This window comes from Pezoporus occidentalis, unplaced genomic scaffold (assembly GCF_034315485.1).
Source record: "Pezoporus occidentalis ecotype Australia unplaced genomic scaffold, CSIRO_AGI_Poc_V1 ctg75, whole genome shotgun sequence".
Classification (NCBI taxonomy): Eukaryota; Metazoa; Chordata; class Aves; order Psittaciformes; family Psittacidae; genus Pezoporus; species Pezoporus occidentalis.
Window position 1 is genome coordinate 2,359,130 of NW_026916104.1, and position 288,358 is coordinate 2,647,487.

Consider the following 288,358-nt stretch of genomic DNA (forward strand, 5'->3'; position numbering starts at 1 on the left):
ATCAGAGGAAGTTATTTTTCTTATGGGGGCCTCTAAAGAACCAAGTTCTGTGCCTAAGGATAAAACAGAGCATCTATTATCAAGATCTATTAAGAATAAAGATTGGAATTTTCCATGTTGTCCAATGCTGCGATACTCTTGTTTCCTTGCAATGCCAGTTGAAAGCAGGGAGGGAGTGGGGTAGGAGAGGAACAATAGATCAACAGTTCTCTCTATGTTTAAAAATTCACAGCACCTCTGCTACACGAGAATATTATGTGACAATAATGTTAGGCCTCTGATTTATACCAACAGATGCAGGGAAATTCCAAATTAAGGCTGTCGTTCTCCCCTCACTGCAGATCCTCTGTTGGTGCAACTTTATGTAGCACCTCTGAGTTCGGTGGAGAGATGCCAGTTTACATCAGCTGAGGATCTGGCCCACTGTGGTGCAGAGGCCTTAGTTCTGTTTAAATCAGAGCCACAGTTACGGGTAACACAGTTGTTCCATACTTAATATATATTTACAACACACAGGTGTAAAACACACAGAGGAAGGTCATAAATTTGGAAGCTCACTATTAAAAATCCTCCTGGTTATGAATGGTTTTTTAAAATGTTCCCTTTGTTTTATCTTCAAAAGATGTAGACTGTTGGAAAAATATGCAAACACTATGCCTTTAAAACACCAAATGCAAGTGAGTTTTAATAACCTATCAGGATCTTAGTCCATCATAACATTTAATCTGCATTACATCTCACTTCCTAATCGCTACTTTCATTCCAATTGTGAGCAGAGAGGGTGGGGGAGAGATGAGAATTTCAGATAAGTGCCAGTAAAACAAGTTTGCTCTACAGCTGGCAAGCGCTGTGCACACGTTAACGGTGCCTTATGGCAGTATTCAATCAAATGATTCTATAAACTAAAAATAATCATCCTAATACTAATACCTATTATTCTTCATTGTTACTGGTCGCTATGGTGCTGCATCTGACTATGAAGAATTCACTGCCATTATTACCCTCAGTGTCTCTCTCTCTCTGAAATGTGATCTAATTGCAGAATCCACACCTGTTCGACAGTTCAATAGAAGCCTGCTTTTGATGGAAGCAGACTTTCAAGCACACACACATGCTCATACACAGGCACACGCACGCACACAGGCACACACTGGCACACAAATGCGTGCAAGCACAGGCATACACCCCAATTCACGGAAGACTTCAGCTGGAAGAAAAATAGAGTGTGAGTTGATCAGAAAATAATATTGCGAGGAGTAAAAAGAAGGAAAAAAAAAAAAGCTTGTGTTTTGTGGTCATTGGAAGATTGCTGATGGGTGCATAAATAAAGCATGCTGGAACATCTGTTCTTTGTTGTGCATTCAGCTTTTTAATGTCTTCAAAGAGCAGCACTGACGCATCACTGACTACCACTCCCCATTCAAGCAACATTTTACCAGAAAATAATAAACCTTCCTGGTGGGGTGCAAGGAGCCAAGGCATTTGGGCAATGCCATTAATTTGGAAATATCTCTTTTTCTGGGATTTTTAAATATCTCTCCCTTTGAACGTTGTTCAATTTTTGGGATCCAGCCTGGAGTCCCTATCAGCCTGAGCAGTAAATCAGCCTGAATATTCTACTCAAGCCTTTTCTTTCTGTACCAAAAAAAGAGAAAAAGGAAAGGAGAAGGCTGTTGTCAAGTCCAAGTTTATACACATTTTCCCTCTCCTCTTAATTCTATTAATGTTAAAAATTCTGTCCAGAGGGATTCTTTTCCTTAAGTTACAGTATTTATTTATACTGGTAAAATTCAGCAGCAGTCAAGACCCCTGACAGTTTAACAATATTGGCTGGTTATTTTGATACACTGTGCTAGGCAGCAAAAGATTAAAACCAGAGCATCCTAGACGGAGAGAAACCAGCTTGAATTCTAAAATAAAATTTTAGCAGCATGGATTTCTCTTGCCATAGGCTATGAGGCTACTATGAATTTCAGATGCATCTCCAGAGCTGTCAATGAGGTGGAAAGATGGGATTGGCATTACAAAGATTTGTTGCAATGTGATTCAATGTAATTGCAGTTGAAGGTATAGCAACATTAAATTGCAGCTGAGAAAGAGCTGTTTATGCATGTACAGTATGTGAACAGGCATTTGCCCTACCACTCTAGGACCATGACAAGATTTTTTTTTTGTACTACTTCCTTCTGCTTTGCTCTTTCTTTCTAGGTCACAGCTCAAAGGTATTGGAATACCAATTAGGTGCTGGTGGGTTACATTTATAATGAACCTGACAGTGGTCTTGTGACAAAATGCTTCAGAAAACACAAACACCTTTTAGGACAGTTTGGTAATTAGGCACTATAATGTCTCTGTTTTATTCTCAGAGATGTTTTGCCTCTTGATTCTTCATCTTCATTTTATCTGCACTGACAACTAACCATTGTTGCACAGTCCAGTGCAGGGAGCAGAGGGTGATGGTTCAAGCATACCACTGACATCAGTGGGTACATTTCCTCTTGCTTTAGTAGCAACATTATCAATCTCCAAGAAGCTTCTTAGCAAAGTTTTGCTTTCTTAATCCAACTGGAACCTGATATTAGAGCTGGGACCTGTTGCTCATAAGGAAAACAAAACATGTTATTTCCCTGCCCAGGGCAAGGGGCTTACTTAGAACTAGGTGATCTTAAAGTCCTTTCCAACCCAAACCATTCTATGATTATATGATTTTTTGACTGGAAAAAGCATGAGATATATACCTTCCTCCTCAGCATATTATAAACCCTGTGGCTTTATAATGACTGTGTTACTACTAACATCAAGGGGGGGTGTTGCTGTCAATTTTAATAAGAACAGGAACAGTATCATCAAGATCATTAAAGTTCTTGCAGTGCTTTGAGATTCGCAAATGCAATCAGATAATAAATACAGGCACTGTATTTATCACAAACATTGAAAAGCTCAAATAAATATGTCTGGGGCTCACTGAGGTGAAAGAATAATCTTCCTATGCACGAGATCCTTGGTCCCTGCAGCTCCTTAGTGCTTGACATTTTAGCAATAGATTTCACTCTCACAGAATCCCTGAGAAAAAGAAAATAAAACCATTCTGATCTTGTGGCTGGGAAACCAAGGCATAGAACACTTGGAACAGCTTTCAGATGGAGTCTGTCACAGAAATCAGTCTAGACCCCAAGAATTTGAATGCCACCCACTTCTGTCAGCTATCTTCCGTTCCACTCCTGCTGCAGGGCTGGCTTCTGCTTATAGATGGGTCTACCAGCATACTCATACCTGGTCAGCAGAGTGATGAACATGCCCCTTCTCACATTTATTATGGTTTTGTTATGATTCTGCTCTTGAACCCAAGAATTGTTTAAAATAGACACAGAAAGGGAAAAAAACAAAAATGTGAAAGGAAATCTTTTAACCTTTTTACTGACAATGAAAGCAGGACCTGTTGACTCTAATAATGCAGTATTTAAATGTGTCTGCTCCTCTGCTTAGAGATTCTTTTGCAGAGTTCCATTACGCTGTACTTTTACACGGTAATTGCTCATTGACCATTTAATTACACAAGGCTGTCACCTTTACTCATACTAGGTACCTGGCTTCTGAATAGTCACTTTGGTATCAAGGAGGTGGGCGTCAGTTCACCTGGTAGCAGTAGTCATTATGAGAATAGGGGGAGCAAAACCTGGCCGGCAATAATTACCATGTAGCGACATAGTGTTTACATACTAATTACCTTATTATTTTTATGGAAAATACATGATTATTTTTGTCCTCCAACCCAGAGTACAGGCCACACAGTAATTACTTTTGGGCATAAGTATAATTGTACAAACACACTTTTCATGTCTCTGCCTCTTTTCTGCCTGTACACAGTTTGATGTTTTACTGCGCACAATTACTATGGGTATTTATCACTGCGTATTATATATATAAGTCCTGAATGAAATAGTTGCTTCCTGGTACATTGGCCTCATATATTAAAAGGTCATAATGAAGAAAATGTTTGGGTTGTTTGTTTGTTTGTTTTCAGAAGGTAATCATAACATCTACCTAGATTTACCTTTCTAAGCCCATGATTCTTCATTGGTGTATGCCTTTGTCCCAGGCTTGTTGGGGCAATGGGTCAAACCCTTTTGGCTCTGGGAACATCTGATAAAATCATATTGTGAAACTAAAATGAACTCAGAGATATATACATGTGTCCTTGACAGATGGGGCCAGACATACTCTGTAGTCTGAAAGGAATACGTTGACTCACGTATGTTGAACTCATCTTCTTTTCATACTGCAAAGTACTCCATTAATGACATTTTATGATGTGGGTAGCATTGCCTGTAAAGACAGAGCTGGAGGGAGGGGAGAGAAAGAGATAATATTAGCGAATCAACATGCCAATGTACAACAAAGGCCAGTCTCAATCCCGAACTGAAACTGTAGGTGGATTTTTTGCAGCACTTGTGACTGTTACTAATTGGGACCAAATCTGAACATTCTGCAACATGGCTCAAAAATAGCTTAGACCAGACACAAGGAGTTATTTTCAGTTTCTAGACATTGCCATGATTGGCAGAAAGTGAAAGAGACAACTGCACCTGAGCCTTGGATGAGAAGGCACCAAAACATCTGTTAGCATGAATTTGTTTAATGTCAATAGGTTTGTGTCAGTTGACAACTGAAGAGAACCAGACCCAGAATAGACTCATAGAACTATGATCCCCTGGAATACAATAAATATCTTTAAGAAACATGTTATTTGAATAACAGTCAACAAGAATTCAGGTGAAAAACGCCTCAACACGAGAGACATTAACTTCATATTTAAAAGGTGGATATTCTTTTGACTGTTCAATCTACTTTTAATGACATCTGTGAACATCTCTGAAATCTGCTTGTCTTCCCTGTATGCACTTATCATTTAAGAAAAAAATGGAAGATAAGACAGCACAATTTCACATAATAATCTAACTCCCATTTTTAGTGGAAATTGTCGGATATCCTATTTGGTACTTGGTTATTTATGTTAATATGTTACCTGAAATGTAAGTAGATTTGGGTGTCTATTGCACTGAAGACATGACAAAGATTTATAAAGCTTCATCACAATGAGTAGAACTCTCTGAGAATATTGACAGTGACTAATGCTGCCTACGTCTCAATGGCAGCACTCTATACCTTACCCATTTTCTACAGAGAACAATCATATTACTACCGATTAGTTCTTTCTTTCCATAAATGAAAACCCCTCTTGCTTATTGATTCACTTAGTTCAGTCATTTATGATACACTTGAGTAGATATATTCTAGTTAAAAAAGGTTGGGATATTTTCTTCTGGTCAGTGATAGGGTTGGAGAATCAAGTTTGCAATCCTGAGACATTTCACATCTCTTATAAAACCTGCATACTGTTTTGTGGTTTATAGAAATATTTTTGGCCTTTGATCTCCATGTCACTCAGCACGCATAGAACTGGCCAGGAGAAAACCAGCCAAAGGAACACATCTTCTTTTAGATAACTGCATGTTCTCTGCCAAAAATACGTAATTCACTGTGGCAGATCCTTGGTTGTGGATGAACAGATAAGGAGAAGGAAAAGAAGGAAATAAGAACATGTACAAAATAGAAGAAAGAACAGCAAACAGAAAATAGACAAGGGGGGGGAAATATGAGGTATGGTGACAAAGAAAGGGAAAGAGTAAGGCTTCAGAAAATGCTGTTCTGGTGGATAGTGGTGTATGAAGCCTTTTCTAAAGCATGTGATATGCCCTTTAAAAATATTAAATATCTCACTTTCTCCACAAGACGCATGATTTTTTTTTCTTACCTAGACATGTTTGTCACCACTATCTACAGCTATCTGAGAACTACAATGGAATTTTCTAATCTGTTATAGAACTCTGGTGGACTGAGTCTATTCTCTAAAGAGTAACTGTGAACTTCAGTAACTAAATACTTATATTGGGGCAGCAGAGCAGTTTAGGGGAGGAATATGGTTTCATCTTGCAGACTTCAGAAAGCATTTAGCAGGATGTAGCTGACAAGCAATTACCAAAAGCTATCTTCTTGTTCATTCTGGCTCAGTATGGAATTCCGTAGACTTTGAATGCTCTGGTACCAATGTCGGAACATGTTAAGAGGACAAAACAACAGATTATACTTTTTGCTAGTCAGGAGGACTCTGCAAACACTGAATTTTGGGGCCCTTCCACAGCTAAAAGATAGCCAGCAGCTATATTGTGACCTTTCAAATTGTTTCCCTTGGGATGTCTGATGGTCCTAACAGTGGTCCCATGGGAATAAACTTCCCCACAAACCTTTGTTTAGTTCCACTTAAGAGAGAAAGCTGGACTTGAAACACAGTGTCAGAAGTAAAGGTCAGTGCTTCATTTACGTGAGCTTTATATGCTAGACTTCAACCTTCTGCTTTCTCTTTACTTCCCCAGAGATCTCTGCTCAAATCATTCCATCTCCTGAACTACTTCTTAGCAATGATTTTTCTTCATCCAAAAGCCAGGGCTAAAGCAAGCCTTTTAAGACACGTATTCAGGCAGTAATTCACTAAATAACGGCAGGATTTACTCCATAATTTGTGTGCTTTTCCTCTGATATCTGAGGTTTACCTAGGTTCCACTATATACCACAGAACAAAGTACATATTTGCTGCTAGGAACGAGAGCAAAATCAGCATTTGGGAGAAAGTACAATTGAGTTCCTTATTTTGCACGGAAGAGTTGCAAATATATCTGTCTTTCCAAGCATTGTGAAACCCCCAGAAGAAAAGGTCTTTATTACTAGAGCTCCTGTTAGACTTGAAAAACTCACTGCTCCTTCTGGAACAGCCTCTGCTTTCAACCATACATGCTTTTTTTCTCTAGTTGGTAGGTAGGGAAACTTATTAAGCAAAGTTGAGTTTCCATCCAGTGACTCCTTGTATCAGTGGGGATCTCTCTACTGACTTCAATGAGAACTGTGTGCAGCTCCCGAATTGCTATCATTTTCCAACTAGAGAAGACACTTGAGCATCTGGTGCTATTCTAGCAAGCTTCTTACACAGCTTTGGTGAGAATTTTGAAGCTGACATAGAAAGTATTTTCCAGGGCTCACAAGCTCTTTTGTATCTTCTTTTCTTTTTAGAAACACTGCTGACACGCCTGTGATACTGTTTGAATATGAAAAAATAGAAGAGAAAGCTATACTGAGCATTGTAAAACATTCTGGGCAAGCGTTTGCTTGAGTTTAAAAATGGACTTGCTTCTCTGTGCTTATACAGTTTTTTAGCACTTCGGAAGAACTGAGATACGTGTTTGCTCTTGGAATGTGGAGTTCAACCCCCCCTTCCTGCAGGCGATACGGGTCTGGGTTGTGAAGAAATAGCCATGCTGAAGGCAGTACTGGCACAGGCCTCCTGGAGTTTCTTCTTACTGAGTTTGGGCAGACTGTTTCTCTATCTCCCACTGTAATTAACTGATTTCTATCTTGCAGACTGAGGGACACAGGTGACAATCTTACCCTGTGACCAAACGGTGTCTTAAGTAAGGTTGGGGTGCCCAGGGAGCATATACACATCTAATGCAAGTCTAATCCTATCAATCTGTACTTTCACTTTGGAAACAGATCTGCCTTTTTTTTCCATCCTATGAAACAAATCTTTCTATTTTTTTCATTATGATGGCATTGATGACCTACAAACAGGAAAAACACCATGTGATCTCTGTGATCAGTAACAGTGAGGGGATACAACCAGAATTTGCATATCCAGTGTCAAATATTCACACTAAGCTACCTGTGCTCTCACTGTACGGTAAAAACCTACTCAAGTTCTGTGGAATGAGAATCACATTTAAGAAAAAGCAGTCTGCTCACGTATGTGCCATTAGTAGAAAGACTGGCAAATAAATTATCTAATGTGAATTACGCACTAATACAAGCACCTATGTGATGTGTCTGGGTGAATTCATTTACACTTGTCGAGGTATATGCATGCTTATGAACATAAGTGTATCTCCTCTCTCTTTACCTCTCTTTCATACATTGGTACAGTAAGAAAAACAACTGTCATTTTACTTTTCAGACACCAAGAATCTCACTTTTTATACAGGCCTGAGAGTACTTGCTGTTTTTCTCTCTTTCTAATAATTTCAGTAAGGCTCTCTCCCTGGTACCCACTTCTAAAACTCCCACTCACTTACCTCGGAACAAATCTAGCCATGCTTGTACATGTGCGTGTGTTGAACAAGCCCTCATAAAATGCCTATCACATCATTATTTTGTTTAAACATTTTTATTTCTCTAGAGAATTTAAAATACACAAACATGTGATTCCATGAGGAAATGATCCAAAAGAAATTATAAATACAGCTATAAATGTCAAAGTTCTCAAAACATTTCACTGGCTCTATCTTCAGAAGAGACTGTTTACATAGAAAACCCACGTCGGTGTGTTTTATTATTGTTATTGTGTGTTAAATGTTACAAATGCAATCTGTTTGCCTTACACATAAACCTTAGTCTCCAAATATCTTTAAGAATCACCTCTAATAGTTGTACTCAGGGACAGGAGTATAATTTAGTAGGATATTAAGCAATCTCTCCAAAGCAGGAAAGGTTTTTGGGTTTCATACAACTCTAATCAGAGGCACCTATCCTTAATGTCCCCAGAAATGAGTATTTTGCACCGGATTATCTCTTCAGTCTCCGTGTTTGTGAGAGGGATTAGAACACAGAAAGTTCAAAATTCAGACCTTTCAAAACTTGAGTTCTTGCAGAGTTGGGATAAGATACTTTTTATTTATTTAGAAGAACCATCAAAGTTTTGCTTTTTTTTGTAATGTAATTTAAAATATTTCTTTCTGCATCTGTCTTCGAAGTGATGCCTAGGAGACCACTACTATAAATAGTTCACACTCCTTTCCTTCTCTGATGATAAGGGCTATTTCCAGAAATGGGTGAGTCTGAATTAAAAGAATAAAGCAAACAAGCACCAAATCTCTTGTAAAATGCAGTATACCTAAATATGTCACTAAGTTTAAAATCCACAGCATAGAATGAATTCTAATACAGGGAACTAGAGTGGCATATATCTGAAATTTATCATGGATATTTAACTTGTTAGGAAAAATGTTAAGACTGGAAGATCTTTTTCTTTGGCCTACTTGAATGCTGATCACAGCTGTTTGCTGCAATTATGGAAAACAAAGTAATATTTAAATTTCAAAATTTCTTTGTAAAGGCTGCGTAGGAATTTTGGACATAATTTCCCCAGAGTCAGAGGAACTTATGGGAGACATTTTGTCTGAAGGGTGGTCACAGAACATCCATTTTAAGTTTCACAAGCTGAAATGGCTTTCCCTATATCGTCTACACTTATTTAAAGGCAACATCCACAAAACTCGAATGTGCTGTGGGGGGATATTGGGATGTCACCAGTGCCCTAGCCAGTCGTGAATGCATTTGTTAAAAGAACACACCTCTGGAAGAAGCTGCATCTTAGTATCAGAGAAAGAAAAATTCCTCACAATTCTCTAACAATCTTACACAGGGGAAAAAAAATTCCTTCCTGAACACAGATCAGAATCAAATCCCAAATATAAATAATAAAGTATAATAAATAAAGGGTTATGTGTTCCTTGTCCTCTTAGTATTTTTGTTGTTCACCTTTCTTTACAACAAGAAGAAGAAAGGGTTTGAAGCGCATGTATTTCAACATGCTTCAGCATTGTCTGGAATGAGAGTTATGGTCCTAAACCCTTGAATTTCATCAGTAGCAAAGGGTAAAGTTTTGCTTTTAAGCATTCATCCTGACTACTCTCTAAACTGCCAGAGCTTGGAGGAGAATAAATGAAACATAAGAACAATCTGACTACAGCCCCCTCCAGATCCATGGTCCTATGGGAACAGTGCACAAAAGGGAGAAAATCTGACAGCTCAGTGGGGCCAAATAATTTGCTATTCAGTTTTGGTGATGAAATTTATTTATTGGCTACAGCTCACTGGCCGAATAGTCCAGGATTAGAGGTTTATCTCCTAAAAGTAGAATGTTTAATTCTAGTTTTGATTTTACCTCAAAACAAAGTCTCTGTAATTCTGGTTTTATGATTTATTGGCTGCAGTTTTCCTGAGATGAAAGTAGGAGTTCAGCAATCTGTTCTTGGAAATCCAGCATTTTGCAAGGATTCTCTGTCAGCAAACATGTGATAAGCAAAGACATTTTCTTGAGTTTCAGGCCAGTGGCTTATTCACAAGATATTTTCCTCTTTGAAAACAGGTCTTCGCTCTCACTGTGTTGCTCTATTGATCAATCTGTTTTGAGAGAGAGCAAGAGCTCAGAAAAAGGAAGTTTCTTTTTTGCCACATTAAATCAACTGAATTTGCTTGAGCCAGGCATGATTATCCTCCAAATGGAAAGGGTTTTACCCTAAGTATCTTGTAAACTTTTCTGGATGCTCCTGCAACACAGAGGGAAAGGAATCATCTAAGTTATCAGAGACTAACAACTTTGCAGAACAACTTCTCGTGGCAGAGGGAATGAACATATTGCCCCCTGACACAAGCCTTTAACTACATCAGTGAATATTTTGTGTCTGTACTAGATAGGGAAGTAGGGAAATCATTGGCTTTTACCAAGCTTGAAGTGAAGGGAGTATGTGAAATACACAGCCTTCAGAGCTATCGCAGCCTATGCAACCATGTCTAAGTACATGGGCACATTTATTCCCTCAGCACTCGGAGTAGGTGCTTACCCTTCAGTGGGGCAGGAAAAGGCCTGGAAAGTTTTGTCTTTATCTATTTTTCCCAAGGAAATGATTTTGTAAAGGTTTTTCAAGTCCTTGAGGCCACCCATGGAAAAATGATCCACAGGCAGATATTTCCTGTAGGAATGCAGTACATGGCAATGGTGAAAGAACATTTTCATCTCTGATCTGTTCTCAGCTTCTTCTGGACTTCTGCAAAAACTCGTCTTTTGCGTCTTTGTCCACACAGAATTAAAACCACACTCATTTTTCATCTTCTTGCATCCATTGGCTTCTCTGGGGTCAAAGAGAGAACTGAGAACTTTGAAAAAATATTTTCTTTGCTCTAGTTTAAAGAATTACTTGATAGCTAGTCTGTGGCTGAAAACATAAGAGCTCTGGTCTGTGGCATCTAGCAAAGGTGCATAACATTGGAATTCTGGTAAAAGCACCCACTTATAGTGACACTGCAAAATACATTACTTAGTTCCCCACCTTACTGTTTAGTAACTTTTGTGTTTAGTACTAACAAAAAACTTGCCAGTAATAGAGAAAAAATCAGAAGATGCTTACAGAAACCAGACGCACATCACCAAAACATACTTAATCTTCAAAATAGTAATAGAAATTTATCAGAAACAGGATGCTTTTCTGAGACTGGCAGGAGTTCTTTTTGCCCTCTGGGCTGGAAACACTAAACCAGTCATACTGCTTTCTGCACTGGACAGCCAAAGACTTTCTGTGAGAAAGAACAGGGTGGGGAGAGAACCATGCTTTAAATCTTTCCTGCCCACTGGCATTCACAACCCCTGGGATAACTAAAACTAAATTTTTTTACATTTAAAATTTCGCATTCCATTTTCCCACTCTGCATTTTATCAGTCAATGATTTTTAGATTTTTTTTTTCCTCCAAATTCCCAAGCTGGAAGAAGTAGGAGAGAATTAAATGCACTTGAGTATGTTTTTTTGCTTCAGCTTGCAATCCTGAGCGGCTTATTCCATTTGCTGTATTTCAACTTTCACTCTTGTGAAAATCAGAAAGAGCTATTTACTACAATTATTTCCCTGCCCTCCATTCACGTCTAAAGCAGTGACAAAAACATAATGGATCACTTTGTTCATTGAATAAACAACCCACAAATGCAACTTTACAAGGTACAGTCCCAGGAAACAGATCTATAAACCTGGTAAATGCACCAAGACCCCATCAGGAATGTTTGAACTAAATCTTAATTTGTCATTCCTGAACACTTCACATGCCCCTCTAAATGAGTTATGTACTGCATCATCGACAGGAAATATAACAGACTGCACATTGGAGATATCAAAAAGGACTAGTGGGAGTGTTTTATTGAGCATTGCACAGGTGTTAACAATAGAGTGGGTAACACAGATCAAAGGATTGTGCAGAAGCCACTTCATAAGTTATAAACTGCTCTTCGTCTACCTTGTCTGATAATAAACTGCATACCTACACTGGCTCCTCTGTCCACCCTGTGATACCTCAATAGAACAGAGGTGAACAGCAATGATATCACTGCTAACTTGATTCCATAGCTTCAATCCAGGTGGGTTTTTTTGACAACTTAGAGCAAGTTTGAAGATGACCTATATTCTGATTAGGATAAGTCTGTAAAAAAACCCACAAACAAACACTTAAAAATAACCCCAGCTCAATTTTCCGCTCTTATCAGAACTTCTACATGGTGCGAATGGCACAGTGCCAGTGCGAGGTATCCCAAATGGACACCATCTCAGCATCATGGTGACACTGTATGCTTGGGTATCTGAAGGACTTCCTTAGCAATGCAATCCAGATTGGAAGAGGAGTAAGGAGGAAGCTGCTCATTTTAGGAGCAGCTTTCAGGCCTCCTTGTACAGAGGAAGAGACATCTTCTTACAAGGAAGAACATCCTTGTAGGAAAGCCAGTCAGTAATGAGTTAGTTTTCAGATGCAGAATTTTCTTTGTAACAGGCACTGATTTATAGGAGGATAGAGATCTGAGGTTACTAGGTGATTGACATGACACAGTGCTACCCTAATATCTGGACATCCACCTTCTCAATCTTTCCTCCCTTCTTTTCCATCCACACCGGATCTTGATTATTAAAAGAGGATATAAAAACCAAATGACTGAGGCTACAGTGTCTATCTCAGTAAGTTTCATTAGAACTCTAATTTAATCTGTTCTGGTTTTGTTTCAGTTTGCAGGCTCTCTCTCCCCAGTTTTCTGTATGCTTGAAAGCTTTGCTTCAGATCAGTAGTCATGGTGGCAAAGTCCTGGGCAGTGGGCTGAAACAATTTCATCTCAATGTGATAAAACAAAAGTGCATTACAAACGGCAGTGACAAGGTTTTAGTATTGGCAGTCTTACTGAAAAAAGGATGTGAAAAATGTCTGCCCACCGGGCCCAAAAGTTGTCACTGTACTGACTGTGCTACAGAGGAACTTGTGTTTTTTAAGACCAAAGAAACAGATGGAGACAGAAACACTGATTTCCATGTATACATTCTGTTAACATCTTCTCAGCTTAAAGTTCGTTTCACGTCCTTGAGCCTTCCAAATAGCACAGTAATGAATATGGAAGAAAAGTGCATGTTTTTGACTCAGCATCAACAGAGTACAACTCAGTACTCTGTAAAAACTTCAGAGAAAGAGCCCTCTTCCTAAAGGTTATTATTTTTATCTGAGGAACAGAGTCACATAGCAGGCAAGGCACAATGTCTACAGTACTAGGCATTGCACTGACAAGCATTAAGGGCAATTCTAACTCTGAGCTCCTTACAACAACTTTTAATTGTTTTGTTTGTTTTATAAATGAGCAACAGAAGCAAGCAATGGTTGAGGAACTGCACTTCATTTCACTGTCCAAACCAAAGGAGTCATCCTCCTTCGTGCAGCTCCCCATGCAGGAAGTATTGGCTGATTGCTGACTCCTGTCATCTGAGTTGGAAAGAGAGGTGCTTCATTTGGAAAAGCCCAACCTATTAACACACAGGGCAAGAAAATTAAAACAGTGCACCCAGGCACTTGCATTTTGCAGTTTTGAAAGCAGACTTTTTTTCCCCCTAGTCTATTAATCTGTTCTTCCAATGAGTCAGTCCCACAAAAATGCAACTCCCCAGGCACACACCCTGCTAGCAAACCTGCATCTGCAGAAGGTCTCTCCTTACGCTATATGCAAATCCTTCTGGAAGAGGGGAATCATTTGACTTATGAGGTTCCTGTCTCCTATACTCAAGTCATTCATCTAATTTACATGTATTCAGCTGCTTGTTTGTTTGCTTAGCATGCTAAGTATCAGTTTTTAGAGAGATTCACCATCTATATATGCTTCTTACAGGATGTGCTCATGTGTTACACAAAGGCTGTTTTGCTGTTTACCTCCTGCTGACTCCCTGGAGAGGATTGTGGTGGGGTCTCCTATGCACCATGTGAGGACTTATTTCCATGCTGTATAGTAGTACAGTATACTGTGCATCTCTATCCACCTTTGCTGTTGGGCTGACCCCTTTGTTCTATGGTCTTCTCTCTTCTTTTCTTGGAAATGAGATACTGACATTGTTTTTCATTCTTTATATTTCCCAAAATAAACAAATTATGAGCAGTATTTAACACAGCAGGCTAAGTGGGGCAGAGAATTATCTTACACACTGTTAGGAATCACTGAAAGAACAGTTAAATCCTTCCAGGGAAGACTGGTCTCCAGCCAGAGCTGCGGCGTAACCTTTGGTGACATAAAACTTTAAAACTCAAGTTCAGTCAAACACAAAGTTGCCCTTAAAAAAAAAATGTTCACTATCTAGAGGAAAATTAGAGAAAAAACAGACTGTTTCCTCTTTTTCTCATAAAGAAACATGGTGCTTGAGGAGCACATATTTGTACTTGGGCACCTTGAAAAATGAGGCTAGACTTTCAGAGATGATGACTCAATTTTCCACTGGTGATAGCAGGGTTTGGATCAGGCCCTCTGTTTGTACATGCCTTGTAGGTAAACAGAAACTTTAACATCTCTTGCCTGTAATCCTCTCATACATGCAGAGAACAAAATTCACATGTGAAGTAAGGAAGGAATAAATAAACATACGGGTCATGCTTGCCAGCAAAAGCAAACAGCAGGCCCTCCAAAGCAGCCTAAAAACCTGCCTGTGAACACTTCTGGAGTGTCAGTGCAGTTTTAACATAACAACCCCCTGCTGGGACTAGCATGGCAATTGCTGCAAGAAAAATTATTTTCATCCGGTAGCTAACTATGCCGTATTTCAGGTCAGTGCCTTGATTATCCTTAAATACCTTTGACCCCAGAGAAATTTAACTTTCACCTTTTGTAATGTTGCATTTGCCAATTCCAAGTTACCAAAACCAATATTTTACATTGTATGTTTGATAGACTATGTGACCTATATGTAAGATAGAATTGAGACTGGTCAAAAGTTTCACAAACAGGTCTGAGAACTACTGATCTATGTTTTTAATGTCATATCTTGCAGAGCTGATTGATCAAGTAAAAAAGAAAAAAAAGATGACAACATTTTTCCATCCATCTGTTTTCACAGGGCATCATTTCAGCCTCTACCCCTGATTCCTTCCTATTTACAGCTGCAGATAACTCCTGGCTAACCAGAGAGGGGCAAAAAGCTTTCTCCTGAGGAAATGTTACTCCACATATTGGGCTGTAGGACACTCACAAGAAAAAGAAATTACCCAGTCACATCGCCTTGAGATCCAGAGGACAGAAATGAATGGTTTATATGGTGTGTCTCTAGCTACTCAATAGCATCTCCGTAAGAATGTTGTCCACAAGGTAAATGTTATTTTTCACAATGCTTCTGGAAAGCTGTAGTATAAAACTAGAGTAAGTTCAAAACCTCTCCTATTGAGGGCAGTGAGAACTGGGAGAAAAAGACAAACAGCTTATGAAAGCCTGGAGAAAAACTGGAGTTGTGTAAAAAAAAATGCTAGAATAAGTAAGAATTTCAATTTGCCCTTCAGCTGTCCTCACTTTTTCCTATTAAACCTGGGGAGAAAAAATGACAACAGTTCATCTATTTTATCAATATCTTTTCTTCCCAGGAGAATTAGATGGGTGCAGACAACAAGGATGGGGAGGATTAACTTAGGCTAGTACCTAGGGTATTAATTATATACCTAGGGTATAATTAGGGTATAGCTAAGAATCGTGGGTTAATTATAGGAAATGGAAAACCAAGGCTGAATATTTGAAAAAATTCTTTCTGTCTGTACTGAGCTGTGGAATAGTTGCCCAAGAGAAATATTCATTGTTTTGCATATGTAAAAAAGTGATGGACTATAAATTGGGAAATACATCTTATAAACGTCTTTGCTTTCAAAACATGCTTCTCTTTTTAACTTCCAGATGATTCACATCTGTTGGTGCCCACTGTTTTTCACTTGTGCCTTGTTTATGCTAGAAATAGAAGATTATGGGATTAAGGTTAAAGATCTGTTCGTGTGCTTGAAATCATAAATCATTTGATTTTCCATGCATCCCTTCTGCTGTTGTTACTGTTTCAACGACAATTGCTCAGCTTTTTTCCCAACATAGTCTCTAACCTGTTGCTTAGGGAAAATGCAAACTCTGCTGGGAACTACATCAGAAGAAGCAACCTTTCTGCAGAAGAAAGATGGACAGGATGCAGGAACAAATCTCTTCTAATTCTAACCATGGGGGTTATCTGAAAAGTACAAGGAAAATTTCAAGAGGATGAACAGGAAGAGGAAACGAATGAGTCCTCCTACTGCTAGAACAGGAAGGCCAGCCAGAAAGAAGCCACCATTCTTTTAGCTGTGAAGGGGGTTTTATTCTGACATGCCATCCACCATCTTGTTCAGCCAGCAGCATGGACATAAACAGAAATTCTTCCAATTACTGCATTAGCTACAGGCAGGGAAGACTTACAGAGCAATAACATGAGTAAATGCTTCAACACCTCCTTTTACTGAACAACTCCAGACCCCAGCCCAGCAGGAAACTTCGCAATCCACTGATCTGTCTGAACATTTCTGAGGGTTTCCCACAGCATCTGCAATCATTCCTTAAAGATGTTCAGGAGCTTGTGGGCACCAATCTGCTCCAGAGTGTGAACAAATGTATCCAGGTGAAGCACAGGCAAAAACATTATTTGAAATGTCCTTTTTATGACTACTAGTATTGACCAAACCTGAATTATTTGTACCTTTTCCTCTAGTGGTACCTGGTAGTGCACTTGCTTAATCTGAGTTTCTTGAGGACAGACAAGAGGGAAGACTGAAAATTACAACTAGTATTTTGAACTGCAGAAAAGAGCCCCTGGTTTTCTCTTGCTCTTTGCAAGAAGCTAATGGCTGTCATCTTTCTAGGAGAAAGTACCCTTACAACTGAACCTCAGGAATTTTATAACAACTCTTAAAAATCGTTTGTTTATTATTTTGGGCTTTTCCTGTTTTTCCTTCCCTCACTTCACTGATTTGCTTCAGAGAAGCAAAGTACACTGTACATAAACAGCTACAGCAAAAAATACTTTCTGTCTTTTCTTCAGATTTTTACACACATTTTTAATGACTTTCAATCAGACACACTCTGTAGTTGTAATAAAGCAATGGATGTTTATTATTATTGCTATTACATTATTATTATTATACCGTACACTATTATTATTATTGAATTGTAAACTTGAACTCTGTGGTGCATTTTTACAATTTTCTGTTATTTGCAAGTGTTTGGGGAGATCATTTACATAAACCACAGAACTGATGGAGTTTTCATGCACCCTACAGTGAATTTCACTTTGTAGATTTGTTTTAAAAGAGTAATGTCACTCACTTTTGATTTCCTTAGTAATTTGCTCTGCCTCTTGTTGGTCACAATTTTAATTTAAGGAAAGGATTCGCTGTTTCTGAGACACTGGCAGATCCTGCCAGTGAATCCCACTGCCTGTGGGAAGTGCTGATTGATATTCAGAGCTTTAACACTTCCCATTTTGCTGAAGGAGGAGTTTCATCACAGACATTCTAGCTCTTCGGGCCCTATTTTTCACTTTTTTTACATCCTAACCACGTGTCTCATGCCGTGCCACAGCTACAGTACTGAATTCCTCATCAGAGAGCTCTCTGAAAGCAAGATAATACTTCCGCAGTCTCAGCAGTTATAACGTCCTCCGAGAGGTAAAATATCAGTTGTGGAGATCGACGGGGCCTACATTCTCCTCAGTTTGCACTCTTCTTTGGTGCAACAAAAAGCCCCAGCTTCTCTTGAGGAGACAGAATTTGTCTAAGGTTGTACATCTTTCCATGCCATGAAACAAATACTAGTTTGTCAATAGACAGATTTCAAAGCCATGTAGACATCTGTAGAGATCAGCTCGTGGAGGGCAGCAATTGTCCCTGCTGTGATGCCGGGTGGGCAATGATATTGAAGAGTTTGCAAGCACACCTACAGCTCTGTAGGGTACAACAGGTCACAAGGAACGTAGGTATAAACTGGAGCTGAGCAAAGGCAAAAGCTATGACGGCTTTATACATGAAGATGATGGTCTTGTTTTTTTCAGATCTGGTTCACAGATAATCCATTTTATAGATAACTTGCTACAAAGGATGAGTCAAGAGGTGGTTGAATGCCTGGGATGGTTTGGCCTGTGATTGTGTGACCTCTGTGAGGGAGTTTGTCATTCTTAACTGCTCTCTTGCTGCTTTTTCTGCCAGCTCCTTCCCTCCATGTCCTTTTCAGCTGGCAGAAGTTTATGTGCTTGCATAATATGATAACCAGCTGTTGCTTGACTTAAAATCTTGCTGCTGGGCTGAAGAAAAAGCCTGTTGTAAGTTTAGAAAGCAATGCACAGACTTTACTTTTCTCCCCAGCACCACACAGAGATATTAGTGATACCTCTTTCATGCTCACATTTTCAACAGCTTCCCCCGGCCAGCAAAAAGCTTGCTTAACCTCATGTTTCCTTCTGAATATGGCTGACATGGGCCACGATGTATGTGGCACTGAAGCCATGACAGTTTCTGATAATCTTGGCTTTTTTCTTCAAGAAAGAAACTGATTTGTTTTTTTATCTGCTTTTGGCAAAAGCAAGCTAGCAGACAAAACAGCTACCATGGAAAGGTGGGACCGAGGCTTGAGGGAAGGCAGCAGCTTTTGGCAAAGAGCTTTAGGAAAAGCCCAAAGGCCCCAGGGGTGGGAGCGCTCTTTCAGCATTTCTTGGAGAAATGAAAAGGAAAAGACAATGGATTTTATCTCCAGGCAGGTTATTTCTATTAGAGCTCACAGTAAAGGTAGGGGTGGCTCCATGAAAAGCTTAGGCAACTTCGATCCCCCTGAGTCCCCAAGAGGAGATGCCACTGCAGCCTGATTCCACGTGTGCAGCCTTGAGGAGCAGGAAAGCAAAAGCAGCCCTGAAACCAAGCTCATGGGAGTTAAAGCAGTGGAGTGGAAAATCACACTCACCATGGCAAATGCCCTCGAGGACACACTGGCAGCACAAGACTCCCAGGGAGCTTGTGGTGAGAGCAACAGATAGCAAGATGAGCAGCCATAGTGGAGGTGAACAATGGGATCATAACCAGTGGCTTCTTGGTTGAGATAATGAAGCCTGACTGTGATAGCTGTGGGAATATTTCACCTCCATAAAGGGCAGTGGGCCAGAGGAGGAAAGCAGTGACTTGTCACCTGTGCTGTCACTCATCCCTACCAGGGGAAGACTTGGACTATGATCAGCATGCTCCAGAGGCTGTTACTTAGCCACAGGGGATCATTCATATGCTCTTCTATTTTTTGTTCCTCTCTATCTTTTTCAATAGATGTTCTGCCATTTAAATCCATGTGCTTAACTCATGGCTGTGAGGTGGAAAAGAGTGTTCCATGTGCACTCAAACCATAGGTTGTCTTTGATTTCTGTTTTTGGAATTTATGTCAGGGTTTAAACATTTTAGGGAGAATTCCCTAGACGCTGCTCACGGATGCCAAAAAGCATCCTAGCAGATGGGTTGCAATTCCATGACTTGATGTGAGTGGGAGGACATCCCTGCTTGGCATATCTTGGCCTGGACTTCTCCTTGTGCTCACACCACTCTCCAGAGGCAGTCATACTGCTGGGCCCACCCTGCCCAGTAAAGGAGAACATTCCCAGAGTAATTCTCCTTGCATGCAGCTGCTGATCCCACCAAGCCTTGACGTAAATGATCACTTACAGCATGGTCTGTAATCAGGATGAAGCTGAGAATTATTGAAGTTCCCCTCCTCAAGAGCCAGGGGTATTTATTTGAATTGAGTGGGTCCCCATTTACCTGGAAACAGGACTGTGGAGATCCTCAATCACCGCCTTCTTATTTTTACAGCAGCAGACTCTTCTTCTTGAAGATTAGAAGGGCAAAGGGCTCTGAAACAAAAACCCTCATCAGAGGTTAAAAAAGCCCTGAACACTAATAAAATAAATGAGTAGGGACATAGTGAGAATGTTTGTCCATAAGCAAGCTCTTGCAAGCTGCATTTTTCGACATTCCAGAAAATAACCACCAAAAATTTCACTCTTCCTTTTTTATTTTTTTTATTTTTTTTTTTTTGCAAGCATCTACTTGCAAAGTCCTTTCAGTAGCATGGTAGCTTCTCTTAAACATTTAGCACATCCCTGTTTGCAAAAAGGCAGTGAATATTTTCTTAGCACATTCCAAATTACTTGAAGCTTTTTGCTAAAATAACAAATTAGTGCTCACCTTAGCCAAACCCACAAATATTTGTACAATTAAACATCAGGCTTTGTAGTCAGAATAGGAACAGCATTCTCTTGTATTTTGTGGCGCCAAGCAGATCTTTTTTTTTGTCCCACTAGATTAAGTTAGATTAACCAATCAGATAGAAAGAGTAATACTGAATGTATGTACAATAAATGAAAACCTTCTTTTTTTTAGAAATGCTTAATTCATTAGTTTTGATATTTGGAAAAACTGAAATGCTGTGGAGGTGGAAGGGAGGTAAGGTCTTTTTTGACAATGATGCCCATGGGTTTTAGAGGATTAGAGAGGGTAACTGTAGCATGCAGGTAGATCAAACCAAGTGACTAGAAAGAAAGCAAAGTGGCATGCTACCTTCCACTGTACCCCTTAAAAATATCTCCTTTTTAGACCCAATATAAGTTATTGTTATGTAAGTTACCTGCACCCAGTCTTTCTTGGTTTTGCCTCCTGTCCATTGTAGGCAGCTGGGGAGAAGGCAGAGGTGAGAATAAAACAGGCTGAAAAAGGAAAGGAGAGATATGAACCGTTTCCTCAACCCACAGCAGACCTAAGAACTGCTCCAAAGGTGAGAGCACTATGCCAGCAGAGACATTTTAGGAGAGGATTGACATGCCAAGAAATGCTTGGTAGGGAGACAGATTTCTGTGCAAGGAAGAGGAGAGACTCCAGTGTAGACACAGGGCAATTCATCTGTGTATCCTGCCTTCCCTTGCCTGCAGGAAACATCTTTGGCAAAGACCCTCCCTGCTGGAGTAGAAAGCAGTGGGATTTATGTTGTGCATCCATGCCCACTTAATTTAGTATTTCCTGTGATGATTGAGAGGTGTGAAAGAGGGTCACTGACCATCGAAAGTGACTGTGCTATATTACATATGATACATCATCCCTTCATTGATAGATATGACTTGTTCACTCGCTTTGTAATTCACTAAGGACAAGTGAAGGCCAAATATTTCAAAAGTAGTTTTAAAGTAGCTGACAAAGTGATTGTTACCCTACCCCCTCTACCCCCCCCCCCCCCCCCAAAAAAAAATACCCACCAAAAAATCACTGTTATTCAGTGGAAAGTGTTGACACACTAGAAACTATTGCACTGTTTTAACATAGAATTTCAGCCTTTCTGTTTCCAGGGATGTTTTCATTAAGACATGGTCTTTATTGCTTGAGAGATCATCTGCTCCTGCTGCTTATTCATCACTTGCAGCCATATAACATAGAGTCCTCTGTGACATCATAATCATCTCCAGAGCAACTAATTATGATGCCACTATCACAGGAGTGACTTCAAGTGAGGCATAAGCAGCAGGAGCAAATGAACTTGCTAAGTAACAAATAGTCTGTTTTCAGGCAAATGTCCCTAGCAATAAAATAGGAAGAGGCGGGAAACCTACAGAAAACATGACACATGGTCAGAAATGTTCATAAATAGAATATTTAACAAAGTTTTTCACAAACGCCTCTTTGATGTCACATGTTTAACTCTCTTCTCTGGGCCAAATTCTGAAAAACTGGAGTAACTCCAAGGATTTCAGTCACTTATATTGGAGAGGAAACTAACTGCACCAGATTACTTCAGATTTGCCCCAGTGCAGCTGAACTTACTATAGAAATAGAATTAAAGAGGCATCACAAAGGACTTTTACGTTCAGATTAGGCAGAAGACAAGGAGCCCAATCAAAACGGACAGTTCTCAAACAATAATGGTTTTAAACTGATTTACTCAGAATTTGGCTTTGTAGAGTCAATGGTTATGAATACATAAGCATGAAAGAGAAATCGTGCTTTCACCTGTGTTACAAGGCTACCATAACCATGAAAAGATGGCCCTGAATAAGAAGATTAAAATGGCAATGGTGACTTTGGCAAGAAAATACCATGACGAACCACGGGTTTCTTGTGGATCCACTTGGTTTCAAATAAAGGGGAAAAGAAAAAGAAGAAAAAGATTTTTTGGAAAATGAAGACTGGGTGAAGAAGTAGTGAGGTTGTTTATATTTCTTTTTTTTTAATTTACAGGAAGTATACTCTATATTGAACAACAACAGATGTCCTAGGAGTGAATGCAGGGCCATAATTCACTCTCAAGGCTCTGATGCTGTTCATAAACTGCTCAGGCGCTGTCTGACATCGGCAGAGTCCTGCAAGTGAATTACAGTCCCCTACACACACTGGGGCCATACATTATTGGATGCAACGGGCAGCCAAGACACAGTTGGCTCATATCACCAACTGGTTTGCAGGCAGACTGGTAGTGAAGGAGAAATTTTTATTAATCAGAGGTATTTTTTCTAAGCACCTTTGTTACATGCAGAATACATTCTGAAGCAACTGTTGGCTGCATTAACTTCGGGATATGCTGCTAAACAAGGAGCTTTGAGGAGCATGTTAACCTCCATGAGCACGCAATGTCTGGATTTCATTTATTTCTGCCTGTGCGACACCATGAGAGTAGGAAAGGACATTAGTGCCCACAAAATGGTCTGGGGAACAGGTGTTACAGCCGATGGCAGGTTAAAATAGACCTGGAGGCTCCAAGAAATAGACATTTCCCAACTACTAGAGAACAGCCCAGATGGTAGATATTCTGATATCAGTGAATCTTTAATACTATCTCATAAAGATTTAAAATGCAGTTCAATTTCAACACAGTTATACACTCACATCGTACAGTCATACCAAAAGCTCCCTTAATACAATATGGCTGCTTCACTAAAAGCAGCTTAAGCTAAGGATCACTAGTAAATCATTTGGCTTATGCTCAATTTCTCTGAAAAAGTATTTCCCAGATGTAGTAACTTTGTTCTCAGCATTTTTCTTCTGAGATTTAAGTAACCCACAATCCTTCCTCATCTTATTAGATACCTAAAATGCTACATATTGCAAGAAAATTTGGCCAGAACTCTTCACCTGAAATGAATATTCAGTTTATTTTAGAATCCTTGATAACTACAGAAAACTTCCATCCCCCTCCCCCCCCCCAAAAAAAAAAAACCCTTTACTACCACTCCTGTCCCCATCTCCCATAATTACCAACCCCCAGAGGCTGATTTTGAAGCCATCTATCTGGAACAGGCACAGCTGAAAGGAGTGGGAGGAGAGCAGTGACTCAGCACTACAGACTATAGTGCAATTTGGTTTCTTTTTATTTCCACTTTACCATTAAGAATTTAGACAGAAAGGTTAAAATGAGGAACATGGCAAAAGTCAGGGCAAAAGCCAGAACTGTAAAGAAAACTGATGGTTTGGGTTTTTTTGTGGTTGTTAACTTATTTTCTGTTTGGTTTTGTGGGTGTTTTTGTTTTGTTTTGTTTTTTTCTTTTGCAAAGCATTGGGGAAAGACTGGACTATAAAAGCCTGCCTTTTAGGTGAACCTATTAATATGGACCAGGTGGGTGCTAGGAATAAATGAGGAAAATCCTGTGATAGCTTTTATCAATGTGTTAAAGAGTCATATTTTAACTACTTCTTTGTTTTCAACACAAAGGAGCTGGTGTGAGGCATCAAATTTGGAAGAGGAAAGAAACAGTATGCTAATGTAATTCATGGTCAGATGATACAAAGTCAAAAGAAGTTGCAAATCTGAGTGAAGATAGAAAAATTACAATAGACTATAGAGAGGCTAGAAGCATTGGCAAAAACAGCATAAAGGGATTCAGTGTGGGGGAAAACAGTAGCTCAGATAGAACAATAGAGGCAAGTGATCCAGAACATTGAAATTCAATGGAAAGCAAAAATATGGAAAGCAATTGCTCTGTAAAAAAAGGAAATGTTGTTACTGGGCAGTAATTAGATAGAGGTTTGAATTGCAAATAAATCAGCCAAACAGAAAAAAAAAAAAAAGAGAAAGAAAAAAAAGAAGGCAAGTGCAATATCAGGCTGTATATGTCAAAGTGTAACATGAGCAGAAACAGCAGTGGTTCTTACGAAGCTTGCATTGACTCTTCTGAATGTCAAACTAACAAAGGCAAAAAATGTTAGCAAGTCATTAACTTCTTTGAGTCTTTTGTGAGGAACTTCAGAATTGTTTTATTCTCCAATGCTTTACAATCAGCGGGGGATTATTCCACTCTAATTTGAAAAATGTTCTTGCTCAAATTGAGTCCAGTAGAGGTAAATTTGTTGGACTACCCCAAGGCCTGACTCTTCCCATCCATGTGCAAGTGCTGAGTATTTTTCCAGGTACCTCTGTTATTAAATTGCCTATCTGCTGACATCCCTGTACAAACCATTACTGCAAGTTTTCTTCTCTCTTGAAGAAATACACTGGTCTCAAACCAGTCGTCTGCATGTTAAACTGTATTTAGAACAAATCATTTTAAAGCAAAACAGCAACAAAAACAACAAAAGAGCCATGCTGATTTTTTTCTAGATTTTTAACAAAATGTTTGATGTTGTAGAGATTTCTAAACAATTAATGTAAAATTGGGGATTGTTTTTCCCATGATTTATTTACCATCTATAGAGAACTCAGCTGTGGTGCTGCTGCTATTGCTACTTTTCTCTCTGCATTTAGAGTTGAAAACTGGTAAGCTCTTTGTTGGGGCACATTTCCATTGAATTAAAGTGTGCTGGAACTGCAAGGTTCAAGCTATGGGAGTGTGAAACAGTCATTTCAACAAAGCACATGCAGAAGAGGCTGGCTTGGGCTCTTTCTGGCTTTTTTCTCGCCAATACATTGTGCAACCTTGGGAAGGCCTGAAGAGTCATGTTTCAGACATGACTTGCTTCTGTGGTAAGGAAGGTAGAGCTGTCCCCACATCAGGAACAGGCAGATCACCTGCATCCCAGGGCTGTTTCTTGGGGCCACTGCTCTTGCTGCATCTTATACACTCCCCACTTGTAGTTAAAGAGCTTATCCTCAAAGGTCATTTCCTCTTGTAAGGAAATGACTCCATTCTAAAAAACTGCAGTAGTGAACTTGTGACATGGTGTGTTTGTGTCTAAAAACTGCAAAACAAACAAAGCAAGGCAAATAGCTGATTTTCTTTGGAGCACTGTGGCCAAAAGGGGCTTTTCCACAGAGGAAGAAAATGTCACGTTGCAGCAGATACAAAGAATAACTTGCAGGATGCTCTGAATTGTTGTTCTGTATAGCCTAATGGAAAGAGAGTTGTGCCATCAATGATGTATTTAAAGTGAGGTTTAGTAGTGGGGAATATTTTCATGTCACATCTTAGTTGAATTGCTATAATTTTGCTCCAGTAAACCCATCTCAGCAGTGGAGGGAAGGAGGGTTGTTGCAGGTCTGTTGCAGACCACGCCACGCTCACCTCCAGCAGATCCCCCTGGGCCACTTCAGGCAGTAAATCTTTGTCCTGGCTTAAGAGACTTCCTTGGTTACTAGTTTTCTTACAACATGATTCATATGGAGCTGCAAATGTTGAGCTGTTTTTATTGGGTGTTTTTTTTCGGAAAGGCAAATCTCAGAGGGCAGGGGTAGCTACTGGGCCCCAGCTTTTTGCTTGCTCCAGCCAGAGCCAGGCCTTCTCTGTCCACATGCTTGATAAACCTAAATTACCAGATTTAGTTCCTTCTACACTTTGCAGGTCCTGAAAGGAGAATCAGTTGACTGACTGTTTTTATGTATGTATATAGTATAAGAGGGAAGCAATACAGAGATTTGTGACAGAACTCAGGGGAAAAGGAGGATATTTTGTTTGTCTGTACTTTCCTCAGCTAGAAGGGCGCTATTCTTTTTTTTCAGTAGTACTATGAATCCTATTTCCCTTGTCACTTCTTCTAATATTGTAGGGCTGCTTTCAATAGTGGCAACATAGCCAGAATTAGATCTAATAACAGCCATAGTATAGATAATCCTGGGTGCAGCACCACATAAATAAACCAGACTTGGTATTCTTCAAAATTGTAAAAATGAAATAAAGAAGGTGTGAAGTTAGGGGGTTGATTTATATGTGTAAAACTAGAGCCAAGAATATTGTTATGGGCCTGGCTCCTAGAGGCAAGATTTGTTAGCAGAAACTGTCTCCAAATATTTATGCTTGGCTGAATAACTGCTAAATAATTCCAGTTCTCATCTGGAAATTCAGGATCAGGCCTAGCCCAAATGGGTGGCTGAGCAGGATGGTATATTGGTATTTTATACAGCAGGCCTCTTATTCAATGGCACTTGTAACTTTCAGGATATAATTACTCTCCTTTTATAAAATGCTTCTCATGGTCTGTCATTGGAACACTTCTTTTAGAAGTATTTCTTTAAAATAAATGAAACACTTAAAAGCAATATATTCAGTGTTATTTACTTAGGAATTAGTGAAGAAAGTTGTGCTTTTCTGCTCTGATTGTGTACTCTGCTTTGCATGAACTCTATTTTTGTCAGTTAACATATTTGTGTGTGAGAGTGAGATTATGCTATTACTGTCATTATTTAGGCTTCCTCAGCTTAGGGACAAGATTTTTTTTAATGTTCTTTTTACCATGTTGGCTAATACTTACTGTGCTCAAGATTAATGGTGGGCTCCCTGTAAGGAGTTTTTTATGGAGAGACTCTAGAAGAAATTACCTCTTATGAACATACAGGGAAGAGAGAGCCTCATCACTCAATGCAGCTGGGAGACAGACATCTACAGTACAATATTCTTGCATTTTCCTCATCTCAGAGCAGTGTTACACTGATGTGGCAAAGGGGACTATTTTGAGTTTATGATCATGAAACAAAGAAACATTTTAAAGGGACCTTGTCAAGATTGGGAATTCTGCCACTGGTAGAGACCCTCCAATAAACTGGCTTTTGGTTAGCTCTGTCCTCTCCCCCAGACCATCCTCTCCTCCCCACAAGACCCCTGCTGTAAATCTGTTGAAATAACCCACTGTCAGGATTCATAAAACAACTGATAGCAGCAACAGGGAGAAGAATTGCTTCTGGGCAGAGGACCTCCAGGGCCTGGGAAGGAGCAGTGGGCTTCACCATCTATTCTACAGACATGTTGTGGGATCTGAGGGCTAGGGATACCAAACAGTGTGCTCTTGACATCAGTAAGCCAATGGATTAGCGTTTTCAAAAGGCCTTATCCTCAGAGGTGAAATGGTGTTGATAGCTCTTTAAAGTAATGTACTAGGAAGAAGATATATTTTTCCCAAATAGAGGCTGGGGGATTTGTCCAGAATTTTACATGCATGGATTTGTAACTCACTGGCATTGCCAGATTTTTGGACAAACCTGCTGTAGGTTGCCACAGTAAAACCAAAATCTTTCCTTGTCTTCCCTTCTCTCAGATCCCTTTTCTAAAGTGCTGGGCTGCCAGAAGCACTCCTTCTCCAAAGGAGGGAGAGGCAGTTCTCCAGTGTTAACAATGACTGGCTGAAAAATGCACCCCAAAATTTGAAGACTCTAAAGAGATTGGACTTATGGAAGATATCTCGTATCACTTACATGTACAAAGCAGCACCTCTCTTCTGAACCAGATAGATTTTGAATATGTATGCAGAAACAGCTCCTTTATGCATTTTCAAATGTTCCTGATCTAGTTTAATCAATTAAAACAACTTTAAATGCATTTGAATATCTGAGCTCTTTCTCTTATCAATATAATTCTCAAATGTTTTCTTTTCAGAGCCCAAGGTGATGAAAAATAGATTCATTTACTCTATTACTTCTTATAATTGTGGCTCCAAGATTTTTTTTCCCTAATTTTGAAGCCACAAGACTTTATGTGGCTCTAAAACTGCTGTTGGTTTTCATACCACAATACTCAAGGGCATATCTCTCCTTCAGGCTGCTATTGTTTGCAATCTGGAGATAAAGGCATACTTGATAAAACTCTTTTAATGATGTTAATATTAATACTTTGGTGGAATACTTTATCCTCTAGTAATAGCTTTAAAGAGTTTGTTGAGATTTTGTCATCTCATACATTTTAATAGAATATTAGGTTTGTGATTAACAAGAAAAATATATCTACCTGTTACTTTATTTTACTTACAGTGTCATATAATGGCTGCCAGTGGAATAATGTATACCTTGCACCATATGTAGTTCAGCACTCATGATGAATACTTGATGTTTCAGACAGAAAGTGAGGTGCAAACTAGTTATGAGCATTAGCATAGGCCACACTGTTCAGCGTCAGTCCCTTGGGAAGCTTTTCACAGAAATAACCTGCTCTGAGGGCAGGGTGTGAAGCACTTCTGTCTGACGGAGGGAATGCTCCCAATCCCATAGGTAACACAGCTGCTCCGATACCCCCTTTGTGAACAGAAGGTCATTTTCTTATCTCTAAACCAGCAGCATTGTCTAGGCTCTGGAGCTAAGCCAGGAGCTTATAGTTTGTCCCTCTCTGCTCCTTTGGAAAGATTTTATGCTCAAGGAAGTAAGAATATTGGCTTGAGAACACAACTGCAGGGCCATAATGAGGAGGTAGATGAGTCCCTGGCTGTGGAGACCTTTTTTGGCTGGAAACATCACTGGTAACTGTGTGTGACTGCAGTTGCTGAAGCCATCCAGTGCCCCCATGGATGGAAGCTCAGGTTAGTCTCAGGACAGGGAGAACCCAAGCTGGCTCCAGCTCTTGAAGAGCTGATGCTGCAGAGTATGCAGCACAGTATGACATCTTGATCATTGCAATAGGGTCTGCTCTCATAAAAACTGGGATAAAGAAAGAGTTTGGGGCTGATCAGAGCTTAGGGACATGCCTTCACTACTGCCTAACGGTCATGACGCACACTTCTTTGGCTCCAATTTCTAACCCACTTTTGCCGTATTTGTAATGGATCTCCTGAGTCTCAGCCAAATCAGCCATCCTCTGGGCTTTAGATACAGGTGGTCACAGTCACATTTCACTTTACTATCTCCTTCAGAGATAGGAATACCAATGATATTAACTATTGAACCTGCAGCCAATTCTCCAAGAAATATACAGGCAGGCTAAAGTGAAGGCTTCAAGAAAAGGACTTATGTTCCTACATGAGAAGCCTTTCCATAAGCTGTAGCATTGCTAACAGGGTTTCTTAAGAAACATGGAAGCAGACCTGCTTAAGGGAAATCTTATCTGAACATAGTCAGTGGTAGCGAGGAAGCATTTGCCAAACAGGCCATATTTACTTGCCTGTGGGGGAGTAGGAGACCAACCTCTGGTCCCCTTGGTGGAGGGCAGCACTGCTCTGCCCAGCATGGGGCTGCATCACAGCAATGTGAGCGATATCACTATCCTTGCACGAGTCAATCACTTCAGATGCTATAGCATTCCCAGCTGCATAATTTATTGTGGCTGCCACATGAGGGTTAGTGAAGACAGCCAGAATGAGGTGCTGTGCCAGTAACAGCCTTGGTAAATTAAGTAGTGATGGGTCTGAGCAGTAAGATTCTGGTACAGATCTGAATTTTGAACAGCTTGAGTTCAAGGGAGCTGGGATCCTGGTTTTGGGCTCTGTCCCATTTAGAATTACAGCAAATGAACCCATCACCATTTTGAACCCAATGTTTCACACTGTGATAGTGGCTCTGGGAACACTTGATGAGCTGCTGTCAGTCAGAGCAATAAATTGGCCAGCTTTGTCAGCTGATGAAAATGCTGCAGGAAAAAGTGCAGGATCTGAATGTCCTTTGGTCTTTCTACTCTCAGGCCAAAAAACAAAAGATCTTCATAACAATATAACTAAGAATGAATTCCCTGTATTTCTCTCTCTTTCAAGCTGGTAAAACAATCCTCTTCTTACAATGCTCATCAGAGCTCAATTCTTTGGGACACAGCCAGGTATGGCAAAGCCACTGCAAATCAGGAAAAATAAATAAACATTCTCTTCTTGCTTGTCATTTGAAGTTATCCTAACCTGATTCTAGCTGAATGCCACTTTGCAGAGCCTTGTTACAGACCCCGACTATTTCTTCACCTGAAGGAACTTGCCTCCTGAAAAGCTTCTTGGAGAGGAAGAAATTTTCATCCCTTGCATCTGGAAGGATTTTAATCTCGATACTAGGCAATGTGCAGGAGTCATGCTTCATGACAAGCTTCCACCATGAACTAGTATGGGACTTTAAACCTTTTAGGAGTGGTGTAATGTGTCAATGAAACATAATCCTGCTTGGAGCTCCCTAAAAAGATCTAATGGCTGGTGAGCAAAGCAGGAAGACTGTGCTGTTAGTTCAGCAAGCTCAGTATGTACAAGCCTTTGGATTGTTCTGGGTGCGTCTTTTAATCTTTCAGGTACATTATCCAATGTGTAATTTTCAGGTGACACTTCAGTGATATGTTTAGCCTGGGAATAAAGCTTCATTGCAAAATAGTGTATGTTGGTTACTTTGCAGGAGCTGCAGATAAGGTGATAAACCCTGTCAGTGAGTGTAGCATGACAGGATGCCTTCAGGTTGCATTAAGAAAATATTATATAGACAACATGGTAGCCTTCTTTTATTTAGTGAGGACCTGGACTATTATTTCCACTAAGCCTGACAATCTCAAGTATTAACACTCTCCTTGACCTGTGTTAGATGTCCTATAGTTATGTGCATGAGTACTAGAAATATAGAACTAGCAAAAAGGAGTGATTTCTTGCTGAATGCTCAGTATTCATGACACTAACTTTTTCCTTTCTCTTTCTGCTGCTCCAGAATTAATTAATATTATTTTCTAGACCTCTATGGCCAGGGAAACTATTTATCAGTTCACTTACAGTTTGATTTTGCTATTCTAGATGCAATTATCATTCCTGGGATTTTTTTTCTTTCTTTTCAATTTTTCTTCCAGCATCATTTCTCTTCCAGATAATTCACATTGCCCAGTGTAACCTTGCTATCAAAGATAATGGACTTTCTGAAAGACTCTTTAAGTCCCTTCTTCTATGAATAATCCTAATTGCTTAAACAGCCCATATGGCTTCCATGAGATTACTTGTTTAACTAATGGTTTCTCTCTCTTGCCTTACTGTCTCTTTCAATCCATCTGGTAATCCAAGGTTATAATTGGTCACAAATACTTTGTTAATTTGTTTTTGCAGTTCAAAAAGGAAAAAGTAATCACTGAATGCATGGTTCTTCTTTGCTCCCTTTCTAAGGCTAGCACTCCTGGACAACTCAAAATTCTAGTGAAAACCTCTAGTCTAGTAAAATTTTGACTTACTTTCAGCTTCTCAGCTCTTCTGACTAGATTTTGAACTCCATTTTCCCAGTTATAAACCTACTGGCCTTACCTAATACATATGTATGACAGTAAGTCTGACAATATCAGACTACCAATATGATTTAGTAAACATGGTTATTCTGACGAGGGTATTCCTGTCTTGACAGTACCATCATGTATTGTGGTTCTACAGAGCCTTTTAAGCAGTCGCTTTTTCCTATCTCAGGAGAACTTTTCAGGTGTGACAAGATGATAATCTATAATAGGATTTCTGCGTACAGAGTACTCACAGGGTTTTGAAGCTGATAACTTTAACTAAAGATATTAAGCTTGAAGGAAGCATGCCCAAAGAAAGAGTAATCTCAGTTCTGATGCAGAACAATAGATCACCAACTTAAAGGCTAACTGATGAGTGCAGATGTTCAGAGATCATGGCTAATTACATCACAAGCTGGCAACCACTGGATTCTAAGTACCATATGCTGTTTCTCAAAAATAAGTGATGCTGCTCCTATCCAAGAGGCTGCCACCACTGTCAAGAAGCTAATAAAGGAGTCTGGGGTCTCAGTGGATCTGCACTGGATCCAATGATGTAACTTTGAAGATGCCACTTTGCAGATACAGCCTAATTTTTGAGTGCCCAAGATCTAGACAGCAGTGCCCCAGTCACAAGTGTGAGTTACTGTGTGTTCCTCCTAAGAACAATCTTGCTTGCTAGTATTTGATGGGAAATTTGGTAGTGAAATAGGGTGCTTATGGTAACAGTAAATGTTACAACATTATTAGAAGCATTCTACAAACAGTCTGCTGTTTGTTCTGTGAATCTTATCACCAACCAAACATTGGAAGAGTTTTTACCCATTTATTCCATTATGTATCAGCGGTGAAGAAAATAAAATATTCCACAGTAGTTTTACATTAAATTTTTCAATTAGCGCAGTTGTAACGATTTGTACTCTGAGAGAACATTTGTGCAAGAAAAATTGCATATTCCATATAAAACAGTGACCATTTTTAGTGTTGGTTGGATGTTCTGTTTGTTGTATCAAAAGCTGATCATAGGAATTGAACACCTAGTAACTGCAGTAAAAAAAAAGCAGAACATGGGGGAAAAAAGAGTGAGTGCCAAGGGCTCTGAAGTTTCACCTCCTAAACGCAAGACTTCATCTTATGTTTCATTACAGTAAATGGCAACTTGACCTGCAATTTGGGAAGTACAGCCGTTATGAAATGCAATGTTAAACATCCATTTTTAAGAAGTCCATTCTGTGCAGTTTTTATGATACATTATTTTCTCTGAATTTCAAATGTCAGCTGTTTCATGAAGGAAACACTTTATCTGAAATAGATTCAAATTAGAATACAAAAAAAAAGGAGTGTTTTAGCCAAGACCAGACATTGTAGAAGTAGCCATACTTCCAATAAGAGGAGCTCTAAAAGGGCAGCACAGAAAGTTACTGTAATAAATACAGACATGAAGTTTCAATAAAACATGGAATTTAGTATTTGAAAAGGCAAACCCTTTACCTGTTATAAATTCTGACTGTAATTTCTAGCTCATAACACATCACAAAGCAATTGCTATAGAGAAAATTTTCATTGGAGTGAGAGATGCCCCATCAGGTGTGCTGGAGCACTTGCTACACTTGCACCTTCCTGAAATTGCCTATAACCATGACACTTACTGTGCTTCTGTTTACTCACATTTAAGATTAAGAAATTATTCATTGTTTAATACAGCATGTAATGCCTCCCCTAGAAAACACCTCCTCTGTGCAAACATACCATGTATGTATTATGAATGAAACTCATTAATAAGTAGTGCAATCAATATTTGAGCTCTCACAAACATCAAATGCTAGGGGCTGCCGTTTGGCTGCTATTCATCTTAATGTCAGGATTTGGAGAACAGGTTGTGCTTCAGCAGAGGTATCAATTTCCATAAGTCAGAATCAGAAGTCGTGTCACCTGTTTTGCCATCTATCTATCTACTAAATCTTTCATCTGCCCCTTATGAATACGCATACACGCTGCTGTCACTAGTTATGGCTGCAGTACTTACTGGCTTCACTTCCACAGTTTTCCCCACCACTGTGTTTATGCTTGAATCGGGAAGATCTTTGTCAAATAACTTCCCATTGGTTTCCTCATTCTTAACCGGAATCTCATTGCCATCCACACTTGTCTGAGGCACTTCAGTCTAGTCCATCTCCCAAAACCATCCAGGCATCAGGCTACATAGTCTCACTGTAAGTAAACATATAATATGGTAAAAACTAAGAGTGTAACAAGATCAAAAGTGTAAGCAGAGTTCATAATGTCCAGCTGGACTCATTAGTTGTGTGAAGGCAGACACCACAAACCATCACAGGAATATAAATGCATGCAATTTAATTCTGTTACACAAATATTTTAAAATGTCATTGCAGCACTTTCTAAATTGAAATTTCAGTCTTTTATTTTGGGTCTGTTAAGCAATAAAGTACCTATGTGTTCCTATAGGAAACATAGGTACAGATTTACTGGCTCATTTTCTGCTATAGATCTAGAAATTTCCCCCGTCCTTATTTTTCACTTTTTCTTTAGGTATTTAAGAAGCACATTTGCACAGCAGTCTAATACAGCCTGTGTAAATCAGTGTCATTCCGTCCAAACAAGCAGAGCTACACTGATTTACATCAGCTGAGGCACCAGCTGAAGTAGGTTGTAAATTTTGTGGTGGTTTTTGACTTCAGACTTCTCCTTTTTCAAGGATATGTGTTATGAGATCTGTCCTGTAAAAGGTGGACAAGTGCATTGTGCTATTCCTTTTGAGAAGCTGTGTACGTTTGTGCCACATGTAACTCCTAAAGGTGTTTGTCCTTGATTGCTCTACTAAGTCGGCAAGCAAGCATAGCTCTGAAGTGACACAGTTTTCTTACCCTGACTCTAGTCTTTCATGCTTCCTTTTTTTTAATAATGACAACTGTAATGCATGACATGTTAATCAAATAAATACGACTTCAAGCAGTGCATAGTTGAACTTAATTTTTAAGGAAGAATATTCTCCTTCTAAAGCATCACTGAAAGCTTATACACAGAAAAAAGAACAGTTATCTGCTGAACTGTATCAGCGTCCTCTGATATAGCCATCTTTAAAGCACTCCTTTGGGTAATAGTACTAATTAAATCCTGCAATGCTTATTCAGTCTTCTGTCCATAAAAACTCCCACTGATGGGATCTGAGAGTCCTCTGAAAAGCAGGGCTAACTTTATTTACGTATATAGATATGGACTCAAATGCCTAACATTACTCAGACTTGGAAAATGTTGGCCTGTATGTTCAAGAACCACAGAATAAGAGACTTAAGAGATGGACTGACAATCAAATAGGGTCTTTCTCAGCCTCCTACCAGTATAAAGAAACTACAGTGTATACTGCTGGGTAGACTTTATTTCAAGGGGAAAAGAAATAAGAAGCATTGAAATCATAGAAAATGAAATCAATAGTGAGATTCCACAGTATAGAAAGAATTTGTGGGACATGAATTTAAGGTAATACACAATTGCAAGGATAAATTGTTTCAACTATTCATACATAATGCACTGCTCCAAAACATTTGTAACTGCTCTAGAGAAAAGCTCTATATGAAGTCATCAATATCAGAAAAACTGGCTTGTAGAAACATTGTTTTGATGGAAAAAAACCCAACCAAAGAAAAATTAACTATACAGTAACATGAGCTAGTCCTATATGTATAATGATAAATCCTTAAAATTTTGTCAGTTTGGTGAATGGCACATGGCACAATGGTGATACTTCTGTCAGCTGTGGTTTAGTATCTAATGTCCTGTCCTGATTTCTGTGATTTGAGCAATAGAGTTCTTTCCTACCTGAATTAGATCTTGTTAGGAATGGCTTTGTGATCTGCTTGAATCTTTCCAGGTTTGGGGGGTGAGTCCCATATTCTCCATTATTATTTATATGTCAAGTCATTGTGAGTGTCACAATGTCTTAATAATGCCTTCAGAATGTCTTAATAATTCCATTTGGCCTTACCAGACCCTAACACCTCTGGTTTTGAAACTTTAATGGAAAATCAGTGAGACTGCCACTCTGAAGTCTTTCAAAGCTGTTTACATTTTGATGATTTGGATTTCTAAGTCCTGAATGTTAAGCATTTAAATCCCTTTGGCCTTGCAAAGCTAAGAGGACTGAAGAGAAATGGGGATGGTTTCTGTATAGCACTTGGAAGAATATCAGATAGTTTATTTTTGCCTGTTCATCCAGCTGCTCAGCCATTTGCCATCCTAATAAGTCTAAGTAGACAACCTTCTGTTTCCCTAAGGAGTCTAGATTGCCTGTGGCTACGTGGATTGGTCTCTAATATACAAGATATCCTATATACAGAGAAGGTCGTGCTGGTGCACTGTTGTTTGCTTGGGAATGGAATTTGCCATCACTAGCCATCTTCTCAGCTGTTTTGCAGGACATTTCTGTCCCTTCTTAAAAAGCTGTGGATCCCCCATGTTAACCTCCTACCACACGCTGAGATAAGCCTGTCCCCTCTGCTTGTCTGTGGGCATTGTCCTATCCTGGGATACAGGAACTCTGCACCCCAACATGGAATTGGGGCTGATGCAACTCAGACATCACCCCAGAGAGATGCTTGGCATGCAGTGTGCCTGCTGTGCTTGGCAGCCTGGTGTTTCATGGCTAATCAGCATGTGCTGGAGCACAGACAGCACCATTTACAGTGGAACTGACCCTCAAATGTCCCTTTCTGGAAAGAAAGCAAGGGTCAGATTAAAGCAAATTTTACGATGGTGGTGGCTAGGCTGGAAGCTTTCTTTAGTCTTGATCCTGGCTCCAGGTGGCCTCTAGCACAGCAAAGGCCAGCTGGGAGACTGCCCCAAAAGAAGGGCAAAGACATCTTTAGACCCCCTGGCAGCCAGCCCCTATGGCCTCACCACCCCTGTCCACAGCCTCTCTGGGCAAGCCAGCAGGCTGGCAAGACCACAGGATAAACAGCGCCTGCACAGCTTGGTCTCTGGGGACAGCAGGCATTTATCTGATGTCAGTTACATCAGTTTGACATTAATATCTCCAGCAATTAGTGCTTTGACAAATCAGTCATGAACCTCAGTTTCAAACTGATTTTAACAACCAGAGCACACTGCCACTAGTAAATGAAAGCAAGTTTTTCAACAGCAGTATTTTAATGCATAGGAAAGAGAAACAAATAGTACCTGTTGCTGAGTACTTTGCATCATGTTTTAAAGAAAACAAGAGTTTTGTAGTTTTGTTACATTTTCTCCCTTTTTTTTCTTAGTAGTAGAAGATCCATTTTTCAGGCTGGACACAAGACAGCAGAGGAGAAACTCTCAGGCTTGTAATTCCTTCAAACAGGTAGTGAGCTTGCAAAGCAATTATGGGCTTCTGTAGATTAGGATAAATAACCTCTCTGAACTACAGTTTTGTTACACACAAAACCAAAGCATACCCTACAGCAGTCTCTTCTGTGCTTTGGTCTAGTTTCAACTTGCCAAAGACTAACTCAATATATGACTTTCTCATAAGCTTAGCATGGTGTTACATTCTCATGAGCACCCAGAAAGAACTGCACCTGTGTCTGGGGATGGTGGGAGACCAGGGAGAGCAAAGCAAGAAGACACGAAGAATTCCTTTCCCAGTGAAATTTGGTAGGAATTTTAGGAAAACAAAACCCAGACTCAATATTTCCAGGAAAATGACAGAACATGTGATTGACTGAAGGTTTGCTTGGATCTTAGTGATTGGGTAGCTAAATGTCTTATCTTTGATTCCCATGCATCTGTCATGACATTGCTTTTATTCCCTGACACAGAAAGAGATGTGCTAGCATCCTCTTTCAGGCTTCTGGGAGAACTCAGTGGTAGGGATAGGAGAAAGGCACAGATCCCATGTTTCAGTAGTGTTTGAGGGCTTCTGGCCTCCAGACAGTGAAAAAAGTGAGATAGTTAACGAAAGCAGAGGATAGGGAGCAACAGCATGCTCCTTAATGAACAGGTTTTCTCCCAGGATCAAACTCAGCCTGTGGGGTTGTGTGGGAATCCCCGTGTTGGACAAGGGTGTTTCATCTGAGCCCTCTTCCACTTGCCATCATTAATGAAACCACAATCTTTTAAATAAGACATGACTTAGCCATTACTTTCTGGTTATGTTCCAAATGAGTAATCATATTTTACACAGGTTTCACACTCTTCAGGGAGAGTTTTTGATCTATACTCACAATTAATAACAGGGACCTTTGCAGAGGTAGGTGATAGCTGATTAACATTCTTCCCAGGACATTCTATGTTTAGATGCTGTGTTGATAATGCTGTCTTCTGGTACAAGTGCTCAGAAATAAAACTCTAACATAATCGGCAAATTAGCTGCAGAATAATAAGCTTCATTACAGCTAGCCAGCTACTCCAGCCTTCTGCTTTTATCAATGAATTAAAAGCTCTTCATCTGCAGTTATTACTATAACATGACACGGCAGCAGTGCTGAACAGTTGAGAAGGCGATTTTGCTGTGATAAGCATGGTCCCCTACAGACTCTGTGGTTCTGTAGCATGCATCCCTAGCCATGGGTTTGTTCTCCATAATCAAAGATTTCATTTAAAAATAAAACTGCATTGAATCCAATGTGCCTGTAAAGGCAGCTTTAAAAATGGTCCTCAACCGTAGGACAGCGTCAGGATGTCAGTCTGAGTCTGCAGGCACACAGGAAATTATCACGCCTAATTTGGTCACTGCAATCTATGTATTTTTGCAAGGGACAATGAGAGAGCGCTCAGGTGCCTGCATAAAGAGTAGCTGTAGCAGTTAATGTTTATAAAAATCATAATTTCTCTTTGGACTTCTGGATTTCCCAGTGGCTCTGTGTGGAGCATTGGGTCTTCACTGTTGCCAGAGTCTTTTTCTGAAGTATTTGTATTTGTCCTGGGTAAAGATTGTAACTTTCAATCCTATTCCTTTCTGAGATTTAGAGATCTTTATGCTGACACTTCCTTTCTGTGACATATTTCCCATGATGTTTGCTAGAATCCTATCTAGCCTTTTTGGGCTTGTGTGAGTAAACAACTGGATAATGAAAAACAGCTTGAAAAAGATTTTGAAAAATAATTTAAAAGCAGTTGTCAGCTCAAAATCTGATTGGAAATCCTTACTGAGTTCAGCAGAAGTTAGCCCAGGCTTACATCTCCCACATGCCTAACTAGAACTCTGCTCATTTTGAAAGGGATATTGTCACTCCCTGGCTTTGGCAGTAACCAAACCCTGTCTTTTCCAGGTGGAAAGTCCTTTGAATGGTGGTCACAAGACACACAGTCCTTGTGGGAGGGAGGACAGAATGGATGTCTCAGGTGCTTGATGCCCAGGCCTGAGAAACTCCACTTGAAGCAAGAAGTCTGCAGAAACCTCTACTACATTTCTCCTGTAGCAAGTCCTCCTCCATTTTTCCTGCTCTAGGCAATGGTAACACTGAGATGGCATTGTACTGGCTCTTATTAAGTTTGGGAACTGCTGCAAGAGAAAGTAAGACCAGAAGAAGACAAGAGAGAGGTGTAATGTTGAGGCTGTACTGCAGCCACCCTTTCCCAATCGAAACTTTTCTCAGGTGTTAAAATATAATCACTAAGTAATGAAATAGCACACTGAGCAAGCAGGGATACAAAATCCTTTTCTCTTAAAACCCTTGTTCTCCCACTCCATCTCCAATAAATCCAGTTACAACATTCTTGTTATTCTTCCCCTCTTCTTTCTTAAACTCTTCTGAAGGTATTCCTGCATGATACATTAGCTGAGGCACTGGAAGTGACCTATGTTAACTTAGTACAACCTAATACTCCCTGCTGGCACAAACGGAAAGTTGACATGAAGGTGCAAATGAGTATCCAGCAGATGCTCTTTAGGCTGCATTGCAGTTCAGGAAAAGTTCCATACACTCATATGTTACGAATTTAAAACTGTGAAAAAGCCATTCTTTCAACATCTAGAAAGTCCTTCTTCCTTTTTGGAAGTTTCTAGCCTTTAAGCTTCTTTCTGCGAGGATAAGCATATGCATTGAATGCACCCTACAGAGTCAAGACCCTAAATCTTTTTCAAAATGGAAAAACTGAAAGCAATCTCAGCCTGATTCTCAGTGGCTTTTGAATGCTTTAGACAGGACTACACAGTTCAGTATCTGGAAAAGAATAGCTGCATTTTTTCTTTTTTGCAGAGAATTGTATTTCTGAAATAAATGCTTTTGCTGAATTTGATTTTGTGTGTGTGAGAAAAGCATCATTTTTCAATGAAAAAGTTCAGCTTCTGTGCAAGAATACACAAAGAAATGTATTTGGTTTTTGTTAGTTAGCATGACTTTTTTTGTGCATGTATTTTGAAATACCAGTTCAAAATGAAATGCAATTTTGAATTTCTTCCAGACTTGCCATGGGAAACCAACATTTTGCTAATAAAACTATTATTTTTCCACTGATTTTTTTTCTTCATAAGAAAATGTATGCAGGTTTTGTTGTGCTGTATTTTAATCAGCTTTAATAATGATTAATACTAGACATCAGTTTTTACCAAGTCTTTATTGGCACATGCCACAGATACACATATATTATATGTTGGCTCCAAAAAGAACCTATCCTATCCAGATGACATTAGCCTTTGCAGGTGCTTATGGAAGGTGGGACAGGAAACGCTCTGCTCCTCGGACAACTCTGCTGTTCATTGCCAAGGAGCAGAGGGGGCCTGGTGTCACCAACTAGCCAAACTTGTCCTCAGCTGAATGAATCAGTAACACTGCTGGTATGCCAGAATTTATGGCCTTCTTGGTCATCGATATCCTGTGATGGACAAAGGCCAGCTGTTTTCATCGAGGCCAAGGCAATAGTTTTCCAATGGGATGGTCCATCAAAGAGCCAGTTAGTATCTATCGCATTAACTCCTTCAAGGATTTTTTATTCAGCTTCACTGGGGCTGAGTGTTGGTTTGATTTCTGTTGCACATTCGTCTCTGTGTAAAGATGAGGCAGGACTGTTTCTGCGCCAAGGAGAGGCCCATCATTGCAGGAGACAAGAGAACAAACATTCTCACAGTATAATCAATCTTATAGAGCAGATGGATACAGTAATTAGAGCAAAAACAATTTTGCCAAGAATATTAACATTTCAACAGTTTATCAGAAAGGGGGTGTTGACACCGGTCAATAATTTTCTGATTATTGCAAAAACATCTTAAGTTGTTGACTATTTTGTGCGAAATAGGACGGACTAATTTTGGCCTCCTGACCTTGTTTACAGCAATGGGAGGTAGCATTGCCACCAAAATCTCTTTCACAAAAACAAACAAACAAACATGTGTTTTCCCATGATTTGAAGGTATTGTAAGCCATAAAGATGTATGGGGTTTCCAAAGAGCATATTTATTTATGTTTTGCTCAGTCTCATGATACTTGGGTGCATGTTGCAAAAAATTAAACAACTGTTGCCAACAGTTAGCACAAGTCAAGCTTACCCATTCCTCCCCCTCTTCCCATGTATGGATGAGATAAACATTATGCCTATGAGCCCAAAAGAAAGAATAATAATGAAAAAGAACTTAGAAGAATCCAAGTCTATCAAAGTTTAAAACACTCCCTTCACTGGGGAGGAAATAGCTTCTATTTGGTTCCTACCAGCTAAGTGAAAAACAGGCAAATCTTTGTGAGACAGGGAGGAAATACCGGAATAAAATGAGTATAGATGAGGGGTGGGACATTTTGCTGCCATTAGCATATGTTTCAGTCATCTGCCTTTAATTTCCTTTTTCCCTCCTCTATTGTTTCTTCCATTTTTTCAGTATCAAGGCAACCCTTCCCATTCACGTTTTCTCCACTGTGCTCTTCCTCACTTGTCTCTGATGGTGTTCTTCGCTTGTCTCTGTTGCTATTCTCCTAGCACAGTATCAGTGCTGGGCCATTAACACAGTTACACAGCCCCAGTGGCTTGAATCACTATGCTGTGCTGAAGGACCCTTTCACATACCTGCTGGAAGGGATCCCTCTGTGGGACAACAACATGCCTTGATATAACTGTTGGTTGCACATCTGGATGTAAGCATTTGAGAGAAGTCAGCATCAATTCCCCTAAACGATTTCTGACCCTATAGGCAGCCCTATAACTCACGTTCGGGTATTGTGAAAGGACTGGAGATGCAGCCTTGCTTTCCCTTAGTGAATCACACAAGCTGGGCTCTGACAGAGACCAGGAAGGAGAAATCAGCAAAAAGAGGGAATTCCCTTGATGTCAGAAATGCCCTCCATCCTACCTGCCAGTGTTGAAGAAGTGGATAGAAGACCAAGCACATGTCCAGACAGAAATCTGCAGTTACTTCTGCTCATCTTGCATGTTGCATACAATTTCTCACTAGCAGCAGTAACACTTAGCAGCTGTAACTTCACAGCCCTAAACTATGGTGGTACAGATGGTTTGATACCGATGAGCAGTGCTTGCAGCAAAACTAAAGAGGTGTGGGGGAGTATGGCCTTAAATCACAATTTTAGCCTGAGTCTCAGTGTGAGGTGAATATAAGGCCAATTCCTACCATAAGTCATAACAACACAAAAGCTGTTTCATGTTGTCCTTGGTTGCACTTGACCTCTGTGGAACCACAGCAGAACTGAGGGCTCAGGTGGATGAGTGTTTTGCCCACACACTTTTTTTTTCCCAGGCACAGTCTTATCCTTGGGAAGTGAGATGAAGAGGTTCAGTGCCCAAAAGTGTGAAGGTTGGCACCAAATTGCTTGATCCTCCTCTCAGAATAAGTATTTATGACTTGTGGCATGTTTCCTCCTTTGTTTTTCCTCTTGACATTATTCCAGTGGGTTTGCTGAAGTTCAGGATGCAAGTTTGAAAATGCCAGCTGTAGATTCTTGTTCAGCAAATAAGCTGGAAGCCAAGGGCTGTAGGATCCCAAGTCTGAGACTGCTCCAGATATCTTTAGGTTGTAGGAACATCTGCCCCTGTGCCTATTTAACAAGCTGAGATGTTAAAACTGACAGTCAGAAAACTTCTCTGTCAGGTCTTGAGCCTCTTAGTCATTTGCTGGCTGTGTGAAGGGTAGAGCTGCCCCAGTTTACACTGTGACTGCAGTGGGTGGGAACTGGATGTGGCATTTCACATTCTTTCTTACAGCAGCAGAATCTTAAGGTTTTTATTATGATGTCTGTAAAAGAAAGTAGCTTTTCCCCTTGCCCTAGCAAAGTAGCCAGAGACCATCAGGAGAGTGGCTCAGCAGTTACGATAGAAAAGTGGCAGCTGCTACTCAGAGCTCTTGCAGCGGCTCCATGCTGGACACGGTGGGTTGAAAGTCTGGACTTAAAAGTCCTTGTGAGAATAAATGCCCCATCTACTAGCTGTCTGGCAGTGTTTGTGATCAACAGCTGATGTATTGATTAAACAGGGGAGACAACGGGTAAGCAGATAGACTTATAATTGCAAAAATAAAGAGCAAGCAAAACTGAAGTTAAATCACTGGAAATCTGCCCCTTTGCATGTTTAAAGGTCAGGAGTGTGGAACAAAGATCAAGTAGTGCAGGAAGTGGCAGGGGAATAAATGCCCTGAAGGGCCTGAAACAGACTGAGCTTTGGCCTTCAAAGTTTGTGCAAAGCATCTCCCAAAAGGAGATGGAAAGGAGGAGGGCAATCTGAAGCCAAGCCCTAGAGCAGACAGTGGCAGATGCCACACGCCGGAGCAGTGCTCCATGGGACACAATGACAGCCCGAGGGGTCTGCCTGCACAGGAATGATACATTGGATTAGGCTATTCACCCTGGCTTCAGGAATGAGCTGTATCAAACGTGAAATGCAATCGCATTGCTTTGATCTGCTTTCCCACGGTGCTTTTTTTGTCCAAGAGTGTGCTTGCAAGTGGTGTCAGGCTCATGTGCTATGTGGTGCCCTGGGGAGGTACACCAACCTGCAGTGACCGTCACTCTGCTCATTGCTCCCCCAGAGTGTGCTGCAGAAAACCCAGTGACAACTGGAGGAGACCTGGGAGCTGGGATCAAACCAGTACATTCCTGTCACTCTTCTCCAGCCAGCCTATAAGGCACCCTAAGAAGATTGGGAGTGAAGTTTCATTAGCAGATGATGTAAATATTTACATCTTTTTTTTTTTTTTTCACTCATCTCTGAAACCCTCACCTTTCCCTGATGTGAACTTTTCCAGTGGGCTTTTGAAGAAGAGAAAGGGACAGGTCAGTTAAACCTGAATGGAAGTGGGATGTGCTCAGAGGATGTTAAAAGAAATGTGCTACCACATAATAAATAACGTCCCATTTTTGTAGGTGAATGGGGTCAAAGAAGCCTTACTTTACTCTTGCAGTTAAGAGCATAGTTGTGAGCAGTGGCTGCACTGGTACCATGGCAATAGCCAAAATGATTTGGGTATAAATTTTTATGCTGAGTGTGTGAGAGGGAATGTTTTGTAAATATGAGGTGACTTACTCCTCAATGAAATTATTCAGATCAGTTGTTTTAAAATCTGGTTATGAACAAGATAGATAGGAAATAAAGCACACTAACTGTATTTAGCATACCTGACCAAGAACACAGTGTGCATTTCAGCCGATTCAAATTTATCTCCCTTGTGACTACGGAGGACTCAAAGCAACCCTGTCCCTGGCTGGATGCCAGGCACTGCCCACATGGATACCATCAGTGGGTCACAGAAATACAACAGTTCAGTGTAATCTTCACATGTTGTCCAGCACTAGGGAGGGGAAAGCAGTCCATGGCCTCTTTAAAACAAGGTCAGATCAACCCTCAGCTTTCACAAATTCTTTGAACTTTTTTAAAGCCGTTTGTGCTTTTAGTATGAAGGGGCATGCATAACAGTGAGTGCAGCAGTTACAACTGCTCCCTTTGGCTGTTTTTTAATCCTGATAGGTGATAATTTTAACATCACCACTAGTTGTGTTACAAAAAATGTGAATTTTGTTTGGGTATTCACCTTCCATGCACCACATGGTTTTGCAGGTATTTGCTAGAGCAGCAAGTTGCCATTACCTTTTTCTAAGCCTTCTCTAGTTAATCTTTCCTCTGAAACAACTCCATTCACTCTTTCGACATTTTTGCAGGATATCCAGTAGGTGAACCACAAAGTGCTCTTCACTTAGTTTTCCCTGGTGGCTAGCTCAGATCCCCTTCAATTTAAACTAGTCTCGCAATTCTCCAGTCATCTCTAGGCATGACTGCCCCCAGTAAGTTTTTATCTAGCTATTTCTTCTCACCTTTCCTCCTCTTCTACCTCCTTCAGCCTCTCAGCTGATATTAAATCGTTATTAAGCTGGGGATATAGCATTTTGCCTGCTAAGGCAAGCCAACAACAACACCTGTACTATCTCACAGTCCAAGCTGTCATGCTGATAATGATAAAGAATCACGTTTCCTACACTTGTGAAAGGACATCCTCGTTTACCTTTCCCTGCCGCAGTTTGCTGCAAGGTAAGTTGTTTTCTATGTTGCTTTCCCTGGGTAAAAATGTTGACTGCAGATGAAAGGCTGTGTTTAGGCTGATGATGGGAGACTAAAGAAGAGTTAAGCTATTTTAAGGCATGCTACATGTGGGTGAGCCCCCTCAAGATGGGGCAAGAAGGGACACACAGTTGTGGTCAGTGCTGCTAGTGATCAGGATGGTCTCCTGCTGTAGTAGGGATGTGGAAGAGTAACATCTTTAAGGCTGGTCCTGCAAAGACTGTTTATTTTGTAATGAGAATAAGAACTTCAGTGCTCTTTTCTTTAAATTCTGTTCTTGGAGAAGGTCTCCTGCTAAGTTTGTAGGACTTTGCGTGAATTTCTCTGGCCCCAACAATTTCAGATCATTGCAACTGATTCTTTAAGATAACTACAGCAGTATGAATTCTCTCTCTGAAGCTTCTTGGGGCAACTTACTTGCTCCAAAACTTCAGAATTGGGTGTGAGCTTATATAAATCCGTGCACCCACAGAGATCGTGTCTTTTTTCTGTTCTCTTGAACTGTGATAAACATCTGGGCCATACAATACATTTTAATTTTTTTTAACTCCCCTGCACATCCGATCTGAGGAGGAGTGGAGCTGCAGGAGACAGTTCAGAAAAGTAAGCTCAAGCCTGAAAACATGCTGCTTGTGGTTGGATGTGATCCTGTTTTACAGCCTGGATGTTGCTTTAGCACATTATATGGGTAAGCAAGTAGTCTGGAAAGAGAGTCTTAACAGCATCTGCCATGGTTGCTGTTAGTCTGCAGCTGACAAAAAGAATCCTGCATGTCCTACACACAGGGACAGTACCAGAGGACAGTTAGGGGACCTTTTTGCCAGCTGAGGACAGCTGAGGAGGCTTTTGTGTTATCCTAAATATTGCCTGCCAAGGCAAATCGCATGATTGGAGACCATTGTACCATTTCAGGACAGAAATATTTTCCATGGAGTCTTGGCAGTACCTTGAAGTATTTCTGGGTATTGCTTTAGTACAGCTTGTAAAAAGAGCCTGTTCATCCATGCAAGGGTAGCTATTGTGACTTTACCAATGCTCCCATCTTTCTTTGGCACCTTCCTCTTTCCTTTTCCTGCTTCCCTCTGGGATGGCATGTCCCCTTGCCCCCTCTACTCCATCATCTCAGAAACTACTTATCTGCCAGTGGGTTTGCTCCAGTTGTCACTTTCTTTCCCATGCAAGTGGCCTATTCTAGCAAGTCCTCAGGGCTCACAGTGTAGATGATAAAGGGTAGGTGACATCAGATACATACAGGACTTGCTGCTTCACGCTAAACTGTGGCACGTATACATGAGTGCTAACATGTAACTGGGAGAGGTGAAATTTGGGCAAGATGACCCAGAGCAGGAAGGCAGCAAAGGCCAGGCCAATGTGAAACAATGCAGAGTGGGGTAGTGGGAAGAATGCCAGCAGCAGAGCAGGAGGGAAGGCTCCCGTATGAACCTGAAAGCAAACAAACTCACTGCCAAGTAGTGCTACTCTTGCTCCAAGGAGGATCACTTATTGCAGTTTGAATTATTAGCTCATTTGTTGTAGTAAAAGAACTGTGTGGACACAAGGCACTGTGAGGAGGCCAAACTAAAATTACATCTGTGTGCAAAAAAAGGCCTGGGAGTGTATTTATATCCCTCCTTTGCCATGGGACTCTTATTCAAAGAACAATATAAATCATTATGTAAAAATCAAAATACCTTTGGTCTCTGTAATGTGCCCAACATCAAAGCACAAGTACAATAAGTTAAGCAGAATTGCTAATACTTGATATTCAAGTAGATCTTCTGTAGTATCTAATTTATACTGCTCTTAACATATGGGGCATTTGCTTTGGCAAGTGAACTCAGCAATGTTTGATGCTTTCCCAGCACACAATCAAAGTACTGACTTAGTAAATCACTGAAACAAACCCACCGGTTTGGGGGAACCTTGCCTTCTTTCTCCATTTGCTGCACCTTCCCAACTTAAAGAAAAAATTAAGTAGAATGATTTACTTTAAAATGTGACTTTTCTTCTGCATCATCTGACCAACTGAAAGTATCTATAAAAGACACCAGTCCAAAATCCTCCATTGCAGGGTAGGGAGTCTGTAATAAAAAGCAACCTTTGTATGTATGACTGGGGTTTTAAACTGTCCCCAAGCCATGGGCTTAGAATATGGGGCCTCTGGTTTTCTTTCAGGCTTGAAAAGCTCACACTGGGCACTCTAGTATATACACATATATCTTGTCAGTTAAATATAGATTAATGGGAGTCAGCAGGGCGTAAAAATACTCCACTTTTAATGGCAAACACCATAAACATGGCAAAAACCTCAGTTTTATAACAGAAAGTAAGTCCTGCCATCCCCACCCAGTTTCCTCTTTTTTAGGTACTTGGACTTCTTTTCAGCTTAAATTCTATTTCTAGTAAGCAATACTCTTTCTCCAGATTCTCTTAAGTATATACAAAATAATAATTTCATACATTTGCAATGAAGTTCTACTCACTGAGTTTGACTAACAACTTCCCAATTGTGTTCTGTTGTCTAAATCTGTGTTCTTTATTACAGAAGTCCAGTTTGATTTCTTAATCTTTGCAGAAATGGAAAAAGGAACAGAAAAGGACATAAGCTAATTTTGCAGGTAGTCTGACTGGTCCATGAGTCAAGGTGCATATGCTTGCAGTGGCTTAACTCTGAACAGCATAAATCTCTCACATCTGCATAAAATTGGGATTCTTCATACACGTATCACCTTTGAAAATGCTACTAAAGATTTAACAGAAATGGTTTTGGTTACTTAGGCCAAGTTAGAAGAATGGACTTGCAGCCCACTCACTGGGACATAAAAAGGCAGTGATTCAAACCTCTGTGCAGGCAATATGTGACTACAGAGGCTGAACTACTTGGAAGATAACCTCAGCTACGCTAGGAGAAAGAATATGATAATGGAAAAGAAACCGCTATAATAACCATCTGCAACCACACATGGCCTCCACTTCAGCACCCATAAAACTTAAAAGAATAAAAGAAAAGGAAATTGCTTTCAAAATAGGAAAGACAATTTTATAAACATTTCTTCTTATGTTTTTGTAGCGTGTTGGACATGTTGCCCTGTTTCTGGTATTAGGAGGGCTGCGTGTATTAGCTTTTAGCATGAAGAGGAGTATATTCCAAGAAAGTCTTACTTCACCCCTTCACCTTCCCTCCTACCCTGCATAGGCACACATATTAGTTTTAAAGTGTATTCTTTTTTTTTCTCTTGAGCAGCCCTATTGCAATGGCCACTTGGCACTTCAGCCAGCCCAAGGGTGCCAGTGGTATCATCCTGCACGTCAAATCAGTTTCCACTGCGTGGGTTACATTTCATCCTGTCTCACAGCTGTGAACAGGAATCTGTCCTGGCTCTGCATGGCTGCCTGGCTGTACGAAACAATGATCCCATTTGAAATAAGTGAAGAAATCCAAGGATGATCACAGTGGCTTCCCTGCACTAGGGTTAGGTTTTGCCCTTTTGCAACCAGCATTGATTTGGGCTATCAGTAGTACTACAGTCCCCCAATAAGCAAGGGCATTGATTGTCTTTTCCTTGGAATGGAATGCCAAATTACACATCCCTGTCCCTCCTAAGGCTTGTTTCCATCCTAGAGAGGTATTAAGTCTCATCTTTTTTGATTGGACTTGTTTCCAAGCCCAAATAATGGTGCAGCCCCAGTAGAGTACTGGAAGAAGCCAAGAGGTGCCGCAGCTGGGAGCTGCTCAATGAACCCCAAGGGCACTGAGACAGAGCACCTGGGCAACCTGTGGCAGTTTTAAATGCGTGGAATGAAAACCTGCTTTGCTGCCTAATATGCGTCTTCCTAAAGAGGCTAATAAAACTAAGTGAGAAATTTGCTGCAACCTAAGAATTGTTTGTGCCTTTGAAACTCGAGTTTTACAAACTTTCAGTCATTTTAGAAGAACTGAGCTGAATTTGAATCGTGAATCGCACTGGGTGCAAGCTATTTCCCTCCTAGGAAAAGCAGAACAACAGTGTGTGCTCCACAACTTCTAGCTGCAGACTTTTCTTTAGCCTAGACGTGAGCCCTGCATAAATTCAGAGCTCACCAACTGTTATGACTTTATCAACAACCTTATTAACAATCATGAAAAATAATCTTTCTTAGAAGGGGACCACTATGTGCGAAGCCCATCTTTCCTATTTACTTTGTGACTATTAATGTTTTTTTTAATGTTTATACATTAGTGCAAGGAATAGTGTTAGCATAATTCTAGTGTAAAATAAAATCAGCTGTATCCATTATAAGTGCATTACTGCCAGGAACTGTAAATATGTTTATGCCTGATAGCCTTTTGACTCAATAATATCCTGCTATCTCTGTTGGGCAGGCAAGTTTTTAAACCAAGAAAAGACAGGTTATGATTTTCATAACCAAACTGGGTTTCCTTTTGAAGTGCATTATCTAAATTCAAATTTTAAGGAGGTCATTAAAGAAAACCTGCCTGTGATTTTAAAGGAGAACAATTGAAATGTCATCTTCAAAGTGGTGGCAAGAAGGTACAATGTGCACTAAGAACAAGTTATTCCTCCCAGATACACACATACGCAGACAAACCCTGCCATATCATACCATACAAACAATTTTAATTGTGTAGTTACAGTCAATAACCACTCCTAGTCAGAACATTTCTGCATAAAGAAAATTGTGATACACTTATAAAAACAGCCAGCTGTAACAAAATAACTGGTGTTTTCATAGCAATAAACTCATAAAAAAGAAATACACCTTTATACAGAAAATTTATACAGCTGTAGCTTTAAAATTGATTGTAAAACAAAGGAAGACACATTGCAAACATCAATTATTTTCACATTAATTGCATAAGTTTCTAAGGTGATCTATTAGTTTTATTTACCTAAGCTTATTTGCATGATAGTAAAAATTGCATACAACAATAAGAGTGAAGCTTATAGTATGAATTGCTTGGATAACATAGAGCACTTTTTATAGGCAACTGTGTAAAGCACATTTTCTCTATTTAAAACTTTTAAGACACTTTGTTTTACTGCCCATCAAAATACATTTATAAATAGAAAAAAAAAATCAGTATGATAACAAGGGAAGCAATATTACATTTAACGGAAACTTCCAAAAAAATTAATTACAACATGATGCTGCAGGATCTACAAATAAATAATGAGGACTAAATTGTGTTTCACATTTTCTTTTTCATTTTCTTTAAAACCATGTAACAATAAGAATGGAAAAAAAAAAATACAGTGACCTTTATTTCCAAAAGAAAACAAATCTGAATTACGGCAGTGCCATATAATACAAGGCATTTGTTGGCATATGTTATCTTTAAACTGCATTCCACAGTCTATAGTTCTTTTGTAACATACAATAGTACAAGAGTAACAAACTCTTTTTATTTCATTTTTTAAATAAATGTGAGTTTCCAAAGATGAAGTGTGGAGTGCTACAGTAATAATTAAAAAACAAGAACAGAACAGAAACGAAAAACAGTAAATCACAAAAGTTGTAATGCTTGTCTGAAGGCTCCAGAATCAAAATCACTGGTATCATGCTTATTGGGTACACTCACAGTGTATCCAGTGAACACAAATTAATATCAAACAATCCTCAACGCTTCATCTGTTGCTGCGAAGCAGTTTGTAAAACAGAGTAAAACATCTAGTGCAGTCTGCATTATCCTTTTTTCAACTTTTGTGCAAGTTTTGGAAGATTCATTGGCCAAACAATGAATAATAAAGGTTTTTTGACAGAACGCAAGATGGAATTTTCATTTCATTAGTAAATACCAGTGGCACTGTTGAAAGAAAATAATACTTTTAGATCAGTCTTTCAATTCAGCATTAATCTCTGTGTTCCCTTCTACCGATAACTCTTCTTCTAGTTTAACTGAAAAAAGCGTGTTTGCGTTTTTGTCTTGGATGCTGTCTTCTAAATCCTTGAGCAACTCTTCTTCCTTGTACTCTGCAACATCCACCTCCAAACCAGAATTGTCCTTCAGCTTCCCATGGTGCTTGAGATAATATCGCTGGTTCTGAAAGAACTTGATAATGGTGTACTTGGGCAGGTCAAGCTGAGCAGAGAGAGTCTGGATTGCTTCTTCATCTGGATACAGGCCTACATCTTGTATGAAACTCTGTAGGATCCCTAGGGCTTCAACAGAAATCTTTGTTCGCGGTCGGGGTTTCTGACGATTTTCATCCTCAGATTCAGCTGGTGATGCTACTGTCGGTTGCCTTGGGGGTAGTCTGGGACCTGGTTGCTGCTGCTGTTGCTGCTGTTGTTGCTGTTGTTGCTGCTGCTGCTGCTGCAAGACAAAGCACAGCAATTTTTTTGTACATGTACTCTTGCTTACATGTTATGCTACCAAGAAAATCCGAGGTGTATGTGTGGGGTATTGCAAAGCTATAAACAAAGGCTTAGTAAGTTTAAAGAACAAAAACCAAACCAACCAACCAACCAAACAAGGCCCATTATTGCTGAACCTGAATTAAAATATGAGTTAGTAACTCTGCATAACTCACAAGTGTCTGTCTGTGTGTCAGCAGAGGCAAGGATAAAGGGGTGGTGAGACAGAGAGGGGGAAGGAACACTGACTTTGTCTGACTGAAAATGCCTGTGATGTGACATCGATGCGGATAGCCGACAGATTTTAATGAACATGCTCCATGAGTCAAGTGCAGAGAAGGCAAAATGCTAAGTAGGTGACATAGTGTAGGATTAACTTGACCAGCTTAGCCAGAACTGTAGCGAGGGCAAAGTGAGAAAAGTGCCAGATGAGGGCAAACGAACAGGAGCTTTGCCAGCAGCAGCAGCTGCTGCTCAAAAACAAGGGCTGCAAATCTCTATCAATAGCTAGACTAAGGGAGTGGGGGATCGGGGAGAAGGAGAGCATTTTAGCTAAGAGCAGAAATATCTCACTGGTGATCTGACCTTGGTGTGAACTGAAGTCTTGTCAAACTTGCAAACATTACCACAGAATGTGTTAGCTGGAAGTGCCTAATGTCACACTGTCAAACCCAGCCTTGGCAAGGACAAAGGGATCTGGAGGTGGGATACTTGTATTTCCCCTTCAGGCTCTGACCTCTCTTGCCTGTGGTTTCAAAGAGGGTCTGTCTTGCCCATATTCAAGTATCCCACTGTATATACAGGGAACAAATACATTTATCTGCTTCTGTGTTTGTGCTGGGGATTATTTAGTTAATATTTATAAAGCACTAAGATGCAAAGTTCTAAATAAGTTGCACTATTATCATTAGAAGGGAACATGCTGCATTCCAAAAACTCAGGCAATAAAAATGAGCCAGTATGCACATCAGAAGAATAAGATAAAGCAAATCATGATGTAAATAATTAACAAGAGCTTAAAATGAAGTTTTGCAAGCATGTATTCAGAAACATTCTTAAAAGGTGAAGCATTGAGCCCTAGGGAAAGAAATGCTTTTCTCATCTACCACCAGAATACAGCACACTACAAGATCATGTTTGAAATCAAAAGTAAATTTATCAGCTACTGTTTTTGTTGACAATTCTTTGTTTCACAGCACAGGAAGCACTGGTTAGCAAGATATTTTGGATCAGCAAATCTCTTGTCATATGGTACAAACCACCAGCTATTATTAAAAACAACAGCAGCAAAACAAGCAGTTGCTATCACTACATTTAATTTCCCTTTGTGAGTCTCCCCTCAACAATGTTTTGTGTGATGGTAGGGGTTTCCAAGCTTGCAGTTGCAGCTCAGTTGGAGATCCTAAGAAACACAAAATACTGTACAAACAGTATTATAAGTATTGGAAGAATTATAATTCTGCTCACTTTGCAGTGCACTTGTGGTTCTAGAGACTTCACATAGGTTTCAACGCCCAGTTTAGAAGCCACTGCTTTTAAGTAATGACCTTATTGCAAGATCTGACACAAATGCCAGTGGAATTAGGGCTCTTGCCTCATCCCTATTCACATCCTTTCATGTTTTATGGTCTGTGAGCAGTCCCATTCAAGGCTTCAATCCCAAAGAGATTCAAGACTACTCCCAGCACATTATATTCTTATAAGACTGAAGGCTTTGTATATACAGTTTGAAAACTTGTGTCTTAGCTACATATTTATGCATTTACAACAACTGCCATGTAGAAGAGCAGAAACAAAACTCAGGCCCAACCTCCCAATCCTCACTCTTACAATTCATATTAAGAGATTACAATGCAACTGCTTGTGTGAATAATATTTGCGAGATCAAACACACAACTTTCATCAACAAGGCAAGAGAATCTAAGTAAGTGGCAGAAGACTGGTTGAATGTTTATACTCTGCATAAGCTTCGCCTTTTATCCCTTTAAGAAGTGATTTTATTAAAAACAATGTACGTTTTCAAACAAGTGCTGCTTTATTACTCAATATAGATCTTTCTCCTTTGGTTAAATCAAACAGCAAGTTTCCAGGCTTTCACAATTATTTTAGTACTTGATATCCTTAGGGATTGTCTTATTCAGTTTGCTTTATCTTTAATATATACTCATGTTGTTTCTGGCTGCGAGATAACTCTATCCTTCCTAGCTTTGTAAATATTTTTCTGTATAGGTGATACAAATGATACTCTGGGTCTCAGCTGAGGTTGGGAAAGCATGGGATAATATCCGCCCTTTAAGAGGGAGCAGTTAAAGGGCTGACCTCAGGTCTTTTGTGAGAAGGGATTAAAAAGTCCCCAGCTCGGAGAGACAGAAGTCCGCATGGCCAACCTTGGCTATGGTACTTGGCAGAACAGGTGGTGAGGCTTCCAGTTTGCAGTGCCTGTGTGAGCAAAGGGTGTGCTCCCCTCTGGAGGACGGGACACCACCAGCAATGCCCCAGAGCAGAGCATAGCTGTTTCCACGCCCAGTTGCATGGGTCCTGCATCCCTCTTCTCTCTCCCTGACACAGTGCCCTTGTGCCAGCTCACCTGCGGAGCAGCACCCAGCCAAGGTCCAGCGGTCAGCAGGCCTGGTAAGAAAGCGCCTCTATGCTCTCCTTTCCCAAGGATGGTGGGAGAGGGGCTCTGAAGGAAAAACAAACAAACATTGACTCACCCCAGCCTCAACTGGGGATAAAGCGGGATGAGGAATCCTCTTCCCTTCATTCCTACCTGGTTCGAGTCGAGCTTTTGAGCAGCAGGACAAGGTCCTCCTGCTTTGATGGTAAGGAGTTTGACAACCAGTGCCAAACACCCCTGCCTGTTGGTCCTGCCGCCTGTCCTGCCAGGCACAGCCAGCATGGAGGCTCAACCTGCCCCACACACAGCTGCCTCTGCACCACCGCGTCCACCTAACCCAAACAAAAACCATGGGTGGTCACACACTGTCCTTTGAACTCTGGTGGTGGACGGCAGCGTGCTCTTATCTCATACTGGGAGACCTGCATTTAGCCTGGCTGGGAGGAAAGAAACACTAATTTCCTTTGCTTCGTTTAAAGCTTTATTTACTTAACGCTCTGTGGGATTGGCCAAGGTAAACTAACCTGAATCTGTTCTGCTGGCACATGGATAATGTGGGAAGGCCTGTCACCATGGTGATGAACTGCATTGCTTTCTTGTTCATAAATGGCATCACGTTCAGGCTGAGGAAGACTGAGGAACCTTCGGATCATGGAGAGATTCTCCCAGAGGGTCCTGTTCTCTGGTGAGGGATCTTCTTTCCAACGTAACAGCTCACAAAGCCACCCCTTGAAGATAACACCAGCAAAACATTAGTTTTTTTCCTCACTTCAGGAGGGGCAAAATGAGGGTGAAACACGTACTTTAGAGGTGCTGCATTCTTTCACACTCTCCCCAGTAGGAAGGGGCTTTCACTGCACAGGCTGGGCTTAAAGCAAACACTGATACACCGAGAGGCTGCTGCGCTATCTCACAGTTCCTCGCCAACTGCAAGTGTTTCAGAAAGCACCTTCCCTTTGGTCCAGCACCACAGTGTTGCTGTTTGCTTGCTTTGAAACAAATGGTTGCTGGAGGCAGAATCCCTTACATGCTTCCCACTGCACGACAGAGGTTTCACTGTTGCCAGTACATTCACTGTGCTATTTCCTTTTAGGCAAGGATACAGCTGCCCAAGAGCACTGACCTGTGTTTTGGGAGCTGGCTGATTGTCTGCTGAGCAATTTTTAAAATCCTGATACTACTAAAGACAAGGAAGTACTTCAAATACCTGCCTTGAGTGTAGGGCTGCCTAATTCAAATCATAGCAGTAGAGGAGCTCCCTAACATCCTCTGGAAAGACAAGAATCCTTTCACTAGACAAGTAATATCTTCCTGTATCTACTACAAGTAGAGGTGCCTCTGCAGGTGAACTTATCGCAAGTGACAGATGATTATCTACTACAGCATTTTTCTTACAGACCCAGAAAAAACCTACTGTCTCAAGTTTATGTGCATAAACCATACAGTTGGGGGGTGGGGTGTGGGGAGCAAGGTATACTCAAGCTTCTGATATACCCTTTATACCATTTCCATACAGCAAGCTGCCCTCTAATTCAGATGTGGCTTTGGGATACATACTACAAAGTCAGCTAGAGAATCTCGCATAAGAACGGCAGTGGCTGATAATTTGCTTCTAAAAGAGACATACAAGTTCATCTTGAAAATTTAAACAATTGTTTTCTTATGTCTTCTTAAAATTTGAGGATTTTTTTCTCAGCTGTGCACTGGTAGCTTTAAGAGAAGAGTGCAGAGACTCCAGCTGCCACAGTGTGAAAAAGCAGCAATTTTTTGGTATAATAAAATTTAGGAACAAAATATTACATATATAAAACACGCATATGTCCTTTCTTTTAGCTTCAAGAAAGGATCTGTTTTCAAAACTAGGTCCATGCAATTTTATTTCTTAATGCTGTAGGAAAGATAATGTGACATTTTATTGAATCAACAAATAATATAAATGTACAGAAGCTTTTAGATCCTTTTTATATATACTGGTAGCTGGAAGATGGTTTATCCAGACTAGTTTACTAATGCATACAATAGAGACATAGATACAATATAGATAAGTATTTTCTTGAAGACATTCATATATTTAGCTAACAGTTAATAAATGCAGTGTAAAAATATTGTCACAATAGAAAGAGGTGAAAGTAAACAAACAATCTAATGCAATCATATTGTATACAAAAATATTTAGTGAGGTGTGTATAAAAATTTGAAGTATATTCTCTTGGATATAAGTGGAAAACTGAACAAATGACATAGAAGAAAATGCCCCCGAGAAACAGAAATAATCAAAATGAGAAATGTTATAGAGATGGTGGTAGCAGAGCAGAGAAGCAAAAATTTACACGGGACCAAAATCTACTGGGTGCTCACTAGGTGTGCGAGGGAGGGAGGAGAGTAGTGGCAGCAGAAGGGTTCCGCTGCATCCCATTCCTTGACCACATGGTGAGGCTGGATGCTGGGTACTGCCCCAGGGTTTAGCAAGCTGACTGGGAAACGTGGCCAAATGCCTTCAAATAGAGCACCTAACATACAGCCTGTCACAGCTGGAACCGAGTGGCATGTTTTTAAAGCAGGAGCGAGGGTCTGTGGATTCTCTCTCCCCACTGTAAGGCCCCCTGCTAACAAGCTAATGCACAAACTCCCCGTGACCCTAACAAAAATCAACTTGTTGCTCACAGTTCTCTGCCCACCTTGCCTCCATGGGTTTATGTGCTGCGTTACGCTCAACAGCAGTATTAGTTTTCTGCAGTGAGTTAATATTGATGCGATCAGAAAACATGGGTAGTTTACTGGGGCCAGAAGAGAGAAGATGATGTAGGGAAACAAATCTAGATATTTTAATTGAAATGCAGCTCTTAAATTTTTAATTAAAACCAAACAAAACCCCCAAACAAAACAAGAACAAAAACCCCACCAAAGAAAACCGAAAGACCCCCAAAACAACCCCCCAAAACCAAACAAGCAAACAAACAAAAAACACACCCTCCCCTCAAAAAACCAAAACAAACTAAAATGAAACAAGAGAACCCAACAACACAGGCACAGAAATAATCAGCCCATCCTGAAGCATAAAAATTGCCCTTTAGTTGTCTGGAGTTTGCACTGTTTCACATTGAAACCGTTGGCCTTCTTTCTAATGATGGTGAAACAGGGAGCAGAGCTGACTATCGTGAGAGTTTGGTGAAAGTGAAAAAAAAGACAAGACAACATGTCCCCTTCCATGGCACCTATTCAGACACACTGGAAAAGAAATTGTGCCATGCATTTAGAAGCTGCACATATTTTGCCTGGTGTTCATGTGAACCACAGATATTTTTGGGGAAAAAAAAATTGGTTGAAACTGTTTGTAAATGTCCAGTAATAAAAACAATTCCTAAACAATCACATTTTGTGTTGATTAAACATATTTCACAATAATTTTGTTAACTAAGAAATTCCTTCTCTCCTGTCTTTTCTGTTGCTACATTTACTATATCAGACCTTATTTCTATTAACTACTGATAGCTAACATTCTATTTCCAGTATTTCTCTATCAACTTTTGCCCTGAAATAATACTTCTAATTCCTTGCATAAAAATGATTTGATGAATTGTAACCTGAAGCAGGTCTCTGCTAGCCTTTCGTGGAAGCAGTGATTTTGAGATAGTGAAATCAGATGCCTCTGACACGTTACACAGAATAGACTGATACTCTACCAAAATGTCTTTTCCAGAGGGCTCATCACATTTTTAAAGAAGCAGACATACTCTTATGAAACATACGATGTGCCACATGGAAACAACCAACTGAATTCTTCTAAAATTACAAAGATATAAACAGTTCTTTTGTCTTCATGGTATTTCTGAAAATGCTTATGAAAGTTGCTCTCATAAATATTCTCAGAACAGATAGCGAATGGGCAGTTACAGGCTGTAGGGCTTTACTTTGTAAAGAGACTAAAAACTTTGTACCGATATGCTTTTGGCTCAAATTAACCAAAAACCCCCATGAGTATTTCATTTAGTTTCAGGTTCAGAATTCTGACATAAAGGTCATTTGTAGAAGTCAGCTAAATGAGAATGCACGAAATGCTTTTATAAATTTTAAGAAATGTAATCACACAGATTTTCCTAATGGTGAATTTTAAGTTCTGTAAAATTTTTAAGTTTTGGGTTTTTTTCCATTAGACCTAAAGAAATCTAAATTGATGTAGTTAATGCAGTTCAATTTACAAGTGAATGTAACAGGGGCTGATTTTTCCCTTCCGATACTCATTTAAGTCTAAAGCAATTTGTCTAGTTCAAATAATTTATTTTGAAGGAGGGCTTGGGTTTTTAGTTTGTTTTTTACAGTCTTAGAGGAAGTGGAAAGGACCACCACAAAATAATAAGGAACTCTTTGTAACTCATATTAAATCACAACCTCTTTATACAGCATATATAGTGCACTGCTAAAAAAAAAAAAAAAAAAAAAAAAAAAAAAGCCTTAAAATAATGAAGCTGATATATCTGTGCAGTAAGGCAAACCCCCCAAAACTCTGCACTGACACTGGGAACAACCTTGATTTTAAAACAGAGTAAATTTGCCAGGCAACATTACACTGAATATAAAGAGAGTACAAAGCAAAATATAAACATTAGCCACATGTAAATATGTTTGGAGAACTTTCAGGATGTTACTACTTTTCAAACTGACAAAGTTTAATTTGACACCTTCTGTTCTAAAACCTTTGTTTCTATTCAAAATCACGCCTTTAGCTGCTATCAATCACTATGCTCTCCCTATTACTTAAAATACTGGCATGGGCCCTGGATAAGCTGAAAATGCCATGCAGATGAATTCTGAGATAATATGTTCAAACCTGTTATATACAACACAAATCCTGTAAAGTTATGTATTGTAAACCTACATTTATTGGGAACTAAAAGTCTTAAATCCATCTGCTACAAAGAAAATACTGTTATGCACTTTCAAGTAACCAAGTACCATCTGCAAAGGTCTTGCTACAGTAAGCAAGAAAATGGTGAAAAAAAAAAAAAAGATGCTAAACCTAAGATATTTAAAATAAATAAGAGTCTTCTGTCTGGTTTTCTGATAAGGATTTAGTAAAGAAACATAAGACAGTAGGAGAAAAAAACCTGTGAAAGCCGAACTGCCAAGCTATTGCTGGAAAAGCGCAAAGAGGATAACTGCCAAACATTAGACTCTGCAAGGCCCATGAGCATGCTTATTTTAAAGAAAGCATCTATGATTTTTATCTGTGCACCCAAATGCTATTTTATTCAGCCTGACCTGTGCTGTGTTTAAATAAAATCTTCTGCTCTTTCACACAGAGTTTCTAACAAATTATTCCTTCATTCTGGTATCTTTCTTATTAAAAGAAAAAAAAAAAAGAGATTTGAAAATCTGCACTTAAGGTGTAAATACCCTAAGTAGATCAAAGAGAGCAGCATTACAATAATGAAAAATATTCTCTGGATGAAGCTTTCCAAATCAGCAACAAACACATCTAATCTGTGAAGAAATGGCTTCAAGGTAGAGGAACTACATTCTTTTAATTTGGTGAATTTGTTATAGTGATAAAAATTTGCTAACTCATTAATATTTCTTATAGAATAACTAACAAAGACTCCTCATTTTTTAGAAGAGCTGTAATTTGCCTAAAAAGGTATAACTGCTAAGACATGAACAGTTTTTCTTTCGTATAGTATATCTAAGATTATTTTGTATCATTCTCTGGGGCATATAGCATAATAAAAATATATGGTATTAAAAGAAAGCAGTCTAAATAGGGTGATATTTGATACAAACATTTTAGCATAAAGTGTGAATGCATTTCAGCATCTACTGCGAACAAAGACTAAGTACATAATCCATTAAACAGTACTTCTAACTCAAAAAAAATTGAGTATTGTAGACTAAACTAAAGTAGGCATTTTGAATGAGCACATTTTCAGCAACTAACTATAAAGCTAGCAATTTATCATTCAGCAAATAATTTTCTACTTTTAAAAGAATCTGTAAGTGTTACTTATGCTAATGAAGACTGTTTTTAATCTGCCCACAAACATGCTAATAGAGGGCAATTTTTTTTTATTTACAATGCTGAAGGCACTCCAGTTTATAGAATACAGATATGAAATTACGCTTGGTAAAATGGGCTCTTAATTGTCTGAGCAACCCAAATCCTTCACCTTTAGCCCAGAAGCTCATAGACAAAACAAAGGAAAAGAACTCGCGGACTAAACTTGAAATATTGGCTAAACTTTAAAGATTCATTTTTTTCCCCTTCAAAAGCCATCCAACTTGCTTTACAAATGTCATTATTGTTCCAAATGCTTGCATTCATCATAGATATTTCCATTTCTTTTCAAAATAGAATCCATGTATAGAAAAGAAGAAAAAAGGCTGACTTCACCCCTACTGTATATGTCTTAGTCTTAGTATTAAAGTCTTAAGTATTAAACTTGTAAGCTGCTCATTGCACAGAAAGGTTGCTTTTGGAAAAGTCATAATACTTTGAATGAGATACATAATGGTAGCAAAGGAGTACTGAAAGCATTTTAAATTATTTACTAGGTTAAAAGGGTGAAATGGTACTTTAAATACATCAAATTTCATCATCTGGGCCATTTTTTGGTGGCAAAGTGGTATTGATCTTTCCAAATGCTTAAAATTAACTATTTCCAGAAGGTCATTATTTGATTAAAGGCATTAAAGTTGAGGGCAAGAAATGATGCACTTTGTCTTCTTTCCCATTCAAATAATCGTTTAATTTAATCAGAACTATCCCTTCATGTCCTGTAATAAAAATGTTTGTCTTAAGATATTGTTCTTTACCTAACATATTAACCTTTAAATGTTATGAAGTTCTTAAGAATAATCTCTGCTTAGAGAAGATTCTTCCATAATGCAATGAAAGGAACTCCAGCATTTAAATTGATAAGGCCAAATTTCCCCTGCACATTGATTGGAAAACGCATTAAACCCTTCAACTGAGGTTTCTCACAGTGTTCAACAGGATCGAAAATTCAGGGAGTTCTGAATCAGTAAGCTCATGCATATGGCATTGAGAAGCAAAATAAGCAAATGTCACTTCAGTACAAACAAATGTGACAAATAAGTAATGATGGACATTTCTTTAATTTATCTGGGAAAATGCTGGTTTTGTTACGTTGTACTATCTGGAAAAGTACAGCAGGAAAGAACACACAGGCTAACAGAGCATTTCATTCAAAATTCATTTTCTGGCTGAGATTACATAAAGCTGACTTCTTTCTGGGTGTAATACCTGTGGGTTCAGACATGAAAACAAGCCTAGATGACAACAGTGGTCCCTTTTAGCTTTCAAGTTCTTGAATTTCCTGATTGCAACAAAATTTATTCTGACTGCAGGTTTCTCTTTCATAAAATATAGAAATTGTCCTGGTTATCTCCTATGCAAAACCGAATAGTCCTAAATGCTACATGGAAGAACTGAAGCCTGTTAAAAGAAAGGCAACTGAATACTTTGCTGATGTATGAAAAGTAATACTCTACTAATCTAGACTTAGTAGGTTTTGATACTGATAAACACATTTGTTAGTGAAAATCCTTTCAGTTTACATGGTATTTTCAAGTAATTTCAAACACTGACTCCTGTGAGGCACATACTTTTGAGCCATTTTAAAAACTGCTGTGAATGTTCAATACTTGGATTTTTCTCACAAAACTGTGTTCCTTTAATTCAGGAAGCAAAAGCTCATTTTCAGCCTGTTCCAGGAGACCAGTAGAGATAATAGAATATGAATGCCTCTCCTTGAGATGTGGTCTTAAGTGATAATAAATGTCCCCCAAAAGATGGTTGCTTTAGTATTTTATTTACGCTAATCAGCCTTAAGATTCAGGCTTTGCCTTTGAGCGTTTCCCTAAATCAGAGAAAGTTTGAAATCTGAAGCTGTCCTTTATCTTCAGATATTTCTGGTTTATCTATTTTACTGGCTTTCATTACTAAAACATTGAAAGGGGAAGCCAGATGTGAATTTTAAATAAATCTGTATCTGCCATCATAATAGATGAGATTTAGCAAAACAAACAAACTGAAAACCCCACAACCTCATAGGGCTTTTCAGAAGAAAGGTAAACTTCACTAGCAGGAAAAAAATTCCTTTGAAGAATACTGAAGCAGATTATGCCATTTCCTTAAATGTCTTATCCAACCTATTATTTAGTTACACCATCTGTCTGGTTGTTACCTCCACCTCTTCTTTGTGAAAGTGCAATGACCAAACAGTTAGCAGTAATACTGATTGTATTTCACCACAACATTTTGGTGCTACCTGGGGGGAAAAGGATTCCTAACATTTTTTTCCTTCTGCCTTTCCTCCTCCCTAGCTGCAGCACTTAAACATTAAATACATATTTCTAGTCTTGTAAACATCCAAATATATAAATAGGAAAAGGAAACTTGCTAAAACAACCTCTAAGATTCAACAAGCAAACAAGTACAGAAACAAAATGACCTGGAGAGCTGTGGCCCTGCTCCCACAGCCCTGTCTGTCATATTAGACCCCTCCTTCTAGCTGGAGCCATGGTAAGCAGCCAAGAGCCAGGGCTACCAAAAAACTTGTCAGATTAAGGTCTGAGACTGTATCAAACCTGGTGGGTACATTGCTTGCATATGAGCACCTGAGATGTACCACCAGCTCATAGAAAGAAAAGAACCCTAAAATATAACTCTAAAACTGACTGAAAACATAAGTATCATTACTTTTGAGTATAGAGGGAGTTGAGTAATCTGAATGAAGGGCTTCTCCCAAGCTTGGTTTCTCTGCTCTCAGCCTCTGCCACCTTTCCTTTTCCTTGTTCAAACGTATCTTTTTTACAGTATTGCCTTCAATTGCCTAGCAATGATAGATAGGCACAAGCCCTAATCAGAAACATAACGTGCATGCCTTTGAAATCTTACATAAAATGCAACTGCATTCATATGTAAAATGAAGGGGAAAAAGTAACAGATGCAAAAATCAGTGGGTGAAGCTTTATTCTGCCTTCCTCTACTCCACATCCTTCCTCTTTCACATACACAATTCAATTGGCATTGTAACCATGAGACAACGTGTGACAAAAATGAACTTAACAATAAAAAATAATCTAAACAAAAAAACTCAACTGCTAATTATTAAATAAGTCAGTCTTAGTCTGGTACATTACTTTTTATAGTACAGGCATATAAAATGGGTCAGTAGGTTTCACAGAGGGTGACCAGTAATATATAGCCCTTTATCTTCTGTTTAAGTAGAGAGAAGTACTGATTTCACTGCAATACTGATGCTTCCCTTGAAAGTAAATACAACCCTAAATCTAACCACGACCCTTAATAGCCCATATTTATTTATTCTTAAACATGCAATCAATTTTTGTATGGCAGCTATGTCTGCAGTTTAGTTAGAGAAGAGTCTTTAATAGAAAGAGCCTGGCAATTTTAAAAATCTTTTTTTACTACTATCAGTTTACAAGTGAACAGCAAATGTTTATTATTACATTGCCTACAGAGATTTAACATTTCCCTTGGGGAAAGACCTCCAGTAAAAAGGCCAAAGGGCTAAAATGTCACTTCCATAATTACTTATACATCTGTATATCCCATTGTTGGATTTTCTTAAGATTATAATTTTCCAGAAGGAGTAATTTAAATCCATGGCTTCTTGTCATATGTTTTTTGCTTTCCAGAATTCATTTTGGATCAGGAAAAGATCTACCACACACTGAGGAATCACAGGCTCACAGATATTTGGACTTCATTGTAAATTCAGTTCAGCTGACAAGATGTTCCAACAAGCGACATCATTCCAAAACATACACAGCTCAAATCCATTCTCAGACATCCTTTCACATTTTTATGGCCTAACTAAATGTTTTCATGTAAATTTGAATTAGACATTTAAATATTCTGAGCAACATTTCTTTTAACTTGTCTCTTGCAGTTCAGCTGGCTTCTCTGGCTCTCAGTTTTGTAGTGAAGAATGCTTAATGCTCTGATAATGCCAAGGGTGAGTAGAGTCTGAAGGAAACTGAAAAGAAACTTTTCCCTGACTTTCCTTTAGATTTTGTTAAGCAGAGAAATAATCAGAAAAATTAATAACACCCATTACCTCTACGCAGTTAAAAAAAATCTTTAAAATCCACATCTGTGAAAGAGAAGACACCTCCCAGCGAATGAGAAGGGAGCAGCCACAAGCTTATATCTCACCCATGGAAAGATAATGGCAGTGAAGCCCTCAGAAAGCTAAAATAGCCTTACTTGTGCCATGCTTGCTTTAGGCATAGACTTAAAAGAATAGGAAAGCTGGATCAAAAGGGAAGCTGGAGAGATCAGATTTCCCCCTTCTGGGTGGGAACCAACATGAGGGTTTTCCCGTAGTTTGCCATCAGGATGGGGACAAGAGCAGCCATGAGGTAAAAGCTCCTAGACAGAGCAGCTCTTAGCCTTAGACTTTTCCTCACTGGCCAAGGACAGCGCCAGCCACGCCGAGCCCCAGCTGTATTTTCAGCCCAAGCTTCTGCCCTTAAATCAAGCACTGCATGGAGCAGGCACACTTCTTCCTGTCCTGATCCCTCTGTCCCCTTTCCCCAGTGAAAAGGATCAATCTGTTTATTCAATATGAGGAGAGAATCTTAATTACGAGCAGCAAATGATTTATCAGAGGTGAAGCAAACTGGCTGCCACAAATCAAAAAAAAAAGAATCTCACTTAAGACCTTCACAGCTTAAATGAATAAAATAACTGGTTTTATATAAACATTCTAAAGTTCCTGTACCTGTAGAGCTTTGGCTTGCATGTTACATACGCTAGAGATGCTAAGCACCAGGGCTCAGTAAAATACCTAGTCACCTAAGTAAACCCACAGACTTAACTGATATGTTGGCAAATCTTGCTCAGTTGGGGTCCAAAACCTCACTGAATTTGCAAAGGACCATTGAACATATTTAGTTCACAGAGATCCTGAAAACTATTTTCATATGCTTCTCAAGTGCCATCCTGAAGTAAGGGAACATGACACTGCACAGGAATAAAATTGAGACGAACACTGAATAACAATGTGTTTTCAGATAAAATTTGGCAGATTTGGAATTAGATAAATACTTGTAAGTTGGAATTTTCCCCACTTAGCTAGCTGCATGCGTGTCCTAGCCTGATCACATATGCCAAAAGCTTGGGGTAATTCCTAACCAAAAATCTGAAGTTTAACTTAAGAGGTTAAATTGGAAGAAAATAAAAAAATGAGAGACTGAGAAATTATTCGGGAACAGTGAAATTAAAAATTATCTCGAACAAAACATTGTCTCCTTCATCACTTGCACCCAATGATACTGTAATATTCTTTCAGGTGTAGTATGTTTTGAATTACCAGTTTAACATGAAGGGAGAAAACACACATCTATTATTGCTCATTCTTTCCTTTGCCCAGCAACTCTTCACCTGAATTGTAATTGGTCACTCCTTTAAACAAACCTCTTCTTACTGTGTATTTGTGTTTACATAAGATGCCTTTATCCTTTGCAGCATCGTGTTTAGCAGCTTTCATTTTTTTCTGGAGTTTTACCCTGTTATTTCCTGTTTAGTTACGGGTTGAGCTCGCTTTTGTTTTCTGCACTGCTTACTTGGTACCCTGCTTCCCCCACTGCCGGGAACCACGGGCTGCTCGCTAACTCCTCAGCTTCCTCCTCATCTCTGCCACTACAGCTTTGTTTTCATTTCCATACATCATTAACTCTCGTACAGCTCACTCAAACTTCACTCCCCCCCCCCCTTTTTTTAAGTGCTGCTTTAGTTTATGTTAAAATACTGATATGTTGAATCTTCAAAAGCCTCCTGAACCAGTGATCTTCCCACAGCAGGCAAGAGCATCCTGAGAAATCAAGAACACAGCTCTCTGCCTAGCTAAATCTGTGTCACCATGTGGGGAAAGAAAGGATGTTTCACCCATGAAGCTGATAGAACTGGCAACCAGCCCTCAGCTCCTCACCCCCCCAGCAAAGCCCAAGGGCCTGGGGTGCCTATTCTGTGCCTCAAGCACAAGAGGATTCTTGTACAGTGACCGTGTGAGGGAATGATGTACCTGGGATATGACTCCTGCACGCAGAGCCAGCAGTGGGGCAGGAGAAAGAGGCAGATGGAGTGAGAGTGAATGGTGAGGGTGTATATGGCAGAAGAACAGGGTGGGAGAAAGGAGAGCTAAGAGGAGAGCTGTAATGACAGGAATTACTGAGGATGGTGAGAGGAAAACAAAAGAGAAGGTGAGCATACAAGAAAGCAGGAGGAGAGATTAAGAAAATCCATCCTGCCAGAAACAGCAGCTCTTGTCATGCAGACAGCAGGTGCTGCTTGGGGAAGAGCTGATTCACGCATCTGGAGTATAGGAACTGAAATACCTTTACCTAAGAAAGAGAAACTAAAAATAAAAGACTCAAAGGAGGTGGGAGAGGGTATCATGCTTTTTTCCTTTCAGCAATCTAGTGCTTCCTAACTACACTTTTCTTGTATAGTTTTGTGAAGAAATAAGAGCTGGATTTCTGGACCCTCATAAGAATCCTGACCGTTCATTTCAGCATTATCTCTTCCAATGTAAGCCCTTCCTGCCCTCCTCTTTGCCCTACTCAAGACTCATTTTCGAGACACCTGCAGCCATAGCACCTCCAGGATGAGATTTCCCCTTTGCTCAGGGTCTGCACAGACCCAGGGGACTCAGTAATGGAGGTGGCACTGCCAGGAAGCAAGGCATGCTGACTGCACACCTACGCCGACCTACTCCAGCTCAGCTCTGGAGGACTCGTAACGAAGTCTATAACTGCTGGCCAAGTGGTAAAAGCATGGGTCTTTAACCCACTCTGCAGCAGTCTTGAGGGGCATCGATGTAGCCAAATTTTCTGCTACAAGCAATGCCTTCAGTGGCTTTCAGAAACTATCCTGCTCACCTTCTTCTCACTGACTTTAAACAGTCTTAGCTCCAGTCTCCTCCACTTTTGAAATTGCCACTGCACCACAAATCACTGGCAATAATCACTCTTAGTAAAGCTATGGTTTTTTAAAAACCTCTCCTGGAAGCCTTATTACAGATTAGATTTGATGAATTTCTGTCAGATGCACTGGACCACTCCTCTTGCCTGACAATACCTGCAACAGCTTCCATGGAATCTGCTCAGTTCCACTCTGCACACTTACTTTTTTTTTTTGTCCTTGCTGTAAGAATTGTTTTAGAATCTTATAAACTTTGTATAAAATTGCATTCTTAATATTAAGGCTGTTTAATTAGGGGAAGCTGAACAATTTAACTGAAAAAAAAATATAAAAAAGCAAAACAATTTATAGACAACATTTAGTTTCCTAAGAGCTAACCTGAATCTGTTCACATAAGAAATACTGGAATGTTTTGATAAAAAAAGACATAGATTTTTTGCCAAAATTCTAGACACTTTGAGGATTCTTTTTTAAAATGAATCTTTTTCCCAAAGGAAAACGGAGGGGAAGATTTTATCAGAGAAAAAAAGAAAAAAAAATCATAGTGAAAAACTTGGCAGAAAATTTTATTTCTACTAAATTTAGGCAGCAGCGAAGGCTACATTTTTGGTTAGAAGCTCTTCTTACAGCAAGGTGTTTGCTGGCATGTTATTTTAAAAAGCCAGCACAGTAGGATGACTTCTTTAATAAGTGGGCATAAAACCCAGAGATTTGAAAGTCTCAGAGCGAGACACAAAACCCCCTGTGCGGTATCTGATTTCTTTGCCAAAGCAAGGAAGGTTTTTAATAAAGGTCACGGAGAAATAATCTCTGAAGACGGCAGTCTCTTCCCCCCTATATGTTTACTCTTTTATTTCACTCCTTTACAGTGAAAGCAGACCTTAACACACACACACACACACACACACACACACACACACACACACACACACACACACAAAAGGAAACAACAACCAAAGAGGAGGGGGGAAAAAAAAAAAAGGAGCCTGAAATTTTAGTTACACCACATGTGGTTTTCATTTGTGAAAAATGAACAAGCTGTTTGTGGTTAAACTGTCTAATCTGCTGTTATCAATCTAGCGCTGCATTCAAGATTTACAGGATACATCAGCTTCTGTGCCACATTAGCTGTAAAAGGGAGAGGGGGTGGGAGGAAAAAGGAGGAGGAGAGAGTTTATCCTGAGGAATAATATTTCCAATGCAGCCACACTCACACTACATCTGGTTGTGCTGGTAGCGGCAGTTAAATTGAAATATTTCACAGCGTGTGTCAGAAACATGCAGAATGGTAATTATGACAGATCTGATTAAGCCTGAGTGCCACTAGCTCCCTGGCCAGCTCCGGTTGTGCAGGTGTGACCTTGTGCGTGCCTGCGTGTGTAAATAAAATTAATTACAAGCGAGAGGGCGAAGGCTTCTGTGACATCACAAAGCGGAGAAACTCCCAAGGGGGAGACCTAATGGAATATTTTCCCTCAGTCTAATAATACAGTTCATATTGACTTGAGGTAATTAGTGGGATCATTAAAGCAGTTTTCCCGGCGTATTTGGCTGCCTGATCAGATTAGTGAAAATGTTCTTCAGAACAAGCCCTGTGTGGTCTGCCAGAGAAGGAGGAAATAAAAAGCAACAAAGCATATTTTGGAATGATAAGCAGTGCTGGACTTTTTGCACGGCATTTTGCAGGGCCGGTCTCGGGAGCTGGGGCGCCCAACTCTCCTGACCGGTCACATCTTTCATCCCGGGCGCACGTGCCTCCGTGGCATGGCATCTAAGACTTTTTAGATTTGTTCCTCTAGCCTTCAAAACTACACCCTCACTGCTTACAAAAATCAGATAAAAGCCTCGCGGAGCTGCTAGCCTCTAAAGAACCACACTAAGACAACTGGGGGAAGGAAGAAGAAGAAATAAATGCTCAGCTTCCCCCTACCTATCCTCCAAAAGCTAGCAGAAGATTGAAGGCACCAGTTTTAGAATTAGTAGTGGTTTCATTTCATAACAAGCTTACCCCAGCAAAAAAACAGAGAGAAAAAAGAAAAAGTTTAACTATGATATAAAGTCTTCCACGGTAACAGAACACAGAGCCCTAATCAAGAAATGGACCATTTGTTTAAAAACAGTCTATTGAGCATGCTCTACCTTGCAAATGGAATATGCCAAGCTCTGTCACAGATGGCAAGCTTTGACAGTTCCCATCCGTAGCGTCGATACTCGACAGTTCAGCACAAGATCAGTGACATTCTGTCTCATTAGAGCCACGCTAATTATCACAGCTAGTTTCAGGGGAAACCATGTGTTGCAATGGTCAATTTGAAGGAGTCTGTGCATCAACAAACTGGTAATAAGGATCAGACACCTTATTATATGACAGCATGCTGCCTATGATCTGATTTACTGAATCAGAGGTACTGAGGCAACACTGAAGCCTGATGGGTTATGGAATCGCATGTACACAATGCGTATCTGAAATATGCTTTAAAAATAAAAGGGAGCTATATAGAAACAATACAAATAAAAATTTTAAAACAGTGAAGTTATAATGAGGACTTCTTTCATTTGTCATTAAGACATGCAGAGACGTTCAAGATCTTGTCAGCCAGTTTTATCTTTAATCAAATCATATAAGATAAATAATTCAAAATGAAAACTGTGAAATTATGGATTATGCTAAATTACAATTCATTCCATACTCTGATTTTTCAGTTTCAATAACATGTACCAAACATTCCTTATGTTGTGCCGTCTTGCTGCTTTAACAGAATTTCATATTTTGTAAAGAGCTTCCTCTACTTGGCTCTCTTTTTTCATTTGTACATTTAATGAATTCAACTTGGACTTCTAGCTTCTCCCACACATCCGTGCTCCTTCCACCAGACAAAAATCAGCCAAGAGCCCCCCTTTGCTATCTCTGGCCACCTGCAGGGGCACATCCTGCCAGGTGCTGAGAGATCTCAGCCCCAGCGCCTCCCAGGGATGTGCTGCAGGCTGAAGCTGTCACAGCATTAAGCATTAACTCCTGACCAATGCAGGGCAGGTGTGCACTGCATCCCTCCAGGGAAGCTTTCCTTAGGGCTCAAATATACAGCATTTCTTGAAGCTGCTACCTGTTCTTTAAACGGCCTCTATGGGGATTGTAAGCAGCTTCTGAACAGCTCACGCTGCCACCCACCTCCCTGGGAACCTCTAGCTGGACCCCACATGGAAAGCATGCTTCGGAAACACACTTTTTCATCCGTGTGTCAACAAATCCAGCCTTTGCCTTACGTGCTGAAAGGGCTGCATGGCCCCAAGGAGCTGTCTGAAGAGGTCATCGTAATCCTCTTACCAGTTAAGTAATTTCGATTCTGTACCTTTTCCTTCGGCTTGAACCATTTCAAGTTTTAATGCCTTCCCCCCCCCCATGCAGATTTCCATGGGCAATTGCACATTTATATGAATCACCTTGGAGATTTTATGGAGGTTCCTCTTCAGTGCATCTTTGTTTACTTTTTACTAGCGGGGACCCAAGACTCACTGAAGTCAACCCACTCCACCAGGGTCATGCCAATAATGTGGGATACGGCCAGAATCAGTGCTGGCCCTTCGCCAGGTCTAGCCAGGTTGAGTGACAAATGAGTTAACTGAACTCAATTTTGACACCCTTTTTCTGAGAATTGATTAAAAAAAGAAAATCGTGAGAAAGTTTTCCGAGGTTTTAACCTTTACTACTGAGATGTTGTAAAAAAAGATGAGGACATGGGGCAGAGGGAGCACCTCTTTAAGCATTCATTTTGTTCCCACAATAGAAACCCGAAAACCTCTTTCCCTCTGACCTGAGTGAGACAGAACATACTATGACTCTGCAACATGGTATTCTGTGGAAGAAACAAATCAGCTCTATCTGCCAAGTTTCACAGTTTCACTGAATGACACGTCGCTTTATGGGGCAATTCTTGATCGCGCGCAGAAGCCCATCTTGCTTTCTCAGTTCACACTCTTCCTCTTCAATCCCTGCTGACACCAGATCCCATCCTGACTCCTGTTGCTCATGGCACCTCTTCAGCTGCCAAAGCAATCACCCAAGGGTAGCAGAACGGAGAGGAAAATAGTACAAAATAGTAAAATAAAATAAATGGAAGCTGTTTGGTGCACTTCTGCAGTGAGTGCTTTCTGACCACTGTATCTCACCTTCCCGTGAGGGCAAGGTGGACCAGTGGAAAAAAGGCAGACATCAGAGCACGATTTGTTTCCACCTCGCATCTCCCTGTGCAGTATTCCTCTCCGCTCTACAGAGAATTCACTGTGTGCCAAGGCGGGGGGGGGGGGCGGGAAGGAGGTTTTTAAGCCAAGATTTAAACCCAGGAAGTGACTCAGCTGCTCTGAGGGAGACAAAGGCAGGAGAGGACCCGACAGAGACACAGGGTGATGGGAAAGGACTGAGCCCACTCCTGCTCCCTAGGCTGGACCCTGCTGGGGCAGCCTGAGGTGCAGTGCCCCGAGGAAACAGCTTTGGAAATAAATTTCAAGCTCTCCCTCTTAAAGCCACATTGTTAACAGAGGGTTACCCTTGGTGATAAACAGGTTCCTTTCCCCACAGCTGGAAAATACTTGAATAAATTGTTCTATATCTGCGGTAATGGCATGTTACATCTTTGTGCCAGATCCACAATACCATGCTTGTTCAGTGTGGGAAGCTGTTTAAAAATTACTTTCCTATTAGAGTATATAGCTTAGTCTCTAGATGGAAAAAGCCAGATCAAAGATATAGCATTTATAAAACTGCTGGTTAAAAAGATAAAAAGTGAGATAACAGACATCAATTTTTCACTATAAATCTCTGGGTTTACTACAACATTAAAATTTCCAGTAAAAGCAGGGTTTTATATACCTGAACTCTAATGGCCTATTCTGAAAATATTTATGTCAGGAAAAGCATGGTATTTGCATGCCAAAAGCAATTTAGTGCCAATATTTAGCATTCCCTTCCCATTTAACTCCTTCCCTTCTACTCAGTGTTAGATGCTCTGCTTAATGCCTACCTGGTGTGCCTCTGCACACAGCCTTTGGAAGGAGGACACTCCACGTGCACACTAAGGCAAAAAGTCAAACACTGCTAATAAAATACCACTGTACAAAATACTTGCCTGATGGCTTATGATGGAGTCCCTGGCATGGACTGAACCAGTGATTTTACCTCTATGTCTTGCATGCAAAACAACTCATTTCCAAGGGGCTAACTGCCTAACCAAAATGAAAGATGGGGGCAGAAGGACAGGAAGTTAGGCAGCACAGTGCCACAGCTCAAAGTAACGGGTCAGAACTCTCCACAATAATATGAAGTTTCTGGATGTATGTGTAGTACTCCACTAGTTTTATTCTAAAACTAAAACTGGAGCACAATTCTGTGAGAGGCAACTGTCTCACCTTCAACATACAGGCATTTTTATTCAGTGAGAAGGGAGGGCATTTTTTCATGTAGCCAGCCACACTCAGGAAATAACAGGATTGATGCTGCAGAAAAGCACTGACTTTATGTACTTATCCTACTATAAACTCATTTAGGTATAATAACGCAGGCTAATGTCCTTATACTGTAACATATGGGACTCTTGGAATACGGAAGTTTATATTACTTCAGTTTTTGCAAACTGTAATTTTTTAAATTTAGGAAAGCTTGAGCAACATAGGATGATTTTCAGAAAAGTTTTGCTTTCTTCCCAGCTTCATACCAGCATGTGTAGGCCCCAGCTTTTCAGGATAAGCCGTTAACATAAATGTAACTTATCAAACCACAGCAAACATACAGAAACACTAAAAGTCTCTACTTGCTTCATCTCTCCGGGCTTTTAGGTTTGGGGTTTGTTTGTTTGTTTGTCTGTTTTTATGGAACAAAATTAGATTTCAGCATCTGTCACCATCAAGAAAAAAAGCTCATTCCTGGCTCCCACATGAGAACATTGTAACCAATGCACAGTTACTGAACCATGATGCCTTAATGATCATTACACAAATCAACTTTTTTTGTTTGAAATAACGAAATTAAGAATGTGCTTTTATAATTACTTGAATCAGGCTGTCAGGTTATAAATTTAATAAACCCCCACTATGATTAAACTGTAAAAGTAACGTGTACCACACAAATCTATGTGTGGATTCTTTTCATTTTGACTTATTCAGGTGTGCTGATTCAATTTTAGTAAACAATGCCGTTAGTTTTGCCATTCTGCCACAAAAAATCAACAACCTGGGAGCAGACACAAAGCATTTGGTAAACCCTTCTGTCTTTTTTTTTTTTGCATGCATTTTTCTAAAGCTCTCTTTTCAACATAATCTAAGAAAAAAACACGCAGACCTATTAGGCACTCAACTTGAAATAAAAAAGTTTTAAATACTGACATTAGTTTTTTGTCAATTACAGTTCTAAAACTCCCCAAAGATACAACGTATTCAAGCAATTTGAATTACAATATCTTCCTTAGCTCCTCAGTAGAACCATAGTAACTTTTAAAGTATATATTTTGAATTTAAAATAATTTTATGTTGCAGATAATATATCGATCCTTAAAAACATAGAAACTTTAAAAATATACAGAATGCATACATTCTTATATGGGAAAAGATTTCAACATCTGAAGGAATATTCTAGCTGAGTCCCCAGTCTTGTTTCAAAGACAGTACCTTTTCTTTGGGAAAGCCAACAAGCCACCAGCGAAGAGTGCCATGAAACCACAACTATGCAAATCATCACTCATGTAAGCCAGAGCTCGACCTCACTAACATCACTGCAATCTCTTCTTGTTCCCTCCAGCCCACCATTGCCCTGTGCTATGACCTCTGCCACACTGAGCCCCTGTAGCCAGCTGGTTTGTTGGGCATCAGGTCTACATGTGGTCCACCGGCAACCAGGTAACTTGCCAAATGCACTAACACAGCACAAGGGAAGATGCTTGTTTTTTACCTCAGCACTAGCTAAATAGAAACTTCTGTAGTGCATCATTTAATAACTCTTCTGTACAAAGTGCTCCTGTCAGCAGAACATTATCTGCAGTCTCCTGGCTCAGGCAAGCCCAGCCACCTTGCAGATGCCAGCTACTTAGACACCCAATCTCATGTTGACCCAAATCAGTTTCTTAAAAACCAAAATTAATAAAAAGGCCCTCCAGCAAACAACTATCTTTGCCCTACTAATGGCAGAGCTGTTTTAGGTCACACAATGTTTTATACCACAACTCCAGACTACACTTGGGAGTTAATCAAGTTTTTCTATTCAAAATATGATAAGAGCAGCAATGTTCAATTTTAGTGATATTAAAAACAAAACTATTAACCAACGCATCATTCTCTAATATGCATCCTCCAGACTTTTCAGTAACTGGAAGTGATTGTTCTAGGATTTCCAGTTCTAAGCAGGAAACCAATAATATCTCCAAATTAAAAACAAAACAAAACCAAAACCCAACAAAAACCCAAAACCAACAACAAAACAACAATGGATCTCTCTCAAGTGAGATTCTATTAATAATATGTTTGATTAAGCCTCTTTTTTGTGCAAGGGAGACTTCTTTATCCCTAGAAATATTTCTCTGTACCATTGATAAGCCCCAATACAGATTTTTTTATGATACAGATAACCCCTTAAATATATGTGGCTGGGCTACATATTTTAAGTTTATTAATTGGCTGACTAGTAGGCAGCTGGTTAGAGAAGGCCCAACACATCCAGTTTACCAAAGAGGTTACTTCTGTGAAGCAATTTTCTACTACAAATAGCATCACTAACTACAGACCCAGACGCTTGCTTCACATGTAAGTTAACACTGCATTGCTTAAACTGGAGAGAAAGATAAACCTCTGAGAATACGAGCATAATCTCCACAATAAAAGGGAAAAGAACTATGTATTTGGTGTTGTTTGTTTTTTTCTATACTTGGTAACAAAGTTTGTACAAGAAACTAAATTTTATACTAATCGTCTAAAAATCCTGCACCACATCCTCTGGAAGCTTTTGTGCTTCTCTTCGATTACCTGTCTGTTTCAATGTCTGCATTGGAAGAGCTGTCCCGCCTAGCAATTTTAAGACTATGCACTTAAATAAATATACTATCACACAAATCAGATCAGATCAAAATTATGTGGACCAATAGATTGGCTTCGTACCTTAGTTTTGTGGAGAACTGTAATGGAAAGGGGAAGGTGTAGAAAATGGACAGCTCTCTATCCCCAAGCCTTGACATGTAAATAAAGACATCTGAGGAGCACACAGGTTGGAAGCTGCTGTAACATTCTATCATAATTAGAAACATTTCAAGAGCCCTGTAATTTCCAATCAAAATTACAGTAATTTCTGATATACAAGCCATGATTCATGACAGAATTTTTACATTCCATGGGAGATTATAGTGGCCTGATGTATGACACACCGAGTACAGCACTAACATAAACAATTCAGTTTAATGTTTAAACAGCACTTGGTGTTTAGAATCCCACAATAAAAGAAACATATTATTGCAGAAATTATCACTTTGACAGTGATTGAAGGGTAGGCAGGCATGTGGCCTATAAAGCTGTAATTTTTACAGTCCACAGCTTGAGTTTAATCATTTTGATAAAACATTTCCAAAATATCCCTTTAAGTGTTCCTTACAGCATATAACTTAAGAGACAACATCCTTTCCGTACAATGAAGTGAACTCCAAGACATGAACAACACAGAAGTCAAAAGTTAAAAACTGTTAAAAAGAAAACCAGCACTAAAATGCTGATGGCCCAAGGAACATTAGTCTAACTTCATTACCAGCTTTTCCTGGAAGATGCTGTATTTTCCTATGAAACAATTTTAGCAAAGGAATAGTGATTAAGTGGACTTAACATTTAACCTAACGTGAAAATTCTACATTGCAAGCATTGGTACCTATACCATTTCTTTGAAATGTTGGTATAAACATGCCTCTAGTCTTTCCCATTTTTCTGTATGTTTTCACTTACTTCTTGAGCACATTCTCACTTAAATCAATGCTTTTGCGTACTCTGGTGATCTATCTCAGAAGACATGTCACTTACGATAATCACACCCAACAAGTGCATGCTGATTTCCCTCTCTTGCCACTAAACTTGACAGAAACTCTTCACTTGAAGAAAACAGAACAGGAAACCAAACAACAAAGGCTTAAAACTGAATATGCAATATATGAACACATGCAAGTAAACAAGCAGCCATCATATTCCATAAAGATCATTCATGTTTTCTCAGATGTAACCTGTATAACTGTAATTTGCTGGGTTTTTTGTTTGCTTTTTGACATGGAAACTGCTGCTCCACATCCCATGCACAGCCTCACCAGTCAGTCCAAGTATTTCCACAAAAAAACAGAACCTCAGAGTTCAACAGCACCATGTAACTGCAAAACACCAAAGCCTCGAGATGAATTTGGTAGCACTACACAGAACTTGCCCACAGCTTCTGCCATGTCCACGCTAGCTAAGAACTGATGAATCTGATGCTTTCTGAGACATGCAAGAATCACGGGCATGCAGAGAAAGCATCTCGCAGGTGGGGAAGAGGGAGGGATGCATCTCAGAAAGATGCTTCTCAACCTGCCTGGCCAATGGTAACCGGAGGTTACCTTTGGACTCACAAGGAGCTCCAAGTTGTGGTACCAGGCTGGTGTGCTAACCCAGCCATTTGTTATAACTCATACAGGAACAGATCAAAACTGGGATGGGGGAAATAATCACACAGACAGGGAGGCCATTGAGACCTGGGAACAAATTTACCTGGCTTTTGGTTGCCGCAACCTTTGCAAACAGTGCTTGAGACACCTTAGCTCTCTTCATTTCCTGCTGAATCTCATCATAAATGGAAGCATTAATGTTCATGGAATTATTTTCTGTCTTTCCATTCCTCTCTGTGGCAATAGTAGCAGTTTTGACCTAGAAAATAAATTTTATGAGATATTTTTCATTATGAAGAAGTTATTTTCCTCTCTTTCCTTCCCCAAGTAGCTCCCCTTTCCATTTTATTCCTTTTATTCAATCTTACTCTGATGTTCTTTCAGCTTTTCAGAGATCTAACATTATAAGTTATTCGTGGTTCAGGCAACTGGGAAACAAGAAAATTCAGCATATTGTTAACAGGTGAGTGCATCTGAAATATGAGTTATCATTAACTGACCACTTTGACTTTCAACAGCATAAAACAAATTAGGTGCAAATCTGTCAAACAGTCTTGTAAGAACTGGTGAATCCTCACATGATTTCTTTACTCCATGCAAGTTAAGTGAAAATTTAAGTGCAGCATAAAAGAACCTCTAATGAAATAACCCCCTGGCAGATATATCTTGATTCATGCCTTATGTCCAGTACACTCAAATGCATGATAATGCAGAAAAGTTGTGACTTTAGATTTAACTTTAAAAAATATTACCTTACCTGTTGAATTCTTACGCTGTTTTTAAGAAAGCAGTAATTTAGAATAATGAACATTTTAGCCATTCATTCATGATATTAAGGTAGAGCTTTTTAAAACCTTAATTGCAATTGCATTTCACTTATATACATCAAATATTTATTCTTCTTACAGTCCAGGTTAAAAAAAAAAAAAAGCATGAAAACAAGACAGAATGATTATGCTACCACATCTGTGCTGCATCTGCAGCATTAAGGAAAATAACAAAACATACATCAGTAGTGACATGATGTGCAGAAGAAAATCCTTTCCTTCAGCCTCTGGAAATGACTGAAGCAATGTTTTGACATCAAGAATCATCCCACCAGGGCTACGGAGCAGTTTCTGCAATATCAGTTGAGAGGTACAAAAAAATCACCAGGTACTCAGCTTATCCTACATTATTCTCAATAATTAAGGATAACATCTTTCTTTAGCAGCTACTCTTGCAATGCTTGCCCAAGATTAGTGGACCTAATGGATCACTAATCCTAAAGCAGACCAGAGAAAAGGAAAGACTGGATTTCTGCTAAGAACCCACAAGGTGATGATGCAAAATCAAACCTTTAGATTTCAATTCAAATCTACTGTTTCATACTGAAGCTCTTGAGAGCTGCATTAGTGCAGCCATGCAGAAGTTAAACGCCTAGCCTAAGTTAGTCATTCAGGCTACCTTGAAATCTAATGGATAGAGCTTGACACTTCCAGAGGGTGATTCAGTCTACTTCTAAGTAGGTGCCTAAACCCACACTTTCACTATCAGTTTAATTCAGTGCAAGTCAGCATCTTCCTGTGCTCTAAAGTCCCTTGAGGTTCAAAGGGAAATCATGACAACATGATAATTTATCTTCTAATCTAACTCTATGAGCTTTCATATGTCACAGGTCTCACAATATGAGTGTCAAAGGTGGGAGACGTACTTAGGCAAATCATCAGCCCATTTTTTCCTAGAAATGTCACACTCAATTTGTGTTAACTATCCTCCATAGGGCTTTCAAGATAAAATAACCTAGCCCGGGAACTGGGCGTGCACGCCACTTTTGTTGAGCCTGATTTGTCTGTGAGGCTTTTCAAAAGGAGCTGTGCTAACACATGCCCATTAGCTGCAAGAGGCAGAACCCCAGCAAGAACAAGGCATCAACGCACACCTCCACCTGCCGCCTTCTGGCAAGCATTAGCAACTTTCTGGTATCTGAAAACATGAGTCCTAAATAAAAAGGAAAATGAAGAGAAATCCCAGAATGTGGCATAAAGTTTATGTCGTGATTTACTTTCACCTGAAAATAACTGGTACTTTGCAGACATGACCTGGAGGGAGAGGTGTTTCCTTTTCTGCAGTGTCATATTTTCAGGTACTGCTACAGTAAAGGATGGCCAAGCCCTGTCCAACACCTGCTCAGAAACCTTTGAGGCACCTGGCAGTGGGCAGTGTGAGAAGCAGCAAACGAACCTCCCTTCCTCCTACCGCCGAGCATGAAAACACATGCCTCACACTGGGCAAATCAGCATGTGGCCACAAGAGCAGGTGCAGCTCCTGAATACCATGCAGTGAAATCATTTGGGAATTCCAAAATCAGTGGCAATTTTATAACCTTTAAAGTAAAAGATAACTGACAAGCATTGGTGATGTTAAATATACAACTGGAGACAGCCTTCTCTGCTTGCTTGTAAAAATCAGGCTAAGATAAACTAAAAAATGAAAATGAGATGGTTTTGTCAACACACCTTCTTGGACCTCAGGTTTAAATTTTGGCAAAGTTATTTCACTCATTCCCAAAGAAATATTTCTGACTTGTAACTAATCTTTCAGGGTCCTAAGGGGAAGATGAGAAGATGATGGTATTCAGTTAGCACACTCAAGTCCATGGTATCTTTCGGGAAGGAAACACTTTGCTCCTGTGATCCTGATCAAAATGTCTCTTCTGTTAGCACATTGCCTTTTTTGATTGCTACTCAACTTCAAAAGACAAGTTTCATGTTGGAGCAGTACTTCACAGACCACTCAACTGAGTTGCAAACACCCAGATAATCAAAACCAAGACTTGCACACCATGTTGGAGACATAATTTAAACTGTGTATCTTGGTCCACACTTTTCAATACCCAATTTACTACAGATATGCATTTAACCCAGGGGAATTACTAAAATCCTCATTCTGGTTGGTAAATCACATGTGTTTTTACACAGGTACAACAAACTCAACAGCCGTAGCACTGAAGTTAAACTCCTGGTGCCTTCAACTGGTATTGCATTAGGAAGAGAACAGAAACCACTAATACAGAATCATAGAATGGTTTGGGCTGGAAGAGACTTTTAAGGATCATCTAGTTCCAACCCCCCTGCCATGGGATGGGACACCTTCCACTATACCAGGCTGCTCAAAGCTCCATCCAACCTGGCCTTGAACACTTCCAGGGTTGGGGCATCTGCATCAAAAAGCCATATTAGACCTAGAAGCTTGAAGAGAATAGAAGTCTTAAAAGATATAAAATTATCTGTTGGGGAATTATTAAGAGTTGTTGTTCACAGCAATCCCCTCACCCTCCCCAATTTACATCATTGCCCAAGTATAAAAATTCTTCCCCTGCCTCTTAGTAATTTCTCTTCAAAGATCAGGTATAGACTCTGGCTGGACTAGATGGACCATTGGTTTGCTCTGGTCTGATGAATTCCATGCAATAATGCTAATTAACCTCTTGGAGAATATCCATACATAAAATTGTTTCATAATTCATACATAGCAAGCATCTAGGCTGTTGTGTTGAATTTAGAATTGAGTTCAAGACAGAGGCCGTTTGAAGCTGGGTTGAAAAAACACCCTCCTCCTCAAAAAACCCGAACAGAAAACAAAAGAGTCCTCAATGATGCAACTTCAGGACTTGGGAGAGGAGGTGGAAAAAGTATTCATTTTGGAGAGAAAAACAAAACAAAACATAATCTCTCATCTTATCCACGCTTAAGCACACCACCTACACTTATAGCCACATTTTCTGTTTAGGAAAGAAACCATAGATCAGCTAATTTTTTTTTAACTAGATTTTGCAAACACTAACTGAACAAGGGAGCTGTATTTTACAAATGTATCACACCAAGAATCAGAAAATCATTTGGCCATCTTCCTGTCACCAATCAATTTAGTCTTCTAAAAGTACTTGGGGAAAAAACCCAACCCAAACACATCCATCCCCTCCTGGCCTGCCCAGATACATCCATTCATCAAACAAGACTGATTACAGCAGCAAGAAGTTCTGGATTAATTCAATTTTCCTAAACAAAGGACAGTTTTTTATAGAAGGGATAACCAATCTGAAGAGGTTTTCACAAATATGGAAGGTCGCTTCTTCCCCATTGAAAGTGAAACAAAAAAATCTCTTATAACACATTCTCATAAGTACTGTTTTAGCTCGGGAACAAAAATCTTCTTTAATCCTGGTTTAGCTTTTAATATTACATCGTACATTAAAATTCATAAAGTAGTTCATTCCAGGCAAAACAAACTACTTTTCAGTTCTGCTCTGCAAATAGCACAGGAGGTACAATAAATGCTATTGCTTTCAGAACAGCTTTCATCAGGACAAGGTTTACTACTCCATTATTACAGTGGTGCCTGGAAGTGCAGTTATAGTTAAGTGTCAGGGTTTCCATTAACTCTCCTCCATGGTGGTTTTCGAGGGGTGGTGGTGAGAGGGTTGCATTTATTATTTTGTGCATTTTTACTTCCATTAAAATGCAACTTGGCATAAAGGTATCAACCAAATTCTCGAGTAACAATTTTGCTGGTGAGGATGAATGGTGTGTGCATGTATCTGAACTCCAGGCTCTACCATTAAGATTCACAGGAGCTTGTGTTATACAGAGTTCCTTGCAATGGAGGTTCACTGGTCCTCAAACACCAGAAAAGCAGTGTCTTCCTCTAGACCAGTCTTTCAAGAGCCTCTGGGACCCAAACAGAAATTGCTTTAGCATGAAGGAACTGCAATTTATCCGGAGTCACAGGGAGGCCAGAAATGAAATTTTTTGTTCAGTAACCAGAACCATAACTAATGTAATATTTGTTGGTACTCCTTAAAACATCACCTTGTTAAAATGATATTCTGCTCTTGACATTACATGAACTCTGTTTACAGAAGGTGCTAATGACCCCCAAAAGTTAGCATAAATTTACTTTGGGGAATATTGGCTTTTTTTTCTTCCTTCTAGGTTGGAGAAGTTAAACTGTCTCAGTGATGCAGTACCTACCTGATAGAGGTGCTAATATTTATAAACTTCAGAGCCCAAGAGCCTGAGAGACAGGCTTCTGCCCCAGGAGGTAGCAAGATGAACAATGTCCAAGGGAAAATCCTTGTGTATGCTGACTCCTTGTGCTCAGTCCACCAGCATGGAAGACAGTAGCAGACTTTTACAACTTGCCCAGCTTAGGGAGCTATACACGTATCCCAAAAGCTCATGCATTAGAGGCTAATGATTTCAATTAAAAAGAAAAAAAAAAGGTAAGAGTTTGGTTTTTTGCTTAAGTCAGAGAGAAAGCGAGAAGTGAGGGGGACAAAGAGCTTCTTAAAGGATTTCAAAAAAGAATTGGAAACAATCCAGATACATTAGCTCAAGTAGCAACTAGTAAGAATGCTGTAAAAATGAGATAAATTCAACACAGTTCCTTCTAACTCAGGCACCAGGGTTTACGCTTGGTGAGTTCCTACCACCTTATCAGACCTCCAAGGTCACGTTTTCTGTTTCTGCATGCAACAGTATGCAAAATTCAGACAGAACAAGCCCAGCTGCTAAATGGTTAAGTCTGCTCTACTGTCTGGCCACCAGTTGGCAACACAAAAATGCAAAATAGATCCTTTTCAGGATGTTTATTTTCACATCCTTCTGAAACTGATAACTTGCAATTGCAAAATAAACCTTCATGTGTGGCATATTAGCTCCCATTTTTCATGGTTTCATAGTTTAATTGTCTCAAACGTTACACTGGTCTAAAGATTTAATATTAAATATGTTGGCTCTTGCGTAAATTGTGTTGTCAGGATAAACGGTCTATTTTGTCTTTCAATAGTCATCCAAGAAGCTGACAGCTAAGCTAGAAAAATCTTATACTGCATTCCTGTAGAGTGAACTTTAAATAATTGCTTCTAATAAATTTAATAGTAAGGATGCTAGTAGTTTTATTTCCTTAGTATCAAATATTAAATAAACTGTGGACTTGGGGGGGGTGGGGGGGTAGTATCAGAGCAGTAGTTTGCATTAATAATTTTGCGGTATCCTAACTATAATTTATTTCTGCTACGATTTGTAGTTATATTTGCCAGTGCAAAAACTAGAACAATTTAACTATTATTTCTAGCATTAAGTGTACTTATGTTACCAACACAGATATTTCAATTTTCAAACTCAGAGCTCTAAACATTCAGTAGCAGGTGGCAAGCGCTTCACATGTTTATAAGTGAGTAATTCTGGCAACATGTAAAACAGTAGCACAGAATCGCAACTCAAGAGTTTTCTACATCCTCCATCCATCCACTAGGTAAAGTAAGCACATTTTGCTGAACGACTGAGAACAATACAACAACCAGAAAGATGACTGTTTTGTTCTGTAGAAGTCAAGTATTAGTCTACAAGGTTTCCTTGCTTTCTTTTTAAAGGGATCAAAACTGTATGCTGTTTCCACTTTGAACTGTCACAATTAGGTTAACTATACTCCTGACTGCTAGTAAAAAAATGAAACGTAATTATGAACAAGAGCACAGCAGAGACAGACAACACCCCCCCCCCCCCAACCTCTAAATTTGGACTTACAGTATGTTTTGTCAGTTAAGAAAACCCCTAAGTCTCATTTTCTTTCTGACTGCCAGGGATTTATACAGTTTAAAGTGTGAATTAAAACCAATACAAGGACTACCTCTGACTTGACATCCTTCTGGAAGGTCCTGTAATTAACTCTGTTCTTTAGCTGTGAAATTGCCCAAGACCACTTGAGACAGAGTGAGACATTACCTTGGCAGAAAGAGATAAGTTAAGAAGGAGGGTTAGCCTTTGCTCTGAATTACCTGGGCTGTGGGAGCAGGTACAGATATTAAAACAAACTCCAATGTTATTTTAAACACAGTTATCTATATTTAACTATTTCCCACTAAAGCACTAATATCTCATCCTTTATCTTGAAGAGTATCTATAGTGTATTTCATAGACTAAACTTAGTTAATGATAACAAAACTGGACCATTAATTTTAGACAGTCTGTTCTTTCTGCTAAGAATTTTTTCTCTTCTTGTGAAAAGTACTGCAGCAGGTCAAAGTGATCTGTCCTCATTTTGTTACTATTCTGTTACTCATTACTTTAGGGTGGTCCTTAGTTTCCATTAGCTACAGGAAAATTAGAAAAATAATCTTGAGGAATTTATAGCATTGAGAACGAGTATGGCAGAGAGTCATAAGCACAAGCCTAAGCCTGGTTAGTAAAAAACTGCTGTGTTTATGTACTCAAACATCACAAAACTCCCACAACCCCAAAGCCTTGCTCTGTATAGCAAATCCAGACTGCGTATACACCAAGATTCCCACACATATGCAGATCAGTCTGTTTTCTCCTTGCATAGGTGCAATCTTGAGCCACATCAATGCAGAGTATTTCAGAAAAGACAGGTTTTTGGAGTGTTCACTCACAACCGTGTATTTCTTTGTAGAAATCCTATCCATTCCTACAGCTCACACCCGTATTCCTCATGCACCCTAAAATCACCATTAGAGTTTCCTTGATAGACACAAGAACTACACCACTGAATTTCTGGATACCGCTAGACCAAACTTTATCACTGTGAGAGAATTAAACCAATAGCCCCACTAGATTTTACAGAAATCAATAGGAGTTTCATTTGAACAAGTACTAAATGAAGCTTTAAAAAACATATCCATATCTTTCAAGAGTGATGGATATAGCAAGTCTGTTATGTTACCCAGTTGTCAGTAGCTCAACCTGGTAAAAGTGTGCCCAGCATTTTGGGATGGAGTCTTCTTTCTCCATCCCGTTAGTTTTACCTGTTCATTTTCTGGAAGATAATTTTTAAGACAATATTATGTACTCATACTTCTGCTTTCATTCCTACTCAATTTAGTGGTCCAAATCCTTCAACATCACTATTTGAACTTCTAACATTAAAAACAACACCTGAGAATTACAGATTAAAAAAGACAGCTAAAAGCCGGAATCTTAAATAATTAAATAAAATGAAGAAAAAACTCTGCAGGTGCCATAATGGGTAGAATTTATCTTAAAACTAGAAAATAGATAGTAATAAACTGCTGTTATCATCCATTATGTTTCTTAAATTTAATTTGTGATATGGACTGCAAATAATGATTCTACAAGCATTAAAAACATGCCAACAGGAAAGACTTTCTTCTTTGTAAGAAAGGTATCACCCCACAGGACAGCAGAAAAACACAAGGAGCAAATCTCAGGGACAGAGAGAGTGGTTTACTTGTGGAGGCCGGCTAGGTGGTGTGCTTATGAGAGGCGCAGGGCCCATTGCAGAGGCTGCGTTCAAGCTCCTTTCCCTTTCGTCCTGGTAAATTCGATCTCGTTCAGCTTCTGGCAGCTGCAAGAAGTTCTGCATAGCCCGAAGGTTTACCAGCAAGGACTGCGAGGCAGTCTTGGGATCCTCTTCCTTTCGGAGGATTTCTGAGAGCAAGCCCTGTAGGGAGGGAAGAAAAAAAAATGCTAGAGAGTTAGCCCAGGTGAGAGCCTGTAAAACTGTCCCCTCCAAAGCCACTGCTTATCCATCCTCTTTCTTCTTTCCACTGGGCTGAGAATGAGAGCAGCAAATACACTATTCACTCCACAGAGGAATATATTAATGGCATTTAGAAGAGAGCCTCAATTGTACCCTTAATTTTATTAAGCATCTGTTTTACATACAACATAAATTGAATCTGCCTAATAGGTCTCCTTCTTTTTACTGGCTTAACTTGCCATGAAATCTTTCACAGTCAACAGACAATCACAAGACATTAAGAATAAGTGAAATACAGATAGTCCAGAGTCATGATACTGGGGTGTTCTCAGGCTTCCCAGACAAAATGTATAGCCAACCTAAAAAAAAAAGGCTTTGCACATTTCTAGCAACTTAAACAGCTCTTTGAAAGGAAGTGATATTTCACAACTAATCTGAGATGATAAACTCGAAATATTTCTAAAGTACTGCTTAACTGACTCAGGTCCACGTGCTTTTACAAGTCAATGTTTGTTCTGAGAGTTGTATGCTGGAGTTTAACAACAAGTTAGGAAACTGGCTGCTGAATGCTCCCTCGTCCTTCACCCTCCTCCTCCTCCAACCTCCTCTTTTCCCCAGAACAACTCTAATTCTCACCCACCCCATTGCTGGGCTATTTATCTGAACACCCGCCATGCAGGTCCCTTTTCCTAATTCCGTTCCTAATTTCCGAAATTAACTTTTGTCCTTTGACCACTTCCAAAGTCCAGCAAGGATAGATAAAAGCAAGCACTAGGAAATGAGAGAAAAGCAGCACGCAGGGCATCTGTACAGCAATGTCAGAGATGGGCAGGCTGCAGGCAACAGCATGCCACCAGTGGCTTGTACAGACCTCATCAGGTTTCCTACACAATCATTTTGTCTTGGGTCTCAGCAATGGAGCAGGCTTGGCCATCTGAGACTATTTTCCCTCCCTCCTCTTTTCTGGTGTCCAGAAAAAGACTTGCAAGGCAAATAAATGAATTACAGACAAAAGTGGCATTTGGGTGGAGGATAATGTTCTAACATTTTTCTTAATAATTAGTCTAATAATAAACTTACTTACTAGCAAATATGGAAATTAAATTCTTGACTGCCATTTTTGGTTTTGCTACTTCTAAGTACTCAAATACACAGTTACTGCTGTTTGTCAGTCATAGGGTTACATGACATCCTCCAAGAGAGGCAAAGCTGGCTGCGGGGCATAGGATGTACAGAACATTTTAGGTTGGAAAAGACCTTTAAGATCATCAAGTCCAACCATTAACCAAGAACTGCCAAGTCCACCACTAAACCATGTCTCAGTGCCACATTTACGCATCTTTATATACCTCCAGTGATGATGGCTCAACCACTTCCCTGGGCAGTGAGTTCCAGCGTTTGACAGCCCTTTCCAGGAAGAATTTTGTCCTAATAGCCGATCTAAACCTTCCCTGGTGCAACTTGAGGCTATTTCCTCTTCTCCTATTGAAACAGTACCCTGGGAGGAGACTGACACCTACCTTGCTACAACCTCCTTTCAGGTAGTTGTAAACTCATGTGATTTCTGACTGCTACTGTGCTGAAAACAACCAGGACTAAAAAGAAGAAAGAGAAACTAAACTCAAGCGGACTGGCAGGAAAGGAGGCTCTTCACTAATAGTCAGCCAGCCAGCCCTGTGGCAGCCACAGCAAACATACTTGAAAAATACTTCAGCCCATAATAGAAAATATTTGCTTGTATAAGTCCTTCTGACATAGTGGGCAGCTAAAAAAAGAGTAGAAAAGGCTGTTTTTCTTGTATAACTTTTTCCCCCTCAGTGAAATAAGTAAACAAAGAAAATATGTTTTTGTATTTTTCCTGTATTTGTCAGTATAACCGTTGCTGCAGGACACCTCTTGGTGATTAGAAATGCCATTAAGCATTCATCCCCCTCTCCTTCCCCCATCACTTGCATGAGCTGGGAGCAGAGGAGACAACACAGATGCAGAGAGAGGAGAGGAGATGAGAGAGTGGGGGAAAGGCAAGGAGAAGGTATTTGCTTCTAGGAGCTTTGAAACTAAAGGTCAGAATATGTGAGGAAACAATATGAAACATAAGGTGTAGTACCAGTCGCAGGCAAAGTCTTAAAGTACAATTTGCCTGTTTCAAATATTGCTTCCTTGCACTGTTTCAATTTTCTGAGAACAAAACTTCAACTAAAGATTGTTGGACAAGATGTAAAATAGGAAAACCCTCGAAAGAAAACATCATCTCTCACGTCCTGCCCCATGCTGACATGCAGAGATTTACTGTTCATTTTATCAGGCTTGAACTGGTTTGCCTAAATACAGGTCTTGGTGTGATCTCCTGGTATTGTACCTCAGGTTGAATAAAACCTAAACGTTGTTTTGCAGAGAGATTATCAATACTGTTAAGCTCAGAGTCCTCACTGTTTCTCCAATGTATTATTTCTTCACTGGAAATTAATTTTCTTAAAATGTTACCAGATCCCTTTGAAAAAAAGGGAAGTTTACGTGTCACCACAAGTATAATTCATTACTAACTGCACAAAAATGTTCAATAAAAATTATCAGGGCTTTCAAAAGCTAATTATGAATTCTTTAAAAATGGAGATAAATGAAAGTGTCTGCCAGTATGAACAAAAATACTGCCTGTCTGGCCCCCGGTTTGTCCCCTCTTTGAACATAATCACTGATTCAAATAGATTTTATCAGTCTGATAGAACTTCAAAGCTCCCAGAAGACATTTGCCTAAAACATGCAGAACATCCCTGAATGCTATTCCTCTCCTTTGCAGGGTGCTCCCATCCCATGTCCAGGTGGAAGATTATTCACAAGCTCCACCCATCAGCCTGGATCCCTGCCAAGTAAGTTATAAGCAGACACATTTATCTATGTCTCTTAGTAGCAAGAGGAGAGCTGTCATGATAGTGTAATAGCACCTTTTTACCTTTTATTCAATAGTGATACGGATAGTGTGCTTTTTCTTAAATTACACTATGAAGAATTATATGAATACAGTGGCAATTTCTGTTATACTTAAGCAGGCAAATTTGTCTCTACCACATAATTTACAGAACTCAAATTCAATAAAACATTACATGATGGTCCATTACTGTTATCAATTTTGAATAATCCATCTTCATTTTTCATTTTACTGGAAAATAAAGTGTGCCAAAGACAAAGTGGAAGGAAAAAAAAAAAGTGCCTGAGAAGGTGGTTTGTGTAAACTTGGATTTTGTTTTAAAATTACATGGAGCCATTTATTGCATCCAAGCATTCTCCCTCGAAATAGCAATTGCCCAGAATTGGTATTAGCACAGTCCTAAATACACAGAAGTTTTCACGTACGAGAAAAGGCATCATATCCCAGCAGCTAATATTTTAACCAAGCATGGGGGTGAAGCAGAAAAGAGGGTGAGAGAAAAGGTATATGGCAGAAACAGAGAAGTACCCAAAACCCTTGAGATTAAAAACCATCACTGGTGGGAAGAAGAAAAATTACAATAGCCTGGCGTGGCAAAAGCAGCAAAAAGCACTCCCTCTCCTTTCGCAAAGATGGAGCAGAGAGGTCACCTCTGTACAGCAGTGCCTGGGTTCATGCAGCAAGTGTTATGGTTCAAAGTGTACACAGACACAGGGAGCCCTGAGTTACAGTTCCAACCACAACCATGACTAACACAATTCCTTGCTCGCACAGTGCATACATGTCAGCCTGCCATGTACCAGGGATAAGCTACACCTCCAAGTCAAACATCAGCCTTGCTTGTGGGAACCCAAGCTTTCCATTTCCTGACTCATGTTTACATTTACAAACACACAACAGAAATGTAAAGGAGTTTGTTTATTTGTTTAGGGCTGGGAAGGTGGTTCAGCCTATGCTCCACCCCAGCTCTCTCAAAAAGAACAGAGTAGAGAACCTTCCAGTTTGACTGCAAATCTGCAGGGGCAGGCTGAGCCTCTCTGCTGATGGGAGGCTGTGGCCAAGGCTGGTGTAGGGCACCATGCTTTGAGGGGCTGCCTTGATGCATCAGCACCATCACCCCTGTGGCTACTTGGTGCCACCTGACCCAGTGAGTGGATTACAAATGCCATTTTCTGGCCAGCAAAGTGTAGGAAAATACCCTTTCGAAAGAGCAGAGGTGTCTGCGCTGACATCAGCTGGAAAAATTATTGCGTATTCAGTCAAACAGCAACTGAAACACAATAGGATCAATTTACCAAAATTACCCTAGCTAACAGAGAGACCAATAGACATGTTTGGTGAGCCACAACTGGTAGCCATGCTTGAGGTGAAACTCAGATCTGCCAGCACAAATGCTGACTCAACAAACTTTTCCAGGGTGCACTACAAAGAGGGATAAGAGGATTCAATCAGTTTCTCTGCAGCCAGTGAGTTGGAATCACAGCTGCTGGAAGACAAAACTTCAGACCCGTCTGCACTCTGAAGCCTTCTTAGAAGGACCACTGTAAAATTTCTTATGGGGAGAGGTGCTCCATCATCCAAATCTGCTTTTGCTTCTACAACCATTCTGTTGTGCCTGTGTAGAGGTTAGTTTTCATTCAAGTCATAGCTATCCGGACTCCTCTGATTAAACTTTGCAAAGCACTCCCTGAGAGCTACATAGTTTTGAAACTACAATTTTGAAATTAAGGGTAGGAGGGATGCTATCCAAGAAGATATTAAGGACACCCTTTCAATTTTACAAGGTGTGTCTGAGGGTTTTTTCTGCCTTATAAGTAGATGATAAAACAACAAAAAAACAAAAACCAAAAACCAAAAAACAACCCCCCAAAAAAATAAAGCCCTCAAAAGCCATCCTATTTTTCAGAAGTAATTTTACCAAATTCTTTCATTTGAGTTGGGAAGAGGTACAAATATTTCTAGTCAATTTTTGCTATTTTTGCTCCCAAATCAAAAATTCTTGAAAATCACAGCCAAGTGTTGAACTTCCATACTAAACTTGTAGAACCCACCTTTCCCATCTAAAACCACCACCAAGTTCTGTATTCATATTGTAGAGCACAAGTCTTAAAACAAGAGGTGCCAACATGGTCAGTCGATTCCACCAAAGTCCATTTTTACATTATGCTAAACTACTCTAAGTTTATCACTCCCTTCCTTAACTTCTACACTGAAAGCAGATCTCCCCCCTCATCCGAGACCACATCTCAACGTCAGGGATTTTTTGTGCAGAACTCCTAACCAATTTCAATGAGATCTTCTACTTTTAGAAACTGATGGCACGATATGGTCCCTGGATGCAGCTCAAATATGCTTATAACAGTTTCAAAAATGTCAGTGGTAAGCCTGAGTTAGCTTTTTATCTCAGAAAACAGTAGATGAATTTAAACAAGCACTTTCACCTGCTCTAGCCAAAAAGGAAAAAGAAAAAAGACAAAGGATATTACATCAATATTAGATAATAACATCTATATAGCATCAGTTATCAAAGTGCTGCCCTAATTTTAATTAAACGTGATGTATCCTTGAATAAGCTCTGGTGAATTCACAAGTACAGCAAGCAGAGCAAATGTACATATTTTCATGTAAGAATCACAGGTATCTCTACTTGTGTTTATGCTTGGACATTAGCTGTTACTGTTGGTAAAATGAACAATTTTCAGTTTTGCAAAGCTGAAATGTGCTACAACAAACTACTCTGGATTTCGGTGGGGCTTCACTTAATATGAAAATTATACTGAGATATTTCTTGGCAACAATGAGGTTAATATTTTTTAGGCTCCTAGTATTTTTCCTGTTCTCTATGTTTGCCACAATACACAACATAAACTTACATAGCTATCTGCAAATATTAATTTGATTAGCTAACACAATTTGTAGGACGTAAAGATCCTATTCAGTGTTTTGCTGAGTAGATTTGATTGAAAATTGCCCAAATATGTTACATATCTATTTCATATCTCCTCACAGGCTTTGTTTTCCACATTCATTTTGGGGCTTCCTCACAGTTTTAGGTCACTTTGAACTCATTTTACCAAGCTGACTAACCACAACATCTGTGAAAGGCTTCAACAATATTTAATAATGAAAAGAAATAAAAGAAAGAAATAATAATAATAAAAAAAAGTAATCAGGAATCAGTATTTGCATTAGAAATCTGGTTCTACATTTGCATTCATCACATCTCAAGAGCATATTCTCATACTGTGCCATATAAATTCAACGTCCAGTCAGAACCAATCATCCTTTTATTCAGGTAACAAATACTGCGCTCATGCACAAATGACAGATCAAAAGCTGTATGAAAAGCTAGCTGACAAAGAAAGCACAAATTGTACTTTGGAGGGGGAAGAAAGTTGAGGGAAAACAAGATGCTTTTAGGCAAGTCTGAGAAACAAGTAAATATTTAATAAACTATTTATTTTCTGAATTATTTGCTTGACTTTTTGTCCAAGTAAGATGGCAGCTGCAAACCACTGTGAATTGAAGCTACTATTACTAATTCAATACTTTGTATTGTCAATAGCTAAAATATTAAACACTCTATTAAACAAAATTCTGTGTCATTTTTTTGTAAAAGTAATAACTAAAATTGCCTGGACCTAACTTACACAAGTAATCTTTGCATGAGTTCATGTATCCCATGAAATTCTGTGTGAAAGACTCAGATCTTGAAAACCTCCTCTGCTGCTAAAAGAAAAGACATACACACACATAGCTCTACAGAGAATTCACACAATGACTCTACTTTCTCTTAGCTAAAGGAGGATGTACAAACTTTTAAGGCAATAATAATTCAAAACACAAATGACATGCTGATTCAAACCCGGTACCAGTGCATTTGAAATGGAATTTTTATTATCTAAGCTATGCAGGAAGACACATCAACATTTCAAGAGAAGCCCAAATTATGATTTTTTTTACTGCATTCTATAATGGACAAATACTTGCTCCTTAGGTTAAAAAATGTGGAATCCAAAGCAAATTTACCTACATCTTTTTTTAAAGTATTTTCTGTACAAAAAATATTGTATTTTATTTTCAGTTATAACAGACTTCTAAATTTTGAGATCTTATTATTTAGTATTGGATATACTGACAATTCTTCCATAATTTCTGCTTGATTAAATTCCATGCAACATGGCATTAAGTTAAATTCATAGAGCAGAATAAATTATAACAGGGTTAGCTTCTAAAACAGGTGTAAAAAATAACACATTTTAGTGTTACTTATCAGCTTTGCTAGGGCTAGCTAGCTTTTTCTGCACTGAAGCGCTGAAGTATATGTTCTGACGTGGACATCAGCAATCTCAGCAACTACTGTTTTTGCAACAAACTACAAAAATACATGTAGAGTAGCCGATCTAAAAATAAAGCTTTTAATTTTTAATCCTTTCAGAAGCCTGAAAGGATGTTATTAAGAATTTCACTAAAATAAAAATAAATGAAAACAAGAATAAAAGACCATCTCCAGTATACCTGTAAAAGAAGACAGATTGTTCAGTCCATGAAGGTGGTCAGTATACCTTTGCAACACAAAAGGCAATCTGTTGGGTGACTTTTGAATGGTTCTGCATAAAGCTGTTCATTTACTTTCCAGGGAAGATTCAGCTATTCATAAACCATCACAGCTGAGAGGAACCAAGGTGTCTATAAGAACAGCAGGTATTTCCACAACTAGTCACTGAAGATTTCTGTACTGTACCAACATGGGCACTGGTCCTGCAAGGAAGTGTGGTTCCTTCACAGGAGCTAAGTGACAAGGCAGAAATGAGGAGAGACTTAAATGATGATAATTACTAAACAGAGTGAGAAAGAAGGGACTCTTAGATTAAAGAAGAAAAGAAAGATTAAAAAGACAACTGACCTGAGTTCGGTTAAAAGCCACACGTGCAAAAACTGCCTGTGAGATTCCTGCTCGTTTCAGTTCGTCACGGACCCACTGGTAGATTTCGGAAGACACCTCTGTGTTTGTTGAGACCTGCTGCTCCAACGGCTTGTTCATGGATCTACTGACAGGAGGAGGGTGGTTCAAGTACTGTTGGTTTAAGGACTGCTGGGCTAGAAGTCTGTTCACTGCATACTGCTGGTTCAGCAACTGGGCCATTACCAGCTGCTGATTTACCAGCTGAGGGCTAATGGGAGTAGATACAAGTCCAGGGTGCAGGTTTGGAAGCGGGGTCCGAACTGATGGTTGACTACCATGAGAAAGCTGAACAGGGGATGGAGGCTGTTCGGCTGTGTTCCCTGGGACCGGCTGCTGACCGAAGTTGACATGGTTGGCACCTTGCTGGGATAGTTCAGAAAGGCTATCCATCTCAACTACGGTGGAAGAGAAACATTGGAAAAGCCAACATAAGACTGAAAATCATAAACTTCATGCTCTTCCTGCTAATTAAACAAACATAAAATGGCGCACTCAGGTTCATGTTTCCCGTACTCTCCAGCATAGATTAGCAGCATGTAACATCACTGTTACAGCTATTTGCCTTCAAAATTCACCTACAAATAATGGTATAGTGAATATATTAAAAGAACTCAAACCAAAAGACAAAGCAACTAACCAAACAAAAAACCCAACAAACTGGTCATCATCATCACTGGGCCCTTGGAGGAGCCAGCAGAACATCAGAGGCAAAACCACTCCTTTGCTTTATGTGCTGGAAACCACACAAGGCAAAGGAGTAACTTCCTGAGAGTTCTGCAACGGCACAATGCAACTAAACCACAAGTGTGCGGCTGCAGAGCACATTCCCACAGTGACAGGTGCAAGGGACTTCGGACACGGTAATAAGCAACTAGAGAGGGGGCAAAGATCAGACACAGGAAACCACTCCTTGTGCTGCAGAAGATGCAGGTGAAACGATCAGTGCATCTGCGCAAAGAGTAGGGGGACTGTTGCAGGAAAGCACACCCTGACTAAAGAGAAGAAGAAGCCCTTGGTGACTGGTTTTGTTCTTCCTATGGTGTCCCCCACCATGACATCTACAGTTCCCAGCCACTGGAAATCTGTAACAGGCAGGGTGGGGGTGTAGACCTCCCCATGCTCTGCTAATTTCTAGATGCTGCATCAATTGTATGGGACTGCTAGGAACTAGTATAATTTATGTAAATTACACAGATGGGCTGCTTTATCTTGCAACCATGTACGCATGGGTTTTTTCAGTGACTTGCAACATGGTTGAATTTTTTTCTTGTATTAACTCATCTGCCTTGACACACCCTCCTTTTTAATTAACAACACAGTTTTTTAAACTACAAGAGTTCTTACAGAATCCCTCTTGTGCTTGATAAGACAATATAAATGAGTCCAGGCTGATATAAAGGACTTGCCTTTTTATCAATGTATGGCACTTTACAATTTTAAACAATCTCAGTTCTAGAGCTTTGGCAATGCTGGTCTGCAAATAACCTTAAGAAAGCGTGCTGTATTTACAAACCAAAATGCCAGTATCTTCACAAAAGTGTTAGAGTGATTTTTTTCTTATAGTAAAACATATTTTTTTTTTAATAAAGGCAATGTCTGAGCGTTTCAACAATAAATATGATCTTCACTAACAGTCATTCAGTGCAAGACCACCCTTTCGTCAACAGGGATGAGAGCCAACAAAAGAAATCAGCACCTGGATTCCCACCCGCAGCCTTGGCTCCCCATCTGGCCTATCATGGGTAGAAATTAACAAATGAAAATCAAGCCAGTCGTCCTGCAGAGAGGTTTGGTGTCCATAGCGTGGATCAGCCCCGCAGTAGAGCATCAGCTGTTCCTCATCCACATGGCTTTGGGGGCAGTGTTGCCTCTCACCCCAGCATTAGGTTACGGAGGAAAACTCACCCCTATATATGTTTCCTATGCACTGACTTCACTGGCCCCAAGGAATGGGTGATCAACCAGTCCTGGCAGGTCAGGTGAGGAAAAGCTTGAAGAATTGCGCAGTGCAGGAGCATTGCCACCATGGAGGTGGGAGAGCCTGCTGTGGAAAGGTCACCCTCCCATGCAGGTGCTCAGCTGCCTTGCACACAGACCACAGGAAACCAAGTGAAATCTTACCACCGACTCTGGTGGTCTCGGAACAAGGGTTTGGTGGTGCACAGAAGGTACAAAGTAGATAACAGAAAGAAGCTGCCTTTTTTTCGCTAGTGGAAAGTGGAGATCAACCCAAGTGGGCCATTCACTTGGAATAGTAATTCAAGCAATTATCACAAAAGTGATGGATTATCTTCATTACAGCCTTAAGCTATAAAAGGCAAGGAACCCGTTTTGGTAAACAAATGATTTTGCTTCAAATACTGAAAGCCAAGTGAAGATCAAAATTCAATCCAAATTGAGGTCCAATTTCTTCTTTCTGTTGAAAATTATGGAGAAATTTTCTGACACAAAGTGCTCAAAATCATGTTAACAGGTTTAAGAAATAGTTCTAAAAATGGGAAAATACAGAAAAATAAAAGGTATTACAGAATTAATGTCCTACTGATGGATTTTTTCTCTCCAGTAATTTACTTGTGCTTACTACAACCAGCAAACAATTGTCACAACAACTATTTGTTTAAAATGAATTGAAATCAGGGTCCCAAAGTTAGAGAAAGATATGAATTTATAAAATTATAGCATTCTTGTTGGAAGGCAGTAATAGTTATAGAAGCCTGCTTCTTTAAATATACATTAGCCAGAGAAAGGAAAAATATACATACATTAAGAAAAATCAGTCCGTCACAGTTCCAGGAAGAGGTTTTTAAACTATTATTCTGGGCAGTAGAAGATGTCTAGATTTACAGAATGACAGCTTTACATCTCTGGCAACCCAAGTCAAGTTTGGCTGTTTCAATAGCAAATATTTATTTAAATGAATTCTTTCACTATATATATACATTCTACATCTACTCATCAAAAGCATCCTAAACTTATCATGAAGGGACCTGGCTTCTTACATGACTGTGACGGACCTCGATGTGACACATAATGGTATGTATCCACCACTGTGGCAGAAATGATTTTTTTGCTTACCCATCATATCTTTTGCCTTCTTGAAATGTTTATACCACCTTCCAAATTCCTGACATTTTGCTGCTGAGACATTTGCATAGTAAGTGCTGTTCACAATGGAAGAGATCATACTCTGTGTGAAAAGGGGAGAAGAAAAAAAAATATCTGTAATACAGAGCAGTACAAGCCAAAGCACAAGTTATTTCAATTGTTGAAACCATTATATTTTTAGAGTTTGAGAACCACATTGCATTTTTAATCCTATCATCCAAAGGCTTTCAAAAAAAACTCATTAATTGAGCATAAAACCAAACCAAGGTATATAGTAAATGGGAGGGAAAAAAACCCAACCAGATGTACTAAGGGAAGAACAAAGTTATTGACCAAGAAGCATCAAGCAATGGGATGGGCACTGGATGGAAGAGGCTAATCTTGAAAGTGCATTTTCTCTGTACTATTTCTGCTTTTAAATTTGATTGACCCTTCATGTACTCACACAAGTTTACAGGCATACAAATCCTACACTGACTCCAAAAATGTAAGCAATGCCTCAAGGTGCCCATGCCCCTTCCCTTTGTGCTACTTATCATCAGGCAGACCCCAGAAAGCCATAGGATAAAAAGTTATCTGAGTCACCTATTGGTGGGATAAAATAAGGGGTGTTGTAATAGAATAAAACATGTATGCAACAACTCATAATAAATCCAGACTTGCTTTTCCTGAACAGGGTATTTTAAGTGATTTGCAGAAATGGGCTTATGAAAAGCTCTTATTGTCATGTTGTCGTGGTTTAAGCTAATTCTGTAACTGAATATTAGCTGTAAAATAGACCAAAGGATGATAGAAATGATTTTTTTTTTTTTTTCTCAAAGGTTCTCGAGATATCAGATAGCTACAGTGAGAAATTTACCTTCTGCTCAGTTTTGACCAATTTTAAAATAGTGGAATTTACAATGCATAAAACTTTCAGTTCCAGTACATTCTTGTACAAAATCAAGCAAGACTAAGGCTTGCAAGATGATATAATGCTCCAACTTGAAAATTATATTCAGTATATCATGTATGAAAAACAAAATTAGCAAATGTATTTTCAATAGACTGAACTTGGCCACACTTCAGATTTCTGTGTGGAAAGTAGTGTGGAAAGCTTAACTACAGGAATTGTCCGGCATACTGAGGAAACAGTGAAAGTCAAGGAGACAAAGCCCTGATTATTATGTTTCTTCACTATTCAGCATGTAACACTTAGCTATATTTGTGCTGTCGTAAAATCAATGTATAGCATCAACCTTTTATTACACAAACTGCGTAACTCCTGAAAGAAAGAGTTTGGAGTAAAAATGCAATAAATATCACTATAAGTCTTCTTTTATAAGGCTAGTTCTGCTTCTAAGTAAAAGTATCTTGATTATTGATCTTAGTGAAGTTCGTTATAGCCATTTTCTAACGTATTACTCAGTAACAAGCTATTTGTGGAGGCTTAGAACTGCTAGAGTGAGGCAGTATTATTTATGCCAAATGTGGATACCGTCTACTCTCCAGGCAGCTATTTTAATGTTTCTCTGAATCACCAAAATTCTTACCATTCCTTGATATTAATCTGGCATTTCTGAAATTAGCTAGAAGTCTTTTGTCAGTGGTAGGAAAGGAGAATGAAATCTTAATAGACTACGGCAGCTCTAGCCTGAATGACCTGAACCAAGATCAGCTGAACCCAATTTCAATTTCCAGTATAATAGCAGTATCATTAATGTCTAATACTTGCAAAATTATTGTTTAAGCTCTTTTACAGATTAAACCATTTTAAACATGGGCACATGATACATAAACCCTGTGGATCTGAACTGGTGAATTATATGAATGCACAGTTGCTCTACACGCAAAACCTGCAGATCTGCATGTGCAAAATGGGGAGCTGCACTCGTAATGGGCCACCATCCCATACTAGTCTGTGCATATTTTGAGGATGCCACTTGGGCTTCAAGGTGGTTTTCTCTCATTTTACTTTGCTTCTTTCAGATGTCTTCTCCTGCCCAAATAACTTCAGTGAATACAAAAACATGTATATTGATAATAATTTTAGTAAATTACCAATTATTGATGAAGATCTCTGTCTAGGATTTCCTAATCCTCCTTTCCATGTCATTTTACAAAGAATATATGACAATGACATGGCAGTTTGTGACACCCTCTTCTTCTTCAGGAATAAAATCAATGCAGTTACTTTATTTTACAACCAAATTTAAGCTGGCCTGCTTAAATAACAGTGCTAGAAATTTCCCCTTCTTTGACACAATGTGAATTTCAGACTCTGATGGCTAATACTGGCATTTTACTCCAGGTCTTCAAAGTAGATTAAAAAAAATAAATAAAAATCCCACAGACATTCTCAACACATTTTAAAATGAAAATTATCCTGCATTTTCTTTGAGAACACTTCATGCAAACATTCAAGTGATATTACCTACGCTAAGAATCCTCATCAGGAGGAATCAATGATTTATTTACTAATTCACTGAAGGAAAAATTTTACAAGCTGGATAAAATATTACTACCTTGTTAACTCAGAAAATAACTTGACAACATTGAATTTCATTGTTTCTATGCTTTATTTATTGTCATCAAACTTGCAGTCACGTCAGTGCAGAGAGATGCACTTTGCTACAGAAATTCCTGTATAATTCCTATTGCTGTAGAATTCCTATCTGTTTTAATGGCAATCTACAAATACGAATGCCCATTATGGTTAGGGCCTAAACCTGAAAATTAACCCTATGACTTAGGGGTCTTCAGAGATCCACTATCTAGACTGGAGAAACAGTGAAATTTTTCTTATTTCCTGGGTCATTACACAAGAGGAGCTCCCCATGTCTTGGTTTACACTTATCAATAATCAAAATTAAAATTATTGTATTTGAAGCACATCATTTTCAAGTACAACTCTACATAGGCATCCCTTATCTGTATGGCACAAAGGCAGATGCCTTCCATGTAGAGGGATGACAAATACAAACATATCATACAAATCTTCAAATGCATTACATTCATCATTCATAATCTGATTTTTTTCCACACATCACAAAAAAATTTGATAGAACACAAAACCTGGCCACAGGATATGCACTCTTAACGTTACTTCCCAGAAGTTTATCCTTGAAAGTAAGTTGTGAGACTTCAAGATCCCAAACTTCTGTCTTTCCCCTCTCTCCATCCCTCCCCCACCCCAACCATGTCATTAGCGGTCCCGTTCTGAGAATCAGGAGATTGCATCTGAAATGGTGCCACCTTCACAGAAATCCCACTATTCTGGAATTATACCATCTGTTGCAGCCCAAGTGCTCTTTTTTTAGCCAAATAAGTTAATTATAATTAGGCATCCAACAACTGTGTGGAGGTAGGGGTAGAATTCGTTCTGAAGTTCAGATGAGGTTCACCCAGCACAGTTTGAACCAAATCCCATTCTCTCAGGAAGATTAAATACCGGAGATTTGAAAACCAGACACCATCATTTTTCAAAGAAGTTAGGGAACTCCCTGGGGAAATATTTTCAAACTCAACCAGAACTCTTTTCATATGCCCATCAAATAAAACCTGATAAAAAGGTAGAATCAGACACCTTTTGTATTGTGCCAGATTCTAATGCAAGGTGCATCCTGCAAGACATGGGAAGGATCCGAGCCTTTTGTGATGGCCAGTCCGTGCAGCCACCACTGCAGGTGCTACAAGGGAGGCATTTCTGAGTCATTGCCTCTAACACCACTCTCCAACCATGTGAAGTATTGTCCGATCATCGCTAAAAGTATACTGTTGTCCCTTTTGCAAAACAGCAAAAACAATGTTAATCAGGTTAATTCAATCATCTAAACCAAAACTGTTCATGCTTTTCTGCCAAATCAACCAACCACAGCAAAATCTGTTATCAGTGATTGCTCAGCTTCCAGTCAAAAAAGCTTTTAACCCCCACAGTCCCAAAACTTCCCCTAAATAACCTTAAAATTATTTTTATATAGGCAGAATGAGGTTGTTTTCATGCCTCATGAAGGGGTAGTTGGGCTGCAGTATTTACACAGAACAAATACATGCGAACAGACTTAGCACAGAGTAACAGACACAGCAGCTTCCTAAAACAACTCGGCTGAATTAGATATTGGGGATTCCTTTGCAAATGAAACATTCCCCTCAAAATAAGCATTGTAACCAAAACTTACATAGGCCTTCCAGGTTGTTTAACTAGGAAAAAAAATCCAAGCTTTTTCGCAACTCATTCATTGGTGTTTAAGGCTTCAAGCCTGCTTGGTGGAAGGGGCAAGGGCTGCAACAACTTATTTACACAATTATCTAAATACGATTAAACAGCTGATGGACAAATATTAAACTGGAAAATGTATAGTCATTTCAGCTTAATGTAATCCTCTTTCTGTAAACACCCAAGATGATTTTTTTTCAACCAGAACAGTCCTGACATCTCATAAGCCTAAGGGTGAATAGCAAGAGATTGTTTTTGATAGTTATAAATATTCAAAAGACATGCAGACCATCTGCTTTCATAATACAGGTAAAGCAAGACTGAAATGGTGACTGCTGTATAAAAATGGTTCTTTTAACAAAGTCTTCCTCTCCTCGAAAACTATAAAGACAGATGTCAAAAACTGTTTACACAGGGTAATCAGGAGCGTGCAAAATGTAATATTCCTTTTACACACAGTGCTTGCTAAAGACATTTTTTTTCTTTTTCTTCCCATCTGTGTGTTGCAACACATTTCTACAAGTTAAAAACATTTTTTCAAACAGAGATCTCATGAATACCCAAAAACATGCTATCTGGTTTCTGAATGCTAATTAATTTCAACTAAGGAATCTGATTTTTTTTTCTGTAGGAAGGAATGCATGCTTTTGAAATGGAGTACTTCAACAATAACAGACACTGAAAACAGAACACCCCACAAGTTTAATTTTGCACTAGTTTGACATTGGCTATTTTCACAACTGTTTTACATTCAAACCCGCATCTGCTAAATCTGGCTGTAAGACAGACAGCAACTATTCTCCTGCTTTTCAAATGAGATTTTATTTATGTTTTACTATTTATCAAGTTTTTCAGTATAAAGCCTTGTAACAACATAATGGTTTTGTCAAGTGGTAAGTAGAAGATACCTCATCTTCCAAGCAAAGTATGAACGGTGCTGCCCATAAACCCTACAGTCAATTTTCAGAGCTGAGGCACTAATCTTGACAGTAACCTTTTAATGTATTATATTAATGGCAGAGAGGCGTTAAGCACCTTTTTTATAATTCTCAATAAAATGAACATTTACTGAACAATCTGTCAAACTACTGGCTCCATTTTTTAAAGCCAAACTTTTAAGGCTCTATTCTATTTTCTCTTTCATGAATCCTCCACTTTACATCCCTAGACACCAGCAGGGTAGCATGCTCCAATGCTACAACCCTTACAAGTCTTTGTCCCTACGCCTAGTTTGAATAGTGATAAAGTTGCAGAACAGAACAGAACTTAAAGACAGGGGAGGGGGAGCGTGGGGGAGTCTTTTCATAAAGGACAGAGGAACTTTGTTTCCCCCAATCCTAGCCACTATCAGTGCCTTTTGTTTGTGTAGAAATTGCAAGCATCAGTTTTAATACAAGCCCTACTCTTAGGAGTGCTTATTTCCGAGGAGGCTCTATATTAACATTTTTCAAATGAGAAGGGAACATTCAAGCCCCAACCGGATAACACAAGATTATCCCCAAATCAAAAGATTTTAGCCTGCCTGAGCCTACGCCAGCCCACATACTGCAAAAACTCAACCAGGGCAAAATGTTGTTCCTAGTGTTCTGGTATGGCAGAGAATTAGCATCTGCCACTCTGAATAAAAGCAGCCTAAATATATCCAGCCACTAACTGTTTTTTGGACAAGGAATCATGAAATGGACAGTTTAATTGCATATGAAGAATTATGTTAAATTCCTTGGTCCATTACCTTGAACTATAGCAAGTAATGCAATGGAATTTGTCGTCATATGCCCTACAAACATGTAGGATAAGTGAAAAACCCACAGATGGACAGAGAAGAAAAAAACACTTGTTTGTGCCTTTGGCATTACACTTGGATGGCTATCTGACCTCCATACTGTTGCCAGGGTCAGGAGAAGTAAGGATCTGCACAGCAAATAGTGGTCATATAAGTTAAAACTGCCTAAAGGCAGGATTAAAATGACAACACAAGCTTTTCTACCAATATATAACCATGTCTTTCCTGCTTTCTCCTATCCTTGTAAAGCCTAAATTATCCCCTCCTCCTTATCTGCCTTTTGTTCTCTTTAAATATTAGAAATGTACATATTAATGTAAAAATAAAATACTGAATGTAATGAGGAAACATATAAAACAAAAAGAATCCAAATCATATATACACAGGTTTATGCAATATACCCCCACACAAGAAGATTTTGAAAATCAGAAATGAGGATTCAGCATCTGAAGGAACTGATCCTTGCACTATTTTTACCATTTTGTAATGTAAATTCCCAGTTGCTGCATGACAGAGCAGCATTCTCCCAATGTTTTCCAAGCATCTCCCACTGATGGATATAAATAAAGCTCAAATAAAAAGCTGCTTCCCAAGATACTAGTCTTATATCTACAAAGGTTAAAAGCTTAAAAGAGAGAAAGATAGGTAGGTGGGAAATGTTAATTCAGATTTGAAGAACTTCATAACTGCTTCACAAGCTTTATGGCATAGTGCTTTAGACTTTAAAAAAAGGAAAGAAAAAGGAGTCACAACCTCAACCTGTAAAAGATAAGGAGACATAACACATTTTTGTATTCATTGACAGATGTCCAACATGAATCTTTTTAAGAATACTGATTTTTATTGCACACAGAAATATTGTAAATGGTGAGTACTTAACATTAAAAGCACTGGCTAAAGCTCTCCCAAAATCAACCTGGATAAAATATAAAATGCAACATAATCAGTATTTAATAAGTTAATTCTCATTTATTTCATGGAATGAAAATGGTCCTATATTTTGAGCGGTGAATTATTATACCCTAAGATTTTGATTCTGCAAGTGCCTTTGCCAGAAGAGCTCTGAAACCTGAGAGGTCCACAGGGTAAGGAAAGCACTATCCGTTTTAGACAGGAATCTGCTTAAAGATGTTATGAAGTAACTGGATTGCTCTTTCAGCTTGAATTGGGAATTCACGTTTTCAAAGGCTCCTTCCATTGCTCCTACTTCAGTGCCCATCACAAAGCTATTTTGGGGCATACAGGCAGAATTTCTTCTGGATGAAAACCTAACCCAAAAGCTATGCTCCAAACACATCTGGACCAGGGCAAAACTACTCCAAGGTATGTCTCATAATGTAGAGACAGGGTCCTCAGTCCCTTTTCCAGGTTGATGCTGCTCCTACACGAGGCAATTCACTATGTGAAGCCTGCATGCCTATACTCATCTCTTCTCCTTGGGATCCAAGGAACAAGACTAGAGGAAGCTGAAGCCCAGGAGGACAATCCAGATCATGCACAACGGATATGAATAGGGCAAACCAGTATTACCTGTACAGAAAAAAATCTGGGGTGAGGCCTTGGAGGTCTCAAAGACTGATCTGGTGTTAATCTGCAGTAAGAGACACCTTCAGCCTTCCTCTCAGGTGGATTGCTTGTATTTCCAATTACTCTGTCCAGGTCAGAGTGCTTCTGACTTGTTTCCTATCTGGAAATGCTAATCCTAATCCACATGCTTCCAAATGCTATCCTAATGCAAATGCTTTGTATGATTAGGGTCTTTTTAGATCTATTAATGCATTAAATTCAGCTTTGGGCACAATAGCCTTTTCCACAAAACAATGTACACTCTCTTGATAGAGATGTTGACAATAGCTCTATCTTCAACGAGCCCCAGTAGCTGTTTTCACTACAGTTTTTGTAAAAGGCTCTTCAAAATTGCCTAGTGTTATCCATCATGTTAAGGAAGATTTCCTTGCTGGGAAACAGGACATGATTTTCAGCAAGTCTCTTCTCGGATTCCACTGTTCTGCTAGGCAAAGCATCAGATGTCTGGCATGAAGTTGAGCCCTAAGGCACAATGTCCAGACAAGAAGTCATCAGACTCAGTAACACCAACAGTTGTCTTGCTGAATTTCTTTTGTGTTTAGGATTAGCCTTTTCTTTGATCCCTTTTCCTACACCTTTTTTGAAGACTTTTCAAGCCAAAAGGGACCATTTTAAGCATCTACTTGGACATTACATCAAAAGAGACCCTAGAAGTTCATCTAGCAATTTCTGAATTCAGACAAGTTACCTGTGGCTGAGCTATAGCAAACATCTGATATTGATCTGAAGACTTCTTGTGCTGGATCTTTCACCACATCCCATGGTAATCTCTCTTAGTAGCTATGTACCTTTTTTTTTCTTTTAAATGTACGACTAGCTTTTAGTTTAAACTTCATTGATTTCCACTCCTAGTCAGTGCCTCTCTCATGCCTTTGCTTGCTTAAATACCCCTCTATGCCAAATGTAACACCCCTTGCCTCTCCTTTGTTTAAATGCTTAAGTGCCAGATTTATTGTTTCAGGCCATGTGCCTCTTTATGAGCCACCTGTACATCTGACTGTTCTTAATCATATAGATACGAATTCTATGAGGATATTTATGCTGCTAAAGGCCTATAAATAACAGACAATTTTCTGTCCTGAGAAAAATGTAAAAATTTGCCAGGAGAAAAAATCAGTTATAGTATGAAATTTGCTATGGATTCTTAACTTCTGCTAAGCAAAGTCGCATGAAGGTGACATTTTAAGAAGCTATGTTAGCCAAGACACCAAGTTTTGCTTGTGTGCTGCTGCCTTGCACTGAGAAGAGCTTATGAAAACTATAGACGCTCTGAAAAAAACATAAAATATGCCACATTCAATGAAGGTAAATCAAAAAAGAAACATGCCAGCTAGCTTTCCATGTGGAATCTGCACTTGCATGTTGAGGGTCTACTTATTAGCAGTTTTTTTCTTAGTTACCCCTTATATTAAAATATATAAATTGGAAAAAAAGCAGCTAGATTAGGTTTAGCACACAAAGCTCATCCTTAACAAAAAAGTGCAGAATAAGGAATGCAGCTTTAGAAGCTTGGGGACATACTAGCTGGCAAGTATATTTTGGTGGGATTTCACTGTCATGCATACATATATACACACAGAGAACCACCCAAAATTCTGAGAGAGTCTATACATACTGACTCAAATAAAAAATACCACTAGGTAAACTTCGGGAGCTGAAATCTCCTCTCCATTTCTAGGAAGGCCATTGACGCTAATATCTTTCTCATGTGCCTCAGTTTTCATCATCACAAACCCCATCCTTCTCCATGACAGTTTACTAAGAAGTAACAAATCCTTTGCAAAGGCGGCACAGCCAGGCACGGGTTATGGTTTAGCACAGTGCAAGCTTACAGAAGGACTGCAATTCTCAGCATAGGAAATTTTAGGCCTCAACAAATAAAATAAAAATAATAGAGACAGGTGTATATGAGTAGAACCTTTCATCTGTTCCCACCCCTGGGGAATGGAACTCTTCCCTTTTGAGTAGTTTATCCCATGGCTTGGAGTCAGGCAGGTCTGAGGTTGCTGTTGTCCTGAAAAACCTGTCTTCTGATCACTGCTGCGAGGCACTGGAGGAATCTGATACTATTTGTGCTGTTCATAAAGAAGTGTCCAAGGAAAGAGACATAAAGCTCACCCCCACCTTAGGTTTTCCTACCATGTTTCTTGGAAATAAAAAGGAAGAACCTAATTATTAATTAAAAAAATTTAGGAAGTGTAGGGGAGGGAGCAAGCTTTGAGAATTTTGCTCAGAGTCTGTTTGAGAAATGCATCTCTTTCCTTCCTAAGTTATGATTAGAGCAAAGACATGCAATTAGTCTGGTCTGACAAGGTGAGAGTCGCTCATGTCTTAGCACTGCCTCTCAGTAAGTGGGTCCTGCTTTGCTTTCATTCCTGTCAGGTAAATATTACGAATTCAAGTCATTTTCTCCCAGTGCATCTTTTTGCCTACACCCCTGCGTCCCCTAACACAAGCATACCTCAGCTTTAAATCTGCTGACAGTGACGCTACAGCACCTACAGAATTTGCTCAGCTTTTGGGTAGGTTTTATAATCTCGCTGATCTCTGTGCCTCCCACCACTGCTAGTAATAACTGAACCAGTCAGGGAAGGTCTCTGCAAACCAGTCGCAGCAGTGATTAAGATGTAGACATACGTATCTCCTCTCCCTTTAAATAGAAGGCTTAATTGGTGATGTGGATAGCAGCTTCCTAATGGACAGAAATTAAACTCCATTTAATTCCTGAGCAGACACTTCCAATGCACAGGGTTTACCACACATTCGGAGCGGGGAGGGAGGGGGAAGGAAGAAGCCGCATGCACAACTCTCTCTACCTCTGACAATCACTGAGGAAAAGCAACATGAGGACCAGAATGGCATAAGTGTGGCAGGTGTGAACTGACCTGCACTGGCAAAGCTGTGAGCTGGGAAACTTGCAAATCACATGATTGTGCAATACTTGGCTCCACTCAGTGCTATCATGTTCTTTGTAAAAAAAAAAAAAAAATAAAAAAAAAATAAAAAAAAATCTTAAAGACATGTACATCAAGTTAACGGATTAACTGTCAAGTGACATTACTGAAACAGAGACAATGTATTTCTTCATTGTTAATGAAATTCAGTTTGAAGGAAGTGATAAAGAAAGTACTGTTTTGTAATGTATTTTACATAAGAACGTAATATAGAAAGGGAAGTGCAATTAAATCTTAATGTGGACTTTTTTATTTTTAGTTTATCATCTGGTTTACATTTTGAGCCCCTTTGCAGCAGTAAATTATGCTGGCATTTCTTAGGGAATAACTGCCATGTTAATTTAGTTTAATAAAATAACTGACAGAAAAGGGGGAAAAGAAGCGAGAGAGCACCCCCCCCAACACTCACTTCTTATCTTTAGCTAAGTATTCAAATGCTTTCTATATGAATTGTCCGTGGTCCAACTCCAGCACCATGTAATAATACAATACATTACAACACAGTACAATACAATCTTGGGTTTCTGTAGCGCCCTTCACGCAAGCATCCCAGGGTGCTTTACAATCATTATGAGTTAAAATTAAAACTGAAGCACATACAATTCCTAATAGAATAATTTTAAAAATGCTAAACAGAACAAATAACTTTTAAGTCTAGATTTAAAAGTCCCAACAGCCAGAGCTTTCCTTACTTCAATTGGCAATGAGTTCCAAAGCTAGAGAGCAAAGTGACTAAAAGCTCTCTCATGTTATGTTAAAGGATCTCTCATGTTGTTTATACTTGTGCAGTACTCTACAGCCAACAATTTGCCAATAAGACGAGAAAGAAAGACTTATTTGCAATCTTGCTTTAAGGAACATTGGAGGAGTTTCTTGTTAACCCTCTAATAAAGTTATGGAGAAACAATAAATAAATCAGGGTTTGCACTTGGTCATGACTGCGTTAAGAAGCATATGAGAAACAACAATGAATAAATACAGAATTTTGTAGCACTGCATTACTTGACTGCCTGTAATGTAAAAAGGGGGGGGGGAAGCATGTTTACATATATATATGTGTGTATGTATAAATAAAAGAACATCATCACAAGTGTTTAAAATGTGAGTTAGTCTATGTAACATTTCAGGACCACTAAATGAAAACAGAAGTCAGGTAGGGCTCAGTTCTACAACAAGTGCATGTTTTAGGAGGAAAATGCATCAGAAGAAAATGTGCTGTGTTCCTTTTTCATTCTGCCACTTCCCTAAAGTTTGAAGTCCATATAATGCAGATAACCATTCACATGACACAGTTCTCAAAACCGCTGAGATACAATCCCATGTGGTTAACACACAAAGTGTGGAGCACAGTCCCAAAACTGTTATTCCCTTAAAACACATGAATTTTGTGCTTTTTGCTCCAGAGAGCCTGGGAAGATAGCTCCTTGGATCTCCATACAGCTGAATTTAGGGGTATACGAAAAAAATAAGAAATGAATTGGACTCTCCTCCACTATTTCAGAAGCAGAAACGCAAGACCTCATAACAGCACACATACTAAGGGACATGCTGACACCTTACAGAGTCCTCTAAAATAAGAGACTGCATTTATTTGAGAAACAAATTACACTGCCCTCCTCCCCAGATTAAGTCCAGGCCCTATAACTGTTTTGGAAAGGGATTCTTGGTATCCTGATTTTAACCTTAATCCTAATGAAGAGGTATTAAAAAATAGCTATATATTTTCTCTTTTCACAGGGCTCTCCTCAGATAAAACAGTTGCAGATAGAATGACATAGATTTAACACTGAGAGTGGTTAGATGCATCTAAAGAACATAAATCAGTGATCAAAAGATGAAGCAATTGAAAGGTTGAGCATCCTGTGAATGTCCTCACGCAGCTCTACCAACATGTGCATTTCATCTTCCCCATCCCGTCAGCAATAGGCTCTGCACTGCCTGTTCTATCTGGATGACTAAAAATCATGGGCACAAATTTTAATAGTTAATTGAAAATGTTTTAAAAATCTAGATACCACATCAGCGTGAAGACATCAGAGTGAATGCTCTTAAGCAACTGAGGGGTGGGTTGATAGGCTCTGCCTGCCAAAACCTGAATCCAGGCCCTCAAGGATTTAGTTCCCTGAAATAATTAATGACATCCTTAAAATCTAAAGTATAGTAACTTCTAAGTTACAGAAAAAGGAGCTACATTCCTTACTCAGGTTATTAACTACTGGGGGAGGGGAGGAAGAGGAGAGAAGGACAGAAGAGAATCAGAAGCAACAAAGAAATCTAAAGACTTGATCTCAGGTCTAGGCAGGTAAAATTGAAGGGGTAAGGTAAAAAAGAAAACCAAGCACCTTTCAGTTTTGTAAAGCATGAATTAAAAATTGCTCATGAAAAGTATGTATTTTGTAACTTTTAATAGCTCATTCCTTGGTTATTTATAGGTCTGGAAATCTTAGGTTTAGCAAATGCCGCTTTTCTTTTTTTTTTGGTAGGATTTTGGAGGTGGGATGGTCAGAACAGCAGTGAGAAAATGTGAGAGGATTTCTGTCGTGCTGCTTATTTGCTATGATGCCAGGTGCCTTCAGATCAGGTGAACTGAGAAACACTGATGTTCTGAGCAAGCTTTCTGTCTGGCATCTCTGCCAGATCACACGAAGTCGGCACAATGTCTGCATAAAACAGCATGCAAATTTCAGGCAGGATATCCGAACAGAAAGGAAATTATATGATCTATATGGTGCCCATGTCAGATGCAGACAACCATGCACAGCAGCACAGAAGTTTGATCAAAATGCAATCAGGATAGCTATATTTATCACAAGTGCAAAACTATTCAGACTTGGGTATTATAGCAGCACTTGTTCTGTGTGCACATACATTTCATGGAATGGAAGTGTGTATCCCTCTATCTGACAAAATGCCATTCCCTCTTCATCTGGAGCAAACTTATGTAAAACATATTACAGGCATGGCAGAGGGGTGGGGGTACGTAGGCACACACAGATATCTTAAAAAATAAACATGGAATGTCTGCAAATGACTATGTCCGTAAGTATCGCAGCCTCTAGATATAGTGCATGCAAATATTGCACGTCCCCTACAAAATATTTAATAAATAAATAAAACGAGATCTGAGATTCTGCTACACATCAGGCCTGGAATTTCTCATCCATAGTGCACGGACTACTGGTTGTATATACACAAGCAGCTTCAAAGGATGAGCAAAGGAAAAAAAAAAAAAAATACAAAAAATCGCCCACCTTTACATTTCAGGATACTATGAGGGAAAAGAAAAAAATCCCTTGTTTCAGAAGTGCTTTTGCAGAGGGTTTGATAAAATGCCTGTTTGTAAATACTAACAACAGTCATTTAAAAATATCTTTTTGTAGCAAAAAAAAAAAAAAAGGCAAGATAATACCAGTGGAAAAGTCAATGTCATTTGATCACATATTTTCAAAGGGGTGCCCAGATACTAATTCATCTCTACAATCTCTTCATTTGGTAGGTGACTTGTTATCTTCTTTTCATGGAAAAGGTTAGAGGAACTCAAGATAAGGAGTACATCTAAATGTTCAAAAGCATACAGTGAGTTTGTTCCAGAATTATTAAAAGAATTTCTAGCCTTTTCTCAGGCTGATAGCCCATGTTCTTCTCTCCCTCATAAAAAGTTATATAACTATATGTGTGTGAATATATATATATATATATATATATATATATATATATATATTCGCAGAGAGAGAGAGAATGAGAGACAATAATTCAGTAGGGACAAAACAACAACAAAAAAAACCTTATTAACATTGGTATAAATACAGTCTGTAGTATTTCAGTTATTTTAACTGTGGAAGTAATGAGAGACTTCTGCACTAAAAACCAAACCAGAGCAAAACTGTGAAGTATGAAAATTCTAGCAGTAAGGCTGAGTAAAGAGATGGAAGGACTAACATTAAATAAATAAATGCAATAGGCCTGCCTGCCTGATCACTTTAGAGCAGCTCCCAACAGACCAAGGTAGAATGGAGCTTCTGTGCAAGGGGTTGGAAATAAGAATTGATGGTAGAACAATTTCTTTACAGCTCTTTGGAGACTGGAGAGCCAAAACAAGAGGGAAATGAGATCTAGGCCACTCGTGAGATGCACCAATTTAATGGAATGCACAAGATGGCCCAAAATTGAGTGCTAGATTAAATTCCAAGTTGCCTTCCCCAACAAAAGAGGTCTGGAAAGAAAACAGAAATTAAGTGAGCCATGCATATCAAACGCAAAAAGTCTTTCACCTGGTATGTGGGTATGCTGCTCCCCTCTATCAGTAAAATCTGCAAACCCAAGGTAAAGCATGAAAATACATACTGCAGCATACAATTCAGAACAAGCTTGGTTTTCCATACAAAATTGCAGCATGCTTTTACCTTGCCTACTTGATACCAAAAATTTGAGAACTGAAACCTCTGGATAGATGCTTGCAATTCCACAGCAATTCAGAGCCATGCATTTGCTCTGGTCCATCACGAATACTTCAAGTTAAGTCAACGGTGATACCCTGTGGTATAGGCTCATACACTGAGTGACAAGCCTGGCCTTCAGGTGTGGTCACAGAACCCACAAAGCGAGACAATTACAGTGGGTTCGAAAGAGACCATATATTCAGCTCTCCTAATGAGAGCAAGAGTCGCAGTGGTATTTCGCCAAGGAAGGCATGAAGAGTTCATCCCTGTATGCCCTATGGTTTCAGTTGGACAAGAAAAGAAACGGGAAAGAAAAGAGAAAACGAAAAGAAAACCCACCTAAGTAGATGATGCTGTTAAGTTTTCAAGCCTCTAATTAAGACAAACTGGATCTCCAAGTTTGTTTGCTCACATATTTTCAAGCTATTAAAAATATCTGCAGTATAAAAATAGTCTACTTAGGTTTCTTTGCAGTACATAGAATATCAGTATTCTGAATAAATATGAGCAATTTTTTTAATACAGAAAATGCAAGATCAATTAAGAAAATACAGTAAATTCTAAGTGACAATGACGACTCTCAGTTTTCCATGCTTAGACGGAGCTTTGGAGATCCCATGCATTGAGCACAGCAACTTAAATACTTTGCAACAAATCCTTCTGTACCTACACAAAATAGAGCACTGCTAATGACAGTGACCGAAAATGATAACTACTCTCATTTCCACTTCCAGTCATTTTTCTGTGGTTAATAAATTATATAACAGTGTTAATAAGTTATGGTACAGTGTCACTGCATTAGTTTGCATTTGTGATGAAGCACTTCATATAGCATTACCTACAACCGTGGAAGTACATAACGGGAGAGACCACTCCTCTGCTTTTAGAAGAATCTCCCATGACGGCATTTTGATGGACCCTCTACGGAAACATTACCTTCCAACCTCTGTTGTGCTCTTACATCTCACCTCGGTTGCAGCAGCACACCACTGCACAGGAATTCACAAACTAATATGTTTACTAAAACAGAGACGCTCTTAAATCAGTATCCTTTCCATATGATAGATACACAGTAAGTTATTAGTTAAGCAAATATGGGAAGCATTCAGCTTAATTTAGTCCTGTGAAAAGGACACCATCAGATCAACACGTCCTCCCTCAAGCTCCCAGACAGAAATGGGAATATCTAAACTGACTGATGGGCTCCTGATCAACCACTGTAACAGCTGTTTTTTCCAAAAGTTAAGAATAAACAAATATATTTTAAGCTTAATGTGATTTGGTCTTTGAAGAAAGAAGAAAAGCAGAAGCTATTTAAATTCTTGCAACCCAACTACCACAGTGCTAGTGAAGATAGAGATGACAAAATAAGCATGATTTAAACAACAGAAACAAGATGACGGCTTTAAGTATATTCTTTTAGTGAAAAGCAGTAAACAAATGGGCCAAAATCAGAGTTCTGTATTCTGGGGCTTTGGTTATCTCAACTACTAATGTCAAGAGCTGTTGTTAGGCAACATAGTTTTTGCCCATTAAAATTATTACATAAAAATCCAGCATAGTTTAAAACCCAACTTTTTAAAAATGCAATGATTGAATTTTCTCCAGTACCATGATACTGTCTCTAGTGAAATACTAATTTTAAAACCTTTTCTCTGCTTTATCATTGCATCACCTACATATATATAGAAGCTGGTATGGGAAACCTGGTGTCCAAATAAAAATGAAATACTCCATCTTGATAGAATTTATTTGCTTTCCATCAGTATCACGTACAAGCTAGCACTATTAAAATGGAGAAAAATCTCAAATTACGTGCAGCTTCCATAAGCCAGCAGTGCAAAAGCTCACATGCTTTTATAGTAGGCACATACAAGATAACTTTGCAGTCACACTACTGGGATGGTTTGCAACCAGTGAAAATAATTTTGATTATTTCCACTTCACAACTTCCTATATTGGAGCCACTGAAAACAATCTAACCATAGGGGAAAAAAAAGCAATGGCAAAACAGCCTGCTAATATATCTGCTGAAAAGACAGACAGAGAGTAGTCCTTTATAGATTAACTGAAGTCTTTCAGAGGCAAAGACTCCAATATTCTCAGCAAGAGAAATAAAATCCCCATAAAAATACCCTGACTTCCTTATTTTCCTTCTCCATTCCCTACCACAACCAGCATCATTTATTTGTATACTGAATTTGCCTCTGCTGCTGCACAACAATACACTTTTTTTTTTAATTTAAAAGGTGGAAAGAAATATAATGGTCCCACCACAGCATCATTGGACACTGCAGTGCACAGAAAAGTAAGTTGTGCCTTTACAGTAACTGGACAAAGCAACTACAAAAAGAATAGCAGAAAAGAACAATACCGCTAAGTCTTGATGAAAGCATCAGTTCAATATTTAGCAATACATAAATTGAAATTTCATTTTTGCTTAGGTATATTTTGATTAGAACTAATAAATGACTTCTTTTCCTTTGGTTGTTTGCAACAACACATCATGCAAGGAGCTTTATTCTTTATTCCCTTCTCACATAGCATGCCAAAGACTGTCTCATTTTATGAATTAGCATTTAAAACTACTGTAGGTTATCTAACAAGCATTCAGATTCAGTAGTAGTTTTGACAGCAGTAAGTAAAGAGCCTTTTAACATCTTGAACACATGTGCTTGAAAAAAGTAGTTGCATCAAAGCAGTTCAAAGAATAAAGACAAAAACCAGTTAAAATCCAGTTTGCTGTGAGACAATTTTAGTGTGGTGTAAACAACCTTTCATGGCTCCCCATGGGAAACGTTGTAAGACTATGTTCAAAATGAATCAGGCATATTTATAAAGATCATGAAGTGGTCAAATGAATTTGCATATTTGGCAGATTCACTCCACGGGTACTACTTGCTACAGTCTGTAGAAATCTCAAATCTCACATCAGCGTTGCCTATAGTGCTTTATTATTTATTACATGTTATGCTAAGTACCTGTGAAAGGGGACATTCCTTGGCCAATGAACTCTGGTTCATATCCTTCAGTAAGTCCTTCAGAGCATTTCTTACTGTTGTGTGAGACCATTGTTCAGGAGGCAAGTCTTCTAGTTTAGGGCAACTATTTGAAACACAGATTAGAAAAGGGATTATTACAAGATTGCATCCTGCTGCAGAACATTCCTTTAAGACAGACAGATTTCATTTTGCGCATCAAGCAGATGCATCTGGAGATTGCTCTCGGTCTCCTGATTGTTCCGATTAGTTAATTACTTTATACAACACATCTGCTGTATTGATGCATGAATTATACATCAGCTGCATGTGGCGACTATTTTTTCATGTTACTTCTACCTTCCTGCTCTGATGCGCTTGGTAAAACAATTTAAGGTGTAATGCTTTCTCACAACTGATCATGAAAAGCATTAATATATTAACTGTTTTTTTTCTTTTTTCTTACTGTGAATTTAAGAACCTAGACAGCAACAATAAGTGTGAGCAAGTCATTCTTCTACAAAATGCACACAGATGGTACTGTTCATGATATGCAAAAATATTTTTCTCTTAAGTAAACTTTATGTAAAATGCCTTCTTGTAATGCATCATTTAATTGACTAAAATGCAATATAGTTTTAATGATATCCAAAGAAAATCTATGTATCAGAGCTATAAAAGTTTTCAGCAATAGTATACTCTAAGTTAAAGAAGAATTAGAGTAACTAAAAAGGAATTTAGATAAGCCTTTGTACTTTGAGCACACAGCACAGTGGGAATTAAATACGAGCCATACGAACAGTAAGAGCTGACAAGTAACAGTTCACGTCCCAGAACTGGTATGCAACTTACCTGTGTAACTGGATTTTCAGTGTGACCACATGATACACGTCTTGCAGCATGTCTGCTACTGTAGCATCAGGGGCATCTGTCACATAGGAGAGTGGAACTGGATTCCACTTCCCAACCTGGATAAGCCCTGTGGGATTTTTATTTTTTGAGGGGAGGGGAAGTTGTCAAGAAGGGCAGGAAAAATTGGGGGGGGGGGGGGGGGGGAAGTAATTTACCTGTTAATTCCTAGGAGCAAAAAAAGTATCTGATTTTAACAAGATCACCACCTTTGTTTCTAGCCTCTTAAATCTGGCAGAACAAAAGAACACCCCCCCAAAAAAAAATCCTACCCACACATCACCAAGCATAGGCTTTATCTGTATTATGAAATTATACAAATGCATTATAGTAGCGATTTTTTAATACATATAGAAGTGTATTTTCGTAAGTTCCCATGAATTCAAATAGGATATAATACCATTCCTCTTGCTAAATTAAGAAGGATTTTGCAATGCAAGGACTGAGTATATAAAAAAAAACAAAAACAAAACCAAACACTTTGCAGTCTATAAAACCATCAGGAACAAAATAAAAGAAACAGAGCTGGATATTCAGTCATAAATGCAAGTTGACTCTCAACAGTCCATCTGCTCAAATATGCTTTACACTTCCTTGTGGATCCTCAGTGGAGCAGATTATTAAGGTCAATAAGCATACTAATGATTCAGTTGAAGTCTTTTTTTTTTCTTTAAACAAAACAAAAAAAAAAAAAGAATTTACCTCCACATTCCCCACGAACAAAACTAAACAAAAATACGTGAATGCAAAAAAGACACACAGAGACAGAATCTGCAAGAAGTTTAAGAAGCAAAACCTGCATCGCGTTCCTGAAAGAAATCCTGCCCCTCCCCCAAGACCCCACAAACAAACAGAATTCATCATACAATTTTGTAATCCTATTTACCTTTTGCTTGGGCAGCAGAGCTATGAGAATATCCAAGTGATAGCAATGCCATTTCAATCAGTTGGTTGAAAAGCATATCCTTCCTCACCAACACAAATTCTGCATGCTCCTCCTTAGAATCGTACTCAATGGCATTTTCATAATGTTCTACTACACAGAAAACTGGAAGCATACTTCCTATTAAAAAATATATATATTTAACATATTAAACTTGAGTTATAGTACAGTAGGTGGGTCTATACAGCGTTATGTAAATAAAACCTGTAAGAACAGGCAGAGGAGGCATCAAGAATCATCACAAATATTTGATAAACATATTCCCCGAGTCCTTTCCCCTCTCCCTCCCCTCAAAAGGAAAAAGTTCTACAAAACCTACATCTCTCTGAAAAGCAGAAATGCAAATTTATCTCGCTTGATCAGTTACGGATTTAAAGAATTACCTTCTATAGAAATAACAAGGTTGACTGAAGAGAAGTTGATTCTCTCTGTCCTGCCTGGTTTGTTGTGAGTAGCAGGCAGCATGAGAACCTAAATACATACTGCAGATGTCTTCACTGTAAGCCATTTTAGTACCAGCTACATAATTTTGTTCGTTAACATTAAAACTTTCTTAGTCCTGCCAAAAATATTTAATTGCTTTAAACATCAACAACAAATCACCTTGTGTGTTATACATTCCCTCTGAAAACAGTACACAAGGAAACAAGGCAAAAGTTAACACTAATTCATGCTTCATTCACTGAGTGCACTTGAGCAGTACTTTCCCTCGCATCTTTAAGAAACAAACCAAGATTTCAATGCTGTTTTAAGAAGTGTACCCGCAGCTCAGAGTTTGGTTTGGGGTTTTTTTTTGCGGTTGTTGTTGCCTCCTGCCCTTTACATTCCACATTTCTGGTATTCATTGCTATTTTGGGAAGCCTAAAAGCAATTACTAATTTCCAGTTTTGTAACATCATACAACAAACCCTTCCCTACCCTACACAGAATATTAGGCAAATAACCTTTTCCTTTTTTTATTTTTTTTCCCCTCCCTTTTGACAACAGACAGAGAAGTAACAAATGATCCAAGCTGGTTCAGGGACAAAGTCTCTGCTGGTAATCAGATTCCTAGACTCTATGAAAATCCCTCCCGGCCTCCCAGACGGACACAGATGACACGATGACCTCAGATCCACAGTTTCAGGTCCCAGTCCTGTCCTGCTGTTTCCAGCAGCACAGGTTAAGATCTCATAATGACAGAAAGCAAAAGGGTTAAAAGCAGATGTACAGAACTGTCTTATGGCAGCCTGCCAGAGGGGTATCATCTTTAGCATAAATGATGACAAGGGTTATTTTAACAGGGCACCCAGGAACTCCAATTAGTCCTGCAATGTTAATGCCTCTACAGCCACTGCCCTCTAGACTCACGGAAACCTCCTAACCTGCTAAAGTGCATCAGGCACGCTGTAGTACAAAAAGATTTATTCTTGACAATAGATAAACGTTTTAAGACCACGTCTGTTGATTTGTGCTCTAACGTATAGCAAGAAATCACAATAAAAAAGATACCTCTTAAGCACGTATATTTAAACTACATCTGCTCACCAGAGAGTCAATCTCTGGCAAACAAACCCCTTCAGGCTTGCTTGGAAAAGCTCACAAACTCACTTCAGTTTGCCCAATAGGCTCAGCATGAAAGACAAGACTAAAAGCTTGCCAATATTTATGTAGTGCAGGAAGGACCTTTTTCTTTTTTCCCTTTGGGCTTTTTTGGGGTCTTTTCTTTCTCTTTTTTTTTTTTTTTTTGGTTGGTCTGCTTGTTTCTTTTAAATCTAATTGAGACTTGGTCAGAAAATAAGACCAAAGCAAAAACAGTACATGTACATGCACACTGGTGATTTCTTCGCTGGTTTTAATTAAGCTGTGGAGAGCTTTCTAAAACACACACATGATTCATCTGCAAAAAGGTGGTGGGTTTTCTGTTTCCTCCCTTCCAGGCTCTCACAATTGATGTTTGACCTACTACCGCCTGACTCAGCATAAGGGCGCAAAATTCTTAAGTAGTTTCACCATTAATACCTGAAGATAAAATGTAAACAAAGCTTCATTTTAACAAACAGTGCAGACATACTGCAAAGTATGCAGACATACTGCAAAGCCTATTTGTTTTTCCCCATATCAGTTCGTACAAATTAAGTTGTGATCAGACACAAAACTAGCGATGCACTGGTACTTAGCTGTGTATCAACACACTTTTTGCCAGGTACAGAGTCTCCCTAGTTGCAGAATTCTGCAAAACATCGTACTTTAAAAAACCCAGGAGGACCTCCTGGGCAAATTTTGATGTAAAGCATAGATTATCAGAGGTGGATGCTGGTAGTGCTGCACAGGTATCATCTGACTACAGATCAAGCTACTAAATCTTTTAGCAAACTGTCACTAGTGTCCTTCTGTTAATGTGAAAAATGTTATACAGGAGAGCACAATCTCAGCTGGCTGATCACTCCCGCTAGTACTTGGCAAGACCTCCAAGTGCAGCAACTTCATAACCTTCTAGTATTAAAGGGGAGAGCATTGGTCACTGCTCGCTGCTAAAAATACAGCATGATTTAAACCTGAAGGCAGTGTTAGAGCTTTTGCTGCAGGTTTACGAGTCTGTGTAAACAGCACGTCTGCCATAAGGAGCAGTGAAGTCTGTAGAATCCTTGTCTAAAACTGTCCTGGCATTAAAGTTTGCTGTGCAAATATCACATAATACCAGAGACAGCTGAAATCTCCTATTTAGGAATTTATGGAACTTATATGTTTGCAGGCGTCAGAAAGTCCTTTTTATATAGCCCCACTGCTTCACTGTACAATGTTAATGCACTCTGCTTGAAAAGCCGTAATAAATTATATTTTTAATGCTCTTACCCTGGCTTTCTTAAGACGCATACATTCTTGGCAAACAATCAATAAATAGGGTAATCATGAGCAGAGGCCAAAGAATTTGCTGAAGTGCTGTTTTTCCATTTTTAATAGATAAAGATCTAACAATACGGACTGCTGTGTCTGTTCATTTCAGGATCAATATATTCTTTGTTTTCGCCAAACCGAGGAAAAAATAAATGATTGTACGATAAATGTTATGCATCAGACACAATGAAATTCCTCTGCCTTCTAACTTTGTGCATTTAATAGTCTTGGTTGCATTTTGCACTTTGCTTCGCAAATGCAAGAAAAATCTGGATTATAAACATAACCGATTATACCAAGAAAAGTAGAGGCTGTTTTAAAACAAATGCCAAATTACATGCAGCATATTTTGATTTAAATTAGCAAGCCTGCAGGACATGGTCAAAAAGGCTTACACATTTCGATAAGCAAAATTTATAGATTATTGTCCATTAAAAGTATTTTCAGTGCAAACAAAAGCCATCCATATACAAACATCAATGATTCTAAATGTGCCTTTTCCTTGTGCAAATGTCTAATTACAGCAAACCAGCCACTGAAAAATATGACACCCAAGTTGTTCATTGTTCAATAATGAATTGTACTTAAGAAAATAAACTGCAAAGATTGACATCATAAATGACTTTTCTAACGTGATACCTAAAGATTTACACTCTCTCCTTTAAACCAACTTGCAACTGTGATGGAAATAGTGCTGTCCTTCCAATCTTGGACCATCATTAAGAGGAAAGGCAAGAATTTGTTTTGGGGGTTTGGTATTTACTCTTAGATATTTTTGCATTTCTTAGCCCAACACTTACTCAAAGAATTAATGCATTCTATTACTTCTATTTCAGTGTAGGAATTTCCTTTAATAAGAGCAGCTAGCCTTTACCTTCACAAATATCAAACTCCACCCTGTAAAGCAAGATGCTCCACCCAAGCATGAAGCTTACATTTCCCAAATGTGATTTATATCAGAGTTGGGAATATATAGTATTTTTAAATGCAGATTTAATCCTGAAATATAAATGAAGTAGAGTCTGCAAAAGTATGCTTTCCCCCCAAAAAATATTATAAATCATATTTCTCTAACGCAGAATTATCAAAAGTGTTACCTTTTCTAATATTAGTTTTCATCAGGTGTCCAGAGTGTTTTAAAGGCACTCCTTGCATTTTAGTTCCTGTACTTCCAAGTCTTCCTCTTCCTAATGGACTCCCATTCTGTTCCAAGCGCGCAATTTTGGCTGGTGGACCCTTTGGATCGCTTACATTGTTAGACATTTCTGAATGTTCTTTCCCCTGAGTTGCCTCGTTCAAATGATCCATACTCAGTCCCGCCTCTAAAGATCACCTGCCATGATTCAAAAAAAAAAATATATGTTGTACACGTGTGCGCATATGTATACGTACACAGCCTGCACATGTACAGAGAGATGTACCATAAACTCATAAAGAAGAATAAATAACTATTTCAACTGGAAAGAAGATGCCTTTTTAAAAAAGAAACAAACTTATTCTCCAAAAGTGACCTTATACCGCAGTTTACAGAGAAATCGCATCATAATCTGGTGGAATTATTTTTTAAATGCTTACTAGAGTATTCCTTTAAAAAAATACATATCTTCAGAGATATTCTACTAAATCAGAGACAGACTGAAACTCATATAAATGATGACGGTTGTCAAGGTACATGCTCCAACACAGCTATTGTTACACATCTCACAGAAAGGTTTGTTATTAATCCTGGGTGTTTTTATTATGTTGAGAGAGACAGAGAAAGAAAAGGATTCTAGTGAAACATTTCTCAATCTACTTGATTAAAAACATGGATGCACAACAGTAGAGAGATTGTTAAAACTTTAATTGAAGGAGCAACAGATTTATTAAAGGTGTAGAATATTGTTCATTTACAATTCCTCCCCCCTTAAAAATAAAAGTTAAAAGAGAGTTTAACATTTAGCTCTGGAAAGCAGTGGCGGGACATGGTTGCTTTTGAGTTTCCTAACCAATATTACACTATGAGTTTATCAACTTTTTGCAAAGTTCAAAATATGCATATGGATTTTTTTCAGATGTTCGGCTTTAAGTGTTAAATGAAGTAGCTTATTGAATTACGAAAAATAACTGAGAAGAGAAGGTAGCATCTCACAAAACATGATGCTGGGGAACAAAATAAGCCAAACAACCCAAACGCAATTTCTACAGTACTTTTGAAGCCCTTAAAAAAATAAAAAAAGCCCTGGGTAATGCTATGTTACGTGCTGGCACAGCTATTTGAAACCAAGATGCAGAAGTAATTTCTGTCTCAAATTAAGAAAAGGTATATGTTGCATGCTTTTATTTCCCTTTTTGTAAACTTTTGAAACCTCCATTCGTGAGTAGCAATTCCATTTAAATCCCTAAAAATCTCCCAAGCCTAGAACATAACAGAGCAAGTTTTGAGAATTTTTGACATTCATCAGAATCCATTTTACCAAATACATATTTAAATACACAAATTAAAAATCAGTAGATGAGAACAGAGACATCTTTCTGGTTCTGATTTCATTCATCAATATCGTTGTGACTGTTAGGTATTTTACCCTACCTTTCCCTGACTGAGAAAGGTGTGACTTCACTGACGATTATGTTATGTATATAAAATAATCACTAAGGACAGGTGATTAGACATTAATTTATGAGCTAGTATTTACATTAGTAAGTACAAATACTAATACTGGGGAAGTCTTATTTAGAAAGCCTAGTGTGAATCTGATAATTGCTACTTTCTTTCAGTTGCCTAGTAATTCAATATATTTTCTGTACATTTCATAGCAAAGTTATTAAAGCCTAAACATCTTGGGATTTTTGTACACACTTCTATGCCATTGATATACATGCCAGTGACAATTCTGTAAACTATTTTTTTCTTCTGTGAATATCATGCTGCTTTTCCCAATAGGGTGAAGAAAGAGGTAATATATGAATCTGAACGTTTACAAGCAACCCCAAAAATGCCTCTGAATAGCTGAAGTTCAGAAAATTGTTATTTTGCCTTATAAGGTGAGAGGCTAAGGTTTACCATTCATCCTGATCCCATCTGGCTTAGTTTGTGCACCTCACTATCAGTAAACGTGCCTATTTTAGCCACTTTTCAAAGAGGTTTTTTTTCTTTTTACTCTAGTAACTGCAGCCTAAGCAAAGAATTACAGGCTCAAACCGTTAACATCTTCCGATGTTTCTGCCGATGCTAACATACTATAGGGCTGCTTTTCTGAGACTGGTCTCTCACAAGAATAAGAGGATTAACAAGAAAAAAAAAGGGGGGGGGGGGGGGAAGGGGGGGGGAGGGCAAAACCAAACCAAAAAAAGCCTTGAACAAGAAAATCCTTGTCACTTTTGGCAACTTCAGAAGTACTCTAAGGCACCGAGGTTCTTTGCTACAAAAAATATCTAGTCATCATGAGTCAGAATTGCACTACATCATATACAGTGAATAAAAGTGACAGATCACAGTTTAGTTAATACACCGACTACAACCAAAACACCAAATGGGTCATTTTCACTTGGCCTGAGAATACCCACCCATCGGCATCCTTTCCCTGCTTAGTCATCTTGTAAAAAGCTTTATGTTACAAAGCAAAATTACATGCACATAAAACACCTAATTTACTCATTTAAACTCCATGCCCAAGGCTAAAGTTCACTGAAACCTCAGTTTGGAATAGTGATGAGCAACAACCAGCGTGGCCTGCCCAGGAAGAGGGTTGCAGGGAAAGAAGAACTATCATCTCCGCCAGTTCCAGGCCAAGAGTTTTCCTGTGTTTCACATTTAGGCATCTTTCATAACCACAAGTTTTCATCACAAGGCACTGAGAGAAGAGCACAATTTCAAGGCACTGTTTCCCAGAGACAGCGTACACGTACGGGCACAGCGCACAATTTCTGAATGAGAGTCGGTGCAGTATCTCCTTTTGTCGCGATGTAACGCAGCCAGTATTATATTATTTCTTTTTCTCCTCCTGAATCAGCCCCCTCCCCATGCCTTTCCCCTCCTCTTCCCTCCCTCCCCCATAAAACCCCATAATCACATCTGAGAGAGGCTCCTCACTTATCCGTTCCATATGGCTCTCACAATCCAGGCCAAGCTTTCCCTGTGACCTTTTAAAGAGACAAAGAAGCAAAGTACTTATCTAGAAACAGAAACACTGCAGTTTTCTGAGTGAAATTAGCAAAACCGACCCGAAACTCACCACTTCAAAACTTGACAGCATATAAATAACAAAAACAAAGGAGGTTTCCTTTGCAGCCCGAGCTCTTGAAGAGGAAGAAGTTCAAGACTGATGTTTTCTAGGTTCCCCCCCCCCCCTTTGGGGAAGGGGGAGAGGGGGGGCAGCAGACCTGAGGACTACTTCCCCTAATATTCTCTTATTTTTTTTCTTTTTTTCCTTGTTGCTATTTTCCTCTAGGCGGGGAGGGGCAAAAAGAGATAGCGAGAAACAGAGTAGCCATGAGCAAAAATGGCAATGGACAAAAAACAGAGATTAAATATCTTTTACGAGAGAGCCAGTTTTCGAGGTTTAGTAACGGAGAAAGGAGCTGAAGATCAAATTGCTCAGACAAGTGTAACGCTCAAAACGAGGAATTCATCATCATCATCAAAAAAGATAAAGTAGCAGGTTAAAATTGAGGTGGAGGGTGACTTAAGTCTAGCTATCCTTTCAAAAATCAGACCAATGCGTACAGGAGCAAGTGAGAAAGGGGGGTATTAAAAAAAAAAAAAAGACAAAAAAAAAAAAAGGCAGCTTTTCTATCCAGTGTGAAGAGCAGAAAGTCTACTTCTAGGTTGTCACTTACACTATTATTCTCCAATAGGCACCCAGAGGAGCAGCACACACAGAAGGAGCCCGCTCCCCTCCCCCTCCGCAAAAATACACACCGTAACAGCCCCCAAACTTTCTGCGGAAACCTCAGCCCCAGAGATCGCTACTGGAGATTACAAAAACAACAACAGGAAAAAAAAAGTGTAGAGAAAATTGCAGGGAAAGGCACGGAGATGCCACTTTGAATCTCGCCTTTGCGGTCCGGGGAGGGAAAAAAAAAGAAGGAAAAAAAAAAGGCAGAGAGGACCTGTCTCCTCTCATTTACGGGGGGCTGGTGTGCAAGAGGGAGGGAGCACACTGGGAGGCGGGGGGGGGGAGAAAAAGAACAGAGGGAAGGAAACAAACACACAAGGCACACCAGCACCACTACAAAAAGTGACGAGGGTTCACCCTCTCCGAGTCCAAAACCGGGAGGAATTAGAATTTAAAAACCCCAACCCTCTGTGTTAAAAAAAAAAAAAAAAAAGAACAAACAAAAAAAAAACCCTCCAAAAAATTGGTTCTGCTTCTGCAAAGGAAAAAAAAAATCTGGGAACTCCGAGAAGAGTTACTCGCCAGAAGGGATAAAAAATATAAAACAGAAAGGTTGCAAAAAGCCAACAACAACAAAAACCAAGCCAGCAGGAAAAAAAATAATAACTGAAAAAGAATAATAATGGTAGGCTTTGTTTTTTTTGTCTATTTCTCCCCCCCCCCCCCCTTCTAATTCTCGCTTCCCCTGGCTGGCTACTATGGTTGTTATTTAGGCCGGTTTTGTGGTTGTTGCTGGATGTTACATGGATATATCGGTGTGTATGTGTGTCCCCGGACGGAGCTGCCTTGCTCTGCTCTCTCTCTCTCTCTCTCCCTCTCTTCCCCCCCCCCTCCTCCTCCTCTCCCTCTCTCTCTGTTTCTGTCCCCATTAAATTATTAGTTGACTCATCACTACTCCTCCTCCTCCTGCTGCTGCCGCCGCCGCCGCCGCCGTCCCCTGCTCAGAGCCTCCTCTCCGCTACCGCTCGCTGCCGCTGCTGCCGCTGCTTCTTCTTCCTCCTCCTCATTTTAATACAAAATAACACCGAGGCCACCGGCTTTTTTTTTTTTTTTGCCTTGTTTTTTTTGTTTTTTTTTTTCCCACAGCCCTAGACGGGAAGAGGACGCAGGCTCCCTGCTGCTGCCCGAAGCCCTTCCCGACGGCCCCGGATCATCCGACGCGTCCTGGGAGAGAGAAAGTGGCAGAGGAGGAGGAGGAGGAGGAGGTGGTGAAGGAGACAGGCGTGGGGGAAGGGAGGCCGGTGAGGACGAAGGGGAGGGGAGGTCGGCAGAAGCGAGGTGGCAGAGGGGGACCGCAGCGGCATGGGGGCGCCGGGCCCGGCCGGAGAAGGGTGGGGGATCGCCCGCCGCCGGCGGTAGGTGATGGGGGGGGGGCCGGGGGAAGAGGGCGTGCGGCTTCCGGGCGCGCACGAATTTGCAGGCAGCTGGGTGCGGGTGAGGCGGCCCTGCCTGCGCCGCTCATAATGCCCGCCGCGCAGGCAGCGCGCCCCCTGCGCGCACGCACGCACATGGCAGATGGGGGCCTGCGGCGGAGGGGGGCGAGCCGGGGGGAGCGTGGTGTGGAGGGAACGGGGGGGAGAAGAGGAGGAGGAGGAGGAGGAGGGGCGGCAGTGGTGAAGGCTGAACAATATCCTGCCGGCGCCGCCGAGCGCGCCCGCCGCGACAGCGCAGCCTCCGCCCTTCGGCGCGGAGCCTGCGCGGGCCGGGCCGCGGCAGGCAGGTGCACGGCGGTAGCGGTGCGGAGCGGGGTTCTGAGGGGACCCTCAGGTCGCGGTGGCCACCGGGAAGCCCGCAGGCCACGCCGGGAGGGGGCAGCTTTTCCTGTCCCACTCCCTTCGGTGCCAGCCGAGGTGGAAGGAAAGCACCGGGCGCGCTTCGGAAAGGCGGCAAAGGTCGGGGAAAACTGCCCCCGTTCATCGGAGGGCAGCCCCCCCGCCGGGCTGAGGCGGCGGGCGCCGCGGCTCGCCGGGCAGCATTCCCGAGGGGACAGTAATGCATCACCCCGCGTCCGCAAGGGTGAGATCCCCATCACTCCAGACGCGGGATGTCACAAAAGTGTCGCCGCGGCGTGTCGGCAGTGCGGGAGGGAAACCGCCCGAAAGAGGTGCGAGCAGGAGGTGGTAACTATTGACAAACCAACCGAGTGCGAGACAGACATAACTTTTTTCCCATCATGCACCTGGAAAAAAAGTAACCCAACGAGATTAACTTGAATGCAACAAGTTTGTACAAGCTACGAGATAAGAGAAAAATTAAACTTTCTTTATTGATAAAATGTGTAGCGTTTGAATATGCCATGTCTAAAAGGGAAGCTGCATCATCAGCCACAGGAGATGTGAGTTCTTGCACAGGCAGACATATAGCCAAAGCGTTTAGGGTAGTTACTTTAAAACAAGCAAACAACAAAAAAGCAACAAAAATGCCCATAACAAACTGCACGTACACACTCAAAGCAGCAGCAGAAGTAGGCAAACAGGGAGGTGAGCACCAGTTCTGTAACACACAAAATAGCACGGCCTCTAAACAAAGAAAAGGTGAATCAATGAATCTATGAAGAACAAAATTATCACTACACATACATCACTAACTATAAAAGAAGAGGAATGCAGTGGGACTGGGTAAAGAAACAAGCTCACATTTACTGAAATAAGTATAGAGAGCTTGCGGGAAAAAAGAAAATGGTAATAGGGTGAAATACGTTCAATATTTATCACATTCAGCAATGCACAAAATAGATTATCATCTCAGACGCAAAGAAATGCAACACTGAAAAATGAACCCGCTGTTACATAATAGTGTTACTCAAAGCTGAGCGAGTGGTGGTGGCACGTACATAGGAAACACAAAAAGTTGTACCTATGTCGTGTGTACTGAGAAAGGTTACTAAGATTGTTACCAAGAATGCTGAAAAGGAGGGGAAAAAAAAAACCCAAGAAACATGTTTCACAAAGAAAAACAAGGGAAAATATAGATGACATCTTCTAAACCATATGATCAAGGGATAACTGCTTAGCAGGTTGTTTATTTAGAAACTGATCTTTTTCCAACAAGATAGATTGAGCATTTTTCAGTGTCTGACAAAAAAATACAGACATAAAAAGAAAAGGAAAAAAAGGGAATGTTTATTTCCCAGTATGTTCAAATATTTGGAGGAAAACCAGTGGTAACTGGTTGAATTCACACTTTGAAAGCGCAAGTAAAATGTCCACATTGTATCATTTTTCATCCTCTTCAGGAGAGCCTGATACACAGTAAACTTCAGCAGTGAGCAGGACTGACCACTAAAGAGGAAAATCATGAAGGATGAGAGTTTCAGCCTGCACTATGTTGCCTGCAGCCTGATGGTGGGAGAGGGCATTGAAGGTAATTTTTGAGGGATGTGGAGCTGATTAGAATAGGGCAGATATTTACAAATATGATTTGGAACAAAAATAGTACCTTATAAAAATGCTTTAAAGATATGACTATAACCAAAAAAAAAAAAAAAAAGAAAAAAGAAAAAAGGAAGGAACCAGAAAACAAATAAACAACTCCCCAGATGAAACAGCAACATTTAAATCTGCTCTAAAATAACCTTTGCTTTGGTGTTCATAAACCATTTTCTTCATGGTCAAAAAAAGTCCCAACCCTTAAAATGTTCAGGTTAAAACAAAGTTATTAATCTAAAAAGCAGAGACAGTGAATTAAAGGAGCAGGGAGATAACAATCTGATAATACAGGAGCACAGAAGGCCTAATAATGATATTATTACGCACACTAACCAAACACTGACAAACAAATATTCTGTTAATTATATAATCATGCATATGCTTCCTATGCTTGAGCTACATGATTATGGAAAACAACTCTCTTCTTGAAACTGCATATATGTGCTAAATCTTATAAACTCCCTACAAAATGGATTAATCTAATTCCCCTACACCACTTATGCCTGATAAAGTATTTACTACAGGCTTGAAAGGTTGAGCATGGAAGCCTTGCTTTGACTAAGAAGCACGAGTTACTGAAGGCTGCTATGTCTTGACGTATAGACAACAATCAGATATCTCTTATCAATACCAAACTGCTTGGAATAAATTCAAGATACAGATATCTGATTTTCATTTGACCTATTCCAATTTGCACTTCACTGTGTCAACTTTGATATTAAAATGTTCCACTAGAATAAAGATATTTATAATAAAAACATATATAAAGAACGGAAGATGAATAGATATTGTCATGGATACATATGCAGGCAATCATTTAAACATGCAGCAATGGTAACATCACATTTTTCATAGTTTCTAGTCAACATTCAGCAGACAAATATATGCTTAATAAAGCTTATTAATCCTTAATAAAGTTGCTGCACTGTGTTTATGATATATAAATGTATTTTGCAGCAGGTTGTGTTGAAATGAGACAAATACTTTAAAAGTTGGACTGTGTTTTTTAAGCCCACAGTGAATTAATTCTCGAGCATCAGTCTCAGTAGCTGCAAAACAATACAAATTCTCCAGTGCAGCATGCTGCCTCGGTGCCTTCTAAGGTCTCTATTCCAATCTTTTCTTGTTCAAAATAAATTGGGAAATATGGGCCCAAATCTTGAGGCTTGGCTCTTGTGCAACACAAACAGAAGTGACCTGGCAGCAGAGCAAAACCAGCATGTCTGTGTATTCTCTTTTATCAGATTTCTTTGGGGAGATCAGGCTGATTGGGTTTTATACATATATACTTCTGACAACTCTGCAGCCATTTGGGTAACTCATGAGCCCCAGCTCACTCTGGAGGTAATGCAGAGCTGTGCAGCAGCAGTGGGACTACCAGGAAACTCACTTTTGTGGGGATATGAATATTCCCCACTGCAAGGGGTGATGTGCACATCTAGGGCTAACAGTAATTGGTGGATAGCAAAGCAGTGAAAATACCAATCTGTCTGAAGGTAAACATCTATGGCCAAAAGGTGGATGTATTCCCAGTGGGCTTGTGCCTAATTGCCACCTGGGTTAGATAGAAGTGAGGGTTAAGGGGAAGGATGCGCCCCGCTGTCCTTTCCCACAGCTGTCTATCTGTGCACAGTCGCCACCGTGATGTGGACCCAGCCCCACAGCCCTATAAGTTTTGCACCTCCGATTAAAGTTGTTTTATTTTCTCCTCAGACTGACTTCCCCTCTGTTTTGCCCTGAACAACAATAGCTGTCCAATATTGTTCAAACACTTTAACCAACCTGACTGCGGCAATCTCAATTTACATACGACCCAAGAATCCAATGCGCACCAATGTGAATCACAGCATTCTGTGACATCCCCCACACTGAACTCAAAAGTTACATACCAACCTAGATTTTTTTTTTTTTTGACTGCAACCTGCCCCAGCCTGGATAGGATGCCTGTCAAAAAGCAAAAGTGCTATGAAATGAAATTCATAGCACTGAAAGGCATCACACACAAGCTGTTGTCCCCTCTCACATTTTGCATGAGCAATTTCTGCTCGTTTGTGTTCTCTCACACACGATGTCCTCAAACAGTTACGTAAAATGAATATTTAACTTGCGATAGTCAGCTGTATTGAACTGCACTTAATTGCTTATTAAGTGAAGTAAATTACCCTTACCATATTCGTCAGAGGTGAAAAACCTACATATATGGCTACATGTAGTGCATTCATTAGTTTATGGACCCCAAATCCCTTGGAAAGTATCAGATATCTACACAGTGTCCCATGGTGCAGCATTTTGTAGCTGGATGTCTCAGCTAGCTTGCAGATATGTAAAATCATGTACAAACAGACATCTCCCTATTGATTGCCTCTGTGACGAGGCTCGTTTACTCCCGCAAACATTTTCTGCAGTGTATTTCAATCACGTAATCTTTTTTTGAAAGGAGTTGAATAAGAATATGCAAAATGTGGTTCTGGATAAAACAAGTTACTTTTAGTCAAACTACTGCACCATTTTGCTTAAGTCTCTTTCATAGCTGTATGCCTATTTTGACTAAGATGCTTGTATAATTGAAGCAAATACATACATTTTCTGATGTGGCCCCAGAAGTCATTTTAGTTTGTTCCTTGGTGCCAAATGAGTCACAGAAGGAAAACTATGGAGTAAAACCCAACAAAACTGGTATGATGAACTGAAGGGAGAACATGACCGCTGATGAGAATAGAAAGTCTTTCACCTCTGGTTGCTACAAGAAATCCTAGCTGGTTAAAAGTCTAATAGATGGGTGTCCACTTCCCCATAAATGATCACAGCAATGAATATTAACAGATTAATCACATAAATCTTAATCTGTGGTTGCACAGTCTCTACTTGCTATATGGACAAGTGGGGTTCACTTCCTAAACATCCTGGCATTGCAACTACCACAGACGCTATTATTGAATATAAGGCAATATTTTTTATGAGTGTGGATTTCAGAACTACTTTGAATAGAAAGCTTAAACTTAAAAAAAAAAAGTATTTTGTAGATGTAGTAGACTAGATCCTTGATAAGTCATGCTTGTAATTTCCATGTGGCAGCTACAGTTCTTTTTTGTGCCACAAGAAAGGACAAATGAAAAAAAGCAATAGAACTTTATATAGTAGTATTTATTGCAATTAGGCAGCTGGAAGAAAGGAGGAAAGCTGGCATCTTAGGACCAGCCAAGTTACCTGTGTCTTAAGTATATGTTCAGCAGGTCACTAATTTCAGAGCTTTCTCCCCAGAGGTATAATTTTTAGGCCTATCATATGAAGACGTTTAATGTGGGACATGAGGACATGAAAAAAGAGCGGTTCCTGTTAAAACCCTGATCATCATAGCACTAGATAACTCTTAGGCATGAGACAGGCAAATAATTGTTACCTAAAAGAAGAGTCAGTTGGTAAACAGGTTGTTTTAGGGATGTGTGCAAGTAGAAGCTCTATTAATTTAATAGTGTGTAAACCGTGATCCCCAGACATATAAATCTGTAGTTTCAGTTATTTTTGCTTGTTAAAACAAAGATACACCACATTATCTCCAAGGCGGTTTGTAATGTTGACGGATTCTGCTTCTCTTCCCTTTCCTGGCTCCATCACTCCACCCACTGCATTTTTTCCCTAATTTGATCCAACAATTCTAGGTGAGGATGAATTTCACACAGCCCAAGCAAAGCTGCACATTATGGTAGAAAACAGTCTGAACCACTGTGCTTAGCACTACAGAGGATTATTCCAGCATTATTAGCTAGAGCTTAGATGCTTATGCCATCAAGCTCAAACCACAGTGACTTCTTACATAGGGATACTTTATCAACGGGACAATTATCTTTTCTTTCGCCTGATAATATGAACAAAATCTACTGACAACAATTGAAAACATGGAAGAGTTTAGGTCTAAGAAAATGGTTAGAACTGATTGATGACTTGAACTATACCAAACTTTCATTATGAAACCCAAAACCACATGAAATGTCCTGTTTCCAGTTTCATTGTTAACTCAGAACTCTGCCCAGGTTCTGCTACGCATTTTCTAAGGTTCAAAACCTTTTAAGTAAAACTGTGCCTCTAATTATGGCCAAACGTGGCAGGAGTCAATATTCATTGTACATAAAATACATGCAAAATGTCTGGGTTTGGTGCAAAACAAATTGGAAGTTGGTGGGTTTGGCCGAATTCTCTTTTTCTTCTAGGGCTCCTTCCCATCTCAAACTGAAATGATTCCACAATAACAAAGACAAAGTGAATGAGTCTTTCACAGTTCTTTTCAGCAGCAATTAGCTGCTAATAGTCACAGTTCTTTTAAGAAACAAGGTACCTGTTAATATTCAGGCATAACATAAAAAGGTTTCGAATATGCAGTGTCACTGAGATAAAGGTCACTTTTACACGTGTTGGAGTGCACTTAGTTTAAGTGCAAACAACATAAGGCAAAACCAAGTCACTTCAAAATGCTACTCCAAGTAAAACAACTACATTTATAGATTTCCAGCTAAGTGGCTACAACAGAAGCAAACATAGAGAGAGCAGCAGTTGGGAACCCACTAGAATATAGTATTTTTAGGTTAAAATTAGGTTAATACTTATGACAGTTCATTTATACTCATGCAAACACTGGAAGAAAATGCCTGAATAGGTGTGTAAAAATTACTTTCCTCATTAAATAAAAGAATTTGGATGAAAAGTTTGCATTTTATGTTGAGATAAGAAAAGCCAGGTAAGAAGAAACTGAGGCATGTACATGAAGTTTCACAGCTGAGCTTCAAATGCAATAGAAGAAATAACATTTGAAACTAATTATTTTCACATTGTCCATGTTAATTTCCTTAGGATCTCTTCTATATAATTTGCTTCTGCCAGGTTGTACTACAGGCTCTCCTGTGTTAGATTTTTTTGCTTCACAAACGTTGGTAAGATGCTCAAGAGAAATTCTGAAGTATTCTGCTCACGAAAAAGCTGCGGTGCATTCTCTCAAGTAATTGAGAGAATTCCATCTCTCAAGATGGAAAATAACCCCGCACCACATCTGAAAATGTGCTGCTTCAAAGGTAGGTGGAGGCAGGTGAAGAAATGCTCAAAATTATTGAAGCCATAGAAGAATAATGTCCAAATCAACTTAGCCCTGTTTCTGAAACATGGGACACCTTCAAATATAGGAGTCCCTCAGCACACTGCCATGAACAAACCAGACAAAGACCCTGTCATCTCACATCTAAGCCCGTGCTTAAAGCACTTTTACATATTTTTGTGTGAAAAGAGAAAGAAAACATATTTCCCTCTTTTTTTACTTAATACCAACTGGTTGTTGCTGTGGGCATATCACAAAGGGTTATAATTCTTTTTGCTTAATTTAGGTCTAGTGAAATTTTTTCCATGTCCAAATGAAATATTATGCCCAGTCCATACGGAACTTTTTAATAAAAAGCAGTAAAGCAATCTGCTTCATTGTCAAATGATTGAAAGAAATTTAATTAATGCCTTTGGAGGGAACGCCTATATAAGTATCACAATCACAAGAATGCGCATATATGCATATATGAATACATATGCACAGCCACAGTCTACCCTGTTGCTTTAATATTATAACACTATAGGCCAGGAGCAACTGAAGGCAGAAGAGAACTCATAGAATTTAAAATATCCTGCTGACACAATTTTAAGGTTAAATGACATTGTGTAATTTATTAGAAGATTAAATGCTGGCTTCATCACAGGACAATTTAGCCCTAGAAAAGGGAAGCAGTATAGAATGCTCACAGACAAACAAATTAAAAATAGTAAGCTATAAACAGGGGAAAATGAGTTTATGCCACACCGACAAAACCAAAAAGAAGCAAAAAAACCCAAACCCAAGAAGCAAAAAAACACAAAGATGCATGAAAAGCAGTATGCTATGTTAGATGTTTATCTATACATAAGAGACAGGTGTCACAAAAACAAAACAAAAAAATCATGAAGCTAAAGAGAAACTTTAACTCACCAGTTTCCATCTGTTATATCTGAATTCATGCATAATTGATTATCCATGACTGGTAAGTTCTTTTTTTTCACTAGCCTAACACAGTTTTCTAAACATTATGTGATAAATCACCACCAAAGTAAAGGGTGTTTGAGAAACCGTAAGGGCAGAATAAAAATTTTTTAATGAAAAATAACATGTCAGTTAATAATAGAGCTGACCTATGTTTAAGAGAGAAATTTTAATCATGTGCATATTAAATATTAATAACCTATTCTGTTATTGTTATAATAAGGTTAAGTAAGCTTCTCCATGCTTAAGGAAAGAGAAAAAGTAGGAATATCTAACAGTGAAAAAAAAGCGCTGAGAAGCAGAGACATAAGGAAAATGTGTCAACAATAAACAAGAGGAAATGAGAAAGAAGGAAAAGATGAAGGTGGAAACTAATCTCTATGTGTCATTATGACTGCCAGAGTACTGGCAAAGAAGCAGCATCCTTTTATTTCAATTTTAATCATTTCTGAATTTTAATACCCTGCTCCTTTTGTAATTCTCCTGGCATTCCCTATATGCATCCATCCCAGCCAAAACACCAGTGTAAATTAAATGGCACGCAACCACACCACTGATGTAGTTCTCCCAGTAGAACCAATTGAGTGACCAAAAAGCAGAGAAGGTATGACCACTTTGTGTCCCTGTAGACCATGGGCCAATTAAGTGACTTAATGTTCTTCAATTCCTTTAATTTTGAAAAGAAGGGCAGTGGTTAGGTAACCCAGCAATATAGAGCCATTAAAAAAAAATAAAGCAAGCCAGTAGTAATACAATAATCAGTGACCATCAGGGCCTGGAAAAATGAGTTTGCTCTCACTGGCACTAAGGAGCATCACATGATTATTTAATTACAGCTCTAATTTTTGTCTCGTGGATGGCAACATATCAACAATTAATAGGGCAAATAGAGGAGACTGCATTTTTAAAGAGACAGAACCTATGTGAAATATTGCTTGGAAATGCAATTTATCAGACAGTATACTGCTTCTTAAGGCATATCTGTCATCATGACACACATAAAAAAATGTACTGGTTCAATTTTCTTGTGTGGTGTGTATAAAAGTCTTCTGGAATGCTTACAAAATAGTAACTACACCTATGAGTATCCTAATTATCATTTTAAGTGGCAATGCAGTAGTTAGTTTCTTGTAGGACATGAAGTCCAAATAAAGGAAGTATTGGAATCACAAGCCTCAAATATAAAATGTTATCACAAGATTATTACATCCTTTATCTTATAAAGATTGTAACAAAATTCTTCAGGGATGGCCAAAAAGATTATGGTATTCGGCAAGTCAAATGGAGAAAAAAAGAAAGAAAGTCAAAAAAGTCAAAATACAGTCAATGGGACAAAGATTGATTTTGATTGACTGACTTTACTGTTTTTCTCACAAAACATACTGAAACTAAGGGCTCCGCACCAGTATTGTACCCTTTCTGCACAGCGCTGCTAGGTAAGAAGTGAAAAACAAAACCCGAAAGAGGACATGCATGTGATAAGTTGCAAAGCTCTACTCTAAAAAGCTGGATGCAGTTCCCCTTATGCTTCACCCTGCAGTGACCGCAATTCAAAACATGGGGAACTATGGGAAATTCAGTACATGGAAGCGCAGCACTTCTCACAAGCTTCACAATTACAGGAATTCGCAAATGTATCAAGAGAAAAACTCTAATTTTATGTCCCTGACTTTTTTTTGCAAATGTACTCACTTTTCCACAGTGATGTGTGGACCAGGTTACGGATGCTGTAAATTATCCAGAATATATTTCATGCAATATTCAACATCTGAAGATAGGAAAGCCGAGCTCCAGATTTCCTCTAAACATTAAACTGTACATGTGAAAGCCCCACCAAACTACTCTTAGGTATTTCTTTTTAATCTTATTTCTCAATATACAACTTAAACATGCTTTTTCATTTGGTATTCTAAAATCTATCTCTTGAACAAGCAAAGAAATGCTGAAAAAAAAAAAAAGCTGAACTTCAAGAAGTTTAACTACAGAAGAAATACTATTACAGCAAATGCCCCCTTCCTCCTGAAAATTGTGAAATTAAGTTGTTTTCATTGAAGACATTAACATTCTGGATTGGAGATCTTAATCTGTAATCTTGAAAAGAAAGCTGGCAAGCAAGAGCTTGTATGTAAAAGTATATATCATTCTTTTTATGCACTGGTTACTATACAGATAACATGTCTCACAAAGACTGTAATTAAATGTCTAGTGCCGAAGTAACACTAAAAAGCATACAGTATTATTATATTACAATGAATCCTTAGAAGCTAAAACTGCCATTTTTTTTTTAAGTTTTAAGATGCCTTTAATTATTCTTGAGACTTCTTACGTTTATGAAGGAAGCCCACCTATGATGAAAAGCGTTAATGATTTAAAATCTTTCTAATACAGCTCTCCACAAAAATATTAATTTAGACTTTGATTATAAACATTTTAAAACTCACTCTGCAATTTCTCTCCACTTCGTTTTTTGCCTTTGGTCTTTCTGTGAGTTTGCATGCATGTACTCCCTCTCCCACTCTCTCTCCCCTCCTCTCTTTCTGTCTTTTATTTAGCATGTTACAATCGGGAATACAAGGCATGTATTATATTTAGGATTTTTCTCCTGGTCATTGAAAATGTTTTTAATTAACTGGCTGTTACAAACATATATATTCTAAGTGCAGCTACTGAAAAGCTACCACCTTTGTCGCACCTTTGCATGTGGGTACGAGTTCAGAGCAGAAATTCTTTGCACTTGTGCTGTACAACGTTTTTCACTGTAGGAGTGATTTACAAATATAAAGAATTAATTCATCCTTCAATGTTCTGTGAAACATACATATTACTAATTTCATAGCTGAGCAAATAAACTCGGGGCATATTAAGGCCGCATTTATGCAGAGATTATGTGCTGCATCTTTATTTTTTTCATATAAAGTTGTGAGTGCTGAGCACTTTCAAAGTCGTCATTAATGACTGCAAACACGGCACGGTCAGTTATTTACCCAAGATCACATTTTTGTCAGGCCTGAAATCAGAATCAGGAGTCCAGACACACAAAAAAGATTACAGGTATATGCGATGCGAGTGCATCACCACTTCTAGCGAGCAGCAAGTGGAACAACACACAAATGATTGCTACTGGCCAAATAAATCCTGTCAGAGCAGGATCCTGGGAAGATGAGATGCACTCGAGGTTTAAAGCACCTCCCTTATCTCCTCAGATCATATCATATCATAATGTGCCAAGGGAAAGAGATAGAGCAGGTAGTCACTAGGAATTATGCGAGGCCAACAGAGCCAACACATGGCCCATCCCGATGTCTGCACCCTGGTGTAGCTGGGTGACTGAGGTCCAGCTGCAAGCCAGCAGACTCTTCTGCCTGTCTAACCCACCATTCACAACAGAGAAGCATGAGGTGGCAAGAGCTAATTCTTGTCTGTGGAGATGTCTTTCCATGCTTTACAACTGCTCAGAGACTGAAAGAAGAGCTGGTGAAAGGAAGCCTTCTTACGACCTACTCTAATCCCAGCATACACAAATGCACAGTCTCATGGGAAAATCATAGAATAGTTAGGGTTGGAAAGGACCTTAAGATCATCCAGTTCCAACCCCCCCTGCCATGGGCAGGGACACCTCACACTAAACCATGTCACCCAAGGCTCTGTCCAACCTGGCCTTGAACACCGCCACTGATGGAGCATTCACAGCTTCCCTGGACAACCCATTCCAGTGCCTCACCACCATAACAGGAAAGAATTTCTTCCTTATATCCAATCTAAACTTCCCCTGTTTAAGTTTCAACCCATCAATCTCCAAAGAGATCACTGCATATTGGTATTCTAAATAAATAGCTAAAAGGTGACCTCAGCATACATACTAAGTGCTGGTGTATCCCCCAGTGTGTCTGAACACCTAACACTGATCCCCTATAAGAACTGTAAAAACGGAGGTCTACCAACCTCTTCAGTGATACACCAGTGTGAATCCCGAGGAAAGTCAAGCCCAACAAGTTTAGGAGATATTTACAATTCAGACAGTGCCTGAGGTATGTCACTACATTCTGATACCGCACTCTATTATTACTATGACATTCCTACTACACTGCACCAGATTTATACAGGTTAAGAGTAGATTACAGATGATACAGGGCTTGAGGTCCAGATCATCATCCAACAGATGAACAAGCACAGTACTAGCAAGTCTCTTTAAAATTAATCTCTAAGATTTATACCTACTGAGAGCAACGCAGTGCAGAGACCATCTGAAAGTCGACATTTGCAAAGCAACAAAATGGATATCAATTAAGTAACAAAGTGTTGGAGATAACTGTGGTAAGCTTAGACACCACAGGATGGCAAGTGTTCACAAACACCTACAGTTTTGAAGGGCACATTATAGTATATCATTTCTGAAGTAACAGTTACAAGTTGTGGTTGGGGCTGTTGAGAGTTCAGGGTACCGCTGACATGGGAACTGAAACACAAGCTAGCTTAATGTTAAATATGATAATTTCAGAAGCTGAGACAAAAATGGACCTCTCAGGTAGGGGTTATTAATGGAATCCTCTGATGAAGAATTTAGGGAAGCTTTCTGCAAACTGTGGGTTATTCAGACTGTGGTGATCTTCAGTTCAAATGCCAGCTACTTGGACGCATTAGTCCAAGATTAAAAGTAACATCAACAGGGTTTTCTGACATGGACTTTATAAAGTTGCAAAATTTCAGTAAAACAAGCAATAAGAACTGTAAGTTACTCTTTAACCGTCAAACTGCTTTATTTTTATTTTTTTTTTTAGAATCAGTAGCAACTTTGTGACAACTAAAGTTTAAAAAATGCACTTGATTGCATAGTGACAGATTTGCAGAACATTTTTCATCACACACACATATGTGCTTTCAGTTATTAATAAAATGCTTCTGCCCTTAATCTGCCATTGCCTGAATATACAATTTCAGTGACTTGGATAGACAAATACTGTTAAGGAATTCTGTTTTCCCTGTTTGAGATGCAATTCAAATACACCCAGTAAAACTGAATACTATGTCTTTAAAACTGGCTCCTGCATGCCACAGAAAGGAATACCGAGTCACTTTTCTATTAAGTTCCTCTTGGAGTGGAATGATAACACAACTTTCTTTTTCTCTTCATCCCCCTTTCCTTTTTTTTTCCTCATTAAAAGCAAGGAAGAGCCAGCTGCCCTGGGTAACACCACAGGTAGATATTAAAAAGGAGACAGCCATTATTTAGTGGCAACAGGAATATAAATACATGCACTAACCTATAAACTGGTGTTTACTTCAGGAAAGTAAGTCATATTTTTCCTCTGATTGCTGTGCTGTCAGTTTAATGCAGCGTAAATAAACAGTAGGTGCATGATAGCTTTAAGTAGAAAGTGTTCATTGCACAAGAGGAGCAGATTACTGAAGCCTGATGCTTATAATGGCAAAAGCAGGACTTCCATTTTACCTGAAAATATAGCCTCCCGTGCTAACAGACTTGTGGCTTTTCTATTAAATTAATTTGTCAGAATTCTATGAAAAATATTATGTCCTCAAAGAACTTTACCAAAAACATTCATTTTTGCAGCCCTCAACTTGAACCATTCGAAAAAAACAAAAGCCAATCACTCCTCTGTAATTTCATCATCCCATTGCTCTAAATGAAAGCTTTATATAATCAACCTAATATAACAGAAAATAAAATGATATATAGAATTGCCTATACTTTTGAGTTATTTTGTCCTTATAAATATATTCCCTCACTGAAAGTAAAAAAGTCCCCTTTGGAAAAAGCAATGATTTCTGAGAAGATTGTATATACACTCTACATCTATTAACATAAATTATAAGAAAGTAAAATGCTCCAGATGTGTTTAAACTGTTATAGAAGGAAAGTTTGTGGCTTCACTGGATATATATTAAATATAGCTAGAGAGAGAGCAATGGCAGTTATACAGAAGAAGGCAATAAAATGCTTCAGTAGCATCTATATTAAAATAGCATAGTTCCTAGAAATACAACTAAAACCTTTCAGAAGTCATGATTTCTCCAGTTTTAATTCAGTAATCTACTTTTAATATACATTTATATATAGAAATTGTAAAGTATTTTACTAATAAAAAAATTTCCCCAAATTCAGCTGAAAACCTTAAGAACTTCACATTTATCTGACAATGCTTAGATTAAAAAACAGGTGACAATTAAAAGGTGACAATACTTCCAAAAATTGAGTAGTAAATGCAATTAAAAGATTTGTTGGTGTTTTTTTCCCCAAGATCACCAGACTTTGGCCAATAATCTTCTAAACGGCAGTTTAAACCCTGCTCTATCCCATGAAATGTGGGATGTTAGTGCTTATTCAGGACTTTCCTACTCTGAAAAGGTTTCCGTGCTGAAAGGGCGGACGTGCTTGCGTTCCCGGCAGAGCTGAGTGTGGCAGTGGCGTCCATGGGATGCTGGCAAGCCTGCAAGCTGGGCTGGCGCTGTCTTGCCTTGGGAAGCACAGCAACCAGAGGGCAGGTGCTCCTCGGATGACCTGCTGGGCCTAAGCTGCAAGCTCGGGCTACTGTGGCAGACTCTCTCTGCTTCTGATTCAGGCACAGCACTATGTCCCATTAGCAAGTTACAGATCATCTCTGTATGCTTTATTGTGCCTTCTCAGAAGTGCACAGCAGCAAGTTAGGATTCATGCATGTGTTTGAAATAACAGGAGAGGACTGACTGCGAGAGTCACTTTCCTATTTAAAGTATTAAGAACAAAGAATATAAAAAGGAAATGGACAGTTTTTCAAAGTGTACAGACAAAAAGCATTCCATTTAAATATTTTTTGTTCCAGTAAACTCTTTTGCATACAAAAGACTTATTTATTACATATTTGAACTTGTGGGAAAAAGGGAAGGAATGCACTGATTCCTGAAATAACTCTACAGTCTTTTGGAGACTTTACTCTTCTGTGCTCTTGTTCTAGTCAGAACAGTTTTATTCCAGGGACAGAGGAATTCCTTGGAGTCAGTTGTTTCTTTTCCACTAGCTGTTTGTATTCAAGAGTGGGCATACATAACATACTAGACAGTGTTTTAATTTCTCTTCTATTGCCTTATTATGTGCATGTGCTATCTGTTCAGACACATGCTTATATGGTAACATGTCGCATTTTCTGCCTGTTTTGTTACCTGCTCCACGTTATTACACATTTCTGTGCAAACCATCGCTTCAACTTGAAAAGCAAGGTAATACCAAATGACAACCTCAAATAGAAAATGAATTAGAAAATGAGCGTATGTATAAATGCACTAAAGAGCATATAGGAATACGGGACTGAAAAGAGCAGTCTCAAATCCTACAAACAGTGGTGCCGAGTAATTAAGAGATGATAGAAATTGCAAAGAACATCCTACATTCATGTCTTTACACTCTACGCTTACTGCTTCGAGTTGTTTTTGAATAGTGCGCCTGATTTGACATATTTCTATCTGGTGATTGTGTTAAATGCTTTAAGAGATAGTGAAATATCCAAGCATTCCTTGTGCTAACTACAGCTGAAATTTTACACTTATTGTAACCTTTCCTAACAATGTGAGAAAAACAGAGTAAATATATTAAATTTGTTTCACAACAGATGCTTAGGTTGTTAATATTTAAGATGCCTATTCATGCTATTCCTGTCTGCACATTTGTCAAAAATGTAAGCTTGAATGCTAATGTTTGCCAGCAGACTACAGCAGACAAATATATGAATGCACGGTACCAAAACAATATAAAGTAGAAATCAGGGACTGCTGCTCGCTCCCACCCAAGCAGCATGGACCAGAATGAAAGGGCGCTACCAGATCACGCAGCCCGGCTCCTCTGCATCTGAGTTTGCGAATTATTTTCACAGAAGCGCTGCGCTGACTTGGACCGACGAAAACCAGCGGAGAGCTTTCGTGAGTTCGAACTCATCGCAGCTTAGGAGCCGGTGCAAACTATTTCATCAAACTTGCATTTTAGCGAAGTTTCTCTTGCAGTCAGGGAAGCCTGGAGACAGGCAGAGGGAAACTGTGGACCGGGCAGGTGCCTGTCAGGAGCGCTCCCCGGGGCAGCCAGCGGCGACGGCGACAAAAGGACGGCGGTTTGAACAAAACCTCGGCTGCCGCTTTTGGAGACGGAGCGGAAAAAACAAAACCCCATAAAACCCGGGAGCAAACAGGCGCGCTGCTGGCACCGCTCCCCGCGGTAGCGGCACCGCCGGGTCGCGCCGCGGCCGGGGAGAGGGGGGGACGCGCCACCCGCCACCACAGGAGAGCCCCCGCCGCCGCCCCCCGCGCAACCCCCGCGCCCCGCGGAAGCGCCACCGCACCGCCCCCCTCCCCGCGCCCCCCCCCCCCCCCCCTTCCCCCCGTTCGCCGCTCCGGCCCGCAGCCTCGCCCCGCGCCCCCCGCTGTCAGGGTGCCGCCGCCCCGGGCCCGGCGCTGCCGGGCTGGCCAAACTTTGCCAAACTTTAGTTTTCCCTTCTTTTCCCTCTGCCCGGGTCCACCCGCCTCGCCCACCCGCGCCGGTACCGGGCGAGGTGGCGGCGGCGGGCAAGGGAGCGGAGCGGGGCCGGCGGCCGGCAGCAGCGCGGCGGCAGGTGTGAGCCCGCGCTGGCCGGGAAGCTCCGGCAGCGGCAGCGCCCGGCGGAGCTCTGCGCCTCCGGCCGCCCGGAGGTCAGCACCGCCGGCCTCAGTCAATCACCGCGGCGGGTGGCCCCGGCACGGCCCCCGTGTCCCCCCACCCCGTCCCCGAGGAGCGACGCCGAAGGAGCGGGACCGACTCACTCATGGGAGCGCGGCGGGCGAGGCCGGCGACACCTCCGGCTTCCGAGGCGCCGGCGAAGTTAATTGCACTGAAGTTCAAGTTGTCTTTTCACCCATCAGGAGTGGGCGTTTAAAGGAAGGAGAGCGAGGAGGAAGAGGGGGAGGGGGAAGGGGGAGAGTCGCTCTCGCTCGCTCTCGCACACACACACACACACACACACGCGCACATACACATATACACGCGCGCGCGCGCGCACACACACGCATGCACGCGCGCACACACACACACACACTCACACACACACGCACACACACGCACACGCACACACACCCGCCCGCTCGGCTCCGCTCCCGAGCTGCCTCAGCAAGGAGGAGCGCGGACGGAAAACACCCGGGCAGCAAGGTACCGGCGTTGGGGCAGCCCTGCCTCTGTGTGTCTGTGTGCGCGGCTGTGCCTGTGTGTGTCTGGGGTGTATCTGCCCCCCCCCCCCCCCCGCCTCCCCGCCTCGTTCGGCCCCTCGGGCGGGGAGGTGCGCGCTGCCCCTGGGGAGGGCCCGGCGGGGCCGTCGGGGCAGCGCGGCGGCGGTCGCGAGGGACCGGCTGCGGTGGCGGCGGGGGGGGGGATCCGCGCCCTGCATCGCTGCCAGCTCCGTGCTTGCTGCCTCCTGCCTGCGCGGCAGCGGGGGTCTACGGGGGGGGTGGGGGGGCAAACCGAGGGGCGGCGGTGTGTGGGTATGTGGCGGTGGGGCTGACGAGGTGGAAGTGCCGGGTGGGGTGGCGGGGTGCATCCATCCCCCCCCCCCCCGCTCCCGCCCTGCGAGAGGGACCAGAGCTCCCCTACGGCCCTCACTGCGGTCCCCGCGTACGGCGCTCCCAGGTCCCCTCCCGCTCCTCCGCGTTCCCTCTTCCCTTCGTCGTTTCCTCTCTCCTTTATTCCCACACCTGCCCCCGCGCACTTCGCCCCCCCCCCGGACCCCCGCCGCTGCTCCGAGGCAAGCAGCGCCCCACGGCCACCGGCCTTTTAAGGCAGCTGAGGCAGAAGCTCCGCAGCCGCGCTGGCGGTCTCCGCGGGACAGGGTGGCCAGGGTGAGGGCAGGCATCCCCCGGGGGCGACTGCCCGCCCTCCTTCCGCCGCACGGCTGCCCCGTCGGGGCCCGGTCCCTCCGCGCATCCCCCCGCCGATTGTCTCGCTTGGTGCTTCACCTGGCACCACGTGCTCCTCAGTAACGTTGTTTGAGAATTGCCTTTATCCGTGTAACTTCTCCTTGGGGAGGGACTTGTTCTGTCTGCTTTTGTTTTTAAGACCTTCTTTCCCATCTTCGCTACTGCAGGATTTGGAAGTGGAGTTCCTGGAGAGTGATCCTGGCAATGAGTGCGTGTTTCGGTGAAAGCTGAGGCTGCTTGTTATTTACTAGGAGACTGAGAAGAGAGGGGACCCTGGATGTCAGTTCATTCTCCGTTTTTTATTTGTCTTGACTTTGAGGCAGATTTCCTCTTTCAGCTCTGGAAACTGACAGGTACAATTCCTCCAGGCACCTTTGCATGTCTCAGAAACAGGACAAAGACCATGAAGTTGATATGTCAGTGCTTTTTCTAGTTAACCAGTGGTACGCCCTTCTATTAATTGCTATTAGAAAGTGCAACCTTGTTGAATGTTATTGAATAATCATTAATCCATGGAGGATGCACAAGCCCAAAGGTTAATAATAGGAATAACAATTAATAATGTTGACCTTGCCAGTAGGGAGTGTATTTTTGTCACAGTTATTAAAAGGCACATGGATTTATTCAGTGTTCAGTGGTGTAAATTTGGACCCAATATGCTGAGTACCAAATTCTGCAGCAACACCAGAAATTAATTTTCCTCATTATCTCCATGATATCAGGCCTCTGACTTTTTCTCCCTTTAAAATGTATCATCCACTACTCATTTTAAACAGAAGTACTGTGTCTTTTATCAATTCTGACATTTGCACTGGAAAATAACATAGAGCTCTCTTACGCAGATAAAAATTTATTTGCCTGAAGCTGATTTGTTGTAGTGCTTTGGACCTATTAAATTCTCAGAGAGGATTCAGTTTTTTACAGTCTTCAGGTACCATGGGGTAATAAATAGAAAGTAAGTACAAAGGGGGCATTCTCAGTTCTGTAGGTCCAACTCTTGGCTCCCTAGAGCAGCTTCCCTGCACAGCTACTCTGACTAATCAGCGCCTTTCTGTTGTCAAAGACCTGTCTTCTTTGTCTATATCAGACTCTTCTGACTGACTGGTCAGTAAGTCCTAATAATAATCATGTTTCATGTCTCAGAAATCTAATAATCAAGTTACTCATAAATTGCAGCTAAGCTATTTGGGTTAGTCGCATTATCCCCACTTTAAAGGCAGGGAAACTGAAACAGGAAAATTAACACATTTGCCCGAGGCCACGCATGGATTTTAGATCCAGGACTGAAACTGAATTTAGACTGAGCTCCCTCTTAAAGATTCTAAAGTGCACTATGGAAAATGCATCTTTGAAAAGGAAATTTAATGTAAACTTTATTTTTCATCAATTTTGTGTATTAGTCAAAATGAACACACCTTTTTTTCATATCACATTACCTTTTCTAAAGATAAGGTTTATCCAGGTTTTTAAAAAGGTGTGGTGGTACTTTTCAATGACATAGTGAAGTATACTGTGGAAACAAGAAATATTTCATATGAGATTGTGAGCAGTAATGGGAACTGAATTGCTTGTTGTTAGGTTACAGTTAACAGTGTTTGCTGGGTGTTACGGTGTCAACAAAATATAGTGAGAAGTCTGGCATTAGTATCAATAAGGTGCTGTTGCTTACCTAGTGTGCATCGGTTTTCGCCACAATGCTCCTTCAGCACTTTCAGGATCAAAATACTTAACATGTGTTTAAACATTGAAAACATACAGGGCAACCATATACTGTGTTTGAGAGTTACAATTTATAGCATTAGGCAGTGAGTTTTACCAAGTTGTGTCATCATGTCAATGAGGAAAGATGTATACTGCCTGCCCTTTAGTGTGGCATGTCATCAAAGCTGCATTACAGTATGACTGAGCACAAATGGCATGCCTAAAAATCAGGTGTACAATATAACTTGCTTGTTACTGACACACAGATATTTCCTCTTCCTGAATGTCCACCCCCAGATGTTTGCTTGCCCAACCTTCTACAGGAACTATCGAAAGTCCTGCTCATCCCTAATGGCTGGGATTGTACAGTCAAAACCCTATGCAGAATAAATGTTCACGTATATTTTTATGTATTTATTCTGACAGATACATTTTGAGCTTTTTTAGAGTCCTGGTTTGAGGGAAGTGGGTGCAATCTCACTCAAATAATCATTCTCCAATACCATTAGCGTTACCTGCCAAAAATGAAAGTGGCATATGAATCACAGTAAGCCACTCATGAATTTGTTGATTTAGAGCCTGCCAAGGAACACCAGAAATCCACATGATTTCAAAGTCCTACGACTTTTAGGGACTTTGAACAATATGTAGAAGTACATTTATTCAAAGACCATTTTACTGATAACCCATCCTATAGGGACTACAGGCATAACCAACTTAAGTGAAGGACTATATTAACTGAAACTATTTCTGTTTCAGTGTTTCTCTTTCAAGTGAGGTAGTGAAAGTGGTGAATCTGCTAGTTGAAACTATGTCAGAGGCCCTTCCTGAGGTGTCCCTTATTGAAGTGCTACTGTGATATACAGATGTGGAAATAACACTTTTGTGTGAGAAGAGATACTGGATCCTCTGGGAAATATCACAGATGCTTTCCAGTTCCTTTCAGACATGTAAATATCTTGATGTTTAGACATGAGTAAAGAAGGGTGGGAAGTGAAGTGAGGAGTAGAGTGAGGTTAAAATCATCCACATAGATCCAGGAACCAAATAAATACATGTGGGTTGGGTTTTTTCTTTTCTGTATCTGATGTTAACTGGGGCTTGAATTGAAATGTTCATTACTGAGAAGACACACTACATGAATGTGTGCATACTTGAGAGTTATGTTGACCCAATGTTGATAGAGAAGGCCATCTTCTGCCTCAAATTATAAATGATCAACAGAACTCTCAGTAATACTCAGATACTTAGGTCATTCCTAAGTAATATCTACCTTATCAAGTATGGCTTTTTTCAGCTTGTAGTACATGGCTAATGCTATAGCAGTGAAAAACATTAAATGCCATCTAGCACTTCTTATGATTGCTTGCTTTTTGCATGGTTTGTTTTTAGCTAAGCACGTCAGAAATTAGAAATAACATTTAAGTCTTTTTTACCTCTTAACTTACAAACCCAGAAGCCTAAGTTTTGTAATCTATTTATATGTTAGTACTTGTGAAGCACAGCGATAAAACCTGCTTAGTAGCATGGTCTACATGTAGCTGTCTCAGCAGCTTGATGACTTAGTTTGAGTAACTATGTTCCAACCTGTATTAGCATTATCTGTCATAGATGAAAAGGGCAGTGAATGAATACAGCCATTCTGAAGTTGCCTCCTGTGCATATGTTAAACGCAAGTGGCCATCATTAGCTGTACCATAACCTTGTCTGATGTTTCATCTTGGTGGTGGCTCAGTAGAAGACACTTGGATGATTTTCTGAATGTGGCAACTGCTTTCAGTGTATTTCTGCAGTCGATTATTCTACTCTTTGTTGGTTAAACACCAATCTCCTGAGCTTAGGCCTATGCCATCTCACTACCTGAACGCCTCTCCAGAAAGTTTGTCTGCTGAACTGTGTATCATGTCAATAATAACAAATTCATCCGTTCATCTCCAGACCAGCTTACGTTTCCTCCAGTCATTCACTGAAGGTTCATGTTTCCAGGCCCTGCTGCTACACAGTACCTCAGTCCATTCAGCTTCTCTCCAAAATGGTAACTACTTTCTGCTTCACATCTCTGTTACAGGAGAACTATTGATTGCCTAAAAAGTAAACTGTATCCTGTAATGTCCTCTTAAAACTTCTGCTTTATGGAACAGAAGATTAATTTATTGCAGGTGTATCAGTGATATCAGACTGACTTCTGCTTTGCCTGACTGCCCTCTCTATCTTCTGTCAGTCTAAAATTACCATTTTGAAAGGATTGAAGGGGTTGTATTAATATTTGTGTGAATCACTTTTCGTGCACATTGTTTCTGCTTTTCTCCTTCCCTTTGGTGTCTGGTTTGTCTTGGCTGCTTTTAAAAATTCTGTTGCCTCTAGTGAGGGACTGCAAGATTAAACCAGTGAAGAGAAACCAGATGACTGTCTACTTTCACAAATGCAGTTGTGTATAATAAATTCAGGTTTTACATCTATGCAAATTACATCATCATATGATTATGACTACATGCATTTTTTTATCAAATATGGCATATATTTCACAAATTATATTTAACTTGTAGTTATGTTGCTATTCTTAATACCTAACTAGGAGTTACAAGGTGTGCCACTAAATCTTAGTAAATAGATTTATGAAAACAGAAAAAATAAGGCAAAAATCACCTTTTTTTTTGTTGGTAAGTCCAGTGGAAAGGTTTTTCCTGCTATAGGTGATAATGTAGTAAACACTTTACCACAGAACTGTTTAGAAACACAAGTATAAATGGGTATTAGAAATGTAGAGATTTTGTAAAGGCCTAAACAAAATATGCCCAGAATAAGGAAGTTTTAAAGCAACGTGTCTTTGGTCTGGAGTTTACTGCATCTAGTTAGTTGGAAACTAGTTAGAAAATAGGATTTAGCACAATTCTCCCTTTGGGGTTCATCGACAGACAGGACAGTTTTAGTGTAAAGCCCTAAGCCTTGCAGTGATTCCTAACCATAGGTGCACCATACGTTGAATAATCAGTCAGCTGAGCTATGGCAAGGATTATGCTGTGAACGTGACAACTCAATGCTTTCAGTGTTAACTGTCCTTAACAACTGCTTTTTTTCTCATAAATAAAAGGATATTTTGGTGAGCACAAAGATGTCTCTGTTAATACTTATGTTGCGTCAATAAGAGGGTCTGGGTGGTGTGAAATGTGGGACTCAGGTGGAATCTAGGCGTGTGAACAAACAAGTGTGATTCAGAAAACTTCTGCTAAGCAGTTGCCTAAATCTCAAAGCACTACGTTTGCCTCTCATGATTCATGCCTTGGAGTTAGTTAGTTTTCCACCTGGGACTCTGGAGAGGACTTTCAGGAGTACACATGCCCAAGTTCTCTGGACCCCAGGACCATGACATTCCTCCATCCAAGTGTCCTGGTTGGCGTGACCTCCTGGCCACTCAGGGATTATTCCCCAGACTCACTGACACAACTGTCTCCTTGACAAAACACAGCAGGGTCACAGTGGTAATGCTGGTACTTAGTCATGGGACTTATTTTATTCTTATTTCTTTTAGGGGGGTGTTGTGTGTATTCCACAACATAGCATAGCAAAGCATATTCCACAACATAGCATAGCAAAGCATATTCCACAACACAGCATAGCAAAGACAGAAATAATCCCGAGAAAAGTCAGTGTGTGCCTCGGCCCTGGGAATAACCTAAATATTAGATTATGATCTAAGGAATCTTGAAGTTGTTTGTGCTCAAGGGCACTGTTTCAGCAGAAGGGTCAAGACTGCCTTTTCTAAAATAACCATCAGCCTGATGGTCAGAGTCCTCCCTGGGGTGAGAAGAGCTGTGAATTGAGGCCTTTCGTGGCAGGAGAGATGAATCCCATGATTGCATGAGTACTCTAATCACAGAGTTGTTTTATGGAGGGAGATGGGAAGCCAGCTTCTCCTCCAGCTATGTTTTAATAAAACATAAGTTTTGAAGGAAAGATCACAGGAACCTATTTTCATAAAAAGAATCAGGGTGTAGATACTGAGTGGATGGAGGCATCTCTCAGACAGCCTTGGGCAGAGCCCTGTCTTTAGAGGTAACCCTCAGGTAGAGCCCTGGCTTTAGAGAAAAGCAGGATTTTAGATTTGGGACAAACTCATTTTTTCCCTGGTTAATTCCAGTCAGCTTATGTTGAGGTCAAGGCACGCCGTCCTGGCTGTTCTCCAAGCTGCCCAAATGTCTCTCCATTTACACTAGAGGAAAGTCATGCTCTTGAAACATGATTCTGGATACCTGGTAGGGCATCACGAGCTGAAAAATTTGTTGTCAGAGCACCAAAGGTTTTGGAGCTCTGGAATCCTTTATAGGGTTAGGCCATAAACCATATAAATCAGTTTATTCATAAGAGTTGGTTTCATATTAACATCAGTACTTAGTATCTGCTGGTGACTGTTTTTTCAGTATGAGTTTCTGGTCCATTTTTATTTTTCTATCACAAAAGACAGCACAGGAAACTGTTGGATTGCACATTACTTATAATGAAAATTCTTACTCTAAGTGTTTCCCATTAGAAGCTGTAATGGGTAGCATGGCTAGACACTCATATTGGTTTGGATCCTGTGGGATACAAGGTTAGAATGATATCTTTATAGAGTGTAACTAAATTAAAATGAAAATACATACTAAAATTTTGACCTTTTCTAGGAAAAGTGTAATGATATTCAAAGATGCTTACTTCTCCCTTAAAAATAATTTCATTTTACCTAGTTGTGAACTTCCAAAATCAGGGGACAATATATTCCTTCAAAAAAGATAACAACATCATGGGCGTTCAGTGCACAGATTTCCCCTGCCATGGTAGCTGACTGCTTTTGCCACAGATAGGATGTACAGGCACAATTCAGACAGTCTGTCCCATGCATGTTTCCTTTCCTGAACTTGTTTGATAGAACTAAAGAGGAGGTTACAAAGCTGCCCTGGAACCCTTCCACTTGTGATCTGCATCCTACAATATGGAATATTCTAAATATCATGGGCTTTCCCTAGCTAACAAGCTGGTTATTCTGGCTATGCATGAAGATACAGATTTGGGTCTTAATTAACATCTGTAGTTTAATCAAACCATTCATGATCCTGAGAAATCTGAACTGTAGACTTTCTGGTTTTTCTGATGACAGACAAATGCCATAAACAAAAAGGAAGTAAAATAATGGTTTAGTACATAAAGTGTTTGTACCAGCTATGGTTGTGGTGACTTTTGTGGAAAACTGGGAATTCTGAATATCATCTTTCTCAGTGTCTGATGAAGGTTTTAAAGGTGATAGACATGAGAATAATATATTAGGGGCCTCACAAAAGTTTTTGGTGTTTAAGTTTTAACTGTATTCTATATAATTTTATAGGGGCTAACTCTCCTCCAGTGACAATGCTGTAAATCTTCAGCTAGGCCCACTTTTATTATAAAAGAAGTTGGCCCAGAAGAGAATTTCTAGAATAAATTGCTGTGAAAGTGGATCGGCCTGTTTAGTCTGGTGACCTAGTGAAACAGTGCAGGACTTTATAATCTTCAATGCAGACAGGTCTTCATTGTTGAAGGAAGCAGGAAGTGCAAAGAAGGCTGTAATTGCGTATTCTTTAATAAGATATATAATTGTTGCTTTCTCCAAACAGATCTCAGACAGATTTTAATAGTGTGCACACAGTGAAAAGCCTCTGAAACACACCCTTCTACCCTAATTTGTTCATATGCATTGATACATTCTAATATATTTACACCCTCTAAAACTGTAGTCCATGTAGAGCATTTCTGATGTGCAGGGCTCCTTAATCTTTCTTTTTTTGTTGTTGTTCCTTTTAGACTGACTGTGATATAGAAGAAGATAATGGAGCAAGATTCAGTAAGAGGAATAAAGGTCCAGTAGATGTGTTTCTTTTTATACTTTCAAGTTCCTGTCTTTAAGGGCTTATCATTGCTATCACTATAGTGGTCAGTCTTTACCGCAATGTCAAGGCCAGGCCATCTCTCATATTCTTTGAAATACTGTTTTTTAAGAAAATGTTTGTTTCAGGAAAATTCAAATTAGGAAAGTACATTTGTGAAGTAATATAATTTTCTTTACTGAATTTAAAGGGGTCACATCTTGTGTTAGACTAATATCAATATAAATCTTGGTCAATGTGAGGAAAAGTGGTGTTGTACAAATCCTATAATAACTACTGAATACGAAGTTCAGCAAAAGCAGACACGAGCTTCTCACAACACAGAACTATTTTTGGTGGCTAAAATACAGTTTTTCTTATTTCCTCCTGTTCTGTATTCTCCTTTCAGTCAAATAAACAAATGGTCTTCTTAACTGGCATTAGGTATATAGCTTCTCATGAACCATGGTAACTGAGGCTTGAGATTTATGAACAATAGCTTAGTGTTCATCAGTCTCCCTCAATCTGTAGATCTAAGAAAAATCGTGCCATATGTTGGAAATGACTTAAGTAGTGACTGTCCTTCAGCAGCTGTGCTAAATTTGCATTGTTCTGCAGTGCCATGGACAACTTTTTTCTGGACAAGTGAGATCACAGATATATATTAAATTATTGTAATTTCCATTGAGCATCGTATTTTAAAAACCTTAAATTCTTCTTTCTGTGAAATCTGAAGTTCAGAAAACATTAGCTGTTCATCCCAGGAGACTCACACCTTCAGTTTATTTGTGAGATTCAGTTTATTTGTAAGTGGATTTGTAAGATTCTCTGTGATGACCTAGCAATAGAATAATCAGCTAAAACATGTTAAATATTTCAGGGTTTGTACCCATAAAGCTCATCTATGTTTTTGGTTTACTACTGAAAAGAAAGGGGAAAAAAGATGCATTATCTTGTAAATTTGACACTGGCTTTAGAATATAAACACTCATCTGATAGTAACTGGTGTGAGTTCATCAGCTCCTTTTGTATATTCCACTAATCAGTTACCCCTGATAAAGGCTTCCATTGCTCACATGACCTATGTGTGAAGTATCCCACTTTAGGTCCCTGAGGGTTATTCAATATAATCTATCTGATCAAGGAAGATTAGAACAGTCTGCAGCATCTACTGATGATATTGATACAACTGGGATTTAGAAAGATTTTATTAAAGAGTATCTGCAAGAAGAAAAGGACCACTACTGTCTGTCATAGTTCAAACGATTTGTCTTTTTCAAAGCCGTGTGTTGAGGTAAGTTGTATCCGTACAAGCAGGGAAATGAAATCGTGGTTTGCTACTGCTTGGTAATATTTATGCAGTGAGTCAAATCAACAATACTGAGGTTGAGAAGAACACAAACCAAGGAGGCTGCCCATGCAAATGATACATCCTGGTTGCTTCCTCATGAACTCTTCCATGAAGTCTTGCTGCACCCATCTTGATTGCATATGCTAATCCTGGCTTCTTAATTGACTCATAACAGATTTATCTGGATTTCCAACTTCCTTTTCTCTTTAGAATGTTAATTAAAAGAAAAATGATTACACTTAAGATATTCATGACAATAAGAGGTTTTTGCTAGAGGTGTTCAGAGCCAAATTTTGCTTTTATTTATATGGGACTATTTAAAATCAATGAGCTTAAGTCTATTTCACGCTAGGGACCTTTTGATACCCACATAGGAAAAAATGGCCTGAGCGAGAACGGAAGACAGTTCCTATAGTATGTTTTCTAAATTTTACCTCATATTAAGTAAAACCGAGAAAATGTCTCCAGCTTTTAGAATAAAATATATATAACGAGTCAAAAGCCAGTTTGCTTGGATGAAAATGAGCTCAGAAGTGTTCATGCAGACTTGTATATTCTCCCTCTCTTCCCTTAAATCAGTCACTGCCACTGTTATTACTACTGTAGAAGTAGGAAAATGAGGGCTTCGATATTCTCAATATGGAATATGGAGATTTTGAGTCATGTCACTAGCATAAATGGATAATTGTCCTTTGTTATTTCTTAAGTCAGATGCAGACTATTTTTACTAATGATTTAGGAACTCCTTAAACAATAGTTATGGTTTTTGTCATATGGACAAAATGAGATTTAAAGAAGGAGAATGAAAATGCTTTTTCTTTTCCCTTTTTTAAATAAAAAAAAAAACAAAGTAATTCCTATTGTGCACTTGTAAAGGGCTTTTTTTTCATATCTTTTTTTTTTTTGCTATTTTTTTTTGTTTCTTCTTAGCAAGGCACTTTGCAGTCATTCTCTTCCTTGGTCCCCCACCATATTGTTGTTGGTGATTTGTTTTGGGTTTTTTTTAATATATTCAGTAATTCAGTAGATGAAATCATATTATCCTATTTGGGATCTTCCCACCATTACAGCTTTTGCCACCCATAACCTTATTTTATGATCAAAGGGGAAATAAAGGGAAAGCAGTAATGTTAATAGTCTTTCCCATGCAGTCTCTCTGGGAATGGTCTTTTTATAAGTGTCTTGAACTTGACCTCTCCAGAAGGCCCAAAGGTCCAACACACATTTTTAAAGTTGCATTTAAATTTTAATATTTTTGTTCTGTGAAGCCATTTAAAACCTGGCCCTCAAAACACAAAGCATAAATCTTTCAGGACAGTCATACAGTAAAATTGATGTGTGCGGAAGAGAAGTTCCGGAAAACCCCTAAAGCTCTGTTGCTTTGCTTTTCATGTTGTTTTATAGATACGTTCCCTACAACACTAGCAAATAATCAAACAAAATCCAATGAATAATATTGTGATTTCATCACTCTGGCATTTGAACTTGCAAATACAATTTAGCAATGAATTAGGAGAGGAAAAGTTTTGCATTGCCCCACCCTCATTATAAAAATGTTCTTCAGAGCCAAACATTTGAGGCATTAGAAAGATTTACAGTAATAATATAAGTAGCTATAATGAACTTGGGAACAAGGGAGTCTTGTAAGAGGTTCTCAGAATGAGAGAGAGGGTTTGTAAGCAATTCTATCAACACTAAATAAATATTTAGGAAGATTGTCTTCTCTTAGTGAGTCTGTGTAATAATTGTAGTGCTAATAGGAAGTATATGATTTGGATACGAGAAGATAGGTATCTGAGTCCATACAACTTGTTTGTGTGGGTGAATCTAGTTCTCATTAAAGATACTGGTTTGACTGTCCTGATTGCTGCAGACTTCTTTCCATGAAAATAAATCAGCTTTGTCACCAGCTGTACAAGGTTTCCAGCCATCCCTCAGTTCATCTGAGGGCAGTCTCTTCTGTCTGCAATCTCTTTTTCTGGGATGGTCAGCAAGGCAGCCACATGTGACAGGTCAATTTGATAATAAAAAGGAACGGAAAAAAGTGTGTTTGATTGGATATGACTTGTAGGTGGGGGTCACACCGTTGCCCATCACTGTAATGTCAGTGTGCACTCCCTCAAGCTTGGTAACACGCACAATTCCTGTTTAATTTTCCTCTTTGCTTGTGCAACTTTCCTAGCCTCAAATTCCTAATTCCATATCCCTGCCCATGTGAGTAAACAGAAAAAACTGGGGAACAGGGAGAGGCAAGGCATGAGGGTGGCAGGCAAGAGCGGCTACCTGTTGCCGCTGGGATGTCTGCCCTGACACCCCCACTCAGTTCCTGCTGTTCTGCTGCAAAGGGAGTGGCTGGGATGGAGCATGACCTCCTGTTCTGACACTCACCCTGGCTTCCTGTGTGCAAAGCTGAGCCGACGATGTGGGCACAGAAACAGGGAATCCCGTTGAAATTGCTGGAAAAAAAGCTCTCATTAACTTAATGAGATTTGGAACATTACAAGGGAACTCCAGCTGGAACCAGATCTGAACCTGAGTGCGAAACATTCCTGACTATACTACCACAAACTTGTTTCAAGGAAAATATGTGCTCAGACATACAAATGGCCAGATTCTGATCTCAGTAACTCCAGCATGAGTGTCTTGACTCATATAAACTGCACTCAGAGGACTAGCCCTGAAGACTATAAAATGAAGAAACACACATGCCACAAGAGACTGTGAAAGGAGGGTGGAGCCTGGAAGATTTAGCCACTGCTGGAACACCTTAAGACAGGTAGACCTGGCAGCAGTTGGCTGAGACAGGACTTTTCATCCTGCATAATCATTACTTTCCATAATTAAGTGCAGAGTCTGACTGGGTTTACACTTCACTGTGCTGAACGTAGTCTAGCTATGCTCAGATCCCTAATACCAGCGTTCTTGTCCAGCTCTCACACGCACTTTGCTTTCATTTCCTTAAGATAAGTAGCTGAGCTGCCATGACTGTTGGCCTTCCTTGTGGGAGGACTGCCTTGTGAGTATCAAAAAGAGATGGAGGAGAGAAGAAACAGATTCTCCCTTCAGTATAATGCAATAAGGCAGCAGGCTGGGCTCAAAATAGGCAGAGGAAGTGGTGAATGACCCAAGTGATGACAGGCTTGGTGGCATTCTCCTGTGTGTATATGAGACACTTGGTTTGTCCCTATGTGTCCATCCTATAGCTGAGAAACTACTGTAGTGCTCTTCTGGAATGATATTCAGGCTGCGAGTTTAGTCTGAAGGAGAGAGCCAGTCTGTTTCCATATAGTTTATAAACTCTTGAAAAACATCAGTAGAATGAAGGTCTCTACATTACCTAGTCCGCATTCTTTTCCATCTGTGGAAGCACCACAAGCTCTCACTTTGATCAAAGTTAATGTGAGTTTTCCTGGAATAAGAATTGGCCCTTGATAGAGCCTTGACTTGTCACCTATTTAAGAGTGTTTTCATTATTTTCTGATTACTCACCAAGCGTTGCCAAATTTAACTTTTCTTTATTAAGTAATTTAATACTCGGAGCTCACAGAAAACTTAACATGTCATTCATCTCTTTCATTTTAACTGATTCAAAGCAAACTATGTCTTAAAGAAGATGCTTTTTTTTTTTTTCCCCATATTGCACATCTGAACTTGCAGTGAGGCTAATACAAAACAAATAAAAACTTTCTTTTTTGAAACTTTTGAACAAGTTAAAACACATCCAGAACTCTATTCGCAGTAATTGATACTAATTAAAATGCTGAAGCTGCATTAACAAGAAACGAAAAGGAGTATTTTGAGTCTTATCTTTTGCAATGTGAATGTTTTTCACGCTCAGCTTTTCATTAATGCGGAAATATTATACCTTGTATTATTTCCTTGAAAAATGCTATTGCTGTTTGGCATTTTATGGGGTGTGGTTTATAATTTTATTAACACCATCTGTTGTTTAAAAGATAATATGGAATGTTAAAAAATTACCAAAAATGCTGGTGTACACAGAATCAGGAGCAACATTTGCAGTTTGCTCTTTGCCTGGCAATTTATCTGCACATAAAGCTGATTCATATTGAAGCAGTTGTATTTAACTCCTTATGGTTCTTATGATGCTTTAAATATCATCACTGCACTGTGCATTAAATGCTGTTAGTATCATGAACACATTCTGTATCTGAAACAGCCTTGGCTGCCAGATATCCTTAAAAATACTAAAGGGCAAGGAGGGAAATGAAAGGCCATAGTATGACAGGACTAAGGACCCTGTAGACCATCTTCAAACAGAATTACATGTCTTGAAAGGAGAAAGGCAGGCCAGCAAGCTGAATGAGGAATGGATTTGTTTGCGTGACTTGTGTTTCTGCTAGAAATGCTTAGACATATCTAAAGGCAAAAAAAGAGTTTTTAATTACTGAATAAACCCTTTTTTCCTGAAGGTGAGTGGAAACACAGCATCATGGGCAGGTGGTTTTACACATTTCACTCCACCCACAGCCTGAGAGCAGAGTCAGTTAAAATACAAAGGCAGGAGAGGTCATAAATACAGGAGGTAAGGGATGGTTGAGTGAACTTGGAGAAAGATCAGTGATAAAGGACCAGAGAGATGCCTGTGGTTGGCCTGCATCTTGGCCAGGTGGAAAGCTATTTCAGCTTTGCTTAAACAGGCAAACCATCATGGCCTTCTCTGATCTTTGTCTATTACCTAAGTGCTTAAAATAACTAGCCAGCTGCATTTAGGGAGAAAGGGAGACAAAACACTATTAGATAAGAATTTGCCAGTCACAATTTGACTCTTCTGGAATTATGGGGCAGAGAAAATTGCTCTCTTTTGCTAGAGATGTTCAAAAAAAGAAGATACTTTCCATCATGATCCCACAGGATAAAATCTATAACACTTCAGCTTCCAGCTAGAAATTTCATATTTGAAAAATATCCTGAGGAGGAAGAATCTCCTCTTACCAAGGAATGGAAATAAACATGTCAAGGAAAGGCCCATCAGCCTGCTACTGGCTGCCAACACAAATATTTTGGACTGAGAAAATCTGCAGTTCAAACTAACAAGAATCCAGCTGAAAGACATTTCATTTAACTTGATACAATAACTTTACCTATAAGTAAAAATGGCCTAACATAGCTGTTCCAGGGAAAAGCAGTTCCAGCTGTTCTCGTACAGTATTCATATTCTGGGGTGAAAACCCCAACCAAACAGACAAAACCTCCTGCATAGGTGCATACACTTTATCTTGGAATTAGGCTGGTTTTTATTCTAGAATAATTATTCCACTCACAATGCAGAGTAATTATTCCCAAATAAAGTCTTTTTTTTTATTGCAATGAAGTGTCCACAGGGAGCTATCATGGAGTAGTTAGCCCAGAATTGCTGTGCTGCTGAACTTCCCCCGCGTAGACAAGCCTTAAGAAATCACATCCAAAAGAAGATCGTGGAGGAAAAAAAAAAGTGTCTGCACATGTGTTACAGCATAAAGTGTGAGTGCTACAAGTTATACATTGTAATGTAGATGCTGTAAACCACACGTTTATCCCAGGTAGGTACACCATAATAGCAGCAGAAAAGGCTTTTGTGGAAATGTGTAGTAAAAATTAATGCCTTTTTATTTAAAAGTTACTTCCAAATATTTCAGATTGAGCTTTTTTCTGTATTCAATGCAGATGCACTGTTTACTAAGCAATTTTATGGTATTCCTTCTCTGGATCTGCTGGGAAGCCGTGATTAACAGGGATGTTCAGTCTTTTGGAATATGGGAACCCCAGTACGGTGCTGAGTCAGAACTCCTTAAACGAGCTGAAATGCTCAACCTTTGGAGTGTGTCTCAACAACAAATTAAATTCAAGGGCAAGAATGAAGAATGCTTTTATTAGCTGAGCTGGTAAACCTCCTATTATATTAATACTTTACTGAGATGCATACTGCAGTCCACCCTCTCTCTTTCTTCAGGCAGAGTGAAATAACTGTATTTATTATATTTAGGTCATGCTTTCCTGCTCTCGAAACTTGTAAAAAGAAAACACAAGAATTAAGTCAAAAGACTCCTGGAGTTTGTAGTGCTGGGCAGGAGTTTGACTATCCTGCCACTCTATGTCACTCTCAAAGCTTCCTTAACTATGGGTGATCCAGACAGGGTCATAATTTCTGACTCCTGTCATATCCTGGTGAGAGAGGTACCCTTATGATATCCCTGGAGTTTCCCAATCTCGTTCCTGGGGCACACTGTGTGACATGCCATCGGATTTATTGCCACTCCCACAGTCCCTGTAGTATCCCTGCCAAAGCCCTTCTGACACTTGGTCCCACCCATGGGTGCCAGCAGTATGCACACATGTTGCAGTATGTGTCCATTTGTGTGGATGGAGAAGGTGGGGATGAGAAACACAATGTTCAAGCATGATGCAGAAAGTGCTAGTTCTGTTGGGAGCATCTAAACAGGCCAACCAGCTGCCATATTTATTGCCCAAGGCCCCTTCACAAGCACCAGTGTTAACTCCATGCTGGGTGCGCAGCACCTGGCTGGTGAGAGCTGCCACCTCCAAGCCCAGGTTCGATGTTTCTTGGCTGCCAGACAATGCTGTGGTGCCCTACCAGGCAAGGAGCAACCAACCCTGCACCTGTAATTCTTGGGATAGGTAGAGGAGCACCACTGTGTCTTGTTTTGCTTTTTCCTTATATGCCTGGATCAGGTAGGTCGCCCACCCCAGGGCAAAGGCTGGTGGGCACTGTCTTTGGAAGGTCACCAGGTAGCTCTCCCCAGACTGGGGGAGAGCAGCTTATCGTTTGCAAACCCACCAGCCTTTCAAATCCCAGCAACTGCAAGGGGATAGGAAGCTCTATAAGGTCTCTGCCAAGCCTTGCTGTGACCTTAGGTGCTGCCTCAGTGGGCACGGCTTCGGCAAGGGTAGAGCCATGTGCGGTGCCATCTGGGCCCACGCTGGCGAGGTGACCCTCCCTCCGGCACTCCGGCTGTGGACACCTGTGCTTCTGTCTGCCTCCAGAGCCCCAGACCAGGCTCCTATCTCAGATCTCGCCCTGGGAACCTCACAGGCACAATCCCTCGTCTCTCCTCTCTGCAGACAACAGTGAGGAGGTGCTGCCTGTGCACCCCACATAGCCCAAGGCTCAGCAACACACACGGTCAGGATGTGGATCCCCATGGTCCCTCTAACAGGATGGTGAAGGCACCTCCTGGCACCCTTGCTCCCCCCTGCAGCCACACAGTGGGTGCAGATACCAAAAAGGGGTGGCTTGCCTCCTACCACCACAAGCTCTAACAGCTGCTCCAGAAAACAGAAGGGAAGTTTGCCCTAATATGCCTTTGATTTCAGCCAGTTTGAGAGGACACCCCCAGCAAGTAGGAATAAACAATATTCTAATTATTGAGAAGAAGCTCTCAAAACCTCTAGGGTTAATTTCCTCAATATGTGAACACTCTTCCTATTTTCCTGTCTAGGAAAATGTGGAAAAACCCCACCCAGCCCCCCCCAAAAAACAGGGCTGGGAGGGGTTGTTTGTTTTTGTGAGTCTTCCAGCTCTTGTTGTGTTTTCATCTTGCTCAGCAGGACTGCCAGACCTTTCCCTTCACATTCTGATACTTCTTTGTGATCTGGATGCAAACAGTAATTGCAGAAGCATCCAGATTTTTCAAAAACATGTTACTGAACTTTTGTTTTAAAAGGATTGTCAGTAATGTTTGGGCTTAAATTTGAGAGTTGGCTGATGAATCCCATGCTGGAGTGATATTATTCCTGTCTTTTTTTGGCACCAGATACTGGTTTGTGTTGCTTTCAACTATTTTCAGTCAGCAAAATAGTTGTGCTGATTCTGATAATCAGCCTGTTCTTGCACACTTTCTTAACTGTGATATTGCTAAGGGTAATCTTGTTACCCTTCCAAACCCCATGAGAGTATGTCACTGTGGATCCCTTTGCAATAAGTGGGGCAGTCTGTCCACAAACTGTGGAGGTATTCTCATATTGGCTTGCACTTCATGTTTTTTTGTACCTTTTCTTCCTGCAATCCTGTTGTTAACACTAAGAAAATGAGCTATGCTACAATCCAGGCTAATTACCATGTTTTAACACGTTTCAAGTTAAGAGTAGTGCTGTTTGAAACCATGTCAGCAGGTTGCATACTCATGGGGGTACAACTTATCTTTCTACTCCCTAACACTTGTATTACTGTCCACTCAAACCCTCTTTGTCATGTCCTATATACCTCACCGTATTATGCGGAGCCTGCCTTTGGTCCATCAACCATTGTAACTGTAATAGTAAGAAAGTTAACTATTTGGCCATGATTTCTCTTGTCTTGTTTTCCCATAACTTTAGGGTATCTTTGCCACGTCTTTCAAACTCTGAAACCTGGGAAAAAAGAAAAGAATAAATGCTTTTCTTTGTTTTAAAGCTTGTTGCTTTTTGTTCTGCTATAGGTAAGGGAAGTAAATCATTCTGACACCTGAAAAGTCCAGGTAGTGCACAGATCTGCAAGACAATACTTGTTATAGTTGTACCTTGCATGACTGAGAGAAAGGTCTTTTCCATCCAGCATATTTCCTGCATTTCTGGAGGGGGGTCATTTTATGAATGCAACTTCTGTTGGGATTTATGTCCCCAACATTCATTTGCAGAGATGTGCAAAGCAATCAGTTTGACATCTCTGGCTCTCCAGTTGAATCAAAGGGATTGAGCTTGGTGTATATGGAATGATCTTGGCCTCCTGAAGCGCAACATGAGGACACCTTGTTGTTCTGAATATTGTTTTGATATTGAGATGAGACAGGTGATGAAAATTTAGCCTGCATTTTCAAAGTGGGGAATGACTGGAGTGAAATAGGTGGCTTGGAATCTCATGATGGTGGGCCTCACACTATTCATGTCAGTTCTTAAGTTCTCCTTGTCAATTCACTTAGAAACCCGCTCCAACCAGCCTTCATTAAACTCCAATGTTTTACCAAAACAATGTGTTGGAATGTAAATCTAAGGGACCAATGAGAGCTGCACAGGCCACTTATGTAACATAGCTGTATGGAGACACTACAGTCCCTATGGATTGTCAGAGATGGAACTAAAAATGGCATTGACCCTGGCATGCCATCTTGTGTACAATAAAGTATATTTGTTTTGGTGAAATGTCCATGACCCCCTTTATTCCTTATTACACTTGATGTTTCACCTCCTGATTCTGAGGTGTATCAGAGTATAAAAACATGTCTTTTGTGTGCATTTTATATGGACAGAATCTATTTAAATGTGCTGCTTTCTCTCACAGACCCAACAAAAACTCCCTTAAGATTCATGTTGATCAAGTGTGTGAATTTTACCCAGGACCCATAGTGCTGACATCTCTGTATGATTCATAAGGAAAAGTTCTGTTTACACAACAGCATGAGCCTCTACTGTGTTTAGACGTGGTTTGAGATATAGGACAGAAATTGAATCTAATAGTGAAAAGCATTTGATTTTCACATAAAAGTAGCAGGTACAAGGTCAGCAAGTGAAACATGAATAGATCTTAGAGCAGCTTCCAGTGCCTAAAAAGAGGCTACAAGAAAGCTGGAGAGGGCCTTTTGGCAAGGGCCTGTAATGACAGAACAAGTGGGAATGACTATAAATGGACAGAAGGAGATTTAGATGAGATAATATGAAGAAATTCTTTCTTGTGAGGGTGATGAGACACTGGCACAGTTTGCCCAGAGAAGCTGTGGCTGCCCCATCCTTGGCAGTGCTCAAGGCCAGGCTGGACGGGGCTTAGAGCAAGCTGATCTAGTGGAAGGTGCCCCTGCCATAGCAGGGGTTGGAACAGGGTGATCTTTAAGGTCCCTCCCAACCCAAGCCATTCTGTGATTCTATGTGTGTTACTATCAATGCTTCAGTCAGGCTCTCAGTCTGAAGCTTTTGTTCAGAGGATAGTGACTCATCTGTAAATATTTACCAAGGTGGCAAAATTGGCACCAGGGAGCACCAGGGAGCTTGCACTTAAAAGAGGAGGTTTTTCTAAGCAAACATTTTATCAGAAGAATAGGTGCTCCATCTTGAAGTTTTGTGAAATGATGTGAGGTATTTCTACTCCGAGGTGTAGTATCCTACTGCAGGACATACATGACTGCGAACAAAAAAGGCACAAATGGATAGTTTTGCATTTAAGTTTTACTTTTTTTACTTTTTTAAACCAAGCTTGGGTCAAAGATTTCAAAGAAGAAAATAACCAGCTTTCAAATACTTAAGAATAATTAAAGCATAATTCCCTTGTGTTTTCAGGAAAAAATATATGTGTTCTAATAAATCTCAGAAGAGTTATTTCACTTGAAAATGCATTTGAAAGAGCTGTGTTCTCAGAAGTATAGTCACATTAGAAGCAGTTCATTAAAATGGTTCTAACTTTTTGAAGCATGTTAAGTCTGCAGTATCTATTCATGTGAGGTAAAATCGCAGACTGAAAAACTTGTAGATGTCTGATAGTACAGAAGTTACTGTTGTTATAAATCAGTCTTTTCTGTGGTTAAATTATAGGGTGGAGAAGGTGAGGGTGAAGCCAGTAACTATCTTTCTTCTCCATCTAATTTGAGGGAACATTAAAAGATGAATGAGAAAAGCATTTTCTTAATTTTACAGCAGCTCTTCAGCTGAGTTGAGCTGCTGGGGTTTTTTTGCTTTCTGGTAAAATGGATCTTCATTGATATAAAGCAATGTGTGAGATACTGTCTTTTCCAGGGCAGCGTGCTCCTAGACTGAAGAAACAGGATTTCCAAGCTGTGTCAGATGCTGTTTGGGAACAGAATCTTACCTCTCTCTGCTCTGCCTCCCATATGTCAGCTGCTATGTTGTAGGACACTAATGAACTCTAATGGACGTTAATGATAGGCAAGTTCTGCTCAAACCAAAGGTGTACACAGGGTAGCACAACTTCACAGCAGGACAACAACCAGAATCGATGTGCAAATGGCCACTGGCAGATGCTTGTTAAAGATCAATGACTTTTCCTTTTCTAATTATTTTATTTCTTTAATTTTTTTTTTTGGGGGGGAAGTCTTTGGTGGCTTTCTAATTTACTAATTTAGGTGACAAAATGTAAACAGGAAATGAATCTCTTAACTGTAGGGCTGCACATCCACGATCCCCACTTCTGAAGAATAGCACATGGCCAATGTCTCTGAATATCAAAATGATTTTATTTAGGTGTCTCTTTTTGGGAAGCTGTAAAAGAGTTATCTGATTTACCATAGTCTGTGAAATTGCATCCAGGAACTGCCTAAACTGCTAATTTCTTTTTCTCCATATTGTATATTTATTATTTAGCTGCTGTGGAGTATTTGGTCAAATAGTAAGATTATATTTACATTCTAGCAGTGATATGTGGACTAAGTTGAAGATTAGGGCTGAATGATGTTATTTTGTGAGCTGTTTTGTTCTTTTTAAATTAGTAGGAAAAAATTATTCTCACCTAGCAATTTCATAATCAAAGTCTATAACAGGATGGAACAAGGGGCTAAGGCAGACGAATAGGCAGTAAACTTGTCGGGAGGAAGAGGAGGAGGAGAAGAAAAGAATATTTTTTTCCACTCTTTACCTGTTCGGTCACTGTTTCTTCTGGGACACAGACTCCAGGAAAGATTATATGCAAGTGAATGAGTCCTCCATCCTGCAATCACTTGTACAGGTGACTAAATCCATACATTTGCTTTAGAGGATTGAGGGTTCAGGGTTTTACACTTTTGTACCTTTAGTCTTATGTTTGATTCTGGTTTTTGGTTACCTTCTTGTCTAGTGTCATAGTGACAAAATAGCAATCAGGCAATTCTGCTTTTATATTTACAGTAACTTTGTGTGATCATATGGGGACTCACACAGGAAAGCATAACTTACTTTGAACCTCCTACCCTTTCCTCATATATGGCTTAAAATAAGTAGGCACAGTTATCAAACTCTTGTCAGGACTTGTAATTTGTCTGCAATAACAAGGTTAACCAGCAATAGCAGTCTATGCTGTGTGGTTGCATGCCAGTAAAACACTGACAAATTGAAAACTGTAATGAGAATAAACACGTTATGAATATACTGAGCCCATTGACACTTTCACATTAGGAACTGCAGTCATGGTAAGTTGACTTGTCCTAACCAACCCCTCTGTTTTGAAATAAGGCCCCATTGTAAACTTATCATATGCTCTAAAACAGTGGTACTAAACATGTCCTGTGTGCCATAACCCTGTTTTCAAGACATGGTTTAAAATGATTTGCCTCTTTGGTGTATTCCTACTTCCCCCAGTAAACAAGACTGAAAGTTAGTAACAAGAATGGTTTCATAAATGAAAACATAAATTTTCATGGAGCTGAATAGAGTTATAATTTATAGACAATCAAAATCTTCAAGCGATAATTGTTCTATTATTTTTGTTTGGGTTTCTTTCAGTATTTTTACTTTTTTCCCCTGCTGACATGATTTGGCATGTGTTGATTAATAAAACATGCACTGAAAATCATTTTTCAGCAATGAATTCTCCTAAAATGAGCTCACTGATGTTCTGCAAATCACGTAGAGGATTCTACAGACAGGAAAGTGTGACTTCCTGCTTTGGTGTATAGCACGTGTATATGTGATAAGGACATGAAGGATGGGTTACTACACCAGGACTGAGAGCTATAGGTCTAAATTTGGTTCTTTGCATGTAGAAGTGGAGTGAATGGGGTTGTTCAATTCCCCTCTGCCTCATGCATTGTTTCAGAGCCTGGCGCAGCACAGTCGCAGGCAGTCGGTGCAGTGGGCAGCCCTGGCACGGAGAAGCAGAGCTCTCAGCAAGCAGGTGTGTCACAGTCAGGAGCGAGCTCCATTGGCAGTGCTGTGTGGGGAAGTTTGTGCAGCAATTGCCAGCACTGGCTAAAGCAGTCATTATCTTTCTGCTTTGTGTGAGCCTTCTTAATGTCTGTTTAATTTTTCCCTCCTTCCTACCCCTCCAACAGGTGAGGTCTGGCCGGTACCCATAGGGAATATGTCATACAAGAGAAGGATGGCACAGTAAGAAGGAAGCTTTGGACCCCGAAGTAATTCAGGTAACCCAGGGTGATGCTGCCGGTGGCTGGAAGTGAAAGTGAGTGCTTTTGAGTCTCCAAAGCTGTTTATGCTGTGGAGGATCTGCTCCCAGCCGAGCCCTGGCTTCCATGCGGGACCTGACAGGCTGCCTGTGGGTGTCCTAGGCAGCCCAAGAGCTACGGCACTAACCTTTGTTGTCACTCAGTTTCGGGGAGCAGGATGTCAAAAAGGCAAAGGAAGGAGGTGGGGCCATAGACCTATTATCCCTCTTTATCAGCCTGTGGAGCTGGGCCAGTACCTGAGGGAATAGTGTGGAGCATGATTGCTCACCTCCCATGAAGACAGGGTGCATGCCTTGAGACTGTATCTGGGTGGTTTTACTATCTTGCCAAAAAGTTAGAAATTTCCCTCTTTGTATCAGGATGAAACAAGTGTTCTAAGGCAGCTCTGGAGAAGCAGTAACCTAGAGGTTATAAGAACACTTACATGGAAGACAGACTCATGCTGCCAGCCCTGATTTTGCTTCATTTGAATTGGACATTTGAACCTGCCAGAGGCCATGTAAAACGGATGCCCCGTTTTCATCACCCTAGCATTTTTTCAGGGGTGGGATTTTCCCCACCTCTCTGTACAAATCTCTTCTCCACCCTGTGTGAATTGTTTAGGTAGTGAGAGAGAGGCCAGACAGGAAAGATGAGAGGCACCAGTCTGGATTAAGGCAGTGTGAAGCTACACTACACTACACTACAGGATTCAGCATTAGGCAAAGTTTTGTCACTGCCTTACTTCAATCAAGTTCCCTCCTGGAGAAGAACAGGTGATAGCAGAGGGAAAAGGACAACACTATTCCTCAGCAGTAGACTCAATCCCATCTTAATCTTCATAGTAGAGGTGACAGGTCACTGACACTTGAGGAGAGGATGTGTTATTTGCAAAAGGGCAAGGCTGCCTGCCTCTCTAAGTGTTTTCTATGGGCTGTAATCACATTGTCTAATTTCAGTGCCTTGAACTAACTGATGCAGGGGCCTACATCTTTCTGTGGGCTATACAGAGAAATTAGGCTCTCAGATCAGTTGCCTAAACATGGGAGTCAGTTGCCATTTGAGATACCCTCCTGTCACCTCCCTGGCCTGCAGCTGCAGCTCTCCTGTAATGCCTGTGTTGTACCTATCAAGCTTGGGCTGATTTTTTGGCTACCCTAAATTATTCCAAGCACTTGATGCTTAATTCTGAACAAAGTTGAGCTCCTACTTTTAATTACCTGGAATTGAGACTTGTCTAGATGGCTGGAGTGAAGCATGCTTGTAGAGGTGGTACGACAATCTCCTGTCTCCCCAGGGTCTGAGCAGATCAGCAGGGAACCCTAATCTTGCAGTCCTAGCACCCTTGGGAAGAGCACAAACTTGGTTTGGAAAGTTCATGCAGGAGCACCCATCAATGCTGGGCTCTGCTGGCAGAGGCGAGGTGCAGGACTTATGGTTCCATCCAATCTCTTCTCACTCTTCTGTTTTATTTTGTTATCTCTCCCTGGTGGCTGACTACTAGCCTCATCTGTGATTCTGAGCTGAAGCTTACATTAATGCAATTTCTTGGATCATCTTCAGATTTTTCAGGCTTCTTCAATACAAATATGGTATTTGCTTCTTTTCCAATCAACAGACTTAAATGCTTTCCATTTAAGTAGTTTACAGATTGGGATGGCAGTGAGCTGGCTCTTGGAAAATAATAAATAAACCAGATAAAAGTATTGAAGTAACAGTATTAATGTAGTCATTTTGCCTTCCCAATGCGTTAAATATAGAAGTGATGCTCTACAATAATTTTCTTTTGAGTGAGCTGAGGTTTGAGCTTTTAGCCCAGGAACAACTTTTCTAAGAAGACTGAATCATTTTAATTACTGGTTCTGTCCGGCCATCTTCCATACCAATGTGTTTGGCATCTCTCTAATCTTTCTTGCAGCTACAGAAAGCTTTTTCAGTGATTCTCTGCTTTTCTACATTATTGCCTTTGTTTACCCTTAGTAGCCAAGCTAAGGGTAAAAGTGTGTTGCAGACAGCACTATTGCATGGAGTTGTGCAATAATGCACAGCTTCATGGAGGTTACTATGCTCTGCCAAACAGCCTTTGGCTGAATTAACCAATAGCCACCATCTCCTATTCAATTTTATGTGATTTAGTCCAAAGCCAACTGTCAGTCACAGTAGGGGCTGTGTTACTAAACTATCAGTGCAACGTCAAGCAAAAGATGCTTCAGGTGCATGGCAAAGTAGTACCCGCTCAGTGCTTTGCTATAATTACATGGATGTAAATAACAGTGGAAAAGGTGTTGTAAATCTTTTTCATCCAGTCTTTCACTGTCCTCGTCTTTCTCCAAACTGTAACAATGACCACAAAAGGCCTGGAATATTGTTGTTAAAATAGCAAGTGTTAAAAGTCAACATTTTTTAAAAAATAAAGTCCATTGCAATGAAAATTAACCCTTTGTAAATTTCCTCTTTATTTTATTTTTCCTTTCTAATGTTTCAGATTATATTAGCATTTTGTAAAGATTCTCAGTAAGTATGGATGTGGGAAACAAATACTGCCAAGGTACCTGCCACATAGTAAAACAAGTGCATATTCACATCAGAAGGAGAAATATACTACCTGACACCAAGGCCATGAGTTTGCAGAAGACACAAATGCTCTAATCTCAGTTTGATTTTGTTTAATTTAAATATTGTTTTTTTTCATGTTAGATTAGGTCTTAGAAGCTATGGCTGAAAACAAGACTCTAATGAGTATGCAAAGAGTAAAGTGACACTAAAGAAAAATTTATTATTAGAGCTCAGCAATAAATGTTTTTCAAATGGCACTAACATTTTCAAAAGTTATATTTCTCTTCCAGAAAAGTCTGAACTGTCAGAATCTTAAACAGTGAAGTATTTTAGTTACCATATTGTATTGTAGATAAGCTCTTCTATGCTCCTCTGTTACTGTAAGCTCTGGTAGGCTTATGAAATTTCCTGCAGTCTAGAAGGGTTCAATAAATCTGGGTTTATTTTCTGTCTTGAAAGATATCAAACATCTTTTCCTCTTCTTCTAGGATCTTTCTAGAAAATGGTGGAGCTTCTCTCATTGCTAATTTTCTATAGCCAAAGAAGCCCCAGCTACCTACTGCGTGGGAAGAGAGGCTCTAAACCATAAACAGGCCAATAATACATCACACCATCTGATTACAGTGAATGCGAAAGCAAAAGATGGTTGGAACGGTGCTGGTGAAAGGTTGTTTCAACTGGAGCAGAGGAGAGAAGGTTGTTCAAGTAAGTGAAATGGAGAAGCAGATGAGAAAATGATGCTGAAGCTTTCTCAGCTGCAGGAATCAAAATGAAATTTCCTTGAATAATGCTTTGTAGCTGTGCTCTAATCCAGGAAAGTATGCTAGAGACAAAGCAGAAAGTCGTGATGCTCAGGTTAAGCCCCTCTGAGGCTACACTTCCTATCAGGGCACTGGTAAGGGCAAACTTTTAATGATATTTTTCTGCTAACATCTGATTGCCTTGTCTTTAACAGGCAACTCTTTAAGAAAGTGTTTTAGCATAAATAGCATAATATGCATTTTGTGAAAGTAACAGAATTAAAATACAGTGCATGTTATACAAATAATTTAGGAACTAAATGCCACTGCCATTTTATTGAAGGAGCTGTTTCATAATCCTTCCATCTCTTCTCTTTTTCATAACGTTGAGCACTGGTTTTTAAAGTTATCCCTGCCAAGCATTTGGACAGACATTGATTATTAGGTAATCTGCTTATTCTCTTGTTCTCAGCTTGTATGAGATGCACACTATTTTATGTCTACTATTTAGCAGGTTTTTCAACAATCTATTTAAACTAGGTAGAGACAGCTTTAGCAAGCAGCAGTAATATGTAAGTGGGATAAATTTATCTTTCTGAAACTTACACTTGATCTTGCATGTTTTCTTGTTATTAAGGTTAGCTCTCACTCTCTTTCTCTTTTTAAAATAAGCAGTCTTACATTTTTAGGTAGCCTGCCAATATAGTTGTAAGTTTAGGGTGTCAATTTTTCCTTCTCACTCAAAATTCAATTCATTTATTCTCCATGAACTTGAAATCATCTTCATAATGTTTAGTCCCTTCTGGCTATAAAAAAAAATCTATGAACTGAAAAAGGCATGATGCACTGCTTTATAATGCTTAAGAGTAGGGTTTTTCTGATAAGACAATAATTTTTGTCTTATTCAATTTAAATAAAATAAACATTAAAATTAGTCTTCAAGAGCTCTGCAAGGGTAATACTTCAGTTGTAAGATAGTCAGAAGAGTTATTTTTACTTTGATCATTTCAGAGATCTGGTTTATCGCACATCCCAAGATCTAGTTGTGTCGGCACAACCAGAAGGAGGCAAACTGTGAAGTGGGGAGTTGGAAAGTGGGGAGGAAATAGAAAGTTTCTTCACTGCTAACTCCTCTATATCATTTAATGACAACTTAATCCTTCCCTAATAATTTTTCACCAAAATTCTTCTACAAAACAAGAGTTCCTTCCCATAAAATGACCACCAGCTGGGTTAACCACAGAAGGCAGGTTAGCGACTAGTCTCTACTTTCATTAACCTTTTTGCAGGCAGGATGCAGTCTCTACCATAAGTGATACGTGCTTTTTCACAGCTCTCTCCTCACACCTACAAGGTCAGATAAAGTTTTTCTGTGATTACTGGGAACAAATCACAAAATAGCCAGCTCATCACACTGTAACTCATTTTTTCTGTATAACTTTTAGCAATAAGTACAAGGATGAACGAAAATCCTTCACTTTAGTGATGCTTTGCAGTGTGGTTCTCGGAAAAGCATATTTTAATCTAAGTCATCAGGTATTGGTCACCAAGACTAATTTTGATGTGGCCTCAGGGTTTCCACCTCTCAAGGGTACTGATTTAATCACTATTTGCCCTTCACAGACATTTGGAGGAGACATTTCACAGTAAAACTCATAAGAATGTCTTAACCAACAACATATATGGCAACAGTGGTGAGCATCATAGAACAAGCAACCTATGAAGCAGTCAAAATATCTGCTTATAGGTCCCTTTCCTTTTGCACATAGTGAGTACAAACAGCTGGCTGTTACACTGATTTGTTTTTATTTTTTTTTTTCCTGGTAGGTTCTTTCTAATAAATTGTATATGTGACTTTGGATACATAAAGTACTTTTACTGCCATTCTTATGGGAAGCACAATAGAGAAAGAACTTCTCACAAAGGAACAGCACAAGATTTATTCACTGTAGAAGACATAAGAGCATGGAGGATGGCTTTAAATGAAGATGCAAAACATTGGAGAAACTTCAGTTTTACCAGGTGCTGATGACACTTGAAACTACTTGCACCTAGTAGGGATTCACAGGAAGATGATGCTGCCTTTCTGTTTCTCCATGAAAAGAACATGTAAATATGCACATAGTTCATTACTTTTAAAAGGCAGACTATCAGTTAATTTTGACAACTAAGTAGTTCCTCACAAATATGCAAATGTTCCAGCATTTGCTTAACTTTCTGCAAGTATTTCTGAGCCTACACTTTTTTCAGCCTCTTTAAATCAGAGAGCCTGACAAATAGATTTTGGAAAAACCAAAGGCTTCCTTGTGTTGTACCACTGCCACACTTTTAATTTGAAACCAAGTAACAATTAGACTTAATTGTGAATATTTATTTACTGTTACCCCCATTTTGGCCGATTCCTCACTCATGTAAGTGGAAATGAATGCTGGTAATTAAACACTGCAACATCATTACTAGCCACTGCAATGCTGAGAAATGCTGATCTGTACCACCTAATCATTTTCCAAGCCTAGTGGTTGTGGTTCACCATGGAAATTATTCAAAGAGAGTTTTCCCAAGCTAACTTTCACAAGCTAGCAACATCATCACAACAGCAACAAAACCAGCTAGATCTGTTCTGGTTCTTATTGCTATACTATACACACATGATATATATAGATACACTGTCTACCATTTCCAGCACAGTGCCATGGAAGTGGCTCAGCCAGATTCATGTTCTGTGGCAGGTGAAGTATGTTGTGCTAAGTGATCTACATTTACTACCAACTGGCAAAACAGGGATCTGGGCATGTGGCATATCATGGCAAGAATATTATTCACTTCCTAAATTCCCAAAAGATAATGGAAAAGACATGTAAAACATGCTCCTCAATGCATACAGCAGGCCTCTGGGAATGTAAATTTAACATCAACAAGAACATGTACAACCCAAGTAATGCAGGAGATGGGTAGAGGTGAGGATATAGCTTCAGTCTGGTCAAGGTAAGACCAGACTGTGACCGAGCTGTTACCAAGAGTGCATCACTTGTCTTCCTCATGGAACTAACAAGCTCTTCTCTGACACATGCTATTATAAGCAGCTTTTTGATTCCTTGCAGACTAAGATTATGCCGTGTGTCTTTTCTAGTGGTTATATTTCTTCAGGAACTATAAATGAAATTTGATCCTTGAAACATATGTGTAGAAATGTGCTTTTAATGATTTTACACTGTGCATCCATAAAAGTTTAATGTGTTATATTAAGGTTACAGAACTAATCACCATCCCTGTTCTTCATCACCCTCTTTTATTCCAGCATGTTTGAAACTACAGCTTGATCCACAGTCTATTGAGGCCAGTAAGGGTCTTCCCTTGGCATCTGAAGGCTTTTGATCAGTTGTGTCAGTTCCTCAAGACAAAGACCCTATCTTTTGAGTTTATTGGTGTGTGGTTTACGTTGGTAGTGCTTAGTAAATGAGGTGAGTTTGCTGCATTAGAGACAGACAATATGTTGCGAGTTCATAACTGCTCTTAACTACATAGTGAAGACCTCGCTCAGATCATGGTTCTACGAATACAGCGAATAATAAGTGAAATTCAAACTCTGAAACTATGCAATTCATTTCCGTTCCGGAGAACTAAGAGAATCCAGCAAGAATCGGTTCTCAGGTACTGTGGTGACCGACATTTCTAAAATACGCCAGCATGCAAGCTTTTGCTGAGTAAACTATAAACTTCTACGCTATTGCAGAATGACTGTCAGTTCCTGCCTCATAAAATCTAAATGTAACTTTTTTCAAAGAGTTAATCAAAGTACACCACCAAGAATAAGTCATTTCAAGAATTACCATCAACGAACTCATTTGAACCTAGCCCAGCTACTGCCTGCAGCTTCAAACAGATGCAGCACTTATTCCAGGCACTCTCCCATTCCTCATTGTTCATCACATCTCTCTGGAAAATGGAAAGAGCAACTGTTACAGCTACAGAGAAGTCTGCAGAAGGGTTGACATCAAAGCTGTTTTTTCCCTTTCTCAGTGTGCTAGTTTTCACTTTTACAAACAGTGGCTGCTATATGTTTTGGCAGGCTTGTGCTTCTGGCTTGATTTTACACCACCTATTGTTAAAGGCCATTTAGTATTACAGTGAAATAGTAGGTTTGGTTTGTTTATTTACAATGTCTCTTTTTCTTTTGGAGTTTTTTTCTATTAAATGAAAAACTCTTTGCCCACAGAGGAGCTGTAGTAGCTTTCACTGGGAAAGTAAGTTTCTGTCAGTATTTTTTTGTATGTCTTCACTTTAAAAAAAGTGTCATGAAAAGAGCTGCAAAACCCACCATTGGTTGCAAAGAAAAGAAATTGTAATCAGTTCCTTACAACAGAGTAACAATTCTTTAATATTTGGACTATTCACTAGGAGTTCATTCGTGTAACAACAGCACATCCTGTGAATCACACCTTAACGTTGTTGAAGCTTTTTATAGTAAAATAGATTAAGGGTGGAGAATTCATGTAAAGGGACAAAAATGTAACTCACACATTAGTCAGTGATTGTGAATCAAAATTATTCTGGGTAATTGAGTAAGTCTGAAGGTGTTTAAGTGCACTAAAAGAGAGACAAGACAGTGTAAAATACTTTTGGGCTAAAGAAAGCATAAATCACAGCAACTTACCCTAGAATTCGACTCAGCCACTGCTTAAGTTATATACTGTGTAAATCCATAAAGTCATCTACCACAGGCTCTCAGTTTGTTGAATGTTTTAATTAAGGGGATTCTGTCAAGGTATTTCTCATTATTAGCAGAATATTGTATACAAGATGACTAGAGATGGGTGAATTCATTTTACCTCATTACAAGCCCATTCAAAGACCATTTCTAATCATGAAATATTATTAGCTTCTTGTTCTTTTCAGAAGATGATCACATAGAATAATAACTAATAATAAAATTGGGGAAGCAGAAGAGAAGAAAGCAGCATGGGAGAACAAATCTGAACATAGAGTGAAGAATGGATTAGATAACATGGAAAGAAGATCTGAAAGAAATACTAGTAATACATCCTGCCCATGGTCCAAAGAAATATCTGACATGTTGTGTAGCTGGGTGTTATTTTCTGACCTGCTAAGTAAGGTTTAAATTGCATTAAAGAACTGTCTGCAAAGTCAAGCTAGCTCTGCAAAACCTGTGGATCATAAGAATAATGTAAGATGTTCACAGACATTGAGTTTGCTCAAGACTGATGATAATCCCTTGTGAAACACAAACTGAAATTTGTTTGCCTACCAAAATAAGGCCTTTTTCTTACCCCCCTTCCCATTCACAGACACAGGCATGTTGTTGGCTTGTTATTGTAGTTTATGAATGTTGGCCTTTATTCCTGTGAAATTAGTCTTATCAACTTCATCTGACAAAATGTAAAATTCTATGTAAAGTTGACAGACTTGGAAAAAGTAATAGAAATTAAAAGGAGATAAACATAGCTTTATGAAACTGTGTTTTTTGAAATAGTTCTTTTACTCTGAAGGGCTACGTAATTACACCAAGCCATATGTGTGTCTTTTTTTTCTTTAATATATATTCCTAAAACTGGACAAGTGCTAATAGCACCACTCAGGAGAATGACATCTATCATCTAGAAGGTTCTCATTATAGCTTACTTTATCAGTTCAATGATGGGAAAAAAAAAATCAGCTATAAATCAGAATCTCCAAGTAATATTTTAGCTGAACTTAAAATAATATTCTAAGGTCTGATCATAAAAATGTGGCATTAGGCAAAAGCTAGCCACACTAGGTGTCACTTCTTGTTTACCTGGAGACCTACATCATGAATTACACTATTCTTACATAGTAAAGGACAGGTGGAATTTGAAAAATACATCCCATAGCATATAAATCATATGATATAAAGCAAACACTCCATAGGTTATGGGGTTTACTATTCTTGAATCAAGATTTCTTATGCCAGTTGGTAGTGTTTTATGCTCTTCATCGTTTTTTTAATAACAACCTATTTGATCTTTCTATCTAATTGCTCTCATGTTAATAATTATGTGGGATTAGGAAAGCTCTAATTCTTGACTGTGCATATGGGAGGATGTATAGTTATGACATCCCTGTAAAATCTTTGTGAGAAAGACATGACCCAGGGCAGTGCAGAAACTCTCAGAAGAGCTGATGAGCTGGGCATAGTGCCACACTGACGTAGCTGCCCTGTGCCAGCTTGCTGTGCCGGCCTGGGTGGTCGCCATCCCTCAGAACCAGACATCCTCCACAGGACTCCTTGCCTGAGGGTGGCAGGGGAATTTCTAGCTCCAGTGCTTTAATAGGCTCTATTTTAGCTATGTCAGTGTGTCACAGTCTTTTGGTTACTTGCTGTCTTAGGCAGGGAAGCTGCTTTTTGCAGGTGGTGGGCTGAGGCTCTGTGAGGCTTGCAGGACAACCTGGGAGTCACCAAGCAGGATCTTAAAGCCCATGTCTCTGTATCACGCACAAGAATGATAGGAACATTTTTCTTATTTACTGTGACTGACATTGGAAACTAGCAGGCATTTTGTCTTGGAAAAGCTGTCTGAAGACTGCTGTCTGAAGACTGCTGTCTTCATGCTTATTCCAACAGCTCCATGAGGCAATACAATAGATATAAATTTTTTGGTTTTGAAGCTTTTCTTCAGGCTGAGCTGCTTCAGTCACTGGTTTGGTAAGCAGCCCCACAAGCACGATGGAGAGGCAGAGACTGATACGGTCTTTGAACTATTTGGAGTATGGGATAGGTAGAAACATGTCAGACTTGCTTTGTCTCTAGAGTAGTGTGTTGGAATAACAAGATCCTCTTGTTCTTGTTTAGCCACACTGCTGCTACATAGGACAAGGGGAGAGGGAAGGAAGTGGAGGGGGGAAGTGGAGGGGGGAAGTGGAGAGGGAAGGAGAAACTTAAATTCTTCACCTTCCCTATGCCTGCACGGGAAGCTGAATTTCCTGGTAGGTACTTTCTGCTGCACCCTCACTTCCATGGCCAGTAACACACTGTGTGGCTGGGAGGCATAGACTTCTTCATTTCCAACTAGACACCATTAAAATCTTGTCCACTGTGTGGAAGACCATATCCATTTTGGCTGATGATGGAAAGAAGGATCTAGGAGGAAGGAAGAAGAGAAGGCCACAGTGGACACAAATGGTAGTGAAATACTTCAGTCATGCTGCTGTTTGAAGACATAGGGACTGGGGGACTCCAATGTTAGCCATGCAGTGGGTGGGAAGCCATCTTTTACACCAGAAAAACAGGTCTGGTAGGTTACTGGACTGCAGCACTCTGTAAGAGGACGGGCATGATTTTCGCATTTCCTTACGCTTCTCAATTCATCACATGAAGAACTGGGCTGCAAGCACTTGGGTGTGCTTGGGAGTGGGTTGGTTTCTGTTTCCTTTCCACACCTGCTCTGGGGTTTGCACACTGGTCCCTGCTGTGCAAAAAGATAAACAGCAAGAGGGGAGCTCCACACACTTCTCATCCTGCCTGTTCCTCTCAGCCCCTCCACGTACTTGTTACTGGTAAAAAAACCCAAAACACCAAAAAAAAATGCAACCCCAAGTCAAGTCCTTTCAGCAGATTAAACTTTCTAACTGAGCCATTCTTGAGATGTTACTTCCCCTTGCAGGTAATATTCGCAGCATAGTTGCTACTAACTCTCCATGCAAAATACACTACCTTTTTCACACCTTTGCATTATTCAGCATAAAACATATTTCATGTAACAAATACCTTCTCTCTCCTCTGTGTGGTCTTTTCTAAGATAAGGCTAATCCTTCCCTTTCCCCTGACAGTGGCAGAAAGAACAGGGGGAGCTTTCCTTTGCTTGCATATGTGTGTCTGCTCACAGAGTACCTGGGGTGCCCACAGGTCCTCAGCTCTGTGGCGGTAGGGTGTGATACAGGGAATTAACTCAGAATAAGGGATGGTGCAAGGATGGAGTTTGTGAGAGCTCTGTCCTGCCTCTCCTCTCAGTGACAGTGCTGTCATTAGAGCCAAGCAGTTTACTGAGGACAACCATTACCGTTTCCCGCCCAAGTAAAAGCTTTCCTGGCTGCACTGCCCTGCCTTCCCCTCGGTGTTTCAGCCAGAAAAGCTACATTAACTTGCACCGACTCTGTGGTTGCGCCTGACTCTTGTCAAACTCACAGCGCACACCTGAGAGCAGCGTTCGCTCGGACATGAACGGGCCCAGGAAAGCCCGGATGGCCATGGATTACGCCGTCTCGATGGGAAGGCGAGGAGCGGGAGGAGCGGGGACAGGCAGGGCCTGCCGTGCTGCTCCCGAGGCGGGACACGAGGTGGCGCCGTGTGGGGTGACCTGGGCCCCGCTGGAGCCCCGGGGGCCGCGCCGGGTGAGGAAGTGAGTCTGCGTTTCTTGTTCTGTCACATTTTAAAGGCGCTTGCTCATGCCCGGGTCTGCCGGAGGACAGGCACACCCCGCCGGAGAGGGCCTCGGCAGCCCGGGCTGCCCTGGGAGGGTTTAGGCCTGAGGTCGGACTGAGAGGGCCTCAGAGGCCGGCAGTGCCAGCCCCCTGTTAACCCACAAAGGGGGCACCTGGTTTTCCAGACATAAATATAAAACAAAATAAGAAATGAATGGTTATCATTAGGAAACGGGTGGGGTAAGTAAGGAGGTAAAGGTGAGAATGGCATTGCAGAGACTTTCAGGGTTTTAAAAGTTGGCACAGAAGTTTTTTTCTCTCCCTCGGTCCTTTGAGGTAGGCTATTTCTATGAAGAAAATTCTGCTCACATTACAAAAGGGGCATGTCAAGGGGTTTGACTGTCATTGAGGTTGAAATGAACTTTGTCACCCTGTTTAAATATTTAAGTCTCCTGACACAGGCAAATACATTGGGAAGTGCTAAAAAATATATTTAAAAATACAGCTGCCTTTGAGATGAAGCATTTCTATTCCCACTGTATCAGTCCACTTTGCTCAAGCAACCCTGAAGTATGGCAGGAAACTGCAGACCAGAGAAGCAGTTCCATTATCAGAATCTGTCTATTTGTGCATCTGGAGTGGTAACACTTTGATTTATAGTTTCAGCCACTCTCTTGATTAACCAAGAGGTTAAGCATTACAGTGTCAGTTTACTTTCTGCATCCAGTCATGCTAGTGTCCTAATCTCTTAAATAGCTGTGTTTTTATTACTGTTTTATACCAGTTTGCTTATTGGTGAAATTTAGGGATTTTTTTTTATTTTCTCTTAACAGTCTTAACTTCCCCCCACAAATACAGGGTTTCCACTGTTTCGTTGGTACTTGCTTGTATTAAAAGTGCTAATTTAACTTAGAAAGTGGTCTTCAAAACCCATTCTATAACACATCCTTGCTTTGGATGTAACATTAAGGAAGGTACTGGATGCACTTTAAAATAAAAGGTCATTTTTTTTTAGATTGAGTTGGATAGACTGGAGCACCTCCCATATGAAGACAGGCTGAGAAAGTTGGGGCTGTTCAGCCTGGAGAAGAGAAGGCTGCGTGGAGACCTCATAGCAGCCTTCCAGAATATTAATTGGGCCTATAGGGATGCTGGGGAGGGACTCTTCATAAGGGGCTGTAGTGACAGGACAAGGGGTAACAGGTTAAAACTTAAACAGGGGAAGTTTAGATTGGATGTAAGGAGGAAATTCTTTCCTGTTAGGGTGGTGAGGCACTGGAATGGGTTGCCCAGGGAGGTTGTGAATGCTCCATCCCTGGCAGTGTTCAAGACCAAGTTGGACGAGGCCTTGGGTGAGATGGTTTAGTGTGAGGTATCCCTGTCCATGGCAGGGGGGTTGGAACTTAATGATCTTAAGGTCCTTTCCAACCCTAACTATTCTATGATTCTATGATTATATAAAATCATTGTTGGGAGAAATTGTTGTAGTGTGTATCAGGGCAAAAACCAGTTTTGTGTTGGTGTGTTTTGTCTGAGATGATCTCAAAAGGCAATAGCTTCCTGGGCAACTGCAAGTATGGAAGGTGAAAGCTGGAGGGACTTGTATGAGTGGGAGCCCTTAGTCATAATTTCAAGTCTTATCTCAAGTGTAAACTGTACACACCATACTGACAGGTTCGTCCCTTCTTGTGGAGGTGGAGGCTCATCATGATCATCCCACTGTTTTCATCTCTTGTGGGTCATGCAAACTATTCTCTGAGAGAGTGGAACTGGGGACTAGGGTGGAAGAGGCTAGAAAGGACTGAGAGAGATCACCTCATATGTATTGGTGGAAATAATACCATAAAGGTAACACAGCCTGGCATGAACAGCAAACCTCTTGTTTTTTTCTGATGATTTCTGAACCTCCAACTCTGACCCCATGCTGATTTGGTTGTGGTAGGCTTAACTGGTTACACAAACAGCTCTCAACCTCCAGATGCTACAGAATTCCACAGCTAATGAGTAGTGAGTCATTTTTACATCCTTACAGATTACTTTGTTAATTTCTTGAAGGCAGAAAATATCCAAGGCATTTTTTCACAAACATTTTGAGTAAATCCTTCTCTACCTGAAGGAGGAAACTGCTCAGATTGTGCTTCTGTCCTTACAGTAACAGGGCTATAGAGGCCTGATTCTGAAAAGTGCAGAGCATACGCAGCACCTGCCAAGATAAATGGGGGATGGAGATTCTCTGGGGTACTGAAATAATAATCACTTCAGTTTCCCTACTACAGTTCTTTTTTGAGTCTGTGACTGTATAAACCATACATTGCATATTGACATTTATGTCCTTCAGATGTATGACATCACTTGTCACTTAATGTTAATTTGTTCAAGCTATACAAAAGCCAAAACAGATCCTATGTCTGAAATCTGAGCTCCTAGTTACGAAGGAACATACTCTTACTGACTGACTCATTATTTTTTTTGGTCTTATGTTCAAGCTAGTAGAAAATGAATATGAAACCAGGAATTAAGACAGAAGTTAAAACCTGCAGAAGAGGTTTTAAGCAAACTGTGAAAACTATGCAAATCGATGTCCAGATCCCACCTACTTTCAGTCACAGAAATAGTCAGTGTCTAAATAAGCACTTCCAATGAGCAGTGTGATGGGGATTCATTCAGTGTGGCAATGATGTGTTTGTCCCCTGGTCAGCCTATAGGTATGTGTCCATATATGGGCAACATGGACACTATCTGCATGACAAAGTATGTACATGCTAAATAGATTGGGCCAGCGGTTTCAGCAATCTAGTAATATGTTTGGGGTATATTTGTTAAAACTTTATTATTTGTGAATAAAGCAACTTATGTTTGTAGTCTGCAAAGATACACTTGCAAAGATTACTTATTTGTCTATCCATCTTCTGGCTCATTTGGTTTCAGACTGTTTTGTTGTGAAGTGTTGCTTTATGGATATACAGTGGGATGTATGTTGCGGGATATAGGATGTTGTGTTTGAGGTGATGAGTCTGTGGTCCTCCTGTGCACACTGGATGCGAATTCCTTTCTGGCTATGTGCACCAGCTGCCGGCCAAGCTTTGTCTCCTGCACTAACACATTTCTGCACTGTGAGAGACACTTTGTTCACGTCTGGAGGGTAGCTGATGCAAATTGTCATGATCACAGAGGACAAAGCAATAGTTCAGACCTGCCATATAAGTGGATTTGAAAATAAACAGGCTAAAATCTTATATATGACCGTGTCTTCAACAGGAAGCCAGCAGAGGAAATGAAGCTAAGTGATGTGACATCTTTTCAGCAGAGAGGCTGTTCTGATCTAAATCATCTTTCTGAGATTTCAAGTCTGGATACATGAATATTTGTAAATTTTGGCCACCAAATATTCATGGATTACTGTAAATAGAAATGCATCCCCTATCTACAGAGAGAAGAGAGCATTTTTGAAAACAAGGATGAGTTATGTGCTAGGAGAGAGGTGTTCAAAGAAGCCTCAGCCTGGGTCCATCTGTAGTTATCTGAGATGTTCTGGGAAAGAGAGACACTTGTGTGGGTGATGGTGATGTCTTCAAAATGCTCTGATGAGGAATGTGGTATGTGATCACATTTATGTCTCTGCATGGATGATCTGATTAAAACCATAGGAAACATTTGGGAGAGGACAGATGTGAGTTGCTCAGTAAAGAGGGTAGTGGGAAAAGAACTAAGAAAATATGACAAGTCTTCAAATAGGAAAAGGCTAAGGATATAGAAGAAGTAAAAGATCAATTTGAGTCATGCATGGCTTGGTTTTATGCGTTTATTGGAAGGAGAAGAAAGTTGAAAAGTAAAAATTCTGTGCTGAGCTCAGGAATACTCATATATGACAGCTGCAAACTGGGAAGATGTTTTTAAGTCCCAGCTTTGCAACATCACTATGATACAGGGACAGACAACATGAAAACCAGTTTTATTTTCAGCTTTGGTCGGTGATGTAGATAGGAGTGAGTGGATGTGCGCATCTGTGCTACACCTGTTGAGCCCAGATTTGGGGTGATCAGTTTGTCATGCTGTGTGGTTTGCCGCTCTTGGCTTTGTTCACAAAACTTAAAGAAATACAAGAAATATTAATGAAATTATATATTTTCTTTCCGAAGGGATAAATTACAAAAAGAATAACAGTCTTTTTAGTTACTTGGAAGCTTTACCTAAATAAAAGGATGTCACAGAACGTATTCGTTCTTTTGTTTATTTGGTTTTGTTATATGCTTTTATAGCTTTGCCTGGTATTCAAAGACTGAAGCAACTTTACGGAGATCAATAAGAAGCACTGATCCATCCCTCAACCTTCCCCAGACTTCTCCCTCGTGGCAGCTCCAGAGCTTTAACACTCCAGGTGGAGTGTGTCTGGCTCCAGGTAAAGTCTGTCAATATTTTTTATCTGATACAGTGTATGTATTTTTCATACACATGAAAAAGGCAGGTTCAGCACTACCAAACAACTCAGAATTTGATTTTATTCTATCAATCAAGTTACTTGTCAAAACCAACCAAACAAAAAGTAACTTTCTTTAAACTCCTGAAAAGAAATTGGAAACATAGCTTTTTCTTTTCTTTTTTTTAATTACAATACTTTAAAATAAATAGTATCATCTTCTGGTTTGAAAATACCAGACATGTTCAATTTCTTCTGAAATGTATTTTTTTTTAAGGAAAGAAACTCTCAAAATTACAATGAAAATTCTGTTTCAGGTTAAATTAAATATTTTTACGCAGTTCAAAAAGTTGTTTAAAAACTCAGATTTGCTTAGTGGTTTTAATTTTTTTCTGACTGTCCTGTGACTGGAAGCATCAACAACTACACAGCTTCAGTGGCTGACTCTAGTCTATATCCCTGAAAAAAGGCTGGTTTTCTTTCACTTATAAGTAGGGTCCTGTAGCCAATACTAGTGCTTGTTTTCCAGGAATTTAAGCAGTGAGGTACTCAAAAAGGACACATAGCATACAGAAGGCAGAGTGCACATGGCATGCAAACCAAACTTCTTTCAGTTTAGACAAGTCAAATGATACTCATTCAAAACAGAGAAATTCCCCTACCGCTATTCTCCATCTTGATTCCTTTTATGCTTGTGAGTATTCTTTTGGATTCAGATAGACTTTTTTTTTGTGGGCACCTCCTTTTATTCTGATCCTTCTACAATTTCCACCACCATCTAGCTCTTGACTTTCCTGATCAACTCCAGATCAAGGTGGCTTCAGGAAGATCACTGCTCTGCAATCCAGACTGGGAAAAAAGAAGGGTTTTTTCCACCATTCAGATGTCCACACTAATTTTACCAGTAAGGAAGAGATACTCAGGATTGTTCCTTTTCAAATTAGCCTGGAAAACAGACACATGCTACACCACATAGTCATCTGTAGATCATAGTGTCTGAACGTAAGTCAGTCTAGAATTTGCTAGTGGTATGATGGGTTAATCTTTGCTAACAGTCAAATGCCCATCCAGCTGCACTCCCTCTCCTTGGCAGGACAGGGGACAAGAATGAGAAAGCTCGTTTGTCAAGATGAGGACAGGGAGGTTACTGTACCAATTACCATCGCCAGCAAAACAGACTTGAATTGGGAAAATTAATGTATTGCTAGCTTAAATAGATCCAGGCAGTAAGAAACAGGAATACAAACATTAAAAAAACACCTTTCTTTCCACCATTCCCAGGCACAGCTTCACTCCTTCATTCCTGATACCTCTCACTGCCCTGCTGTGTGTTGCGGGGAATGCATGTTATGCAGTTTCTGTCTGCTCCAGTGTGGATCCTCTCCATGGCCTCCAGTCCTTCATGAAAAAACCTCTTCCAGTATGAACTCTCTATGGGCTTCAGTTACTTGAAGAATATCCATGTGCTCTGGCGTGGTCCTCTCTGTGGGCTGCTGGAGAATATCTGCTCTAGTGCCTGAAGAGCCTTCTCCCCTGGCCTTGGTGCTTCCTCTGCTGTTTCTCACTTTTTTCTCCCCCTCCTCCTCTGCTGGTCCAATGTTTTCTACCCTTTCCTACAGATGCTTTCACAGAGGAACCCCAGACTCCCCTGATGGGGTCAGCGGCGTGTGTGTGTCTACTGGGGAGCTCATTGAAGCTGGCTGTGTTCAGGCAGCCCCCCAACCTCTTCTCTCAGAGGTCACCCCTACAGCACTCCTGCCAAACGCAACCAACACAATGGCATATATATAGGTTCACCAGATCACCCTTTCCTGTTCCTTTCATTTTCCCAGGAAGCTGTGGAGACACTGCAATGAAGACTGGTAGAGCTTGTGATGGCTCCAGCAACATACAGAGGGAACAGCAGTGAGAGAGGCATTTGTTGTATATGCCTGAGGCTTGAAAGGCATCTCCCCAGATCTAGGAAAGTTATAAGATACCAAACTAGCTTGTACTGAAAAATGCTTGTTCACTAATGGCAATAACAACTGTGTCACGTGTTCACTGCAAAGACGCCCAAGGACACTCACCTGTATTGTATTAAAAAGGAAAAGACCAGAAATGTATTAGTGCTGTATAGATAAAATATTTAAATGGCTATAGCTAGATGGACTGTAGAGATTGTAATCTGATATGTATGCGTGCATGCACTGAACATTTTTATACTAGAGTTGCAGCATAAATGACCCCATTAAATCCTGTTATTCTCCTAATCCCATAAGCACTTAATCTCATTGCAAGTGTTGGAAATAATTATTCATTTATACACTTGTTTTTGCCACACATTTTATGTCAACAAGGAGTGTGCCTTTGACTAATCAGTTAAAACAGCTGGCAGATAAAGTAATGAATAAGAATCAAGAATGTGCTATTACTAGGAAGGACACTGTTGTTTTTTCTTTGGTCTGAGATGTTATTGGTTCTACAAAGAAATGTTGTATTATACACAAAGAAAACCTTTTGTAGGACAGTCTCTACTCTGTGTTAACAACCACCAGGATAAGGGTGAAAAATAAAAAGCTTAGTGGTTTTCAAGCTGTCTCAGTCTGCTGCTTTACTTATCCCCAGCTCCTTGCATTTTGCATCTGTGAATAGGTGGAAGGACTCAACTCTTTTCATCACTCTTCACTCTTCTTACCTCTCAAATGTTTGCCATACTGAGCTGGGTGAAGAAACCAGATGTGTGAGTTTTGCTGGTTGACAATTCCCTCCCAAAAGAGGAGGTTCTCATGAAGACCATTTCAAGGAAAATCTCATTCTTTTGTGCTCCTGCATGAGCTGCAGCAGATAGAGTCTATTCTGGTCACCAAGGACCTGTTTTATGGTCAGATATTTTTAAGTTTATTCACCTCAATTCTGTCACACTGGTCCACACCCCTCTTAGGAAACACTTTGCTCCCCTCTTTAGAAACAATCTGTGTGCATGCTGGGACTTATGTTGGGCTTACTGTTGCACCGCAGTAGTCTTGTAGGACACTGGGGTAGAAGTGCGAGCCACGGAGAAGGGTAACCCCCCCCCCAGCTGGGGGTCTTACTGCTACAGACCAGTATGGTGCCACTTGTGGGAAAGGGTCATGGCAGTCACACCTCAGGTGAGGACAAGGAGGCAGACACAAAACATATAGATGTTGGACTGTGGATATTTTTCATCCCTACTTGCTATACTTGTGCATGTGTTTATTACAGCTGTAGATGTATTTGTCACTACAGAGAAGTCCTACCCTTTGTCAGGAGAACAAGAAAAAAAGGATGATGATTTTGCTGTCACAGCTGTGTCTGGAACATAATGCAAGTATTAAAGCATCAGGTAAGAAAGGAAACATTTTAAAGGTTAAGGAATTCTTTAGGATAGGTAAGCTCGAAGTTATTTTTAACAAAGATGTTTCTGTAATGGTGCTGTACTCTATGAGGAAACTTCACAGTTCTCCATGACATTCACACTAGGTGTTACACCTTTGTAGAATGATGGCTTTGTAACTTTGGCTTTAATGTAATAAGATTAGGAACACTTGCAAAATCTACTCCTGCTAAAAATACTTCCCCTTTCACAGTCAGTACTTTTCACACAGGTGTTTATTTCTATAATTCGTATTTACAACCTTTCCTATAAAAGAGATTAACTATATTTGAAATTTTGGGGGACTACCTGCTACTTCTTAAGTAACTCCACTGAAAATGTTAAAAATAGGAATTCAAGGGGATATAACCATTGAAAATAATGCGTCCCAACATATATTCATTAAGACAAAATACCTGGAAGTCTTCCTACAGTCAGTCCATCAATTCCATCATACCTAACCAAGAAATATAAGGAAAGATCCAAACCTTACCTAATATCTAGAAATGCTACAGTAATGGTCACATTAGAAATGCTGTTGATAGAAGGACACTCAGCTTCAAGCTCAATAATGACGGTAGAATAGGGACAATAATGAGGAAACTTGTTGAGAATTTCAGGAAATATTATCAGTGTTCTCACACCTTTGAGTAGGAAAGTTGTTCTCATTGAGGGTCCCTAGATTATCCCATCACCTTCACATAATGTTTGTAGAGTGAATGCTGGGCAAAATTGCAGACTGTCTTCCAATAGCCCTTATCTTTCTGCCTTCTGCCTAATGCAGCAAGGCATCTGAAAAGGGAAAAATCACGTGTGAGCCTTCCTGGAATACATAACATGTTGCAGACATGCTTGCTAAGGATCAGTGGTGTGGCAGTATCACAGCTGCTGGATGCATAATCAAAGATGTATCTCCATCAATGGTCTATGGGACTGGAATCTAGGGAAATGCATTGCTGAGTCACGTATGCTCCATGTGCACAGGTATCCATTGCCAGAAAGCAGTGGTGTGACAGAAGAGTATTGAAGTGACACTGAAAACTGTTGAAAGACCCTGCTCAGGCCTTACCATTGTGGAATGCTTGAAAAACTTATTTGTATTCTTTGCAGATGTAACTGACTGGTTTTCAGCCAGAATATGCAAATAGGGGACCAGTTTTGGGTCTTGGGTCAATGAGATAATTCCTCCAACCTCATAGCAAATTTAGCTGAATTATATTATTCATAATGTGCCCTGTGAATGTTTGCTATTATTTTAGGATACTTAAATGGCAATTCAAAATAAGATGGCATTTTAGAGACTTATGGACAACTACCATGTGTCATCTGGCATCATTTTAGGATAGTTTTTTGTATGCATATTTAGATCTGGAGAGGTGGAAGACTTGTTTTTGCACCCTAAATTCAGTTATGGGTGCAAATCTACAGATTGCATCAATCAGGACTTGTCAGTTTAAGTTATGCAATTTAGAAAGTCAGTTATTAAATATATGGGTATCCTTGTGCAAATGTAAGAATCAGGAAGCAAATTATTAAAGCCTAAATTACATATGTGGATAAAACCTCCTTGGCATTAGCCTATTCCAAGTGATTCCTCTTAGTTGCTTAACCATGGCTATTAGAGGGACTAGGTGTCAGCGCCAGTATTAAAATGGAAAATGGAAAAAGTATTTGATTGAGTGGTGTCATGGTTTCAACCTAGCCAGACAGCTTGTTCACTCACTCCCCCCCACCTTCTTTCCCTTCCCCTACTCCCAGAGGGACGGAGAGGAGAATCAAAAGAATGCAACTCCCACAGGCTGAGATAAGAACAGTTTAGTAACTAAGGTATAACACAAATCACTACTGCTACCACCAATAATAAAAATGATAAAGGAAATAACAAGGGAAGAGAATACAACACCTCACCACCAGCTGACCGATAACTTGCCCCCCCCCAGCTCGACCAAGCACCAACCGATACCTCGTCCAACCCTGCAGACCTAGCCCTTCCGGGTAACTCTCAGTTACATTCTGGGCATCATGTGCTGTGGTATGGAATACATCTTTGGTCAGTTTGGGTCAGGTGTCCTGTCTCTGCTTCCTCTCGGCTTCCCCTCCTGCCTGGCAGAGCATGAGGCTCACAAAGTCCTTGGCCAGACCAAAACATCATTGTTATCAGCTCTGTTCCCAGGCCGAAAGTCAAAACACAGCACTGCACCAGCTACCAAGGAGAAAAATGACTGCTACTGCTGAACCCAGGACAATTGGTTAATCTACTGAACAACACTGACTCATGTTAATAAGGTTAGTATCCTTTGTGTGGCCCTAGAAAACCAAGTGTGTGTTTCCAGCTCTGCCCTTCACCTTGAGTGCATAGCACTGCCTATCGCTTGAGGTTTCCCATTAAAAATGGCAGTAATATTTCCTCACTTTTGTAAAACTCCATGAAAGCAGTTAATAAAAAGCATTTCACAGGAGTCAGGCATTATTCTTACTACTGATCTATTACTGTGGCAATTCAATAGGTTACGAGAGAAGACACTTCCTCTGCCAGCATGCAGCCAGTATGGAACTTATACCTGCTGTAGTTACAGATCATCTGTAGCTGCAGAATGATTTGAGGTCAGATCAGCTATAGCTATAGATTTTCATAAGTCTTAAAAGCTGCTTTTAAATGACAGTAGCTGGAAAGACCATGAATATCCCAAGGAAAAAAAAAATGGTGACAAACTTTCCTTGTAATTGATTTGCATCAGTCAGAATATCTGTGAAACACAAAGGCCAAGCAACTTACGTAAAAAACCCTATGTGAATCTAATATTAGCCTTGACATTTTCAAAACCTCAGAAAATTAGGGGAAGGGCTGCAGCCCTGAGGACTGTAGTCCCTAAGGCTGACTGGAAGAGAGATTATATTAAACATTTTGAGACCTGAATGATCCATTCGGTATTAGAGAAGATTTACAAGATCCTCAGAGTATGCTTGAAACATCTGACTGAGAGAGAGTCTATGGACTTTCTGCTTTCTTGTTAGGGATTCTCAAGGGCACCATTAAGGAATCAACTATTGTGATTGATGGAAAAATAAAGAAATTGAAGAAGAAATGAAGATAAACTATAATGTGGACTTTTTCCTGCAGTCCCATGATATCTTCAGCATTAAGTGATTTTGGCAGATAATTTCTACTATGAAGCATGTGGATAGCCAGAAGGCTATTAAGAGAGAATGATACTATAATATAAGCATGGAGGATTCTTATAAAGTGTATCTTTCTCTCATTCAAAGTACATGATGAAAAATGATGTGTCCAGAGTGCTAACAAATTAAAACAAAGTATAAATTCTCCCTATATATATATAATGCTAAACTGCCCTTATTATCATAAGTCACCATTCTCCCCCCACATCCTTACCATGCATTTCCTATTTATAAAAATAATTTCAACTATATCTTTTAGCTAGTCATGGCGAGCTCCATACTCAGGCTGACAATATGCCTGAGGTGATAATATGTCTGGTCAGTTAGACCAGTGTGTGGTAGATGTAAAATGCTTAAACGGGAACGCAGAATTCTGATGGAGTAAGACCCCATGTTTGCTTTGTGCAGATGAAGATTGTTTCATCATGTGCAAGATGATAGGGGGTAAGAATCCTCCTTTCTTCCTGGTATGAATTAAATCTGAGTGGCGTAATGAATATACACATACAACCAGGTGGATTTTCTCTCTCCCACCCATGTATATAGCTTATAGAGTTATCTTATTGGTTTGTTTTTAATCCAGTTCTAGGAATTATTTGTGGATAGATTTGTTTGTTTATTTATTTATTTTTGTTAATTCATAACTGTGTGTGTTTCATTAAACCTTTCTGAAGAATGACTGTGAGTCTTTGGATTACTACAGGGCTGTGCTCACTGTGGTATTACTGTCACCTCAGCAGCATCATGTTGCTCCCAGGCTCTGCCTGAGCACTTGCAAGAATGATGTAAATATAAAGCTTGTATTTCTATCTTAAGAGGGGTTTGTGTGCCCAAAACATCTGTTTTTTCCATGCTACCATAGGTTTAATAGAAGGCTTTTCTCCCTGTTAACTCTGTTGAGTTTCTATGCCTTGACTATGATCATTATGAGAATATATCATACCCATGAGCATGTTAATTTTCTACTTTTTCATTTTACCCAGGGAGAGAATACAAGAGCAGTTTGCAGAGCTAGATGATGTAGACTGGCATTCAAAATACCATTTTGCTAGTGCTTATTTTAACCCTTCTTCTTCCTGGGCCAAATCAGACAGACTTCAGTCTGTAACCAGTTTCTTCAACGTGTATCTACTTGCATCTGTGCCAGTACTCTGGACACTGGAATTATGTGGTACTAGCTGCAGTAATGTCAATACTTGGGCCAATATTTTTATCTGCATTAAAGCCAATGCTGTCGCCTTCTATTTAAAAGTAAAAACCAAAACCTAATTCTTCCTCATGGCAGAGCTGATGTCAGGCAGAGTACAGAATATTCTGAGAGCCATTTAATGAGTTTATTGGTACACATTTTTTTTCCCATCACCATTAGAGAACATATACCAAAGAAATACATGTATCAACATTAATGAAGAAATACCTAATGCGTGCTTATTTGGAACTCCTAAATAGGGGTAGTTCTGGATAGTAAATAAAGACATGTCTAGGACCTATAGTTGCAGGTGAAGGAGGGATCTGACTGAAGCTGAGTGAATATTTCAGTGCTTCCTTTGTTAAAATCAACTTTGTTTGCTCCATTCTGTGTATCTAGATTTCCAGTCAACTTCACACTCAATAAACTGAAGTACAAGTCTCAAGGAAAAACGGAAAAGGTTTATTGTATTTGCTTTTACAGAAGGAAGATGTTAGTGTACGCAGAGTTGGGATAGGCTCCTATCGTGACAGAACAAAACTGGCTTTTCAGCTAGTGCCTTACCATGGCAATCTGCTTCAAAGGAACAACTGTCATTTTTGATAAGGATAGTGAGAATTAGTGTTGCCTGGAGAGATCACTATGCCTCTAGGTTGTATAGTATATTACAACAGAAGGATTTATCCTTTAAGAGATGAATAATTATTCCACTAGAGCGTTTTGTTGCTGTAGTAGAAAAGGCGTAGTTTGTACGCTGAATGATTATAATGTAGCTCTTTAGCTCTCTCTTTTATAGCAGGGAGTCAGGCAGAAAAAGTACCCAGTCAGTGAAAACCTTTACAGGGAAAGTGGATTTGGGGAGCGTGTGTGCACACAGCATGCCTCCCCACAGCTAAGATCCAAAGCAAAAGCTCACAGTCTCACAGAAGCTGTGCAACTGAGTTATTATGGACAGTTTCTCTGTGGCTGAGCCAGTAAGAGCTGGGTGCTAAACTTATTTCCGCTTGAAGTTGCTGTTTGCATACTTGTTAAGGCAGAATGTTCTACCTTTTCACCTCTGCAATACTGGGTGTGAAACATGAGCCTCTAGGTGTTTCCTGGCTGGCAAGAATTCAATGGTAATAAAATTACTAGTAGAATAAATGTTTCAGAGGCAGTTATGCTCTCTCACCTGTTTGTAATTTTTTATTAATTATTACAAATGTGTTTAAGTACACTACCTGATTTTAATCTGCTGTATTCCCAGGATTTACATATAAAGGTCTTTTTCCCACAGAATAATGAATAATCACATATGTTAGGGTGTGGTGTTAAAATGCTGAAGGTTGGTGATATACCTGCTAGCAATCGTTCATTTTGTTAAAGGCTGGGTTCTATAAGTAATTTGCTTTATATGGCCCCGATCCAAAATTCTGTTGAAATCAGACTCTTACTGAGTTAAAAAGCTACGGATCTCGTCCCAAATGTTCTTTTATGGGAAGTGTTTGTAGTGCCATTGTTAACAATATATGCAGCATTGGGCGTGTGAACTGTATAAGTAGAAATTTTACTTTTCCCAAAGCTCTTGCTCACTTTTATGCATTCTTTGCTCAAGCAAACAGCAGGTGGCTTACATGAATAGTGGGGTTAATGAGACTACTTAAGTGAGCAACTCTTTATCAGAGCAAGAGTGGAAAAAAAAAAAAATCACAAACCAGTCCTCTGTATGAGAGAATTCAGGACTTGCCAGATAGAGCTGAGAATATAAAGGATTAATATTATTATATATTGAAAGAAAAGCTGACTGGCATAGTGGTGGCAGGGGGGAGGAGGGTTTGTTGTTCCAAGAGCAGCAGAGCTAATGAGATCTAATGCTTTTGTTTCTTAATCCCTGCTCTGAATTAATCCCTCACTCTTCCCATGTGACATCATCCCCTAGGTGCAGGGAAGCCACAGAGCAAGGTGCATGCTGCCTGGCTGGTCAAACTGCAATTCTCCCTAGTAGAGACACTCACCTTGTCCCTGCTCTCCTTCTACTTTTGATTCTCACGAGTTATATAGAAACATAGTTATCTATCTATGGCATTTCAGCTTGGATTGACACAGAGACATGTATTCAGAAGTTGTTTTGGAGGAGGGAAATAAAAATAATGCGATTGAGTCGACTGCCTTTCCTACTCCCTCTGCCCCCACAAAAAAAGTGCACCCTGAACTCCACTTGAACAGGGCTGAATTTACCTTGCATTTCCCCATTCAGATCCCGTAACAACATGGCACTCATGAGTTTTTGTACACTTACTTTCAGAATAATTTACCTCAAAAATAGTAAGCCCTGGTAAAATAGAAAACTATTTGTATTAATTAGTGGAACATATGGGTAATCTTTGTGACTTCTCAGTACGCTTTCTGCCAATTTGCATGTTACCTTTTACTGCTGCCAAACTGGATGAAAATGAAATATATTATATGGGTTTATGTTTTGTTCTGCGTTTTACTTTTTCTCTTCCATTTCTGCATTACTGATTTGGTAAAACACAAACAACAGAAATACCAACATGTTGCAAGAAGTAAATTTTACACTGGCTCTATAATGTCTGAGAAGGAAACAGTCTGTAACTAACCAAAGTCTTGACAAACTTTGAAAACCCTGAATTTTGACTGTTAATGGATCTCAAACTGCTGCTAAACAGCTGAGCGCAGTGTTATCTGGGAAAGTGTCAGGTAGGATTTCAAACTATAATGGCTACTCAAAAAATAGCTAACTCTCTTTTCTAGCAGGCAAGGTTTATAAATATGAACAGTTAGTGTTTGAAAGTTAGGGAAGTCACAAAGACCCAGCAACAAAGCAATCCAACAGAGGAATCTTCTTCCCACTTTCAAACTCAAAAAGTGATTTCTCTGAAGCAGAAGTGACATCAAATGCTTTTTTAGATAAAACATACTACAAATAAGAAAGATCCTCCAGGAGAGGCTTTAAAGAATCTTTCAAAATTAGCAGGCACAAAAAGCCCATAAGTCAAGAATCAAGTCCTCTCCTACAATCTGTATTCACTCAGGTAGCATTTCAAACTCAAGCTCCTGGAACTGAGCTTCAAAAAATCATTTCTTCACAAAATGTGTGTTATGCTACTGTTACTATCTATCCACCTCTAAACACTTGGCATCAGGCAAAGCTCAAAGGAATCCAACAATGAACTGACCCCTTGAGGAGAAAACATTAACAGCAGCACCAGGGCCAGTCTGAATGCTGGTAATGGGTATTGTGTGGTCAGTGATCTTGACAATTACTAAGTTTGAAATAAATTGTATTATAAAAAATAATTCCCTTTTTGTGGATATTGTATATATAACTACAAGCATTTTCATGCTGATGAGGACTGCATGTTGCTTGGAATTATCTAATATAAGAATTAATAGAAATTGCAGCCATAACAGTGCCTCCTCCAATTTTGTGCTTGAAAACAATTTAAATGATTTATGAAGTGGAAATAAATGGTAAAGGTAACTTGTAAAAATTACTGACTCATAGAAGTGAGCAGAGATCAAGAATAACTTCTGAATCTTATTTCTTGTATTCTTGTTATGTGAATTTCTATTTCTTCTTATTGGAGACCTTCCTGATGCACAGGAATGCAAGCCTCAACTGATCTGAGTGTGGGGAAGTCCTGACACAATTCTCTGAAAACTCCATGGCCTTTCTGCTTTCTATTAAAAATGATGTCAGCTCTGAACTTCCCCACAATGTCACATTTAAGTATTTGGTGGCTATTAATAAAAACTTGTTGGGATTCACAATAGTTATCACGTATGAAAAGTTTGAAAGCTTTGGGTTAATATGGATTAAGGTGTCAAAGGTGGGAAGAGAAACTGAAAACAAAGAAAGTTCATCATAGATGCAATTTTATTTTTTCTGCAACTAAACCCGATAGTGTGGTTATTGAGAAATCGGATTCATGAGCATGTAAAGAATCCCAGATGACCTGAAGGGCAGAAATCAGGCTTTACTTGCTAAGAAGTTGAGGAGGGATAATTCTGAGCTCCTGGCTGGGCTTGCGCTGGAGCATTTAGGAAGACCAATCAGTAAAAACGAGAGCAATGCGTGGGACACGCAGCTCTTGAAATGGGCACAAGGATTGCAATTTATCTATCTCATTCACTTTTAGGCTACAGTAACTTGGGAGGGGTCAGGAATCTTACTTTACTACAATTGCAGCCATGAATTATGTTAGAAGATGTTTGTGACACTGGTGGGCCCATAGACTTGTGGGCTTATGGATGTAGACGAAAGGGTCCTTTTATGCCCTATCACCATAAGAGAACTGACTTCTTTACTGGAAATTTACTTGCTAACACAAAGTTGATGGATGTTTTCTGCCCACCACTTCCCAACAGAAAGATTGCACTGGGGATAATAGACTTGGGTTAGGATGGTGGGACATGGTCATATTGGAATGCTATGGCAGAGCAGATCTTTGCTGTCAGGGGACTTGGTAAGAGTTTGTGTAAGGAGTCAAAACTCCCAAATAGTCAGTTGGCTCCTCTAAGTCTTGACCATTTTGGGGTCTATGGGTCCAAAGACTGGAGGCTGAAATGTTCTAACAGTTTTACTCTTAAGAAGCAGATCTTGAACCACAGAAGAGAATGTAACTTGGAATATTAAAATACATTGCTGGTTACTAGATCTATATTCCTCTAATGATACAGGAGATGTTCTGGACAGGACATCTAGAAAACCCTGGAGACATGTCCTTAAAAATCATGGAGCATTAACTTTAATTTTCCTTTTTTCTCTTTCTGAAAAGTTGTTCATACCCTCTGGGAATTTGATATGGTTTGGGGGCATGACCCTGGTTTGTTAATAAGATGGGCGCTTTTAGGTTTTAATGAAAATCTTGTGCTTAGTTATGTTTCTCAAGAGGGATTTAAAGGAAATTCTTTTTTCAATGGTAAAAATGGTATTCTGGTGCTTATATTCCCAACCGAGTAATACATCTGGATTCCCTATCACTTACTGAGAAATGAATAGTTCCAAAGGATCAGAGCAGTAAATGTCAAAATAGATAAAGTTAAATGGAGACTAATCACTTTTATGGGCATAAGGTATCTTCAGATACAGAATGCTCACTAATGTAATCCTACAAAGTGTGGATTAGGTGATTTAACTCAAACTGACCTGTGAAAAATAAAAAGGAATGTATAGAGAAAAACTTGCCAGAACTGGATTTTTGGATAAAGGTTTAAATGCAGAGTAAAGCTGCTGTGTTCAACGAAGTTGCTGAAGACTCATTTGGGTGTAAGTTAAATCCGAGTCTGGCTCTAAGAGTGACTTAACAGTGACTCAACATGCTGAATTGTTGCTCCAAATAGTAGCTATCAAAGGCATCTTGCCTTTGCGTAAATGACTAATATAATTAGCTTATAACATCACCATAGGCATTGGCAAAAGTAATCATCATTACTATCCATTGTGTTCACAGCATCTGAACCATTCATTTGGAAGCCTGTGAAACAGAAACTTCTATCCATCTCAGGAGAACTTTGTTGTCACCCTCCACACATTTTCTGCAGGGGCCTGTTTTCCATGCTTCCCCATCCTCCTGCCCATTCTTACACTGCTTACAAAATGTAATTAGCATTGTTCCTGCTTGCTTCATCTTTATTATTATTTTTTTTTTTTTTAAGGAGTGAGGCGGAGATGGGAAAGAAGTGTTTTTACAATAAAAACAAATACAAAAGTCTTTTGTACAGAAAGCCTTCTCCTGCTTGGTTAGCTCAATTAAACATGCGCAGAAATAGGCTCAAAAAGTTGGTCCTCCTTTGCTTTTAGTTCCTTTCATACAATTCTGAAGTTATACAGATGTAACCAAGGTCAGAATTTAGTCCATTGTATGCTCAAAAAGAAAAAGAAACTACTGGGAGAATTTAGTGTTCCACTTTTCTAACAAAATGGATGTGCTTCCATAGCTTCGAAAGTAAGGACATAGAGTCACAGAATCATAGAATAGTTAGGGTTGGAAAGGATCTGAAGATCATCTAGTTCCAACCCCCCTGCCGTGGGCAGGGACACCTCATGCTAAATCGTATCACCCAAGGCCTCGTCCAACCTGGCCTTGAACACTGCCAGGGATGGAGCATTCACAGCCTCCCTGGGCAACCCATTCCAGTGCCTCACCACCCTAACAGGAAAGAATTTCCCTCTTATATCCAATCTAAACTTCCCCTGTTTAAGTTTTTAACCCGTTACCCCTTGTCCTGTCACTACAGTCCCTAATGAAGAGTCCCTCCCCAGCATCCCTATAGGCCCCCTTCAGATCCTGGAAGGCTGCTATGAGGTCTCCACGCAGCCTTCTCTTCTCCAGGCTGAACAGCCCCAACTTCCTCAGCCGGTCTTCATAGGGAAGGTGCTCCAGTCCCCTGATCATCCTTGTGGCCCTCCTCTGGTCTTGTTCCAACAGTTCCATGTCCTTTTTATGTTGAGGACACCAGAACTGCACACAATACTCCAAGTGAGGTCTCATGAGAGCAGAGTAGAGGGGCAGGATCACCTCCTTTGACCTGCTGGTCACGTTCCTTTTGATGCAGCCCAGGATACGGTTGGCTTTCTGGACTGCAAGCACACACTGCCAGCTCATGTTCATTTTCTCATCACCCAACACCCCCAAGTCCTTCTCTGCCCAACCTGTAGCTGTGCCTGGGATTGCTCTGACCCAGGTGTAGGACCTTGCACTTGGCATGGTTAAACTTCATGAGGTTGGCATCAGCCCACCTCACAAGCGTGTCAAGGTCCCTCTGGATGGCATTCCTTCCCTCCAGGGTATCAACTGAACCACACAGCTTGGTGTCATCGGCAAACTTGCTGAGGGCGCACTCAATCCCACTGTCCATGTCAGCGACAAAGATGTTGAACAAGACCGGTCCCAACACCGATCCCTGAGGGACACCACTCGTTACTGGTCTCCAGCCGGACATTGAGCCATTGACCACAACTCTTTGCATGTGGCCATCCAGCCAGTTCTTTATCCACAGAGTGGTCCATCCATCAAATTGATGTCTCTCCAATTTAGAGACAAGGATGTTGTGTGGGACAGTGTCGAATGCTTTACACAAGTCCAGGTAGATGACATCAACTGCTCTACCCCTGTCCATCAGTTCTGTAGCCCCATCATAGAAGGCCACCAAATTGGTCAGGCAGGATTTCCCCTTAGTGAAGCCATGCTGGCTGTCACCAAGCACCTTGTTGATTTTCATGTGCCTTAGCATGCCTTCCAGGAGAATCTGCTCCAGGATTTTTCCAGGCACAGAGGTGAGACTGACTGGTCTGTAATTCCCCGGGTCATCCATTTTCCCGTTCTTGAAAATGGGGGTTATATTTCCCTTTCTCCAGGCGTTGGGAACTTCACCTGACTGCCATGATTTCTCAAATATGATGGCCAGCGGCTTCGCAACTTCATTCACCAGCTCCTTCAGGACCCATGGATGGATCTCATCAGGTCCCATGGACTTGTGCACATTCAGATTTTTAAGATGGTTTCGAACCAGTTCCTCTCCTACAGTGGGCACAAGGTCTTCATTCTCACAGTCCCTGCATCTGCCTTCCAAGACTTGGGGGATGCAGTCAGAGCCTTTGCCATTGAAGACCGAGGCAAAGAACTCATTCAGAACCTCAGCCTTCTCCAAATCCTGTGTAGCCAGTTCTCCTGAGAGCTTCCTGAGGGGGCCTACATTCTCCCTAGTCTGTTTTTTATTTGCTATGTGCTTGGAGAATCCCTTCCTGTTATCTTTAATACCTCTAGCTAAGTCTAATTCTAACTGGGCCTTAGCTTTCCTAAGCTGGTCCCTAGCTTCCCGGACAACATCTGTGTACTCTTCCCAGGCTGCCTGTCCTTGCTTCCACTTATTATAAGCCTCTTTTTTTCATTTGAATTTTCCTCAGGAGCTCCTTATCCATCCAAGGAGGTCTCCTGGCCCTCCTGCTGCACTTCCTTCTGGTTGGGATGCAACGCTCCTGAGCTTGTAGCAGGTGATCCTTGAATATCAACCAACAGTCTTGGGCCCCTCTGCCCTCTAGGGCTGTATCCCATGGTACCTTCCTAAGCAGGTTCCTGAAGAGGCCAAAGTCTGCTCTTTTGAAGTCCAGGGCAGTGAGCTTGCTGCACGCTCTTCTCACTGTCCTGAGGATCTCAAATTCGAGCATCTCATGATCGCATTTTAGCAATATGTAGCATAGTAACTCCAGTTAATAACTGAAATAGTGCTTCTTCAGGTATCCAGGTAGAAATTCAGGTCTATCAACTCTGCCAGTTTTGGCTACTGGCTCTCTGTGATTATCTACTGCTTACTGCCTTTGGTGGTGATCTTAACTTTGCTAGAATTTAGTTCAGGTTATAGGCTCACAGACAACCAGCTGTGTCCTTGCACAGATCACAAAGAGCAGATTTCATGAACTGCCCTACTGATCAGTCTTTGTGTGCTGTAAGCTGGGCATGTTTGGAATGCACTGCACTGTCTGATACATCCTGTGTTAGACTTCCTGCATGCACGCAGGTAAACTGCATGTGTGAAGTAAGTCCAGGTTGTCTCCTCTCAAATCTGCTTTTACAGTTGTGTCAGTTCCTATCTACTTTGGACTCTCTTTCCAATGTCAGGTCTTGTTGCCTTCCCTCCTCTTTTCACCATCTCTTTGGGCCTTTCAAGAAAGGAAGATGTAATGGGCACCCCTCTCATAATAATCCCTTTCCCCAATGTTGATTAATCATGCACAGAAAAACCTTGAGAGTAAACTCTGCATGTAGCTTCCTGCCTTTCAGCAGTCTCCATAAGTTAGAAAGTAAGCTTTAATTGCTGGAAGTCAGGAGATGTCCTTCTTTCCATTATTTATAGTACATGTGTTTTGATTAGACAAACAGTCACCGAGGTGGTGCTTCTTTTATTAATAATGCAAACACTGTACAAACTTATTGGTTTGTTTATAATCTGGTATGATTTATTTTTATTTTAAAGGTCAAGTAAAAAAGACCAAAAAAAAAAGTTTTGAAAAGTTCATTTCTACAGTGCTATCGAGAAATCTCCACTCCTCCCTCCAACCCACCCATTCTCAAACACCTACACTTTTAAAAGGGGGTGCTTTAAGCTGTGTTCCCAGGTTAGATGCCTAAAATAAAGACCTTGCTTCCAGACTTGTGAAATACTCACAATCCGCAATTAGAATAATTCTGAAAAGAGTTCAGCGGTCCTTTAAACACCTTACAAAACCCAAGGATCTTAAAACCTGATTTCCTCTATAGACACAATCAGGCTTTGGGAGGCAGAACTTCCTATACTCTTGGTTTTGGCTTTGCATCCTTGTTTTCTTTAAATAAGCCAAGACTGAAGGATCCCACCAGTTCTAGCTTTGCATAAGAACTGCTGCAGCTCTGCTCACAGCCAGGTAGTCCCTCTGTCCCAAACCACCCATCTGTCCATGCTGGCTGAAGACAAGCAGCTGAACTTAAAGCAGCCTGAGCTAGTATCATTAAGAGATTGGTTTAGCTCTCAGTTTGAGTCAGGGAGTGACAACTGAGATCAATATGCATAGAAAAGGCACATTTAAAAATCTCTTTTGAGCTGAATATTTGAATGCAAACTCTGATCCTACAAAAGAGCTCAATTGCGGAAGTGTAATGCAGTAGCACTTAAAAATAGCGACCACCAAGAAGCAAATTAGCATGGAGGAAAACCTTTTGGAAGTGCTTGGTGATGCTTTCCACCAGGCAGGTTATGCACAGTTTTTATATAGAGTAGGTTAGCATTTCCAAAGGGCAGAGAAAGATGAAGGATAAAGGATAATCTTTTGTAGCTTCAAGGCATGTGAGCTTTATGGATGCTCATTTGCAGTTGGGGAGCCCAAGCAGTGCTATCTTTCAGTCAGGTCTTGCTTTACTCAGAGTTTTCTTTAAAGTGGCATGGCAGAAAATTGACAGCATTAAGAATATACCTATTTATGTGCTTCTTTTTTAAAGGAGTAAATTAAAACTCCATTCCATGTCAAGGTTTTTGCAACACCATACACTCTTTATGTCTCTGACAAACAATGAAGAGATTTGAAACTTGCCCAAAACAGGTTTAAGAGCTGTACTGCTGTAGATTAATGCATTTCTAACATATTTTACTTTGATTTATCTCTGCTTATATGGAATGATGTATTTTTCCTCAAGAACAATACAGATAAAAGCTGAAGATTACAGTTTGTGTTAGAGTGGGTAAGCACAGATAAGTGTATTTCTCATTGTGGAAGATGAAACAAGTAGAAGAAGAGCCTAAGAACAACAAAGACACCCTTTCACAGCAGGGGATATATTTGATGACCTACAGTAAATATTATAAATGCCTGAAAGTGCTTTTATATACAAGTATTGCTTTGTAGTAGGCACTTTGTAGTATATATTTGCTATTCTCTTCCAACACAAATAAATCCCAGGCTAGAGGAAAGTTATATAACCACAAGATTAGGAAGCTGATGAAAATGCATCATCATTACCTACTGTCAAAGACACCAATCTGCTAGCAAAGGGACATAAACTCCTCATTGATTTGTTTGCTACATTATGTTTAGGACTAATGTAAACAACCTTAATAGGTAGGTTGATTTGGGCAGCAAATGTTAATGACGGAGTATACTTTACAGTGGAATAGGAAATGATAGGGCAATGCAGTATGGCAGAACCCTCCCAGTTAAAAAACAAATGGGAGCTCAAATGTAAAGTGAGGGCCTGAATCGCAGAATGAGTTTCTACCTCTGGGGTCGTGCAGGAAGTTAAGACTTAGGAGATCCTAGCAATAATTCAGAAATCTGTTATGGGTCTTGAAATCTGTTTCTAGGGACCAGCTTGAAGACATTTCACCTTTGGCTTGAACAAGGGACAGGAAAAGCTGGCAGAGCTCTTGGAGGGCATCCAAGCAGCTTCCTCAGTGATGTAGAACTGGCTTCAAGATGCTTTTCTTTGCATTGTGGGATATTGTGAATCAATGAAAAGGAGACAGAAAGGAGCCTCTTTGTGCCTCCACCTGTAGGACATCCCATTTCTCACCTCTGTGACAAAGCAACCTTACTTCTGAATTCACTGGAGAGATACTGTTGACTGGCAAGATGCTTCCAGCATCTAGAAAGAGGGAGCAGTTAATGCATGCAGACTCATGAGGAGCTGAAGAGCTGGATGGATCAGAGCCTTAATAAAAAAACAATCCAGACTGCTTAAGGATTTGAGTCACTGTACTTTTTAGGATTCCCAGCTCTGAGAGCCAGAAACTCATTATTGGGGCTCCAATTTAGTAGGTCTAGATATATGTTGAAATCCCAGCAAATGAGCCCACTGGGCAATTTGGTCCTTTCTGTTTGCACATATATTTTAAAATTAAATCACCTATGACTTTCCTTCCTGCATTTCAAACTTTGCTGCTGCATTTATATCTAGACATGCTGCAGCAATAACGGACCTTGTGTTCAGTGTAGCAATATGTTCTCCCTTTGGCTCCTGGGAAGAAGTTTGGGCTCAGCCTTCTTTCAGGCTCATAGGAGATGACAGGGTTAGAAGTAAGTAACAAACAATGAGAACAGGGTGAAACAGGAGTTAGGAATAAATGCCTGGCTCTGGGAGATGTTGGTGCTGTGGTTCACTTCTATAGCCCATTCTGCCCCTCTGCCTTTGGAAGCATCAGCAGTGTGTGTTACGTGTTGCTTTTCTCTTTATCTCCAAAACCATGAAGTGAAACAGCAGCTATTGATCACAGTGCTAAAAGGCAGCAGCCTGCCAGGATGACTACAGCTGTGAACAAATGGGGAAGTGGCCAGGGGACTTTCCTCAGTAAGGGGAAACAACTGAGGTCTCATCAGGAATTTCAGATGTCACCATGGAACGTGTTGCTGCAGTAAGGCAGACACTCTGGTGAGGGACATTCACAGGAGTCTGGAAGTGAGATTTTATAATGTAGGTGTGATCACATATTGGCCGTGAAAGTAACAAAGATGTCACAAATTAACCTGCTTTTTAGTTTTGTCTTCTGAAGTTAGCATTGTGTGACCGAACAGAATATAATGCTGGATCTGTAGGAAACATTAAAAAATGTAAGTAAATCTAAATTATAGTTTAGCTGCCCTTCTTTTTTTCCTAATGATTGCCTTTATTCACAGTATAAGAATAACCATGGCTGTTGCTGTTAGTCTGAAAAAAGCTTGCAATTTATTTTCTAAATTTTAATGAAAGCTTAGTGGTCACCAGCCAAAAATCTTCATGTTAATCATATTTAGTTTCTCTGTTTTAAAAAGACATATTTCTTTTTGAACTAGATCTGATCAATGCACAAAATGGTTTTTTTGCCAAAGACTTTTTAAGGCGCTTAGCTTAAAATTGTCCAGATTTTTAATCAAATAATTTGGAAAAACGCATCTGGTTTGTTCTCACATTGAGGAATGCTTTTCTCCTTTTCTCACTTCCCTGTTTTTCCTGTCCTTTTGATGAATCCTGACTAGAGCTCTCCATTTAAAGGCTGTGAGCTTCCTGGAGCGCAGGAAACATTCTGGGGCTGCCAGTACACAGCAGAGTGCGCGACACTGCGACTGCTCCCTTCTCCACCCGCCCACTGTGCAGCACAGCCTCCCAGACTGCTCCCGAGAAGTGCTGAGGCCCTGCCAGTTCTAGTCTGGGAGCTGGGCCTGTTCAGTACCTCTGAATACTAACTAGGTTGTTTTTACCCAACAGTAATGTGTGACAAATTAAACAATAAAAATTTTATCTTGATCTTAATTAAGGCAACAGCAATATTCCCATTAACTTCAGTGGGACCAGGATTATATCAAATATTATTTAAACATTTATAATAGCATTAGATAATAGGTTTAGAATAATTAAGAGTCTATTGAAGAAATTTAGCTTGATGGTGGAAAGGCAAATTATGTCAAATGAACGGGAACTGTCGTTTATGGAGGCCTATTGAGATAGTCTTGTTTATTGAGGGAAGAAAACAAAGCTCATAGGAATCTTTCAGGGGTGGAGTCTGAAGGTCTTTTTGGGACTGAGAAGGAGGAATGGGAATATTAAACAGATGTCTGAGGTGGGAACAGTGTTTTTAACCATCACACAGACTCAGCAGTCAAGAGTATCCAAAAATTAATTTTCGATTGGTGAAATGAGATCCTAGGTTCAGTGTAGGCTGTTTCAATTAGGTCTGTGCAGATACACAAAATTAATGGGTCAAAAAAGTAATTAATGGTGTTAATATATCAATCATTTTTTCTAATAAAAGTGTCTGAAATGAGTCAGGGGAAAAAATCTAATAATTAATTTGAAAACTGCTATGATGCTTCAATTGATTTGGGGCTAGGAAAAAAAGAAAATAATTAGTAAGGATCAAAAAATGGTACCACATTTAGTCCTTCAAATGGAGAGGAAAATTAAACCAAGGTGGGATTGAAATATCAGTTTTTAAATCCCTGTGAGAAGATTGGGAATGACAATTATAGTAGAGACCTATTCTTTATTTAAAATAGCTACACTTGCCTTGTCCTTCCTCACTTCTACTCAAGTGCGCAGTCCTTATACCTGTGGAAGGTCATGTCAACTCAGGAAGGAAACAAGTGGCTCTGCGTTTGTGGTGTGTTTTAGGTTTTCTCCTTAACCCAGAACTCTAACATTTTAAGCAGCACTTTTCTCAGTTTGTTGCTGTTATAAAATAATAATGAACTAGTATAAGAGCCATAAGTGTATTTTTTTTAAAAAGCATGCACATTTCAACCCAAAGTGAAGGGTATTAGTCAAAGTGGTCGCTGATAGACTGCTCACTAGATAGGAGGTGAAAGAGACAGGAGGTAAAAGAGAGAGGGCATTGCATGAAAGAGTTTACTGGTAAAAATAGGGTGTGTGAGAGTTCTTTAATTTTTAAATTAAATTATTGAGATTTGTGGGTGTGTTCAATTTTTTAGATAAATGCACTTGATGAATACACTGGTGGAGGTAGAAGAACCATGCATTTGTAAAGGTAAATGTATAAAATTTCCTTTTGAAAATCCTTTGGCTGACCACAGAGTACTACTGAGTTTGGTCTTATCAACTTCTGCGTTACTGAACAAAGGCATAGTGCTGTCATTATGAAGGATAGTTGTCTACTATAATTTAACCCTGAAGCTGTGAATGGAAGACAATAGTTAAAAGTACTTAAAGGAAAACAAAACACATGCAAGCTAACTCAATGATTTTGAAAAGGTGATTCTTAAGCAGAATGTGGACAACTATTCTCTACCATTATTTCAAAGCTGTACCATGAAAGCTGCCTCTTAGGAAGCTGAGACGTAGGTATCGGTGTGGAAATACTAAATAACTAGGAAGCATTAGGGAAGTGGAATGTTACTGATCAGATGACTGAGAATTCAGGCTGTGGCTGTTCAACATACTTCAGGGCAAGGAAGCAATCCCAAAAAGCTTTTCAGCTAAGAAATGTTGTTTCCTTGCATTAGAAGCAGCAATTCTCTCTTCATTTTTCCATGAGTTAAACTTACTCACCATATCCCTCTCCTCTTCCTGGAAATGTCTGTTTTAATGAAACATGCACCAGTTTTGGTGTTTGTATTCTTTCTTATATCTAAGTTTTTCTCATATTTATTCCAGGCCGTTGCTGCTGGGCATGATGTGACAAGCATGCTGGTTGCAAGGCTATGGTGTACTTACAAGAGTGATTTTATTTGAAGAAGGTGTTGCTAGGTAGACATTTTATTAGCACTCATGCAGAGTAGCAACTTGCCACAGTCTGCAATTTTTTCGTCTTTAAAGTACACCTAAAACTGGATCCCTAACAATAGACCAAGAAGTAGGAAAACACATTTGGTCTTCCTTAGAAGAAATGGACTAAGCAAGCAGAGTGAAAAAAAGAACAACAAAACCTGCCAGAATATTTCAAATAACACAAGGTAGTATGGTTTCTAATAATTTGTAATTTTTGTACAACATATAATGCATATAGATACCTTATTCTCTTTGTTCTGTATGTTCACTTATAAACAAGTACCTTCCAAGACCAGCCAATATTCTTGTAAAACCCTCCTTGCAGCAATACTGGTTTGTGTTTCCTTGCAGTCCTGTGTATAGCAAACAATAAAGAGTTTTCACTTTGTTTTGTGCTGACATCAGTTGATGCTGATAGACAAACAGAGATGCTTTAGTATGATAATGCACTTCAAAAGCTGAATTTCTAGTTGTTAAGCAAATATGGCTGTGTTCATTTCATCTCTATTTAACACTCCTGGGAAAATATCAATGTCAAGAGAAAAAATTATTTTCAAGCCTCAAAGAGGATGCCATAAACAATGTGGAGGAAAAAGGCTAAAATCTTTAACACCCCCCCCCCCCCCAAAAAAAAAAATAAAAAAGCTTTAGAGCTTGCTTTTTTGCAGTTCAGTGAATTGGTTCTTCTTAATGGTTCACTAAATTGTATCAAGTAAATACTCCGCTCCCACTACAATACTCAAAGTATACACTAAACTTTTTTTGACAGCTTTGCAGCCTATGCTGAGATCTAGCATGCCACAGCTATTTGGGTAGAAGCTAGCCCATTTAATGAGGCTCATCTGACATAGCCTGTATCAGAGTCCTTGACTACTCTATCACCACCTTTGAGCAGTGTGGGGTTCAATGGACATGTTCACTGGCAGTCCTTCCTCTGCAGCATGTGTCTTCTTGGGGTGGCTGAGTTGTAATAGGACATCTGGAAGTCCAAGAAATACATATATGGTCCTTTATGGAAAGGATGAAATGAACAATAGACAAAAGGTGACTTACCATCTGCAATGTGTAAAACTGGAAGAAGACAGAAACGCCCAGTGGGAACAGAAGAAGTGTTCATCTAGCCCAAGAGTCCATTTTCACCAGTGGCAGGAGATGTGGTCCAGAGAAGCATGTGAGCCTGGCCTCTCTCTGCAACCTGTCGTATTCCTGAATGACTGTAATGATTGGATTAGGGACTTTAGGGGACACATCCCTGCCTGATCCATTTTTGTATGGGCTTATTGATCTGTTATGCATGAACTCTATAAAATGTGCTTCTTGAAACAACAGGTTCCAGAAGTTCACCACCCCTTGTATAAGCAGGTACTGCTCTCCTGCTATTTTCACTATGTGCTCTCTGGTTTAATACTGCAGGCCTTAGTGAAGGACAATTCTGTGCTAACCCTGATCTACCACCTTCATGATTTTGTGAATCCCAGTAATATCCCCGTTTTGGCCATATTCTCTTAAAATGGAGTCCCGACCCTTTCTCCTTTTAAAGTTACCGGTACACCCCTTCCATTACTTTTGTTGGTATTCTCTGTAGGTTTCTTACTAATTCTAGTCTGTCTACTATTCTGTCTTAAGATGCACAGACCATAACTCCAAATATATTTACAATATCGGTGGAGCAGGTGTCCCTAGTGGCAAAATTATTTGCTTTGCTTTACTGTGGTTATTTTTCCTACTGATACCTAACATTTTGTGCCTGGTTTTGCAAACTTAGCTCCGAATTTCGAAGAGCTGTTAATGATGACTCCAGTAGCATTTCCATGAGTGGAAATTATCTGTTCTAGGTACAGCATCAGGTAAGCAAAATTTAGGTTATGCATTGCTTCACAGTGGTCCACAAGGAAGCTCACCTGCATCTGAGTGTTGTGCACACACACACTGTATGGCTTTTGGAGTTCCTTACTGTCAGTGTGGCATCTGACTGTCTGGAAAAAGCCTTGGTATTATCTTCACACTGCATTCTCCAGATCACTGACAAAGATGTTTACTAATAGTGGTTCTGACGCTGATCTCTTGGGGTTCTTGAGATTTATACCGATTTGTCTTGCATGTGTTTAGCAACACATTTTATGACATAAGAGTTTTTATTTATAGTCATTATTTATAATGTTTTATTGAATGTTAAGTATATTTAAGGTGAAATTATGTGTCTCCTTCAGGCTTCAAATGCTTCTGCTGCAATTTACTTGTAATATTTACAAATATTTTGGTTTAGTGGTTAATCTCATGGCAGCACACCACTGTCTCCTATGAAAGGCTATATACTTCTCCAGGTCCCAGTGCTAGCAAACAGACTAAGGGCAGACTTAAAATTTGCAAACTGAATTTGACTTTTGTACAAATTGAAAATGCCAGGCATCTGTCTCCCTCTGCCTCGGCCTGTGCATTGTGTGACATTCCCCTATCCTGGCAACAGAAGTAATATCAGAGAGAGACTCATTTGATAATGATCCTTTTGCCTGGAGTTAAGAGTGCACCTTTCCAGTTTGTTACTTGTTGACTGTCATTTATTCTGCAATTATATCAAATGTGCTCTTGGACCTGTTCTTCCTTGGAAAGTGTCAGTCTGTGAATGATATTTCCAGAGCATACCTCAATCCAGTGATTTATTGAGGCAATATATCGTCCAAGTAAGGTCCTTTAACCCTGTTTTTGCTCACTGGATGATACAATCCAAAGAGAAGGAAATCTGAGTCACTGTTTAGTTGTGTAATAAAAGGTATGTCAGGAAGCAAGACGCTCTTGAAACACTAAGCATGTTTGCCTCCAGGTATACTGGCATCTTTGCACCTTCTTTCACAAGCATTTTAGTGTGCTGAATAGGCTTCCATACCTGGTCGCTAAGGTCTTGGTCTCCTTGACAACTAAACTTTTCAAAGATTACATGAAAAATGTTTTCTTTAGCCCTAAAGCTGTTTTAATGCTTTAAAATGTCAGAGAAAAGATCCTTTAGTCCCAAGAGTAGGGAAGAGGTGGGAACAGAGAGGGAACAGAATATTTAAAAACATGTTTACAGAGTAATTCAGCACAGGACAGCCCAGTAGGATTGCCATAAAAAAGGGGGATCTGAGTTTGAAGTTATTAATAAAAATATATTGCTTGAGAATAGATTGAGCTTTTGTTGGCAAAGTGAAATATTTCACCTCTAATTTACCTCCCTGAATTCAGCTAAGGTTGGTAACAGGAGTGCTGTCTTAATATGCTTTATGGCTGCTACTGCATGGTTAAATTCAAAGGGAATGAGCTTCAGCTTTGTCCTCTTATTGACATTTTTTGTTAGAAACATATGGTTGTGTTAGCTGGGATTTGGAACCACTGTATCGGTCAGGGTTGAGGGTACATTTGCCTCTGTGGTGTCCTAATTTAGGTAGTGCTGAAACAATGAGTTTGTTGGAATAAATGCCAGTCTCTGTATTCCATAATAAGCTGAATAGCCCTGTGCTCACTGTTTGGCATGAGCGTTCACATACTGGTGCTACTGATCACTACTGGTGTTGCCAGGAAAAAGCGGTGGGTCATAGTAGTAGAGGACTCTAATTTGAAAGGCACAGAAGCACTCATCTGTTGGCCTGACCCAGTCTCAAGGGAGGTGTGTTGCCTACCAGGGGCAAAGATCAGGGATGTTGCACAGAGGCTGCCTGCTCTAGTAAGCCCCACTGACTATTACCCACTTCTAGTGATCCATGTGGATGCTAGTGATATAGGCAGCAGTAGCCTGGAGAACATAAAGAAGGACTACAGAGCCCTGGGAGAGGTGGTTAGGGGCTCTGGAGCTCAGATTGTCTTTTTGTCAATTCTCCAGGATAAAGGGGAGGACCTTAAAAAGGCTAGGAGGACTGGCCAGGTTAATAAATGGTTAGAACAGTGGTGCCATAGTCAGGGGTTTGGGTATCTAGAACATGGGACTCAGTTTAGTAGGCCAGGTCTACTGGGGCTGATGGAGCTGCTGAGCGGTTTTGGTAGGAGGCTTGCCAGACTGGTCAAGGAGGCTTTAAACTAGATGTGTTGGGGAGGGGGGGCATCATTCCATCCCAACACACGCAGTCAGTTGCCAGCACCTATAACAAATGCTTGGAGCAATGTAGTGATATTTCAGCCACTCCAGCCAATGAGCCGGCTTCAGTTGGAGCTCGGCTCAGATGCCTATCTACAAATGCCCACAGTATGAGCAACAAACAAGAAGAATTAGAGATGTGTGCATGTCTATGGGGCGTATGATATAATAGGTATCACAGAAACATGGTGGGACAGCTCCTGTGACTGGAGTGTTGGAATGGAAGGTTACAGGCTCTTTGGAAAAGACAGGCCCAGCAGGTGGGGAGGGGGAGTTTCTATTTATGTTAGGGATAGGCTGGAGAGTATGGAACTCTGTCTGGGGACAGGTGAGAAGTCAATAGAGAATTTGTGGGTGAGGGTTAAAGGGAGAGCAGCGATGGGAGACGTTACTGTGGGGACCTGTTACAGATTGATCGAGAGGACTCTGTGGATGAAGCACTCTACAGACAGATAGGAACAGCCTGACGCTCACAGGCCCTTGTCCTCATGGGGGACTTCAACCATCCTGATATCTGTTGGAGCGACGGTATGGCCCAGCACAAGCAATCCAGAAGGTTCCTTGATTGTGTGGAAGGCAACTTCCTTCTGCAAATAATAGAGGAGCGGACAAGGAGAGGTGCCATGCTTGACCTCGTGCTCACCAACAGGGAAGGGCTGATTGGAAATGTGATGCTCCAGGGCAGCCTTGGTTGTAGCGATCATGAGATGCTCGAATTTGAGATCCTCAGGGCAGAGAAATTCAGAGCAGCCCTGTGGAGAAGGACTTGGGGGTGTTGGTCAATGAGAAAATGAACATGAGCTGGCTTCAGTGTGCAGTCAAAGCCCAGAAAGCCAGCCCTTTCCTGGGCTGCATCAAAAGAAGCATGACCAGCGGGTCAAAGCAGGTCCTGCTCATCTACTCTGCTCTCATGAGACCTCACTTGGAGTATTGTGTGCGGTTCTGGTGTTCTCAATATAAAAAGGACATGGAACTGTTGGAAGAAGTCCAGAGGAGGGCCACGAGGATGATCAGGGGACTGGAGCACCTCCCGTATGAAGATAGGCTGAGAAAGTTGGGGCTGTTCAGCCTGGAGAAAGCTGCATGGGTTAAAACTTAAACAGGGGAAGTTTAGATTGGATTTAAGGAGGAAATTCTTTCCTGTTAGGGTGGTGAGGCACTGGAATAGATTACCCAGGGAGGTTGTGAATGCTCCATCCCTGGCAGTGTTCACGACCAGGTTGGATGAGGCCTTGGGTGAGATAGTTTAGTATGAGCTGTCCCTGCCCATGGCAGGGGGGTTGGAACTTAATGATCTTAAGGTCCTTTCCAACCCTAACTATTCTATGATTCTATGATTCTATGGAGACCTCATAGCAGCCTTCCAGTATCTGAAGGGGGGCTATAGGGATGCTGGGGATGAACTATTCATTAGGGACTATAGTGATAGGCAAGGGGTAATGGGTTAAAACTTAAACAGGGGAAGTTTAAACTGGATATAAAGAGGCAGTTCTTTACTGTAAGGGTGGTGAGGCACTGGAATGGGTTGCCCAGGGAAGCTGTGAATGCTCCATCCCTGGTGGTGTTCAAGGCTGGGTTGGACAGAGCCTTTGGTGATATGGTTTAGTGTGAGGTGTCTCTGGCCATGGCAGGGGGGTTGGAACTTCATCTTAAGGTCCTTTCCAACCGTAACTATTCTATAATTCTATGATACTATAATTCGCATGCAGAGGCAGCTCTGCATGCAAGAATGGTCCTTTTCCTTCAGAAGAATTTCTCACTTTGGGCCCCAAACAAGACAATGCCAAGGGTGTAGGAGAGAAAAGAGTAAAATCTCAGTTGAAGTGGAGCCACCAAGTTGTTTAGGATGTGGACAGGGGTAGGCCCTGGCCCAAATTGGCTTTTTGGAGCAGGTTCTTCTGATGGGTAGTGTGTGATGCAGCAAGTGTGCCCTTCCCAAGGAGTGACATGGAGAGCTGACATGGAAAGAAGGGGCATGGCTTGTTTCCATGGCTCAGACGTGGAGGAGCTGAAAGCGCAGTGAATCAAAAAATGATGCGGCACTGAGGGACCAATAGGGACCACAACTCTGGGCTCTTTTTCCAGCAGGGCTTGCATACTGTCAAGGAAAGCTAGTGGTAGCCTCCCTTTTCTGCGTGGTCGCCAGCACCTCAAATGGCATTTACCTGAACCTCTGTTTACAGAGGCCATTAAAGAGGAAGTGGTGAGGAAAACAGCTGAAGGGAAATTTCTACCTGGGGCTCAATAATTGTAGACCTGGAGCAAGACCCTGTTGTCTAAAACCAGCAGTATCTATCTATTCCCATCTACGGAAACAGCAACCTCAACTCATTTTCCTCTTCTGCACTGATTCGTCTACTGGTTTGTCTCAGATTGTCATTATAGTTTTGTATCTTCTTTTATGCTGGGAGCTCTGAAAGAAGTTTTCAGATTAAGGACCACAGTCTGAAACCAGGACACCTAGGAATGGGAAGGCAGGTAATGGGTGTTATATATGTGAATGACTGTGAATTTGCTCATCTTCACCATACTGACTCTTGTTTATGTTTTTTGTTTGAATAAATCTCCCTCTTCAATTAAAGTTTTTCTTGTTCTGCACATGTGATGCAAACTGGTGTCATGTCTGTCACAGTTACAGTTCAGTCCTCCTGAAAGAGGACTACTGTCATTTTTGACTGGCACATTTACTTGCTAACTCACCCAGCTGACAGGATTCAGATTAATGGAGTGCCACCCATTGGGTAAACAGTAAACCCTTGTGGATCTTACTGCAGAAGATCTGTGATTGATGGCAACTAATTCTATTATGAAAGAGGAGGTTGATTTTCAATCAAGGCACCCTTTGCTGATGATTCTTCATTTAGCATACCTTACTCTAACCAGGCACCTAGACTTGGTTGATGGCAAGCTTCAACACAGAATCATAGAATTATTTAGATTGGAAAAGACCTTTAAGATCACAGAATCCAGCCTTTAACCTAGCACTGCCAAGTCCACCACTAAACCATATCTAAGTGCCACTTCTACAGGTCTTTTAAATACCTCCAGGGATGGTCACTCCACCACTTTCCTGGGCAGCCTGTTCCAATACTTCACAGCCCTTTTGGCGAACAATTTCTCCTGAATATCCAATATAAACCTCCCCTGGGACAATTTGACACCATTTCCTCTTGTCCTATCACTTGTTACTTGGGAAAGGAGACAGACCCTCACCTGAGTACAACCTCCTTTCAGTTAGTTGTAGAGAGTGATAGGGTCCCTCCTGAGCCTTCTCTTCTCCAGACTAAACCCCCCAGTTCCCTCAGCTGTTCCTCATCACACTGGTGCTCCAGACCCAGCTTTGTTGCTCTTTTTTGGACATTCTCCAGCAACTCAATGTCTTTCTTGTAGTGAGGAGCCCAAAATCGAGCACAGTATTTGAGGTGTGGCCTGACCAGTGCTGAATACAGGGGGTCAATTACTTCCCTAGTCCTGATGGCCATACTACAAGCCAGGATGCCGTTGGCCTTCTTGGCCACGTGGGTACAAGCTGGCTCATGTTCTGCCAACTGTCGGCCAACACCCCCAGATTCTTTTCCACCAGGCAGCTTTCCAGCTGTTCTTCCCTAAGCTTGGAGCGTTGCATGGGGTTGTTGTGACCCAAGTGCAGGACCCAGCACATGGCCTTGTTGAACCTCATACAATTGGTGTGGGCCCATCAATCCAGCCTGTCCAGATCCCTCTGTGGACCCTTCCTGCCCTCAAGAAGATCAACGCTTCTGTGCAACTTGGTATCATCTGCAAACCTCATCCAGATCATTGACAAAGATATTAACCAGAACTGTCTCAAATACTGAGCCCTGGGAAACACCACTTGTGACCAGCCACCAACTAGTTTTAACTCCATTCACCACCACTCCCTGCGCTCAGCTATCCATCCAGTTTTTTACCCAGTGAAGCATATACATATCCAAGCCATTAGCTGCCAGTTAATCCAGGAGAAGGCTGTGGGAAATGGTGTCAAAGGCTTTACTAAATTGCAGGCAGACAAAATCCACAGCCTTTCCCTCATCCACAAGCAGGTCACCTTGTCATAGAAGGAGATCAGGTTAGTCAAGCAGGACCTGCCTTTCATGAACCCATTTGACTAGGCCTGATCACTTGGCTGTCCTGTAAATGCCCCATGATGGCACTCAGGATGATCAGCTCCATAGCCTTCCCTAGCACTGGGGTGAGACTAACAGGTCTGCAGTTCTCCACATCCTCTATCTGGCCCTTCTTGTAGATGGGAATCACATTTGCAAACCTCCAGTCAACTGGGACCTCCCCAGTAAGCCAGAAGTGCTGATGAATGATTGGAGGTGGCTCAGTGAGCAGCTCCACCAGCTTCCTCAGTACCCTTGGGTGGATTCCATCTGGGCACATTGACCCGTGTGTGTCCATGTGATGTAGCAGAGCACTGACCATTTCCACTTGCACTATGGGGGCTTCATTCTGCTTCTTGTCCCTGTCTTCCAGCTCAGGGGGCTGGGTACCCCAAGAGCATCTGGTGTCTATATTGAAGACTGGGACAAAGAAGGCATTAAGTACCTCAGCCTTTTCCTCATCCTTTGTCACTGTGTTTACCCCTGCATTCAATAAAGGATATCTATGGATATCTAGGAACTATATGAATCTAGATTGAATTCTGAATCACACTTGTCTAAACTATGCTATTCTATTTTTAGTTCAAGTGTGGCAATAGAGTCAACTCATAGGTCTCCTTTCTGCTCATGCCTATTAATGTTGAGACCTGCATTTTGTGGTTCACCATTCAAAGCCGTAGTAAATCACTTCAGCTTCAGTTGATACATTCTGCATATTGGCCATCCTGCCCAGCAATTTCAAGTGCAGAAGCTGTACTCCACCTGTTAACCTCTGGTCTGAAGTACTGATTCCTTTGGCTCTAGAAGGTATTTAATATCTGACCCAGAAGTTGGGGATGTATGGGACCACCTCAGCTAAAGGATTGCCAAGGAGTTCCCACCTTTTAATACCTTAAATGGATGTCCATGACTTTGTTAAATAAAGCTCTGGCCTCTTGCAGTTTTATGTAGGTGACTTAGCCCTGCTCTAACCACAGCTGAGAGCAAGTAGCCTCTGCATGTTATTAATAAACTATTTTAAGCTCTTGAGCAAACATGCCTTTTCACAGAGCGTAAACTCATCTAACAGGGTGCTAAGAGCAGATCTCTTTCTACACTTGGTACAGGTAAATCCTGTCCTATTCCTTGCTTTTCTAATGCTCTAGCAATATTCCATTATTTTATTTATGCTATTGAGAGGAAGATATTAGACTAGGATGTAGCAGCATGTCTGGATGACACCCACATTTTTTTTGGGAACCCAGGAACAACGCAGTTGGCATGTTCAACTTGTCCTCAAATGCCTCCACCATAATAACCTGTTTGCCAAGCTGGAAAAATGCAAATGTGATCAGACAAATGTGGAATTTGTGGGCTACGAAATTGCCCTTGGGGATGAACTGAGGAAGGTTCTTCGTGAGACTGCTGCTGTGGTTGGCTGGGCTTCCCTGGGGGATATATGGAGGACATTGCCTCTGTGCTTGAGTCCTTCTTTGTTTAAGATAGAGCACACTTTTTGAGTAGATTATCTCAAAACTCAAACCCCTAAAGGACCAAACTTAATGGATTTTGTAGTTCATGGAACCACTTGGTTTTCCACTGTTTTCCAGGTCCTCTCGGTGCTGTAGAAGATCATAACTAAAATTTTGCTGGGGTTTCTAGAGGAAAAATATAAATCAATATATAGTAGCAGAGATGCTGCTGTTTAATATGATCTTGATTTGGAGACACATAGTCTCAACTCTGTCATTCTGGGGCACCACATAAAAGTGTCTATAGCACCTGATGGTCAGACTGTTCAGTATCTGGGAGACTCTGGGACAAGCAAGGGGCAGGAGAAAAATTCAGAATTATCTTCCCTTATGTTTGCTGCATTTCCACTCTTACTCCACTATTAGTTCTGTAGAATATTTCCTTCACTTCATATTTCATTTGAAAGCCTGTGTGGCTTCAGGAGGGATGAATACACACGTGTTACCAGTATCTTGTTTCAGCAGCACTTCACTGAAAACCCTTGCCATTCACTATTTTCTAGGCCATCACATCTTTCCTAAGCCCCCAGCCTCTTCTGCACTCCTCTGCCAGGCTTTTTCACCTGTCCACGAACCATCAGATTGTGCAACCGGGAGCATGGGAAGATGAACCTTTTAGTTTTTTTACTTTCTATTTTGGTAGCTTTGATATTCCAAACAGAAGAAGGTTGAGAACCCCTGAAGGAGGGGAAGTGCCACTCTGCATGTGGCTTTATTAGGAGCTGCTCATGCTTCACATCAATTTACATCTAGTTTAAAGTCCTCTGAAAGGGTTATTAGGTTTATCTGATAGAGACAGAGGGTAAAAGTTTTCTATGTCTGAATTGCTGATTGATTGCATACAGTAGTACAACAAATAATTCTTATTATGACTCATAATTCACCTATGGGGTTTCCCGTGAGGCTTGACAATAGATTTATGTGGGTTGCTCGGCTTTCCTTTCTACCCCTGGTTAGGAAGAGGAAAAAAAATTTCCCATCTATATTATTGTTTTCATAGAGATATTTCTTGTATAGACCTACTATTAAAAACATGTTTTCAGTTTATAAAAACTATCTGGTTTATATTGCTGTGACATGAAAAGCTATTACCCGTGTTCTGTGTATCCATCTTTCTCAATATGTGCTGTGCAGCAAGGGACCCTGACCCAGCTACAGAAAACCTGTAAAACAAGGCATATGACTGTTTATCTACAAGCACTTCATGTCACAAAGAAATTCTCTGTCTGATTAGCACCCAAGTATTAACTCCTTCACTGCTCCTGGCATTAGAAACTGAGCTGGCTGTAGTAATTAAGTAATTTTGTGTTTCTAGACTTTTGCACCTCAATAAAGGTATTGTTCTCCTCAGAATTCTCTTATTAATTTGCTTGATACACCTCAAGCTTTTCATTAACTCAAGCATCTTTGTTGCCTTTTGGTGAAGTGATAATAAAATTACAGGTGAAGTGTTAGCAAAATGACTCAGCTAAAATGCGATTATTTTTTCTTCTGTACCTTTAATCAATAACATTTATCTCTGAAATATAATCATACAATGGACTCTATTAGTAACTAGTTGGATGGGCAAGGCTATTTTTAATGTCAATGGGTGATCTAAGATGTGTCAAAGGAAGAATAATACCCACCAAAGACGAGAGCAAAAGCCTGGGAATATACTTGTGTTCCTCTCTTTTAGTCTGTCATTTTCTTTTATTACCTCACTGATCTTTCGCTGTAAGTTAGACTGTGTCTTGTTGCCTTCTTGGAGATACATTTGAGCTACAATATGAAGAAAAACCTCCAGGACACATTTCCTTTGAGTCTTCACTTTCACTGGGAAAATGGACAGTGTTGTGTATTTCTCTTCTGCTGCTGGACAGCTTTGCTAAACAGCCCATAGGAAGAGCCAGCCTACTTTCTGCCTTATTTTTTCATGTTAAGGACAAAAGAGAACTAGAGTGTAACTGCTCTTTGCACATTCTGTGCACTAGGAGAAAGAAGAAATGGAGAGGTCTTTTCCTAATCCCTCTCTCATAAACAAAATTTCATGGTAAGGCCTCAGGGGCAGCACCAGACTTGCCATAAATCACGTCTGGCTTAGGGTTCTGGGACACTTACTTTGAGTGTGCTCCACAGCTCATTCTTCCACTGTCTTTGTGGCTTTTTCTGGTTTTGAAACTCATCTTGAGGGTGTGATTAGAGTTGGAAAATAAAAAAGTCCCACTCAATTCTGCTGAAGGCGTAAAGCAATACATTAGATATTTGACATGTTCACCTGAGAGGAGGGTTTTGGTTAAAACCCAAGGATTCCCCAACTAAAGCCCAGAGGATCCCAAGCGTTTAATCACTGATAGATCTGTTTTAGTGTTTTGGTTTTGAATTGAAATGGTATAACTACTGTGAGGATTGCCTCGTTTGTTCAGGTGTTTCAACAGACTCTGAGAAGGTGTTAACTGCTGGAAGAGATCCTTATCTTGTGTTAGAATTCTCCATAAAATACAGCCCACGAAATTTCCTAAGGCTTTTTTATGTTAACAAAACCTGCAAGTTTTCAAAGGGAAGGTGAAATGGAAAAGGCAATTACTGCTGAAATTCAACAACAACCACCCCTGGCAGGTGCATGCTCTGTCCACATGAAATTACCAACCTCAATCTTCAGAGGTCTGCTGAGTCAAAAGACTGTTTCTGAACCAAATTGCAAAAAATGCTCAAACTTGCCTGCAAAGTCATTACACCTACATATAATAAACAGAGAGATAATCACCCTTTCATAGTTTAAGCATCTTTCCCTCCTTGGTCTGTGACCATCCCACCAAATGCTTCCTGTTCCCATTAGCCAGCAACAGGCACTGAGCACACCAAGGTAGTGCTAGGGAAGTGAGGGGAGTTTTGCCATCTCCCTGGTTGTCTTGTTCCTGGTCACATAGTGAGCCAGTAGCTCAAATTTGAAGTTGAATTCTAGTCCCTTGGTCCTTACCTGCTTGCTCTAAACAACACACAGTGGATAGAGGTCTCTAAATGAATGTAAAGGGAAACAAAGGCAGTTCATTGTTTCTGCTCATAAATGTCACAAACTTCATAACTGGAAGGTGGTCAGTGAAGATATTCTTACCATAAAGTGGCTATTAAGATAATAAAAGTACTACTGCTTTCTCTTGGTTTACCTGTAAATCACCACTTCCCTTTGTCCTGTGAATCAGCTGCATTGTCAGTATGTGTGGGTAACATGAAAAGTTTACATAAGCATCCCTCCTTCCCACTATAGCTACCCTCCCTTTGATCCTTTCATAGTCTGCTGCTTCTCCAACATCATGTGCTCTATCCTGGTTCCCCACCTGCTTCCTCTCTGCTGCTTGCCCCCTTCCCTGTGCTTTCTACTAGCTGTTCCCTATGTAACCACAGTCATCCCCCTGTCTCTGGCTCCCTGTTGCCTCTGCCATTGTATTCTTTAAATCTTCAGATAAAACTTAATTCCAGCCCTAACCATACTATAAAACAAGTCCTCAGATAATTTGCTCTTCCACTAGGATACAGATTTTTCAGTGCTTGGTGAGTTCTTCAAAATACTGTGAATACTGTTTAAACCACGACACTTGCATAGCGTATGTGTCTGTCAGAAGGATTTGTCGAAGGGGACATGAACATTTTCTCCACCTTAAAAAAGTTCTTGTGCAATGCCTAATCTCCATTAACTTCCAGGGAGACTCCACAAAACAATGGCAACAGATAATGAAGTCATGCTTTAGTTTTGGCCTGACAAAGATAAGCATTATCATCTCCCTTGCTTGTGACAGCAGTCAGAGCTGTGAAGAAGTAAGCCATGGAGTGGTGCAGAGGGGAAATAGGGCAGAGGAACCCTGTGATGCCTCCTGATTGCTGATGCATCCTTTCATACTGTCACATCTCCATAGGTCAGGTCTGTGGGAGGAGGTGCAGGCCATGCCCACAGGGCAATGAAGAGGTTAAAGTGGTTCTTCAAGCTCAGGGCGTGACCAGTGAGGTGTCATATTAACACATCTGATACCTGTACATTAGTGTGAGCAGAACAAGTAAAAACCTGCTTTAGAGAAATTAAATTAAGCAGTTGAAGGAAACAGTCATTTTAATAAGGAGCTTCTATATAAAAATTCCTGATACTTCATTATCTATTTATTCCTTTCAGTCACTCAATTTTATTTTATCCTTCATGATTAAAAAGGAGACAAAATCAAGTCTTTAAAAATGATCTGATGCCATGGTTTTGTGTAAACAATATTGGTGAAATGTAGGACTGGCTGTCTATGTTCCCAGTCTCTGATAATATTTTAGCTTCTCTTTATTCAACTCAAAATAATTTTACACTGTCTTAGAGATGCCTGTTAACAGTCATAGGGTGACTGACAAAACAGTGGCTTTACTAAGGTAAGTAACAAGCTTATGAGCAAATCTGTAAATGCTTCAGAACTGTGTTAAAAGTTAACACATTGAAATAACACAGAAGGCCATATTTTCATCAAAACCCTTCCCATGGTGAGGGGTATGTTACTGGACATGTGGTCCCAATGACATGAGCAGTGCAAGATAAAAGACCCAGAGGGTAAATAGAGCCCTCAGGAGAGAGGATCTCACTTTGTACCGCCTTTACTATCTGTGGTCATTCCCACTCCTGCATGGGCAGTGTATGCAGCTCAGGGCCTGAATGCTGACTGCATATAATAATTTTCCAGGGTAGCAATACTTAGCAGACTTGGAAAGCAGGGGAAGGTTAGGCCTAAAGCCTTTTTGAAGGTGCCGTATAGCTTCTGCTGAACCTGTCCTGCGCTTGTTAGAGCTGTAACTGCAGGCTAGACTGTGAGCCTGAAGAGGCAGGCAGCGAGAGGCAGCAACAGGAGAGGATGCCCGAGGAGAGACTTCATGGAGCTTCAGCCTCTCTGAACTGGGGTAGTTATGAAGTTACATCAGTTTGCCATAGCTGAGAGTCTGACCCAGATGACCGGAAATACAAATTGGACATGAGGGCCCAAACTTCACATACCCATTTTCCTGCATGAAGGAGCACAACGGCAATGAACCGTATGAAAAAGTCCTCGAAGCTGGAGAGAATCCTGCTGTCTCTTTGCTGCCCCCTCAGCAGCACTGCAGCAAAGGCACGGGGTACTGGGCCTTACATTGCTACAGCTGATCTGTTCAGGAGCACGATTGTTCTATTTTGCAAAGTTAATATTCATCAAATGTTAATGAAAATACATAACAAATAATTATGACAAACATACCATCTGATTAAGATGAAAGAGGATGACAATCCATGTGAATTTTTAATCTAAAAAAATAAAGAACATTACATTAATAAGACTTAATTATATCATTAAATATTTAAATTTACTTTCCATAGTAGATTTTATTTTTATTTAACATATTTTGTTTTTAAATATTGCTAGCATTTTTATGAGATTTGTTCATAAAACACATCAACAGATATGGTTTTGTGAGGCAAGAGGAATTTTAACATCATCTATTCATTATATTGATCACAATTTCAATTTTATTTGTGTTTTTAAAAAAGCTAATAGAACCCTTTTACAGTTTATTTTAATTCACAGTATCTCCAACTATAGATAAATATTTAATAGCATTACTAATGCATCGTGCACATAATATTTATTAATTAGAAAATATGAATTACTAGTTGTACATTTCAATAATTTGCATTCAAAATTAATGCTACATTTTTCCAGGAAACCATGATTGACTTCAGCTGACAGGCAACTAAAAGTGCATGCTGCAAACTTAACTATCACCCCACAGCATCGTGACCAGTGAATGAAGAGGAATATGAACAAGAGAGGATGCCACATGACAGACACAGTGTCCTACAATGCTTGTGCATAGTCTGGCCTCACAGAAAAGGACATACAAAGGCAAAGTTTTATCACTCCCTGATTTTCCTTGATAAAGCCAAACAGCAGTTTCATTTGGTAGATTTGGCAATGTAGTTGTGCCATGTAGGATAAAACTCACTCACTCAGATATCTTTGTGTACCAAGCAACCTCAGAGAGCAGATACTGATCAGATTTCCTGGGCAGCAGAGGTGGCTGGGGAAGGAAGGGCTGCGGGGCAGAGCTTGGACCACAGGACAGGACAGGGAGCAGAGCTGGGTGCTGGAGAGTAGTTTTGCTGGTGCTGCTAGAAGCCAATGGTAAGGATTCAGATTGTGTTTCTCTCATCTTGTCACTCTCTATGATATGCAAGGTATCATGAGACTTGCTGCTCCAGGATACCTGTTTAAAATGTAAGCTAAGTATTTAGGCCAGGTGTTAAGACTGCGACTTTACCTTTGCTTCAGAAGCATAGTATCTGCCAAAATTCCCTTTTCTGTGAAACTGAACATTTTTTTTTTCAAACTAAACTACTGTTTTTCTTTTTGTGTATTTATTCTTTTCAACTGAAGTTTCCAGAAAATCAGTAACTTCTTGATTTGTGAATTTTAGAAAAAAAAAACAACAACCAAAATCTACTTTTTCTAAAAGAAGAAATTTATGGCACAAAGAGCAATTTCTCAGTAGAGGTCTGTTAAATACAAATAATCTTCCTGGAACTGTTTGTCAGGCAGACAGACATGACAGACCAACCAAAAAGTAAATGAAGAGGTTAGAAGTGATACCAATGTTTCACAGTACAGCTTGTCTTTCACCAAAGGATTTAAAAATGCTTTCTAAAGTTTGCATTTTTAGAGTATTTCCAGCCATTACCTATCAAACACTACACTGTATTTTCCGAAAAAGCCATTTACAGACCTATGCATCTAAAAATTTTAGTTTTCTTTGCTTTTGCCATGTGTTCATGTAATATTATTGAATACAACCTGCCACAAATAGCTGTACAACTACATCAAGCTATTTGCAGTTACCACAGCTATACCACAATATATGTAGAAGTATGTGTGCAGATTACCCTGTGTGTGTGTCTGTGTGTGCTTACACAGGCATACAAATACACCACAGCACTATAATCTGTGTGTGCACATGTGCTGAGCATTTGTAGTTATATACACTCATGTACGTGAAAAACTACTGGTAAAGTCCTGCATATGATGGTCAACATACCAGCCCCTCCCATAATTTCGTAATTACAGTAATAGAAGAAAGAAAGGCTTACACAGCCAGGAAACAAAAGAGAAAAACTTCAGGTTGGTTACCACTTCACTTTTGTAGTGACTATATGTTCACACATGCAAGCACACACATGCAGTTTCTGATAAAATGAGTTGTTTCTCAAAAGACAGAGAGAGAAAAAAAGAGAGGCCTGATGAAACCCTCAAGTTGTTCTTGAAATTACACCTATACCTGTTGTCATTTTCAGGAAATCTACTTTGTTTAGTTGATAAACTTGTTTTGACTTTTCAGTGGAAACAGTTTGCTGGCACTACTTCCTTAACTGTAGGCCAAATTCTGACCTCGGTTTCATGTAACTCCCACTGCAGTCAATATAGGTTGGCTGTGTAAGATAGGATAGAGCCTTTCTGTTTACAACTATAAGAGCTCTGAAAGGTATTTTGTTGTTATTACTGGTTGCACTGCTAGAACTTCATCTCAAGATGTCTATTTTGGGCAGTGTTCAGACCACAGATACGGTTAGCTTAAAATTCTCAGAAATACTGAAGTGCATACTCAGAAAAACCAGAGGAGGACTCAACGAAAGGGATTTCATTTTAGCTGAATACACCGTATGACATCTCGATTTTATACTGATGCACTGGAGTATTGACATGCAATGATTTTGGTGTAAATCACATGCTTTCGTGTGCAGAAATGTTATAGAGCATTTTATATGAAGTAATAATATTAAGTAATTCTATCGAACTGATCACCAGTTAATCTGACACTTAATGAAAAAAGTAACACTAAATGTGGCATGAGGGCAGCTTTTATGGACTTAAACTTTAATCAATTGTATGGGAGTCAGAGGTGTCGTTTTTGCTGATGGTGGTGAACAAAGGATGATGGCATTTGCGAAAGAGTTTCTTGTCTTCATTATTCTAGGTTGAATTATAGCTCCTAGGCAAACTGGGAAAAGCTGCCTGTGTTGATGATAAAAAGAAGCTATGAGATTGACAAAAAATACATGCATGGTATGTTTTCTTGCAGCTGCTTGCTATTACTAAGTATATGCCTATTTTACAGGGTCCTGATTGGAGACCTACAACAGGTGCTGCATTTTGGCTTTACATTAACCTGGGGTTCAGACTCATATTTGATGCTGAATTCATTGCCTGTTCCCTGTGTCTACTTTTACTGTCAGTCTGATTTGAGACAGGAGAGAAGCAGAAATTCCCCAGGCAATTCAGGTATAGATTTAGGGCTGTTTTGCCTTGAAGGCAATATGGAGGCAACTGTCTCAAGCTGCTTGGCTCTGCAAATGCAAACCCAAAGGCAGTATTGATCTACGACTCTTATTAGGTCTTCTCCTTGATTTTGCTCCAGAAGTAAATAGTCATCTCAAGGGCCAGCTGATCCACACAGGACTTTCCTTCTGTCCTTTATTAGTGACAATAGTGGGCATTTTTGTGCAGCATGTTATTTGTAGCATGTGGTTCAAATGACAAAGACAAGAGTCTTTGGCTGTTGTCATTAGTCAGAGCTTCCCTGTCCTATATTTATGTACCCTGAGTGTAAAATCAGAATGGCATGACCTAAATTTATAAGAAAATGCTCATAATATGGTATAGAAACATAAATACACCACATGTAAGAATAAGTACTTGTGCCCGAGCCAGTCATGCTATTTGCTTATCATGTTCCATATTCAGAACTTGGTGGAATTCATTGCAGTTATTCACATTAGATCCAACATTGCTGTATAATGAGTGATGAAGTGGATGAATAAAATTGGAATAAAGATTTCAAAAGGGAATAGATTTTTTTTTTTTTTTGGGGGGGGGTGTTGTGAAAAAAGAGATTAATTTTCAGTTACTTATTTTTATGTTGTAGATCACTGGCACAGCAATGTGGAGAAGCTTGTATGAAAACTGTCTACACAAGCCCAGCCCAACTCATTGCTAAAAGTTATTAATTCTTTTAGAAATTTTTAGAAAGAAAATTAAAATCTTGCTCAGACATATCCTTTCTGATGTTTTTGGAACATTCAGTACCACAGATATGGCCATGAACAAACTATGAGTTACATCATTTAGGACTATTCCCAAATCACAGGTTGTATTGGGCTCTAAATTACATTAATTCCTTCAGCAAGAATTCTAAGGCTTGGTCAGACCAGAAGGACATACATTAATAATAGTGATAAGCCCCTTTCTGCAGCAAGGTTGTAAATCTGGGTCCAATCTTACAACGCCAATAATACTGTTGTGAATGAAGTTATTGTGCTGAATTTGGTCATGTAGCATGTCATTCTTGTTCTGTGCCATTCTTCCAGTAGACTCCAGTAGCTGCCAGGCAAGAAGAGGTCATGTCTGTAGCGAGTGAGATGCCAACCCTCCCTGACAGTGGTTTAGAGATTGTGATAAAAGGGAAGGAAAAAATACCCACTGAGCACATGGGTTAATGGCTACTATTTTAGTCCACTGGGGCCATTGCCAGCTACCATTAAATCAAAGTAGCCCTCAGGCTCTACTTGGTTTCATGATGAATAATTTAGGTTTTCCTGGTGCACAACCAGACTGCATTGGCTTTGTACGATAGATTCTACAGATCTCCACTGTGGGCACAGCAGCGTGAATATATGGTGGCACATGCTGGTTGAAATGGTCAACCTACTCTGTCCTCCAACAGCAACAAGCAATAATCTTTATGAACCAGAGATTTTGCACATGCTTAAAGATGCCTTCTTCCTGATATGGATACTCTGCAGTTTTGTGGAACCACTTACTTATTGTTAGACAAAATCTTCTTTGGTATCCATGTGTTTTAAGGAGTTAACTATGGGTCTGGATATTTTCTACTCACTGAAAAAGTAGTTCATATCTGAATAAATAACTGAAAATGGCTTCTCACTGTTCAGGAAGTACAATCAATTTGAAATTAGGATTATGGAAACATCTGTGAAAATTCAAGTGTCATCTCAATTTGGGCTCATTCAGATCCTGTATTTTTTCTACTTCCCAAGCAGTGCATTTAAAATCTAATCCTAATTAACACACATAGTTTAATTATAGCCAACAAAATATTCTCCTAAAATTGTGTGTGCTGGTTGGGGGGTCGTGTAGGGAGGGAGGAGGCGAGGGGGAAACTAAACAAATGTTCACTGATTGTAAAAATCCTTGTTTCGTTAATAATATAAATCTTTAAAGACTTTAAACATACGCTGAAGTTTGCCTCTCATGAATCAAAGTGGCATAAAAAGCACGTAGCAGGCGCAGCACTCCTACTCCGTCTTTCTCCTTGCTCATTTCTTGGCAATTTGAAACAAAGAAACTCTGCACTGGAATTTAAAACTTTCCTTTTTGAGTGGATTTCCCCATAATTTATCACATAAAATATACAGTGCTGCTACAGGTAAAAACAAATCACAGATGTTATGGACAGGCCTTGGGAAGATTCTGAAATTTAACTGAAGAACTAGAAAAGCTGAGGTGGTCTGCTGCTACAGATTTTGTTGTATGTCAGAAGAACTCCTTGATACTACAGGATGATTTGGAAGTCTTCTGAGATTTTCAATACTTTTGACTTTAGCATAAGAGGTCTTGAGAAAAGCATTATAGGCTGATTCAGAATGCTTCTGGTATTGCGTGCAAAGTATCCCAGCTTAGGGATACTGTAGCCTCTTATGGACACCACTGGGTATCTCAGGACCCCTTTGCTCACTGGTTCTGGTCTGCTGAAGATCTGATTCCTACTCTGCAACTCTAGCACTTCTCCCTGGAATCAAACCTCTTGCCTGTGCCCCTGAGTGTTCCTGGAGTCCCAATTCCAGCTACCCTAGTTGCCCAGAGCAGCATTTCATGACACCAGCACCACCACAGTCCCTCAAGGTTCTGTTCAGGATACAAGTAAGATTTTTTTGTAGGGATTTTGGGAAGAAGTTTTTTGAATTATGTGGCAGAGAATCAAGAAGCATAGGCCCAATATTTTGTTGAAAACAACATGGTACCTGGTTCTTAACTTCCTCTAGGATATCCCATTCCTGCTTTGGTCTGCTTTTGTCTGAGGCTCTGTTAAGGTTTCAGGTCATGCAGAGTTCTCCATGTCAGATGAATCCTATAAGGATCTCCATATTTTGATGACAAATGCCCTCAAACTTTGATCAGAGGAACACCACTTCTCATGCATTTCTAGCCTCTTGCTGTTTTGTCGTTTACACAGATCTTTCTACTGCATATTTTGAGTGAAAAGGTTTTCTTTCACAAGGTTGTTCTAGCAGTATTGCAATAATAAAAGTTGATGGATCTAGATTTCTTCTTATTGATGACTTTCCAAGAGGTGTCAAGATCAGCATTTTTCCTGTCCTCGCAGTAAACTAAAATAGAATTGAACAGCCTTGGTTTGACAAGGTCAGATATGTTTTCACTTCATAAAATTAAAAGGCGATTAAAATAAAAAATGGACTTGGTAACATCTTTTGAATACAACCCATTCTATCAATCGTGACAATGGAAGCAAATAGTAACCAAAATTTTCCTCCTTTTTGGATCAGATTTATATCTGCTTTCAACAAGAAAAGATTAATTTTGGGGTCAGCTCTGGCTGATCTGAATTTTCAATTTTTTTTTCTTTCAGAGTGATTTAGAAGATTAAGAAGCATAATTTCTCTGCTCCAAAACTCAGCTTTATATCCCATCAGTAAGACTAAGAACATAATGTAGCCCAAATTTGGGCCAGAAAATTAAATTAAAATAGGAAGTGTTAGTGCAGAAATGGACCCTTTCCTCATCTGTTTCCCGTATGTGCCTTTGTACTGTATCCGCTGACTTGACTGAGTTTCCTACTGTGCTGCAAGCTCTGCGGAGGCAAAGTCCGCCACAGAAAACTGAGCTGAGATCTATTTCACCTCATGTCCCACATCCCATTGTCAGAGGGGTTCTAACAGCAGACACCTCACTGGCAGTGCTGATGGAAAAGACAGCAAGAAGTTTGCTGTTCAGAACCCAAATGGATTTTAAAGTGACTAAAATCACCACCTGATTTCTGAACTAAGCAAATGTGTTCCTGAAGTCACTTGGGCAGAACAAATACAGAGATTCACTTTTCAGATGTAGGCTTCAGTTTTAAAGAATTACTTGACTGTGTTTATATGAATAGCACTGTCTTAATTTTGGGGTCAAGCACCGTAAGTTTTTATCTTAAGTGCATAGTTTATCATGCGTCCAAAGGGTAGGTAATACAGTAGTGGTGGTAGCTTGCTTTCCTTCTTCTGTTCCCGCAGTGAATTATAACAGACTCCCCAGCAGTTTGTTAGCAAGACAACTTGGGATGGAACTTGCAGTCCTATCTTCTGAATTCCCCTCTGTTGCTGAAAAAGCATTTCCAGTCCTTTCTGTAGGTGCTGTGTTGGTGGTACCTGGAAAGGCTCGGTCATTGAGGTCATCTGCTGAGGGGAGCAGCTCGAGAGAGGACGCCACCAACACGTGAGCTGGGGGAAGCTCAGCGTCCTGCCGCCACCGGGGGAGCCCTAAGTCATCGACGGGACTTGCTCGGGGGGTGGGCACAGCTCAGCGGACGCGAGCAGGGACGCACAGGGGGCGGAGCCAGGAGGAGCGGCACCAGCCCTGACTGGTTAAGAGCCTGCCCCAGGGAGCGCGGCGAGCGACGTGGGTCGAGGCTGTTTGCACGGCAGTGCGAGGGAGCTGGGGGGCCCTCGCCTTATGACCGGGGCCTGCTCTGCGAGCCCCGCTCTGGCTGCCCCGGCGGTGGCCAGCGTAGGCACCCAGACAGAGCCGATGAGAGGGGAGGCTGCAGTGCAGAGCTCGGGGTGTAGAGAGTGCCTGCGCTGCTCTCGTGAGGGGAGTTGTGATCAATGGCTCAATGTCCAGCTGGAGACCAGCAATGTGTGGTGTTCCTCAGGGACTGGTGTTGGGACCGGTCTTGTTCAACATCTTCATCGGTGACATGGACAGTGGGATTGAGTGCGGCCTCAGCAAGTTTGCCGATGACACCAAGCTGAGTGGTTCGGTTGATACCCTGGAGGGAAGGAATGCCATCCAGAGGGACCTTGACACACTTGTGAGGTGGGCTAATGCCAACCTCATGAAGTTTAACCATGCCAAGTGCACCACACCTGGGTCAGAGCAATCCCAGGCACAGCTATGGGTTGGGCAGAGAAGAGATTCAGAGCAGCCCTGTGGAGAAGGACTTGGGGTTGACAGGACAATGGGTAACAGGTTAAAACTTAAATGGGAAGTTTAGATTGGATATAAGGAAGAAATTTTTTACTGTTAGAGTGGTGAGGCACTGGAATGGGTTGCCCAGGGATGTTGTGATTGCTCCATCGCTGGCAGTGTTCAAGGCCATGTTGGACAGAGCCTTGGGTGACATGGTTTAGTGTGAGGTGTCCCTGCTCATGGCAGGGGGGTTGGAACTAGATGATCTTAAGGTCCTTTCCAACCCAAGCTATTCTATGATTAGTTTTTTGGTAACAAATACTGCAACTATGCCAGACATTATTGCATAGAGAAGGAATAAAACTTCTTGTAAATTACAGCATTTATGCCTCATTCCCTCTGCATTTTGGGGATGGACTAGTACTCGAGGTGACTTAAAGTGCTTAGCAAGTGCTGAGAGAGATCAATCATCTGCTGTTTTGTCTGAATTAGGAATAGTCCTAGGTGGAAACCAGTCGCATGCCCTCTAGAAGATCAATATAAGTGGTGGCTACAACATACCTATGCAGAATAAGGTATGAGGGCAAATGATACTTGTAAATCTGAAATGTCTAACCTTAAAAAATGCCCGTCAGCTCAGAGGACAGCAGCCAGCTTATTTTGCAAGACCGGTGAGAGTACATGATATCTGTCTTCTGGTTTCTTTTTGCAGAGATTTCAAAAACTTCAGGAGTTTGGTCTTCATTTTTAAAGCTTTACACATGGGATCTAACCGACTTACTGGATGGGACCACTCCGTCCTCCCTAGTCAGAGCTGGTCTTCAGAAGAAAGACAGATATCCTGAGAATTAAGGAAGGCTGCAATTTTCAGGCATCATGGTGATAGGAAAGGAAGAAGGATACAAAGGTAATACTTACTTAATTGCCCATAACAAGGGGATGTGACAAAAGGACCTGGGACTACAAACATACCCTTAACATTGCTACTCTATGATAAGAATAATTAAGGGGCCTGTGTAGCAACTATGGCTTCCTCAAAGGTATCTTAAGAACAGTGTTTTTTTCCACTACACACATCCCATAATAAGGTGATTCCTTATGGTGCTACATGAACTTGCTTCATCCTAAACTGACCCTTAGCATTTTGCCCTTGATATTACTGAGCTTTTCCCAGTTAGTAACTATTCAGGGAAAGTATAAAGTTGTAATTATTCTTAGGTCTCAACTGTAAATGCAGTATTATATCCTCCCCTCCCCAAGAATGACATGGGCTAAAAATTGAGCTTGAAATTTATTCTGTAGCAAAATTGTGGAAAGCCAACAAGAAATAAAATAAATTGCAGTGACACAGTTAAAATCATGTAAGACATGTATTCAGAACTGCAAGTGCTTTTTAAACATACTAAAACATTAGTGGGTTAAATTTATCACCTTCCATTTTGATTTAAAAGATGTAGGAGAACATGTAGCTGAGGATTTTCTAAAAGAAGTAGTGATTTGAGCATGTTGGGGGTGGTGGTGGAATTGCTTGTAGTTTTATTCATTTAGGCATATCTTATCACTCCTCCTTTTCTTCCTTCTTGGAGGGCAATGAGAGAACCCAGATGCCAAGCTGTGGAACATGTTCTTCTGACACTAGCATCTGGCTCCTTGGCAGAATCCTCCAACTGTCATGCTGACAGCTTTCCTGTTGTGTCCTCGTATATTTTTATATAAGAAAATTGCAGATGGGTTCTCTTCTCAAACTAATACGCTATTCTGTTGACCCTTATCATGCAGAAATGTGTTGGTTTTATCTGTTTGTGAATGAGACCTTGGCCAAATATACTTCAAAAAGGATACTTCTCTGTTCATCTCTGAATTTGTCTGCAAGCTGTCTGGGAAGATGCCAGAATCCTATTACACACCCTTTTTGTGCCTTTAAGCAGTAAGTCCTTCATTCTCTGCTGTACAAATAGATTGCACTTTTTGCAGCAAGCACACTTGTAAAATACAAGCATATTTATTTAATAGTTTCAGTAAAAAAAAAAAATCTCCCTTGAAATGGGGGGAAATGTGGTTTGGTTTGCTTCTTTTTTTTTTTTTTTTTTTTTTTTTACTGGAGGTTTTTGTTTGTTTGTTTTTCATTTGACATTACCTAGTATGCCGCTGCCTTGAAGGGGTATTTTTCCCCCCCAGAGTTTTGCCAGACCTCCAATCCAGAAAGCTTTACAGTGTTACAGAAGCAGCACAGTGACTTCATTAGAAAAATAATAATAATTAAAAAAAAAAAAATCCACAAAGATTTCGTTTAACATCCTCAAAAACCTCCTGGCATTTTCTAAATGGAATTTTTGTAGTCCTACATCACATTTAGGCACGTGCCTAATTTATGTGGATCATCATGAGTAGTCCCAGTGACTTCCCAGTGAAGCACAATTGAGCTTCAATTTAAGGCTGTGCTCAGAGAGAGGCTGATGGGTTCTTCACTTCAGGCTTGACAAAGCCCATATTATCAAGATAATAGAGAATACTGAAAGTTCCCATGTTACTTCCTCTCTCTTTCCTCCCCCGTATAGGACTCCTCCTATGGATGTTATGTACTTGTCTCTTCTAAAAAAATCCAAAGACACAATTTCCCCTCAAAATCTCAGGTCTCCTTTAAATATATAACTTCACCAGCATAAATAACATCAAACACAGATAAGAAAATATCACAAACACACAAACAAAAAATTATCTGGGACCCTGCTCAATGGAGACTCCAGCCCTATGGGTGTTGTCAATGGTAGCTCTTAAAAGTTGGCACCCACTGAGAATATTTAACCATGATTCATGAGCCCACTCAGACTCTGACCTTCCACCCTGCCTCAACCATCCCCTCAGCTGAAATAGCATGAAACCTGATCCAAATGATACCCTGATGGTGATATGAAAGATTGCCAGCTCTGATAAAGCCAGGTGGATTCTACTGAGCATGCTCTCTGTGTCCACACCAGGGGAATATCCTTGGAGCTTGAGTGCTGTAAGCTTCTCCTAATTTATTCTCCTAGCAACAGATATTAAGACTTGATTGACACTGGTTTCTTTTTTGATGCTTTTGCAATAAATAAAGCCATAATGAATAATTTCATTGTTCTCCCAACATGGTTGTTCTGGTTGTATAGCTATTAAAAAAAAAAAAAACAACCAACCAAACCCCAACCTTGAGTCAGCATTAAAGGAAGAAGAGGTAAGTTTCTACAGGTTTCTCATTCCTATTATCACAAAAAAGAATCTTTATAAATTTCCAGCAAATGTGAGCACACAGAAGGAAACAGGTACGGGCATGACTATTATGTTAACTGATACATAGTTGCATATCATTTTTTCATCTCAAATTTGTCATAAATAAAATAAATGACATTAGAACTATTCAGGAAAGATCATAAATATTAAGAATGAATTTCTGCATTAAGCGTTAACTTTGATAGGGCTGGGATTTCACTGTAGTTTCCAGCCATATAGTGCAAGTTATTTCCTGCTGTTTTCTTGTTTCTGTTTCAAACATTCTGATTCACCATTGGGTTAATCATCTACTAAATACTGTCTCCAGGTGGTTTGGGTTTGCTGTTGTTATCTCCATGGCCCCAAGGGAGTATACCTTCCAAAGAACTGAGGGGAGCCCAAGCACTGATATTATGCAAGCAATAGAGACAGAAGCAAAATACATCAGCAACAGTATCAACATGCTTTCATTTATACCATGTTCTGATTTGAACATACGTGCTTTTTGAAGCACTTCGCATTCACCCTGAAGTCTCAAGTCATTTCACATTGCGTAAGCAGGTAAAAATGATATTTGTTAAAGAGGTACAGAGAATCAAGAGAAATATGTACTGTGAAATAATGGGTGGAGTACAATTAAGAGAAGCTTAGTAGGTTAAAGTTTATATTTCATATTTAGATGATTACTGTTGTGCTCGTATTTACTGTATTTATTGTTGTGTTCATATTTAGGTGATTACTGTTGTGATATGAATGCCTTTATCCCATGTTCATATCAATTTGAATAAGAATTATCACACTTATGATGCTTTTAGGTATAGGGTTTGTTTCTTACTGCAGCCATGGATCCCATAGGCAACCAATTTACCTTATTGTCTTTCTGTAAAATAGTGGTAGTGCTTTCGTCTGTTACAGAGGAATTCAAAAAGTAGATTTATCAGTGGTTGTGTGATGCTTAACTACTGCAATAATAAAGGACATATCAAAGCTTGGGATTTTAGAAAGGCAAGTTAGGGATACATAGGAATGCCAGTTAATAGGATGAGGACTTGGATTCAATAAATTGAGAATTCATACACTGAGGATCATTACCAGACATGGAATTATTGTAATTCAAAGAGGCAATAATGTTGTTAAGTGGAAAATCTAGAGGGAAAAGTGTAGAATTCTTGGGAAGAGCAAAGAGTTTATTGTTTGCAAACTCTTTAAAATGTTTGTTCATCTTCAAAATATCAGCATCTATAGAAAACAAATTAAATTGTTCTCAAGTCTTTCTGGATTAGTGAAGAAAATAAATGTCTGAAGCTTGTTAATCATATAAACAAAAACTGGGAGGAACTGGTTCTTCTATACGCTGATGGTGAGGTGTCAAGAAAAGAGATAAGGCTAACCATGGACCTGATCAAGTGTATAAATATCACCTTTCAGTAAAGGTGGTAATTAAGGAGAATAATGTCAGATCACTTATCCATTCCTATCCCTCACAAATATTCTTTCTTATCAAATTCAGTCACAGGTTCAAGCTGTTGCCCTGCCTAGATACTTGTCATTTGATGGTTTCTCTAAGGCCATGGAGATCAGGAGGTGTTCCATCATTTGAATTTTTCATGTTTGTAAGTCTCTGAATTGTAATAGACCCAGTTCTGGAGATTAAATTTTTTTCTTGCCTTCTTAAGTGATGATTCTGTGGTTTCCAAATTTCCCAATCCCTGTCCGCAAGAGCAGCATGAAATGTAGTGACATGAAGTTGTTTTGTTTTTTTTTTATTACTCTATTGAATACTACAAACTCAATGATACATTCAAAAAGCCTTCTGAAGTTGAAGAGTTTCCAGAGCCACATGGCTGTTTTGAACGGTTTCAATCTACAACAACAAAAGGTATCTAAAGAAAATGAGGATAAAGCAATAGAAATTATATCCAAGCAAAAGAAAAAATTAACTTTCTATACTTCAGAATCAGAGAATTTGGACGGCATCCAGTCTTTATTCTGACTACAACCCTAGTATCAAGAGTTTTTTTAATGTGTGTTTACAATGCAAAGATTGAGAACAACCAGTTTAGGTATCTATACCTAAAAAATGAAGCAAAACGGTGATCCAGGAAACTACAGACTTCAAACGGAATTTCAGCAGTATGCAGGTTTAGAACACATTTTAAAGAAAAGAACATGAAGAGAAATCGAATACAGCTTGATTACAACATTGATTTCACAACGGTAGATCATCTTGGATAAACCCAGTATTTTTTTAAATTAGGTAATAGATTTCTTAGATGATGACAATGGATTGTACTTTATTCTTGAAGTTAGTAATTATTTTTACAAGAGAACTGTGACAAGAGCAAGAAGCTGCTCAAAGGAGAGACTATCACAAATATTTTCATGGTTGGTCTCAGGAACAATCACCATTTAACATGTTGGTTAGTGATATAGGAGATAGATACAGGAGTAAGAAGTGCGTATGTATTTGGGAGTTGTACAGAAAACATAAAATGGGAAAGCATCACCTTAACAAAGGATTGGGTCATCCTTTGTTAAAAGGGAAACCAGATGATTTTGCTAATGCAAGTGATGAGATGAAATTTAATAGCACAGATTGCAAAAGCAATGGTTTATGGACGAGTAACTAGATTTTTTTTTCTTGAATATAATATGTATTTATCAGTTGAAGGTAGTGGAAATATGGACATAATAGTTTTCCTGCATGATTATCAGTTGCCATGTAGAGCAACTTTTAAATTCTATGCTAATTGTAAAATCTAGTATAATTGTAAGATGTGCTATCCATGTTTTTTTCATTGTTAAAAGCAGTGACAAGGCCTTATTTATTTTATACAAAGTTCTGGTCACTTATATTCATGAAAGATAACCTTAAAACGGAAGAGAAAGACTACTGGTATGCTTATAGGAATGGAAAATTAATCTCCTAAGAGAGATTAAATGAGATAGTTTGTTAAGCCTAGACAAACAAAGGTTGAGAGGGGACAGGAAGATTCCTCAGAAATATATTCAGAATTGTTAAAGACAAAGAACAGCTGTTTAACTGAAAAGGTAATAGTGCATAAGAGCAGTGGTTCTAAAATTATGAATAGAATGGATTTTAGCAGAAGGTTTCTCATTACTCTTGGAGTTATATTTTTTGCATATAATAGCAATGGAAAAAGCTAAAATTGCTTGAATATAATAATTCATGGAACAGTTTCTATGATTAAAACTCGTGAATTTCTGGAACAGGGAAACTGCAATACAAGTGTTTGGATATCCAGCATGGCGGTGTAACTGAAGGAGACTGACATAAGACTGAAATGCAGTTTGTGTGCAACCTCCTCATATTGCAGACATACTGTGTTTCAAAGTTTCAACTGGTTTCTCAAAGGGACCAGCAAGGAACTTGCTTCCTCCATTCTTAGGCAGAGCTTGTCCACTCTCGCTCCCTCCCAGTACAGTCAGATTGGCAGGAATATGTAGCCTTTCTTTTGCCTTTCTCTGAAGGGCTGCGTATGATTTGCTTGCTAGGATCACCAGGGTGATTTACTATACCTCAGCAATCTGCTGTTCTCCTGTCCTCCTCTTGCAGGACTTCACACCTCCATAAACTCGTGTTTGATTACAAGTTTGTTAGAGCATGCAAGGAAGCTTTTGGTGGCTTACAGAGCTTGGTGGCATGTGACATAGATTATGTGAAGTAAAGCCTTGACTGTGTGGTTGTGTCTGACAGTACTGGGGTTCTACAAACTGGCGCTGCTTCAGGTTTCATGTGCCTGCAAATGTGTTAGCGCTGTGATGCTGCAGTTGGGCTGGTACCTGCTGTGTTGAAGTTTTCTTCAGAAATTTATATCAACTTATCAACAACATGCAGTTGCTTCTCTGGAGAAATTCAAAACAGCTACAGTAATAAAGGACATGCATTTCAGCTCTTTTTTTTTTTTTTTTTTTTCCCTTCTTTTGGTAGCAAAAACCAAAACTAAACTGATCGGGTTTTCACACATATTGGAAAAACCACTAAAGATATCTGAATATTTTTCATGGTATTTTTTTTTTTTTTTGTCTCTGGTTTCCAACATAATTTTTACTTGAAGACAGTTAGACTTTCACAACTCAGAACTGTGCATTCTCAGTGTGAATCATTTGTAAATTAGTGGTTTTACAGAGGATCTGAGAAAAGCCTAAGTTTCAAACTGAATTTTGGCTTCTCGCAGACTCAAAAGGAGATTGATGAACTATGAGAAAAAAATCTGCCACATAGATTCACTCATCCACATGTAGACTGAAACCAGTAGCTTTTTTGCGTATCAATGGTATAAACTCATGATCTGCCTGGTCATATGTAGCAGAAATGCTTGAAATCTCTTATTCAAATTCTAAAATGACATGACGTTAACAAATATGGAGATTTTTAGACAGACTGAAGCTCCATCTGGTTGCAACAATATGGAATTAATTGTTCATACCTATAAGAATATGTTGGAGACATAAGTCATTTCTAGTCCCTTGTCACTATCACCCTGTGTCCTAAATGCTGTATCCATGTCTTACAAGGCTTTGCCTGAAAAAAGCCTATTGGATACTTGAAACTCTTACTGGCTTCAATAGTTCTCTTGAATGTTCCAGTGTAGCTGTCTTCAAGTCTTGCACAATATGAACATTTTACTGAAGATTTTTTTTTAAATGTTGTTTTTTTTATATATATATATATAACACACACTAGATGCAGATAAAATACTTTAAAACCCTAGAAACCCCTTTTATATGACAAATTAACCTATATCAAGGTTAATAGCACTGTGTTTTGCTTATGTATGTGTGTGTGTATGTCCAGCTGTTGGCATGACTAGAGATAGGTTAACAAATCATAAATCTTGTAAGTAAGAAATCAGTAACAAGTCAAATTTTCATGCAAGAAGAGGCTAATGAAAGCAGCTGGGTTTGGAAGTAAAAGTAGGTTGTTTTTTCCCAGAAAAAACTTCGAAGATACACTACATTTGACCACCTTAGATCAATAACCCCACACCCTTTCCAAAACTTCCCAAGTTTAATTGCTGAGGGCATATCCTATAATATATTACCAGGGTAAGTCTCCTCCCAACAGCTCTTCTGGCTGTGTCCCCTCTCAACTTCTTCTGCATCCCCAGCCTACTCGCTGGTGGGGTGGTGTGAGAGGCAGAAAAGGCCTTGGCTCTGTGCAAGCATTGCTCAGCAGTAACAGAAACATCCCTGTGTTACCAACACTGTTGTCAGCACAAATCCAAAATATAGCCCTGTACTAGGTACTATGAAGAAAATTAACTCTATCCCAGCCAAAACCATTGTCCATCCCTTATTCCTTACGATTTATGTAATTCTCAGGTCCAATACAATCTCATTAACCACCAACCGTCCTTCCCATCCTCTAGTATAATACACAGATATCATTTCTCTAGTCTATAGAACGTTGTAAAATGTCTGTAAAATGGCCAGAAGATATCCACTGAGTTAATATAGTTCATTACTTTGGGATCTATCTGTTATGGTGGTCACTCAGGACAAGAGAGGTGGTGTGTTATGTGGAGTTACTGGGCATTAAATTCAGCTCCAGTGGGGTCACTGCTGCACTTGCATTGCTGCTTGTAAAGCTTGTCCTCCATTGGTTCAGGTGATTCCTGCTATAGTACTTCCTATAACATGCAATTCAAATCATGGGCTACAATGATCTAAAGATATTTCCATTACAATGTTCTCCCCACCCCAGGTCCCATTGGGGTTGCAATGAACCCCTTCCTTTGCCCCTGCTCTGGCTTGGGCTTATGCACAGACTGCAGTCCCTTAGGGGAGTACCTGCTCCAAGTGGAGCCTTATCTATGTGCCACAGTCTCTTCAGGGGTATACCTGCTGTGGTGAATTTATCCACAGCCACAACAATTTTGAGGTGCACCTTTTCCAGTGTGGCCTTGTCCATGGGCAACAGAGCCTTCAGGGGTATACCTGCTACAGCGTGGCCTTTCACACAGCCACAGTCCCTTCAGGAGTGACCCTGCTCTAACATGACCTTACACCTAGCTGCAGTCCCTCCAGGGGTGTACCTGCTCTGTTGTTGGCTTATTCTTGGCCACATGTTTTGGGGTGCTCCAGTGTGACCTCATGCATGCTTCGAGGTGTACCTTCTCCTTGGGCCACAATCCCTTCAGAGGTGCACCTGCACAGACATAACCACAGCCACCAGTGCTTTGAGATATATATGGTGTGCCATGAGTTTATCTACAGACACAGATGCTTCAGGGTGTCCTGCTCCCACATGGGCTCAGCCACAGGTAACAGTCCCTTCAACTCAAGTTCACACTGGAGTTCCAGCCTATCCAGTAGAGCACAGAAACGGGTGATGCATAGCCGCTGCTGTTACCAAAATGTTCCCAGGCACAGCAGAGTAAGATGTTAACCAGTACAGCACTACAGCAAGAAGAAAAAGCAAAAAGCAGCCGCTAACAAGCACTAGACTCTAATATGCATTAAAACAAGGAAGCCCCATGGCAAGCACTGGAGTCTGGCAATTAATAGCTAAACAGCAATAACAGCTATAAATTCGATCTAGCACAATATACAGTTATATATTTTAAGTACTAATTTTGAATAATGAAGTAGTAGTTAGATCTAAAGAACTCCACTCTGTTTGCTGGGGTTTGAAGTAGGGCAGATTGCAGGGGCTTGTTTGTGGATGCAATTGAGAATAACTTGTCGGAGCAATCCCAGGCACAGCTACAGGTTGGGCAGAGAAGAGATTCAGAGCAGCTCCATGGAGAAGGACTTGGGGGTGTTGGTCAATGAGAAAATGAACATGAGCTGGCTTCAGTGTGCACTCAAAGCCCAGAAAGCCAGCCCTTTCCTGGGCTGCATCAAAAGAAGCATGACCAGCGGGTCAAAGCAGGTCCTGCTCCTCTACTCTGCTCTCGTGAGACCTCACCTGGAGTATTGTGTGCAGTTCTGGTGTCCTCAACATAAAAAGGACATGGAACTGTTGGAAGAAGTCCAGAGGAGGGCCACAAGGTTGATCAGGGAACTGGAGCACCTCCCGTATGAAGATAGGCTGAGGAAGTTGGGGCTGTTCAGCCTGGAGAAGAGAAGGCTGTGTGGAGACCTCATAGCAGCCTTCCAGTATCTGAAGGGGGCCTATAGGGATGCTGGGGAGGGACTCTTCATTAGAGACTGTAGTGACAGGACAAGGGGTAACGGGTTAAAACTTAAACAGGGGAAGTTTGGATATAGATTGGATATAAGGAGGAAATTCTTTCCTGTTAGGGTGGTGAGGCACTGGAATAGGTTGCCCAGGGAGGCTGTGAATGCTCCATCCCTAGCAGTGTTCAAGACCAGGTTGGACGAAGCCTTGTGTGATACGGTTTAGTGTGAGGTGTCCCTGCCCACGGCAGGGGGGTTGGTACTTGATGATCTTAAGGTCCTTTCCAACCCTAACCATTGTATGATTTTATGAGTCTGTGATTTACCTGCAATTCTCTGTTTCTGTAGAATTCTTCTTACCCAGAACAGTGACAGAATAGCAATAACCACAATAATGCAAAAGCTGAGGCAGAACAAATAAACAGCTGGGGGATGGCAAAGGGCATTGAGGAAAGCAGAGCTGTGGAGTGTTAATCCTAATGGTAAAGTGGCCACACTTGCTGTTCACAACTGAGAGCATGCTGTAGAGAAAAGTCCTCTTGAGTGTGGCATAGCTCTACTTAACAGAAAGGATTTAGGCACTCAGTAGACACTTCTGTTCTATCACGTTCATTTAGATTTAAGTTCACATTTAAGTTAAATTTTCCTGGCTGCTCATAGGTAGACTTTGGCTCACCCTCTAGACTACTTCTGCACTTGGGAAAGTCAGCTGTGGTGTAGGACTGCCTTTGGTCTGAACCCTGCCCATGAAATTTGACTGTTGGTAGGTCAGGCTTGAGATTGCTTACCCATCAGTTGGCTAAATTGACATGTGAACTCAGATACTTGAAGCCTGTGCTCAGAGGAGGGTACATAAGCTGACAGACTCATGGGATCCAAAAACTGAGTGTATACACCGCAGACTGGCATTCCTCCAAGGCAGGGAGTTGGCTAGGTTTTGATATTCAAGTGATAATAGCTGAATCACTGTATCAAACAACCAATTTTTACAGAAGGGTTTGGCAGAAAAAAGTTGTTGCTGTTAATCTATAAGCTGGCTGCTGAAGTTTTAGAGGCTGTTGTGGAAGGGCAGAGAAAGCATGAATCACACAGTAAGAAAAATCAGAGGATAGGTTTATGATCATGAAGAGGTCTGAGTGGGTCTGCTTAGAAAATGAGAACTTGGATAATGTGGTTGCATTTTGTGAGACTTCTATTTGGCTTGAGATCCCACTATATGCCATGGAGTAATAAAGGCGATTTTATTGCTTGACCTGATTTAACAACAAGGTTGCTGTCCAAAGGGCAGTGTGCTGCCCTCCCTGCACACATGCTCCCCCTACTTCACTTTCTTCAACTGTAGCAATAGTGCAACTCATGAGTGAGTCACATCAATAAACTAACTGTATTTTTTTATGTGTTAATTTTCTGTCAGATCAGTGAACTGAACTGAATCAGCCCTGAATACAAGTGAAACATCAGTAAGGTGTGTTTTGGCAAGGGGAAGGAGGGAGGCTGTAACACACACTTAAATTTAAGTGCTCAGGTGAAACTACATCCTTGGATCCATGGAACTAACATGACAACGTCAGAAGCTGGTTTAAAAACATACAGCTTTACTGTTTTTAATAGGTGTACTGTAGTTTGCATCTGTTGATCTAGTTTGGTTTAGAGGTGTAAATTCACAAGCTGGTGTGCAACTAGTTTCTCTTCCTGTTTTTTTCCTGTTTTTCAGCAGAAAGTCCTGATTTATCTACTCCTTAGGAAAATCTTTTTGAAAAAAGGAAAACAAAAAGAAAGTCTACTGTAAATCCATAAAAAGCAGCTTGAAGTCAAGCAAGAGAATGTCTCTCTAGATAACTTTATGGGGTTATTTTGAAATTGTCTCCAGCCAAAGACATGTCTAAGATTCTGGACTTTGCATGCCTGAGTGTTAACACATCTACATTTGTGTACATGCGCTTATGCTGCAAAAAATATTGTATATTAGCGGCCCAGTAATTGTTTCATTAGTTTTTTGTTTCCCAGAAAAGAAAATGAAGGGAAAAGTCTGTGATAGGAAGCAAGAAAGGTATAATTGCAAAATGCTTAGGAAGCTACAGGCAATAATTTTCTATTTTTTTATTTTTCAATAATAAAAGCCACTGATAATATCTAGTCTTGTTGTTGAGGACTCTCCTGTCACAAGACCTTACAGTTTGTCACAAAACCTTACAGTTTGTGACTACTGAAGTAAAATGCAGAGATAGGTAGAAATTCCTATGAGGTCTCCCTTCTGGGTCAACAGAAGGGGTGTCTCCAACCTTGGCATGTTCAGTAGAACGTAGGGTTCAGGGATGTTAATCACTTCTACTTTTATCAGACAGCTTTATTAAGATCAATGTTTTTTGTTACCAAATTAGAAGGGACCTAGAGCAAACTTCTGAGCAGTTATTAATACAAGTCCACATTTGCTGGAAGTACTGGGCACCTTTACATGCACTGCAATAGCTGGGAGTTAGACAATATCTATATCATTTTTCACAGCTTTGTCATTAGCTGGTAATGATTTGATTATTTTGCAGATGAATCACAGTATAAATCTCTTTCACAAACACTACCTCCAAGTATTAATCAAAACCATTAAGGCAAAGCAGTCAGTGCAAATTAAAAAATTTGCATGTCTAAATTAAAAATTACAGTAATACATCATAAATAAATTTTTAAATTCTCTATGGTCTGTATGAGCATCCCCTTTTTGTGCCTGTAATGAGCCCATGAATACAGCTCCTTTTTTCCCCCAGTCTTTTTAATCAGACTGTAATCAAATTTTATAGGTAGAATTCAGGTCTTTCACTTTGAAGCCCACATTGGACCTTATTTGAGAAAGAAATTATTTTTCTCTCCTCATGCTTCTGAAACCCAGCAAGAGTGAAAGACATAGACTCAAAGACAAGAGTGAAAGACAGGAGTTCAAACCCATCACGTATAATTTGCAATGTCTTTGGCTATAGCAAAGTAAATATTTGCGAAGAGTGATATATCTTATGCAAATAACTTTGAACTATGAAGAAAATGACTGAATTGTGTTTTAGGAACTATTTCATTTTAGAATTATCAACACCTTTCCAGCGTGGGAAAGATTAGAGAAACCCTCATTATTATAAGCCACTACAGAGATTTAGAACACACTCTTCTTCACTATAAATAAATTAAAAAACGTTAAAGAACAGCTCAGCAACCTTGCATTTTTCAGCTAATTACTGCCCTTCACTTGGAAAGCAGTATTCAAGGTACAGAAGTTTGCTGACCTGTTGCTGCCATTCCATTTACGAGTTGATTAAATCGGCCTGTAATAAAAATATCCTTTGGCTCCTTTCTCTAACCTCTGGCAAAGGACATATTGTGAAGAAAATTCTTTCAAAGCAGCAAATACAGATTTCAAAGTGTTTGCCAGTTGACACTTAAGAGTAATGACCTCCCCTGCAACAAGTTTGCTGTGACCAGTTCCAGTATGAGCTGTTGTTTTGACTGTGATCTTTTGGCTTCACTGTCTCACAGCAGTCTGATGACTGAACAACCAGCTCTAAAAAGGGACCTTTGTACTAACTCTGGAATGACACCGAGGAAGAACCCTAAGATCCAAACCTTTCACCTGCAGTAGTTTCCTTTCAAGATCACTGGCTTTTCTTTTGGTAAAAAATTGCACATAAAAGATTAATCTTAGCAAAAAAAAAAAAAAAAGCAGAAACACCCCAAAACAAACCACTAAAGAGCAAACAAACAAAATTAATTAAAAGCAAAGTAATAAAAAGTTTCACTTGAATCTGACTAGATTTGCACATGAACTGTCAAAACATATAATGAAAAAAAAACCCCAAACCTTGCATGTCTTAGGTTCCCCTGCCAGTGATTGCCCATGTGAAGAGTCATGGGCTCAGCTGATTACTCAATTGCTTGCTCTGCTGTTTGGGTTGCTGAGGACATAAAGACCTTTACAATAATTGCTACCTTACCTTTCAGAGGTAACAGCACACATACCTAAGAATGTAATTCAAGACAAGTCTGAATATCTGCTCTAGCCAGTTTCTGCGTGATTGCTTTAAGTGGTTCATTTGTCATTTCTTTTGTTGCATTCCACTGTATATACATAAGTAGTTCAACATTACATTTTCAAAATAAAAGGGAACCCCAAAAGTCTGCAGAAAGAATTGCATTTCAGGAGGTTTTGTTTCATGGATGATTTGATTTAGCCTTCCCGTTCACAGACAGATAAGGCAATTTTTATCAACTTTTGTTTAGATTCAGGAACTGAAAATCAAGTTCCAATATTTTGGACTAGAGCTTTTAGATTGGGTGATATTGTGTCACTTCACTATTAGATGATAGCTAATGGTTTGTAATTTGGCAACTCTATAATGCTTTTTATTTATACATTCAAAATGGCTTCCAAAGCATTAAATTTCAAACAATGTTGTCCAAGTATAATAATCAGAATTTACCTGTTTTACACAGGAAATTCAGACTTGCAAATGGTGGACAACTTGTGTCTCAGCATATGAGGTTCATTAGAAGATCTGGGCTTAGGATCTGGTGGTGCTTTTTGGTAATTTGGACAAAACAAGCAATTTACCAAACAATGCCATGAATCCATTAGGCATGAGAGAAACCATTTTCAAGTTTACAACTCGTTAACATTATTGAGAAAAAATGAGAGAAACTGGTTTTAATTTTTAAAATTGCAGTGAATCTATCACTTCAATTAAATTCAGTCAGGACCATTCAGGTTTCTATAGGTGGAGGATCTACAGCTGAAATGTCACTAGCAACTTAGCTTTTATTTTAGATTTCTTTGGACTGATTTGGGATTGTATCAAAAAAACCTTAGAGCTTAGAAAATGTCACTTCCAAGATCAGTTTGTTTCTTTGAGACTCAAAGAAAAGAACGTTTACAACTCTTCCATTGTTCCATTGTGAGAGGGAGCAGGATTTTTACTGGGGAGTTATACAAACCAAAATATCTTTTGCCCCTGCAAAACCCATGAAAGTAAGTAATACCACAGCAGCTTTGACCTCACATTCCCACACCAAGATCAAAAGAGGAAGGAGCTTGCTTTGCAGCTGATCTAACATTCAAAATTTTACCAACACCAAGGATTATCTGACATTTCCTTCTTATAAGTGTATTTAGGCAGATGAAGGTCTCTAGCAGTGCTAAATCAGTATTGCACACAATAGAATTTTACAGACTCCCCTCTACCCCTTGTATTTGAATAACTTTTCTAAAGGTTCTAATTCTGTTTCTCTTTTTTTTTAAATGTAGTGTAGACTTAATGTAAAGCCACTGCATGAGGGAGCAACAGTTTTGCTGTTCAGAAAGTCTCCTAGAAAACAAATTCTGCTTAAAATGTTTAAATCAAAAGAACATTGCGCAAGTTATTTCTGCTTTTTAAAATTCTGTATTCCAGACTTTCCTCTCTACTAATTAATGTACGTATGCAGTAATCATCATGTAGAAGTTCACATATATGGCTGTTAGCATCAGATTTATGCTCACACATTTATTTTGTTTACAGATTTCAGAAAGTAAGTCTGTCATTATTGTTGCCTACAGATCTAAGGGCTTCAGGATTGCTTTCGGTGCTCTAAAGATAGGCACAGTCCATCTACTTAATCATATATATTGGATTTGTTTCTTTAAATGGGGAAGGCAAGGAAACCATGCCTGTCTCGGTGTCTTGTGGTTCTTTACCAGCAACCTGTCAGAGTGGGTAATGACTTCACAGGTGGCTTACTGCATCAGTTCTTCAAGTGGAGAGAGGGGCTGCATGCTGAGGGGTTGAAGAATGGCTGCATAAAGGGACGATTACTTTTATGCACAGGGAAGGGTTTGTATACACAATAGTAAGGACTCTGCTTGAGAATAATGGTATTATGTCTACTTAGATAGAAAATGCCAGGTTTCTAGCTTGAGTCTTCTAAGGACTAGTTATTAGGATGGAAATAAGTGATTAGTGTTCATTATTTTAGCGTTATCTTAAGCAGGTGTTTTATTTATAATCTAGAATCTTCACCTTATAGTCTGACCCTTCCAGGTTCTCCATATGAAATTATAAACTTTGTTCATACTGTTCAGACAGAGGTTTTTGCAGTACGAAATATCATTCTATTCTTAATGAAAACTTAGGATCTTTTAGGAAATGCAGTACCATGACTGCTACTGCTGAACTCAGGGCACACTTTTAATTAAAGAAGGATGGAAAAAATTTACACAGCATAACCTGGCACAATAGGATGAGTTTGGGATTTGTAAGAGTATTTCAGTATTATTTGCTGTATCTAGATTGGGGAGCAGCTGAGTTCTGTGTTGTCTAGTCTGCTGTCCAGACTGGGGTCCTGGAAAGATTGCCATGGTGCAATTCACTTGTGGTCCTACACACTCAGATCTCCTTCCTGGGCAACTCCAAGTGCACAGTTGAATGCCCACGGCTAGGATTTGAAAAGTGATACTGAACTCAAAGGTATAGCAAAAACCCTGATGATGTTGAAAATGAAAAGCGTAGAGACCCCAAAGGCATTAGTACCTTCTACTCAACAAATTTTTTGAATGAACATTTTAGTGGTTAGGAGGGAATATTGCTTTTATTTAACTCTTTAATAAACAGTATTTTAATCAATACCTGCATTAAGCAGCAGTGAGGTATTTTCTAGGAAATCTGCTGAAATAGAAAGGCAATGAGGATTCTCAAGCCAAGCTGGTGGCGCATGTTGATGTTTTGTTTTTAACTATCCAATAAGATTGCTCAGATTAACAGGTCACTCAGACTTTTCCATGCTCTCTTCATGCTGGTGGGACAGGCAAGTGCACCAGATAGGCTTTTTAAGTAACTGCACAGTTAAAGTCTGGACAGTTTTACTATATATGACTTGCCAGCTCAAGCAGAGAGACTGACAGTGTGGAAACAGCTTGTCAGAGCTCAGGTCATGGTTAAAAACTGCTAATGTTAATGCTGACAGCGTGTAAAGTCCCTGCTATCCATGATACCTTTAGTCAAGTTATAAAACACTCTAGAGGACTATATTTCCTCCTTGTTCATTATTTTATTCATTTCTGTCATTACAGAAAATATTTCATTATTTTGGTGAATATCCCTTGCTTTAATCTGTGTGATTCAAGCCTGTCAGCAGTACCCAACACTGCAGCATCCAGCTCCTTTGTAAAGAGAAAGATGTGCTTGCAGATAGCTGAGAATGGCTGTTGACCATATAACATCTTGCTCAGTCGCACTCCCTGGGCTGCATAAGAATTCTCTCTGATTTAGCTGAGATTTGCTACAAATAAGGTCATGAAGAGGGGTGGGCAGGTGATTTTTCCAAAGGACACTAGGAAATAAGCATCATTGCTCTAATTCTACTGAGAAATCACAAAAAAGCAAGAGCTGCATTTTCTTCCTGCTGTGCTTCTTTTCATACCAAATCCACAGAAGGTAGTTGTACTCAGAGGCCTGGGTACTGAGGGCAGATCTGTTACATAGGATAGTCTGTCCTTGCTGTGAGACATGCTTTATATCCTGCATAAAGTCCAGCACTCTCTCTGTGAAATAGAACTTAAACTAAACTGTCTTGTTATCACTTTAATCTGGGATCAAGTCTTTACTTCCTCTGTATACTTATCTAATGCACTCTTATCACTAAGTAGTCCCTTGCTACTAGAGAGCCCATGTGGTCACTCCTGCCATAAGTCAGATCTAAAAGCTGTATGTTAAAAAAAGCTGTTACAGGTAAGAGCAGTGGAAAAGATGCACCCTCATAATATGCTAGTCACAGATTTATCTGGGAAATTAAGGAATACTAGGAACCATTTTTAGCTATTTGTTCTACCAGAATTTGAGAAGTTCCTTGCAAGTTCATTGAACATACTCTTGGCCAAGGAGAAGAAAATACAGCGTGGAAGTAGTGATGTGTACTATAGAAGCCACAGACCAAAAAAAAAAAAGCAGGATGCAAGTAGGAGTACAGGTAGAAATAGAATAAATTAGAAATAAAATTTGGAAAACGAGAAAGAAAAGAATCAGGGCATGGATTTCAAGTCCAGGAATCCCTCTCACGGTTATTCTGGGGTTTTCCCCTGCCAAGCCAAATGCAGCAGTGCAAGTACTACAGAAATAAAAAGCTTGCAAAATAACTCCATGCTGTCAAAGACATCTCACTATTATAAGGCAGTCTATGTAAGAGCAAAGGTGGAGTTTAGATCATTTAAATCTGAGCCGAGCCTTTTCCTGAAACAGAGCATACTAAAAAGGGAAGAGCTATTCCTTTGACAAGATCACAGAATTACAGAATAGTTGAGGTTGGAAGAGACTTCTACAGATCACTTAGTTCAGCCTCTCTTGCTCAAAGCAGTCAGATTTATCTGTTAATAGCTGTGAAATGAATTGCGTCAAAAATACCGGGTGAGTAGTGTGTAAAGAGAAGGTAAAAAATATCATCAGTTAGTATATCTACTTTTAAAAGATCTTTGAAAACATATTATATGGCCAACAGTTCATTGGGATGTATAGCTTTCAGGACAAAGGACCTCATTTCTCAAAGTAACTTTCCCAAATGTGGATACTTTGTCATTAGTAGCCATTTATGAAAATAAAACTAAAACTTAGTGAACTGCTTTTCTCGAAGTCTTGCACCAATATCTTATGCAGTAGTCAGATTCAATTTGGTCTTAAAGTGTAATGAAACAGACTCTTGTCATCATGTCTATTAAAAAACAGTCTGTTGGGTAGAAATTCTCCACTCTAGAAAATGTATAAACTTTTCTTTAGTCCTTTGTCCTTATTTTCATTATAGGTAAGCAGAAGACATATGCTTGTAGGATAGGAAAAGGTGGTGCTGAATAATTGCTTATACACAACAAGTTAAATGTTAATAATTAGCGAATTGTCCCATATTGACTTTCTCATCTAAGCAAATGGCACATAAATTACTGAAGCCTGACAAGTAGCTTCCTATTTTGTCAGACTTTTAGAACTGTTTTAGTTTCAGGATACTTAGTAGCACATAGACATTTTCATTTTAAAAGTCTTTTTTTCCCTTTTTGATGTTGACAGCATGCCTTGCTTCTCCTTTTTACCAGTCTGACATACTCTGTCTTATTCTAGATAGTGCTTATTTTTCGCACTGACTTCTAGTGCCTTTCTTTCTAATCCTTTTCTCGAAAAGTTCAATGTCCCTCTCTTCCCAGCTCTGAACCTTAAATAGATTTCAGAAGGTGCAACACAGCTCTTAGTATGTTAACAGCTAGGAATCTGACATGTAATTGTAAACAGGAATGAATCTTGTATGAGCTCTGCAAAGTTTGGTCTTTGATGAAATATTGTTTATATGTCCTCTCATCATAACAAGATGCAACGTTTGGACAAAAAGAGTTCTTAATGTGCAGTAGGTTTTTTAAGTTTCTTTTTTCTTTTCTAATTGACAAGGCCACTGCAGCATTGGCCCTGTTTCCTGATGTAACAAATATCTCTTTCATAGTGTGAAAGTGCAGCACATGTAGCATCGCTTCTTTGGCTGAAGGACGGTAATTCTGTTCCATTGTATTGGAGTTACACTGACTTATACTGGCTAAAAACTTGACCTACCTTGTATATCAGTTCTTTTCATCACCAGAGAATCTTTTAGCCCTATGTGAGTAGCACTGCTATTCATTTCAATGTAAGCTTTGTCTGTGTAATCCTGACTGCAGGATTTTGCCCTCGGGCGGCAAAAGCAATGGGATATGTGTAGCTGAGACAGTTAAGAGGAAGAGTAACATGTTGCCTACGAGGTGAAACACCGTGGCACTGGGAGAAAAGAATAGAAGGAAAATTTCCTGCAATCATTTCCTTGGATAGTCATGAAGAAGCTTTACATGAAAACAAAAGTGTGTCTGCTATAAGATAACATTCTTTACTGGGGCAAATACATGTATTTATGTGCACTACTAGAGAATTTATCACAGTGAGCGCAAATAAACTTGTCAAAGTTTGTGGTATCTGACAAGATAAAAGGAACAGTCAAAGTAACAATATGTGTAGGGCCAAATGCTCATGCAATTTATGTTTCTAATTTAATTCTATAAGACAGAATCTGGCACTCCAAGAAAGTTACTTGCTAAAAAGAAATTGCATACTTCCTATGGAAGGCCTACATGATATTCCTCCTATTTTACTCAATACTTACTTGAAAAGGGCTTTTTGAAAAATTCTTTCAGTAGGTTCCATATAGTAAAATCTGTTGCTCTGTATTTGGATCGCATTTGAATTGTGGTTATGCTTTTTCTTTCCTTTTATTCTCTCTCCCTCCCACCAGACCCCCCCCCCCCTTTTTTTTTTATTTTTTTCTCATTCTTTTTCTTCTTCTGTGGATTCTCAGCTGTAGGTGACATTATTGTGATGGCTGCATTTCAAAGACCTCACCTGCTCTGTCATCTCTCAATTTATGTTACACTTCATGGTATCAGCTCTAACGATCTTATTCTCTCGCTCTCTTTCCTTTGCACCTCTACTCACTTCCTGACACTTGACACAATAAAGCACTTTTTCATTTAGAAACTGTATTTAACCCCTTTTCACCAACAGTCTATTGCTCAACAAAGAAAGAAAAGTAAATCAGTGGGACACTTCAACTTTCGGGATCCCATTTTTTGTTTATTGCAAGTAAATATGTTTACACACTTTCTATGAAGACTAGCTAGGTATAGACAAGAGCGTTACCTGTGCACCTATTTAAAAATTCATAAATGAAGCATGGGCTCCTTTAACTTATTTTTTTTCATCAGTCTTTTATAATCAGGCTACATTTCCTGGCAGTTAAGACAATAAAAGAAAACAGCCACACTGCTAAGACAAACTTAACTCCTTCATGCAGATCCTTTCAACCAATATAAAAAATTTATGTTTACGACTTAGTATATTTTCTTAAATGTTATGGCTTTATTTACATATACACTACATGTTATTGTTCAGAAAAAAAACTAATTTAACAAGCCCTTGCCTTTATCTATATCTTAGAAGCAGAGAAACATTTATTAATTAGGATTTCTAACAAATAAGTGAACAGCATACTTTAAAAATATTATTTCAACATGTAGCCAGTATCTGTAAGAAAAATACATATGTAAAGCTTGGTAATAACCATCCACAGAAGTTGCATACAATAAAATCCTTACTTATTCATTTAATTTCCTTTTTGCTGAAGACATCATTAGTAGACAAAGTTGTTCTTTTAAAGTATTTAAAAATTCTAAGTACTTAGTGAATATTTTGAATGATTAATATTTAGTCTATTCGTTATTCATGTGCTGTTCACTTTAGCTATTTGTGGTTTGTTATTGGTAGAAAGGCAAGAACTCTGAAGTGAATTCACATAAATATGTATTTCTGAGCAGCAGATTATTCAGTAAAGATTTAAGTGTGTTGAGGTTTGGTTTTTTCTTTATTTTAGAGGGGGTTTTATATACTTACTGTACCCCATCTATATTATTTTCTATTTCTTGAATCCGCTTGTTTCTCTATTTCTGACCAAGAAAGGACCATAAATATAATGGAGGAAGTTAAATACAGACTTTACAAATATGGGTACAAAGAGATATGTAAAATGCTGTGTCTTCAGTGAACAGATGGACCAAGAAGTTGTTGTGAATCTGGCTAGGAACTATGGTGAATGATATTTCATTAGCCCATATCAGTTACAGATCTGTTGAACAAAATAAGACTCCAGACATTTCTGAATTACTCTCTTATATAGGTCAAATCACAGTTGTAAGAGCAAATGTTCACAAGCAGCCACTGATCTGGGTCCCCCGGATTTTAAATGCCCAGTTGGAAGCATTTTGGATTTGGTGGATTTGCAGAGTTTGTTTTTTTTTTCTGATACTTAAACCTAAGGATATCTAGAAATTGAACTTCAGAATACAAATCATCAGGTAGGAACAGCCAGTTTTTAAAAGTCATGTTTCTCCATCATATACTTTCTATACTATCATATGGACATTATGTCCCCAGGAAAGGTAATTCTTTCTTGTTGTGTCAGGCAAAGATTCAAGAGACATGTCCATTAGTGATTATTTACTCTGCCATAGACCTCTCTGTGACCTTAGACAGTTCAGTTATCATGCCTTTGGCACCATTCCTTACCTCTACAATAATAACAGCTAGCTCTGTATTGTGCAAAATAAGTGTGGCAGTACTTCACATCAGTCAATTCCATTTCGAGAGAAAAACAGTCACATACAAGAACTATGCATATCTATAATCTAGGGCAATATGGCCTGAATCTTGAGTGCTACTGTGATACAAGTAATTAACATTTTCTTCCTGGAATGAAGGCTGTCAACACATTTTTTAATAGATTCCATGAATTAAGTAATGGTTTCAAACAATTTGGTCTGAAGTTGTGCATTAAAACTGTGGTGAGCCATTAAAAAGATGACTTACCAACTGTCAAAAGCAAAATAAGAATTAAGAAGGTGAAAGAAAGAGTGCTGTGTGACAGCCACCATAGATTTTCCAGGCTGAATGCTCACATGTCTCTTTACACATGGGTCTGCTGGAAACTTTCAGTGCAGGTACAGAGGTCACACCTGTGTCTGTAGCACGAAACCCTGTTTTCCATGCCAGTCTTTTCTTAACACCTATGTAAAAGATTTTAGCAAAAGATTCAGTCTGATGTTAGCTTTAATTGCTTTTTTTTTTTTTTAATGTTCATTGCAAAGAACAGGATTGAAATAGTATCTTTAAAAAAAAAAAAAATAGTGCATTAAACCTAAAGTCTTTTGGTGATCAAAACTCTTTTGTTGTTAACCTCTTATGTAGACAAACTCCACCTTCAACCATAATCTGAAATGTATCACCTTATTTTTTAGTAGAATTAACTCCCACTGCCTGTTTGGTGATTCATAAACACTGATGTATAAAGCTGTCAGACTGTAGATATCAGAGGGTAAAAGAAAGGAATATATTGTCCCTTACACAGAATGAGGGAATTTATCACTGCTTCTTTTTGGAGCTTGGTACAGCCTCCTGTGAGCATTACATTAGCTCCAACAAGCAAGCAGACATTCTCTTGTGTGAAAATCAATAATGTCTCACATGGGTGTTAGGAATGCCTGTAAAGAAGGAGATGTACTCAGCCATAACTATTAAATACTACTAAAGGAAACCCTCATTTTTCAAAGCTACAGGAAATCAGTCTTCTGAAGTGATCATTTTCTTTAACTCTTTTTGTGACTCCTGCTCTTCTTTGCCCACTACTCTGCTGATAAGTAAGTGACAGAGCACCGCAGTGGCCTTTTAACATGAGGCATGGAAGGCTGAAAGTACAGGCTATTTTTTTTTGTTGTTGCAGTAAATAGCCTGTCTGAACCAGATACAAGCTTCTGATGTAACGTTGTTTGTCTTCAAGTACCTTCAACAGAGAAAATCTGCTTTTGTTTTGACATTTTGCTGTCAAATTTCCTGAATGCATAATTACAGATATATTATAGAAATACAAGTGCTACAGGCAGGTCTGCTTCCCAGTCATAGATAGATAATTCCATGAATAACAACTCCATTATCACCCTTGCTACTGACAACAACAATAACAAAATCATTGTATCAACAAAGGAAACAAATGCTACTAACATACACAAAGGAAATATTGTATTGACCCAGTATACAAGTAGCCATACAGACAAATATACTCTTCTGCATAGACTACTTTTTATTTTTCAGTTTTTGGGGTGAAACAAGGAAATGCTCTCTAGCAAACATGAAAGCCACAGACCTTCCTACTTTTTCTTCTTTTTGCAAAAAATTCTATGTGTCCTCAATTGGAGCAAAACAGAATAACTAAGTCCTAGTTTGCAAGGTCCAGTGTAAACGTCATACTTGTGCCAGGCACTGTACACTTCATATCTGTGGCAAGTTAGTTCAAGTCCTCTCATGTTAAAGCATTTTCTCTTCACATTGAATGCTTATTTGTTGCAAATCTCATGGCATTTTAATGCAAGATGCTAAAACAAGTTTTCTGTTAGGTTTACTGAGGTGTGGGCTGGACTGACCTGCTGCAAAGTACGAAGGGATATGTACTCATCATAGAACAACTGATACATGTGTCGTGGTTTAAACCCTAGCCAGACAGCTTGTTCACTCACTCCCAGTGAGTGGTGCTGGGCTGAGAGCAGTCGAGGCCCCCACCCCAGGCTCTCCCCTTCCCCGCTCCCGGAGGGATGGGGGGGAGGATCGGAAGAGTGCAACTCCCACAGGTTGAGACAAGAACAGTCCAGCAACCAATGTACAACACAAATCACCACCGCTAACACCAATGACAACAATAAGAGAAAATAACAAGGGAAGGGAATATGATACCACTGGCCAAGAAACGAGTCCAACCCAGAAGCCCGTGTCCTTCCAGGTAACTCCCAGTTACCCCCCCCCAGGCATGACATGCTGTGGTATGGAATACCTCTTTGGCTAGTTTGGGTCAGGCGCCCCGTCTCTGCTTCCTCCTGGCTTCCCCTCCTCCCTGGCAGAGCATGAGCCTCACAAAGTCCTTGGTCAGGGTAAACATCACTGAGCAACAACCGAAAATATTGGTATCACCAGCACTGTTCCCAGGCTGGAAGTCAAAACACAGCACTACACCAGCTACCAAGAAGGAGAAAAATGACTGCTACTGTTGAACCCAGGACATTGCGTCAAAGTCCTCCCAGGTTATTCCATATTACTTTGTGGGGTACAGGGGTCAGCTCTTTGATTATCTGAGTGCCCTGTATGGCTCTGAGAATGTTCTAACCAATATAACAAGTCACCTTACTTAAAAGCTAGAGCTGAGCCAGGAGTTAGTTCTTTATATGATTACAGCAGATGGTGTTCACCCAGCTGTACTATGCCGGTCTGTACAACACTCGTGCCTGAAAGAATATCATGGTGCCATATGTAAATCCTATACCAGGTCATTCTCCAGAAAACAGAATAATCCCCGCTGGGCTAGAATATGCCAAGTCAAAAATGTTTTTTTGTATGTAGCGAAGATATGGGGAAAAGCTTAGGAGATGCTTCTTTATTGCTCCAATCTATGCAAACCATTTCTCCTTTGGTCCTATAATTGATTAAAAGAAAAGAAAATTCATATCACCACAGAAAAATACTTTTTTTTTTTTTTTTCCACTTCCAGCTTCAGTATCTTCCTTCTATTCCTAAATCTTTCAAATATACTATTTTTATTCCACAGACACTTGGGGTGTAAAGACCTTCTTTATTCCTATGCAGATAACAGATTGAAATCAAATCAAGAGGAGATACTTTTTCGCACGGTGTATATTAAGATTGTGAAACTCCTTGGCACAGAACATTGTGGATGTTTATTACATGAATTCTAAAGGCAGCTGGACAAATGGATGAAATAAAACTCCATTTAATTTTTCTTAGCATTAAGATATTCCAGAGCTGTGAGAGGAAGTAGTGCTACAGTTTTGTCTTGTTCTTATACTCTTTCCAGAATATCTGCATCCAGATTTTTCAGGAACAGGGTGTTTGCCCTGATAGAGATGCTCTTATCTGTGCAAGTGTCTAGCAAAGACTTCATGGACCAAGGTTACAAAAGATAATTTAGATCTTCAGGATGACTAGGGGAAAGAACAATGCCTTAATGTTACTGCCATCACAGCAAAAATTCCATCTCTCAAAATTAAAAAAAAAAATTGGCCTTAAAGAGATCCTCCATTTCAGAGGTTTCTAGAACCTAACCTAGTACTGATTAACCAGTCTTTGCAGTATCATGGATCATCACATTTATGTATCTGTGAATTACAAGTTAAAAAGTCTGTGTTGCATCAGTGGTTGCAGCATAATTATATAATCCTAACTAATCAAACACTTTTATAACTACCTATGTGTGGTCTTACGTCTATCTCTGTGCTGTGTTTAATGATGTAGGAGGATAACATCTTCAGATCTGTGCTCATTGTCACTAAAAAATGTGATGATTTATCTGCCTGCACCAAACTAAGCACCAGACTAGCTACTTATAAGTGCAAAATATTTTTGAGAGGTTTCCATGTGATTCTTCATGCTGAGGGGAACTCATGTACAGGTTTCTGCTACTACCTCTCCAAGAGGAACTTAGGAGTTCTAGGAAATTGCCTTTTGACATCCTGGAGATCTGAGACTGATTACCTGCAGCACTAGTCAGATTTTGCTATCTGAGTCTGAAAGCTGTATAGCGTGCAGTACATTTACTTGAAGAAAATATGTAGGAGGAAGAATGATGAGTTTTCAGTGATCTTGTAAACCCTCAGTGCTCTGAGATACAGGCCATTATTTGACTACAGATTTACTGGTGGCAATTTGTTTATATTCCTTCAGGGGGACTGTGACATTCACTGGTGTCCTCTCCACACTACTTAGCAGCTCTTTGAAAATGGTGCTAACACGGATCAGGTAAAAAGAAGCATGGAAAATATCTGTCTTGATCCTAAGCTATGCAATTGCATTACTTTCTGAAAGGAATTCACACAGAAATTCGCAGGGAGCATGGCAGCAGAGCAGGGCACCTTGGGGGGCCCAGCTACAGTGCACAGGACCTATAAAAAAGTACTATTGTCCTCTAACTGAACTAATAAACAATAACATTGCTACAAGTGAGACGGTACAGGACAATGAACCTGCAATAACCTACAGGAGTGTCATGAGAAGGGATGACCAATCTCGATTTTTTTTACTAATGAAGCAAATCCTGTTGTGAATTATCTCCATATCATTTGGCATGCATTGCTCATGGAAAGGATCTCTTCTCAAAGAGACATGAGGGAAGACTGACTCCTCTTGGTTGCTGGAAATAAAGATGTAAACTGGATCTGTGACCTACAGTAGTTAGTGTGTTCCTCAAAGACACACAAGCAGTCATCCCTGTAGGATCCTAACAATGAATGGGTCCATTGTCTGTACATCATTCCCAGTAAAAATAAGTGGTGATTTATTAAACCAGGGAAAGTTCTGCTAAAGAAATGCTACTTTGTTGTACTTTAGTAAGACAGTATCACATGTAAACTTAAGCATGTGTATATGTACATCCATGACAGATGTGTGTGTACATATGTACTATATGCGTGTACCAGTGTGGCAGCTGTAAATATCTGTCTAAATGAGCATATTGACAATGAATTACTCAGGTAGACTTGACTTTTTTTTTTTTTTAGTGTGAATTAACAGCTTCTTGACTTGTTACTACATCAGCTGCTAATTAGTTCCTGAGTGTAGTTTGAGGTGTTGGCATTCATTACAAAGCTTTCTGCTGTGGTTTGGATCTTTATCTCCCTCAAAGGCAGAATCTACAGGCAAAAGAACTTCTTCAGTTTATACAAAGCAGATGAGAGTAGGGAAAGGAAAGGTGGGCTGCAAGGTCAGGAATTGGGGTTAAATACACCACATCGTCTAGATTTGGCTCCAGTAATACAAGGAGTCCTTTGTTATAAGTGTAGATGATGACTTTAAGCATCAGGACTAAAGGCAAGATTTAAAGTTAGAATAAACGTAGGAAAATCAGAACTGGGAACTTTAGGAGATTACTGAACTCCAGATGAGAGAAGGATGTAATATCTGGTCCTTGATTCTGAAAAAAAAAAAAACAACCCCCAACTCCATATAATTGTAGGTGTGAAAACAAAGACCCTTAGTAAATATTACCAAGCTAGCAATAATAAGTTGAAAGGATGACAAAGGCAATGCTTATATTTAAGAATAGTTAAAAAGCTGATGCAGGGAAATAACTAAATCTCTAAGTTTTTTTTTTCCTTAATAGTATTAATTAATTCAGGTTAGAATTGAAATAGAAGATAAATACATGGTAGTCAAAGGAAAATATGATATACAGCAGCATCATCTTTCATGCTGCATAAGAATATCTGGGTTTTATTGTATAATGTACTTTTCACAAGTAGATGTAGCATGTTATATCTTTCCTGAAGTTTTCTAACTAGTTCCATACATCAACACTTAAAGTATTCAGTTTTGGAAAGTTTGTAAGACTTTGCTCCCAATGAGATTTTAAAATCTTGATTTTATTTAAATCATAGAATCATAGAATCAGTTAATAAAATAGAGTTTGTTTCAGAAATAAGTGATTAAGAATATATTTTTGAAGCAAAACTCAGTTTATTTTTCTTAACCTACTGCTTAACTTACAACAAATGCAATAAATCCACCTAGACACAGATAAGACTCGTACCATTTACACATAAAATATCGGGCTATGTTGTTTTTACCAAAAAAAGGTGTGGCAACAAAAAGTTGGTTACCTCAGAGCAAAATGCTAGGAAAAGGAAGATATTCTAGAATATCCAGCTGAGGTAAGCACTAGGTAGAGTGGAAAAAAGTGTTGGGTACATCTAGGTATTTCAAAACAGCCACAGCCTGAATTTTTCTATGCAAAAGAGCTATAAAAGCCTTGCCTGCACTGGCTGTAGTTTGTCTCCATCTTTTTTCTGCCTCTTGACTTTCAGTAACAAAGACATTTCTTTGAATACACTGATTATAAGCCAACAGAAACCAACCGACTCCTCTACTCATTTCCTGTCTATCCTTTTCCTTCTCTAGTTTTGATCTGACTACTTTTAGAGTTCCTTTTAGGAACCCTAAAAAAGCTTTCATTTTAGGGTTTTATTAGCAGTTGCATTTCTTTGATTTGAGGAAAAGCTATAGTACATTTTGTATGGTATGTTGCCAGATTTCTTTGTTTGGCAGGGTTTTATTTTTCACAAGTTGCTCATTTGCAGGAGTTCAGCCTGTACAGAGTAACTGATGGCTACTGTACCCATGTTAATATGCTACGTTATAGAAAACTTTCTCTCTCTACAGGAGGCTTGGAAAAAACTGTGGCATGGTGTCATAGCTGGAGTGGTTGACAGTATAAGAGTTTTTGCATGGAGCAGTGTGGAGTTGTCCATGTGCCATACTTTCCTTACTGTAGGAATATATAGATGATGGGTGCTTCCTTTCACTTTTAATGGTAGAAAAGTGTTGACATTTATTTTCAAGCCTGCCATAACTTTTCTCAGGACTGTTTCTTGGAACTACCAGAGGGAAGCACCTCTTTGCTGCTCTTCATCGTCTTTTTCTCATATGCTTTTACATTTTTTTATCAGAGGTATATAACAATAGAAAGTCCCAGGTCTGGATTTTTTTGGTGGGTACTAGGTGTTCTGCAGATGACTGTAGGATATTCATCAAAAACAGTGAAGGACAAATGAGACTGGATTTCTATCCTTTTTTTCTTTTTTCCTGAGGTCGTGAGATTTAACCACAAAGTATTAAGATTTTAATCTATGTGTGAAACTGAAAAACTAATGTTAATCCCAGATATAATGTCATTTCCCTTTAAACAAAAAAACACAAACAGAACTGCTTCATCTTGAAATCAGAAATATTCTGATTTTAATTAATTCATTATTCTGTGAATGACTAATGATGTAAATATATGTTTTGCAAGCATATACTCCATACTATGTTACATATGTAAAGCTTTCAGTGGGTAAAGCAATAAGGAAACTTCAAATACTGTTCCATATACCTGCTACTTTGCTGTTGACACACCACAGGAAGATATTTTCTCTTTACGTGCACACAGTGTCTGTGAATACTCACAGAAAATGAACACCTCCAGGTTACTAGTCTTAATATTTTAATTTCTGTAGTTGGCTCTGTGTTGTCTTGAAAGATCACCCCATAGCCACCCTGTTGATGCCGCACTGCCTGGCTGTCCACCTCTACTTAGTTTCAGGTGTCCTTCCTCTCAGTCTCAGGTGGTCCCGAGGGATGTTTTCGGAGCCATGTGGCCAAGGTGCTGAAGGGAAGCACTGTCTTCAGCTTTTCCTTGGTTCTTGCATGAAGGTGCTGCCACCTGCCCCACAGAGTGATGTGGGTTATTCCGTGGCTCAGTATCCTGAAAGCATACAGTGCCACATAAAAATGCTGACATTGGAAAACTATTCCTCTGTTGGTATTGCCAGCCACACTGCTGGGAATCTGTCCTCAGAGTCTATAGGGGCAGTCTACGACTCTGACTGACCATATCCAGAGCCTGGAGGGGACCTCTGTCAGACAGACCTGCACAGCTGTGTTGGCTCCATTCCCCTTTACTTCAGCCTTCAGGAGCAGCAGGCTCTCCTTGCCCTCACCTTCCCCCTGCTCCACATCACCAGATGCCCCTGTTCTGCCTGGCAGCACCTTCCCTGTGTGTGCTCTGCCACTAGCTCATGACGGATCTCTGTTCAGCCATGCCATGCTCCTCCCCAGGCCGGCAGCCATTTTCTCTCTTGATGGTGGCTGTAGTGTGGGGGGCCAGCACCCAACCTTTCCAAAACCCAGCACAGGCATGCTCAGGTGCATCACCTCAGGTAAGAGGTCTGCCTGCCCCATGAAGGTTTTCCATCTTTCCCAGCCCTGCTGAAGACTCGCATGGGATCTGCTATTCTAAGGCCAAGATTAAAAGCTTTCTTCAAGAGGATGTTCAGTTAGGCAGTGGTGGAGGGTGACTGTGGGATATGTTTGTTGTCCCATCTCCAGTGGGAAAGGCCATTGTGTTCCATCAAGGATTCAGGCAGGCTAAGCCTGTGGGGCAGGTACTTGTTATGCTGTTTTATTGTATGCTGTCAGGTTAAAGGTATAAACAGCTCTTTGGAAATTAGAGAAGGCTAATAGCCCAGGGGTCTGGATTCATGTTCTCTCCTTCCTTCCCACATTCTCCTGATAATCAGAAGAGCTAGCAGGTAATGATGAGAGGCAGACAGAATTCCTTACGGCAAACAGCCTGAGGGATCACAAGTGGGGCACAACTCAAGGGCTACCTGAGATTTCTCAGGGGTGCTAGAAAGGCTTGTGGAATAATCAGCATGTCTGAAGCAACTCGTGCCTAGGTCAAGCAGCATAGATACAGACAGCGTCCCTTCACCTGGAGGCACTTTTACTTTGCTTATGTGTGAAGATGATCATGGCTCTCAAGAGAAAGCTGACAGAACAGTATAGACAGGTCTCATAAATACAATCAGTGGGTGTCTTATGTTCTGTGCGGATGGTATTGAGGACATTGGGCTCATCCTCATAGATTTACTCTCACATTACTTCAGTGAGCAGGACAAAACTTTAAAATGTGGGTATGAGCAAAGAGCATCCAAACAAACATGGTAAAGTCTTTTAGAAGGTACAAATGGTATTTTCTAGGTGTTCTGTCAAATTTGTAGTTTTTCACCAAGCCACAGTACTACTAATCAGTATCAATGTTCCTTCCTCCCATCTCATTGCTGTCAAAGCATGTCATAAAAATATACATAAGACCTGCCGGTAGGTCCAGGTATCCTTTTCTACATCCTATTTCTGTATCTATTTGACTTTTTTTGTCTTTAATTCACTGCAAATCATAATCAGTCACAAATATTTATGCAGTAAGGAATAAAAAGGTATGTTCAGTAGTTCATACTGATTCATGCATGATAGGATCCATTTGTTTCATGCTCTAAAAATTCCATATTAATAACTAAAAACTGTTTCCATTTTTAGATTTTTTTTTAGTTACATAACAGACATTTTCTTTCTTTAAGTATTGTTTGAAATCTACCTTCCTTTACAAATGCCAATCAAATCCCCTTTCTTTAAAGAAGCAAAACAACTGCAGCTGGAAAATTGTTTCATCAAAAGTAATTAAGCTAACATATTGAGATAAAGGCAGAAACCTCTAAATGTGAAACTGGGGGGGTAACAGTACATGTAAAATATGGCTATCCATTATAGCCATATCTGTTTGATATAATATAGTAACCATTTAAAAGCAAGGTTAAATTTCATTCAGTATAGATAATAAGATTTTAGTGCCCAGTAAGCCTAGAAGACTTTGGAGTTTTCACAGTTTGAATAAGAATTGAATAAGAAAGTTGGAGGAACTCAAAGCAAGCAGTAATTTTTTTTCATGGATTGGGTTTCTGGGAATATTACTTTAATATCCTGCCTTCATTTAGGCTGCAAATAAAAGGCAAGAATTAGTACAGAGGTAAAGAATAAATAATAAGAAAAATAAAGGGGAAAAAGATTTATAAAAGAATTTATATTAATTTTACTGCATGTTCCCATTTCATGCAAATGATGTATCTTTCTACTCTATCCCACTGGAAGGAAATAAAACCCAGGCAATTTCTGCTAAACTACTCATAATGCCAACCAGAGTTCAAAATCAAAAATCAGGCTTTTAAATCATGAAATCAGCTAAAAATTGGCATGATATTTAAAGGCAATATATCATTTGTGTATAAGTATGCATGTGTATTCTTTTAGACTAACCTTCCAATATTTGAGATTCTATCATTCCCAAGCTCCTTTCTTTTTTTTATTTAACTTCACAAAATAAGAAGGCTAAATATTGTGAAACTTGCAATAAAATCACAAACATTGGCAGTGTCATGTTTCTCCCAGGCCCCAGTTAATAAAATGCAAACTGCAATAACATAGAATAAACTCCCTGGACAACAGCAAACCTTGTTTTTCTGCTGTGCTACCACATGGGGTAAATAGTGGGTGGGCATGTAGGAGGGTGCACAAGAGAGTACAAAATAAACACAACCTCATTTAATTTGAGGAAAAACAAAGCCCTAAACTGATCTGTATTTAGTGAGCCTTGAACAGTGAGATGGCCTAAGGACTAGAGCAGCACTGGGGATAACTCCTGCATACTGCAAAACATATTGTCGGACAAATGGAGAAATAACCTCAAAGTCTTATTTATTGTCTATCACCAAAGACAGGCAACTGCTAAAGGGGTTTATGGTTGTTCCACCAAACGGGGTCAGGTTGAATCTGATCAACGATTTTTTCCTTCCAAATCAAATAATTAGTAGGCATGCTTTGTTATGGACATTCAACTTGATCCCTAGGTAGCCATAAAAGACTGTGAAAAATCAGTGATCTCTAGTTAAAATCAATGGCAAACTTTCAGCCATAGGCATGAAAGTATAAATAAATTGCTATTTTAGGCTAGAAGTAATCTATAAACTTATATAACAAAGGAAGTCTATTCCTTTTCCTATCAAAATTATATGGTTTTGCTAAAATAGATTCACAAAAGCCAAAACTGAGCAGTTTTTGGTCAATGCAGAGGTTTTAGTAGATTTTGCCGAGCCTATGCTGACTTGTGCAGAATTATTATACTTCTCAGCAACAGGCACATGAAATGAAATCAGTCGTTGCTGTCTTTAGCCATGCATATGGATATGCTGTAGTACTTTTTAGCCTGATAAAAAATATCAGAGAACTTTAGAAGAAATGGTTACACCTGATTAAACTATTTGTGATCTCTAGAGTTACATCTCTTTTTATGGCATTAAATTGACTTACCTGTTAACTTTGGGAGTATTCAAAATCCCACTAAAATTTTATTGTACTTAAGATACAGAGGCATCTAGAATGGCACAGTGAATTATGAAGCAGCACAGAGACATACCATTCCCCATTAAAAAGCCTTTACCACAATTAGATAGATCTCAGAAGCATTCTTTCTTTTTGTATTGCTGTTCAAATGCCATTTTTTGCTATTTAAATGTTTTGAGAATTGATTTTAATTTCTATTACCTTTTCACTGTCATTTCTTCTGGGCTAAGTGACTACTGAGAGGAGAGCAGAAGCAGGCAGTGATAGGACATGACTACCTTGGCATGAAAGGCTACTGAGTTCTCTAGAACTTATCTCTGCTATTTCCACTGTCCAGACCCTACTTTTAAAGGGGAAAGAGAGTCCTTTTCCTTTTACTCAGAAATTTAATGGGAGAACTTAGTCCCCTTTGGGGGTGTTTTGACTGTCTGCAAAATACTAAAAGAAAGCAGAAACAGTCCCTGAAAATAGCCTACAAAGAAATGATTTTTTTTTTGCTGGACAGCAATTTTTTTTGGTATTAGAGGGTGATATACTTAATATAAACAATTATTAGGGAAGATTAAAGACTGACTCCATAGCCTTGTCTGCAGGTCTGTGCACTCATCTGTCATGCATGGATGCTTTTTCTATTCCTGTTTTAGAGTTTATTTTTTCTCAGAATTTTCATTATGATTTTGTGAAAAGACTTGTTTTCTCTCAAAAAATTCTGAAAGCTTGAATAATTAGGAAAAACTCAACTCTTGTCTTCTGAGTAGTCCTACTGGCCATTTTTATGATTGCTAGTTATATTTCCTCAGACTTGTCAGGTAATCATTCCAGACAGGAAATAATTTGATAGATTTCACACAGAAGGAGTCCTCTTGTATTTATTTGCTTGTTAGTGCATTTATTTTTTAGTCTGGTCCCACAGATTTGAATTCTCTCTTGCACAAGGAAGCCAAAACTCACCTTACTCACATGGTCAAGAATCGCAACAACAAAGCCAGTTTCCCACAACCCACCCAGTTCCAGGTTAAAATCAACAAATCAGCTGTTAATATTGTGCAAAATACAGGAGATAACTTGCATACAATCATTCATTTCAGATTTGAGAACATGGATGTCTTTTTAATTTACTTGTTTTTCAGTGTTAGTCATGGATGCTTGCATATTTGCACATATACAGACAAATATCTACACCCTGAAGTAGGCAGATGTAAAGATCTGATTTGCATGTATATATCATATATTTGCAAGAATGTATGAGGCATTCATGTCTAAAATAGAAAATTTGGCTTAAGGTATTTTTGCAGTCTGAGAAAATTCTATTTATATATTTATTTATCAGATAATTAGCATAGAATCTTACAATGACTTTTGACTTAGCTGTCATTGATTTAGCTTAGGAAGCGTTTGGTTAGAAGAGATCAGTTAAGAAGGATGCTTTACTCCCAGATTCTCCCTTGAATTTTTTTACCTTCAAGGTAATAAAATCCATGGATGGCCAACTGCAGGTGAATCACAGTACTTTTTTTCCAACTTGTATTAGGACAGTCCTAATGTCATAGGAACTGGTCCTGATGTTAATAGGAACTATTGGGATAGTTCCTAAGTGCGGAAGGTCAAACATGTCCAACGAAGCCTAAAGGGAAGTAATCAAAAGGGAATTTGGTAATGGAAGCAAAAAGCTAAGCAGCAAGGAGTTTTGGAGACATTGTCAAATAACATCTGAGGCATGGAGCAGAAGGCTGCTGACATTTGGATCAAGGCAAATTTCAAATGGAAAATGTCTTTCTGCTATGTACTGAAAGCAATATAGGTGTGATGATAAACCTTTCATGTGGTCAAATTTAAGGTTAAATATGAAAACATAACCTCATACAAATTATCAGACTTTAGCAGTTTTACAAAATATTCACTTGAAAAATGTGTATAATTAGTTACAAATAAATAAACTTATGGTACTTAAGAAAGAAATATTTATTAGGAGCATTTAGCAGGGAGAATGTTGTATGTATTTGGGAAATAAGATAGCTTAGTTAGTGAATGTACAGAGATATTAGGAAAGAAAAAAGACTGTTTGATGACTTCTTCACAAACAGCAGCTTAAATAATTCCTAAAGTTAGCTTACCTGATTTTGTTGTTCTGTTAAACTGCAGGTTTATTTTAAGACATTTTCCTTTGAAGTTATTGAAGCTCATCTTTGACCTTTTCTCAAAGCTAATGGATCTTTATCTTGTAGTTGCAGGTGTCTAAATGTGTTCTCTTTGTCTTTAATGAAATTTAGTTGGTGTAAAGCTGGCTTTATTGACAGGCACATTGTTTCACTTCAGATATGGATTTCTTAGTGTTTTCTTTCCAAGAGCACAGTAATTTAATTTGTATAAAATATAAATAGTAAGCCCAGTTGCACAAATTCAAAAACATGTATTTGCCATCTATTATTAGTATGTTTCCTTTCTGTTAACACAGGAAATCTCACACAAACAAGTGCACTGATAACTGTGATAAACAAGTTGGTGTAGTGCTTATTTTTTTACTGCTCGCAGATTTGAGGGCTGCGAGATATATTGCTATTAAAATTAAAAAAAAAAGAAGAAAGAAAAGTAGAAACAGCATGTTTTACTTAAATGACATTTAGAAAAGCGTACTTTATCCATGCATGTTCAGAATCTCATAAAAAAGTAAGCAGTGTCATTTTTGGTACTGGAACTTGTGTTAACAAAAACAGGAGTCAGCCCCAAGTCTCAGTTTTTTTGATTCAGACTTCAGAGATTTATTAAGCAAAAATACTCATGTGCAACATGCTGAGTTTGTAGCAACTGACCATCAGCTGCCGAAGCTGGAATTTCCCACTCTCTTCCACACAGTTTGTGGGTACTTTTAGAATTTGCTGAGACTCATTCCACAAAGAAAATTACAAGAATTGCCTTCCCAAGCATAATGGCTATATGAAGAGCACCTGCAAGTATTCCATACGTATGGCGCACTTCATACCTTGCCTCTTTTTGTTTACCACTTCTAAGTTTGCCTCCCCCAAGGGACAGTGTGAGAAACTTTCATTTTCTCATCCTTTCTGGTGGTTGATTATTATGTTCATGTCAGCAGTTCTTTTTTTTTTAGCTGGGAGAATCTTGATCTAGGTGAGATCAACTTAAATACGTGAATTGTTCCTTAGTTTTTGCCTTAATTTTCTATTCTCTACTATTGTCAAGTATTAAGGAATGTAATCAAAGCTATTATAGAAGTTCTTGAATATGCCTCCTCAGCCTCCTTGCCCGTCTCTTTATTTCAGAAGGTATTTAACTACCATTAAATGAAGAGGGAGCATCATAAAATTTTAGACCCCTGTAGTGGTAGTGAGAAAATTAGGGATAGCATGGAGTACATTATCAGTCTACCCTTAAGCAGAAAATTCTGTGAAAGACAGAATAAAAATATAGGTCAGACTGTGCAGAATAGATAAGGGAAATTAGCTAAACAGTTCATTTCATAGGAAATTTTTTTACCAATGATGTTTTTACCAAAAGGTAAGATTAAAAAAAACAAACTACAAAACTGTCTGCCTAGACACTTTCCTGATTCAAAATCTGTAAAGAATAAAATATGCAATATTTACATTTTAAGAAAACAATTTTATTAAGGACACCTAGGTAAAATGACATTTTAGAGTAAAAATATTAACTTCTGTGTTTGGCTTTTTTGAAAGACAAGGTTAAGCAAAATATTTTTACTAATATAAAATGTTTTTGGTGTCTCAGGACATGAAAATGTTAACAAACCAATAGTTATGGGTAGGAACAGATCTCAACATTGGAGAAATTCTGTAAGTTAGGTGTGCCAGTTTCCTTGCAAAACCCAGTAAAAACCATAAACCACACTCTAAAAATACAACATTCTTATAGCTGGGCCAAACTGAGCTCATGTGTTAAGAAGTTCTGTAAGCATCTCTCCAGATTTCAGAATTTGTTTATAACATTTATAAGAAACAGCTCTTCTTAGCTCTGTGTACCTAAAGCACTTGAATAGGTTCTCACCTCAAGATCACTGGAAAAATGTTCCCTTTCACATGCATTTCAAGTCTTTCTTTAGAAATTCTCTTTCGTAATGTCGGCCTCCTCTTTACACCTTTCTACTGTCTCTCCTTTTTCAATTGCAATAATCAGATGCCTGGCTTTGCCAGAGCAGTCCAAAAATACTGGTTTACGCAACAGCATCTCAAAGATTTTCTTTGAATCATTACTTTATTTTAAATTTTCAGAGAGGACATGAGATTTCCCCTCAGTTTAAGTCTTCAGTCGAGGTAAAAGAAATTACGCAAAGGAAAAAGCGAGCTAGGACTATGAAACATTGCAACATCACTCAACATATAGGGCCACAGCAGAATTATGATGGAAGCTTGCTCACTGAATCCCACCAAACTTTTCCAGCCTTTGTTGTTGGTTTGTTTGGCTTTTTTAAGTCATCAATGCATATTATAAGCATGTTTTTTGTTTAAAGCTGTCTGTGCATACGGATTATTTTAGCCTTGCTTATTATGTCTTCCCATATTCTAGTGAGGTCTGAGAATGGAGCAAGGAGATGCTCACCATCTATGTAAAGCAGATTGTGAAACACAGACACATCCTGGGAGACAGGTGAGCTATGCTCATTGCAGAACACATGCCAGACTGTCCTTTTACAAGATGCATGTTAAGATAATCCTAAACCCACTGAACTTGAAGTTTAAACGGAGGGCAAAAAAAAAGATAGGCAGTAAGATAAAGGAAGATTTTCTTTTTTACATCTTAGAAGCTTAGTCATAGAAAGATTAAATAACTTGCCCAAGGTTATAAGGATGCTTAGTGCCCTACCCTAAGCTGATCAACCCTCAGTTTATTGTTTTACCCTGCTGTAATACACAATATTAACCTACTATGAAAGACGAATTTTCCCACATCTGAAAAAAAAAATGATTTCCCTCTATGTTTCTGTACCTTTTTTTTTTTTTTTAAATGGATTTATTGTGACCTTTTGAGAAACCCTAGAAGCCTACTTCTCATCTAATAAACTGGATCTGATAGAAAAAGTATCTGCTCATACAAAAGCCCTAGAACCTGCCACAAAGAGAATATAGGCCTTAATAACAGCACTTGCATGGCTCCTACAGTAAACTATGTCTGAATGGAAAGATCTAGAAGATTATACTTATTGTCATGAATTCCTATTACATCCATAAGTGTTCTAGACAAGTTCAGTTGTTATGATTATATTGTGACCTTTGGCTGCTGGTGGAGAACAGCATGCATAGCAAATGGAGCATGAAGCAAATGGAGCTCTGTAAGACAGCAAATGGTGAGTCTGTGGAGATAACTGTGCCTGTGATGCAGAGAAAGCTGTCTGGAGAGCATGTGAGATATGAAAGGATTTGTTCCTTGTCTGATGGAATAAAGTCTTTTAATGTATTATATATATGAAAATACAAAATATATACATTATAGAATCATAGAATCATAGACTTATTGAATAGTTAGGGTTGGAAAGGACCTTAAGATCATTAAGTTCCAACCCCCCTGCCATGGACAGGGGCACCTCACACTAAATCGTGTCACCCAAGGCCTCGTCCAACCTGGTCTTGAACAGCGCCAGGGATGGAGCATTCACAGCCTCCCTGGGCAACCCATTCCAGTGCCTCACCACCCTAACAGGAAAGAATTTCCTTCTTATATCCAATCTAAACTTCCCCTGTTTAAGTTTTAACCCGTTACCCCTTGTCCTGTCACTACAGTCTCTAATGAAGAGTCCCTCCCCAGATTCCCTATAGGCCCCCTTCAGATCCTGGAAGGCTGCTATGAGGTCTCCACGCAGCCTTCTCTTCTCCAGGCTGAACAGCCCCAACTTTCTCAGCCTGTCTTCATACAGGAGGTGCTCCAGTCCCCTGATCATCCTCGTGGCCCTTCTCTGGACTTGTTCCAACAGTTCCATGTCCTTTTTATGTTGAGGACACCAGAACTGCACACAATACTCCAGGTGAGGTCTCATGAGGGCAGAGGGGCAGGATCACCTCCTTCAACCTGCTGGTCACGCTGCTTTTGATGCAGCCCAGGATACTGTTGGCTTTCTGGGCTGCAAACGCACACTGCAGCTGGCTCATGTTCATTTTCTCATTGACCAACACCCCCAAGTCCTTCTCCGTGGAGTTGCTCTGAATCTCTTCTCTGCCCAACCTGTAGCTGTGCCTGGGATTGCTCCGACCCAGGTGTAGGACCTTGCGTAGCCATTAAATTGGCCAAGAGAACCGGACATAGGGTACATTAGTTTTTATTTCTGTTACTTGTGCCACTGCCATATCAGTGTGCATAACTTGTTTATGCTAACAAAAGTATGACCGGGAAATAATGAAATAATTTTGAAAAAATAATACCCATATGAAAAGATCACAGCCCTTTTCCATAATTTTGGATCTCTCTGCAATAGCAAACTAAATAAATTTTACAGTGTGGTAAAATGCACATAGCTCAAATGGTAGTTCATGTCAGCAGCACAATTACAAAATGCTGTTGGATATGTGAACTTTTCACCTAAAATTAAAACCTCTTTTCCAAGTTCTGTGTGCATTGTTTCCCTGTTCTTCCTGAGACACTCCTCCTGGTGCCCTAGTTTGCTTGCCAGAGCTTGCAAAGAATAAGGATGTGGGAACAATGAATTATTCTATTCATTTGTTATTCTTGATGAATAGTAAATTATTCTAATAACATTTACTATTCTATTCATTTATTACTGGAGAATAATTAGCCGGGAATGGCTTCTAAGAAGTTTTTCCAAAATTAGACTTTAATGGTTTTACTGTGTTTATCTTCACCTGCATGAAAATATCTTTGTAGCTCTCTCCACCTAACTGTTCCCACCTCCTCCCAAACTCAGATATGTATCTGTTTCCCAAAGCTACTACTGTATTGTTAAAAAAATGTTAATCTCCTCCTCTCTCAAAAATCCAGCCTCTTCCTTCACATAGCTGAGCTTCCATTTCTGACAGAAACCCTTCTTCTAGTCAGATGCATCTTGTCTGTGCTAATGAGAAGTGTATGTGAGTGGGGGAAAGACCTGAATGAAGATCAAAGGATAGGTGTGTCTATATGAGAATAGAGGTTGCAGGTAAATGAAAGGAGGTGATTATGGAAAGATACATATGTAGGAGAGATGCAGTGTCTGCACAGGTGGTTTATCCAGCTGTGATTTAAAAGCTAATGGGACTACAGAAGGGCCCCCAGTTTACCTCCATGCAGAGGACTCAGTGTTGCTGTCTTGACTTTGATCAGTGTTTATTTGGGGCTCCAGTGTTTACAGATGTCCAGATGGCCTTTCTCCTTGTCAAGGAACTTAATTGTGTTTTGATTCAGAGCTGTTGTGGAGGAGGGCTGCTTTTCTGCATGCTGCTACCTATCCAGACTGAATTCCTCTATCATCTCTAAATCATTTGCATATGTGACTGAATTCTATATTTGTCCAGAATCAGTGTTTCATCTTCTTTAGCTTCCTTTTCTTCCTTTTATGGAAAGAAGGAACTTGCACTCCCTCTCTTCTTTGTAGAACGAATATAGTTTCTATGAAAGATTTAGCATATACAATTCACTGTGAATATTACACCAAAGAATACATATGAAAACTTAATGTTACCTTACATCCAGTCTGTCCTCTTTTCCAAAGTCTTTTCACTTAAGAGTGTAATTATTATTGATATAAGTAGTAGATGAGGCTAACTGCTTAGTGTGTGACCATTCACATGTTTAAATTAGACCTATCTTGAGATCCCACTCACTTCCCAGCTAGTTTGGTGCAAGAACATCTATTACACTTTTTAATTTTGGGTCTCTAGGGTATAACTTCAGGGTACAATCTGGCAGCAGCTACAAATATGGTTCCTTGCGATGCTGAACTTTGGAGCCCAAGTGGACTAAGCCCTGAAGAGCTACTGCATTAGTTTATGCCTGTTCCATCTAATCCCTTCTCCTATCTCTGATAAAGACCAATAGAAAATGCCCAGGGATAATAAGAAACTAGTTAAAGTACAGGATGTTTATTCTCCTGATCTATCTTCACAGCTCATGGCAAGCAATAGCTTAATTTAACCATCAAATATTGAATTGTTACATTCACTATTCAAACATTCCTGTAGGTGCACTTTTAAGCACCCATACAGCTTTAAAAGACTTCCCCCAGGTCTTGCCCTAAGAAGATCATGAAGTTTCATCTCCCTTTGCTTTGTCAGGATCTCTGGATTTTCTCAGGTTCCTTTCAAGAAGAATGCCTTGCTTCTTGTGACTCTGTGAAAGTGTGTTCTTGATTCAGTCTAGTTGGAAATATCCGAGGGAAAATAAAGAATCTTACTGAAACTCAGGACAGCATTAGTTTTCACAAATGTCAATTGAGAAAAAAAATTCTTACCAAAAATACAAATTTGAAGAATCGTATTTATGGCCAGGGTCTTAACAGTGCTGTAGAAGCACTATATAATGAAAAATACATAACTTAAAATTAATAATGCTATTTTTACTAGGCAAAAAGCTGTTTTCCTAAGGGATCCCAGATTCCCCAATTGAGAGCACTTTAACTCATTTAATTATTGGAACTGTAGAGATAACAAAATAAAAATATTAAGAATAAAATAAAAATCTCCTGGGATAAGCACTTCCCCCCCCCTCCCCCCCGCAAAGATTGCTTTAGGTAAGATATCTGCCAAACCTAAGATAGAACGTGTAAAATGAAACACACGGGGGAGAACATTATTTGCATTGGCAGATCTTGTCAGTGGGAGCATTTCTCTGCCCCAGTACTTATATTGCAAAACTTACTTTTTTGCACGTACATCCTCCACGTTTTACTAGTTGCTTTAGGCTGTAAAGAGAGAAAAATAAGTTAACAAGTCAAAGGTTGTAGTGGTTCCGACCGTTTGTCTGGGCAGGTTGATAAAGATGGTGAGAGATGTGTAGATTTGATTTGTTTGGCATGTAAAATGGTCTTGAGATGATAAGTGAAAGGAATCCTTTATGCAGTCCTGTCACTGTCTAACAGAACCAGTTGGGGCAGGGTAAGTGTCTTTTTGACATTGCAAAAGAAAAAAAAGATTGAAAATAGATTGCACTTATCTAATATCACTAATGAAACCACAGTGATGTCAGTTCTGATCAAGCTATAATCGGAGTTGCTGATTGTGTGATAACAGGCTTCCTTTTTACGTGTTTTCTACATGTTTGCAGTGGAAAAGGCCATAAATGATTAACTGTGAGTGAGTGGAAATAGTGAAGAAAAAAATAACTTTGCCACAACAACAACAAATGAGAGGAGAAGACTTCAGAGTGAATGCAGAGGGGAGGAGGAGAAGAGAATTCTGAGTATTATTAAACATGTGAAAGAAGACTCATTTACTTTATAAGAAGTAGATCACTCACACAGACACATTCACAACTTTGTGGTCACTGAAATTTGCATATGTGCTATTAATCAGCTCACCACAGATTATCATAGCTATTTCTTTGGAAATGACACTTGAATTTAAACCTAGTGCTAAAAGGGAAAGCAGTAAAAACATGACTTAAACAATAAGAAAAACCACAAGTTTGCTTAAATCTGTTTGGATCAGATTCTGCTGGCTTTAGTCACAGAGAGTAGAACCTTACTTGATAAAAAGTTCTTCCTGAAGACAGTGGTGTCAGGAGAGCAAGTATTCAATGATAATAAAACCAACTAAATATCTTCCTTAAACCTATCTCACATTCTCAGGATTCTGTAAAAAGTTATCATACAATACTCTGTCTTCCAGGCACAAAATAAAGGATTGACCAGGAATAGACTTACTTAGGGTAAATCAGTCAGGCAGTCATAGCTTTTTCAATTAGCACCACTGGTATGGTTCATGCACTATATTGCCTGACTTGATTGCAGCTACACTGCAATCTGTGCAATCTGCGTCACTGCTCCCTTTCAGTGTATGGCTGGATCTGTCCCTGCCATTGAAATCAAGGTGGCAAATGGGTAACAAACAATGAACCTGAAATAAAAACATTTTTAGAAAATATGCTGCAATATAGCAGAAGAAAGTATAAGAAGAGTGTTGTTTCTAACTTGCTTATAAGTAACTGTAACTGGTGAATACTGTTGGTAAGGTAGTTAGTAACTGACTCAGCCTTTCTCTAGCTGGACCCCACTGCTGCTTGGAAAAAGAGAAAATCACCTCAGGAGACTATTAAATAAATATGCTTAGATGGCTAACCACTGATCTCAGACCCTTTAAAAGAAAATATAGTAATTATGTATAAAAGAATAATAACCAATCTCTCTTCCAGTTACAGGTATGTACTAGCAGTCAATAAGTATTCTGAAGAAGCAGGTTGAAGCAGCTCCCTAGTTGTTGCTAGTAATCTGCTGTACCTTTCTGCCTTTTCCCTAAATTTTTGTTCCTCCTTCTCATGGCCGGCATAGAGGTCAACACATGTATAGGACAGAATGTTATCAGTACTGTTTTATAACAGAGTTACCTTCTTCATAGTGTGGAAGTCTTCACAGGCATATTCCTGGTAACATTTTGGGAAGTTAATAAACAAAAGTAGTATTTGTCCAAAAGTAGATTAAAGGATAGGGTTTTGACCTCTTATTATTACTGTGCATTATTTGGTTAGCATTGTTATACAATATTCCTTGGACTCCTTAAAATGGAGAAGGCGTTTTATTCTCTAGGCTCCAAATCGGACTAATAATGACGCTATTTACCAAAATCTGTTGAATCAACTGAAGTATGTGTGACCTATATCATCTGTGGGGATGGATAGATGGATGGACAGATGGATGGATGGACGGATGGATGAATGGATGGATGGATGGATAGATGGAAGTGAGACAACAGGCAAGGGGTAGATCTGTACCCAGTAGATCCCCAGTGCTCTCTGTAGTTTATTTCAGTCTTGTTTATTGTGTTTTTTTTTTTTATAACTTTTAGAATCCATCAACAAGGTATCTGTAGATATGTGGCTTGCTTTCAATGGGAGCAAATTTGTTCATGTTACTCTGAACAGCTGAGTTGCAAATAAAGAAAAGTTGCTAAAATATTCACACTTTTTGCTTCTTTGCAGCTATTGAGCCTACTGAGCCTACTGTAAGTCAGTGAAATGAGACAGTCATGGTCATCTCCAGAATAAAAACATTTTCATTGTAGATCACAATTAAGGAGAAGACATGAACTGTAAACTTCAGGTTTTGAGAGGAGTACATATGTGTGCATATGTATATACAACTATGTATGCATATGCACATGTGTAAACATTTTTATATGAATATATTTTTAATGTTCTTTTATGAGCATTTTTTTAAAAGGGTAAGAGTTCTCAAAATGGATATTCCTTTTTACATTCTGCACCAGAACAGTGGGATAACTGAATTCTCTAAAGTAGATAATTTCTGAAATATGAACTGATGCCTTTGGGTAAATATGAGATATCTGTGAAATCCTTTTAGATGTTATCTTCTAGAATTAAAGGCTAAAAAATGGGAAGTGCTTTCTGTTGGCCAGTGTTTTGCAACTTTGTTATATCAAAAACTGTGATGGATGTTATAATATCAGCTTACCATCCAGGAATATCTTCTTCCCAAAACAACTGAAACACAAACAAAAGCAGAACTTCATGGATTGATTTTTCATTTCAACAATAATATCAAAGCCTATAAATGTAAGATAATTTAGAGCATTTGTACAATTAAATAAAAAAAAATGGTCATCTCAAGTACTTTTTTTCCTCAAAAGTAAGGATAGTAATATTTTAAAGTCATTAAGAATTGAGTAGCAGTAAACTGTTCATTAAACATTCAGGCATGATAACAGAACTATGAAATCATTAAATACCCCTAGCTTAATATGACAGTCATCATTACATTTTTATAGACTTATTTGTATATTTAATATATATACAAGAACTATCCTAGCACTACTTTTTCTTATTTTAATGATGAGCACTTTTCAACCTAGCCCACCCAATATCTTGCTTACTTTAATTATTACTGGCAATCATTATTGTTCACCTGTGTTTGGAGTGATATTGTTCAAAAAACCTGTTAGGATGAATGTGCCCGTATGCTGTACCATACACAGAATGGAAAGAGAGAGCTCCTGTCTCACTTGTGGGATTCTTCATCTAAGGTCTCCTCATCTCTGTTTTTGCTCTTTGTAGAGGATTTTGAGGTGTTATTAAGGAAAGGGAAAAAACCTGCTGATTTCTCCTGTCAGGTGAATGAGAAGATTTTAAGCCCTGTTGTATCCAGTTTCCAGGTGACAAAAGAACCTGTGGAGATGCATTGACAAACAAATGACTGGCAGATGAAAATTCATTTACGGATTAAATGGATGCATAATCTGACCCTAGGCTAGGCTGGGAAACACAAAATTAATTAAATGAGAAATTTTGGATTAGGAAAACGTGGAAACTCAGCACTTTCTCATGCTTCTCAGAATATGGAGAAGAATGCGTTTGCTGCTCTGAAGTTGCCCAGAGAAGGGAAAGAATGTTGGTAAAGAATTGGAGATCCTTGGAGACTTTGCTGCCACTGAGAGGCAGGAATAGGCAGAAGCAACTGCTCTTGTTTTAAGGGGCTTTTCATACAGGAATATCACATTTGTCCTTGTCATAACTAGGTTTCTAATTTTATAAGTTTCATTGCTGATGCATAACAGGCTACAGGGCAGAGAAAACTGAAATGTGTCTTAGAAAGTGCTGTGATTTGGGAAATCCAGTTTCTTTTCTTACACAGTTTTACTAGTGAGTTTTAATGTTGGTATTATTATTGAGGAATAGCTAAGAAGTTATATCAGAAAGATTGTTTACAATTTAAGATTACTATTAGTTTGGTATATCCAGATTCTTTACTAAAAAAAAAAAAAAAAGTTTTATAGAATCATGGAACGGCTTGGGTTGCAAGTGGCCTTAGAGATCATCTTGTTTGAAATTTGTAACACTGTCTTTAGCTAGTTTGTTACTAGTGAGCATACTACTTACCTCTTTATTTTTTTCAGTATTTTATGTTAGTAACTACTCTCCTAAATCTAAAGACTTTCAGCTACAGCTTTTAAAGTGATTTTTGCGTATTTTTGAAAATCATTATTTCCCTGCTTTCCTGCCAGTTAGTCTTTTTTTAGTGGTTTTATTTTTTTTTCTTGCTTGTTTGTTTTGTGTGGTTTTTGTTTTGTTTTGTGGTTGCTTTTTGTTTTGTTTTGTTTTTAAACCACTTCTTTTAGTCTTTATTTATAGAATCATAGAATGGGTTCGAAGGGACCCTAAAGATCACATAGTTCCACCTCTTCTGCCATTGACAGGGACGCTTTCAACTTTCCACTAGACCAGGTTGCTCAAAGACCTGTCCAACCTTGCTCTGAACACTTCCAGGGATGGGCAACCTGTGCCAGTGTCTCACCATTCTCACAGTAAAGAATTTCTTCCTTATATTTCATTTAAATCTACCCTCTTTTAAATTTTAAAGGCATTCCTCCCTGTCTTATCACTACACACCCTGGTAAAATTCCCTCTCCAACTTTCTTGTAGGCCCCCTTTAGGTACTGGAAGCTGCTGTAGGTTATCCCTGGAGCCTTCCCTTCCCCAGGCTGAACAAGCCCAGTTCTCTCAGCCTGTCTTTATAGGAAAGGTGCTCAAGCCTTCTGATTGTCTTTATAGCTTTCTCTGGACTCAGTCCAACAGGTCCATGTCCTTCTTATGTTAGGGGCCCAGAGCTGGACGCAGTACTCCAGGTGGGGTATCATGAGAGCAGAGTAGAGGGGAAGAATCATGTCCTTCAACCTGCTGGTCATGCTCCTTTTGATGCCTCCCAGCATATGATTGGCTTTCTGAACTGAGTGCACACTGCTGTCTAATGTTGAGCTTCTCAACCAATACCCTCAAGTACTTCTCTGACTGTGCTCAATCCATTCTCTGACCAGCCTGTATTTGTGCTTGCTTTATGTATTATGATCCTTAGCATAATGCATCTTAGGGTAAATTAATATACAGACTATCTGGAGCCTAGCTTGGGGGTGGGTCTTTCAAGACTGAAAAGAACATTCCTTTGTAAAATTCATTAACATTTTCAGAAAAAGTTGTATTGGTAAAACGTTTTGTTTACGATGATTTTCTGTTTCAGTATACTCTGTAACCAAGAGAATTCTCTCTTCATTTAGATACGTCTTTGTAATCATGATGGAGATTTGTTCTTGGAATATATGCTTCATATTTTATTTATAGCGAGTCCTAATAACAGCAGAACAATTCCCTCTGGGTTTCCATATTTCTACCATTATGATTGAGCCAGATATGATAATCTGTACAAAATCAAGTGGGTTTGCCTTGGTTTTGCAGAGACTTTTCCCTATTATTAGGTATTTAGAACACACAGTTGCATTTTTTTAGGCTATACGTGTAAGTTTTTAATTAAGTAATAGATCAAGAAAACAAGTTTGGTGAAGTAATAATCTAGAGGAATTTCTATTTTTAGATTTCTTGTCAAGATGAAGAGAATATTTTTTCCCTAGTTCTAAAGCTCATCCGTTTCAGAGATGCATTTTCAGTGAGTCTTTTGTTCAGTTCTCACTGGAAAGCACATTGTTTTATGAGCATCTTGAATTTGACAAATTGTCTGTTTTCATAAAATTTTTGTGTGTTTGTAGCTTATTGTCATATTGACAGGGTTAAAATATACATTGAGATGCTGGAGTTTTATAGTATGAATATTCTGATCTTTTTGATTAGTTCTGCTTTTACAGCAAGCTAATAAAATGATACCTCATAAACCAGCTATGGTGGAGGCATATATTAATATCCTACTTTTACTGCCTTAGTCATATGGCAACTAAAAGAAGTGGCAAAGATCATCCAGTAACTATTGGTGGAGTCAGTCTGCTGTTGTCAAAACAACATTCCTAGTGGTAATAGTGGGATGAATTACAAACTGGTGTTTTAGCTCCTCCTTTTCTTGAGAGAAAAATTATTGAAATAAACCAGCAGATTTTAACAGATTTTGAAATAAAACAGTGAGTAAAAGTGATTACTAAAAATGTTGAAAAACACTGACTGTCATTCAAAAACAATTCTGTTAAAAGGCTTTTACATATCTCACACTTTTTTGGAAGCTAATAGAAGGGTTGTTTACTGTAGATAAAACCCACAAAGAGTGAGAATTAAGAAGCAGGGATGATTCTAAGCTTACCTTAGTTTATTAATTCTTGGTGAATACCAAGGCATCAGAAAGTTATTTCAGATTTATAGATGCAAACTATCCACCCAATATAGTGGTTAAAAATTAATTGAGATGTGTCTTATACATCATTCCTATTCCCTGCTGCTGCTTTTCTTATAGGAGAAATTAGGATAACAGCAACATATATCAGCACTAGGGCACTCCCCTAATTCCACTGTATTAACAATGATTCTATATGAATCAGATTCTAACTCTTACCATGCAGCCCATGACAGTCTCAGCATTTTCCACTCCATGGTCCTTCCTGCACTCAGGAGATAGTTAATGCAATCACGGCTGAGTGGCAAGTGTTGCACATTGGACACCTATTGCAGTCTCGGTGAGCAACATTGTGCCATTTTTTCATGAATATTAAGATCCACACCCTCCAGCAGAGAAACGCCATTGACTCCAGCGAAGATGTGTCAGTTTACACCTAAATCTCCAATTACAGATCTTGACTACATATTTGTAATACAGGCCATTCACCTAAAATATGGAACAAATGTTTGTACCAAAACACTTCATTTTAGTGCATGTACAGAAAGACATTTCTTTCTCAAAAATAATACTCCATTATTCCTGTCACTTCACACTGGTGACTGTTAAATAGCTTTTTTTCCCCCTCTTTTCTCTGTCTAAAACTTAATGTTTGCTTTTATTTCTGCTTCAGTAATGTTTGTCCATTACCATATGTGGTAACTCAGCTGCTTTGTCTGCTAGTGGCTCTAACTTGATTTTTTTGTTAATTTTTAAACTCTTCTTTGCTCCACTTTGCTTACTTTTAACATCTAATAGATGCTGGCAGTTTAAATTCTAGTTTACCACTTAAGGAAAATAGAAAAAAATTCCCTTACATCCTTAATTTCGAAAGAATTTTTTTTTATAAATGTTTTTATTTTTGGTGATTAATAAAATGTATCAGTATTTTTATTCTTTCCTCCTGAAGACTGGAAAAAGAAAAGATAGGGAGAGAAAAGCAAAAGGCTATCTCATTTGTTAAGTAGGGAATTTCTAATGGAAGGCAATTTGAATTAAAGGACTCTATAGGGAGTCAGTGTACAAAGTCTGGCTTGGGCATAGCACCTCCCATTTGCAAACACCAGTGGTGTTTTTGCTTGCCAGTTCATCAGTATTTTGCCAGAGTTTATTTTTACCTTTAAGACTACTGACACTCGTGTCTTTGAGGTGATTTGAACTGGCTGTTATCCATGACTATTTTGAACAAATTCACGATGCTAGATGATTTCCTTAGTTTGTATCTTCTTCTCTTGGTGCTGCATTTATAGTGTAAATCCACTTTCAGATATGTAGTCTGGGCATCAGAAAGGAATGGGTAGAATCCAGTTTTTACAATGTGTCTCTTAATTGCCTGAAAGGTCACTACCAGATATGCCATTTAGTTTAAAGCAAAAGAAAAACTGAGTAAGAGTGATCTGAATCATCCAGATACATTTTGAATTGCATCTTTAGAGATTTTCAGAGATTATTCATTTCAACAAAGGGTCTCTGAGTATGACAAAAGAGCACTAATTATTTTAATAAATGAAAAATAGCTTGCTCATTTTTCGTTAAATTTTAGCATAGTAATCAGGCTAAAATATAGTTATAAAATCTTGGTTTATACTGGTCACTGTAGAAATTGTTTGCTACCTCTTACATAATCTTTTGAACATTTTCATTAAATGATATGCTTGCAATGCCATTATGTTAATATTGTCCAGTAGTAGTTACAACTCACCTGCATGTCTCAATGGACGCCTTATTGTCCAAATTTTCCTTTGTGAAACATTGCCTATGGAATATCTTGTCACAGAACAATCTAAACACAGTGTGGCTTATTATTTCTGTAACATCTGTCTTTTCTACTATAGAATAGATTCACAATTATGTCTTAAAAAAAAAAAGGGAAATAAAACCATGCAGCTTAGACAGCAGTAGCTGGTTGTACTACATGTATGTCAGAGGAGAAGGTCTCTCCCACAGTGCAGCTGGTAAGGTTCACGCTTTCCCTTCTCATCGTACAAGAGAATGCTATATTATTTCTATTACAAAATGATTGTTTGAGAGGGAAAAAAAAAGAGATAGCAGACTCTCCCACCCTTCTTTTTCCATGCATGCAAAGCTTTTCAATTGTGTTAAGCTGTATAGCAGAAGGATTTTTTAAATTAGTGTTTTGTTTTAGAGATGGTTGCTGATGTGCACATGTAATACAGGTTTAATCAAATCCCAAATGTTGAAGACCTTTCAGCAGTATCTTAGGCAGCACTGTGCAATGCTTATTCCACTAGAAGTGGCCACTAGGGAGGTACAATTAGCTGTTCCCATGGAGAAGTTTGTTATTCTAATAAATAATAAGTAGTGTAGGTAGAGATGGAATCAATTAAAGATATTTTTGACCATCTAATGGTTTATGGGAATACTAAATAATTGACAACAAGTTTTGGCTATGTGTTCCATAAGCATGTTTTATTGTAACTAAAGTGTGACCACAGAACAAGGAATGCCTCTGTGTTGACAGTCATAGAGGTTAACTTATACCACTTTCTTAAACATCACTGCTTGTACTGTTCACCGTTAACCCTTTCTAAAGAGATAAAATGTAGACATAAATGTGCATGTACTCCAGGCTGAAGCTGTTGCAGCAAAGCTTATTTTCCTTTTATTTTTAAAAACTGAACAGATACTTGAAATGTTAGGAAACTGAGAAGTTATTGCTATTTCTACTTTCATGTGTTCGCTGGAGTAACTCAGAATTCATTTTGTCATTTAAGACTGAATTGACAAACTTATTCAAACCATAGCTTAATCACTTTTATTCGTCTGAAGTAAAAATATTGACAGAGATTCAAACCAAAACCAGCTCTAGCCATCCCTTTGGGGAGAAAAAGGATTTGTTCAGTAGTATTTGCTGAAGGCAAAATGCAGTAAATATAAAATCAGATTCACCATCCCTTTAAGTCTGATTCGTTCCACTCCAACAACAGCTAGTTTTTTGAGGTTTCCTTACCACTGGAGAATTCGTGGATTACCTGAACACTGTCATACCTCTTGTATCGACTCTTTTTCTCTTCTTACGTGCAGAGAATGTAATGGAAAAGCAATCGTTGGCATAGATATTTGAAGTCAGAAAACAAATGAAATTTTAGGACTGAAGCTGAAATGAAAATATGCAGGATACAAAAAACATAGTTTGTATTAGACTTTAGTACTCCTCAGGGTCTACTGAAGAGCCAAAATACTGTGGTAGCTGGCAATAGTATCAATTTTTTCAACATTATTAATAATAATGATAGCAATAATGGTAATAATAGTGATAGTAATAATGTTAATAATAATAATAACAACAATAACAGCAACAGCCTTAGAATATTATGATAATAAAAATGGAATTTCTGTTGTTATGTCTCAAGACATAAACTAAAGCCATTCAATGACTGATAATGACTTTGATGAAATAATGTTGGCAGTATTAATAGAAGAAATTCTACATGTGTTCATTTTGTGAACAAATGTATTCTATAATGTATGTTATTTTTACACTTAGAAAGGACTTTTAAAGAGCAGTTATTATTAGCAAAGTTTTAATGAAGTAACAAAAGGAAACAACTTTGAATCCTTTATTTATCAAATATAAAACAAGTACTATACACATGCCATTCTACCAAAGAAAGCTAGTACATTTTAGGCTATACAAAATTACCATGAATTTCAAAGAAAAAATACTGATTTTTTTCAAAAGCAGAACTGTACGAGTAGGATAGCGAATACCTTATTCTTTATTGTCAATCTCCTGAGTAGTTTTAATAAATTTGCAGAAACTGCAAGCCATACACTAAGATTCTAAGTAATATTCTTTGTAAGTTTCTCCCTGAATTTCTGGTGCTTTTAGGAGATATGGATGTATGGGATCATTTTCCATCCAAAAAGACTATAGCTGCATGTCACTGAAACACTGCACTTGAACTCTGGAAAGCTGGATTATATATATGCGTAGGTAGAAAAGAGAGGGGCAAAGAGTGTTTGGTAGTCTGCCTCATTCTTACCATCCTGTCTCTTTTCCAGCCTCCTCTCTTATGCTCCCACTGGCTTCTCATGGCTTCTAGTCACTGTTTATTTTTTTGGTCAATCTCAGTATTCTTTCTTTACCTCCTACTTCTGTTTCTTTCTCACTCTCCCATTCCCACTAGCTTTCAACCCTATTTTCTGAATGTTTCATAGCAGTCTTGTCACAATCCATTTCCACATCCTTAGTCCATTTTATAATTCATGCCAGCCTATAGTGAGGCGAAGTCCTTGAAAAAATGAACTGCGAAGTTCTGTTAAGTCTCTGCTGAACACAACTCAACTTTCAACTTGGCTAAAATGGGATTGACTTTGGTAACAGCAGCAAAAAAGTTTTGCTCTCCCTTCTGCCTTAAAGCCATGAATGAGCTAGACCTCCTCAGTTGAGATGTTGCTAGAAGATAGTATGTCTGCACACCTATACAAATTTCTGCAGTCTTCCTCTAAAACAGCTATATTAATTTAGTAAAAACTTTTTCTATGTATGTTCTTTTAGACTTTTAATGGTAACAATAATGCCTTTCTTGACAGAGTGGCAAATAACCAGTAGCTGCAACTACATTAGTGTTCTAGTTCAGATGAGGAGAGAACTGCTGAAATGAATCTTCTTGTCCAACTTGACTTGCTTTGTTTCACACCTCTAAGTGGGCAGAACACATAAATAGGGCTCCTTTTGGGTAAAAACTGAAATGGAAGATGATCCCCAGGAGTACACCTAACACACTTTGAATGCTAATTGGTGTTCAGCATAGGAGATCAGACCAGAGCTAATCCAAAAGCCCCTCTGTAATTAATATGGTGTGGATAACAGCACCAGCTGTACTTGGCTGAACATTTTTGCTCCTGTTGTGCATAATACTTAATATTGTTGAAACAGCCAGTAGATTTCTAAATGGCCACTAAGCTGTAGCAAATTTGGCATTAACGTACAGACTTCAAGAACAGAGCTGACCAAAATGTAAAATTTCATTTCGTAGATAACTATGACTTTTGAGAAGTGGGAGAAAAGAGAAGTTGTGAACATGGGCCCATAGCATAACTGAGATATTTACCTGTGTTCAGTTTGACTTAACTTCCTTTCAATGCTCCTATTAGAATAACAGGGATATTTTTGTGAAGAGTCATAAAAAATAGAGGCAACTGAACTTTTAATGTTGCAGAATTTGTCATAGCTTCTAGACCTGCTGCGGACTGCAAAGCTCATGGGCTCATGGCAGATACATTTTCTGTTTCTAAGGAGTGTGCTGCACGAGGACTTTGCAAGAGCTAACATTAAATCCTATGTGGTTTTGCATTTGTTATTATACTGACTCATGGAAACATAATGGATAATATGTACTTCTTTAGGAAATCATCTCTAACCAGATCCTACATGTTTTGCTGATTTTGGAAAGATCCTACCTTTTCTATTTGACTTTTTCTCTCTTTTCTATCGTGCCATGAATTAAATCAATGTCATATAGTAAAGGAAAAGTTAAAGTTTCTACCACATGCTCAGAAGCATGCTGATCTATGTGCTTTTCCACACTGATGGCTCTAAATGCAAGCCCTACTCTCTCATATTTGTTGCTTCCTGCCAGTGTGATCTATTTAGTGATGGATGGTTTGAATTCTGGTGTCCTAAAGCTGAAGCAAGCCTCTGTGAATACAGAACTCTGGAGTTTCAGTCCAGTCACCTTGAAAAGCTCTTCTTCTTGTTGATTCTGAAGGTTTCTAGCTGTTTTCTGACTTCTGTCAATAATTGTCTTGGCTGAGCCATTTTGCTCCAACCAAAAGAGGAACAATCATGGTAGACTCATTGCATAATAGTAAACTGTGGGTTTATTTCTGTTCTCTTCAGTCTTGGTTAATTACTCTGGCTTAGTATCATGCTTGAGAAAACCTGCTTGCTGTTCTCCAGAATTTAAAATGTAAGATGACTCAAAATTTCCATATGGTAACTCTAACAAAAAGGGATATAATATTCTAGTGTTTTCGACACCAGACACCCAAGTGTCCAGAATAATTGATGCACCACTTACAACTTATGTTTAGGACAAATATGCAAATTTTTTATTACTTTATCTCTTGGGAAAATTAATACCCCTTTGTTTCTCTGGAGCCAAAAATAATAATAATGCTGACACCGTTTGACACAACTGATAAAACTTATGTTGAGGATCTGGAGGCACAGGGTTCAGAGCTTGCTGATGAATCATTTCAAGATTTTTCATGGTGTACCTCATGGAAAATCTATTTTCCCACTATTCATTTTTAAAGATTGTTTTGATTAATCAATTTTCAAACTCATGTTTTCAGTGAGCGTTACAATTATTGAATGTATGGATGGGAATATTTGTGAAAAAACAATATGAATGGGTGAGTTTTCCTACAGCAAATGTAGTCCCAAGTATTCATTTGGAATATACAAATAAAGCTATTTGGTAGTGTTCAGCTGAGAAAAGAAAAAAAAACACAAATATTTGAATTTATGTAACACTCAAAAACAAGAGCAAGGGAGTGTCTAAGAAATGTGATTCCATTCGTATGGAGCTCACATAGATGAATTGATTTACAAGCAATTTTGTCTTTTTGAGAAATTGTTAATCATAGAAAGATGATAAAGTAGTTAAACATTTGTCTAATTCATTGTTATGCAAATATATCTACAAATTTTGCTTAAAATCAAAACTGACACTATCCAAGTAATTAGAGTATTTACAGCAGTAATAGCTACAATGGAGAAAAAAACAGAAAATGGATTTAGGTTTGGAATGAGCTAACCTGGTAACTAATGAATTGCAAAGTCACAATCAGGAGAGCTGAAGACTACCTGGACCTCGAGCCGCAACTTCTCCTCCAAGAAGAATACTGTGTCTCCATCTGCTGGTCAGCGGTATAACCCTCTGTGTTCCAGGAGCTGGGGCGTAGTAACCGAAGGCCAGAAGGCTTTTGTTCTCTTTTTGTCGTTAGTGGGTAATTAATTTGAAAAATCTCATTCCCGATACTAAAAGGACTTTGAAAATTACAGTAACCAAAGGGACATACTCCATAGTTTATAGCATAAATAATTTTATTATGTTACTTTAAAATCTGGTTCGTTAGCATCCCTGTTTTCCTTTCATAAGGGATTAGATTTATACTACTGGGAAAAAAACAATGGAAGCCACTGATTCAGATTTGGAGAGAATTCCAACATTTCATTTTAGTATACTCATTAAGAAAGGCAAATATTCAAAAGTTAAAAGTGATAACAATTCAGAAAGACTAAGGAAACCCAATGCTCATTCAAAAGGTGATAATTTGGTAGAGTGATTCGGGCAGACTAAAGTATTAGATAGAGCTATTAGCAAGAAAAGATACATAAACATATCTTGACCATAGCATACGGTCATTCTGAGACACAAGTGGGAGTCTTTCAGAGTTGCTTTTGCGTTTGGATTGGTTTCAGTCATCAAAAGCAAAAATTATTATATTTAAGTAATTTTAAATAGCTTTTCTCTGTCAAAGGCAGACTTTATGGTGTCAGAGAGAACCCATTCATCTTAACTGGAATGATTAAGATGCTTTTCGGAAAAGATGTAAGATGAAAATCCCTCTCCATGTCTTTGATTCTGAATGGGGATTCAGATCTAGGTCTTCTGTAGCTTAGACCTGCTTTACAACCATTATAGAGTTAATCTGGTTAATCAATATTTCTTTCTGAAAATGAACAGAACAGTGTATTAAAGGAGATTTTTGCCCTGTAGTTAGTTATCAAGTCTACTTGGGGATAAGGGAGATCAGTCTCTGCTTGATATAAAACAGATCAAACTTCCATGTGGGGCCATTTAATCATAGCTGTCAGTCTTAATTAGGCTTCTTTCTGGTCACTCTTCTTTGCATAAAAGAGCTTCAGAGGAATTCCCCTTTATCCCCTTTTTCTATGCTCTGGAACACAAAATCAGAATTTTTCATGAAACAAAATTCTGGCTGTCGCTGTTATGTATCAGTCAGAAGATTTCACTCATTCATGAGTTTCTTCTTGAATAACAGCTAAAAAAAATGCAGAGAAAAGTTGGAATATAATTACTGTTTTTCAGATTTATGAAAAATATGTTAGCTAAAAGTTAATGTTAAAGATTATAGAGGAATTTTAATGCTTGCATTCTAGTGAAAGAGAATGATTTAGTGATTTCACTGAGGTTAAATATTTCAGCAGATATCTTTATTCTGATTTTTCATTTAGATTTATGATTTGCCCTTGTGCCAAGGCCTTGATGTCAGAATCAGCTTTTGGATCAAATCTTCAGCTGGCATAAGCAATGTAGCTCCATATCATTTTACATTTATTGCAAGAAAACAACTTATGGCAATAAAAGACTGTTGTAAGATACAGAAAAAGCCAAAGCTGTCATGAAAGTTTGCTGAATAATTTTCAGTGCAGAGCTTGGCTGAAGCAACAATGAACTAAAATGTCCCACTTACAGCTGTTGCAGTTTTAAACCGTGACAGTTATTGTACTTTTTCATAGCAATGAAATTATGATATGAAGCAGATGCGTCTGTAGTGACACTGCTAACACCAATTTCAACGGCCACAGTTGTGTTGAAGTAGCAAAGTTACAATTTTACTTATTGAAAAAGTGAAGTTAACAGTAGTTTGACAAAATTGTATGTTACAACTTCATTTTTTATATTAAATATGTAATTGAGGTGCTTTATATACTGTTTATCACTGCAATGAAAAGGTAGTCAAAATGAATTTCTCTAGGCTGTTAAACTGCCTCTTATTAGCATCGAAACTATGTTTGCAGCGCATTATCTTAGGCTAATTTTTTTTTTTATAAGGAAATTACTATCAAAGCATAGTTAATCTGAGCTGAATTAGATTATAATTGGAGTCCTTATGAATGGGGATTTAAAATTATTCTGTATTGTCGTAGAGTAACAATGCATTATTGGGATATTAAAAGTAGTTGGCAGCAGTATCATAAGAGCACATTTTGTATTAAGACTTCGTGCAAAGTAAACTCAGTTAATTTTTTTTTGAGTATCTTTCTTGTATCTTCTGTTATAATAAACTGCCTAAACGTCAGTGCATTAAAGGTTTTTCAGCTTTAGAAATGCATCACAGATTAAGATATAGCTTAAAAAAAGGAGTCTATCCAACGCCTTTTGAAGTCAATTGAAAGACTGTGACTTCAATGAGCTTTGGATGGGGCCCACAATGTGCTTGTTGCAAAGTAACAGCTGTGCAGGCCTTTGTTTGCAGGAGAATCAGAAGTCTTACATTTGATGGTTGGGATGCAGTGAAAAGCAAAAAAGAAGAAAGATGGAAGCAAAATAATACATAGCATTTAAAAATGGAAATGAATGCTGTTTGTCCTAATTAGGAGATGCATCATAAGCCTTTGGCTTTCATTATTCAACTGAAAACATTTAAACAAAAAGCATCTGAAGAGGTGAGGATGTTTCTGTGAAGTTTTTGCAGAAGGCCATATGAGCACCGTCTTGCAACCAAAAGGGAGTAACTTCTTCACGTCTTTGATATACAAATGAAAAAGAATGGCATATATAGTTGATTTTTTTTTTTTTCTCTAACGTGTATATTGTAGTGGTTACAGCAGAGAGAAGTACCAATAGTCTCAGAACACATTTTCTTTGGGGGTGAAATGCAAGTACTTTTTCATGTCATATATGATTATGTAGTTGGCAACATTTAAAAATAGTTAACATGACAAACATTGTCATAATGCAGTCAATTCAATGCACAGAGTATAAATAAATGTGAGAAATCAACATTGTGAGATAATACCTATTTAAATAGCTGAATAGATTTGCCAGCTGATGCTTACTAAAATCTCGCGTGCATATATACATACACACACATATACACATGCTTTTGAAGATTATAATATAACTACATAAAGGTCAGCTACCTCCTGGTCGTCATTTGCTATAGAGTTTCCTTAGGTTTGTCAATAACAGAACAACTCTACGTTTATTTTAACTTCTGTATTGTAGTAACTGTTTCCATTATTTCTGTTTTGCTCTGTATACAAGGCAGTGCTGAAATGCAATAGCAGTGGCAAATGTAGCTGTTTTGCTGTTAATTATACTGCTGGTGTATGTTTCAGTTGAACAAAATTACGAAGGAATGGTAGAGGCAGAAAGAAAGCTTGAGATACTGGGACCACTTGCCTGTTATCAGAGGGAACACATTATATAATGCTTTAATAAAAGGATTGAGATCTATCAAATTTTTGCCATTGTTGGTCTTGGAGGACTCGGAGGATGGTTCCAGATGCTCCTTGAACCCTGTGCAATGTCTTTCAAGTATCAAAATAATTTTAATCTTGGTCAAAACATACTGTTTTGTTCTGACAACATCAATTTTAACATTCACTCTTACTGTTTACCAGTGCTGTAATTACTGGTGGCAGCATATACCCTATCTCAGCCTCTGTTTTACTACAATAAGCAAAGAACCATTTATAGCATTGTCACATATTTCTTGCTTATTAGATAGATGTTTTCTATGTCTTTTGTAGTTTGAGTTTTTTCTTCTTTATCTTAGTGGACTTAGCTGTATATGGTATTCAAGATAACGTTTTACCAATATATAATCACTTACTTCTCTGTCTCTTCTGGAAATACCTTTTTTTCTCTGCATATAAACTCCAGGACACTTGTGCCCTAGGGCACACCACATGATGGTCCTGGCTTCCTTGTAATTGAGACCAACTACCCAGGCAGGGTACAGTTTAGATGTAACTGGTGACACTAATGCTAATAGCACATACAAGGACAACTGTTGCTACCCTGTTATCAAACTCTACAGAAATTGCATGTTCAGATAAATGCTTCTAGTCCTTATGACCGTAAAGAAAGTCTTCCAAATGGCAGCTGAATCTAAATCTAGACCCATGTAAGGCCAAGCATGCTGCAGTCATGAGAGTAGAGCTGTAGATATTCCTGTACTCTATTAATTTTTATTAACTGTGAAGGCAAAGATTAAATGTCTTTATGGGCTCATGTAAAATACATTGATAATTGCCTAGTCAAACAAGTAAAAGAAATGAGACTAAGAAACACTTGGCTTTTAGAGTTTTTGTTCACTAAAATTTTACAAAACCCAAAGAAAATGTTGCCACTACTAATGGCTTCACTGATCAGATGTTTTGAGGGTGGGGTGGGTGGGTGTGTGCTCATAGATAATGGCTTCAAGCCTTTTAATGATGACATTTAAACCTTTTGAAAAACTTAGTTTTGTTACTGTTGAACTGAATTATGAAAAAATCTTGGATCTCTCTTCTGTGTATTCCCATCATTTTGTTGAGTATTGCTATTCAATCAAACATATAATGTCAAAAGGATATATTAGAAGACATATATACTTGTTAGAAGCACAGAAGTAGTTTTTCTGGATACATCAACAATATAAATTTAAGAGAGATTTTACTGTGCAGAGAATGTGATTAAAAACACTGATACTGAGGATTTTTTTGCTAACGTCTCTATTAAAGGACAGCACTATTTCTTCATTCATTATCTGAGCTGGAGAGGGAGTATTAACTTTCTTTACAATTGCTACAATGCTTCCTTAGATTTGGGGAACAAATCATATACTGCAGCTTGCAATTCCCCACTTCTGAACTAACTGTTTCTACCCCTTTGTTGGTGCAGCAGCAGAGGAGAAGGTATAATGCTAAGTCTCTTCTTCATGCAACATTTTAAAATATTATTTTTATGACAAGATTTTCTTTTTCTATTTTTCTCTCAGCTTTGGATGGCTAAAGATGTCAAAAGCAGGAATACTTTCAGAGATTTATTTGTTTCATGTTACAAATATCTTACTATAAGTAGGTGCTGTAGTACTGTGCCTCTAAGCACAATACCACATTATTGTCAATGCCAGCCTAACTCTCTGATAACTTCTCTGCCGCTAAGACTTGAAATAATGAGCTTCTTAGAGCATTAAGTCAGGGCAAAAAACTATTGGAAATTCCATTGTGAATATTGCGCTTGTAAAACAGTCTTGGCTCCCTCTAATTTAATAAGAGTGCCAGGCAGTTTCTTTGATCTTAATGTTTAAATGTCTCTAAAGAAAACTTTGTTTAGCTTGTGGAGTTTGGTTTGGGTTTTATTTGTTCGTTTGTTTGTTTGTTTGTTTCATTTACACTTGAAGTCATTGTCTTTGTCTTCCTTTTAAATATTCAATGGGAAATTAAGGTGTTTAGGTTTATGCACGTGTCTATTTGACCTTGTGTTATTTATTAATAGAATTTATTTATTTGTTTCTTACTTTCTAAACAAGAAAAAAAGCTTTTTCCTGTAGGGCATATTCTTCAAGTGGATTAATATTGTTCATTGCTTATATTTAGTGAGGAGACAGATATATACGTAAGCATCAAACTACCTAAATTCAGTGGGATTTTAGGACTTTCATAAATATTAAGGCCCAATCCACAGTGAAATATAGAAAATGGAATAAAGTTGAGGCGTCCAGGAGTAGAATTCAATCTAATTTTTTGCAGCAAATGGAGTTTTAGTTCTCCCAGAAATGGCATTACAATACCTTGCACACCAAAGTGCAGTCAGCTAAACCAATGTGGAAGAAGGAATGCTCAGGGAACAAGTGTGCCTGAAACTACATCATACTTGGAGAAACCTCTTCCTGCTTTGCTGTGGTGTGT

At 39.4% G+C, this 288,358-nt stretch overlaps 1 protein-coding gene and 1 long non-coding RNA gene across 13 annotated transcripts; one reads left to right on the top strand and one right to left on the bottom strand.

Annotated features, from left to right (window-relative positions):
* Positions 1 to 49,642: 49,642 nt before the first annotated feature.
* Positions 49,643 to 142,116, bottom strand: SATB1 (SATB homeobox 1). Of its 9 annotated transcripts, none has more exons than XM_062602070.1 (13): positions 123,015 to 124,483; positions 122,873 to 122,922; positions 119,898 to 120,133; positions 115,867 to 116,043; positions 114,924 to 115,050; positions 114,075 to 114,198; positions 96,106 to 96,217; positions 92,971 to 93,425; positions 84,887 to 85,099; positions 76,740 to 76,895; positions 54,544 to 54,747; positions 53,990 to 54,085; positions 49,643 to 51,361 (listed from the first exon to the last, which is right to left on the bottom strand). In XM_062602070.1, exons 3-13 carry the CDS (start codon positions 120,106 to 120,108, stop codon positions 50,879 to 50,881), a joined length of 2,358 nt encoding a protein of 785 aa, XP_062458054.1. In that variant the 5' UTR covers positions 120,109 to 120,133; positions 122,873 to 122,922; positions 123,015 to 124,483; the 3' UTR covers positions 49,643 to 50,878. The 9 variants fall into 9 exon arrangements, with proteins under 9 accessions (XP_062458054.1, XP_062458053.1, XP_062458052.1 ...); XM_062602069.1 differs by having other exon boundaries at positions 122,853 to 122,922; XM_062602068.1 differs by lacking the exons at positions 122,873 to 122,922; positions 123,015 to 124,483 and adding an exon at positions 141,930 to 142,116.
* On the top strand, positions 142,081 to 183,760 carry LOC134155167 (uncharacterized). 4 transcript variants are annotated; one of them, XR_009961456.1, is made up of 5 exons: positions 142,090 to 142,311; positions 143,240 to 143,425; positions 160,439 to 160,477; positions 168,121 to 168,337; positions 183,019 to 183,760. It is a non-coding gene; the product is annotated as an uncharacterized LOC134155167 (long non-coding RNA). The 4 variants fall into 4 exon arrangements; XR_009961455.1 differs by lacking the exon at positions 183,019 to 183,760 and adding an exon at positions 171,671 to 173,845 and having other exon boundaries at positions 142,092 to 142,311; XR_009961457.1 differs by lacking the exons at positions 160,439 to 160,477; positions 168,121 to 168,337; positions 183,019 to 183,760 and adding an exon at positions 145,040 to 147,884 and having other exon boundaries at positions 142,095 to 142,311.
* The last annotated feature ends 104,598 nt before the right edge of the window (positions 183,761 to 288,358 follow it).

Excerpts from the sequence above, each read along its gene's own strand:
- SATB1 (XM_062602068.1), bottom strand. The coding sequence starts at position 120,108 with ATGGATCATTTGAACGAGGCAACTCAGGGGAAAGAACATTCAGAAATG. Across the intron at positions 76,896-84,886 it reads CACCTAGCCGGCCTCCACAA|GTCAAAACTGCTACTATTGC; the intron begins GTAAACCACTCT and ends TTTATTTTCTAG. Across the intron at positions 54,748-76,739 it reads TTGCGGCAACCAAAAGCCAG|GGGTGGCTTTGTGAGCTGTT; the intron begins GTAAATTTGTTC and ends GTTATCTTCAAG.